We start from the raw sequence: 288,358 nt of genomic DNA on the forward strand, positions 1-288,358 counted from the left end.
TACTGACTTCATTTCACAGGCCCTTGTTCTCAAAGAGAAATTAGTTGAAAAGGGCTATAAGGATTCCCATCTGGAAAAAATTATTAAAGACCTGTCTCTGATACCAAGAGCAAACTGCCTTCTGACAACCAGGTCCATGACACCAAAAACTAAAAACATACATGAGTGGAGTTTTATTTCTGGATACCACAGTCAGTACAAAGAAGTAGAGAGAATTTTTAAAACTCATTGGCATATCCTGTTTTTAGATAGAATTTTAAGTACAGTTCTCCCGACCAATCCTGGATTTATATATAGAAAGGCTGTGAGCATTGGCGACAAGATCGTAAAAAGAACTGGATGCCCCCAAAAAAACCCTTCCTTTTGGGATAAGGACTGTTTTTTTCCATGCAGAAAATGTCTCCCCTGCAGAGAGGCCGACAGGTCTAGAGGCCCCGTGGAAACCTTTACCTCCACATCGAATGGAATGGTATTTACTGTAAAAGACTTTATTACTTGTAATACCACCCACGTGGTCTACGTGTTGGAGTGCCCATGTAAGTTATTGTATATAGGGAGAACCAAACGTGCCCTGAAGGTCAGAATAGCTGAACACGTGGCAAATATCAAGTTGGGATATAAAGACCACAGTGTGTCACTTCATTTTAAACAGCATCACAACCAGGACCCGGCTGGCCTCAAATTTTGGGGGGTCGACCACATCAAGACATCATGGAGAGGTTCTAATATAGTTAGAGAACTCTCAAAACGTGAAACCGAGTGGATCTATGTCGTTGATACGTTGTTGCCAAAAGGCCTCAACGTTGAACTTGATATAAATTGTTTCATCAGCGACTCTTAAAATACCTATATGGTGGTCCACAACAAGACATGATTTCAGTGACCCTTGCTTCTGTTCTTACCTGAAGGGGATATATATATATATACATATGTATGTGTGTTTTATCTCTCTTCTTTCGGAAGATTTTATGGGCCTCATTTGATTTTTACTTATTTTATATATATATATTTTTAGCACATTTTAATGTGTTTTATATATATATATGTTTTTTATATATTTATTCCGTTTATTACCAATCCCCTCTTCCATCATGATGATAGATTGTCCTCTTTTTTATTCTGATATTTATTGATAATTTTTTATATATAGTATTTTTTTAATATTATATTTATTCTTCTCTTCCATACATTGTTGCAGTATGTACCTACTGCTGCACCTCCGTATTTGTGCTACTGGGTTCTTCAATGGAAAATATCTAATGAGTGTATTCTCCAGCTCATATATTCCTGTGACCCCCACCGCTCAACTTTTTATAACCAGCAGTAGTGCTACACATTACCCATTTACCTTATTAGATGGGAGTAGGATTTACATGAGATACAGACCCTACAGATGTCACGTGTAGTACGTATGTCCTAAATGAAACTTTTTCAATAATAGACATACACACGTATTGTTATCCTTGCCATGCAACCATCGATTTTGGGCCATTATTTATTTATTTTGTTCAGTCCCCCATAAAGTAATATAGACACAAATAGCACTTCCCTATACCTATGGTGCTCTGTCCGGGACGACTGAACTAACAATATACATGTTACTGAACCTGCTGTGTGGAAATAACCCGCCCTAGCCAATGATGATTGGCTGCGTGAAGCACGGCTTCCAGATATCTGTTACATGACCCGCATACTAATTTGCATAACTCCCGCCCAGGCCTGCTATGATTGGCTGGGCGGACTCTCCCTAGTTTTGTTAAACTTTTCTTTACATACGTTTTTAATAACCAATTCTGGATTGCTGAAATTGTTTACAAATAATTTCCCCCGCGATATAAGTGTTACATGCATCCAGTTTGCTGGTCTATCTGTGAGACATAGTGCTCGATTAAAAGTGCAGCCGTATACTAGTCCATAGTTCCCTATTTGCCCTAATCGGTACAGCTGATGTCTGTCCCTCCTCCCGGTCCGGCGTGCACCTATCGTGTCCGGGGGGCGGATCGTGTGCATCCAATAGCTGCCGCCGACGGGATACAAAGGGATAGTGACAGCGCTGTGTAGCCACGCCCTCTGTCGAAGTCGGAAGTGACGAAACGCGTCAGGGCGTGGCTACAACAGCGCAACATGGAAGCCTCCCTGCAGTCTACAACCATCCACCTGCATACCAGCGTCAGAAGCACTCGTGCGGCCCCTGGTGTCCATAGGACGGCGATTACAACAGACTACAGCAGAGAACACAGGCTTGCTTTTTGTTCATTCCTTTATACTTTCCTGTACGGGCAATTTACATAGGGGGATTGATCTCCTTAAAAGTGTATGGAGCAATGTTTTAGCAATACTTCACTATTTTAGTGTTTTTTTTGTTTACATGTAACATCACTAAGCTTGACCGTCACAGAGATTTTGAAGAACAGTTGAAGGTGTGCTTGTGAGTTTAAACGTCCCTCTTGCAGGCTGCGGTAAGCCTGCATTTCAGAAGTGGGCACTCTCACAGTATTTGGGTGAATCTTAAATAGGGTATAGGGTGCACTTCCACCTGATTTTTGATCACCTAGCACACCACTTCTGTATTCTCACTAGAAACCTCTCTTTTGGGGTTATTCACTATAATTTTTACAGTGCTGTTTTTATCATTTTTGAACCATAGTTCTATTTATTTGATACTTTGTTTTATACTGTCAATGGGTTTTACCCATTTTAAATAGCTGCTCTTCGGTTTTTTATCAATTTTAATTACTATTGATAGAATTCACTTTACCTGTGCTACATCTTTTTTCTTCACTTGGGATCAGTTGATATTTGATCCCCGGCGCCGGAAGTGCATTTAGGTTCCCCGTTGTCTGGTGCATGCACCTTACCATTTATTAGCAATACATATTTAGATTTAAGAAATATATATTTTTTTTGCCATAATGAAGCCTTTGGGCCTAGCTTGGTTATACATAAAGTTATCTATCACCCATTTTGGTTGAATAAAGAGAACAATATTGCTGCAATAATACCAGAGCAAATAAGCATATTAAGTTCATTTGGTACTATTTAGACCAAAATATCATGCTCTCTAATAGAAGTCAAAAAGCAATACAATGAGTGCAGATTTAATAACTTTAATATGGAATCAAACACAATATATTACCTCTTGACCAAAGGAGAAAACAAATAATAACCATGCATATCATCTTCCTACCCAAGAAAATATCTAAAAAGATTAAAATTCACTCCAAAAAATTTGCCTTACAGCAGCCACATGTCAACAACCAAAACGGATAAAATTAACCATCTCAAAATTAAACTGAAAAATTTCCCATGGAATTCAAAAGAAGGGTTTGTCGCTTTATAATGACATTATAGCTGGAAAGTCAGCTCCACAAAAATCATGAGAAGCTATTTTTACGTAGCTGTGCTAAGTTTTGAACAAAGATTGTATAAAAAGTTAACATTTATGGAGAACTCTGAAAAAGGACATGCAAAATACTCTTATGGAGTATAAGAAAGCACAATAATTTAGGCTACTGGTAATAGTAGTTCCTTGGAGATTTCAGTAAGATGATTTCATAGAGCATATTAAGTACTTAGCACTTTAAAAATGGTGCCTGCAAGTTTTCAGCCTTTGTATTGATGGCTACAAAGAAACTAATACAAATGAATGCTGTGTATGTTTTGGGATAAAATTATTAAACTGTCAACTAAAAGTCTGGACAAAACAATTTGTACTTCTACTTTCATAGATCATTTAAGAGACAAAATAGAAAGCACTCTATCTGCCAACTTGTCAAGTTAATACAATTCACTTGTATAACAGAAAACCAGAGGTTAAGAGAGAATACATTATGAAATATATGTTATTGAACATTTTAGAGGAATCTGGTAACCTTGGAAAATATTATGGCTTGATCCGTTCACCCATTCATTTTAAATACTACTGAATACATTTACTGTAAATGTGCCTAATGCTACCCCTGGCACTGTAGGGGATATATTATGACATGGCCCATTCATCATTTCTTGTGACTGTATGATAGACCTATTTTCTACCCTCTACACTATCTGTTAATAGTGACAATATATTTCCATCAAAACACTATTGTTTAACTCTATTTACAGATCTCGCTGTTCTATTTCCTTTTAGGTCATTAAGCATTAATTATCTATATTGACCCCCAGCACTTGCCAGCTTCTATATAGATGAAGGCGCCCCCATTGATATTTTGTGTGAGAACTTAATCACCATATGAAGTGTAACATCAAAAAGATGTTATCTCTAACCCCCCACATGGAAAACTGTACTGAAAACATTAACAAAAAGAAAGTAGGGAAACAACCAGTACAAAAAAATCTATCCAGCCTATTTCCTCATTAATGATTATTTAGACTATAACCATAACTATCGGATATTTATTTTCTTAGGCTACATTTTATATATTTTGTTTGGTCAGTGTGACTATCCTTTGTTAACATTTTAAAGGTTTAGTTGTTCGTTTGCAAATGTATGCATTTATTTCTTCAGTAGCTAAAAAGAGAAAAGTGCATATAGCACATACTGTATAGACCAATAAATTAGCTACAGTATGTGTATTAAACAATAAAAAGGACAGTTCTTCCTCAAACTACCGGTTGTAAAAATCTGCAAATTAGCCAAGTAAGAAAGAGAGTAAAAATACTGTTATCAATGAAATTATGAAATGTATATAATATAGGATTTACTGATGTACAAAATCTCTTATCTCCTGAGGCCCCGTACACACGACCGAGTTTCTCGGCAGAATTCAGCCAGAAACTCGATCGGAGCTGGATTCTGCCGAGAAACTCGGTCGTGTGTACATTTTTCAGCAAGGAAGCCGACGAGGAACTCGTCGGGCCAAATAGAGAACATGTTCTCTATTTCCTCGTTGTTCAATGAGGAAAGTTGGCCCGCCGAGATCCTCGGCGGCTTCAACACAGAACTCGACGAGGAACTCGATGTGTTTGGCACGTCGAGTTCCTCGGACGTGTGTACGGGGCCTCATAGTTCTGATGCTCAGTTTTTGAAATTTTCAGGCTCATCCACACTATCTCCATTGAGCTGCATTTATCTGCACAAGGGCACATATATAACAATTGTTTTCTATGTGCCCCATTCACACAACAACACTGTGTTGACATGGGTTGCAGTGTGTTGCTGCAGACATGCTGCATTTTTACACAGTGCAACTCACTGCTTTGCATGTCATCACATTTCAGTGCTTTATAACATGCTGCGCTGCAATAAAGTTGGATAATTTTATTTAAAAAAAAAGTAGCACTGTCTCTACCCCAAAGGAGACAATAGTATTCATAAAGTGTGCAGTTTTGTTAGAACATAATAAAATTAAAAAAACTTTCATACATTTCTGATACAGTTTCTTTCATGTTGACTACTGAATGAATGTACTTATCTCTCCGTTCTATAACATTACTATATTGTAAGGAATTTTGATTACACGTAACATTGCAACTGACCATAACTACTAGCAGATCAGATTAAAAATAGCTGTGGGAAACCAACAACTGAAGACTTATGGTAAAACCTAAAAAGTGCCTGTAGCTGAAATGATAGTCGTGGTTTTACAAAGGTTATATTATCTTATGTTGCAATGCAAGGTTACATTTAAGTTAAATATGTAAAATGAAAGTCTTGCTCTCCAGGTTGGTTTACTATTTGTCTTAAAGGAACACTAAAGGCAGATTTTTTTTGAGGGGTAAAATAACAAAAATGTTATACTTACCTCCACTGTGCAGTTCGTTTTGCACAGGGTGTCCCTGAACCCGGGGTCCCTCTGCGACTGTCTCGGCTCCTCCTCACGAAAGCTTTCCACCTTCATGCAAGCTCCCTTGCATGGTGGAAAGCTCTTGCGAGCGTGCTCCCGTGATACAGCGGCGGCCCCGCCCCCCAGCGCGCCACGTCATTGGATGTGATTGACAGCAGCACCAGCCAATGGCTGCGCTGCTATCAATCCGTCCAACCTAGCCAATCAACGGCAAGGCTGGGAACCGAACAGGATGACGGGGACGCGTGCGGGACTTTGGAGGGGTAAGGTAAGTAAAACGGGGGCTCGGGGGGGGGGGGGGTGCTGTCGGATGTTTTTTCACCTTAATACATAAGATGTATTAAGGTGAAAAAACATTTACCTTTAACAACCCCTTTAAGCATGAATCATATTATATTAAGTTAGAGTCACCATCAGACTTTTAGTTGTGCAGGAAATAAACGTTCAGAGAATGAAAGTTTAAAATTGATTGGTCACATTGGGGTAATATAAAAAAGTTATTACTTTACAGATATGAGGCAAGATTATTATTATTATTATACAGGATTTATTTAGCGCCAACAGTTTGCGCAGCGCTTTACATCAGGGAAGTCAGTACAGTCACAATACAATTCAATACAGGAGGGATAAGAGGGCCCTGCTCGTTAGAGCTTACAATCTAGAAGGGAGGGTCAAGTGGAACAAAGGGTGGGGGATGATCAGATGGACTCAAATGAAAATACAGTTGTTAGGTGTGGGAAGGATAGGCTTCTCTGAACATATATATATTAATTTAGAGGACTATTTATATTTTTTGCATTTTTCTAATGTTTTAAAATAAAATATTCTGAGCAGCTCAGTCTGTATACAAAGTAAAGGATCACAGTATTTAAAAAAAAAGCAAAAGAAAAAATGTATAATGCACATATGCCTTTTTCTTTTAGATGCACCATTTGGATCCGGTATCAATATTCCTTTAAGATTGAGGCCAGGAAATGAAGACTGTCATGATGAAGTAATAATCTTGTGTCATCACCCCCTCTAGTCATTAACATTGATCTATGGCTTACAAATGCCCCTTTTGACTTTGGGAATCATGGATGAGCAGGATGAAGCTGAAATGATAAAACCTTTCCCTTTTCTAGACTGTGGCAACGATTCTCTGAGGCCGCGTACACACGATCAGTCATAACCGATGAAAACGGACTGAAGGACCGTTTCATCGGTTAACCGATGAAGCTGACTGATGGTCTGATGTGCCTACACACCATCGGTTAAAAAAATGATTGTGTCAGAACGCGGTGACGTAAAACACACGACGTGCTGAAAAAAACGAAGTTCGATGCTTCCAAGCATGCGTCGACTTGATTCTGAGCATGCGCAGCCTTTTGACCGATGCTTTTGCATACTAACGATCGGTTTTGACCTATCGGTTAGGCGTCCATTGGTTCAATTTTAAAGCAAGTTCTCTTTTTTTTGACCGAAGGATAACTGACCGATAGGGCCCCCACACGATCGGTTTGGACCGATGAAACGGTCCTTTAGTCCGTTTTCATCGGTTTTGACCGATCGTGTGTACACGGCCTGAGAGGAGTTGTGCCAGAGTAGTGTTTTTTTTTGTCAGGTAGGTTGTTCAAAACATCTTGGAGAACTAACCACACACCATCTGTGGACATAGGCTGCCTCAAATCCTTCTGTCTCTTTTTGTAACCCCAGACAGACTTGATGAGTTGTGCGTGTCTATGGAATACACACGCTGTTCTATTATTGTCAGCCGTAGCCGTCCACGCTACATCACTATGGGTACCATTAATCCTTAAGCCTGCAAACCATGCCACCCTGGATGCCTGCCTTAATGAAGCTAATGCAGGTTGCCATTGCTGAGACACCCTAAACAGATCTTCCTTCAGGACACCCTGCACTACACAAACCCAAGGCTGCTACTAACCTACTGCAGACACTCATCCCTACAAAACGGATAAGTACTATTACTGCTCTAGAATTACTCAATTACTATATCCTTTACAAAGTGCTGTATTTGGATCTGGTGTAATTTATAGTATGCTGCCGTTTAAGTTTACATAGTATGCTTTCAGCTGATAACTCTGCAATATCTTAAAGGGATATACACTCTCAAACCAACTGAGCTATACTTGCCTCTCCAACGCAAATAATACTTGTATACAGTATTCTCATATGCTACGTGCTTGACTTGTGTTGGTAAAATTATACGGGCTTCCGCCCTAAAATATTGAACATGTTCGCTTTAACTTTTTTATGCTAAGGTTTGAAGGTATTTTATACCTGCTCCCTTAGTGGCCTAATGCATTCCTTTATGTAAAGTGATATGATGAAGAGAACCCCCAAACTCCTGTTCTCTGATTGGAGTGACGCCTGGGGTCCCGTACTGATAACCACTTGCATAGAGAAGTGCATTGGAATCTTTAATGCAGTTGTGCTCGTTGATCTTCATTGTAATTTTTCTAACGGTTGGAGGCATGTTGTAATACCTCCGCCCTTAGTAGCTCAACGCATTCCTATATGTGAGAGAGATGATGTAGTGAACCCCCAAACTCCTGTTCTCTGATTGGAATGATGCCTGGGGTCCAATACTGATATCTCACATAACATAGGGAGGTGCATTGACTTCTTTCCTTCCTCCCGTTCACCATAGTTTGTGACAGTGGGAAATTTTACTTTTATTTAGCATGTCTTGGCACATAATGAATGCCTAATGAACCAGGAGAAATGTACTAAGGGTCCAGTTTTAATATAGTTTGCCAATCTGGAGCTCTTTATAAATAATGAACTGGACAGAATATGACAAGACCCCAGTAGGCCAGCCATCAAATTCAGAAGGTGTACACTAACATATTATTCGTAAATTATTTGCACATTTATTCACATGGAATAGGACCCACGTAGTTCTATCCTCAGATGTCATTTCAATCTTTAGTGAAACAATCTGCAAGTGTTCGGAGAAAATTACTTAACCTGCAAACTCATGGAACGTTAAAACAAAATTCTAGCCAAAAAAGTTAATGGATTGCCTAATTCCTCTTCAAAAGTTGAATTGATGGGTGCCACAATTGTACTAAAATTACAGAATAATTGCTAATTCCATTTATTTTTTGTGCCTATGACATGAATTTTGCCCAACAAATGTTTTATATTCTATTAGACTGGAGGGGTGTCCTTCAGGTAACCCAATGTTGTATGTGTTAATTTTAATAGTGTGATTCCCTTTAGAAATATTAGCATTAACCAACGCAATTTTCTTTTCTTTTGCTGCATAACACCCAATTCTACAATACCTTTCTATAACGTTTGTTTGTCTTTTGATATATGACTGATAATTGCTGTTCCTGTATTGATTCCGATTGGTCAAGCCATGTGTTAGATAGCTACTACAGACTGTATTTTAGGTGATTAAAGTTTGTGCTATAGACAAAATATGAACAATTGTGCACAAATGCATGGAATATTATCTGATCATGGCATAAATATTACACCTAGCATTAAAACTGAAAATCTGAAAAAAATTAAATTGTGACTAGGCTAAAGCAATTTCAAAGATTTAGTGTTGTTTTAGGACTAACAAGGTAATTTCAAGATCAAAAAAGATCAGTGAGGTAAGTACAGGCAATGACGCACAATGAAAAAAAAGGAAGAAACACGAAACTTCCTGACAGAATAGGTTTGGAGAAGGAATTCTCAGTTGTTACTTTAGAAGTGATTGGCATTCTTTGGTAGTTTGTGGTGTCAGGGGCATGGGGCTGAAAGCTGTACATTCAGGCTATTGCAGATGTATGTTGTGTATCATCTATTTCAATCAAGTCTCACCCCTTTGAACTACACCATTTTGCAGTGCCCCCCACTCCCCTTTGTTTGTAAAATATTTTATTAATAGTTTTATTAATGATTCAATTTTAGTCTCATCTGACCATAACACCTTTTTCCATGTGGCCTCAACACCAAACAATGTCTGGTGGAAAACCAGTACAGCTCACCATCCAAATAAAATCATTCCTACAGTGAAGCCTCGTACACACGATCAGTCCATCCAATGAGAACGCTCTGAAGGACCGTTGTCATTGGTTAACCGATGAAGCTGACTGATGGTCCTTCGCGCCCAAACACCATCGGTTAAATAACCGATCGTGTCAGAACACGGTGACGTAAAACACAACGACATGCTGAAAAAAAATAAGTTCAATGCTTCCAAGCATGCGTCGACTTGATTCTGAGCATGCATGGATTTTTAACCGATGGTCGTGCTTACTAACGATCGTTTTTGACCTATCGGTTAGGAATCCATCAGTTAAATTTGAAGCTAGTTGGCTTTTTTTTAACCGATGGTTAAATAACCTATGGGGCCCACACACGATCGGTTTTGACCGATGAAAACGGTCCATCAGACCGTTGTCCTCTGGTAAACCGATCGTGTGTACGAGGCCTAAAGCATGGAGGTGGTAATATCCTGTAATGGGGGTGTTTCTCTGCAGCAGGGACTAGAGCACTTGTCAGGATAGAAAAAAAATGTATGGGGCAAAATACTATCAAATTATTGAGGAAAGTCTGCTGCCCTTTGGCAGAAAGTTGTCAATGGGAAGAAGATTTACCTTCCAACATGACAATGAGCCAAATCACACAACAACAATTCCCACACATTGGTTGAAGGAGAAAAAGGTGAATAACTATGCATGGTTTAGTCAGAGCCCAGACTTAAACCACATTGAAAATCTGTGGAATGACTTGAATACTGCAGTCCACAAACGGTCACCATCAAATTTAACTGAACTTGAGCAGTTCTGCAAAGAAGAGTGGGCAAATATTGCAAAGTCTAGATGTACAAAGTTAGTAGAGACATATCCCAACAGACTAATGACTGTGATTAAAGCAAAAGGTGGTCCAACAAAATACTGACATAAAGAATAGATCCTTTTTCCAACACTTTTAAAAAAAAATCTGATATGTTGGAGTTACAGTATCTCAGTATTCAGTATTTTATTATATATTTTCATGTGACAACACTGAAGAAAGGACACTTTGCTGCAATGTAAAGCAGTGAGTGTACAGCTTGTATAAAAGTGTAAATTTGCTGTTCCCTCAAAATAACTCAACACAGCCATTAATGTCCAAACCACTGGCAACAAAAATGAACACACCCCTAACTGAAAATGTCCAAATTGGGCCCAATTAGTCATTTTCTCTCCCCAGCATCATGTGACCCGTTAGTGTTACAAGATCTAAGGTGTGAATGGGGAGCAGGTGTGTTAAATTTGGTGTTATCGTAAAGAACTCTCTGAGGATCTGAAAAAAGGAATTGTTGCTATACATAAAGATGGCCTAGGGTATAAGAAGATTGCCAAGACCCTGAAACTCAGCTGCAGCACAGTGGCCAAGACCATACAGCGGTTTAACAGGAAAGGTTCCACTCAGAACAGGGCTTGCCATGGTCGACCAAAGAAGTTGAGTGTACATGCTCAGTGTCATATCCATAAGCTGCCTTTGGGAAATAGACGTATGAGTGCTGAAAGCATTGCTGCAGAGGTTGAAGGGGTGGGGACCATACACCGCACACTGCATCAAATTGGTCTGTAAGGCTGTCATCCCAGAAGGAAACCTCTTCTAAAGATGATGCACAAGAAAGCCTGCAAACTGTTTGCTGAAGACAAGCAAACTAAGGACATGGATTACTGGAACCATGTCCTGTGGTCTGATGAGACCAAGATAATTTATTTGGTTCAGATGGTGTCAAGCGTGTGTGGCAGAAAACAGGTGAGGAGTACAAAGATAAGTGTGTCTTGCCTACATTCTAGCATGTTGGTGGGAGTGTCATGGTCTGGGGCTGCATGAGTGCTGCCGGCACTGGAGAGCTACAGTTCATTGAGGTAACTATGAATGCCAACATGTACTGTGACATACTGAAGCAGAGCATGATCCCCTCCCTTCGGAGACTGGGCCGCAGGGCAGTATTCCAACATGATAACGACCCCAAACACACCTCCAAGACGACCACTGCCTTGATAAAGAAGCTGAGGGTAAAGGTGATGGACTGCCCAACCATGTCTCCAGACCTAAAACGTATTGAGCATTTGTGGTGCATCCTCAAATGGAAGGTGGAGGAGGGCAAAAGTCCCATTCAAAGGTCACAATCCTCAGCTCCTAGCCAGGCTCCTCCCCAAATGGAAGAGCACACAGCTCATTTGTTATATTCTTAACTCCCTGCAGGCTTTTTCTCTCTTCTAAGCCCCTACACCATCCCTTAAGTATGGGGAAATGCTCACTGTCTATTTATGGGGAATGTACAATTAAAAGGGAAGTAATCCTTACCTACACATTGTTTTATATTATACAAGTAATCCATCAGATAAGAGAAGAAAAGTCCATTCTAGCATTATATATATATATATATATATATATATATAATTATATACTTGCTGTTCTCAGCTTCAAAAGGGGCTTAGAGAGGTTGGGGTGGAGACTCCTTGTAATGAAATGTTGCAGAAAAGGGAGTACGGTCTTGTGTAAAATGCAGAGACAGAAGTACATTTGGATGAGCAGGACAGAGGTGTGTCAGCAGGAGGCAAAGAGACAGCAGTACACTTATCTTCCCAATAAAGAGCTGTGTGGAGAGGCTGACCATGCTAAGATGGATGTGCTTTAATACCTGGAGTGGTCAGTCTGAAATAGGAAAGCAGTAGGAGTGGCGGGATCACCAAGTATGTCACAAAAAGGAAGAAATGTACAGGGAACAGGATACTTCTTTAGTACATGGTAACACGGACACATATTAGAAATATGAAATGTTGGGGTAACATACGCTTTAAGTTTCTTATAGATTAAATACCTACATTTATTAAATATCAAATGGTGACACAGTCGGTCAGTAACTTAACAAGTCATATATAAAGGAAATAATATTGTATATACAAGTACCAAAAATTCACCTTAATTCGGATTTTCGGACGAATACATTTTTTTTAACTAAACTAAATAAATAAAAACGAATTTCGGAAGTAAGTAAATAATTAAATTCTTCGGACGAAAACGAAATTCCGACACAAAATATTTCAGTGTGCACATGTCTAATAAAAGGTACTATGATAACAAAAAAATTAGCACGTCAATTGTGTATGCAGATGGCAAATGTATTAAAGCCTCATATCAGCAAAACAATGATGCTGCGTACACAGGACTGTTTTTCATGACAATAAAAATGCCATTTTTTTAATTGGTCATGAAAACCGGTCGTGTGTATGTTCCAGAGCATTTTCTCAACGAGAAAAATGCCCGTTAAAAACTTAGAACCTGCTCTATTTTTTCTCTTAGTTTTTCACGTCGTTCTTTTTCACGCCGTGATAAAACGGTCGTGTGTACGCTTTAACGAGGGGGGAAAATGCACATACTCAGAAGCAAGTTATGAGACGGGGAAATTAGCAAAAGCAGCCCAAAGGGTGGTGCCATTAGGTTCACACTGCTGCGAATTCTAGTGCAAATTTGAGCCGTTGCGGTTTCTCAAATTCGCAAGTCATTCAAATTACATAATTTAACATTAGTGCCGTTCACATCAATGCGTTGCGAATATGAGCTGCAGAAAAAGGGTCCTGTGTGAGTTTGATCCGTGTGCGATGCAAATTCAGCTCTATAGACTGGCATTCCCTGAAATCACAGCCGCAAAATCGTGGTAAATTTGCACGATTTTGAATTTGCAGCAGTGTGAACCTAGCCTAATAGTGCCGTTGTACGTGTTGTACGTCACCGCGCTTTGCTCAAGCATTTTTTTCACAAACGTGTGTATGCAAGGCAGGCTTGAGAGGAATCACGACAAATCACGTTGAGAAAAACTTTTTTTTTTTTTTCATGACATGAATAACGGTCGTGTGTACGCGGCATGACACCAAGGATTTTGCTGATATGGGACATCAGTAAATGGTTCATCTGGATTTACAGTTGGCATGCTGGCTTTTTCTTATCATTAGATTTATAGAGGTATCAGACATGCCTTGAAAGTTTACAGTGCCTTGAAAGGGTATTTTGCAAAGAAGAATATGCAAATATATCACTCTCTAGATGTGCAAAGCTGGTAGAGACACCCCCAAAAAGATTGGCAGCTGTAATTGCAGTACAAGGTGGTTCTACAAAGTATTGACTCAGGGGGGCTGAATAAAACCACACTTTTCACATATTTATTTGCAAAAAAAAATTGAAAACCATTTATCATTTTTCTTCCACTTCACAATTATGTGCCACTTTGTGTTGGTCTATCACATAAATCTCAATAGAAGACATTCATGTTTTTAGTTGTAACATGACAACATGTGGAAAAATTCAAGGGGTACGAATACTTTTTCAAGTCACTGCAGAGAGTCAGATTTGTGTGTATTGAGGGTCTCATGCACACGGGCAGATTAAAGCTTCCAATGTAAATTGCAGGCAGATTTCTACGTCAGGGTGATAGCTACAGAGTATAGCCTTCCATTGTGATTAAAGCGGTAGTAAACCGCAGTTAAAGAAAAAACAAAATCCCCTGCAAGGCATTGTCATAATGTGCTAGCATCGCATATTAGCACATTATGAGAGACTTACCTTAAAATGAAGGACTCCAGCGTCGCACTGTCACCACTGAGAGGGCTTCCATCTTCACACGGTCTTCCTTCCGGGTTTGCGGCCTCCGGCTACATGAGTGGCAAGTGGCGCAATGACATCACTACACTGCTGTCAATCACAACCAGTGAGGAGGGAGCAGGGGGTGGGGCTGAGCCCCATTCTGTATGTCTTATGGATGTACAGGTCGGGTCTAGGAAGTAAGCATGCACGAGCATTGCTATGGGGGCACTCAGAGAAGAGGAGGAACCAGAGTGCCGGCGGAGGACCTGACAGAAGGATAGGGGCTGCTCTGTGCAAAATCCCTACACAGAGCAGGTAAATATAACATGTTTTTTTTTTTTTTTTTGTACCTTTATTTTCATATAAAGGGCATACAGTAAAACCTTGGTTTGAGAGCATTTTGCAAGATGAGGAAAATGTTTTAATAAATTTTGCCTTGATATACAAGCGATGTCTTAATATAAGAGTAGCGTCATGTCACAACTGAGTATAAAAAAGAAGAGAGAAGCCTCTGAGGCCTCGTACACACGGGCAAGAATCTCATCAGGAAAAAAACATTGATTTTCCCGACGAGATTATTGGCAAGAATCTCTTGCCGCCCGAGTGTACACACAGACCTTTCAAAAGAACCGCGGTTCTCTTGAAAGGCAAGAACGCGGTGATGTCATCGCTTGCGATGAGCTTGCGCTCGTCACATTCGATGCCGTCGCCGCCATCTTGCTTCACCCTACCTATGCCGTGGAAGCTATCGAGCATGCGTCAAAGTCATTTCGAGCATGCGCTGGTTTCCACGGCGACAGGTATATATACACACTCTCGGGTTTCTCGTCGGTAAACAGGCCGACAAGAATCTCAACGAGAAAATAGAGAGCAGGATCTCTATTTTTCTCGTCGAGATTCTGGCCAGATTTTCAGACGAGAAACCTGAAAGCCTCGTACACTCGCTAGGTTTACTCGAGCGTGTGTACGAGGCTTAAGTGTAGCAATATGGTTACATTTAATGACGGTACAACATTTGGCAACTTATTGCTACACTTAGAGGTGCCTCTCTTCTCTTTTATACCCTGTAAAAAAATGCTTTGATATACAAGTGCTTTGGATTACAAGCATGTTTCTGGAACGAATAATGCTCGCAATCCAAGGTTTTACTTTATATAGTACTAGCTGTATGCAGGTATATATTGTGCGTGCAAAAATGTGTACACACACGCAATTCTGTACAATACAGCTGTTTCCCCCAGATTTGTAACACTGAAATGTATTTCTAGGTGTACAGACATATGCCATGATATCTGTCTGTATGGAACTTGTCTTATAAAACAAGGCAAGTAGGAAAACTGCACTTTGCTCTTAATCAAAGTAAATATTTAATGGCTTCAAGGGAAGAAGCCAAGCTCAGCTTATGCATGAGTTGCCAATATATTAAATAACTAATATTGATTTACAAGGTTTGGTAGCCTGGAAGTGATATTTCTTGTCTCCCTGACTGAAATTTACTTAACAAGATTATTTTAAGGTTTGACATCAAACACTTAAAGCGGTATGAAACCAAATACCAAAAATGTCATACATTGCAGCTTACCAATCATTAGATGTGGTGGCTGCATTAGATTTCTATTTTAGGCTTTTCCCCCTCTGTTTTCACCAGGTGATCTGATGCTGCTCTGCTATGTTCCAATACTAAAATCCATAAAAATAAATTATATTTAGTGTACCATGAATATTGAGGATCTTCAGGCTGTATGAAAAAAAAAAAAGTTAGTACCTACAAATACTGTAGCTGCTGACTTTGGTAAAAGCACACTTACCTGTCCAAAGATCCAGGACCATCCTCACCTGGGTCGGTTCTTTACCGATCTTTGGGTCCCCAGCACCGGCATATTTACTAATCTTTGCAGATTCACAGCTGGCTTCCCACTGTGCATAAGCAAGCCGCGCTGTGCGTTGTGAGTGGTCCCACAGCCTTCTTGGACCTGAGACATGTCCCAGAAGGCTGTGGGCAAAGGGGGGGGGCAAACTTCCGCTCACTATGCATGTTTCCGCCCTTCCAAGTGTTCTCTTTCTAAAGTTTTAATGTTGCGGGGCATGCTCAAAGGTTCCAGAAATATTCCAGCACTGGAGAACTCACACAGAAGTTCTCATATGCTAGTACTTTACTCTGGTGAGAATCGCCAAATGTCTGCCAACGTATCCCTAACATCCCAACCAACAAAGGGAAACATTGCCCACATCTGGTGGTCTTACCCTAATGCCGCATACACACCATCACTTTATGTGATGAAAAAAAAAGACATTTTATGTGAAGTAAAAAACGACGTTTTTGAAACTTCCATTTTCAAAGACGAAGTTGCCTACACACCATCGTTTTTTCACAATGTTCTAGCAAAGCGAGGTTACGTTCCACCACGTTTTTCCATTGAAGCTCGCTTCATAAGTAACTTCTGGGCATGCGCGGGTGTAAAAACGTCTTTTTAAACGACGTTTTTTGCTACACACGGTCAATTTCTGTGAAGTAAAAAATGACGTTTTGAAAAACGACACATAAAATTGAAGCATGCTTCAATTTTTTTGGGTTGTTTTTTACAAGACATAAAACAACGTTTTCCTCCACACACGGTCAATTAAAGTGACGTTTTTAAAAACGTTGTTTTTTTTCATCACATAAAGTGATGGTGTGTATGGGGCATAAGGCTAGAAGACTATGGGGGTTATTTACTAAAGTGAAATTGCACTGAAATCCGAGAGGGACATGCAAGGAAGATAAAAAACAGCATTTTAGCTTGCACATGATTGGATAATAAAATCAGCAGAGCGTCCCCTCATTTCAGATCTACCCCTCAGATTTACAGCGACTGCACTACCAAGTACACTTTCAGTGCTAATTCAAGTGCACTTTGCACTTGTAGTTTGCACTTGTAGTGCAAAGTGGATTTTCCTTTTGTAAATAACCCCTTATGGGTAAAGGTTTATAACATAATCCATACAGTATTGTGAATCAACTAAGCTCAAAATCTATGGGAAGCACTCTTCTATAAACCTATAGACAATTTCAGCCATACAGAACAAACAGATTTCCTACATCTGTATGGCCACTAGACAGACTATAAGTCCCTAGATTTTAGAAATCATCTACCCCCTTGAGGCTTTAGCTTATCGTTAGAAATGGTATAATCTATCTGTAGAGTGCTCTTAACCGCCTGCCCCCCTTACCCCCCCCCAACACACACACACTACAGACATCCCTAGTCTCCCATGAGGTGCGGGAGCCTCCCGCAATTCGGGGGCAGCTCCCTGACACCCACAAGCGCTGCCCAATATCCCAGCTGCGGGCAGATCCTGGATGGTCCCTGGTTCACAGCTGGTGATGATCGGTGCAGCAGGAGGGACAGCTGTGAACACCGATCTCCCTGTATAGCCGACAGCCGCTTCTCCTTCTCTCCCTCCCACGGCTGTCAGCTAAAAAGCTGTACAGGGAGATCGGTGATCACAGCTGTCCCTCCTGCTGTTTCGAACATCCCCACCTGTTCCTGTGTCCTCCTCCCTCATTCTTCTACAGCCCCCCTCTGTGTCCTCCTCCCCCGTTGCTCTACAGTACCCCCTCCGTTCTTCTCCGGGTCCCTGTCCCCCCCCCCCCATTGTCCCCCACAGCCGGCTTCTCTTCTCTCCTGCCAGCTGTGGAGATTTGTCAGGATAGAGAGCGGAGGAAGGGACCGGTCATTTACCGGCCCCTGCCTTTTCTGAATTGGACACAGTGAGCGAGATCGCTCCTATATAAAAAATATGAAATTGTAAACAAAAATTATAAAAAAAAATTATAAAAAAATTAAAATGCCCTACCAACACTGTCCACTGCAGCAGACCCCCAACCCCCCCCCCCCACCCCGCCCCCGAAAGCATTGTGAACAAAAAAAATGTAATTCTAAAAAAACAATATGTAAAAATAAAAACTACTGACACCATCCACTGCCCTACTGACACCATCACCGCCACATACTCTTCAGCCATTCCCCAGAAGCACTGTGAAAAAAAAATATTTAAAAAAATTATTTAAAGAAAATAATAAACAACAAAATTGTAAAAAATAGAGAAAATAATAAAAACAAAAAACTACTGACACTGTCCAATACCCCACCCCCAATCATTGTGAAAAAAAAAGTTGATTGTAAAATAATTAAAAAAAGAAAGAACTACTGACACCGTCCACTTCCCTACTGACACCATCCTGCACATACTACTCACCGCTGTACACTCCACACTCCTCACATGCACATACTACCCACTGCCATACACTCCGGACTCCTCACATGCACATACTACCCACTGCCATACACTCCGCACTCCTCACATGCACATACTACTCACCACTGTACACTCCACACTCCTCACATGCACATACTACCCACTGCCATACACTCCGCACTCCTCACATGCACATACTACCCACTGCCATACACTCCGCACTCCTCACATGCACATACTACCCACTGCCATACACTCCGGACTCCTCACATGCACATACTACCCACTGCCATACACTCCGCACTCCTCACATGCACATACTACCCACTGCCATACACTCCGCACTCCTCACATGCACATACTACCCACTGCCATACACTCCGGACTCCTCACATGCACATACTACCCACTGCCATACACTCCACACTCCTCACATGCACATACTACCCACTGCCATACACTCCGCACTCCTCACATGCACATACTACTCACCACTGTACACTCCGCACTCCTCACATGCACATACTACCCACTGCCATACACTCCGCACTCCTCACATGCACATACTACTCACCACTGTACACTCCACACTCCTCACATGCACATACTACCCACTGCCATACACTCCGCACTCCTCACATGCACATACTACCCACTGCCATACTCTCCGCACTCCTCACATGCACATACTACCCACTGCCATACACTCCGCACTCCTCACATGCACATACTACTCACCACTGTACACTCCGCACTCCTCACATGCACATACTACCCACTGCCATACACTCCGCACTCCTCACATGCACATACTACCCACTGCCATACACTCCGCACTCCTCACATGCACATACTACCCACTGCCATACACTCCGCACTCCTCACATGCACATACTACCCACTGTCATACACTCCGCACTCCTCACATGCACATACTACTCACCACTGTACACTCCGCACTCCTCACATGCACATACTACCCACTGCCATACACTCCGCACTCCTCACATGCACATACTACTCACCACTGTACACTCCACACTCCTCACATGCACATACTACTCACCACTGTACACTCCACACTCCTCACATGCACATACTACCCACTGCCATACACTCCGCACTCCTCACATGCACATACTACCCACTGCCATACACTCCGCACTCCTCACATGCACATACTACTCACCACTGTACACTCCACACTCCTCACATGCACATACTACCCACTGCCATACACTCCGCACTCCTCACATGCACATACTACCCACTGCCATACACTCCGCACTCCTCACATGCACATACTACTCACCACTGTACACTCCGCACTCCTCACATGCACATACTACCCACTGCCATACACTCCGCACTCCTCACATGCACATACTACCCACTGCCATACACTCCGCACTCCTCACATGCACATACTACCCACTGCCATACACTCCGCACTCCTCACATGCACATACTACTCACCACTGTACACTCCACACTCCTCACATGCACATACTACCCACTGCCATACACTCCGCACTCCTCACATGCACATACTACCCACTGCCATACACTCCGCACTCCTCACATGCACATACTACTCACCACTGTACACTCCACACTCCTCACATGCACATACTACCCACTGCCATACACTCCGCACTCCTCACATGCACATACTACCCACTGCCATACACTCCGCACTCCTCACATGCACATACTACCCACTGCCATACACTCCACACTGTAAATTCCCTACTTAAAGGGGTTGTAAAGGTAAAAAAAAAATCCCCTAAATAGCTTCCTTTACCATAGTGCAGTCCACTTTCACTTACCTCATCCTTCGATTTTGTTTTTAAATGTCCTTTTTTCTTCTGAGAAATCCTCACTTCCTGTTCTTCTGTCTGTAACTACACACAGTAATGCGAGGCTTTCTCCCTGGTGTGGAGAAAGCCTCTTGAGGGGGGAGGGGGCGAGGAGGAGTGTCAGGACACTCACTAACACACAGTTCCTTTCTCTATCTGCAAAGTAGAGAGTGTCCTGACTTGTCTGCTCGCCCCCTCCCCCCTCAAGAGGCTTTCTTCACACCAGGGAGAAAGCCTTGCATTACTGTGTGTAGTTACAGACAGAGGAACAGGAAGTGAGGATTTCTCAGAAGAAATAAGGACATTTAAAAACAAAATGGAAGGATGAGGTAAGTGAAGGAGGACTGTACTAAGGTAGAGGAAGCTATTTAGGGGGGAAAAATTACCTCTACAACCCCTTTAACATTACTAAATTCTGCAAGTAAGATGTAAGTCATCTCAGACTCTATTAAACTACACCCCATTTAAGCCACACCCAATATGTAGCATGGTTTAAGCCATGCCCACCTCCCTGAAATGAGTTTGCCAACTCCCTGAAATGAGTTTTTGCAGGTTGGGATGTCTGCACACTATATTCTGCTTACTGCATTCCCACCCTACTTATGCCATCTTCCAATGATTCAGATCAATGTAACATTATGATTATAACACCTGTATGCTGAATACTTGTTTCTTCATTTGATTTCACTCCTTTTTATACATGGAACTGTGATCTGCTCTGGCTTGTTTTATATTTTATGTGAAACTATTTAATTCTGTGTGACAGTCCCTATGTAATACTACATTGCCCTACTGGTTTATTTGTATTCTCAATTAAAAACCTTGTAAAAGAAAAATAATTAACCTGCCATTTAAACCAAACATGCTGAGGCTGATTTACTAAATGGATAGAAAATATTTTCTTCACCGATAATTCAAAGTGTATATTGTAAAGCTGTGATTATTTTAAATGCCCAATGGGAATTGAAAAGATAGTATTTTTGGGTTTACTTACATTTTAAAACAGTATTGGAAGATACAAGTTTTACAATATTCATTAAGTTATATGAACGTTCACTTTACAAATTAAAAATGTTCTACTTTTTTTTTAGTAAATTTACACCAATATGTTTAAAAGTGCTTTATTATTGTTCACTAGTTGAGTAAACAGTATATTTGTAGCCTGGCAGAAGGTATGCTTTCTATTTCACTAGCTGTAAATGACAAAAAAATAAAAGTTGTTCCTCAACACACAAATGTGTTATGAACTTTAGAAATCCTGGACAAACACTTATCCACCTAACAACGTCAGATAAGTCTTAAGTCGGCATAAAAAACCTTCTGTTCAGTAATGAAGGCAAACAGATTTTTCGTGACATGAGCCTTGCTATTACTTACAGACATGCCATGCTAGTTTTACTGCAAACATACTGGGCGTTTTCAGCTTAAATACCTAATCTTTGTGCATGGAAACACACAGATGAAACGCTCTGTACAGTCATAGAGAACTAAATGCTAGACTAGTAACTGTAAATTATGAATTAACAACATTTGGGGAAACATTATATATATATATATATATATATATATATATATATATATATATATATATATATTTACACTGTGTATATATATATATATATATATATATATATATATAAAATCTGCAGCGCCCCTTATCCATTTATTCAATATCCAATATTCACCTGCACAACAGTTTTGGATCCCAGTGGACCATTCATCAGATACTATGTACCTAACAAAGGGTCCTCTTTGATCCAAAACTGTTGAATATAGGATATTGAATAAATGGACGTGGTGCTGCTTTTTCTATATATTTAGAGTTTGAGTTTACTCCAATTTCTGCTGTGCACTGATCAATGTTGATAGTCTATTGAGTGAGTGCTGCCCTAAAACTACTGCCCTAACCTTTGTTGAGGAGCTCGTTGTATGGACAGAGGAGAACTGGTCCAAAGTTCATTTTAGTGATGAAAGTATGTCTGATGGGAAACATTATGTTCATTGTCAAACTGGCGAAAGACTGAACCCAAAGTGTGTAGAGAAGTCAGTGGAGGGGGAAGCATCATAGAAGAGGCTAGAAGAAGAGTGTAACAAAGTCACACCAGAGCAGTGTGAGAGACTACTGATGTCCTGTGGTCAGGGATGGACTGGGACAAAAATTTGGCCCTGGACTTCATCCAGAACGGCCCACTTAATTTTTCAAAACAAACACAAAAACAGTTTATAAACTATACACTATTACGCAAAAAAAAACAATACTCTGAGCACTGCCACTGGTCACTGATGAATGAATGTACTGCCACTGATGTATTAATGGCTGACCAGTGGTCAGCCATTAATGCATCAGTGACCAGTGGCAGTACATTGATTCATCATCAGTGACCATGACCAGTAGTGGTGGCCACGATCACCCATAGTCCAGCCCTGCCCCGCCTCCACATGTGACCAGTCACCCGCTCCACCGGCCCAATCACAGACCTTTATGTCCACCGCCTGCACATGACCCATGCAGCCAATCTCGCACAGGCTGTATGTGACATTGAGTGTAACACTGATGGCGGCGGACACGGGAATCGGGATGCGCCGCTCTAGATGTTATGGCCGCGACCACTGATCACAGGACGGCTAAACAGATATATGCCTGGACACTGGTGGCAACCCTAAGAACACAGCCAATTTGCGCCCCCCTGGACCAGTGCCGGTCTCGCCTACCCCTTGGTACGCCTGACTGACAAAGCAACAGCCGGCCCAGCCCACTGACCAATCGGGAATCTCCCGGTAGCCCCGATGGCCAGTCTATCCTTGCCTGTGGTCGCAGATGTGCTGAAGTCATTCAAAGCAAGGGCCTGTACACTTCCTACTAATTGTTGATTGTTGTAACCTTCAGAAATTTTAGTTGTAACTTTCAGAAATTTTAGTTTACTGTTCTTTAATTTTGATCGTTGTGTTTTGGTGCCTTGGTTATTTTGAAAAACACTGTTCTATTAGCATGGTAAAGCCACAACAAAGAATCTCATTAAATGTTAAACAATGAAGATTATATTATTTCTAAAAAATGTAATGTTCATAAATTGATCTCTAATTTTGATTATATATATATATATATATATATATATATATATATATATATATTCTCAGAGAACACTCCCCTCTTCTGAGTCACTTCATGTCTCCATATCTTACCCAACTACAAGCACCAACCCTTGGTTCCACCCCCTACCCACCACCCAGTACAGCCCTGTGATGGACCCTTGGCACCCCACTTGGGTGCGTCCGCCAAAAAGTGCCTGAGGCCAGTCACCAGGTATGTAAAATACTGGGTATGATTGAAACCAACACTTCTGCTAGTGTCAAGGTAATGGTGGTTCCCCTCCAGGGCTCATTGGATTTCTTCCTCTGACCTCCATTTAACTACAAGACAGAGCAGTGATGTGGAGAGCAGCATGCAAAAACAGTGTATTATGTGGGGGACCAGGAGATTGACACTCCCAGAAGTGTCGGTTTCAGAAGAAGATTATGAGAACAATATCTCCTGAAGGTGAGTATTTTTCTTTCTTTTACAAGTAACATGGCTTTTACTATTTCATTTTAATGTGCAGTCAGGTTAATCAGACAGTCACATCCCTCTGTGTATTGTTAGTATATAAACAATGAGTTAACAGCGAAGAGGCTATTACATTCATTAGCGTGTCAGTAGGCTTATGGGAAAGCAGAAAACCTACATCACCAAGAGATGCGTCTGACACTAGTACTTAGCCATCGATGAACTCAGAGCTTACGTATGTAGCTGACCTGTAATAACCTCTACAAAGCAAACACATCCAGCAAATGTCAAGATACCATGCTTGGCCTACTGCTCTGATCCTCAGGACAAGTTTAAAGCAGTATTAAACCCAGAAGCAAATATTTATTATATTTCTTAGATATGATGGCTGTACTAGTTTCCTTTTTAGGCTTTCTTTCTTTCATTTTCACCTGGTGATCATGCCAGTAAGTCTGTTAACTTTCAACAGAACAAACTGTCCTGCAGATGTAGCAGTTAGAAGGTTGCGACAAACTATTTAACACTGATAGGGGTGCTTTCAATGGTCAGCTTTTATTTTATATAAAACCTTTATCCCAGATGGAAAAAACTGTAACTGCTCAAAAAGTGTTAGCTGGTAGTTTATCTAACACTACCCTCCCCCCAGACTGACAATGCTGCTGTCCAAAGGTGTTTCTGTTGCTCCCTTACCCAGAGTGGGGGCACCCTAATACAGGAAGTGTGTTACTGGCAGGATCACCAGGTAAAAATAAAATTTAAAAAAAAAAAAAAAAAACGAATATGGCTATCACATCTAGGGATTAATAAACTGCAATATAGTATGTTTTTTTATATATATTATATATATATATATATATATATATATATATATATATATATATATATATATATATACAGTGGCGGAACTACCGCCATAGCGACCCACGCGGGCGCTATGGGGCCCGCAGCTGAGTGAGAATCAGGGGGGCCCGGTGAGCCCCGAGTGCTGACGAGCAGGGACCGATCTGTAGCGCGCGCTGAATCCCACCAGCAGCACTACCCCCCGCTCCTGTGACTACAGTGGTGAGTGCCTCATCCTGTTCCCCGCTGCAATGCCCTCTCTCCCGCCAGCAGCAACCCCCCTCGCCCCCTCCTTCAGCGGTAAGCAGCACTCCCGAGTGAGTCCCCCCCTCTCTCCCTGTAATGTCCCGATCAGGACGCTCTCTCTCACCCAGCAGCACGCGGCTCTCCCCATCTTCCCCCACTCCAGGAGAGCTGATGACTAGTTTGACAGGTAAGCTACTGACAATTCCGTTCGGTCTCCCTCGCCCCTGTCAGTTCAGTGCTACTTGCAGGAGCCCAGCAGAAAGAGCATCTCACTGTCATCCCCATCCATCCCATGGTCCTCGCGTACACACCATGGTCCCCATGTCCATCCCACTGTCCCCCATCCATCCCACGGTCCCCCATCCATCCCACAGCCCCCCGTCCATCTCACGGTCCCCCGTCCATCTCGCGGTCCCCCCGTCCATCCCACGGTCCCCCCGTCCATCTCACTGTCACCCCGTCCATCTCACGGTCCCCCCGTCCATCTCACGGTCCCCCCGTCCGTCCATCTCACGGTCCCCCCGTCCATCTCACGGTCCCCCCGTCCATCTCACGGTCCCCCCCGTCCATCTCACGGTCCCCCCATCCATCTCACTGTCCCCCCCCGTCCATCTCACTGCCCCCCCCCCGTCCATCCCACCGTCCTTCTGTCCATCTTACTGTCTCCCATCCATCCCACGGCCACCCTGTCCATCCCACGGTCCCCCCGTCCATCTCACGGTCCCCCCGTCCATTTTACGGTCCCCCCCATCCATCTCACGGTCCCCCCCATCCATCTCACGGTCCCCCCCGTCCATCTCACGGTCCCCCCTGTCCATCCCACCGTCCTTCTGTCCATCTTACTGTCTCCCATCCATCCCACGGTCACCCTGTCCATCCCACGGTCACCCTGTCCATCTCACGGTCCCCCCGTCCATCTCACGGTCCCCCCCATCCATCTCACGGTCCCCCCCCATCCATCTCACGGTCCCCCCCGTCCATCTCACGGTCCCCCCGTCCATCCCACGGTCCCCCCATCCATCTCACTGTCCCCCCCCGTCCATCTCACTGTCCCCCCCGTCCATCTCACTGTCCCCCCTGTCCATCCCACCGTCCTTCTGTCCATCTTACTGTCTCCCATCCATCCCACGGTCACCCTGTCCGTCCCACGGTCACCCTGTCCATCCCACGGTCCCCCCGTCCATCCCACGGTCCCCCCGTCCATCTCACTGTCCCCCCGTCCATCTCACTGTCCCCCCGTCCATCTCACGGTCCCCCCCATCCATCTCACGGTCCCCCCCGTCCATCTCACGGTCCCCCCCGTCCATCCCACGGTCCCCCCATCCATCTCACTGTCCCCCCCCGTCCATCTCACTGTCCCCCCCGTCCATCTCACTGTCCCCCCTGTCCATCCCACCGTCCTTCTGTCCATCTTACTGTCTCCCATCCATCCCACGGTCACCCTGTCCATCCCACGGTCACCCTGTCCATCCCACGGTCCCCCCGTCCATCTCACTGTCCCCCCGTCCATCTCACGGTCCCCCCCGTCCATCTCACGGTCCCCCCCGTCCATCCCACGGTCCCCCCATCCATCTCACTGTCCCCCCCCCCGTCCATCTCACTGTCCCCCCTGTCCATCCCACCGTCCTTCTGTCCATCTTACTGTCTCCCGTCCATCCCACGGTCACCCTGTCCATCCCACGGTCACCCTGTCCATCCCACGGGCCTTAGATATGATCGACTGATTTGGAGTGTTGAGATAGAATGGGCCACCTTGGTGTGGTGTTGATAGTGTGGGTTGCTATAGGTAGGATGGCCTACTTTGAACTGGCAGTGGAAGGTTTGGGTGCAGTGGATAGTAAGGGATTTTGTAGATAGGGTGGGTTTCATTTAGGCCCCTTCCACGGTTAACGCAATGTGGCCACTAATTGGAGTTGGAACTCGGTTTGAGACCATCTTATGGGAACCACTCCAGGAGGTATACAGCCGGAATATCACATCTATAAGGAGGTAAGTGCTCTGTGAGCCCACTGTTTGAAGACTTTTTTAGAAGATTACCAGAAGAACACCAGTTTTATACATGGAGATCACAGTTTCTCACCTATTAAGACATTTTGTGGTATATTTTTTGTTCATTGCACATTGCTGCAGTTATTTTTCTGTTATATATAGCACTTTTTGCACTTATAATTCTTTATTATATTACTATTGCGCTCATCATTTTACATTTCATCCATTTTTGCATACCACGGCTGCCCACTGCGCCACGCCACATCCCTGCTCCCTGCTCGGTGGCTCTCCTCTCCTCCTCGGCTGCTAAGCCTCCTGACATGTCAGTGTACGTAGGACATGTCAGTGTACGTAGGACATGTCAGTGTACGTAGGACATGTCAGTGTTAGTGTATGTAGGTCAGGTCATGTGTCAGAAACATTCTTGAAAGACATGCTAGTGTCCCTAAGAGCTTCCTTACATGCTGATCTCATGGAATGTGTAACTGACACGTCAGTGTGTGTGTGTGTGTACTGACATACACATAGACACACACACTGACATGCATACACACACACACACTGACATACATACACGTCAGTGTGTGTGTACTGACGCACACACACGTAGGTCAGGGTATGTGTTTCAGGTAGGTCACACCGCGCCACTCCACCGCGCCCGCACCCCCCCCCCCCCCCTGCCGGCTTCGGGCTAAAGCCTCTAGTCTTTTTGCCACCTAGCAACGCCCCTGATCGCCGGCATGGTCTCCCAGCCAGGGGAAGAGAGAGGAGAGGAAGAGGCGAGCTGTCCGTATCAGCAGAGAGCGGAATTGCCCGCTGTAATAGCTTTCATTAGAACTTCCAGTGTTCCCGGGGCTCATGTCACATAGTTCCACCTCTTGGTCCGGCACCTTTGATTGACAGAACGCCGGTCCAGTGTCGGACATGTGACATCATCAAAGGCGTTGGGCTAAGAGGTGGGGCTATGTGACGATGAGCCCCGGGAAGACGGGAAATTCAAATGAAAGCTATTACAGCGGGCAATCCCGCTCTCTGCTGATCCGGCCGGCTTGCCTCTTCCTCTGCACAGGTGAGGCTGTATTGGGCACAGGCAGGCCAGGCTGTATTGGGCACAGGCAATGCTGTATTGGGCACAGGTCACGCTGTATGGGGCACAGGCAGTTCAGACTGTATTAGACACAGGCAGGCCAGGCTGTATGGGCACAGGCAACGCTGTATTGGGCACAGGTCATGCCGCATTGGGCACAGGCAATGCTGTATTGGGCACAGGTCATGCTGTATTGAGCACAGGCAGGCCAGGCTGTATTGGGCACAGGCAGGCCAGGCTGTATGGGGCACAGGTGACGCTGTATGGGGCACAGGTGACGCTGTATGGGGCACAGGTGACGCTGTATGGGGCACAGGTGACACTGTATGGGGCACAGGTCACGCTGTATGGGGCACAGGTCACGCTGCATTGACACTAGGGCGGCTCTGGGGGCCCCATACAACATTTTGCTATGGGGCCCTGTGATTTCTAGTTACGCCCCTGTATATATATATATATATATATATAGTGCAAAAAGGTTCTCAGATTTTCCAAACTTCAATAGTGCCCCTTTATTTGCCATGAAGGAATGATGACAATGTGCGCCACTGAAGAAAGAGTGCTCCCAAAAGGAATCACCACAAGCGTTTACCAGCTGCGTTAATCCCACAAGGAGACCATCAGATGCCTTGCTATATAACAGCCATATACACCATGATCTTGCATACAAAGGTTCCATGATCTCCTAAGCCTCTATGGCGGAAGTTAACCACTTTAGCCCCAGAAGAATTTTCCCCCTTCCTGACCAGGCCATTTCTGAGATACGGCACTGCATCAATTTAACTGACAATTGCGAGGTCGTGTGACGCTGTACCCAAACAGATTTTTTCCCACAAATAGAGCTTTCTTTTGGTGGCATTTGATCACCTCTGCGGTTTTTATTTTTTGAGCTATAAACAAAAAAAGATCGACAATTTTGAAAAAAACACAATATATTTAACTTTTTGCTATAATAAATATCCCACATTTAACAAAACACATTTCTACATCAGTTTAGGCCAATATGTATTCTTCTACAAATTTTGGGTAAAAATAAGCGTATATTGAGTGGTTTTGCGCAAAAGTTATAGCGTCTACAAAATAGGGGATAGAGTTATAGCATTTTTATTATTATTATTTTTTTTTTACTAGTAATGGCGCACTCACCGATGTTTATGGGGACTGCAACATTGCGGCGGACAGATCTGACACTTTTTTGGACCATTGACATTTTTACAGCAATCAGAGCTAAAAATAGCCACTGATTACTGTATAAATGTCACTGGCAGGTAAGGGGTTAACACTAGAGGGCGATCAAGGGGTTAAATGTGTGTTCTCTAGCTGTGTTCTAACTGTGAGGGGATTGGACTGACTGGGGGAGGAGACATATTGTTGAACCTACGTAGTAGGAACACAATCTGTTTCTCCTCCCCTGACAGGACAGGGATTTGTGTGTTTACACACAGAAATCCATGTTCCTGCTCTTGTGCACGTGATCGAGGGTGGCCGGCTGGAATCGCTCCTGCCGGGCACTCGCATCGGGTCCCCCACGCCGTGCAGCGGGCGCGCACCTCCCTCGGCATGCGCACGCCTGCTATGGCTCTTAAAGGAGCCACAGTATATATACAGCAATTCGCGCAGCAGAGCCATTCTGCCGCCATGTATATACAGGAGCCAGTCGGTTAAAGTATATAGGAAATCCACAGTGAAGTATTTCACCAAAATAAAAATAAAAAAGATAAAATAACACTTATAATTTTGAAGGAATTACACAGCATGTGTTACAAACAACCAGCAGGTCCAAATAGTCAAGCCAACTTGTGGCATAACGCCATGTGTAAGGCCCCTCCCATCGCGTGCATTTCTCTGTAACCAGCTTTGCTTGGTTTTTTTTTTTTTTCAAATAACAGTTTTTTATTTTCGAAAAAAAAGGACAGTACAAAATATGGCAACACATCTGGTGTAAGAGAAAAGAAAAGGTATACAATTCCAGCTTAATGTGCTTACACAGTGGTTTCATAGTTATTCGTACTATCAGTAGCTTGTATAATAACAGGATTCAAACAAAAGAGAGAAAGGAAAGAGGAGGTGGGGGATGGGTGAGTGGGAGAGGCAAGTGAGGAGGGAGAGAAAAAGGACAAGAGAAAAAAGAAAAAGGAAAGGATAGAAAAAGAGAGAGAGGAGGGTGAAAGGCAGGCAAGAGGGGTGGGTGTGGTAGCATACCTCGGTGGTCTGTCGTCGGCTCACGGCGGGTCCTCCCTCACATGCCACCTCTCCCAGACAAGGTCATGTTCCTCCAGTTTGTCCCGGATCCTAGCCGTCATTTTCTCCATGAGTTCTACATCCTTGACCCTAACGTAGAGGGCCTCTTGGGATGGGGGCATCGGTTTTTTCCAGTTTAGTGCTATCAAGCACTTTGCCGCCGTGATAATGTGTCTTAACAGCTTCTTATAAGGTTTGGCTATGCGAGGTTGGGACAGGCCCAAAAGTAATAGTTTAGGGGAGAGGGGTATGGGCACCTCCAGGAGGCGGGTCAGGAGCTCTCGTGTCTGAGTCCAGAACGGGACAATCAAGGGGCAGGCCCAATATATGTGAAACAGTGTGCCCCTAGCTTGGTTGCATCGCCAGCACCGGTCAGAGGTGGAAGGGTAGATCTTATGGAGCACGTCCGGGGTCAGGTACCAGAAAAACAGCACTTTGTATGCATTCTCCTTATAAAGGGTACAGATAGAGCTTTTGGCCGCCTGTCTCCAAACCGCTCCCCACTCCTCCTCTGAGAGCACCTCCCCAAGCTCCCTCTCCCATCGAAGCATATAGGCGTGTTTACCGTCTTGTTGGAAGGAGTGTTCATTTAAAATTTGGTATATGTCTGATATAAGGCCCCTTCGAGCTGTGCCCTCTAGTATAATGCGCTCAAATGGGGTTGGCTTCGAGAAGAGGAGCCGAGGGGCTACTGTGTGGGCGTAGTGGCGAATCTGTAGGTAGCTGAAGAAAGCTTGTCGTGGAATGTCATGTTTGGCTTGAAGATCAGCGAAGGAGTGTAGGGTGCGGGACCTGGGATCTACTAAATGGCCAAAATGAAATAAATTTCGCGAGGCCCAGGGCCATGACATCGGGTGGGTGAGGCTTGTCGGTACTTTAGGGTTATAGAGAAAGGAAGTCAGCAGGGAACTATCAGATTTCAGTCGGCAGTCTTGGGCCAGCCTCCTCCATATGCGCTGAAGCTGCTGCATGGAGCCTAGCAACCGTCCTGGCTCCACTGACGCGTTCGCGTTCCAGAGGAGGTTATTGGGGTGAATTGGTGCCAGCCAAATCTTTTCCACCTCCGTCCACCTATTGTAGGACTTCTGGGGGAACCATGATGCCACTGCTCGTAGCTGTGAGGCCTGGTAGTATTTCACCAGGTCTGGGAAGGCCAGGCCTCCCTCGGTTCGCGCCGCCGTCATGACCGAGCGTGGGATCCTGTGGCGCTTGTAGTTCCACACATATCGGAGGAGGTCCGCTTGTAGGGCTCGCAAATGGGCGCATGGGACTGGGATGGGAAGGGTCTGGAACAGATATAGCAGCTTTGGGAGGATCACCATTTTTATGGCCGCTATCCGGCCCAAAAGGGATATCTGATGGGGCTTCCATTTATGGATCAGCGCCCTAATCGAGCTATAAAGGGGGGGGAAGTTGGCCTGGTACAGGGATGCAAAGTCCGGGGTCAGATGGACCCCCAGGTATTTCAGGGAGGTTCGCTCCCAGTGATATGGGAATACCGACTGCATGTGTAGGGTCTCTGGTTCGGGCATGTTTATCGGCATGGCCATCGACTTGGAGGTGTTGGTTTTGTATCCCGAGAGGGCCCCGTATCGTTCAAGTTCGACGTGAAGATTGGGCAGGGAGATGCGGGGGCGCGTCAATGTTAGAATAATATCGTCAGCAAAGAGGGAGATCTTAAATTCCCTCCCCCTTACTGGAATACCCCGAATGTCCGGGTTACCGCGGATCGTCGCTGCTAGGGGCTCGACGCACAGAGCGAAGAGTAGGGGGGAGAGCGGGCACCCTTGGCGGGTTCCATTGGTGACAGGGAAGGTGGACGAAGTGGCAAAGGGAGTTTTTACCTGTGATATCGGGTTGGTATAGAGGTGTCGGACCGCCTGGAGAAAAGGTCCTCTAAACCCCATGTGTTTCAACGTGGCGAGCATGAAGGGCCAGCCAAGGCGGTCGAACGCCTTTTCTGCGTCCAGGCTTAGGAGCAAAGATTCCGAGCCCTCCCTGCCCGCCACGTCAATTAGGTCAATCACCTTTCTCGTATTGTCCCCCGCTTGGCGGAGGGGGACAAAGCCCACCTGGTCTTTATGGACCAGGGAGGGCAAGACTACGTTTAAACGGAGGGAGAGGACCTTCGTAAAGATTTTGAGGTCTGAGTTTAATAGGGCTATTGGCCTGTAGCTTGCGCATAGTGAGGGGTCCTTGTCAGGTTTAGGAATGAGGGTGATGAATGATCGCTGCATATCCTGCGGGATGGGGGTCTGTTGTAGAAAGGCGTTGAAGAGTTTAGTCATGTGGGGGAGAAGTGTGGGGAGAAAGGTCTTATAATATTCGTATGGAAACCCGTCCGGACCTGGGGACTTGTGGGCGGGGAGGGCCTTAATGGCCCGGGTTAGCTCCTCGTCCGTGATGGGGGCATTAAGGGAGATCAGGTCCTCTGGTTGTAGCCGAGGGATGCCCGCCTGTGTCAGGTATTGTGTCATCCTATCAAGTAGGTCGGGGGTGGGTGGGTTATGAGGAATTTCAGGCCTGTTGTACAGATCCGCGTAAAATGCAGCGAATGCGTCCGCAATACTTTGCGGGTGGGATATGGTGTTGCCCGATCTGTCCTGGACCTGGTGCGGGGTGGAAGCGAGGGAGCGGTCGGTTAGCTTCCTTGCTAATAGAGCTTGCGCCTTATTGCCCTTGTCATAGTATACCTGACGAAGGCGGACAAGGGCCTTCTCGACTCGACCCAGCGCGAGGTCCCGGAGTGACGACCGCACTAGGGTAATGCGTTTAAGAAGCGTCAGGGAGGGTGAGGTCTGGAGACGGGATTCTAGGGCTCGAAGCTGCGCTTCCGCCTGTTTCCTAGCTGACTCAGCGTTCCTCTTAAGGGCCGATGAGATGGCCATGCAGCGTCCCCTGATTACCGCTTTATGAGCGGCCCATAGTGTGGTGGTGGATATGTCCTGCGTGTCGTTTTCGCTAAAGTACAATTGTAGAGCAGTTTCTATCTCCGTTTTGGAGGGGATGTGCTTCAGGAGGAAATCATTCAGTCGCCAGTTACAGGGCCTGCGGTTGGGAGCGGTCAGGTCAAGGGACAACGTGATGGGAGCGTGGTCGGACCAGGAGATGGGTAGTATCTGTGCGGAACTGGTAGCACGTAGCGTGGTATTATTAACTAGAAAGTAATCTATGCGTGAGTGTGTGTGATGGGGGGATGAATAAAAGGTGAACTGGCGATCTCCTGGGTGAAGCGCCCGCCATGCGTCAAATAGAGCATGTTTCCTCGTGAGCTGGCGGAAGAGCTTAGAGTCCCGCAGGGCCCTAGTCTGAGAGGCTCGGGGGTTCACTACCAGGCGATCCCAGGTTGCTGAGTGGGGTAGGTTGAAGTCCCCTCCTACCACCAATAAACCGTGGGGGGAACGGGCCAGGCGGGCGAGAACCCGGCCCAGAAATCTGTGCTGATGGGCATTGGGGGCGTATAAGGTACACAGGGTTATGTCTCTCGAATGCCACGTTCCCCTCAGGATGATAAAGTGGCCCAGGGGATCAATGTAGGTGTCGGTACAGGTAAAGGGGGTACCCCGTTTGACCAGAATTGCAACCCCTGCCCGTTTGCGCGAGCTAAAGGCCTGGTATATTAAGGGGAAATATCTAGCCGCGAACGTAAAGGAGTCACCCTTGGAGAAGTGCGACTCCTGTACCATTATGATCTCTGCCCCCGACTGCCTGAACTCCCTTAGTGCTAAATGTCGTTTCTTATTAGAGTTGAGCCCGTGGACGTTCAGGGATAGCAACTTAGCCATGTTGTGGGTGGTGTGGTCGTGAGTCATACTTAGCTGGAGTCAGGTGCGGTACGTCCGGTTCTGGGAGGGTGGATGGAGGGGCCGCCGGGCCGGCAGCCACCGAGGCATGCCTTCGGGTCCTGCCTGCTCGAAAGAGAAGAGAGAGATATCTGGAAAGAAAGGGAGAGAGGTAAGCAAATAAACAGAGGAAGAACACAACATTATTTAACAATAGGGGTCCAGGTGGCCCGAGGGCCCCCGGGACCCAACAGTTCCTTGAGGGCCTCCCGACCAGAGAGTCCAAAAATGTGGGTCGGGGGGGCAAGGGGGTGGTGTGGATAAATTCCACCGTGGGGGTTGGGGAAGAAGGAACTTTCAGGCTATCAGCCATGGGGGGGTCCGTAATCAGAAGGGTAGCCTCTTCGGGGTCTCGTCCGAGACTGGCCCGATGTGTAGCTCAGGGGTAAGGCTAGGGCAACCGGGGGTAAAACCAAAAATGTAAACAATGGGCAAAAACAAAACTTGAAAGCTTCTTGTAGCGCTCAGGGCGGCTCTCGTGGCCAGGGTGGCCATCTCATGTAGGCCTGTGCCTGGGGGAGTTGCGGCCAGGGTCGCGGCCTCTGGGGCGCCTAAGCGGCGGGACTTTCTGCCAGACCACCGGTGGTGGGGGTGGTGTAGCCACAAGGTCCCAATCTGGCAGCTGGGGGACAGGGATGTCCAGTGTGTTGCAGAAGGTGTCCAGGTCCTCTGGGTAGCGTAAGGTAGCGGAAGTTCCTTGGTGGCTGGCGGAGAGGCTAAAGGGGAAACCCCATCGGTACACAATGTCTTTGTCCTGTAAGGTGCGGAGCAGGGGTTGAAGCAGACGCCGTTTCTGGAGGGTAATCCAGGAAAGGTCCGGGTAGAGCTGTAGTGGGTTATTGTTGAAGACTAGGTTACGAATGGGGCGGGCTTTGCGCATTATGGCTTCCTTCAGTGGGTAGGAGTTTACACGGCATATGACGTCCCGTGGTTTGGAGGCAGGGCCCTTTGGCTTGAGGGCTCGATGAGCCCTATCCATCTCGATGGTCTTGTCTGCTGGTTCGCCCAGAATGCCATTGAATAGTTTCTGGAGGGTGAGCTGCAGGTCCTCGGCCCCCTCCGTTTCGGGGAGACCGCGTATGCGGACATTGTTGCGGCGCCCCCTGTTATCCAGGTCTTCGATGTGCCGCTGCATGTCTCTGAGCATAAGATGATGATCTGATGCCTGGATTTGTGTGCGGTGCACTGCCATTTTAGTCTCTTGGATCTCCTCCTCTGCCATCTCCACTCTGTCAGCTAAGTGTTTGAGTCCCGTATGGAGAACTTGAATTTCAGCGCGGCAGGTCGCCTTGACGTCTTCAATTAACTGTTTAAAGTCATCTTTCGTGGGGAAGGCCTGCATATAGGACTGCCATGGCGGAGGGGGATAATGGGAGGGTCCCCCGGTGTCATGCGTGGGATGGAGTGGGTTGATGGGGGGTGGCTGGTGGCTGGGACCCGAGTCTCCATGCTTTCTGGCCTCGGGGGGGGGTTGCTGAGATACGTCCCATGATGCGGACCAGGCCCGAGCCTGTACCTCCATAGAGGTGGGGGCCCCTCCGTGCCACGGGGCACTAGTGCTTGCCATTGAGGCATATGAGGGGGGAGAGGTCCCTCTCCTATCCCCGGCCCCGAGATGGATGGCCGGGTGAATAGGCCCCTGTGCTGTGGGAGAGGTGGATTGCGGCCTAACACTGGCCGGGGAGCTGCCTAGCCGTGGAGAGCCTATGGAGGCCTGGGAGGTGGCGGTGGCTTGCAGGGCCGGGAAATCCTCCCGATTAAATGTGGGTGAGGAGAGCTGTTCCCCGCTTTGCGACTCAGGGTCTGGGGCAGTGCGGAGCAGGCGGGGGAAGGCCCCCGTACATTGAGTGTCCTGGGGGCCATAGAAAGCCGCGGCCTGTGCCGCGTGGTCTGCGGCGGGGAGATGCGGATGCTGGGATCCACTCACCGGCTGCTGGGAGCCATCCGGGCTCGACGGCGAATCGGATGTCCTCGATCGGGTCGGGGATGAGTCTGGATGGTGAGGTGAGCGAGGGGGAGACGTCCCTGTTCTGAAGGCAGCTGCGTCCGGCGCCATCTTGTCTCCTCCGCCCGGCGGCATGTCGGATGGCCGAAAGTAGTGCTTCAGGGTCGAGGATGAGCCTGGCGGGGGTTGGGATGTTCCCCGAGCCTTAGTGGACCTGGTGGTCCGCGATCCGCCCATGGATGGCCGGAATTACCCCCGTTTTTTGCCTTTTCGCTGCGGGCTGGAGAGGAGCTCTCAGGGGATGCTTCCTTCCAGGCTGGCTTCCGGTCACGCCCCAGCTTTGCTTGGTTTGATGTTAACGAGAGCTGTCAAACTTTCCTGGCATTCCATTTCTCTGGGATCTAAGGGGGGTTTACAGAGGCCATCTGACCAATTAAGCGTCTTAGGAGTGGTTTTTGGGATGTCACTATGGTTATGACTATATCCCAAATACAGTTTTATAGGTACATATATCTCTGAGTACCTACCTGCTAACATGAAAATTGTTGTCCAACTTGAGTGTAGCTTTGAAATAAATATAAACTTGATAGGTTTCAGATGTCCAGTTTGCCTAGGAGATGAATTGGGCTGGTTCTTCCCCCCAGTACTCCTAGGGTAGCCATGTTTGGGTTTAAAACACTATAAATGAACTGAGGGGGGTACATATGTCTATATTCTGGCTATGCTATTATTATTTCATGAGTTATGAAACATGCTAACGTTTCAGAGCTATAACTGCTAACCTGTCTGCAGAGATGTGTATTGGCCATCCCCTCCAACTGAGCTATTTACGATGGTTATCTGTTAGTTCTCTGGATTGCTCAGCTTGTGAGGGTGACAGTTTTATTAGGGTTTCTAGACTTAAATTGTGGATTGGGTAATGGAAAGGTCTGTGTGTCTGATCAATGAATCAGTTGACATTTTTTGTATTGTATAAAGTGAAGGAAGGAGGGGAAAAAGGTCACTGTGGCTATGCATTTTAATGACAAAATGGCAGGGGAGACTTGTGACGTGAACAAAATGGCTGCTGCACACACAGCTATTCGGGTGCCTGATATGAATGACATTACAGTTCTCACTAACTTTACTGCCATATGAATAGTAGCAGGAGGGGAGGGGCAGGAAGGAGATTGTCTCTCACACTAGGAACTGACAGGCAGTGAGGGAGGGGGAGAGACTCTAAACACAGTGGGGTGACGGAGGCACGTAAACTGACAATAGTATCATGGGTCAGCAACCATGATTACTTTTCAGTACACATAGAGGAGACACAGGAACAGGCAGGATCAACCAGATATTTTACAGCATAGAATGGGACAAATGACACTGCACAAGCACTATGCTGTTTAACATGCTTTAAAGGAACAGGATCTTTTTTTTTTTTTACGGTTACAACTGCTTTAAAGTGTATCTTTTTTTTCTAGTTACTCACAGAATATTGTCTTTTTTCCCCTTTAATCATTGTTGCTGTGTCTTTCTGCAGGGAATTATGTTTAAATCCTGTCCTGGTGATAATTTTCACTGTAGCAGGAAGATAAGAAATATCCATTGGGGGGAAGGAATTAAATAAAAAAAAATAACATGGATTCTAGGTTTCTTCAATTTCACTAGAGTTTTAATTGCCACTTTATTGCAGGACAGAATCTGAATGAGGCTAAAAACCTGGCAGTGGTTCCAAACATGGGCGTCCGCTGAACTTTTTCCAGGGGGGGGCATAATTTTGTGGTCACCTATGCTCCGCTTCTTTGACAATGTCATGAAGGGGTGGGGCGTAGCCATTAGCCCATAAAGCGCAGGCATGTGCCCATGATATGCAGCCTCACTGTGCTGATCAAATGTACAATACAGAGGGTGTACAGTATGTGTATATAGAAGGGGTGGATGGTATTGGTATATAGAGGAAGGAAGGTGGGTATATACAGCTCTATATACAGGACAGATGATGTATATCTGCAGTCAGTGATGATGGAGGAATACAGGAAGGAAGATGGGCGTATATAGCTGTATACAGGACAGGACAGATGATATGATCTTTCCTATATCTGGCACCCCCCTTCACTGATCATACCTGTATGCACTCAGCAGCCCCCCTCATCTGTATATATGTCAGCGCCCCCCCCCCCCTGTACAGAAACAGCCTCCTCCCTTCACTTGTACTCACAGCCCTCACTTGTAATGTCACGGTGGTCTTCCTCTCCTAAGTCCTGTTTCCACATGTCCATTTGAAAATACATTACAGGCATCAAAGCAAACACGAGGGCGCACATACAGGAAGCGGCCAGAGGTGGCAGTAAAGAGCTCTGTAAGCTCCGTGACACTGATCTTGCAATAGCCGACTCACACAAACACAGAGAGAGTCAGCACTCAGCACAGCTACAGATGTGAGCATGGCAGACCCTTGTGGATTCCAGGGGGGGTCACTCGCCCCCCCTTAACCCTATGAGCGGACGCCCATGGTTCCAAACCTTTAGGGCTAGTTTACCCTTGCTTCAAAATAAGGCTTCGGACAGGCTTTGTTAAAGCTCTCAATGCCAGTCAAAGCCCCTTTCCCTAAATAAAATGGTTAGCTTACAGTCCTGTTTACACCTTCTTTTAAAAATTGTACCTCGTGTCGCTTTAGTGGTGCTTTAAAGCCTTCATAGAAATCTATGCCAAAGCTCGCTTGAAGCACCAACGAATCGCCTTCCGCTTCAACATGCTTTTTTTTTTGATGCTTCGATGATGCTTCGGGGGTTGTTCAGTGGGGCTTCAATGAGGCCTTGATGATGCTTTGGTGGTGCTTCAAGCAAGCTTTGTCATAGACTTCTATGGAGGCTTTAAAGACGCTTTGAAGTACCACTAAAGCAACATGGGATATCATTTTTGAAGCAAAGCAAAAGCAAGGTGTAAACAGGACTGTAAGTTAACTATTTTATTTAGTGACAGAAGCTTTGACTGGCGTTCAGATAGCTTTAACAAAGTGTAAACTAGCCCTTAATGTGTGTTGAAGGCGAAGCAAGTGTAAATGAGCCCTAAAAGTGGTAGTAAACTTATAATAAAGCTTACCTGCAGGCAGGGCTTTTTTTCAGGGGGAACTTGGGGGAACTCGGTTCCACCACCTCTGCCTCAGACCCTTTGGTGTCTGCTCACCACAATCACTTGTAAACACAGAAGTCTGGTTTCTGTGTTTACAAGTGACACCTCTGCACTCTGTGTGTAACCCCCTGAACTCTGCACTCTGTATGTAATGCAATCCTGGTATTTATTGCCCCTTTAAGACCCTTCTACTGTTTTTGAAATCTGAACGGGGTCGTGGTTGAGTTCCTGCAACTATTTTCTGAGAAAAAAAGCTCTGCCTGCAGGTACAATAAATATCTTCTAAACGTGCACTGTTTAGGAGATATTCTAGTGAGCTGCAGCCGGTGATGTCACCGGCGCTTGCACTCCGTAGTAACAACATACCCGGGCCATTCCTTCAGAACTCCTCATCGCGCCTTGGTCAGTCAATCGGCCACAACTTGCGAAGAAGAAAGACAGGGTGAAAATGGAAGGCTCTGTTGCAGTGACAGAGGACTTTGGTAAGTCTTTCATAATGTGCTAGTATGCGATGCATACTAGTAGATTTTGGCTTTACCTTGCAGGGGGAACTGTTTTTTTTTGTTTAGGTTTACTACGGCTTAAACAAATATTCAATAAACTTGACAATATACAATATTTTTTTTTTTTTACTGGCTTTATTATGTTTCCTTTTTTGTGTTTCCATGTTTTTACTATTTTATTAAATGTGAAGATATGTAGGATACGTCACTAAAGCATTGAATTTGCAGTCACTTTGCTTTCCTTCTTAACTGATGAAATAGTTAAAAAGGTGCATTGTTTGCAACATGATGGCTGACAAATAGGCTTGTTTCGTGACAACAAGCAGTAATGTTCAATCATCGCGTAACACTAAAAAGCAGGAAGCAGAGCCTGCATATGTAGTGAGCAGGTATGGCCACACGATACTATACTGTATATTAGAAAGAAGGATTTTAAGATGTACTGTAGCACTGCAATGCATCCAAAGTCAGAACAGAGTCAGAGTTCCATATTAACTGCGGTGAGAGAAAAGCAAATAAGAAATGTGGCTGGTTGTTTTGGCCAGCAGTCAGTGTTTATTTTGAGGTCCTAAATGTACTCTATGGGCCAGATTCACGTAGCTCAGCGGATCTATAGATCCGCTCGATCTACGTGAATTAAGATCTGCTCCCGCAAGTTTAGGAGGCAAGTGGCTAATTCACAAACAACTTACCTCCAAACTTGCGACGGCGGATCCTAAATCCCCCAGCGGAATTCAAATTCCGCGGCTAGGGGAGTGTCATATTTAAATCAGGCGCGTTCCCGCGCCGATTTAAATGCGCAGGCGCCGTCCGCGAAATTTCCCGGCGTGCATTGCTCCCACTGACGTCGCTAGGACGTCAGTGGTTGCGACGCTTACGTTAACGACGTCCGTCCGTATTCGAGAACGACTTACGCAAACAACGTTAAAAAATTCAAATTCGACGCGGGAACGCCGGCTATACTTAACATTGGCTGCGCCTGATAAAAGAAAGGGTAAGTATACGACGGGTACGCCGCTACGAAAACGTCGTAAGAAGACTGCGTCGGGTCCGCGTACGTTCGTGAATTTGCGTATCTCGCTGATTTACATATTATTTCTTGTAAATCAGCGGGAACGCCCCCGGCGCCATTTTTAAATTTAAAAATAGATCCGACAGTGTAACACTGTCGGATCTAGCCCTATCTATGTGTATCTGATTCTATGAATTAGGCGCATAGATAGGACCAGTTTACGTCAGAGATACGATGGTGTATCTGTAGATACACCGTCGTATCTCTTTGTGAATCTGGCCCCCTAAGTGTTAAAGCATCTTTTTTAGTCAATGTAATTCTTCAAGGAAACACATTTGCTCCCCTATGCTTGTCCCAAAAGGGAAAGCTCCGCTTATTTGCCTCCTCCTCCCCTGCCAGATTCGCGCATGCACAGTAGGGAACCAGCTGTGACGTTGCAAGGCCGAAATGGTGGCAGCAGCACCCAAGAGCCAATTGAAAAATTGCCTTGGGCGAAGACACTGCTGGATTTATAGACAGGTAAGTGTCTAATATTATGGCCTCATGCACTGTTTTTGGCTTCAGACCTTTTTTTCTACAGTCAATAAACTCCCCAGCATGTTATCCTATGTGTCCATTCACACATAGACTGGTATCAACTGTTTTTGGTTGGGGTGTTTTTTGGCTGTTCGGAGAGGAGTTTTTCAGCTGTAAAAACACTCTAACGTCAAAAAACGCTTATAAACACAGATAAACGCTCAAAAACGTGTCTCACCAGCGGTTTTTACCTTTTTTGATCCATTGATAAAAAACGCTAACATGGAAAAACGCTATTGCAAAAATGTTGCAAAACTCGCTGAAAAGCTACTGGCATTTTTATAATGTTATTTTAACTTCCAGTGTGCATGAGGCCTAAAAGTCAGCAACTACAGTGTATAAAAAGGGGGGGGGGGGGGGGGGACTAATGCGCAAAACCACTCTAACCAAGGGCACTAAAACTAGAAAATACTGTAAAAGCAAGTAAAATAAAATATAATAAAATATAATATACAGCAGCCACTGCTAAAGGTGCTCACACACCAAAGATCATAAGTAAACGAGGGGGTGCAATGGCGCTTGCCGTTAAGAAAATAACCAAAAACTAATAATAAATATTATAGGCTCAATAGATATAAATGCTTAACCAATGTATCCAAATACGGAATTAGGAGTGGAACACATTTATTTGGATACATTGGTTAAGCATTTATATCTATTGAGCCTATAATATTTATTATTAGTTTTTGGTTATTTTCTTAACGGCAAGCGCCATTGCACCCCCTCTTTTAACTACAGTGTATGTAGCTGCTGACTTTACATTTTTTTCTGACAGAGCCTGGAGCTCCCTCTTAAAACGACAACTCCCCCTCCCCATTACCACCACCATAATTTAAAGTTATATTAAAGGCAGATTTAAAAACAAACATGTTATACTTACCTGTTCTGTGTAATGATTTTGCAGAGAAGCCCTGATCCTCCTCTTTTTGGGTCCCCTCCCAAACAGCTTGCTACAGGTGCTCCTGAGCCGCTGCTGTGTGGGATGGGACCCAAGAAGAGGAGGATCAGGGCTTCACTATGCAAAATCATTACACAGAACAGGCTCGACCACACCCCCATTCTCTCCTCATTGGTTTACTGTCTGTGATTGACAGTAGCGGGAGCCAATGGCTCTTGCTACGGTCCCAGCCAGTGAGGAGAAAGAGACCCGGGGAGAGCCGCTGCCACCGTGCACACCGCTGGAGATGAGGCTCAGTTAAATATTGGGCAGCCTGCTGCACACCAAAGATTTTTTATATTCATGTATAGAATTTATGAAGGTAAAAAATACAACCACTTCAATGTAGGCGTATATGTTACAGTATTATTCTGTACCTACAAAGAATTATCTCTATTGCAAAAAGGCTTTGGGGTTCTATTAGGGACAAATCTGATGGGGATCATTAGCTTTTCTACCAAACAATGCTTCTATATAGCAAGCAACAATTACTGTAAGTATTATAGAATTTTGTATCTACTCGTACTTGGCCTTTAATATTGTCATGATTCACTACCCCGAGTTACAATATAAAAATCCTCAGAAAGGAGGAAGTTTGAGTTAGATGTGAAGTTCAACATTGTTCTAAGTACATTCTTTTCCAGCACTCAAAACTGTAATAAATTTTAAAATTTGGAGAGTTTGCCTTAGGATATTATATCCTCATTCTCTTATAATTAAAATACAATGTATCCTAAGGCTTATTTTTCCAATAGGAAGAACATAAATACTGTCATCACCTTATAAGAGCAGTATTTTGACACCTGTCTAGTATCAGCAAAGCGTGCTGAAATAGAAGAATTTATAGCTTAAATCATTAGAAATGCATAACTTTTTGTGTAAAACTTAATGCACACCAAGGCTCTATAAATGCGTTTCTCCTGGCTGTAAAAACACTCCTAATGCGCAAATTGCATAGAGGTGGAGTGTAGCTGCCGACGTCACTTCCAGGTCTATGGAACGCACGCATGCCGGTTCTGTGGCTTGCTGGTGGTGCCGCGGTTCCTATTCCCTATGAAAATTTGGGTTTTTATGTTGATGCCTTTCCAGGCACTTTATCATGTGAGTTTTACTGTATATATTTTAACCACTTCAGATCCGTAGGACGTCCTGGGACGTCCTGGACTTTGAGCGGTGATATCTGAATGATGCCTGCAGCTGCAGGCATCATTCAGATATCGCTGTCTTCAGCTGGCGATTCTGTGCACCAGAAGAACGATCAAAGAACGATCAAATCGGCGGCGTTCTTCTAGGCAGCGGGAGGGGATGTCCCCCCCCCCTCCCGCCGCCATCCGCTGCTTCTCCGGGCTCTCCCATGCCATCGGGGGCCCGGAGAGCGAATCGGCCGGCGCTCGTTGGTGAACCATAGAGATGACTGGTGACCAGACGGTCACAGTCATCTCTATGACCGTCGGAGGGCCGGGCGCGACATTATGACGTCACGCCTGGTACTCGGAAGTAAACAAAGCCGCTATCGCCAATTTCATGCTTGTAAGCCTGGAGGAGAGATGTGAGGTCTTATTGACCCCACATCTCTCCATAAAGAGGACCTGTCACACTGATTCCTATTACAAGGGATGTTTACATTCCTTGTAATAGGAATAAAAGTGATCAAAAAAAAAAATGTCAAAAAAAGTGTAAAAATAAAAAAATGAAGTATAAAAAAAAGTATAAAAAAAAATAAAATAAAAAATAAAAAAATTTAAAACGCCCCTGTCTCGGTCGCTCGCGTGCAGAAGCGAACGCACATGCAAGTCCCGCCCACATATGTAAACACCGTTTAAACCCCACATGTGAGGTATCATCGCGTGCGTTAAAGCGTGTGCAACAATTCTAGCACTAGACCTACTCTGTAACTCAAAAATAGTAACCTGTAAAAAAATTTAAAGCGTTGCCTATGGAGATTTTTAAGTACCGAAGTTTGGCACCATTCCATGAGTGTGCGCAATTTTAAAGCGTGGCATGTTAGGTATCTATTTACTCGGCGTAACATCGTCTTTCACATTATACAAAAAAATTGGGCTAACTTTACTGTTTTGTTATTTTTTAATTCATGAAACTGTTTTTTTCCCTAAAAAAAGGCGTTTGAAAAATTATTGTGCAAATACCATGCGAGAAAAAAAGTTGCAATGACCGCCATTTTATTCCCTAGGGTGTCTGCTAAAACAAAAATATATGTTTGGGGGTTCTGATTAATTTTCTAGCAAACAAATTGTGATTTTTACATGAAGGAGAGAAGTGCCAAAATAGGCCCGGTAACGAAGTGGTTAAACTATTGAGGTTGAATAAAACATACTACACTATATACTTTCTATCTTTTGGTTTCTTCTGAATATCTGGTGTATGTGAATCATTGGGGATTCTCATAATAAGATTGGCTGGAAACGTCTGTGTGTTTGGATCCAAATCGGAGCATCTGTGGGCGGCAAAATTTACCGTATTGGTCTGGGGAGTGCACAACTTATCTGCATGTGGTGGAGCACAGGGATTTAAAGAGGAAATTGTCAATTTTTTTATGGACACAGTGATTGGCCATTCATATTGACTTTTGGACTTTGCTTCTTTTTTTTTTGCATATTTTTATATATGATCACATATGTATGATATTATATGCTTGTGATTTCACCTTCTATTTGACAAGGCTAGCGCCTACTTTTGTTTTTGTTTATATTAAAAATGCTTCTAAGCTGTATTTTGTTTCAAGCTTGTTTAGACACATCAAGCGCTTGGGCATTTATTAATTTCATTGGCCAGAACAATAATTTATTCTGGCCATTGAAATGAAAAGACTAGGTGCTAAAAGCACCTAGGGTTAATGCGCTTTAACCCACTTTTTTTATGCTCAAAAGCTCCTCTCCTGAACACACAAGTGATTTTTTTTCTGCCCCTAAACTCCTGTAAATTTACTAAACCCAAGATAATATTTGTGCGCTTGCAAAAACAAACTCCATATCCCCAGACGACACTGGTTACAGAGAAATGCACGCATTGGGAGGGGTCTTACACGTTACGTTATTCTGCAAGTTGGTCTGACCTCTTGGACCTGTTCGTTTTTTGTAACACATGCTGTGTAATTCCTTCAAAATCGTAAGTATGATTTTATCATTTTATAAAAATTTTGGTGAAATACTACATTATGGGGTTCATTTAGCTGAAGAGTGCAAAATCAGGCTCCCTTCTGATCAGCTTCCAGGTTTTATTGCCAAAGCTTAACCGCTTGCCGACCATGTCACGCACTTTTACGTCGGCAGAATGGCACGGCTGCGCAAAGCAACGTATATATACGTTGCTTTAAATTTTGCGCCAGGGGGACCCGCGGACTCGATGTCCGCCTGTGTCCCACGATCGTGTCACTGAGCTGCAGAACGGGGGGATGCCTGTGTAAACAAGGCATCTCCCTGTTCTGCCTTGTGACAGGACACCGATCTTCTGCTCCCTGTCATCAGGAGCAGTGATCCATGTTGTGTCACAGGTAGCCTAGTCCCCACACAGTTAGAATCACTCCCTAGGACACACTTAACCCCTTTCTCGCCCCTAAAGGTTAACCCCTTCCCTGCCAGTGTCATTTACTCAGTAATCAGTACCTTTTTTTTTAGCACTGATCGCTGTATAAATGACAATGGTCCCAAATTAGCGTCAAAGGTGTCCGAGGTGTCCGATGTGTCCGCCATAATGTCGCAGTCACGATAAAAATCGATAATCGCCGCCATTACTAGTAAAAAAAAATACTTAATAAAATGCCATAAACTATCCCCTATTTTGTAGATGCTATAACTTTTGTGCAAACCAATCAACAAACGCTTACTGCAATTTTTTTAACAAAAATATGTCGAAGAATACATATCGGCCTAAACTGAGAAAAATAATTGTTTTTTCATATATGTTTGGGGGATTTTTATTATAGCAAAAAATATTGCATTTTTTTTCAAAATTGTTGTTTATAGCGCAATTGTCAGTTAAAGCAACTCAGTGCCAAATCGCAAAAAGTGCTCTGCCCATTTGGCGGCCAAATCCTCTGGGGCTGAAGTGGTTACCTGAACATGCTGAAGTTAGACGCTGATTGGTTTATCTGCAAAAGTGAGCCTGATTTTGTACTCTCCAGCTTTGGTAAATCAACCTCTATGTGTATTTCCTCTGTGCTTTAACTTCCGCCATAGAGTCTATCTTGGCTTAGGAGATCATGGAACCGTTGCATGCAAGGTCGTGGTGTATATGCACTATATATATATATATATATATATATATATATATATATATATATATATAAAACATATATTTTTTTGCATAGTGTTCGCACTTTTTATATGGAGTTTATTTGCATAGCTATGTCAATTTGGGATGAGTTCATCATATGTTTAATGCACTTTTATTGCGTCTCTTATGTATGTGATTTATCAACTTATACCTAGCACAAGGACAGCACACTTTTTATTGTTTGGTTAAAACTCCTGTAAATGTAAACATAGATTAGTTTAGAGGCAGAGGAAAAAAAAAGAAAAAAACGTAAATGCCTGTAAAAGCAGGGTTTTTGAGCTTAAATGTGTACGAGGCCTAAAAGTTTTAGGAGATTATCGGAATGGAGGATATATGAGATAAAGGTCTTATGTTGAGCTGAGTTATCTTTCTAAACACAGTTAGCTTCCTGTTAGTAATCCTACTAAAGGACACTACAAGCAGACTGTTTTCATAGTTTCTTGGCCTCAAATAGACTAAAGCAGGGAACAATGTGTGCTACTCAGAAATCGTATTTAAATGTAATTACAAATTACACACATGTCTTTAAATAACATAATTCATATTACAAAGTAAATGGACATAATTAGGAATAGAACCTGCTAAATAAACAATAAGAACCAAGCAAACAAACTGCATTCAGTTTCCTCTGTTTGTATTTTAGAAATTGAGGGACATAGAAATGGCTGATGTGTTTCAGGCTTGATTTATAGTAGTAATTACACTAAATGGCAACTCAAGACGTATATAATTTAATATACACCGATCAGCCATAACGTTATAACCATCAATCTAATATTGAGTAGGTACCCTTTCTGCCACCAAAACAGTCCTGCCCCATTGAGGTAATGGATGCCACTAGACCTCCAAAGGTATGCTGTGGTATCTGGAACAAGCCATTAGTAGCAGATCTTTTAAGTCTTTTTAAGTTACGAGGTGGTGCCACCATGTATTTCCAGCACATCTCATAGATGTTTGATTGGATAGAGATCTGGAGAAATAACTTGTGTTCCTCAAACCATTCCTGAACTATTTGCAGTGTGGCAGGGCACATTCTGGCTATCTGGCTGTAAGGTCACTGGCATCAGGGAATACAGGGCCAGATCCTCAAAAGGGATACGCCGGCGTAACTGCTGTTACGCCGTCGTATCCCTGTTTCTAACTATGGAACTGATCCACAGAATCAGTTTTCCATAGTTAGGCAGAAGATCCGACATGTGTAAGGGACTTACACTGCCGGATCTTAGGATGCAGTACCGCATCCGCCGCTGGGGGCATTTCGTGTCGAAATGCCGCCTCGGGTATGCAAATTAGCACTTACGGAGATCCACGAAGCTTTTACGCTTTGTTTTTTTCTCCGTAAGTTTTAGTTTGCAAACGCAAAATTAGGGCTGCTTTTACGAAGTGTAAACTGTTTACACCTTGTAAAAACAGACCCTTCTGTCCAGCGACGCGATTTTTTTTTTTTTTTGATTTTTTTTCCCACCGTATCTTTTTTTTTTCCCCGACGCAACTTTATTGACCCGTCGCAATCCACAAAGCTCGGCGTAACGTAATTTCGCGCTATGCACGTCGGGAAAATGACGTCACGAGCATGCGCAGTACGGCCGGCGCGGGAGCGCGCCTAATTTAAATGGGAATCGCCCCCATGAAAAGAGGAACGCCTTGCGCCGGCGGAATTTAAGTTACACAGCCAAAAATTTCTAGGTAAGTGCTTTGTGGATCGGGCACTTAGGTAGAAATTTTAAGGCAGTGTAACTTAAATGGTAAAATTTACGTTACGCCGGATCTTTGTGGATTACCCCCACAGTTTCTATGAAGGGGTGTACTTGGTCAGCAACAATGCTTAGGTAGGTGGTACATGTCAGGTAATATTCACATAAATGGGAGGACTTAAGGTTTCCCAGCAGAACATTGTCTAAAGCATCAACTTCCCATACTGTATTCTGGTGCCATCTCTTTCTTAGTTAACCACTTAAGACCCGAACCATTACGCAGGTAAAGGACCTGGCCAGTTTTTGCGATTCGGCACTGCATCGCTTTAACTGACAATTGCGCGGTCATGCGATGTGGCTCCCAAACAAAATTGGCGTCCTTTTTTCCAACAAATAGAGCTTTCTTTTGGTGGTATTTGATCACCTCTGCGGTATTTATTTTTTGCGCTATAAACAAAAATAGAGCGACAATTTTGAAAAAAAAAATCTATATTTTTTACTTTTTGCTATAATAAATACCCCCAAAAAAGATATAAAAAAAAACATTTTTTTTTCTCAGTTTAGGCCAATACGTATTCTTGTACATATTTTTGGTAAAAAAAAAAATCGCAATAAGCGTTTATCGATTGGTTTGCCCAAAATGTATAGCGTTTACAAAATAGGCGATAGTTTTATTGCATTTTTATTAATATTTTTTTTTTACTACTAATGGCGGCGATCAGCGATTTTTTTCGTGACTGCGGCATTATGGCGGATACATCGGACAATTTTGACACATTTTTGGGACAATTGTCAATTTCCCAGCAAAAAATGCTATAAAAATGCATTGTTTACTGGAAAATGACAATTGCAGTTTGGGAAGTAACCACTAGGGGGCGCTGAATGGGTTAAGTGTGACCTCATATGTGTCTCTAACTGTAGAGGGGCGGGGCTGGACGTGTGATGTCATTGATCGCCTTTCCCTATATCAGGGAACAGACGATTAATGACAGTGCCACAGTGAAGAACGAGGAAGCCGTTTTAACACAGCTCCCCCCGTTCTTCAGCTCCGGGGACCGATCGCGGGAATCCGGCGGTGAACGGGTCCGCGGGTCCCGCGACCACGGAGCCTCGGACCGGGTTGCGGGCACGCGCCAGCGACAAACGGCTGGGCACTTAAAGAGGACGTACAGGTACATGCTTGTGCCCAGCCGTGCCATTCTGCCGACGTATATGTGCAGGACAGTCACAAAATATTCCAACTGCACACCTTCCAGGAAAATGGCCAATAAGTAAAAGGGTGCTGAAACGATCACCAGCTTATGTGCAGGAGGCGGTCCTTAAGTGGTTAAGCGACACCCACCCCCTCCCCCCCCACGTTGTAAAATAAAATGTGATTCATCAGACCAGGCCACCTTCTTTCATTGCTTTAAAAGGGGGAGAAAGAACTGGGAAAGGGAAAATAGCCTAAGAGAAGGCTATTCAGAAAGAGGTTACCGAGATGAAGCCACACTTTTAACCACGGCGAAACGCTGGTCAACTCTTCGGTATTGGCCGCAACTCGGGACATTTCCCGGTTATCTCTTCCCATAGCTGGACGGCCAAACTTGCTTCCATCCTACTTCCGAGGGCTAACTACTTAAGCAATTGACAGGCAAATGTGAAATCGACAGCATGATGGTAAAGTACCAACATCTCAATACTTGTACTAGCTATCAGGTGTCATTACCATTTATGATACACTGAACCTACCTATCATCACTGTTTTCCGTGCAATGCTTACTGACATCATACTTGGTTTAAAAGTACTGTCTCCTCTGCAAACTATGATAGGGGAGTCTATAAACAAGATCAAATCAATGTTGATGAATGAGAGTCATAACCATAATCTGTGATTACTGGACAATAACTGATATCAACTGGATATTCCCAGGCAGGGCTGTTTAAATTCAATACTAATGAAATTCTTATTGAACAATCCGATTAATTTCAGCATATCTTCCTACTCACAGGTTCATTAACTAACTAACATGATTTAATTCTTGCATGCTTATGGCTCTCACTTCCATACAGTCCAAAAGGGCCATTAGAGACAATTTTAGACCAATATTTGGTTGCTCTATTTCCCTCTTTCTCCTCCCTCTCTCTCACACTGGGTCCAGCAATTAGTGAAAGCACCCATGGGCTCAGTTAAAGAAGGGATTATCAAGTCATCATTACTTGATTTATATTCCTTTTTTTTTTTCCCCTTCACTCACTAAGATTATCAAAAACTCATGAACCATATGTACGGTGTAAAAGAGAAATCACCGCTCTAGGATACTAATCAGAAAGTCTCCTCACCTGATCCAAAGCCACGGGGGCTGGCAATGCATGGAATGATGCAAAATTAAGGAAAATTGTTCTGGACAGCCGCACTCCAAAAATAAATTGCTTTTATTTTAAAATCAAAAAACACACAAAAGGCATGCCACAGCAGACGGTGTAAAAACTGACGCGTTTCACACCAAACTTTAGTGCTAATTCATAACTATACGGTGTGCATATAACTTATGGCTGAACCAATGACGTCCGGACAGTGTTGTGTTTATGTTTTGTAATTTGTTAGTCCCGTCTGTTAATTTTGTCCATTCATGTGTTTTTTTTTATTCTATATTGTTCTATCCAGTTTTGAGATAACTGCACTTTTTATATACACGATTTTGATACGGAAATAAAAAATAAAATTGTATCATATATTTATGTGCAGATCATTACTTGTTGCTATATGTAACCTCTTTCTGAATAGCCTTGTCTTAGGCTATTTTCCCTTCCCCAGTCCTTTCCCTCCCTTTTAAAGTCATGTCTATTGGTTACAGCAACAAAACCCAGGGTACATGATCAACTATAGGTATCTACATTGAGAATTTATATATTAGTGATTACCTGCGTTTCCCTCTCTCCCCCCCCCCCCTTTCTCACTCAGTTTCTACACCTTCTTTCATTGCTCTGTGGTCCAGTTATGAGGCTCACATGTCCATTGTAGGTACCAGTACTTTTGGCTGTGGACATGGATCAGCATGGGCACCCCTAATTGGTCTGTAGCTATTTCAGCCCTATACACAACAAACTGCAAAGCCAATTTATCTGCTTTCAACACACCAACTTTAGAGACACATTTACTTGCTGCCAAATATATCCCACTGACTTTCAGATGTCTTTGTAATGAGATAATCAATGCTATTCACTTAACCTGTCAGTGGTCATATAGTTATGGCTGATCGGTGTATATTACTGTACATGTTTTCAAGTTTCAAAACAACTTTTTACATTTAACAGTAACCCTACTGAATTGCGGTAACATATAAATAGCTTGCCTCATACTAATTACTTATTCATTATGACTACATTGTACCAGGTTACATATGATTATGTAGGTAGACTTGATATATTTTATGTTTCATATGACTTCTATAGATAGATATGCTATATTTGTAATAAACTCCTATGATACATATATTTATTATATGTCATGTGATTCAGAAACAGGTAAACACAGCTAGGAATTACCATTTATCACTGCCTACTATAATATGCCAGATCTGGCTGCAATGCATGTGGCTATGTGATTGCTTTCGCACTGGATTTTTAAGATATATAAAATAAAGACTGGATGCAGTTTCTGTGTATAGTCAATGATACAGCTGAAATACATAATAATGGATAGCCCCAAGCTCTATGTGCTAATCAGTATGTATTTATTATAGTATTTGGAAGGATATGGTATCTCTTACTCTTGACAAGTGAAGGGAGGTGAAATAGAGGAGAGACTTAATTCCTTTTGCATTTAGGAATCAAGGTTTGCATTTCTATATTGTGTTGCACTCATTTTTTGGGTAACTAAATTAATTTACATAGCCCAGCATCCTATAGTATCCTTTAAACCTTTATCAGCTGATTTCTAATCATGCTTAGCCAAAAGTCTTAAGTGCTCATTCCTAAATGTAGTAATCTATAGCAAATAATCAGACTTAATCCTGCATCGATCTAACTTCAGGACAGGAAATTCTAATCAGTATTGTATGCGAGTATTTAAGTTACAATGTTTGCCCAAAAATAGGTGTTATATCTCCCTCTCCAGCAGCCAATATCTCCGACCTTTGCGCTGTTGAAGTGCTACAGCTTTCCATCTAAAATCATCAGCATTCAACACGTCAGGAATGTCAGATGACTTTGTCACCCTCCTACTCCTACGTCACCTAAAGATACCTTTTCTTTTGCAGTGATTTAGTTGTGGATTATTTTTTTAGATGAGCAGTGTCATTTTAATAAGAATTTGAATACATATTAAAGTGGCTGTAAAACTCTGACATGAAAAATTAACAAAGCATATCTTCATATAGTGTTTATTTGCCCCAATCCAAAGCACAGTGTGTGATTTATGTTTGTTGCCTGCTCTGCTATCTGCATAAGTCCATTCTGATAGCTAATGCCAAGGGACGGAGGACAGAGGAGGGGAGCTCCAGCACAAAACATGTGTTTGACAGCCTCAGCTGTGTATGTCTCCCTATGAGGTTGTGTGGAGAGAAGTGTGTCCCTTCCCTCCACTCAGGTCTCAGATTACAGTCAGCTCCCTGCCTGCCTAGGTGCTCTGCAGTGTCTGCCCCCTACCTGCTACAGCTCCGAGATGCTGGGTAAAACTGTGTGCTTTTAGAGGCTGTAGAGAAGAGAGGGCTTTGGATACATAGATACAATTTATGTAGAAGGATTTGTTTCATCTCTATGTCTTACCTGAGGCTTCCCCTTTCAATGGGTATATGTAAAAGGTTTACAACCACTGTAAATAAAGCAAAATGAGCAATAATTTATTCTACTCTCACTGAATCCAGGCAATTATTGGCCATTATGCGTTCTTAGACTTTACACATCATCACTATGCTCAGAACTGAGAACAGACTGTCTCCACTGACAGCAGAGGAGCAAACACAGAAAAGCATGTAAACTTAGCCTAGCCTAAGGCAGGTTGCGGCAGTCGGCTAACATTATATTTGTATCAGTGGTCAATACAAATGAGTATGAGGCGTGGGGGTAAGCTACAGTGGGGTTAGTGAAAGCGCCCTTATAGTCTAAGGTACAGTGCATCCGGAAAGTATTGACAGCACACAGTTTTTCCACATTTTGTTATGTTAAAGCCTTATTCCAAAATGGATTTAATTCATTATTCTCCTCAACATTCTACAAACAATACCACATAATTGCAACCTGAAAGAATTTTGTTTGAAATCTTTGCAAATTTATTAAAAAAAAATAAAAAATCACATGCACATAATAAGTATTTACAGCCTTGAGATATTTCTACAACTTGATTGGAGTCCACCTGTGATAAATTCAGTTGATTGGACATGTTTTTGGAAATGTCTATATAAGGTCCCACAGTTAACAGTGCATGTCAGAGCACAAAGCAAGCCATGAAATCCAAGGAATTGTCTGTAGACTTCCGAGACAGGATTATATTGAGACACATATCTGGGGAAGGGTACAGAAACATTTCTGCAGCATTGAAGGTCCCAATAAGAACAGTGGCCTGCATCATCTTTATATGGAACTTTTTCTAGAGCGGGGCGCCCAGCCAAACTGAGCGATCGGGCAGAAGGGCCTTAGTCAGGGAGGTGACCAAGAACCAGATGGTCACTCTGACAGAGAAGAGAACCTTCCAGAACAACCACCATCTCTGCAGTACTCCACCAATCAGGCCTGTATGGTAGAGTGGCCAGACGGAAGCCACTCCTCAGTAAAATGCACATGACAGCCCACCTGGAGTTTGCCAAAAGGCAACTAAAGGAATCTCAAACCATGAGAAACAAAATTCTCTGGTCTGATAGAACAAAGATTGAACTCTTTGGCCTGAATGGCAAGTGTCATGTCTGAAGGAATACAGGCAATGCTCATAACCCGGCCATAACCATCCCTACAGCTGTTGCCTTATGGGTTTATGTGAAATCTCCATTAAAAGCTGTAAAATATTGTAATTATAAATATAGTTAAACTAACTTTGTACCTAGGTAACAGAGCCACTAAGAGGGTTAGACTAAGCAGACAAGACGGTGCAAAGGCTTGTGTAGACAAACAATGGAGATCCCAAACCTCATTGTTTTATACCTACTCACTTCAAAGGTTTCCATGCTGGGATATGCAATGAAGGGAGGCCAACCCGTAATCAATGCCTAACTTCCTGGGAAATTCAATTAAATCTCCTGCCCAGAATAGTCATCAGGATTTGCATTAAAGGGGGCTGACTTATGTAGTAAGCCCTACAATCACGATCCAAGCTATGTCAGCCAATGGGGCATCAGCATGCAAGGATATACACAGACTCTGGGAGAGGATAACGCTCTTTTTATGGAACGCCAGCCATCAGGATAGGACTAAAGGATATTTATGGAAAAAGGTCTGTTTTACTTGTAACTTAATATGTTTGTACATTAATGTTTTAAAGGAATATACTCTGTATTCCTCCATGTAATTATTTTACGTTATCCTAATATTTTCCATGTATTAGATAGCCATTACCAACTATACTCCAATAAATGTTATTATGTTAACTAGGGTTGTCCCGATACCACTTTTTTAGGACTGAGTACGAGTACCGATACTTTTTTTTAAGTAGTCGCCGATACCGAATACCGATACTTTTTTTTAAATGTGTCTCCATATGCAGCCATGTCCCCCCATTGTCTCCCCCCATATGCAACCATTGTCTCCCCCCATATGCAGCCATGTCCCCCATATCCAGCCATTGTCTCCCCCCATGCAGCAATGTCTCCCACCATATCCAGCCATTGTCTCCCCCCATATACAGCCATTGTCTCCCCCCATATACAGCCATTGTCTCCCCCCATATCCAGCCTTTGTCTCCCCCCATATCCAGCCATTGTCTTCCCCCATATCCAGCCATTGTCTTCCCCCATATCCAGCCATTGTCTTCCCCCATATCCAGCCATTGTCTCCCATATGCAGACATTGTCCCCCCCCATATCCAGCCTTTGTCTCCCCCCATATCCAGCCATTGTCTTCCCCCATATCCAGCCTTTGTCTTCCCCCATATCCAGCCATTGTCCCCCCCCATATCCAGCCTTTGTCTCCCCCCATATCCAGCCATTGTCTCCCCCCATATCCAGCCATTGTCTTCCCCCATATCCAGCCATTGTCTTCCCCCATATCCAGCCATTGTCTTCCCCCATATCCAGCCATTGTCTTCCCCCATATCCAGCCATTGTCTTCCCCCATATCCAGCCATTGTCTCCCATATGCAGACATTGTCTCGCCCCATATCTGCATCCGCGCTGCCGCCGACTGTTTAACACGCGCGGGGAGTGTAATGATTGGCGCCGCGCTGCGTACAGACACTCCCCCTTGCTCGGGATTGGACAGTTCACCCGAGCAAGGGGGAGTGTCTATACGCGGCGCGTTGCCAATCATTACAGCTGTAATGATTCGTGCCGCGCTGCGTACAGACACTCCCCCTTGCTCGGGATTGGACAGTTCACCCGAGCAAGGGGGAGTGTCTATACACGGCGCGGCGCCAATCATTACACTTCCCGCGCGTGTTAAACAGTCGGCTGCGGCGGGATGCGACGTAACGGCGGCGGGATGCGGCGTAACGGCGGCGGGGGGGGGGAGTATTCTATTTCGGTATCGGGGGTATTTGCGGGAGTACGAGTACTCCCGCAAATACTCGGAATCGGTCCCGATACCGATACTAGTATCGGTATCGGGACAACCCTAATGTTAACGCTTTCACTCTTGGTCAAAAGAACTCTCATTTACATTGAGAAGGCCATGCTCGCGACTTCCCCCCCCCCCAAACCCCCCCCCCCTTTTTGTTTTTTCTTCTCTTTCTCTCCCCCCCCCCCTTTCTAGTACAGCTTTCTTGCTGTACACCCTGGACTCTACGCTCTCTAGATGCTTTCTGTGCGACTCTCGCACTCTACTTTCTCGCTCTCTTTAACTTACTCATACTTAGAAAACGGAAAATGGGGAGAGCTGTGTTTGCTGGACCCCACGGGTTTCTTATGCCCCATCGGCTCTGGACTCTAGCTAGGAGTTGAGCGGAGGCGGAACGGATGGGGATATGGGGATGGGAGACCGGAGGGACATGACCGGGTAAGACGACCCAGATGGTTACGCCAGGTACTAGCCCGGCAATGGTGTCCCTTCCTGTGCCCCAGATATCTGCCCTTTACTATGTTATTCAACATCTTTAAATGTAATGTTACAATGATTGTAATGACACTGTTGGGGTCCATGTGGACCAGTTTTCTTGCTGTGCATAAATAAAAAATTAAAAAAAAAAAAAAAAAAAAAGAACTCTCATTTAACCCACATCATATCTTTGAGATATTACGTCTTAAATATTATTTACGGATAACACAGTGAAGAATGGTGGTGGCAGCATCATAATGTGGACCTCAGCACTCTGGACCTCAGACTGGGGTGAAGGTTCATCTTCCAACAGAACGACCCTAAGCACCCAGCCAGGATAACAAAGGAGTGGGACAACTCTGTGAATATCCTGGCCCAGCCAGAGCCCAGACATAAACCTGATTAAACATCTCTAGAGAGATCTGAAAATGGCTGTGTGCCGATGCTCCCCATCCAACCCGATGGAGCTTGAGAGGTCTTGCAAAGAGGAATGTGAGAAACTGCCCAAAAATAGGTGTGTCAAGCTTGTAGCATCATAATAAAATAGACTTGAGGCTGTAATTGGTGCCAAAGGTGCTTAAACAAAGTATTGAGCAAGGGCTGTAAATACTTATGTATGACTTCTTTCATTTTTTATTTTTAATACATTTGCAAAAGATTTCAACAAACTTCTTTCATCATTATGGGGTATGGTTTGTAGAAATTTCAGGAAATTATTACATTTAATCCATTTTGGAATAAGGCTGTAACATAACAAAATGTGGAAAAAGTGAAGCGCTGTCAATACTTTCCAGATGCACTATACATGCAAATTTATTTATAAAATAACTACACCAAAAAAAAAAAAAAATGCTTCCAAACCAGTTTATTTTAAATTCATAATGTTTAAAACAGAAATGTATCAGTTTTCTACACCAAATACTCTGTTCTGTAATAAACCGAAAATGATATTTAATTAACACATAGGACCTTTAAACGTCATGTCCGAAAAGCATGTATTCCAGCATATGGTTAACATTATATAGTTGTAACCCTGTGGGTTTTCACCAATGATTTTTAAGAATTAAAACAGATAATGTGCTTTTGCTGTTGAGGGGACTTTAGTACATAACTAAGGTTCCTGGGATATCTTTAAAGCACCAAGATGTTCACGTGTGCACATTATATTTAATGCTTGTTCCACATTGGAGCTGCTATTGGCCCTTGTGCACGTTCAATAGTTATATACTCCTCTGGGTTATCCATAGCCTGGTAATGTATCAAAAGTTCCTGAATTGCACATTCTTCAATCTAAAGGAAAGAAAACGCATGAGTTAAAATCTTAAAACATGTAACATTACATGCAATTCATCAAATAAATACAAAATTTCCAGCACTGTACAGCAACAGTATATACTGTAGGTCAAGGTATATCTAAAGCATTTTTTTGGTTTGTTTTGGATATAGAAAAAAAGGTACAAATCGGCATCATGTTTTTATTGCTCAATAGACGCAATTACTATATATCACCAGAACAGATATTGATGGGGTTTACCAAACCTTAAAGTGGTTGTAAAGGTAAAAAAAAATCCCTAAATAGCTTCCTTTACCTTAGTGCAGTCCTCCTTCACTTACCTCATCCTTCCATTTTGCTTTTAAATGTCCTTATTGCTTCTGAGAAATCCTCACTTCCTGTTCTTCTGTCTGTAACTACACACCGTAATGCAAGGCCTCCTCCCTGGTGTGGAGAAAGTCTCTTGAGGGGGGAGGGGGTGAGCAGGAGTGTCAGGACGCCCACTAACACACAGCTCCTTTCTCTATCTGCAAAGTAGAGAGTGTCCCTGACACTCCTGCTCGCCCCCTCTCCCCTCAAGAGGCTTTCTCTAAGCCTTGCATTACGGTGTATATTTACAGTGCTGTGCGATTGATAAGCTACATTATGATACACTTTTGGTTTTGTGTCTAGTACCGCTTTAAGCAGCTGCTCTGTGCAACACCATTGCACAGAGCAGGCAAGTAAAATATGTTTATAAAAAAGTATGCTTTTACAACCTTTTTAATCTTTACCTAACAAAAAAAGGTTTTGGGCATTTTAATATAGGAACCATTTTGTTTAACTCCCCCCTTTCCCCCAGCCCATAAAATAACAAAAACAGAGAAGTAACAGCTTGTAGTGCCTTTCAGGAATTCAAGAGACGAGGCACCTTGAGTTGCTAAGTCTGCACTTGATGAAGTTATTATAAGACTCAGCTGTACTGTTCTAAATCTGGATGGGCAATAACATAGCAAAGACCTTACGAAAGCGATATCTTACCACTGGGGTTCCCAACAAACACAAGTCTAGTGGGGGCTTCCACTCAACAAACCTTACTTTTACCTGAAATTCCAAATTTGGATGGACCGATAGTTTAAAGTTTATGTATGGGCAGAAATAGTATGTTGTACTTACCTGTAAAATCTTTTGCTTGTAGCACATTGAGGGACACAGGAATTCAGATACTGTCAGGTTACACCGCTGCCTACAGGATCATTGTGCACTGGGTTCCAAAAAAACAGTCCAGGATAACCCAATCTCTACCCAACATTCTTCAGTTTGTAACAAGCACTATCAAGAGCTTGAATCATAAACAGAGGGGAAGGGCTTGGGTCCCTCAAAGGACTACAATTGTTGACAGAAATACTATTTTCTTCCTTGTTCATTGAGGGACACAGGAATTTGGATACTGTTGGGATGCCCAAAAACAACATAACTGAAGCATAGGCAAAACAGCAACAACCACTAACCGGCCAAACAAGACAGAACTGGGGACTGTCTGCAGCTCAAGAGCTCCCTGAAAGACACACTCCCAAATCTGATACCAAAGAGGACCAAGCCCTTTACTGGATAGAGTACTTGTCAAAGTACTATTTAATATTACTTTAACAAGAGTGCCCTGTGCAACAATACGGACAACAAGCACAAAGGGCACAAACACCACACAGGTTTTGATGCTTCTAACAAGCCATTACAATTGAGGCATAGGACTCCAGGCATCTACTTCACACCCTGTAGCACGAGGGGGTCTAGCACCAGGAAGTGGCTGCTAGTAAATACTAAGGCCCGGATTCACAAAGCACTTGCGCCGACGTATCTCCAGATACGCCGCGTAAGTGCAAATATGCGCCGTCGTATCTGTGCGCCAGACCCACAAACTAAGATACGCCTAAAAATAGGCTTCAGCCCACCGACGTAACTTTCCTACGCCGGCGTAGAGTGGGCGCATATTTACGCTGGACGCATGGTGGCGCTCACATTGATCAGCTATTCAAATATGCAAATGAGGTAAATACGGCGATTCACGAACGTACGTGCGGCCGACGCAGGCTACGAGTGGTGCGCGTAAGTTGTACGTCCAGCATAAAGTTAAGCCCCATAAAGGAGGTGTAACTCAGCAGCAGACATGTAAAGGGCTGCACCAAGGAATACAAGCCGGCGTATTTTTTTTTTACGTAGTTTACGTTGGACGTGAATATGACTAGGCGTAGGTTACGTTCACGCCATAGGCAGTGATCCGGCGTATCTTAGGCAGTTGTTCCGACGTGTTTGTGAGCATGCGCACTGGGATGCGTCCACGGGACGTCGCATGCGCCGTTCGTTATACGTATCTGTCTGGCGGGCAGCCCATCATATGCATGGGGTCACGCCTCATTTGCATGGCTCACGCCCACTTCCACCTACGCCGGCTTACGCCTAGGAAACCCAGCACAGTTTTGGGAGCAAGTGCCCTGTGAATTCCATGCTTGCCTCTCTGCGCTGGGTTTGCGTAGCGTACAGGAGATACGCTACGGCGGCATAAATGTGTGCCGCTGTCTGTGAATTCAGGCCTAAGTGTTAAGGAATACTGCTGTTCAGTAGGATTTTTAAAGGTAAGCACTCCACCTACTGACCTAGTCTTCCTGTTAAGCTGAATCACTGGCTGATTCACAGTGGGTCAAGACCACTGTTTAACAAACCCCCTTTTAAAAGGGGAACGGTTCCACACACACTTAGGTGAGGTCCAGGACCCTTTGGTTGCTTCAGATGCAGAGTAGCAAGTGCTGCATAAATAAGAGCAGAAACATTCTCTTGTAAGTCTAAGACAAAGATGACTTATTCTTCCAGAAATATCTCAGCAGAGACAGATTCTGGGATGGTTACAGTAACTGCTAGCCCAGTCTCTTCTAGGACCTTGGGGAGATCAGAGAACTCTATAAGAGAAGGCGTGGGAGCATGCGCTTAAAGCGGGAGTTCACCCGAAAAAAATGTTTTAACCTTAGATTGATGCTCATTTTGTCAAGGGGAATCGGCTAGTTTTTTTAAAATCGAAGCTGTACTTACCGTTTTAGAGAGCGATCTTCTCCGCCGCTTCCGGGTATGGTCTTCGGGACTGGGCGTTCCTATTTGATTGACAGTCTTCCGAGGCTTCCGACGGTCGCATCCATCGCGTCACGAGTAGCCGAAAGAAGCCGAACGTCGGTGCGGCTCTATACGGCGCCTGCGCACCGACGTTCGGCTACTTTCGGAAAATCGTGACGCGATGGATGCGACCGTCGGAAGCCTGTCAGAAGACTGTCAATCAAATGGGAACGCCCAGTCCCGCAGCCCATACCCGGAAGCGGCGGAGAAGATCGCTCTCTAAAACGGTAAGTACAGCTTCAATTTTAAAAAAAACTAGCCGATTCCCCTTGACAAAATGAGCATGAATCTAATGTTAAAAATGTACATTTCCGGGTGAACCTCCACTTTAATGTCTCTGCAGTTAGCATGCATGATGAATTGGATGAATATCACCAAAAAGACGTTTGTGACTGCAGTAAAGGCCCCGGATGACATGGCCGTAAATGCAGTTACACATGATGGACCACCAATGGGGTAGGCCTTTTAACAACAGGGTCACTGGATTCTAAATTACAGACATCAGTGCCCTCAGAGGGTACAGAATACATGTCCCCAGAACTGTTAGATGACTACGAGATGGGGTCACCTATTGCAGCTGGATAGTCCCCCTTGTGTCTAGATGCAGGCAAGTTGCGACTGGGTGACAGTAATGCAACTAAGTTCAGGGTACAGGGCAAGGCCTCAGGTACCCTCAAACTGAGGCAGGTATGTCTCTCTTTTGCAAACCAGGGGCAGCAGTGGGACAATGCTTCTTCTGTGCTTAATAGCAGGAAAGAGTGTGCATGCAACTATCCACTCAGTGGATGACATCAGCACTTAATTTCTTAACCTCAATGCCTATTGTGGTAAACATAGCAGCAGGGGGAAACTGAAAGAGCACCCACTAGTGCAATTACAAAGCCCCATCAGTCTACTCACAAAGCGAGTCTTCAAAGACAGGGCAAGCACTGTGGCAATGCCAACATCTGGACCTGAAATACACTCGATGGCTAACTTGTTACCCGAACAAAGTCTAGAAAGCACCTTATGTGGAACCAAGTGTTTAAAGTTCACTTACATGCTGACTCTGTCCAGTCGGAGGGGGATATGGTTGGACAGGCTAAGGAAAGAGAGATTCTAATAGCTGCCATATAGAGACACACTCAGACAGTGGTGTATGAGGAATTCTGATTGAAAAATGTTGGAAGAAAAAGCTCCAATAAAAATGTCCCTCCTCCTGGGACACTAGCAAAACTGAGGTATGATGGGTAGAAGATTTGTTATGCTGGGTTGGGCCTACAGTTTTTTTTTGCCAGCATCTGATCCTCCTGTAGGCCGCAGTATAACATGACAATAAATTTAACAAGAAAAGCTGCTCTAGGTGAGCGAGTCTCTGGTTAATTCCCACACACACCAGTCAGGTGCTAGCCCAGCTCGCATGCTGTGTAACGTGAAGAAATAATTCCGGACGGCTGCACTTCCAAAAATCCTTTTATTGAAGCTTCATATGGTTGACAGATGGAGCAGGGGACAAAGAGGTGACAATAAATGACTTCCTGTGTCCATCCATGGACAAAAAAAACTTTTGCGTTTACATAAACTTTACACCCATGATTAGATTTGTTTAGAGTTATTTTTCTGGCTGTACTTGTTATGAGATGAGCACATTCATGGATTCAGATCAGGCAAAGCATGGACATACCTAGGCACATAATAACCAGCATAAATATATAATGACCAGCATAAATACAAGTGTGAAAATATGTTTATGAGGAGCCATAAAACTGCGGTTAATTAATATTGGCATCTTTAATACCTGAATAAGTGCCAAAGGCTTCTCCCGAATCCTTATAAGAGCGGCTTCCTGTTGCTTTTCCTCCTCGACAATGTCAGTAAAAGTGACAGGGACCACTGATGATTTGTTTTTGCTTAGCGATGAAAGCCACGGGCTGCAAGGTGTTAAGAGAGAGGGTCATAACCCTGGCATTCATGTTTAAAGGTCCACAGTTTTCATGGTACATAGTTAACGCATATATGCCTCCAAGACAATCACATGTCCATAATCATGAAGGCATTATAGGCGTCTCTCTTGAAGCCCCCACCCACTTAGACAGCCTTGGTACAGCATTAAACACAGCCAGGGTTTTTTTCTTATTGTACTTTATTTGCTCTTTTCTCAATAAATCAAATTTTTTTGACCGTGAAAAAACACAGCCAGGGGAGGAAGCAACTACGAGGCAAAGCACACATCTTTTCCTACACAGATCTCAAATGATGTTTGTATCCAAACAGAATTCAGAATTGCTCTTATTTATTAACATATCTAGTAAAAAATATAGCAGAACTTTACTCTCTAAATCAACATTAACCATTTTAATTCCTTCTCCTGCTAACCTTAGTAATAGGAAAGTATGTTAAATTTACTTGCTTTAAACTTTTTTATTTTTTATTTCGTTAGTTGCCTTCTGGTTTCTGGCCTAGGCCAAAATGATGTCATACATCCCAGGAGTCTTCATTGTGCATTTTTTTCCCTTTCATCTGGAGGTAGGGGTTTTCTCAGCTAAGCACGTCCTCCTGCCTGCATCATTGAGCTAAGGGCAGAGGGATTGCAAGAAGTAAATGCTACATAAATCATCTGCCATTACTCAAGATGGCAGCAGCTAGAAATGCCAGGAAGGGAGGGTTCAGAGTTATTTCTCAATAAAATAATGCATGGAGACATGGATGAATGGGGGCGTTTGCTTTGAATATTTAAAAATGAATTAAATAGCGTTTTCGGATTGTGGTGCTCAAATACAGTTACCGTGTTTATTGGCGTATAACACGCACAGGCATATAACACGCACCCTAACTTTAAGAGGGAAGTTTCAGGGAAAAAACTTACCACAGCCCCCTACGTATAACACGCAGGCACAGTTTACCCTCTATTTTCAGGGTAAAAAAGTGAGTGTTATACGCCAATAAATACAGTAATTTCAGCTTTAACTGTGTTTTTCAAATTTCACTCTCCAATAATATTCAGTGGTAGGTTCAAAGTAGATATAAACACAATACTAAACACATAAGAATTACATTGTTGATGTCATTTAAAATCTGCAGGTTTGCAATTAAGACACCCTGGTAATCCTGCCATGTAGGACTTTGTTCAGGCTCTTTCCTTTTTGGCATGACCACATTCTGCTCCCGATATAAAACTGTGCTTTTGAGCTATTACCCTGTCATCAGGACATCCAATGAAAGCTACAAGTTGTTGCTTCAACACCCATTTAGCAGGCATGGTCCTTTGTTGTCACCTTCAGGAAAACCCACCCTGAGTAATGTCATGTAGCCATTGCTGGACTGCATGCATGTAGACAAGAAGTGACTGCAATGAGGCTGCAGGTGATCAGCAGCACTGAGATGCAAGAAAGAATGAAACAAAAGAGAAAGCAATTTATGATGCATAGTAATTTAACAGTCATTCCGTTAGGGGTAACATCTAATTGAACCTTGACTATAATCTGTCGGCTAGCAGAGATCGTTCTCATTTTAAACATATTAATTAACAAGGCCAACAAAAAAAAAGGCATGCAATTTTCGTGTTACATTATTTTAGGGCTTATGAGTTATTTTACCTAATGAGGTCTTATACTGAGTCTAGTATATAGATTGGTACAATTGTGTCTGTATATGCATCAGTTATGTTTTACAGTAGAAATAAATAGTAAAATTAAATTACTTTGAACTGTCTTGCTGTGGCACGTCACATTTCAGCTTGGCTTCCTGGGTCACGGGTTCAGGGAGTCTCCTGATGATAGAAAATAATAAAATGCTGGTTTCAATACTGATATTTTACCGGTTTTCAGCATTCTAGCTTGTAGTCACAAACATCTTGTGTACGGGAATTCTTAGAAGCTTGCTTAACCCCCAGAACTCACCAATGTTAAAGGGTAGCATTTACCTCTTTTTTAATGGATACCTGTCATGCGAATAAGGAGGCTGACATTTTTTTAGTCTCTTTCTAAAATGCCATTTGTCTGGTTGTCATGCTGATGAGGTCTTCCAGCGTTTTTCTGAATCTTGATCTGCACACTTGCTCTGGGTCAATGACTCAAAGCTTCGAAGCCAGTGGGTCACAACATCTGCACAAGCTAGATTCATTCAGGAGGATGTCTGCAATCACGGCCCTCAATATTTCTCTAATAAAATATTTATCCCAACTCAAGCCAAAAAAGGGTTTGACAAATTTGCTTGGAATCTAGGAGCCAGCTAAAAAAGTTAGGAGCCAGAAAATGCGCCTCATCCCGATGAGCTTGTGCACAGAAGCGAACACATACGTGAGTAGCGCCCGCATATGTAAACGGTATTCAAACCACATGTGAGGTATCGCCGCAATCGTTGGCGCAAGAGCAATAATTTTAGCCCTAGACCTCCTCTGTAACTCAAAACATGCAACCTGTAGATTTTTTTAAACGACGCCTATGGAGATTTGAAAGGGTAAAAGTTTGTCGGCATTCCACGAGCGGACGCAATTTTGAAGCGTGACATGTTGGGTATCAATTTACTCGATGTAACATTATCTTTCACAATATAAAAAAAATTGGGATAACTTTACTGTTGTCCTATTTTTTAATTAAAAAAAGTGTATTTTTCCCGAAAAAGTGCGCTTGCAAGACCGCTGCGCAAATACGGCGTGACAGAAAGTATTGCAACGATCGCCATTTTATTCTCTAGGGTGTTAGAATAAAAAATAAATATATATAATGTTTGGGGGTTCTAATTAGAGGGAAGGAGATGGCAGTGAAAATAGTGAAAAATTACACACATTATAATTGCTGCAATGCCAATGCCAATGTAATGTAATGCCAACGGCCACCACCAGATGGCGCCAGCTCACAGAAGCTTCCGAAGAGCTTAGGACTTCACAAGGCCGCGGCCTCAATTACCGGCCTTCGCGGACCTGCTGCGATCGCAAGGTGGGGGTGCACGGAGACACAGGATCCTGTAGGTCTTGTAGGTCGCAAAGCCGCGGCCTCAATTACTGGCGGGCGCAGGTCACAATTTCTTGTCGCCAATGCGACCTGGCGCCCGGATATTGTCGACCCCTGGGTTTTCTTCATTTTGAATCGAGTAGAAGGGTTTAGACCTCAGCTTTAACATCCTGACCCCACTGAAGAGATTTCACTGAACTTCGAGTTCTGACACCAGTCACCTCAACGGAAGTGAGGGGAAATCATCTTAATGAAGACACAGACAGCAATAAGAATCTTACATTGTAGTAAAGGTGAAGAGCACGAGTAGACACAGATGCAATACACATCTGACAGATCTAGACCTTCCCCGCTATACCAGAAATACTGTCTTTTTCTTTTTGCTATGTTCCCACAGGGGAAACATTCTCTTATTTTTTGTTTACCCATGCACCACCAAGAAAACACAAATGAAGCAATAAAGAAAAGGTAAACAAAAAGTAAACAGATTTAAATACTGACCAACCTAAGCTTAACCACTTCAAACCTAGTTTTACTTGCATGTAAAAAAGAGATTTTTAATACAGCTTACCTGTAAAATCTTTTTCTTGGAGTACATCACGGGACACAGAGCAGCATATTCATTACTATATGGGTTATATGGAGTACCTTCAGGTGATGGACACTGGCAATCTCAAACAGGAAGTGCCCCTCCCTATATAACCCCCTCCCATAGGAGGAGTACCTCAGTTTTGTAGCAAGCAGTATGCCTCCCAAAATGGTCCCCAAAAGAGGGGTTTTGAGTATATCTCTAAATTAAATCCTTTTGTCTTAGGAAGATGTTCTCCCTCCCCTCATTGTAAGCATTGCTTTGGGACATCCCATATAGTAATGAATATGCCGCTCTGTGTCCCGTGATGTACTCCAAGAAAAAGATTTTACAGGTAAGCTGTATTAAAAATCTCTTTTTCTTTATCGTACATCACGGGACACAGAGCGGCATATTCATTACTATATGGGATGTCCCAAAGCAATGCTTACAATGAGGGGAGGGAGAACATCTTCCTAAGACAAAAGGATTTAATTTAGAGATATACTCAAATCATAATAAATCCAACTTAGTTGAGAAAAATAATTTTAAATTTTAAATTTAACTCAAAAGGGAGCCCCCGGAATCCGAGGGTCTCAAACTGCAGCCTGCAGCACTGCCTGCCCAAAGGCTGTATCCGTATTCCTTCTTACGTCCAACTGGTAGAATTTTGTAAACGTGTGGACAGAAGACCAGGTTGCCGCCTTGCAAACTTGAGCCATAGAGATCTGGTGGTGTGCTGCCCAGGAGGCGCCCATGGCCCTAGTAGAATGAGCCTTTAATGATAACGGAGGAGGCAACCCCTTCAAGCCGTAGGCCTGAGTGATTAACTGTTTAATCCACCTCGAGATGGTGGATTTTGCAGCTGCCTGCCCCTTCTTGGGCCCATCCGGTAAAATGAACAGCACATCTGTTTTCCGGATCTTCTCTGTAGCTTTAAGATAGGCCTTCATGGCCCTGACAATATCCAAGGTATGCAGCAACCCTTCCTTTCTGGAAGTAGGTTTAGGAAAGAAGGATGGTAATACCAAATCCTGGTTTAGATGAAAACTGGATATAACCTTTGGTAGGAAGGAAGGATGAGGGCGGAGAACGACCTTGTCCTTATGAAAAATAAGATATGGTTCCTTACAGGATAAGGCTGCCAGTTCCGATACTCTTCTGGCGGAAACTATGGCAACCAAAAATACTAACTTCCTTGTCAGTAAAACCAAAGGAATTTCAGCCAACGGCTCAAAAGGTTGTTTCTGTAAACTTGACAGAACAAGATTTAAATCCCACGGACAAAGCGGGGATTTAACTGGAGGATTAATACGTAAGACCCCTTGAATGAAGGTCTTAACTAGAGAGTGGGTGGCCAGCGGCCGCTGAAACCACACTGACAAAGCTGAAATCTGTCCCTTGATTGTGCTTAATGCCAGTCCTTTATCCACTCCTAGCTTGAGAAAACTTAATACTCTATCGATGGTAAATTTGCGAGAAAGCCATCGCTTGGACTCACACCAGCCTACATAGGCCTTCCAGACCCTGTAATAAATCACCCTAGAGACCGGTTTCCTGGCTCTGATTAGGGTAGAGATTACTTTCTGAGACAGACCTCTACCCCTGAGAATCAGGGATTCAGCCTCCAGGCCGTCAAATTTAGATGCCGTAAGGCAGGGTGGAGGATCGGACCTTGCGATAGCAGGTCTGGCCGTAGAGGAAGAGTCCAAGGGTCTCCCACTACCATCTTCAGGATTAGTGAATACCATGCCCTTCTGGGCCATGCTGGAGCTACCAGGATAACTGGTATGTGCTCCACCCTGATCCTGCGCAGCAGGCGGGGTAGTAACTGGAGCGGGGGAAATGCATAAAGAAGTTTGAACTGATACCAAGGGCAAACCAGCGCATCGGTTCCGCAGGCCATCGGATCCCTTGAGCGGGATATGAACCTGTCTAGCTTCTTGTTGAGTCTCGATGCCATGACATCCACGTCCGGCACTCCCCATCTTTGGCAGAGTGTCTGAAAGACCTGTGGATGTAGAGACCATTCCCCCGGCAACAGAGTCTGGCGACTTAAGAAGTCCGCCTGAAAGTTGTCCACTCCTGGAATGAATATTGCCGATATGCAGGGCACATGAGCCTCTGCCCACAGGAGAATCAAGCTCACCTCTCTCTGAGCCGCTTGACTCTTGGTTCCCCCTTGGTGATTTATGTATGCCACGGCCGTGGCATTGTCAGATTGAATTCTCACCGGGAACCCCTGCAATTTGGACGTCCAAGCCCTGAGGGCTAGTCGAGCAGCTCTGAGCTCCAAGATGTTGATGGGCAACTGCTTCTCTGGCTTTGCCCAAGTACCCTGGCGAGTGCAACCGTCCAAAATTGCTCCCCAGCCTGTCAGGCTGGCGTCTGTGGTTACTATCTTCCAAGCCACTGGGCTGAACGACTTCCCCTTCAGTAGATTCTGAGGGTCTAACCACCAACACAGACTTTGTCGGACTCTTGATGAGAGCGGCAAAGGGATATCCAAGGCCTGTGGCCTCCTGCTCCATGCTGACAGGATGGCTGCCTGCAGGATGCGAGTGTGGCTCTGGGCGTACGGTACCGCCTCGAATGTGGCCACCATCTTGCCTAGTAACCGCATACATAGGCAAATAGTTGGTTCTCTCTTGCTTAGAACCAATAGGATTAACTCCTTGATGGCTTTGACCTTTATCAGAGGTAGAAACACCCTTTGTTGTTCTGTGTCTAACCTCATGCCGAGATATTCCAACTGCCTTGTGGGCTGGAATACTGACTTTTCTCGATTTAGGACCCAGCCGAACCTCTCGAGGTATTGAACCATGAGGGCCACTGCTCGTTCCAGGCCAGGAGACGAGTGATCTATGACTAGGAGGTCGTCCAGGTACGCTAGGATCGTGACCCCTTGGATCCTTAGCTTGGCTAGGATTGGGGCTAGGACCTTCGTGAACACCCGGGGGGCCGTAGCCAACCCAAAAGGAAGCGCCACGAATTGGTAATGACGCAAAGCCACCATAAAGCGTAGAAATCTTTGATGTGGCTGATATATTGGAACATGAAGATAGGCATCCTTTATGTCTATGGATGCCATGATGTCGTCCTTCTGGAGTGTGGCAGCTGCTGACCGCACGGATTCCATCCGAAATGAGCGGACCTTTAGGTATGCATTTACCATTTTTAAGTCCAAGATTGGCCTGACATCGCCGCTGGGCTTTGGGATGATAAATAGGTTGGAGTAGAAACCCAGCCCTTGTTCTTGGACTGGTACCTCTACTATTACCTCCTGGGAGAGTAGAAGATTCAATGCCGCCATTAATGCGGCTCCCTTCCCCGGATCGTTTGGTACCCTTGACTCCTGGAAATGAGGAGGAGGAAACTTTAGGAAGTCTAGTTTGTAGCCTGTAGCCACGGAAGACCGTACCCATCTGTCGGGAATGCTGGCCTCCCAAACCTCTGAAAAGAGACGCAGCCTTCCCCCCACCCTCGGGGGTGGGGGCGCCCCTTCATAAGGCCGGCTTGGGGGCTGGTTTTGCTGGTTTGCGAAACCACTGCTTCTTGCCTCCAGCGGCCTGTCCCTGCGATTTGTTGTTAAAGTTAAAGTTTGATCTTGCAGGAGGCCGTCGATACTGTTTGGTATTAGAGGGCCCCTGCCCAGGGGAGTACTGTCGTTTAAACGCAGGTCCTCGAAACCTTTTCTTGGTTGGCAAAAGAGTACTTTTGCCGCTTGAAATGGTCTGAATGTATTTATCCAGGTCTTCTCCGAAGAGTCGTTCTCCATGGAAGGGGAACCCTACCAGGAGCTTCTTGCATGGGGGCTCTGCCTCCCAGCTCTTTAACCATAAGAGTCTTCTCATATGGATAAGGGATAACGATAAACGTGACGCTTGCTGGATAGAATCCTTAATTGCGTCTACCGTAAAGCGTATGGCCCTAGGGACATCCGAAAATTCTTCTGCCTGCTGGGCAGGAATAAGCTTAAGCATCTGCTTAGTTTGATCCGATAATGCTTGTGCAACCCCAATCGCAGCCACTGGTGAAGGAGTTTTTTAGTAGCGTTTCCAAGCGTTTATCAACCGGATCCTTGAGCACCTGTATGTTTTCTACAGGGCATGTTAAAGATTTGTTAACACATGAGATGGCTGCGTCCACCGCCGGGGTTGCCCATCTCTTGGAAAATTTCTTTTCCATAGGATATAAGGCAGAGAATCTTTTAGGTGGTAAAAAGATTCTATCTGGCTTGGTCCAATCTTGGAACATAACTTCCTCTAGTAGAGGATGGATCGGAAAAACGGCGTTGTTTTGAGGCGTTCTTAGTGAGCCCAAAGCTGAAACCGTCGATACTTGGAGATCTGGTACTGGCAAGTTAAATGCTCTATGGACCAAGTCCGTTAAGGCTTGAACCCACCAGCTCTCCCCTTGGGAGGCTGCCCCAGACTCCTCCGTATCCGGGTCCTCGATCCCCGAACCTGCTTGGTCCTTGTCCAAGAGGTCGTCCAATTCCCCTGCGGAAAGGACCTCCTCCTCTGAGGGTCCACGCTCGGGCGACGGAGATCTATTCCGTTTTCTGCCCCGCATAGCCTTGGCTATCATTTTTTCCATTCTCTTTTCCATCTCCCTTAAGGAGGTGGACAGTACCACGTCCGTGACCACCCTAGGGTTGGACTGACCCGTGCCAGCACCAGCCCCAGATCCCGATGGTCCCACCAAGGCTCCCTCTCGGGAAAGCAGCGGCATAACTTTGTCCGAGACCTCAGACTCTCTGGGGGAATCCCCACCTCTTGTACCCTCAGAACCAGATGCCATGGTACAATACCGAGGTACGCCCGCTAACTTAACGGTGTTTGGAATTTATAAATAAATTATTACCCAAAAATCCTTTGGGGGATAAAAAATGCCTTCTCTGCTTTTAAGTTTTTTCTTTTTTTTTTAAACCAAAGAGAGAAAAAACATTTTGTCCCCCTTAGTAGTATTGCCAAAGAAAAAACTGCTGAGAAAAAAAGAACAGCCTATCTCTAGGCTTCAGGACAGTCTTTAAGGCTGTAGTATTCCTTTTTGGCCACTGTGTGTCCTCGGCGCCCCGTGCTGCCGCTCTGGTCTCTTCCTCTCTCAGTTCCAGCATACACTGAGCTGGGAACGAATGGAAGGGCCGCCCCTTCCTTAAACTTACTGGCCCGCCCTTCCCCCCTCAGCTAACGGCGCGAAATTGCGCCCATAACACGGGGACGCGCGGGGGGTGGGGGGAAGGGGAGCCACACGAGGAGGCCAGCGTTTGCCTGTCATCCAGGCTAGGAGGAAGAACCTATGCAGCAATCGCCTGGAGGCTTGCAGGTAAGCACAGCTCTCTTAAACACACACAGCCTCTCAATGCTTTTCAATACTACCAGGGAGGTCACCTTTTATGGGGAAATAACACAGAGCCATCCTATCTTAAGACATGTGACTCACTTTGCCCGATGCAGCGCATAACTTTAGGCATGTCCCCCTGTGACCCCCCCAGAAAAACCTGCTGCGAACCAAGTTCCGCAAGTTTCCCCTCACTTACCTGCTCCATGCCGCAGGACTTTGCTCAGCAAGAGGCCCAATCTTCCCCCATCTCCGTGGGGCATTGACCTTCAGGCCCTGGGTTCCTATGAAGGATCCACTGTCCTGGGCCCATATAGCACTCTGGCAACAGAAACATTAGGGCCCCCAAAGGTTTCTAAGTTCTGGGCCCAGGGTCCAGCTCTCTAAAAAGAAAGCATTATGGGCTATACCCCATTGGTTTGGGGTCCGGTTACTGACCACTTTAGCGCTGAGGCCTTTGGACAGAACCGGTTAGCCCACCTTAATCCCAAGGATGTGGAGGCAAGCTAAACCATGACCAACACCTAAGACACTGGCGTAAAAACTGAGGTACTCTTCCTATGGGAGGGGGTTATATAGGGAGGGGCACTTCCTGTTTGAGATTGCCAGTGTCCATCACCTGAAGGTACTCCATATAACCCATATAGTAATGAATATGCCGTTCTGTGTCCCATGATGTACGATAAAGAAATATGTGACACAACACTTCAAGTAGGGGGCGTGCATTCGCGCCACTAGTGCCTCGCTTCTGCTGCGATTACACATAGCAAAAGCCGATCGGCAGGTGCAGGGTACTCAATGTTCTCTGGCACTCACTGATCAGCAGAGACACAGAACTGCAATCTGTCTACGTAAACAAGGCAGATTGTCGTCCGGACAGGAGGGAAGGGATGGAGTTTGTGTCCCTGCAAAGCAGGTAATACATTTAACCTCTTTCCCTATAAAAACACCTCACACAGTATAGTAAAACACTGTCATTATTACAGTGACAGTGTATATTTTTAGCACTGATCACTGTATTAGTGTCCCCAAAAAGTGTCAGAATGTCCACCGCAATATCGCAGCCACGTTATAAGTCACTGATCGCAGCCATTACTAGTAAAACAAATATATAAATAAATAAAAATATCACATAGTTTGTAAACGCTATAACTTTTGCACAAACCAATCACTATAACCTTTTTGTGATTTTTTTTAACCAAAAATATGTAGCAAAATCGATATTGGCATAAATTTATTAAGATTTTTTTTTTTTTATATATTATTGGATAGGCTTTATAGCATAAAGTAAACATTTATTTTTATTTTTTGTTTATAGAGCAAAACAATTTAAACCCCAGAGGTAAACAATTACCCACAAAAGTAAGCTCTATTTGTGGGGAAAAAAGGACACAAATTTTATTTGGGTACCGTATTGCATGACTGCGCAATTGTCAGTTAAAGTAACGCGGTGCCGTATCGCAAAAATGGCCTGGTCATGAAGGGGGGGGGGGTTAAATCTTACAGAAGTCAAGTGGTTAAAGCAGATGTTCACCCCCCAAAATAAAGTTTCCTCCTTGCCAACCCTCCCCCATTCTGTTACATAAATATCTCCCTTTTCTCATTTACATTTTTATTTTTTTCCAGTTAACAGATTTCGGTCTACCCCCCATGCTCGATTCCCACCTAGGCGAATGATCAGTGCTCTCAATGCCTAGTATGTCACATAGTCTTCCATTCATAAAAATTGGAGGGAGCAGCCCCAAGTGGCGCATCATCAGGAGGCAGCGGCCTAAATGCAGAAGAGACAGCAGCCTAACAATGTCACAGAAAAAAAATGGCAGCACGGGAGCCGAGTGGTGGCTGCAGAGAAGTGGATCTCAACAGTACAACGCTAAATCTGATCTGGGTATCTCAATTGTGCACAACCCAGGATCAGGTAAGCAGAGAATAAATAAAAATATATTACACAAAAAAATAGTGTGTGAGGGTGTCAAGTTTCTCTTTAACCCCTTCATGACGGAGGGTAAAAGAAGTCTCAACACTTGAACACAGTTTTGCAACTTTGACATGTGTTAGTAAAACTGTACATATCATCACAACTGCTTTGGGCATCCAGGGGAATTATGTTTTGTACACACATCTTTGTTTCCTTTTTACTCTTTTACTGCAATATTATCTATTACAATATATATTTTTCTTTATTCAAGAATACAAAAAAATACATGGGTGACTATACAGTGATAGATCACTTGATAGCCAATCAGAGGCTATATTTAACCACTTGCCGCCCGCCAATGACATATTGACGGCGGCAAAGTGGTTGTCTGATCCTGACCGGACGTCATATGACGTCCTCAGGATTCTGAGCCGCTGCGCGCCCCCGGGGGCGCGCATCGCGGCGATCGTTGTTGCGGGGTGTCAGTCTGACACCCCGCAACACCGATCTCGGTAAAGAGTCTCTCACGGAGACTCTTTACCACGTGATCAGCCGTGTCGAATCACGGCTGTTCACGATGTAAACAGGAAAAGCCGTTGTCGGCTCTTCCTCACTCGCGTCGAGTAGAGGAGAGCCGATCTGCGGCTCTCCTGACAGGGGGGGCTCGCGCTGATTGTTTATCAGCGCAGCCCCCCCTCGGATCGCCACATGGACCACCAGGGAAGCCCACCCTGGACCACCAGGGTGGGCAAAAAAATAAAAAAAAGTCTGTAAAAAAAAAAAAAAAAGTCTGTAAAAAAAATAAAAAAGAAAAGCATTAAAAAAAAAAAAAGATGCCAATCAGTGCCCACAAATGGGCACTGACTGGCAACATAGCTAAATCAGTGCCGCCCCAGTGTCCATCAGTGCCACCCCACATTGTCCATCAGTGCCACCCTACAGTGTCCATCAGTGCCACCCCACAGTGCCCATCCATGCCCAGTGCCCACCTATCAGTGCCCATATGTGCCACCCATAAGTAGCCATCAGTGCCACCCATAAGTGCTGCCCATGAGTGCCCATCTGTGCCGCCTATGAGTGCCCAGTGCCGCCCATCAGTGCCCATCAGTGCCGCCCATGAGTGCCCATCAGTGCCGCCTATGTGTGCCCATCAGTGCCGCCTATGTGTGCCCATCAGTGCCGCCTATGTGTGCCCATCAGTGCCGCCTATGTCTGCCCATCAGTGCCGCATACAAGCGCCGCCAATCAGTGCCACCTCATCTGTGCCCGTCAGTACTACCTCATCGATGCCCATCAGTGCCATCTCATCGGTGCCCATCAGTGCCGCCATATCAGTGCCCGTAATTGAAAGAAAACGTACTTATTTACAAAAAAATTAACAGAAAAAAATAAAAACATATTTTTTTTCAAAATTTTCAGTCTTTTTTTAGTTGTTGCGCACAAAAAAAAAAATTGCAGAGGTGATCAAATACCACCAAAAGAAAGCTCTATTTGTGGGGAAAAAAGGACGCCAGTTTTGTTTGGGTACAGTGTAGCATGACCGTGCAATTGCCATTCAAAGTGCGACAGTGCTGAAAGCTGAAAATTGGCTTGGGCGGGAAGGTGTATACGTGCCCTGTATGGAAGTGGTTAATACAATGATTAGCGGATGCAGCCAACTGGAACAATCTTCAACAGAAGTTGATCATTTCATCACCTTCTGTTGAGCAGCAAAGGCCACATACCCATTAAAATTGTGTTGGTTCAGCAGGTTCGACATATATGCCACAGGTACCACATATGTGTAGAGGCGATGGCGGGAAGGGGTTAGGCTGGCCATACACTGTTCATTTTTTTCGTTCAGCCAGCAGGCAAAAAAATTGCAAATAAAAACCAGATTCAATAAGTGTATGGCCAGCTTTAGTTGGAGTAAATCAAAATTAAAGAAAAAAAATGTTGCTTCGTTGTAGTTGGACTTCAAGCTCAATAGTGCGAACTGGCGCCACAATAAATCTTCAAACATATATTTACACCCAGCAATGCCATTATGACAAGCTCAAACATAAGGAACACTATCAGACCACAGGCTTTGCTCATGCTAACAATAACTGGTCTAGGACTATTTAAGCTTTCTCTGAGTGCATGTTTCTTTTGGGTCAGTGATTGAGGCCGGGTTCACACCTATGCGAATTGGTTACGGCTTAAACCGCATCCAATTCGCATAACATTATAAAACACATTGGGCCAGATCCACAGAAGAATTACGCCGGCGTATCTATTGATACGCCGCGTAATTTCAAAGTTCCCGCGTCGTATCTGTGTTTTGTATCTACAAAACAAGATACGACTGCATCTGGGCTCGATCCGACTGGCGTTCGTCTTAGTACGCCGTCGGATCGTAGGTGCATTTTTCCGCCGGCCGCTAGGTGGCGTTTCCGTCGAATTCCGCGTCGAGTATGCAAATTAGCTAGATATGGCGATCCATGAACGTACGTCCGGCGCATCTTTTTACGTTGTTTACGTAAGGCTTTTTCCGGCGTAAAGTTACCCCTGCTATATGAGGCGTACGCAATGTTAAGTATGGACGTAGGGCCACCGTCGAATTTTTTACGTCGTTTGCGTAAGTCGTTCGCAAATAGGGCTGTGCGTAAGTTACGTTCACGTCTAAAGCATTGACGATTTGCGGCGTAATTTGGAGCATGCGCACTAGGATTCTTTCACGGATGGCGCATGCGCCGTTCGTAAAAAACGTCAAATGCGTGGGGTCACGATTAGTTAGCATAGAACACGCCCCCAACCAGCCTCTTCTGAATTAGGCGGGCTTACGCCGCCCGATATACGCTACGCCGCCGTAACTAAAGGCGTAACTTCTTTGCGAATACAGTACTCGCCTTTCTAAGTTACGGCGGCGTAGCGTTTCTGAGATAAGCTATGCCCGCCTAAAGATAGGCACATGTACGTGGATATGGCCCATTGATTTTAATGAGGCTGGTTCACATATGTGCGATGCATTCGCACTGAACATTGCCCAAAAAACGCGTGGGTTTTCTAGGCATTGCGGTGCAGCTCAGGTGCGAATTCAGGCCCATTATCTTCTATGGGCACGCATCTGATTCGCACATGTGTTCATTTCTCTTCAGGATTTCTCTCCTTCTCCTCAATACACTTCCCCCCTCCCCCTCCCCTCTCCTAGGTCTCCAAATTTGCAGATAAAACAGCGATGATCTGCTGAACAGCTCTCTTATCTCTTTGCAGAGATAAGAGAGATGGAATTCGCACCGCACAAGTGTGAATCCAGCCTCAATGTACTGAAGTCAGCATGGGGCTAAACGCTTACACTTGAGGGAGGGCTGTATTTGCTTGCTCCATGCATTCACACGCGAGCAGTACCATTTATGTCAACTGGGATGCAGCAGCTGCCTGGAAACAGCTGCTGCTCTCAATTTGAAATCTGTGTGGGTACATGTCCCTGAATGACAGTGTGAGGTTTGAGACACGCACCCAAACAGGTGTGGAATTGGAAGCAGTGCTGTGTCCATGAACCCGCTTTGTCCCAAATGACATGAAACGGATGCACAGAACACCAGTGCATCCCAAGAAGACAAACACAGCCCTCACACGGGCGTATGCTTAAGTACGCCCATATGAATGAGGCCTAATACCCAGACAAATAGCCTTTTCAGAAGGGCAGCGATAGCTTGGTATTATTTAATTTAATTAAATTTTTTTTCATTTTGCAGCTCCAGGTACTGCCTTGCTGAAACATCTTCCCAGCATTGCCATGGGGTGGATATAAAAAAAGATAGGGGGCCCAGCATGCTCCAATCTGCTGTCTCCAGCCCTTCCACCCACACAGTCGAGATGGGGGGAAGGCATGGCAACAATCTGATCTGATTATATGTAATCATGCCCAGATTACAGTGCCCACAAGAACTCATCAGTTGCTAAATGAGTTTATTTACATTATATTCTGATTTTGCACGCTAAATGAGGGAAATATTACAATTGCCGAAATTCAGGAACAAAAATTATTTTATATTTGTTCCAACTGTACTTTTATACACGTCCCTGCTGGAGTTTCATTTTGTTTAATTTAGAAACGGTTACACAGTCCTTCGTTTTACTGTGGAAAAGGCTATATTTGAGGCCAGACAGGCTGTGGTTTGGAAGAATTTGAGCTCAGTTAAAGCTTAGAAACTTTTAAGTTAGCCGCATCTTATAATTCACTAGTGTCAGAGCTTCCTATGAATGGGTTTATGAGAGGAATATTTGTGTTATTTATTGAGGAAAGTTCTGCAGATAACTTTTTTTTATCCTTTTTTGTGTACAAAACTCACTGTCAATTCTTTCGGTTTAGAAACCTTATGGGGTCCAGTTTTAAAACAGTGAGTGTGATTTTCACCATTCTCTGGTAGAGAATGTTTGCTGACTGTCAGACTCACTGCTTTATAAATATGCCCCTATACCTTTTAATGCTGTATAATATAAGCTGCAATCGACTTTTGACACGGACACATTTTCAGTGAGGTATTAAAATTGAATGTAGTGCTACTAAAAAGTACCAATTAGAAACCTTATGCAAGATACGATACCTTTAAAGTCCAAATATAAAAAACTTAATGTATATCTTAAAGCCCAACTCTGGGTTTTGTGATAATTGAAATAGTTTTGGCCAAGCTGGCCCAAACAAACCATTTCCTTTTGTGGCCACTCGCAGTGCTGTATAAGCTGTAAGTAGCAGTAGCTTCATACAGTATACAGTGCAGCAGTACGGGGGACTTTTCTTCCCATTCACGGAACAAAATCGAGTCGGCCTGGGCACTGCTTAGTCATAGAAAGCCTTGTATTTTATCAATGAATAGAAGGCTTCCTCTTGTTGGCTTATCATCTCCTCGCCTTTCCAAGGTAGCCCTACCCCATAAGAAGATTTAATCTCCTATGGCTCCTACCTTTCCCTCGTAAACAGGACCTTGTTGCAAGCCCTGGACACTTAAGTCAATTGAGCAGGACCACAATCCCTCTGTACAACAAAAGTTGCCCCCCCCTTACTCCTTAGCGTGAGGGAACATCTGTTGGCCTTTGTGGTAACATCTATCAGTTCAAAGGGGTACAAAATAGAGTTTCTATCTCTACTCCTTCCTATATTTTTGCCTTCCAATTTGTCAGCTCCAGACCAGGTGGTGGCAGATTTAATTACTGCCTTGCACCAACTTCAGGCACAAGGAGTGGTTGCCCCACTTCATTTAGAATACATTTAAGATTTCTATACAAACCTATTTACAGTCCCAAAACCAAATAGAGGCATTAACCCAATGCTGGACCTAAAACCTCTAAACAGATGTCCTTGTGTACTAAAATTCCAGATGAAATTACCAAGATCTGTCATAGTTTCTCTGGATGAAGGGGAATTTCTGGCATTAGCAGACATACAAGATGCCCATTTACACATTCTTATCTTCCCCTTACATCAATGCTTTGTATGTTTTGCTGTGGGAGACCATTACCATCGGGGCTGGTCTCTACACCCAGACTTCACAAAGGTGCTTGCCCTGCTCTTCTGCGAGCCCAGAACATTGATATCACAGGTTATCTGGATGACCTCCTACTAAAGGATTCCTTAGCACCAACATGGTTTGCCAACATCAAAAGGATGATTTAGTTTCTTCAAACCTTTGTAAGTAACTTTCTATAGATTGCTCTCCAGCTCTAACACGTAATAAACAATCTTTGTGCGCCACCAAAAAACCTAAATAAAATACAAATTTTAGCGCTGCAGCATACACCAATATTGTGTTCCCACACCAAACCATCAATAAACAGCCGTGTTGCAGTACTCCCAAAAATATATAGTGACTTCCAATTATGGATATCAATCAAAACCATGAACACCACCATTACCTGTATTCACCTCAAGTAAATGTGTAAAGCTTACTATTCATAGAAACACCACAGAAACTTGTTTTAATAGAGAGTCCAATCCAAAAGTTCAATCGATAATTCTCATATTCAGTGCTTCTGAATACATGCGCCATCAAAAAGTGTTCCTCCGCCAGTAAGAATACTTGCACACCTGACCTGTGGACCTATATAAATATACAGGTCATATTGCGCTTTGTCCAATTGTCTACTAATTCCACCTCATATACTCCACTATGTCCAATAGATGATGACTTTTACCCCAAGGAAGTCACGTAACTATATATATATCTACAGTATATTTGGGTGTAGCGCAACACTGTTCCTAGTTTATTGGAAAAGTTGCTTTCCTAAGGTGCCACACGGGCAGGGCTGGACTTACCATTGGGCTTCACTGGGCTCCAGCCCATGGGCCCCGCCCAATAAGTTTAATTTTTTTCAATAATATGCCAGTCATTTAAAGTGGTTGTAATGTAAATCCTCGGACACAACATTGTCTTAAAAAATAGCCCATAACACAGGCAGTTGATTATTTGCTTGACGTCACCACGCTTGCGCACATTAGCCCCTCTAAACCGGCATTTAAAGCTTGCCGGAATGCAGTCTGTGAGAACTTCCCCTCTGTCCGGCACAGAGGAGAAGTCTTGCGGTGTTTAGCTCCTTCCACTCTTCCTGATACTCACCCGTGTGACTAAAGGGGAGTGAAAGAAAACAGCAGCCGCAGACACAGCAACGAATGGTTACGGCGCATGCGCGAGATTACTGACAGGGAAACAGTAAGGGCGGAAGCCACGTCATAATTTAAATCACATAACTGCAGTACGAATGGCGCTTGAGATACCCGGAAATACAGACAACGAAACCATCTTAAAAAAAGTATTTGCAGGCCTCATTTTTGGGTGATTATATATATATATATATATATATATATATATATATATAATGTATTGCATTGCGATGAGCTGTTATAACGTAATAATTGAAAAACTGCAAAAATCGGCCGGGGTTTACTTCAGTATCGTGATCTCTATTTTTACTCTTAGTTTATCCAGAATTGTGTAGCTCTAATACATAGCTTGTGTATGTATCATTTTGTTCTATTTAAAGTAATGTATAGAAGGTAGGGCCCAAAAGCGACTCAAGCCCAGGGGCCCCCACCACCCTAAGTCCTGCCCTGCACACGAGGATCCTTAGGTAAAAAAGGCACACCTCAATTTGATTATGCATGAGGGCTCTGGGCTTGATGATATCCTCGTTGTAGGCAGTTCACCTTGCCCAGTTTCACTACAGACATCTTACAAGCTGGGGCGGATTTTACAATTTCCTGACTGTCTAGGGGACCTAGTTCCCACAGGACTCAAAACTTCCCATGAATATTCTGAAACTGAAAAACATCAGATTTTCTCTGCAACACTGGACGCTTTTCTGCCAAGTGATCCAGCCATGACACGGTCAGAAAATACCACAGCAGTGGCCATCATAAACACAAAGGGGGGTATCGGGAGTCAAACTGCCCTTGAAAAAAAAAGACGTGAGACTCACATTTCAGTTCTCTTGACCATCCACATCTCCGGAGTAAACAACTGGCAGGCAGACTTGCTAAACCAACAATGCCTAGACCTGGGAGTGTGGTTTTTGCATCCAGAGAGCTTTTAAAGTCTCTGTCAAAAAGGGGAAGGGGGGAGATGTGGATATCCAGGTCTCCACGTTCAACGACAAGCTGAACAAATTCGAGGCCAACACCAGGGATATTCTAACATTCGATGTAGATGCTCTATGCATTCCTTCAAATGGAGAATCCATTCAACAATCCCTTGACTGCTACGCAAGATAAGAGTAGGAAACAGTGCTGGTTATAGTTATCACACCAAGTTGGCCCTAAAGTTTCTGGCTTGAACAGCATGAAAAATCTAACTCCTGACAGATTTACCATCTTATTTGGCAATCTTACTTTGTCTAGTGCAATGCCAAGATGCTAAGTCCCAGTAAATAGTTACTGTGATACATTTGCCTATATGTCTCAGTTTACTGCTCCCTGCTAGCCATATGGGTAGAGGTAGAAAGGAATTTCATGTGTGATTCATTCCTCTGACCGGTTATTGACGTGCTAATGTCCCCTCACTATTCTAAAGGTTAATTGATCTATTGTGTTGTGTAAAGAAGATCTGTGTTTACCCTTAAAAGATGTGTATTGTATCATCAGGCTAAATGATTAGAGAAGTAGTATGTTAATTATTCTGATTGCTTCAGTGTATTAATTAACTCCACTGATGTCTTTATCTAAAGAAACGTGTCTGCATGGTCGGCTCCGACTTGTCTCCTATAATCTGTATGGGAAACCCCACTGTGTGAGGGGGGCGTTCCTAACAGGCTGTAACCACATATAAGCTGAGTTTTTGTGTCAATAAAGTGTCTTGGTTCCAGCATCCAGTCTTGACTCATGTGTGGGGGATCCTGTGATGTTCTTGTATGGAGAGGAGGGAATGCTTGACGGGGATATTATACCGATACCGTCACAGTTACTCTTGTATTTTAGCTTTTCTTTAGTCTGGTATTGACCAGCATTTGGCCCTGAGTAGGGACACGTTCCAGTCTTATCCATTTTATTCCAGAAATCTTTTTCTTTGCAATCCCTATTCAAGTTTTTTTTCCCCCAGGGAAATATAAATCTCTCAATTGAAGCTCCTGTGTCACGTTTGCATCTTATCCTGGTACTATGTTCTTTAGTGACCCACCTTTCAAACCAATTAGAGACACATCTATTGGAAGACCTCTTTTGTAAGGTTGCCTTCATGGAGGCCAGTACATCTGTTAGGTGTCTTTCTGAGTTGGCAGATCTTTCAAGCCCTTTCTTGTTTTGCACAAGTAAAGAAGTGGTTTTGAGACCACAACCTTTCTTCCTATCTAAAGTGATTTTTTCTTTCCACCTGATAAGGACACTAACCTTCCTTCCCTTTGTCCTGCTCCAAAACACAACAGGGAAATTGAGCCTCTCTTTGTTCTGACTGTGACCCCTTATAAAGGGCATTATGCTTCCTGCTCCACCATTGCCAGGTGGATCAGATAGGCTCATCTCCAAGGACTACACCCTTAAAGGGGTTGTAAAGGTAAAAAATGTTTTCCCTAAATAGCTTCCTTTACCTTAGTGCAGTCCTCCTTCACTTACCTAATCCTTTTATTTTGCTTTTAAATGTCCTTATTTCTTCTGAGAAATCCTCACTTCCTGTTCTTGTGTCTGTAACTACACACAGTAATGCAAGGCTTTCTCCCTGGTGTGGAGAAAGCCTCTTGATGGGGGAGGGGGCGAGCAGGCAAGTCAGGACATTCTCTACTTTGCAGATAGAGAAAGGAGCTGTGTGTTAGTGGGCGTCCTGACACTCCTGCTCGCCCCCTCTAGAGGCTTTCTCCACACCAGGGAGAAAGCCTTGCATTACTGTGTGTAGTTACAGACAGAAGAACAGGAAGTGAGGATTTCTCAGAAGAAATAAGGACATTTGAAAGCAAAATCGAAGGATGAGGTAAGTGAAGGAGGACTGCACTAAGGTAAAGGAAGCCATTTAGGGAAAAAATGTTTTACCTTTGCAACCCCTTTAAGCCCTGTACACATGGCCGGGAATCTCATCAGGAAAAAAATGTTGGTTTTCCTGATGAGATTCCTGGCAAGCTTTCTTGCTTGCCGAGTGTACACACACACACCCCATTCAAAAGAACCGCTGTCCTTTTGAATGGCAAGAATGGGGTGACGTCATCGTCTATGACGAGCATGCGCTCGTCACATTCAATGCCGTCGCCGCCATCTTGCTACACCCTACACTATGCCTAGGAAGCTACCACGCATGCGCCAAAGTCTCATCAAGCATGCACAGGTTTCCATGGAGGCAGGTAAGTATACACACGCTCGAATCCCAACGAGAAAATAGAGAGCAGGTTCTCTATTTTTCTCGTCGAGTTTCCTGACAGTTTTTTCAAAGAAAAACCATACACATGCAGAGTTTTCGCTGCAAAAAGCTCTGCCAGCAGTTTTCTTGGTGAGAAAACCGTGTGTGTACGAGGCTTTAGGGACAGAATTCCTTTGTTCCCAATTCAAGTCAGTTTCTCCAAGGCTGTTGGAGCCTCTTGGACTTTTTTAAACATCAAGCATTTGGTCCTCAGATTTGCAAGGCTGACACCTTGTGTTCTGTTCACACGTTCTCAAATTTCTACAAGGTGGATATACAGGCCTCTCATAATGCAAGCTCCAGCTACTATGTGCTTCATGCTGTTATCCGAGTATTAATAAATAAACCAGTATGCCATGTGGGATACCTATAAAACCTTCTTTAGAGCTGGTGATTACAAAATCTATATATATAAAACTCAACGTGTGTGTGTATGTATGTTCCAGCATCACGTCCAAACGGCTAAAGATATTTATATGAAACTTGGCACACATGTTACTTATATGTCAGCAACAAACATAGGATAGGTGGTTTACCCACCCCCATTTGCCATGGTCGGGGTTTTCCTTTAAAGTCCCATTCAACTCTATGGGAAATACATGTTCATAACTTCCAAACGGCTGTAGATATTTCGATAACACTTGGTCACATGTTACTTATATGTCCACTTAAACTATAGGATAGTTAATTTATCCCTTAACTACCCCCATTTGTGAGGGTCGGGGTTTTTGTGTAAAGTCCCATGCAAATCAATGGGAAATGTATGTTCCCACATAACTTCTGTACGCCTGGAGATATTTCAATAATACCTGGTACACATATTACTTATATGCCAAATAAAAATATATGACAGTTAAATTAACCCTTACCTACACCCTTATATAAAAGATGGGTATATTTATATTACTATGATTTTCCTCCCCAAAAGGTTAAGATAGGAAGACCGGGCAACGCCGGGTATTCAGCTAGTTGTATATAAAGAAAGCATTATCATTTATAAAAAAAAAAAAAAAAAATGGTACTTTAACAATATATGCAGCACTTGCACTGGTACAATCACATAAAATGTTAATAGTCATGCTTGAAATAAAGTAAGCTCTACCAGTATTATTCAATAGTAATATACTGTTACTCTTTCCAGAAAAACTGGTTTTGTCTGCTATCAATTTCTCAATAAAACCTCTAAGAAAACATGCTACAGATCCCTGGCATCCTCTTCTCCACAGAGTCTCTGCGTTGATTGGATAGATAGATAGCAGCACAACCATTGGCTCCCGCTGCCATCAATCAAATCCAATGACGCAGCTGTCAGGGGGCGGGGGCCAAGTCATACACACAAAGTTATTTTTTTTAAAGAACATATTATGTCACAAATACGGGGATCAAAAACTTTTTATCACAATGCTAATTTATTATAGCAGGACACTAGCAAAATCAACCTCAGGATCTCCATACATCTTGTTTTACTCTTATAGCTACAAAAAGTCACCTCCACATAAATAGTAGCTGCTACTTATCCATCTGATAATAGACAATAGGAGAGAAGATTGCTGCTGACATTCTGCTTATTTAGTCACCTCTCCTTCTCCAGCCTGCCGATAAGACAATTACCGGTAAGTCACAGCAGCACTCTGATGAAGTTATCCCTGTGCTCTGCTCTGTAAGTATGTTTACACCGTTTGACAAAACTGCAAAGTAATTGAACCCTGACTGGCTAAGAGTTAGTCATTCCTTTCCCAGTCTGTGTCCTTCTCAGACCCAAGGAATTGTACCAGGACCAAAATCCTGATATCCCGCTGCTGGGTGCTGGAACTCTTGGTCCAGCACCTGGCTGCGAATGCTCGCTGGCAAAGTTAGCAAGATGGGCGGGGACAAAGACAGCAATTGCAAAGTTGGCTTCTTCACTCTCTGCGTGTGCACTCCCTTTCCTTGTGCATGTGCTCCTGTATAACTAGCCATGTTTTGAAAATCAAAAGGTGGAGTCAGAAGATCAAAAGGAGGAATGATGGAACACTGAAGCATTTTTCCCTACCAATGGTGGCAGGTAATTTTTCCCTACCAATGGTGCCAGGTAATTTTTCCCTTCCACTGACCACTGTGAAACTTTTTTCTCCTACATTTGCTCCCCCAATTAATTATCGACACTGGGACATTTTTTTCTCCTACTGACCAGTGACACCGGGTTAGTTTGTTTTACTTCTACTGACTAACACTGAGGCATTTTTTTACTTCCACTGACACTAGGCATTCTCTTTTCCCACTGTACATCTATATAAGGGGCACTATGACACATACTCTTGACTGCTGCACATACACGTCCTAACCACTGACCTCTATATGAAATTGTACATGGTGCTAACCACTGTACTCTGTAAGCTCTGCTGTACGTTACATACTGCTGAGAAAGTTGGTTATTCTTTCAACATTCACTGATTGTTGTGTAGTTTTCCATCTGTTTTAATGAAGAAAAAGGGTCAGTGTATAATTTTTTTTTCTTTAGGTTTATCTGTGTTTGTGAGACTCTCACTAATAACACAGTAGTTATTAAGTATTCTGTAGATGCAAGGACTGTAACAAATGTGTGAATTGTACACTTTGGGCAGTCTCAGATTCTATTTTACCATGCCTCATAAAGCCACACCTAATATTTAGCATGCTGTTTCCCCTCACCTAGGTGTAACTCTGTCTTAAAGGGGTTGTAAAGACAAAAATATTTTCCTCTTAAATTAAAGTCTGACAGTAGCTGATAAAGTAAAAAGTAATGTTTTGCATTATAACTAGTTTGATACCTGTTGAAATCGAGCTGTTTTATTCACCTCCAGCACTCCTGAATCGTTATTCTCACTGACTTCCTGGTTTGCGGTGCGCATTCATTCTTGCTACATCACGGCCTAATGGGAACTACAGTTCCCATTAGGCTTAGCCTCCATGCCTGTGAGGGATAAGAGAGCATCTTCATGCAGGGCTGTAGTCATAGGGAGGGGGTGAGCACATTCTGCTTTCCACCATGCAAAACGTCTCAGATGCTGGTGGAAAGCTAGAAGAGGAGTGACAGGAAATGGTATTTTCAAACCTGGATTACTGTATTTTGGAGGTCAAAAGGAAAAACGAGGTAAGTGATATTTAAATGCTCTAGCTTACAGCAATCAATTGATCTAATAAAAAACGAACCTTTAGTGTTCCTTTAAGTTCTAAGTTGGATGGTATACTTTTGTACAGTGAATTGTAGAATTTTTTTTAATTTTTTTTAACCCCATTCAATCATTAATGGCAACTATATTTAAAATGCATTTAATGACTTTTTATAAATACATCGTTGGCTTATATTTTTCTTTTGATTTGTCTGGAGCTCCACTTTAAGGAGGGGATATTATACTTCAGATTATTTCCATTGCCAATAATTTTCTTTAATTTAACCCAAAACAAGCTATAGCTTTAGCGCTAGAAATACTCTCTGCTAAGTACCTGAAAACTGCCTCCCATTCATTCCAGTGTATCGTTTCACACTAGGGCGGTGCGCTTGCGGGAAGTTCCGAAAAGTACTGCAAGCAGCATCTTTGGAGCAGGTTGGGAGTGCTGTGTTTAGCGCTCCCAAAACACCCTGCCTATTGGAATGAATGGGCAGCACTTTCACAACGCCTGAAAATTTATTTGGAAAAAAAACCTGCAAAACTGAGTTTTTAACCTTTTTTGGGGTTAAAAGGGCCCCCCTGCTTAAACAGCGCTAATACAAGCTGCGCTTTAGCGCTAATGGCTGGCACTTTTAGTGTGAAAGCAGCCTTACTGCATCAGTTTTCTCCAAGGCCCCTTTCACACTGGAGCGGGAGGTGCGGCGCTTTCCGGTATTTGGCCGCTAGCGGTGCAGTTTAACCCCCCGCTAGCGCCTGAAAAAGGGTTAATACCGCCCGCAATGGTCTCTGCAGGGGCGCATTGCCGGCGGTATAGCCGCGGTTTCCCATTACTTTTAATGGGAATGATCGGTGGAGGAGCGGTAAACACACTGCTCCAAAAATGCGGCTAGCAGGACTTTTGGAGCGGTCCTGCTAGCGCACCGCCGCAGTTTCAGGTCGGTTTCAGGTGCTATTTTTAGCGCAATATCGCCTGCAAACTGCCCCAGAAAGGGGTCTAAGGATCAATGCTATTAGCATATCTAAAAGCCTGTACTAGGATATGATACAGTAAATAGGAAAAAAAATCTATTTTGTAGGTTAGCGTGTGTGTGTGTGTGTGTATACACTATAACAAACAGCCCTAGACTCCAGAATAAGATCACCTGCAGTACGATGTCTTATGCTTATGCAACAGCACTCTCTGGTGATCATATATATTATTTTCCTCAGTAAAATAATGGCACAAAATAATTCCGTAGATGTATTCTCCCATCTACGGAAACAATTTGAAGGAAAATATATGCGCCATAAGTAATTACCCTCCTGATAATGTTATTCAAAGAAAAAAGGAAAGACATAAAAAAACAACAGGCCATAATTAAACACATACACCTTCTGAGCTTATTCAATTAAAGGTCATAGCTGTAATATAATACTCAAAGAAATGAAAGTGTAGGAAGGAACATGTTAAATAATTAACCACACTAGGGTACTTTCATGACTCAAGAAAGCATTTCAGCAGAAACAAGCTCATTAGGGCGCCTGTGTTGCCGTGCCTTCAGAAGTGCTGCCCATTCATTTCAATGGGCAGGGGTGGTGAAGGAGCACTGTATACAGCGCTCCTACACACCCCCCAAAGATGCTGCTTGCAGGACTGTTTTTCTAGTGGTGGTGTGGGGGATATTTTCTTGGCACACTTCGGACCCCTTAGTACCAATTCAGCATCATTTAAACACCACTACCTGAGTATTGTTGCTGACCATGTCCATCCCTTTATGACTACAATGTACCCATCTTCTGATGGCTACTTCCAGCAGGATAATGCACCATGTCACAAAGCCCAAATCATCTCACCACTGGTTTCTTGAACATGACAATGAGCTCACTGTACTCTAATGGTCTCCACAGTCACAATTAAGGCAGTTCTGAATACAAAAGGGGGTCCAACCCGGTACTAACAAGGTGTACCTAATAAAGTGGCCGCTCAGTGTATATAACACAACTGTTTTAAAATAATTTTATATTTTCCTTCCCAATGTCCATGACCATATCCCTCGCCTCTATATCTACCATTCCACAAAACAGCATGCATTTCCTGGCATATTTTTGCAAGGCATGACATTAAAATGACAAAACGTTTATTCATGAAATGCATAAGAATAAAAGAAAAGAAAACCTCAAGAATGCAAAAGGTATTTGTAGCTGTTGTTGTTGGAATCTTAGACTAGCTTATTTTCCCTTTCTATTTTTATTTTTGGTCTCTTTAGAATGTTTTCTTTTCTTTGTCCTCTTTGAAAGGAAAGTAGTGCGTAAAACACTTATGAGCATGGGCACAGTACATTTAAGTGAAAACGCAAACATGGATATACGTCTTTGAAAGCAAACAGTAATGAAATTCTCTATACCGGTAAATGATGCTTTTGTACCTATACTAAGAGGGGCTGTGTCATTTTTGGCAATGATGGTTGTGGCCATTGCGTCTAAATTTGACCGGATGCATTTCTTTTAACCACTTCAGCCCCAGAAGGTTTTACCCCTTTAACCACTTGAGATCCGCGCTATAGACGAAAGACGTCCACAGCGCGGCTCTCAAGTGCCGGGTGGACGTCCTCTTATTTACATTCCCCCTGTTTGCCGATGGGGGCATGCAGCGGGGAAACACTGTGCCTGGCGCATCGATGGGTAGCCGATGCGCGTGCCTGGCGGCCGCGATGTCCGCCAGCTACCCGCGATCGGCGGTGACAGTAAACACAGAGCTCCACGTCCTGACAGGGAGAGAGGAGACCGATCTGTGTCCCTTGTACATAGGGACACAGCATCGGTCACCTCCCCCAGTCAGTCATCTCCCCCCACACAGTTAGAACACACCCAGGATACACATTTAACCCCTTCCTCACCCCCTAGTGTTAACCCCTTTACTGCCAGTCACATGTATACAGTAATTAGTGCATTTTTATAGCACTGATCGCTGTATAAATGTGAACGGTCCCAAAATTGTGTCAAAAGTGTCCGATACGTCCGCCGCAATATCGCAGGCCTGACAAAAAAAAATCGCAGATAGCCGCCATTACTAGTAAAAAAAAAAAATCATAAATCTATCCCCTATTTTGTAGCCGCTATAACTTTTGCGTAAACCAATCAATATACGCTTATTGCGATTTTTTTTAACAAAAATCTGTAGAAGAATACGTATCGGCCTAAACCGAGGAAATTTTTTTTTTTTTTTAAATTGGGATATTATTTTAACAAAAAGTAAAAAATATTGTGTTTTTTTTCAAAATTTTCTGTCTTTTTTTGTTTATAGCGCAAAAAATAAAAATTGCAGAGATTATCAAATACCACCAAAAGAAAGCTCTATTTGTGGGAAAAAAAATGATAAAAATATAATTTGGGTACAGTGTTGTATGACCGCGCAATTGTCATTCAAAATGTGTCAGTGCTGAAAGCTGAAAATTGGTCTGGGCACGAAGGGGGTTTAAGTGCCCAGTAATGAAGTGGTTAATGACCAGGCCATTTTTTGCGATAGGGCACTGGGTTACTTCAACTGACATATGCGTGCTCATGTGACACTGTACCCAAAGTATCTATTGCACCAAATGATGTACAGGTACGTGATTTCGCACAATAGAGCCGCCTTGCTGCAGTATATATGCAGTAGGTGGTCTTTAAGTGGTTAAAGAACACAGCTCTAATTTTTCTTCAAGGAAGTAATTTCTCTCTATCCTAAATACATATGTCAGCCTTGAAGATAAAGGTGGAGAACTGGTCATAATACAAATGATGCGTTCAATTGCCTGCAATATGTAATTAAGCACTGACACATGCATGTAAAAATGATCACAGTCTTTGGTCTATCCAAAAATCACAAGGCAATACAAGTCTCCCTATTATACAGATACAATCATCCATCTGTCAGAATATAAAACAGGCAACCAGAAAAACAAGAACACTAATGTTTCCTTAGACAGTATACTAAAAACACTCCCAACGTTTAAGGTAAGTTCTGTTTAAGCACTATACTCACACCCAGACAGGTTTCTCTAGATGGCTCAAGAGCAAAAATTCTGCTATAAAAGTTTGTCAGCCAAACCAAATTGCTTCAGTCAAATTTTACCCGTCAAAAATAAATCATAAGGCCCATTTCACACTGGGGCGGGAGGTGCGTCGGCGGTAAAGCGCCGCTATTTTTCACAGCGATTTACCGACAATTTTGCGGTGCTATTTGCCCGCTAGTGGGTCGGTTTTACCCCCCGCTAGCGGCCAAGAAAGGGCTAAAAGCCGCCACAAAGCGTCTTTGCCAGCGGTATAGCCAAAGTGTCCCTTTGGTTTCAATGGGCGGGAGCGGGGGAGGAGAGGTATACACACCGCTCCAAAGATGCATCTAGCAGGACTTTTTTTTACCGTCCTGCTAGCGCACCGCTCCAGTGTGAAAGCCCTTGGGGCTTTCACACTGGAGACACAGCAGCGGCTGTTTAGGGTCGGTTAGCAGGCGCCATATTTAGCGCAATAGCGCCTGCAGTGTGAAAGGGGTATAAGTTACACTGGGGGTCAGTATGGAACCAGATCCTAAAAAAACTCAAAGAAACTACAAACAATGCATATTTTTCATACTAAGCCATTTAAAGGAATTGCACAAATTAAATGAAAGCAAACAATAAAATACTTGCTGAAAAATTGCTTAGCCTTAATCGCCCTACACATAGCTTGAATGTCAGGAGAAATCGGACGGTTAACAAAAAAAGAAAAACAATAACACGGTTGCTATTGGCCCGTGTGTATGCGACCCTGTCCGTCAGAAGCCGGCTCATTGGCTGACTCCTGTCGCATAAGCGTGCTGGAAAACCAACAGCTGACAGACTCTCGATCAGTGCTCTCTGCCATTGGCAGAGCAGGGGACATCGCTATACTAACTCCGCATAGGTAGTACATCGGCTCCGACTGGAGCTGACAGGTTTTTTTTTTCGTTCAACCTGCTGGGTTGAACAGGAAAAAACCTCAGTGTGTACCAGGATTAAGCCTCTTAGTCACAACTTGTTACATTTTTTTTGCAAAACAATGCTAGTAGTTTTCTTTAACAAAATGCTTGGTAACACCAAACTAGGGCAAGCTTGTGCAATATGACGGAGGACAAAATAAATTAACAGTATAAATTAACATAGCCTTGAAAAAAAAAATTCTGTAGAAAAAAAACAATTCTGTAGAAAAAAAAAAAAAGCACATATTGCACAAACTAGGGCAAGCTTGTGCAATATGTGCTTTTTTTTTCTACAGATTTTTTTTTTTTTTTTTAAAGGCTATGTTATTTTATACTGTTAATTAGCCACTATTTACAAGTGTATATATAAAACCTGAAAAATTGCTTGTTTGTAAATAAATTTGTAATTACCAGAACTACTGAATATTTTAAACAGTAGCACATGTTTTCTTCTTTTCCGTGCATAAAAAGCAATAATTGGTTATACAGTTTATTATTAAAAAAACAAAAACAAAAAAACAAAAAAAAAAACACAACATTCTTACTTTGCTAATCTGCGAGGGTCCATTTCCTCCTGCTGGAAGTTTTTTTTGCCAGCATTGCCCAGGGAATTTGGAGAGATGACAGATTTTTGCTCTTGGAAAAGGAGGTCACGGAATGATTTGTGTTCTGCTGCAGACGGTACAGATGAGGCCCTGTAAAGATTTATAAAGTCTCCTTGGTTACTCTGCCTTATTTTATCTTTATCTCACCGATTTTTTAAATCTGATCTCTAGGGAAATTTCAAAACCACCCTTCCTGTGGTGCTTACTCTGCACTGGAAGAGTTAAATGCACATTTTTTTTTTTTTTTTCCCTCACTCCACCTATAGCTTTCATCTTCTCCACAACGCGGCGGTCCTCACTTACATTGCAGAACTGCTGGTCCTACATTATATGAGATGACACCAGAATGAGACTGACGCATTGAAGCGACTTTGGGGGACAGTCATAGTTTAAGAATTGCCTGCCGAAGCGAGGGATAAGGCAAGTAGAACATCTTTTTAGTGTTCCCCACAGGAAAAAATAAGCAAATAAAATGTATCTGAAAGTCACTCTGACATGGTTTTGATGTTTCTATATCCTAGGTGTGTCAGATTTTAATAATCAAGAGGAACACAGACAATTAGCTGGATTCAGGTAGGGCGGTGTAATTTTGACCCGGCGTAGCGTATCGTATTTACGCTACGCCGCCGTAAGTCAGAGAGGCAAGTGCTGTATTCACAAAGCACTTGCCTCCTAAGTTTCGGCGGCGTAGCGTAAATGGGCCGGCCTAAGCGCGCCCAATTCAAATGAGGAACAGGGGGGCGTGTTTTATGTAAATGATTCGTGACCTGATGTGATTGACGTTTTTAACGAACGGCGCATGCGCCGTCCGTGGACATATCCCAGTGTGCATTGCTCCAAAGTACGCCGCAAGGACGTATTGGTTTCGACGTGAACGTAAATTACGTCCAGCCCCATTCACGGACGACTTACGCAAATGACGTAAAAATTTAAAAAATCGACGCGGGAACGACATCCATACTTAACATTGGCTAGGCCAGCTATTTGTTCGACTAACTTTACGCCTGAAAACGCCTTACGTAAACGGCGTATCTTTACTGCGACGGGCAAGCGTACGTTCGTGAATCGGTGTATCTCGCTGATTTACGCATTCTAGGCGTAAATCAGCGTTCACGCCCCTAGCGGCCGGCGGAACTGGACAGCTAAGATACGACGGCGCAGGCAGTCGTATCTTAGCTACATTTAAGTGTAACTCAATTTGAGAATACACTTAAATTTACGACGGCTTAGATTCCAAGTTACGACGGCGTATCTACTGATACGCCGGCTTAACTCTTTGTGAATCTAGCTAAATATATATTTCCACAAATTGGGCTTAGCCCAATTCTAGCCAAAACATCTTCAATAATAGATTGGCAAATGGTATAGAACCTCTGGTTCTTGCTGCTCTCTGCATCTCCTCTTAACTGACATCCCTATGACAACCTGCATGTCCGCACATGACGCTGGAGGCAGAATGTAAAGTATAACCTCCCAAATCAACACAGACAACAGTAAAAACTGACAGAGGTTTTAAATCTCCTATCAATGGAAAAAATGGCTAGAGTTGAACTTTAAAGGTGGTCGTGCAAGGACTGCTAGCAGGGTACCATATACTGTATGTAGACTTGAACAGCCAGAAGCTCCTTGTACTGCTCATCAAAAGGTGGGGGTGACAGAAGAGGATAGCAACCAAAAAAGGATTTAAAATTGGTCAAAGGAATCATGTCTTCCCAAAGAGCCGTTGTCTGGCAGATGTCTGCTAATATATAAATAATAAGAATCGCACTAACTGTATTATTGATATATAGTGTTGGTGTTTGTGTTGGTTTGATCATATGGTTTAGGGAGCTTATAGTATTCTATACTAGCGCAGTTTTTCTTTTACTTAGATGTCTGTTAATGCCGCAGACAAAGCAAAATCCCTTTAAATATTATTTTGTGTTAATTGACTACCTAGATCTTAAATAATTTGTATGTGCTTTCTTAAAATAAAGAATTTAACTGCTTGTCCACCGCCCGCCGTCAAATGACGGCGAGAGGTAGACCCTCTTGTTCTTAAGCCACTAGGGGGCGCGTGCCTGCTGCGTCACTGGGGACCCGATGCGTGTGCCCAGGGGCCGCCGGGCACCCGCGATTGCCCAGTAACTGAGCAGGACCGTGGATGTGTGTGTGGAAAAACACACAGATCCACGTCCTGTCAAGGCGAGGAGACCGATGGTGTGTCCCTTGTACATAGGGACAACCATCGGTCACCTCCCCCAGTCAGTCCTCTCCCCCACAGTAAGGATCACTTCCTAGGGAACACACTAACCCCTTGATCGCCCCCTAGTGTTAACCCCTTCCCTGCCAGTCACATTTATACAGTAATCGGTGCATTTTTATAGCAGGGATCGCTGTATAAATGTGAATGGTCCCAAAAATTGGTCAAAAGTGCCCGATGTGTCCGCCTCAATATCGCAGTCACGATAAAAATCGCTGATCGCCGCCATTACTAGTAAAAAAAAAAATGCTAAAAATCTATCCCTTATTTTGTAGCTGCTATAACTTTTGTGCAAAGCAATCAATATACGCTTATTGCAATTTGTTTTACCAAAAATATGTAGAGGAATACGTATCGGCCTAAACTGAGGAAAAAAATTGTTTTAAAAAAAAAATTGATATTTATTATAGCAAAAAGTAAAAAATATTGTGTTTTTTTCAAACTTGTCCCTCTTCTTTTGTTTATAGTGCAAGAAATAAAAACTGCAGAGGTGATCAAATACCACCAAAAGAAAGCTCTGTTTGTGGGGAAAAAATTATAACATTTTCATTTGGTTACAGCGTTGCATGACTGCGCAATTGTCATTCAAAGTGTGACAGCGCTGAAAGCTGAAAAATGGCTTGGGCAGGAAGGGGGTGAAAGTGCCCTGTAGGCCAGTGGTTAAACAAAAGAGCATGATATATGTAGCACTTGTTCATAGACAATAATTCAGCCTTAACCGATAATCCCACAGGTTCATTTCGAGTGTTCCCATCCAACGTTGTGGGGGGCCATTGTATTCCATCAGTGTTGTGTAATGTTATTATAGCCAGAGGACCCATAGTATTCCATACGTTTTTGTGTTATGTTGTTATAGCCAGAGGGCCCATTGTATTCCATCAGTGTTTGTGTAATGTTGTTATAGCCAGAGGACCCATTGTATTCCATACGTTTTTGTGTTATGTTGTTATAGCCAGAGGACCCATAGTATTCCATTTTAGTTAACAGCTTTCCTAGTGAATATGATGTGTAAAGTTTTGAGAACCAGCACAATTGCACATTATCAGTCTTTCTTAGAGAAACTAAAAAAGGTCCCCTGGAATTCACACAGAGATGGAAACTTCAGAATTTCACCTAAAATGACTTATCTCTGCCTAACCAGCCATGGAGGAATTTATTTCTGAACTTCAAGGATGGAAGAAAAACAGTGGTTTCTCCTGGAATGGGAAGTCTGAGGTATTCGTTGTTCTTACTCATCTTAAATAAAAAGCCAGTAAAGTTCCCACCCTTCTGGCACTTAACAGCGCCAGAAATGCTGCTGGATTTCCATAGCAAGTATTTCATTTCAATGGATTTCACAAGTTGCACAGCACTTAAGTTATGAATGGAAATGAGAGCTCCCTGCCAGAATAACCCACTGATTGTTAATGCACACACTAATTCAACCGATTAAACAGGGTCTGCACAGCTAAATCTCTATTCCGACTAACCTGTACCAAAAAGGAATAAAAATAGATTTTTGTTTTGCAGTCCATTTAAGGACACATTAAGTCTTTCACCTTTGGGTTTTGCTTCTGCCTACAGGGGGATTGGGCACTGGCAGACAAAAAAAAAAAAAACGTAGGTCAGTCCACAATAACCCTTCCTACCATCAGCATGCCCCAGTTTAGTAGCACAGCAGTCCTAAAAGCATGATCATGTGGTAACCTGTGTCCCTCAATGGCCCCTAAAAAACATTTTACAGTACAAAAATCCTATTTTCTTCCTCAAGCATTAAAAGAGAAGTAGGGTAATGCTTTTTTTGGCCATACTTCTCTTATGGGTAACAGGAGTGCATGACAGCCTACTGTCAAAGCAGCTCCAGGCTCTGAAAGAATCCCAACAATAATGTTGAGATCTACTCAGATGCCTGACCAGCAGCTGGCTCAGCTTCTTAGCACGCCAGCCAGCAGCTCCCACCCTCTCCACAGAACGATGTTCCAGCGAGTACTGAAGGGCCTGTGAGTCACAGTGACTCACAGTCACTGCTCTACACTCAGCAGACCGAGGACTGAGTGATCAGCAGTTACATGATTGCTTAGCTCTCGGTCTTAGAGCCTGTAGGGGACAGCTACAGCATCAGACCAATGCTGTAGCCATAGATGTGAGTATGTATGTTTGTTTTTGTGATTTCCCACACTCCTCCTTTAAGGGCCAAAGGAAGACTTTCACTTTTGGGACTTCGAAGGGTGAGCGACATGGATCTTCCAGAGGTATTCCACCAATAAGACCAGGTGGCAGCTTGGAAAACTGGGAAACAGTTGATAGATGCTGAAATACCCAACAAGAAATCACAGATCTACTAGAGTGCACCTTGACAGGAGAGTATGTAACCCGAACCTTGAGACCATAAGCTTACAGGTACCACCTGGGGTGACAAAAAGCTAATCGGTCTCTCAAAGTCCAAACTCCATTCAGGAAAAAGAGGGACAGTTTCTTTTGGTGAATAGAAGCCAAAAAAGGGATCTCCTGGTTGAGATGAAAGACAAAAAAATTCTTTATGCAAGAAGGAAGTCCTGGCCCGCAACGCCCCCTTGTCAATAGGTAAAGCCAGAAAAGATTTCTTGCAGGAAAGGGCCACCAGTTTAGACATTGAACTTGAAGATGGCGTCAAGGAATACCACTTTGTGAGTGACAGAAGAAAGAAGAGTCTCTTATGGGTTTAAATGGCAGTTTCTGAAGTGCAGAGAGAACCAGATTTGAATCCTACAGAATCACATGGGAACAAACAGGAAGGGGGGGTTCCATAAAACCCCACCTTTAAAAGTGTTAAGAGCCAAATGCTGTGTAAACCCAGCTGCATGAAGGATTCATCCCATGAAGAAACTCCTAGATTGGAAGCCCGAGATTCACACCAAGTGAAGTATGCCTTCCATGTCCGAAGAGAGACCGTGTAGGAAGAAAACTTCTAGCATTACAGGAACCATAGCTTCATCGATGCTTTATACTTGGGCTTTAACAGCCATGCCATTGAAGCCAGCAACTGTGAAGCAGGATGACAAATCAGTCTTTCAGACAAAAAATCCTGAAGATCTAGCAGAGCCCATCGGAAGCAATGAGGATCACTGGAAGGCCCTTCTGTAGTAAGGCAGACAAGGGAGAAGTTTCAGAGGAGGAAAGCCATAGATTAGGGTGGATAATTTCAAAAAACATCCACTGCATCGTCTAAAGGATCCCTATACCTGGAAATAAACCTGTCCAGTTTGTTGTTGAACTTGAAGGCCAGGAGGTCCACATGCATCATTCCCCACCTTCAACACAGGTCCTGAACAAATCCAGGTGTAGGAACCACTCCCCCAGGTCCAGGTTCTGTCAGCAAACAGTGCAGGAATGTTCTGCCCAGGACAGGATCTGATTTACCTCTCTTACCTCAGCAAGAATTCTGGCACCTCCCTGATGACTGAGGGATGCCACAGCAGTGATGTTGTCTAACTGAATCCAGATCAAATGACCTTCCAGCAGTATCCAGCACAGCAAACAGCCAATTTTCCTGAAGTTCTAAAATGCTGTTCGACAGATGAGACAACCAAGTCTCCTGAATTGACATGGTACCCAGGACTCCTCCCCAGCCTGACAGGCTGGTGTATCTCATAAGGATCTTCTAGAGGATGGCAAGGAAGATTTTCCCCCAATTCTAAAGCTGGATTCCTGAAGCCAGCCATAGAAGGTTTAAATCTCACCCAGTTCAGTAGGAACCTGGCTGAGACTTGAACCATGTACAAGTAGGCTGAATGCACCCAAATTGATTGATCAACTTGGGTAAATCCAACCTGTTGGATTTTACATGGGATTATTACCAGTGGATGTTATATCCGCTAGCCATAATCACTGTGTTCCCCCGGCAGCGACAGCTTACCCTGCTGGGAGTACACAATGGTTCCATGGGAGGGATTCCCCTATCGACACTGACTCTGTTGATGGGGGAATCAAGTGATTTTCTTTCCTGCATCTCGAGGTTGCAGGAAAGAAAATCGCTGCGTCTATGGCAGGCCTTAGCCAACAGACCAGGGACAACCTGGTCCTCCGTGTCAAATAGCTTGATCTGTCTATGACAACAGCATGTAAATGAAAGTCTGCAATGTAACCGGACAAATTGGATTGTCTCAAAGGAAGCTACCACCATGCCGGAAACTCTCCTTCAAAAGTGGAGAGTCAGACAACTCCTAGACTGGAGAGCCTAAATCTGAGATCAAAGAGTTTAAAGTTTCTGCACTACTCACTTCCTCTACAGAAGAAACCCTCTAGCCTGACCTGTGTTCAGTACTACAGACCGTGGCTAACTACAGCCATTACACTAGGTTTTGAGGTGAGCATGCAAGCAGAACCCAGTACTCAAAGCAACAAAAACAGAACGCCCTCACACATAACCTCCAGGTACAGTTTCCAAGGAATTATCAAGGTTGAACTGATCCAGATGCACGTTGTCTATTGTTATAGTAGAAGGCAGCGTAGAGTTGACTGAAGAATTTAAATTACATAGGAACTAGTTAAGTAGAGTAATTTCTTCATAAGGTTGAAGAGGTCTATTACCTACAGGACACTAGTAAAAGAACTGAGGTCTCACAGAGTGGAGCGAGTTTATAGGGGTACACTCAAGGGGGGCATGCCCAAAAGCTTTGCCCTTAAAGCGGAGTTCTACCCGAAATTGGAACTTCCGCTCATTGTACTCCTCCTCCCCTCCGGTGTCACATTTAGAAGCTTTCGGAGGGGAAGGAGGACAGCATACCTGCCTTTTACAGATATGCTTTCCCCACTTCCAGGAGCCTCAGCCGCGGGTATTAACATCATGGCTGGGACTCCCTCCTCCTCCTTCCCCTGTCGCCGAGCCAGTAGGAGAGAGGAGCGGAGCCTTGCGCATGCGCAGTAGGGTTCCCGGCGTGAAGCCGAAAGGCTACACTGCTGGGTTCCCTTACTCGCAATGGAGGCGGCATGCACCCGACAGCTGATGGAAACATCAGCAGTGGTGCCGACATCGCTGGACTCCAGGACAGGTAAGTGTCCGATTATTAAAAGTCAGCAGCAGCAGTATGGCTTTTAATTTTTGCAGCGGTAGATGGACCTCCGCTTTAATATATATATATATATATATATATATATATATATATATATATATATATATATATATATATATATATTTTATTAAGACAAATTCTGGATTAAATATAAGCAAAGAAAAACATTTTATTTGAAGGTATACTAACCATGATTTTGGTGCACTCTTGCTATTTGTAAGCGCTGCACTGTTAACTGTACTTTCTGTGCTGCAAATCTCTTTAGAAGACATTGCCATCATTTTCCGCTGCTTCTGAGACAGCTTTGTACCATGAATGGTAGGCTTTTGTACCCTGTAAAATAATCATAATGTTTTAAAAATGAAAACCTTGTTAGTTGAGAGATTTAGAAAAAAAAAATTGTATGATGAATACATTCACACATACAAGTTATTTTTGTGTTAGAGCTAAACTCCAGGCAAACAACTAAATGCACGATTAAAATAATACACATTTTACTTGTTAAAAAAAAAAAAATTATAATAATACATAGCAACTGTTTTTGCTGCCTAAGGATTTAAAATTTTCTTTATTTAATCTTGTGATCCAGACACCCCGCACATTGCTCTCCCCAAATACTCTGTGATAACAGGCCTAATTTAGCCTTCCCCAACCATTGACTGGACAAGAGTTCAACTGTCTGCTCTTTCCTCCTGTCGATGTTTTGTCTGGAGTCCCACTTTAAATTCCAAAACTGTAGAGTCTATCTGATTGGCACTCAGCCATTCATAGAAAGCAATGGGGTAGATTCAAAGAGCAATTGCGTCTGCGTAACCATAGTTACGCAGCACAATTGCTTACCTGCGCCGGCGTTACGAATGCTCCTGATTCAGGAACCTCGTTACGCCGACTGCAGCCTAAGAAATGACTGGCATAAGGCTCCTTATGCCTATTATATCGTAGGCTGCATTCTTACGTTGGCCGCTAGGGGGCGTTCCCGTTGTGGTCAGCGTATAGTATGCAAATTGCATACTAACGCCGATTCACAACCCTACGCGAGCCCTGCGTACGCAGTTTACGTCGTTTGCGAACGTCGGGTTTCGCGTAAGGCTGCTCCTGCTAAAAGCAGGGGCAGCCAATGCTACGTATACCCGTCGTTCCCGCGTCGCAAAGTTTAAATTTTACGTTGTTTGCGTAAGTGAATCGTGAATGGCGCTGGACGCCATTCACGTTCACTTTGAAGCAAATGACGTCCTTGCGACGTCATTTGCCGCAATGCACGCCGGGAAAGTTTCCCGACGAAGCATGCGCACTACTTTCGGCACGGGAACGCGCCTAATTTAAATGATCCACGCCCCCTACGGGATCATTTAAATTACGCGCCCTTACGCCGGGCATTTTTGAGGAGCGCCCACGCAAATTACGTGGCTACTGCTTCGTGAATGAAGCATAGCGCAAATAATTTGCGGGGGCGCAGGGCAAAAACGGGACGCTGCGCCTCCGTAAGGAGTGCGCAGCGGTACCTGAATCTACCCCAATGTATTCTAGCAACAAATACAAAGCTTCCTCTAATTGGCAGAGTCAGAAAGGCAGGCTGATGTCCCAACCTCTGACACTGAGGTTGTTACTCAGCCAATCAGAGGAAGCTTAGTATTCATTGCTAGTATACATTGCTTTCTATGAATGGCTAAGCACTGATCAGATAGACTCTATTGTGTTCCAGGAACGAGACAGGAAGTTCTTGGCTCGATCCTAGAACGCGATATGCAGCTACATCCAGCGGCCTCACGTGTTAGTCAGCTTGGCCCAAAAAGACTAAAGTGTAACAAAAGCTAGAGTTCAATTTTAATTATTTTACATGTGTATGACTGTTGGAGGCAGTACTTCCCAATAAACAAAAGTTATTCCCACGGTTTTCTTAAATTGAAGGTTGGATTTGTTGTATTGCCAGGTTTCAAGCAAATAGTGTTTGGCAAACTTATTCAAATCTTCAAGTGTCAAACATTACAATCTATGGAATGCAGGTGTAACATAAAGCAAGAAATAGAAAGATCTGAACCAACCCTGTATTCAATTTTGGTGTAGCTCCACATTTTTGATTATTTTCTTCCAACTCCATGATTCTTCTAAGATCTACAGCAGGAGGACTGATGGGACTGAAATACAACAGAAAAAATATAAATGTGTGTCCTGGATATGTTAAGATATATTTGTTTTAATGCTAAAAAAAATAAAATAAAATTCACAGATGTTTCCATTTCAGTGACCAAAAAATGTTGTTGAACATTCTCAAAGGACATCTTTGGCTGGGATAATATTACAACCTAAAATGCATTTATGATCAGAAAAGCAATAAACACTCAGTATGAACTTTTCCTGAGTGGCCTTCTATGACTGTATCAAGTTCTCCAGCATGAGTGCTAAAAGAAGAACAGATGTAAAGTTGAGACATGGAGAGGGTGCAGGTAAGTAACAGGAAAAAAAAAAAGACAGGGTGAAGACAAAAGACTTGGGGGAATAGAGGGATCAGGAGTTCCCACCCCCTGTCACCAAGATGCATCTGCATTTGCAGGAATTGAGAAGACTATCAGGCCATCTTTGTCTGACATGGGTTTGAAGGCGTCCAGAGTGACTGGATTAAGATGACACACAGAGATTAAACAAATCCACCTACATAAATTTCAGTTTTTTATTTGCAGCCATCAATTCTCTACGTCCCTTCAAAAGTGCACAATTGTGATAAAATCCTTTTGCATCTGTCAGGAGCAGAGAGGAGGGGGGCAGAGAACTGCAGTTACAGTGTGTGAGAGCTGATTGGAGGAAAGGGACACCCCCACCCTCAGACACAGCACAGGACTGAAGGAAGGATAGAGCCGTGTTGTGAATAGACAAGCTGTGTGCGGAGCTCCCTCATCACAAATGTATCTTATGTGTCGTGAAAACTTCTCAGAAGTGACTGATAACAGAGGAACGAAGCACCAGAGAGAAACGGCACTCAGAGCTTTGGAGATAGACAAGTAAACACTACGGATGATTGTGCTTTGTTCAGATTTCACAACTGAGGTTTACAACCACTTTAACAAAGGTGATAATTGGGTGCTCTACTTGCTCCGAAATAAAAAGCTTATAATCGAATGGCAAAGGGGCAAGGGCAGTGGGGGAAATTCCAGTATCAATACCCCAATATAACCCATGACTACAAGAACAAGGATTTATTAGATGGTGGCCTGCCGCAAAGAGAGCTACAGCATAACAGTGACGTCTCCATCAGTATGTGCCATGCTTAGCAGGACTGCACGCACGCGTGTTTGTGTGTGGTAGAGGGAGGAATGCTAAATGTACCGTATTTATCGGCGTATACCGCACACTTTTTTGCCCTGAAAATCAGGGCAAAATCGTGGGTGCGCGATATACGCCGATACCCGCTTTCCCGCGCCGAGTTTTAATACTGCGCCGACATATACCGAGCGCAGTACACTCGTGTATTGTAGGGCAGTCTCGGGTCCTTTCGCGCTGACGTCCTGGACGTACAGGACGTCAGCGCGAGAGTTGCCGAGCCTGCCCAACAATACACGAGTGCACTGCGCTCTGTATATGGCGGCGCAGTATTTAAACTCAGCGTGGGAAACGAGCGGGGAGGACGCCGCAGAAGGACGCCGGACCCGACGAAGAGGACACCCGAAGCCGCAGACGGACGCCACAGGAATTCGGGGCAACTTTAGGGGTGCGCGCTATACCCCGATAAATACGGTATTTACCATTCTTCAATCCTGTAATATGCGGATTGCAATATTTCACAATTTTGTTTCAGTAAAACAGATATAACTTGTTCATACATGTACCTGAAAGATACGGTGACCCAATTTGGAGAAGTGGTAGGAGCAGGCTTGCTGTTTGGAATCATCTTAGGAGAGGAAGGTTTGGGTTTTGGCACACTTTTTGCAGCTGGCTCACTGACTGAAGGTGGTGAGATGCTGGTGATAATATTCCCAACTTTATTTTTTGACTACAGTAGAAAAAAATATCTAGGTTAAAAGTGCATTACCTTAACATACTACACATTCAATGTCTTTATTTTACATTAATAGATATAACATTACACTGGGTTGCTTTTTCAGTTTGCATTCTTCACAAAAAAAAAAAAAGTGTTTTTTTGGGCATCAAATGTAAGTACCATGTAAAACACATGTAGCTTGTTATTGTAATGCCATTAAATGACTATGGTCATATACCAACTTCCATTCAGTGCAATACAGGATTATGTGAATTATGTGATCAGTAGGCTAATCAAATTACTCACAGTGAAAGCAAATTTGCTGGAGCAATTGGAGCATGGCAACAGAGAAGAAAATCCATAATGCTTTTTTTCATATTTTGAATACCTTTTTTTTTATTGATCCTATAAAATGTAAAAGCTATATACCTCTTTAGTTAACCACTTAAGGACCGAGCCTCTTTCTGAGATTTGGTGTTTACAAGTTAAAAACCTTTATTTTGCTAGAAAATTACTTAGAACCCCAGCCCCAGAAGGATTTACTCACTTCCTGAGCTACCCTTATTTTGCTTCAAAGTTCAGTATTTACATTTTTTCCCCCTGAAACTTCCCTCTTAAAATTAGGGTGCGTGTTATATGCCGAAAAATACGGTATTTATTGTATATTTTTTTTTTTTTTAGCTAGAAAATTACTTAGAACCCCAAACATTATATATATTTCTAACACCCTAAAGCACAGGTGTCAAACACAAGACCTGCAAGCCGAACCTGTGATGCAAGGGAGAGTGGGGGACTCAACTTCTGATGGTGGGGTGGCTCTTGACATCTAATATATGGGGAGGGGATACGCTGGACATTCAATCTTATATATATCTCCCTTTAAGGGCATTGGGTAGAAGGGACGTTTTTCTGTCGCTTCTGGCCTGCAGTGATATGGAGACAGGTGGGGGCCATCTTCCCCTCATTTGTCTCCAGGCCACTGACACAGAAGGATCCGATCGCCTCCGCCGCTGATAAAAGTGATCTTGCGGCGTATCCACCGCAGAGATCATTTTTATCTGAAAGAGGACCGCTCGCTGAAGAGGATACCGGAGTTATGGTAGCTAGCTGCTACCATAACAACGGTATTCCTCTTCAAAGTACCAACATATAACGACGGCAGGTGGTCTGTAAGTGGTTAAAGCAACAATAAAGCTTTTTATTAAAGTAACAAACATGGTATACTTACCTGCTCTGTGCAATGGTTTTGCAACTACAGGGAGTGCAGAATTATTAGGCAAATGAGTATTTTGACCACATCATCCTCTTTATGCATGTTGTCTTACTCCAAGCTGTATAGGCTCGAAAGCCTACTACCAATTAAGCATATTAGGTGATGTGCATCTCTGTAATGAGAAGTGGTGTGGTCTAATGACATCAACACCCTATATCAGGTGTGCATAATTATTAGTCAACTTCCTTTCCTTTGGCAAAATGGGTCAAAAGAAGGACTTGACAGGCTCAGAAAAGTCAAAAATAGTGAGATATCTTGCAGAGGGATGCAGCACTCTTAAAATTGCAAAGCTTCTGAAGCGTGATCATCGAACAATCAAGCGTTTCATTCAAAATAGTCAACAGGGTCGCAAGAACCTTTTAGAAAAACCAAGGCGCAAAATAACTGCCCATGAACTGAGAAAAGTCAAGCGTGCAGCTGCCAAGATGCCACTTGCCACCAGTTTGGCCATATTTCAGAGCTGCAACATCACTGGAGTGCCCAAAAGCACAAGGTGTGCAATACTCAGAGACATGGCCAAGGTAAGAAAGGCTGAAAGACGACCACCACTGAACAAGACACACAAGCTGAAACGTCAAGACTGGGCCAAGAAATATCTCAAGAATTATTTTTCTAAGGTTTTATGGACTGCTGAAATGAGAGTGAGTCTTGATGGGCCAGATGGATGGGCCCGTGGCTGGATTGGTAAAGGGCAGAGAGCTCCAGTCCGACTCAGACGCCAGCAAGGTGGAGGTGGAGTACTGGTTTGGGCTGGTATCATCAAAGATGAGCTTGAGGGGCCTATTTGGGTTGAGGATGGAGTCAAGCTCAACTCCCAGTCCTACTGCCAGTTTCTGGAAGACACCTTCTTCAAGCAGTGGTACAGGAAGAAGTCTGCATCCTTCAAGAAAAACATGATTTTCATGCAGGACAATGCTCCATCACACGCGTCCAAGTACTCCACAGCGTGGCTGGCAAGAAAGGGTATAAAAGAAGAAAAACTAATGACATGGCCTCCTTGTTCACCTAATCTGAACCCCAATTGAGAACCTGTGGTCCATCATCAAATGTGAGATTTACAAGGAGGGAAAACAGTACACCTCTCTGAACAGTGTCTGGGAGGCTGTGGTTGCTGCTGCACGAAATGTTGATGGTGAACAGATCAAAACACTGACAGAATCCATGGATGGCAGGCTTTTGAGTGTCCTTGCAAAGAAAGGTGGCTATATTGGTCACTGATTTGTTTTTGTTTTGTTTTTGAATGTCAGAAATGTATATTTGTGAATGTTGAGATGTTATATTGGTTTCACTGGTAAAAATAAATAATTGAAATGGGTATATATTTTTTTTTTGTTAAGTTGCCTAATAATTATGCACAGTAATAGTAGTCACCTGCACACACAGATATCCCCCTTAAATAGCTAACACTAAAAACAAACTAAAAACTACTTCCAAAAATATTCAGCTTTGATATTAATGAGTTTTTTGGGTTCATTGAGAACATGGTTGTTGTTCAATAATAAAATTAATCCTCAAAAATACAACTTGCCTAATAATTCTGCACTACCTGTAGAAACTTTGATCCTCTACTTCTGGGGTCCCCCGTCAATGCTCTAGGGTCCTCCTCTTCGGCAAGTGACCCATGGAAAGCTATTTTAAATGGGGGCACCCGTGCGTGCTTGCTTCTGAGCCACCCAGTCTGTGTCTATTTACACAGAGAGGGAAGTTTGGCCCCGTCCTCTGAGCCAATAGCTCCTGCTGCTACCAATTTGCCCAGAGAGGAGGGACACCGTGGTGAGAGCCGCTGCTCTCATGCACATCGCTGGATTGGATCGGGCTCAGGTAAGTATAAAGGGGAGATGGGGGAATTTTGCAGCACAGAAGTTTTTTTTTTTACCAGAATGCATTAATGTGAAAAACCTTAAGACTTTAAAACCACTTTATTGGAGAATGGGGACTATTTAATATCTGAATGAGGAGAACCAGATTGAATGATTAGTCTTTCATATGCAAGTATCCCCCTCAATTAAAGCACAACTTTCTTCAACATCAATGGGCAAGCAGCACTGGAGATTGCCATTAGTACAGCTATCCAAATAAATCAAAGAAGATAAGGTTTGCTTGCACAGTATGAAGAGGAGCCAGCCAGGACCACATTGAAGGAAATACTGCAGGAATTGAAGAAGGTAAGTGTTCTACCATGCTGAATGGTGTGTGGATGCATTTATTTATTGCATATAACTGAAAGGGGTTGTAAAGGTACCATTTGTTTCTCCTAAATAGCTTACTTTACCTTAGTGCAGTCCTCCTTCACTTACCTCTTCCTTCAATTTTGCTTTTAAATGTCCTGATTTCTTCTGAGAAATCCTCACTTCCTGTTCTTCTGTCTGTAACTCCACACAGTAATGCAAGTCTTTCTCCCTGGTGTGGAGTGTCATGCTCGCCCCCTCCCTTGGACTACAGGAGAATCAGGACTCCCACTAACACACAGCTCCATTCTCTATCTGCAACGTAGAGAGCATCCTGACTCACCTGTAGTCCAAGGGAGGGGGCGAGTACGACACCCCACACCAAGGAGAAAGCCTTGCATTACTGTGTGGAGTTTACAGACAGAAGAACAGGAAGTGAGGATTTCTCAGAAGAAATAAGGACATTTACAAGTAAAATTGAAGGATGAAGTAAGTGAAGGAGGACTGCACTAAGGTAAAGGAAGCTATTTAGGGAAAAAAATGTACCTTTACAACCTCTTTAAAGTGATCAACAGCGGCTTTGCCTATCTCACGCTATGTGCGCGGCGTTCAGAGAGCTGCAGGTAAAGTTTAGTACAGAGCAGGAGCATGCATGTAAAGGGGACTCCATAGGGCACAAAGGGAACATATAGTACAGCCAATGTGTCAGTGCAGCTGGGGAACACTTTCAAAAGTAAACACAGACAAGCAATTTATAGGGTAAAACACAAAAAGATATGTTATATTAATTATATCTGTTTTATGAAAAAGAATCAACTGCTAAGGGAGCGTCTCTTCTTTTATTTATCATAGTTCCCTAAACCACTAATGTTTCTAAAAGTATATTAAAACTAGCATTAACGTAATACAAAAAATGCCTATGGAGTAAAGGAAAATTAGTCATATAATTTCAGCAGAAAACCTTCACATACCTCCTTTTTCACAGGACTAAATGCGGCAGTCAAGTCAGGTGACTGCAATTCTCTTGGGCTACTTGCACCTGCAAAGCTTCCTTCAGAATCTGAAGTCAGCAAGTCCTGTAGTGACTCAACAGAATTGTTTTTTTCTGACTTGAGTAGTCCTGTAAAAGAGTAGACAATGAATGTAAAACTCTGTAGAATGCTGTATATCACTGATACCCAATACAGGGACAATATAACTGATTTAACGGCAACTTAACATTCTTCAAAAAAACATAATATATAAATTGTGCAGACTGCATATTCTCATATAGACCCATTATGGGTAAGGATTAGGACATTTTCAATGTAATACATTGCTAACCACACTCTTGTAAAGGACCAAACTGGTAAAAAAGGACATGTTAAAAGCAATAAAAGCGTTGAATCTCATTTAAGGTATATATTGCTTTAGGAGCCCAAATACAATAACCACAGGAAAACACAGCTGATAACACAGTGTTATTTAGTGAACAGTGCCATTGCAGAAATATTAGCCAGATTGCAAAGAAAACGTGCCAAAACGTAATGTGTATTCTATCACTAAAACATGAACTCATCAAAGGAAAATACACATTTACAGCCAATGAAAAAAATACAGTACAAGACCATGAAGAGACAGAAACCTGACACAGTAATGATATGAGAAAAATAATGTAATAACTAGGAGTATATTCACATCCTATAATTAGGAAAAAAGTGTACTTTTATCAATGTAAAACACAAATATACACATTCCACTGTATCAGCATTAAAGTGATTCTAAAGGAAAGAATACAAAAATTTAATAAAACAATAAACAAACATGTTATACCTACCTGCTCTGTGCAGTGGTTTTGCACAGAGCAGCCCTGATCCTCCTCTTCTTGGGTCCCTCACAGGTGCTCTGGGCTCCTCCCCCCTGAGTGCCCCATAGTAAGCCGGTCGCAGGGAGGGCACTTGTGCATGCTTGCTCCCGAGCCATCTCTATGTGCCTATAAGACACATAGGGCCAGATTCTCGTAGGAGCACGTATCTTTGCGGCGGCGTAACGTATCCGATTTACGGTACGCCTCCGCAACTTAGACGGGCAGGTGCTGTATTCTCAAAGCACTTGCTCTGTAAGTTGCGGCGGCGTAGCGTAAATCGGCCGGCGTAAGCCCGCCTAATTCAAATTTGGATCAGGGAGGCGTGTTTTATGTAAATGTACGGTGACCCGACGTGATTGACGTTTTTCCCGAACGGCACATGCGACGTCCGTGGAATTTCCCAGTGTGCATTGCTCCAAAGCACGCCACAAGGACGTCATTGGTTTAGACGTTAACGTAAATGACGTCCAGCCCCATTCACGGACGACTTACGCAAACAACGTAACTTTTTCAAATTTCGATGCGGGAACGACGGCCATACTTAACATTGGTACGCCGCACTTACGCCACCATATAGCAGGGGTAACTATACGCCGGGAAAAGCCTAACGTAAACGGCGTAACTTTACTGCGTCGGCTGGGCGTACGTTCGGGAATTCGCGTATCTAGCTAATTTGCATACTCGACGCGGAATTCGACGGAAGCGCCACCTAGTGGCCAGCGTAAATATGCATTTACGATGCAACGGTGTAACACAGTTACGCCAGTCGGATCTACGGGAAATCTATGCGTAACTGATTCTAAGAATTAGGCGCATAGATACGACCGTGCAACTTAGAGATACGCCGTCGTATCTCATTTAAGAATCTGGCCCATAGAGCGCAGCTCCGCCTCGCTCTCTCCTCACTGGCTGTGATTGAAAGCAGCAGAAGACAATGGCTCCCACTGCTGCGTCTCAGCCAATGAGGAGAGAGGACTGAGATCAGGCTCAGGTAAGTATAAGGAGGGGTCTGGGGGAGGGAAGCTGCTGGCAAAAAGTTTTACCTTCATGCATTGAATGCATGAAGGTAAAAAAAAAAAACTTTCTGCCTTTAGAACCACCTTAAACCAACACTTTAAAACAGAACATAATTAATGTATTATAATGCTTCGAAATGCTGCAAATACATGAACTAAACCAGTTGCAATCCTGGTCAATTCAAACTGAGCATATGAGGAAAATATGCATAAGCAGGGGTTACACGCATGAAAAACCACATTAAAGCAATCAGTAGTACTAAGTGTAAAGAGCTATAGGCAGCTGAAGATATATGTAAATTTTTCAGTTAAAAGTTGAAATTACAAGAAATTTGCTCTATGTATCAAGGATCTCTGTTGAACAGCAAGGCTATTAAAATAAAAAGATGCTTAGAGGACAAGAGGGACAGACTCTTAAAAAAAAAAAAAAAAAAGACTTGCATATCGTTTTGAGATGTGTTTTTTATTGGAGTGACCCTCTTATGCAATTTTCCATCATATACTCATTTTGAATTACCAGATAAAGTGCTACTAAACCCAGGACCCTGCGTTCACTATATCTGGTCTCCCACAGTACACAGAACATGGAAATGCAATTATTTTTATTAAATATAAACTGCTAAATACCTTTTCTCATCAGCAGTATATATCAGTCTTGTAACTTCTATGAGTGTCTGGTTAAAGCTTGTAGTAGGAGTCCTATGAGGCTGCAAGACTCCTGAGCCTCTGCCTGAACACAGCCGATTGGCATTCACCCTCCCAAAGTGAAAAAATGTCAATCTGCATCTCTCCCCTCTGTCCCTCCTCGTGCGTCAACCCTTACAATGGAATTTCTCTTTTTGCTTTTTTAAATCTGCAATTGAAAGTGTTTTATATCTGTTTGATATGTGCACAAAAAACCTTGATCTTGTCAGAAATTCAGAACAGAACTGGGTCTTGTTTACTGTTCCTGCGTCATCTCAAGAAACCTATTTAGCCCACCTAGTTATTATCTTGGACTAAAGAAAAGAGAAGGTGAGGAATTTAGTAATGTAATAGGACAGCTAGGCAGGGCTGACACAATTCCGAATTTTTGGCAGATCAGCAAGTATTATTCTGTACCTACAGTGTCTAGAAAGGAATAAAAATGGAGATGTACTGGATATGTTTGATTCTTTACGTAGTCCTATCATACACTTTACTTTGTTCAATGCTATTAACATACCACTAACTTCATGGTTATGAAAGGTATTCACACTCATGCTTAATACTGAGCATTTAACCGTTACAGTGCTTCTTTATTGAGGATATATCTTATGCATTGAAGACATATCTTTTGGTAAACATCTCCAGGAATTAATAGAACATACAAAAATGAACCCCTATCCAGGGGCGGACTGACCATTGAGTCACTCGGGCACTGCCAGAGGGCCCCATGCCACTAGGGGGCCCCATCAGGGTTGCCAGGCTCAGTAAAACCAGGGACAGTATGTAAAAATCTGTGTTTTTTTTTAGATCTGTCCCTGATATGTCCGAAACTGACATGCTTTTAATGTGAATATCCCAAGATTTTAGCTGCCCTGCCTCTGCACTGCCTCCTGGCGTGGTGGCCATCTGTAAGCCAGAGGGGCCCCATAATCTTATATTGCCCAGGGGCCCCATGAGTTGTCAGTCCGCCCCTGCCCCTATCCCAATTTGAAGGTCTCTCTAAATGTTATCATTTACTGGTAATCTATACTCCGAACCTCCAATATGTGTTTCAAGGAGAATGGGGCATGCAAATATAAAGAGATCCAGATAAGTAAAAAGTGTTTTTTAGTTAAAACTACATATTAAAGCATGAAAAGGAAAAGGAATAGTAGAGATGAATGACGAAACCCAGGAAATGGCAAACAGACCTGTTGAAGGTGGGCTTTGAATAACGTCAGAAAGGTTGTATCCTCCGGAACTGTCCAAACGCTTCCTTGGCTTCTTTTTGGCTTTAGTTTTAGCTTTTTTGGAAATTGTTTCTCTGAAAACACACAAAATATTGGTAAAACAGGTTTATAGTCCACCATAATCAGTACTTCTGCCTTCATAAAGGAAGATTATGTTTACAAGACCTCTCGATAAACTGCATTAGGCCACAAATTAAATTGTAACATTTTAAATATAGCGGTCTAAAACTGGGCACTGTAACAAGTAAAAATTACACAACTGTAGAAATGAAAGAGCAATTAGAAACAATGGACATTTGCATGGTAGAAAAATATCCATGACCAGGGATGCAAGAAAAAAAAAAAAAAGGTTTTGGCTGAACATAAACATTGACATTGGTTTCGGTTATAGTGGGGAAGAGTTAGAACCCATGTCAGCTAGCAGTAGATGTGTGCCAACTTAAAATGAACCAGTGGCCACTGGGCATTCAAGTATTCACATATTCTTCTTAACAAGGAGTAAAATAGGATAGAATAAGAACAGGAGAACCTGTGTTTCCTAATATACTCTAAGGCCCCTTTCACACTGGGCGCCGGAGGTGCAGTGGCGGTATAGCGGCGCGATTTTTAGCACCGCTATACCGTCGCATTTACCGCGTTAATACCGCCCGGTGTCCCATTGATTTCAATGGGAAGGAGCGGTATATACACCCCGCTCTGCTTGCAGGAGATTTTTTTTCCTTCCGCCAGCGCATCGCCTCAGTGTGAAAACCCTCGGGCTTTCACATTGAGAATGCTGGGGCAGGGTTATTTCAGGCATTATGTATGCACTATTTGTAGCGCTAAAACACCTGAAATACGCGTTCTGAAATACAGTGTGAAAGGGGCCTAAGAAAAGAATGTTACGGTAGGTGAAAAATCCTATTTTTTAATTGCACATTAAGGGACACAGAATGATGTATTTCATGTACATTGGAATATCCAAAAGCAGTCCAAGTGAAGGGTGTGCAAAACAGGGGGGGGGGAGCTAACAGGTCCATGAAAACCCACAGAGAATATAGAACCACTACAAGAACCTTACAACTGAAAATCCATTTGGTAAACTGCAATGCCCGTGTGAAACAAAAACCAGCTGACAGCCTCGTAAAATAAACTACATGATCAATACACATCCTATGCAGGTGAAAAACATAAGGTGCTAGAATGGACGTTTACTACGCCTCTAAGTCACCAACTCAGACACTCATCTTGTAAAGTTGATGGCATGAGGAAGGCAACCTTGTGTGAGGGCACACAAAGAATTATCCTTGCAAGGTTCAAAGGTCAGTTTGTGAAGAACGCACATAACCACGTTGAGATCCAAGTGGGCCCCATCCAGTATCCCCCCATTTGCGACAGAGGATAGGGTAGAATCCTCGTGATCTTCATCTGCCTGTGCAAAAGCAGCTGCAGCCCCAGGGAAAGCCCCAAGACTCTAGAGGAGAGGGCATGAAAGTACCCTTGTGGCCCCTGCACTCCGAGCGTGCTAATTCTTCCTAACTTATACACAGTATAGAGATTTTCTCTGGAGAACGAGTTACCCATGAAAAGGGAAGACTCTAAAGATTTTTGGAACTCAGGCAAGGGACAGTGGTCTGGGTTATCAATTTCAGGTCTCTAAGGGAGTACATTGCAAAACCCCATGGCACTCTTAGAAGACTGTGAGCTGGCAAGGCCCCCTGGGACTGTTGCCCTTGTGCTTATGATTTTCCATTTTAGGTATACAGCTAAGGATTGCCCACAAGAGCAGGAAGGGTCACTGTAGGACAGCAGGGAGCCCAGGTGAACAGTCAAAGGATTGTGGATCGCCAGTAGCAGTAGGGCTCGAAATGTGGTGCATTCATTACCAATGAGAGCCCTGAGAGGAAATCTGTGCAGGAGCAGAAGGGCCAAAAAGTCTGCATAGGTCACAGTAGAGGGCAGCTAAAGTATCAAATTCAAACATGGCATAGCGCCCTTTTCTACCGCAAGCGGTGTGAACAACAGTGGTCTCAGTCAGAGCCCTACAAGGTAAACCCTTAAGGGAAGAACCAGAGCAATACAAGCACTACATGTACGCACGCACATACGAACATGCTGTTTCCACTGGTCTTGACCTGTACTGTGGGCACACCCCTTGAGGCATATTTAGGGATGGGAAGTTGGATGCACAACAGCCCTGGACCTGTAAAGTCTTGTATGGATGAGTCACATTTTACATACAGGTGTCTAGCTGAGGAGACCCCAGTGCTCAAGGACACATTAAAGGTGGGCTCTGCTTCTTACTTTCATGGGGTTTAGGCATGACTTCTGTTGCAATGCCAAGGATTAGTTGCTCCGGAAAGGTGGAAAAACAGCCCTGGCTCTACAGCAGCTAAAGTAACTTGCGAGACGAAAAAGTTATGAAAAGACGTTGCGTTTCTTAGGGGAGAGAAGATGCCTGTTCTTGTAGCACACTAGCAAAAAACTGAAGCACGATGGGAGTGGCAGCCTAATTTCATATTTGTCCTTACAGCCATGAGCCACTGTCCAATCTCTTGAAGGCAGCAGCATAACCCAATGCACCTGAATTGCTTCATCCTGTGTCCCTTAATTTACCATTAAGAAATAATGATGTTAATCACAAACTGTCATGCATGAATCAGATATGTATGTGTAAAAAGTTTACACATCTGTAAGATGAAAAAAAAAAAAACACTTAGATTAAAGGGGTTGTAAAGGAATTTTTTTTCCCCTAAATAGCTTTACCTTAGTGCAGTCCTCCTTCACTTACCTCATCCTTGCATTTTGCTTTTAAATGTCCTTATTTCTTCTGAGAAATCCTCACTTCCTGTTCTTCTGTCTGTAACTCCACACAGTAATGCAAGGCTTTCTCCCTGGTGTGGAGAAAGCCTCTTGAAGGGGGAAGGGGGCACTCTCTACTTTGCAGATAAAGAAAGGAGCTATGTGTTAGTGGGCGTCCTGACACTCCTGCTCACCCCTCCCCCCTCAAGAGGCTTTCTCCACACCAGGGAGAAAGCCTTGCATTACTGTGTGTAGTTACAGACAGAAGAACAGGAAGTGAGGATTTCTCAGAAGAAATAAGGACATTTAAAAGCAAAATGGAAGGATGAGGTAAGTGAAGGAGGACTGCAATAAGGTAAAGAAAGCTATTTAGGGAAAAAAAATGTCCTTTACAACCCCTTTAAAGTAGAACTAAAGGTAAAACTGTGTTTTCCTTCTGTATATAGCGGCGGGGGGGGGGGGGGGTTATAATTTTATAAGTAAGGTTTACATTTGCTATCTGTGTCCCATTGGAGAGATTTCACTTCACTTCCTGTCCAATATAAATCTGACATAAATCTGCGGCTTCACTTTCTGGTTCCCTACTGTGCATGTGCGAGTTGCGCGGTGCGATCCCACTGGTCCCTGCTGTGTCTCCCAGAAGACAGCGGGGGGAATAGAGGAAGCGCCATGCTCGGAAGTAGGAGCAAGTACCTGGATTGCACAGGTATCTGCTCCCTCCTTCCCCCTGAAAGGTGCCAAATGTGACACCAGAGGGGGGGGGGGGAGAAGGATTCTGAAAAGCGGAAGTTCCATTTTTGGGTGGAACTCCACTTTAAGCAATAAAGGAAATCTACATGCACATACAGTCTAGCCAGCAGGTGATCCACACTTTATAGGATATTGACAGCTGGTCTTTATCAAACTTTCTGCAGGTAACATTGTCTCTGACTGTTACTACTGATTCATGACAAACAATAATATTAAAGCCTTAACTGGAATAAGAATGGTGGGAAGTAAAACTTAAGATAGCCATACACTGCTTTAATTTCAGTAAATTCCTGCTGAATTAGTGAAAATTAGAGCCATAGGTGATCCTGTTGGCACCACCCAAATCCACAAAGTCAATTAAAAAAATCGAATTACTCAAAAATGATCAGCCAAACAGTGAGTGCTTCCTATGGGATGTGGTCACTGTTAGGGTATTCAGGCAGCTGTGTGTAGCTGGCATGGCAGATTGCTTCATCCATGCTTTATCTAGCTTTAGAATTTGATCATTTGGTGTAGTATACAGCAACACCAGTTCACCCTTAGACGCATATAAGAACTGGATCAAATGCCATAATAAAACAAAAAGACCAGCTTACAGGGTGGCTTGTTCAGAAAAGTCTTCTCTGACGGACATGATACTTTCACTATCTTCTGCCTCAAAAGTGCTAATGTCAGGACCGTCCAAATATGGTGTAATAAATCTCTTGTCCATGGCAGGAATCTGAAGAATAGAGGGAAAAGATAAAATTAAAATGCAGCGATCATACTTAAATAAGGAAAAGGCGATCAACAATTTAGGACAAAAACAAAAAGCAGAGATGGTGCACATATTTCAGTTAAATCTGTGTCTACAACCCCCCCCCCCCCCCCAAAGTTTATAAAAAAGCTGATAAGACAAACATTAATATCACACAGCCATTCATAATACTTTAAAATCAACAAAAAATAGATATACAGTACAGACCAAAAGTTTGGACACACCTTCTCATTCAAAGAGTTTTCTTTATTTTCATGACTATGAAAGTTGTAGATTCACACTGAAGGCATCAAAACTATGAATTAACACATGTGGAATTATACATAACAAAAAAGTGTGAAACAACTGAAAATATATTTCATATTCTAGGTTCCTCAAAGTAGCCACCTTTTGCTTTGATTACTGCTTAGCACACTCTTGGCATTCTCTTGATGAGCTTCAAGAGGTAGTCACCTGGCGCAGCACCCCATCACTCTCCTTCTTGGTCAAATAGCCCTTACACAGCCTGGAGGTGTGTTTGGGGTCATTGTCCTGTTGAAAAATAAATGATGGTCCAACTAAACGCAAACCGGATAGAATAGCATGCCGCTGCAAGATGTTGTGGTAGCCATGCTGGTTCAGTATGCCTTCAATTTTGAATAAATCCCCAACAGTGTCACCAGCAAAGCACCCCCACACCATCACACCTCCTCCTCCATGCTTCACGGTGGGAACCAGGCATGTAGAGCCCATCCGTTCACCTTTTCTGCGTCGCACAAAGACACAGGGGTTGGAGCCAAAGATCTCAAGTTTGGACTCATCAGACCAAAGCACAGATTTCCGCTGGTCTAATGTCCATTCCTTGTGTTCTTTAGCCCAAACAAGTCTCTTCTGCTTGTTGCCTTTCTTTAGCAGTGGTTTCCTAGCAGATATTCTACCATGAAGGTCTGATTCACACAGTCTCCTCCTAACAGTTCTAGAGATGTGTCTGCTGCAAAAGGTGGCTACTTTGAAGAACCTAGAATATGAAATATATTTTCAGTTGTTTCACACTTTTTTGTTATGTATAATTCCACATGTGTTCATTCATAGTTTTGATGCCTTCAGTGTGAATCTACAATTTTCATAGTCATGAAAATAAAGAAAATAAAGGTGTGTCCAAACTTTTGGTCTGTACTGTATATATTACATCCATCCTACATGCAATGCACACAGAATATTTCACAATAACACATAACTACACCTTTACTTTTCTCCTCACCATCTTTCTATAAGAGTCTGCCAGGTCTTTTAGGACATCATCACTCAAAACATCCAATGACCTAAGAAAACAAAAACTCATTACCATAACAGAAAAAGCATGTTTCTAACTGAAGAACATATTGTTTATATCTTATAGCTGAATGAATTAATGAATGTGATCTGCAGCCATCTGTAATTCATAAACACGCACTTGACTGCACTTTAAAGAGGCAGAGTGGCTTTTCCATTAGCACGCATTCAGAAGTGAACTGTTTTGTACGGACATACCCTTTTAGAGATCCAGGCTTTCAGGATGCAGAAAAAGCTTTTCCATGAAAAGTGCAGGACTCCAATAGAAAGCAATTGGAAATAATAGCATTTAGAAAAACAATGAATAAATGATAGCATATGTACCTTGCTTCCAATAAAGCTGCTACATTCAGTCCTATGAACTGCAAACAGGAAAGCTTCAGCTGATCAGCATTATACAAAGCAGCAAACTCCAACAACTCCGCTGCATTCTTTAGGGTAACTATAAAAAAAAAGTTGTTACTGTACATCAGACATGTGGGTAAAACTCTAGTGTTCATAAAGTATCCATCAAAACAATCAACCATTTGAAAAATTAAAAACACCCTTTAATCAATTAAAGTATGGGGAAATAGTATTTGACCCCCTGCTGATTTTGTACATTTGCACACGGACAAAGAAATGATCAGTCTATAATTTGAATTGTAAGGTTATTTTAACAGCGAGAGACAGAACAACAAAAATATCCAGAAAAACACATTTCAAAATGTGAAAATCATTATTTGACCCCTTCGCAAAACATGACTTAGTAAGTACTTGGTGGCAAAACCCTTGTCAGACGTTTCTTGTAGTTGGCCACCAGGTTTGCGCACATCTCAGGAGGAATTTTGTCCCACTCCTCTTTGCATATTCTCTCCAAGTCATTAAGGTTTTGAGGCTGACTATCACCTCCCTCCACATATTTTCTATGGGATTAAGGTCTGGAGACTAGTTAGGCCACTCCAGGACCTTGATGTGCTTTTTCTTCAGCCACTCTTTTGTTGCCTTGGCTGTGAGTTTTGGTCATTGCCACGCTGGAAGAACTGTCCACGACCCATTTTCAATGCCCTGGCTGAGGAAAGGAGGTTCTCACCCAAGATTTGACACCACATGGCCTCGTCCATCGTCCCTTTGATGTGAAGTAGTTGTCCTGTCCCCTTAGCAGAAAAACACCCCCAAAGCACAATGTTTCAACCTCCATGTTTAACAGTGGGGATGGTGTTCTTGGGGTCATAGGCAGCATTCCGCCTCCTCCAAGCACAGCAAGTTGAGTTGATGCCAAAGAGCTTGATTTTGGTCTCATCTGGCCACAAAACTTTCACCCAGTTTTCCTCTGAATCATTCAGATGTTCATTAGCAAACTTCAGACAAGCCTATACACATGCTTTCTTAAGCAGGGGGACCTTGTGGGCCCTGCAAAAATTTCAGTCCTTCACGGCGTAGTGTTTTACCAATTGTTTTCTTAGCGAATACGGTCCCAGCTGCCTTGAAATCATTGACAAGATTCTCTTGTGTAGTTCTTGGCTGATTCCTCACCGTTCTCATGATCATTGACACTCCACGAGGCAATATCTCTCATGGAGCCCCAGACCGAGGGAGATTGACAGTTATTTTGTGTTTCTTCCATTTGCGAATAATCGCACCAACTGTTGTCACCCTCTAACCAAGCTACTTAGCGATGGTCTTGTAGCCCATTCCAGCCTTGTGTAGGTCTACAATCTTGTTCCTGACATCCTTGGACAGCTTTTTGGTCTTGGTCATGGTGGAGAGATTGGAATCTGATCGATTGCTTCTGGGGACAGGTGTCTTTTATACAGGAAACAAGTTGAGATTAAGAGCACTCCCTTTAAGAGTGTGCTCCTAATCTCAGCTCGTTACCTGTATAGAAGACACATGGGAGCCAGAAATGTTGCTGATTGATAGAGGATCAAATACTTATTTCCTGCATTAAAATGCAAATAAATGTATAACTTTTTTGTAATGCGTTTTTCTCAATATATTTTTGTTATTCTGTCTCTGCTAAAATAAACCTACCATTAAAATTCTAGACTGATCATTTCTTTGTCAGTGGGCAAACATACACAATCAGCAGGGGATCAAATACTTTTTCCCCCCTCACTGTAGTTAGGATAGAATTGTCCATTAGCTCTCTGTAATTTCCTGTACAGCAACAGGAGAGGGAGGGTCAGTCCCAACCTAATCAGGATTCTACCGCATTGAGCAGTGCTGTCAGTCTCACACTGTAAATATCATTAGGTTTATGCTACTTCATTGTCTAATCAGCAAGCCAAATGGAGCAGGAGAGGTGTGGATGGGTTATAATGTAATGTATGTAACTACCATGTAATGAAGGCATTATGTGTGGGACATTTATTTAGGATCCTGAGATTATCTTTTTTTTTACCTGTAGTCCTACTTTATAGGATAAGTTTGCCTTTATAAAAAAAAAAATAATAATAATAATATATGCACATCTTTTTTAAGTAAAAAAATGTGCATTTATTATTTTTTTACACTGGCACCTGTAAAGCATTGTACCCGTGACCAGCTGATCGTGAGTGCAATGCCCAGACTCTCAGTACACTGTCTGCCTGTACCTCCAATACGGTCAGGCAATTACTACCAGACTGCTTACCAGCGCCCCCTTGCAGTTCATTGAGAACTACTAAGCCGTAGTTGTAGTTAATTTATTCACAGAACTCTGTGAATAAGTGACATGGCCTTGCGAACGGAGCCCCACATGACTGCACTGTTTTAAATTGTGACATTGGGTGCGTTGAAAGGGTCCCCCACAGGCTGTCCCAGGGAGAGGGGGATCAGAAGGTGAGAATGCAGGAGCTGGAACATGTTACATGTTCCACCCTAAATACGAGTGGAACATGTAAGATGTCCCAAAGGCGAACTTAGCCTTTAAATAACCCATCACCAATGGCCATTTGTAATAATCTTAATCTCCACTCTTAGAAAAAGATTACAGTGCAGCATTACCGTCAGGGTTTTATGGGAATTAAGCGACTTTAGATTATATTCCTTCATGTGCAGCATGTCAGAAGAAAGGTGTCAGGCTGCAAAGCCATCCTGTCACCTGCCTGAGCTCAGTGCTGATAAGGACACTCAATACAGCTCTCATAACAATGGTGCTTCCAGGATTACATGACAAGGAAATACTAAAGACTTTGTTAATAAAGACTTTTTTAATGGGCAGCTTTCCCCTCCTCCTGCAGCTCCTGACTAGTTAGCTTTAATATTTGATTGTGCCAAAAGTTTAAAGATAGGATGTAGGTACCCACTTTTACTATCAAATTGAAGACATTTTGTGTTTGACGCTCGTGGACTTTAATGGTACAGTAACAATTTAAGATACCGTAACTTATACTGTTTTATACTTTTGTGGCTAGCTTTAATGTTAAAAATTAATGGACAAATATTTCCAACAAGGTGCACTATATACAGTACTCTTGCTGAGGCTGATTTTCTATAGTTAAGGAACTGAACTACTGGTGTATAGGCTACAGTTTACCAATTACCGCATTTAATCGGCGTATAACGCACACTTTTTCCCCCTTAAAATTAGGGGAAAATTGTGGGTGCGCGTTATATGCCGATCCCCGCTGTCTCTGAGCGCCGCCGTGAAAGACCGACAAAGACCGAGCCGAGCCGAGTGTACTGCACACTCGGCTAGGCTTGACTAGGCTCGGCCACACTCGGCTCCGCCCGCAGAGGAGCCGAGAGAAGCCGAGAGGAGCCGAACACACCGGAAATCCGGCTCTGCACAGCTCGACCAAGGCGCCCCCCGGCAGACAAACGAGACGGACACCGACAAGGCTGGACGGACCGGCAGACGTACACCGTCAAGGCTGGACGGACCCCGCGCAAGGCCACAGACGGACGCCGGACAAGGCCGCCGATGGACGATGACAGCAGACGGACACCGACAAGGCTGAGCATCCAAAATGTAATTTTTTTCCTACACTTCCCTTCCAAGCTTGGGGTGTGCGTTATACGTCGGCGCGCGGTATACGCCCATAAATACGGTATATGTCCAAGTCTAGCCACAGTCTGCAATACAGGCACACTGAGATGCTATGTCTGAAATCAGGTCATAACACAAATGTCAGAGACAGTTATCTGCCAGTTACATCAGCATGCAATTAGTCTTTTCTCATTCAGTGCTGTAGCAGAATGGCATAAAAAAAAAGAAAAAGACCCTTACACCTAGAAATATGCTTGTAATTCTCTACTATTATACATCAGAATTAAAGGCATAGAGAGCATTGACTCTAAAATGACCCCTGTTAAAATAGTGATGTATCTTAAAATATGTACAGTCTTTTTTTTTGTTTTTTTAATGGATGTTAGGATGAATGGATATGGAAGATAGTAGGATAAATGATGAAATGTATTTTGTTTTAATGATAAAGTAACTAATAGATATTCATCAAGATTCTTTTTTTTTCGAATAAATAATGGAAATAATGTATATTGCAAAAGAATCTTGGATAAATGTAAATTTTTGGGGATTTGAGAAAAAGATTATTAAAAGATAAAAGATTAATAAAAATAAATTGAAACAAAAATATGTACAGTTTCAATCAGTTGGCCCTGCAAAGAAATATCTTTCTTCTCCCCTACTGTAAATGTGACATAGATCACAAAGAGAACAATGTTTACATATGAAACATTTCAGTGACTAAGTGCAATTTGGTACAGCAAAAGGACAATGCAAAAGTCATCTTTTATCATGTTTCCACCCAGCTGGCCAGCACACTGTTCTCCGTTAATGAGGTATGCGTACAGTCATTCAGAGGCGTTGCTCTCCATCAACATACACACTGTATAAGCATTATGAATATTGGAACTCACCAGCTGCTGAAAAGAGGAATATATACGGCACCTAACCTTTTTGGAACACTACTGTTCTTTTACTTACGTCTCTCAGTAAGTGTCACCTCACACATCTCCTTCAGTCTAATGATAAGTAGCTGATCTGCCATTACTAGGACATTACAAATAAATTCCACATTTGCAGATTCTGTAAAGAAAGTGTATACTATAAATACACAGAGCAAGATGCAGCTTCTCAAGAGATATTATAATGAGAATGAATACAACTACAAAAAAAATGAAAACATCTGGCCTGGGACCTGAGATATATTTCTGTTACAATAGATCTCTGACAAAAAGAAAGCACAGCCAATGCCTATGTGTAGGATGTTGTCAGATATCAGTTACTTCATAATAATAATAATGTTTACACTTATATAGCGCCAATTGCAGCATTGCCGCTGCGTCTAAGCGCTGATAATGGTTGTCATTATTACCCAACGCAATGGTACTCATTGAGTAGAATCACTGACTACATTTTGCAACTTTAAATCCACAAAGTTCTGCATTATAAATGTAAATCAGGTAAGATTTCACATATTACATTTGTGCAACATGAAACAAATACATCTTCTGGTCAATAGAGCGAAGGGTACAAGCAGTGCACTAATAGTTAATGACAACTATAATCATAAACTGCTTGACTGTATTCAATACTACTATATTCATGGGTAACTTTTCTTTTTTTTTTTATTCAGAAGTAATTTTAACCAAAATAAATACTGCAAATCTGGGTTGAGTATGCCAGGGCTCTGTGCTCATCTTGTATCTTAGGAGACCTGTAGGAAGATCTTCTAAATAACCTGGTGCAATGGTAAGCACAGTCAGTAGCCCAATTGCTTATACTGCATATATTCTTACAAAATGTGGAGCAGCGTCATCCAGTGTATTCTCTCAGGGACATATGAAGATGGGTAAAACCAGTGTCCTCTAGTGCATGTTCTATACTTATAAAATTCCAAGAAAACTTTTTGATTTCTGAATAATATACTCTGATAATGTGTTCAGATCTTCATCTCAACTATAATAATATTTTAAATATAACACACATTTTGCATTTTCATATCTTTACTGAATACCTTAAACAACTAAAGGCTGAGTTCATCTCTATTTATTACACTTCCTACAGCTTTCAAACAAAAAACCCGTACAGAGGTACAGGCAGAAAGCTGTATGTAGTGTCTGCAGGAGCCGGACATTGCACTCACGATCTGCTGATCCCGGGTGCAATGCTCTGCAGGCTCCTGAGAAAAATAAATGCACAATTCCTTACCTGCAAAAACATGTGTATTTATTATTTTTTAAAAGGTGGACTTATCCTTTATGATCCATAATGAAATAAGAATGTCAACTTTGTCAATGTTAAGAGGTAGTCTTCAACCACCAAAAGCCTAAATAAAACCATTTTTTTGCTTTAATACCCACCTACACAGAATCACAAGCGTTGTATTGCTCCCCTGCCACTCAGTTCAGCCATTGAGAGTTAGGTAATAATAATGTTTTAAATTGCTCTATTCAATGCTTAAACATGACCGAGGAGTGCCTACCAATCCTCTAGGTAGGTAACTGATGCCCACAGTAGAATTAGACACTGGCATACAAAAAAAAAATAATAAAAAAACTGTAGCCAAGTCCAGGATAACCCCATCCTACTTTTGTGGTAAAGCAGTGCCAAGCGTATGAACAAAAAACTGAGGGGAGGGACCTGTGTCCTTCAGGTGACTTCAAATAAACAATCTTATGGTGTGTGCAAAAATCAATTTTTCTTTGTACACTAAGACGCACATGTCATTCACCTTTGGGATGTCCAAAAGCACTCCAACTAAAGGATGGGCAACAGAACTAATGAAAAGAGACCCAAGAAAAACAACAGCAACTGGGCACTGCCTGCAGCTCAAATAGCCACCTAAAGGACCTTTTGCCTGAAACTGGAATGAGATAAGGCCTAAAATCCACCTGGTAGAACTTGTAAACAGGGAACTCAGTGACAACCTTGCAAATCTGGGAAACGGTAGCCTCAGGCCAAAGCCCAAGAAGCACTCACTGGATCTAGTTTCAGTCCTATAAGAAGCAGTTGCTGACAGATCGATACTTATAGCCTCAATCACACCCAGGCATGGAGGGAGATTTCCCTTTGGTGAACGGGAACCAGACAGATGTCTAGAAGAATGACATTCTTGTTGAGGTAAAAGTCAGAAACTACTTTAGGGAAGGAGTCTAAATCCTCACAAATGTCTTAAATCATGGAATGTTGCTCAAAAAATAGACTTTAACAGTCATGCCATTAAGGCAAGTGACCCTGAATGCAAGATGATAAATCAGTCCTTGAGACAGGAGAGCCACATAATCTAAAAAACTAAAAAGTACTAAATCTGCCTGGGCCAGTCTGGAGCGAATTAAATGCCCTCCATCTTGGAGCAGTCTTAGACCTCAAGCACACAGGGCATATTTACAGCTGCTCTTAGGGGGCCTGGTGTTTTTTTTTGCTGCTTCTAAACTCCCCTGCATGCTAGCCTATGTAAAATGCTTGACGCTGTTAAATACGTCTTAGCACATACGTGTTTAGCACTTCAGCGTTTATTAATTTCAATAGCCAGAAAAAATGAAAACCCATGCCAATGAAATAAATAAATGCCCAAACACCAGACGCTGATAAACTGGTTTAAAAAAAAAAACGCTTAGGTGCGTTTTTAACCCAAATGTTCCCTGTGAGGAAAAAAATGCATTTTACAATAAACCAGTGTGCATGGGGCCTAAGGAGAGGAAAGGCAAAAACAAATTAAATACTCATCCCATGGAGTCACAAGAGAATCCACTGCTTCCTCAAGAGGATCCTTGTATCTGGAGTCAAATATACAGTGTCCCACACCTGTGACACAGATCGTGGAACACCTTCTGGTGTAGAGACCACTCCCCCAGGGTCCAGTCCAATGCTGCAAAGACAAATCGCCCCCAAGCTCTAAGATCTTGATTAGAAGATGAGACAACCAAGTCCTCTACATTTTCAAAGGGCCCTGGATTCCTTACCAGCCCAACAGGCTGGCTTCCGTTGCGAGACTCTGCCAGAAGACTGGAAAGGACTTCCCAATTCCAGAGAGGGATTCCTTAGCAATCAAACCAGAGACAACCTGGTTCTTGGTTGCAGACCAATTTCTCTGTCCAGGGACTGGAACGACTTAACCCACAAGGACAAAATAGCTTGTAGGCCGCAGGCAGATCAGACCGAGAATCTGTGGAGGAGGCATGGAAACATGATTGTGGCCTCTGCGGTAAGAGTCAGCAAATATCTGTGCTACTTGGCTGGATGGAGCTAGAGAATACTTTGAAGATGACGAAGACTCTAGCAAAGGACAAATTGCTGGAAAGCAAATGTCAGCCTCATCAGTAGGCAGCACTGGAGCTGCCAGTGGAGTATAAGCTAGAGGCACCCAGTACAGCCGGACTGGCCCCTCTGTGTCTAGAGCCAGATCTGTTTCACCGTGAGGTAGAATGCAACATAGATCAAGTTACAAGAAAAGGCCTCAGATACTCATGAACCCAAGTGCTGGAAACAGATGTATGCTCCGATGACTGTAGGTGACAAAGTCACTGTAGGCAGGCAGTGGGAGCGGACTGAGGATTGGCATTCAACATGGCCCTTGCAAGCAGAAGAAGCAGAGGGAAGGTACTGCCACCATGCTGAATTGCAGGGTAAAAAAGTGGACAATCCACTCAGTTAAAGATCATCAGCACTCAATCCTTCAACATTAACCCTCTCTGGGAGGCTGAGGTGGGAGTTTAGGGGGGCTCAGAAAACCAAATTACAAGTCAGCGTCTGGTGCTAAGCCCCAAAAGACTACTCTCAGACAGAAAAAGCAAGCACTTAGGCAATGCCACAGCAATGGACTTGGAAAGTGTTACACAGCTAACTTTTATCAGTACTTGATGTCTTCAAAGCATCACAAGCCTGAAGGTCACTTTCAGGCTAGCCACGCAATGACCGGTCTAGTGGAGCCTGGGTACAGCACTCCATAGCTAGGTTAAGGAAAGCCCAGCCTTAGCTGCGAGGTAGCAGGAATCTTGACTGATGTAAAAAAAAATAAAAAATCAAATGAAAAAAGCTAGCAAAACTGTTTATTTTGTCAGCAGAGATGAAGAAAAGATATTCATCCATCTAGGACACTACCAAAGAGCTGAGGCATTAGAATAGGAGGGGTTATCCTCGGCTGGCCTACAGTTTTCTGTTTGCCAATGTTCAATTCTCCTGTAGGTTATCAACATAAAACTGATGGAAAAGTAAAAATATATATATATATATATATATATATATATATATATATATATATATTATATATTCAAAATTGACCCACTATAGTTCCTATTTAAAAACAGACTATTTGTTGATGTTGTTGAAAGGTTACCGAAATGGACACAACCGGATAACCTTTACTTCATAAAGAAGAGTAAGAGTGCTGCTGTATAGAACTGAAATACACTTTGTTGTAGCCATACACTGAGCAATTTTAAAAAGTGAAACGATGGCTACATGAACCAATGCCAATGACTGGCTTGTAGTGTATAAAGCCACTATATGAAAATGACAAAATGAGTAGCAGTGTTTGCAAAAATCCTTCAGAACACTTTATAACATACATACATATACATACGTGTGTATGTATATGTATGTATGTATGTTATAAAGTGTTCTGAAGTGCCTTGCGAAAGTATTTGGCCCCCATGAACTTAGCGAACTTTTGCCACATTTCAGGCTTCAAACATAAAGATATAAAACTTTAATTTTGGATACAATCATGAAGTGGAACGAAATGTATTGGATATTTCAAACTTTTTTAACAAATAAAAAACTGAAAAATTGGGCGTGCAAAATTATTCAGCCCCTTTTTACTTTCAGTGCAGCAAACTCTCTCCAGAAGTTCAGTGAGGATCTCTGAATGATCTAATGTTGACCTAAATGACTAATGATGATAAATAGAATCCACCTGTGTGTAATCAAGTTTCCGTATAAATGCACCAGCACTGTGATAGTCTCAGAGGTCCGTTTAAAGCGCAGAGAGCATCATGAAGAACAAGGAACATACCAGGCAGGTCTGAGATATTGTTGTGGAGAAGTTTAAAGCCGGATTTGGATACAAAAATATTTCCCAAGCTTTAAACATCCCAAAGAGCACTGTGCAAGCGATAATATTGAAATGGAAGGAGTATCAGACCACTGCAAATCTACGAAGACCAGGCCGTCCCTCTAAACTTTCAGCTCATACAAGGAGAAGACTGATCAGAGATGCAGCCAAGAGGCCCATGATCACTCTGGATGAACTGCAGAGATCTACAGCTGAGGTGGAAGACTCTGTCCATAGGACAACAATCAGTCGTATACTGCACAAATCTGGCCTTTATGGAAGAGTGGCAAGAAGAAAGCCATTTCTTAAAGATATCCATAAAAAGTGTCGTTTAAAGTTTGCCACAAGCCACCTGGGAGACACACCAAACATGTGGAAGAAGGTGCTCTGGTCAGATGAAACCAAAATCGAACTTTTGGCAACAATGTGTAACGTTATGTTTGGCGTAAAAGCAACACAGCTCATCACCCTGAACACACCATCCCCACTGTCAAACATGGTGGTGGCAGCATCATGGTTTGGGCCTGCTTTTCTTCAGCAGGGACAGGGAAGATGGTTAAAATTGATGGGAAGATGGATGGAGCCAAATACAGGACCATTCTGGAAGAAAACCTGATGGAGTCTGCAAAAGACCTGAGACTGGGACGGAAATTTGTCTTCCAACAAGACAATGATCCAAAACATAAAGCAAAATCTACAATGGAATGGTTCACAAATAAACATATCCAGGTGTTAGAATGGCCAAGTCAAAGTCCAGACCTGAATCCAATCGAGAATCTGTGGAAAGAACTGAAAACTGCTGTTCACAAACGCTCTCCATCCAACCTCACTGAGCTCGAGCTGTTTTGCAAGGAGGAATGGGCAAAAATCTCAGTCTCTCGATGTGCAAAACTGATAGAGACATACCCCAAGCGACTTACAGCTGTAATCGCAGCAAAAGGTGGCGCTACAAAGTATTAACTTAAGGGGGCTGAATAATTTTGCACTCCCAATTTTTCCGTTTTTTATTTGTTAAAAAAGTTAGAAATATCCAATAAATTTTGTTCCACTTCATGATTGTGTCCCACTTGTTGTTGATTCTTCAAAAAAAATTACAGTTTTATATCTTTATGTTTGAAGCCTGAAATGTGGCAAAAGGTCGCAAAGTTCAAGGGGGCCGAATACTTTCGCAAGGAACTGTATATATGTATAATATATATATATATATATATATATATATATATATATATATATATATATATATATATATATATATATATATATAATGAATCTGGAAAAACTGGATGGGAATCATCAACTAAGGGTCGAAATAAGGCTTTCGAAATTGCTGTCTGATGTTTCACCTTATATGATGAGGAATCTGTTCCTTATGCGTAGCCTCAGAGACATAGGGAATAAGAACACACTTGCCTTTTACTGTAGGTGCTTCATCAGTGTAGATATAATCAATAATAACCTGTAACACATCTGAGTGGACAGGCATTTCTAGAGCTGAACAGCAGGATGCCTGTTAAAAAGACAAAAAAAATCATAATTAAAGATCAACTGCAAACTATTATTATTATACAGAATTTTTATATTGCTAACAGTTTGCTTAGCACTTTACAAAATGAAGGCAGTTACAATACAATTTGGTACAAGAAGAATCAGAGGGCCCTGCTCATTAGAGCCTACAATGTAAGTACAAAGGCTTTTTATTTCTTAAAGTGTAAGTTCACCTTTACAGAAAAATCTGTACGGTGAACTTACACAGGGACCCCTCCCCCAGTCCCACTGACCTGGAGTGCGGCGATATCCCGATATGAACCCTGGTATAGCCACGTCACTGGTCCGGGGGTTACAAAATCCCCAGCAGCTTAATCTCCAAAATGTACCCCGTCAGGAGGTACTTTTAGAAGCAATATAATTGGTCAACACTGCCACAGGGGCGGTCGCCGACCAATCAGAACCCGCCCCCCCATCCTGTCAGCAGGGGGGGCAAAGGAGAGAAAGCCAAGGGGATTTCTATGCCCTGGACCGGTGACACAGCTATACCAGGGCTCATAGCGGGATATCGCCGCACTCCAGGTCAGTGGGACTGGGGATTGGGGTCCTGTGTAAGTTCATCTTACAGATTTTACTGTAAAGGTGAACTTAGACTTAAACTGTAGTTCTGCCTATCCTAGCCCACAGAAATAAATATGTAATTCTATAAACACTGCCTGCTTGCTTGCTGTACAACACTTATTAACTTCAGATGCTTTTTCTATTTGACTAGGTGACCTTTCAACAATACCGTAAGCAGACTCAGTTTCTCCCAAAAAATAATTGCAAACTTCATCATACCTCAATCCAAGAGTTGCCAAGCATGGAGTGAAAGTATTCTATGAGAATGAAAGCAAAGGATTAGAATCAAATTTATTGGATAATGTAAATAAAAGTAATATAGTTCTGCAAACAAGTATAAACACATACCAAGCCTTGCACATAGAACACATTTATGGCAGTTAAATTCTTTCCCATCTTCTGATCTCATTGTTACATCACACAATGAGGTGCTGCAAAAAAAAAAAAAAATTGATTGTTTACTTTTCACGTTTTTAGGATTTTCATCTATTCCTAATTCTCTTCCGCTAGCTGCAGCACATTTATTTGAGTGAGCACAGTATGCCAACATATACCTAAAGGGAAAAACTTTTTTTTTTAACATTTGGATAGAGCAGAGAAGGATTAGAACATCTGTCAGGTTTTTACTGCTGTCTGTGTCCCTATTAGTCCTGTTTACCATTATTACCAAAAGTGACAGTAAAAGAAAATTCAGAATTTTAGGTTGTCCCACAACAGGAATAGTGGAAATATCTTCCAATGGGGACACTAGTTCTGGTAACCCTGGTGTCAAAGGATTTCCTCGTTTTAGAGGGGTTTTCTTCCAGTTTTGGCTATGGGAAAGGAAGTAAAGGGAAATCTCTCCAACGAGACACAGATGCCAAAAATGTATGGATGGTCGTAGGTAGAGCATTCCAGAGCCGAGGTCCTTGGACTGCAAATCTTCGTTCTCCTTAGATTTGTAGCGGGATTTGGGAATTTGGAGGAGGTATTGTTTGTATGTAACCGTGGACTGGTCCTAGACCAATAAAACATTTTACTTTGGACCTAGAACCATCTGCGGGAGGTCACTTAGTCTTGTTATTGACTTGGAATGTACATATTGAAAAGCAGTTATCAGAAACATCAGGTCCATTTTCTAATTTAGAGCTTTCTGTGCCCCATATGTGCTTTTTATATATATAGGCTGTCAACAACACTAGGTTTTGTTTCCATGTCACATTCACTTTAAACATGAATTATGCATACTCTCACATTTGTAACTGTGCCGAGAGGCAGACCTCCTATGTTCAGAATGCAGCAGAGCACCCACTCAGCACAGGACCTGGAAGCAAGTTGAGATCGCTGGAGTAGTGTTGTCTACTTCAGGGGGAAACGCAAGGAATGGTATATATGGATAGTGACATTGGTCCAAGCTGGACAAATGTCACTATGTATAAAATATCTATACACAGAATTCTTCTTTAAGGCCTCATGCACAAAGGCACCTGGAGCTATATGGCAACAAATTCAGGTGTATTGCCATCAATTTTAAAATTTTAAAAATGTTCTCAGTTTAAACATTTGATAGGTTTTCTATTTTCTCTCGTGAAAAAAAACATGGGTTTATGAGATTTGCAACTTGCTGCATTCTGTTTGTATGTAGATTTTACACAGTGTACCAACTTTTTTGTAATTGGGGTAAAAAAAAAAAAAAAAATGTATATATATATATATATATATATATATATATATATATATATATATATATATATATAGAGAGAGAGAGAGAGAGAGAGAGAGAGAGAGATTTATATATATATAGATCGATATTATTTATAGATATAAAATATAAATATATAAATATATAAATATATATATATATATATATATATATATATATATACACAGTACAGACCAAACGTTTGGACACACCTTCTCATTCAAAGAGTTTTCTTTATTTTCATGACTATGAAAATTGTAGATTCACACAGAAGGCATCAAAACTATGAATTAACACATGTGGAATTATACATAACAAAAAAGTGTGAAACAACTGAAAATATATTTCATATTCTAGGTTCTTCAAAGTAGCCACCTTTTGCAGCAGACACATCTCTAGAACTGTTAAGAGGAGACTGTGTGAATCAGGCCTTCATGGTAGAATATCTGCTAGGAAACCATTGCTAAAGAAAGACAACAAGCAGAAGAGACTTGTTTGGGCTAAAGAACACAAGGAATGGACATTAGACCAGTGGAAATCTGTGCTTTGGTCTGATGAGTCCAATCTTGAGATCTTTGGTTCCAACCCCCGTGTCTTTGTGCGACGCAGAAAAGGTGAACGGATGGACTCTACATGCCTGGTTCCCACCGTGAAGCATGGAGGAGGAGGAGGTGTGATGGTGCTTTGCGGGTGACACTGTTGGGGATTTAATCAAAATTGAAGGCATACTGAACCAGCATGGCTACCACAGCATCTTGCAGCGGCATGCTATTCCATCTGGTTTGCGTTTAGTTGGACCATCATTTATTTTTCAACAGGACAATGACCCCAAACACACCTCCAGGCTGTGTAAGGGCTATTTGACCAAGAAGGAGAGTGATGGGGTGCTGCGCCAGGTGACTACCTCTTGAAGCTCATCAAGAGAATGCCAAGAGTGTGCCAAGCAGTAATCAAAGCAAAAAGGTGGCTACTTTGAACCTAGAATATGAAATGTATTTTCAGTTGTTTTACACTTTTTTGTTATGTATAACTCCTGAGGAAGTCACATGATAGTGACGAATGCGCATGAGTCCACTGAGAGGTATCGGAGGTGACGTTGGCGACAGATTGCCCCTCTTTTTACATGCTCAATTGTATTTTGAATTATGTGAGTACCCCTGTCTATTTGCTTTGAGAATTAAAATTTTTAAAACGGTATCACACCATCGATGCTTTATTTCTTTGGGGCGAGAAACTGACCAATCTGGGACGAGAACTCCAAGGAGGACCTGCCGTTGTTGGATCAGGGCCCATCGAGAGAACTATCTAATGTGGTTGGATCTATATGCTGTTACCTTACAGCAGTAAGGTAAGGGGACATCCTTATTCACCCTAAAAGGATCACTGGATACCCATTCCCCTCTCACTCCATATTGCGGACCCACACTTGCACTTTTGCTTTCTTGGACTGTTGAAATTTTACTTATATTTATTTTTTGCTGATATTTTTCAAGCCCTGTTGATGGACTGTTTATCACCAGTATAGGAGTGTCACCTAGCACAGTTACTTGGGAATTTTTTGCACCATTATTTATGGAGGAACCTGTGGAGTCATATGATTTACACCAGTACTGTTATTGTTCACTGATCATTTTATATTTATTTTTATGCTGATGCCATTTGGGCTATATCGCTCCTCATTTCAATTACACCTTATCTGCATTCCCTTCCCCCACCTGCTTATTCACCTATCCATTCACCACTGATTAGCGCAGCACTACCCTTCCCATTATCAATTGCTTATGGTTTGATACACCTTTCAGTGCTGCAGCTGTACCTCCACTTCTCCTCACTTTCATTCCCCCCCCCCTTTTTTTTTTTTTTTTTTTTTCCCCTCCTTTGATAAGCGCGGTAATATCCATTTTTCCAATATGTATAATTCCACATGTGTTAATTCATAGTTTTGATGCCTTCAGTGTGAATCTACAATTTTCATAGTCATGAGTCATGAAAATAAAGAAAACTCTTTGAATGAGAAGGTGTGTCCAAACTTTTTGTCTGGACTGTGTGTGTATGTATATATATATATATATATATATATATATATATATATATATATATATATATATATATATATATATATATATATATATATATATATATATAGATATATATATATATATATAGATATATATATATATATAGATATATATATATATATATATATATATATAGATACTGAATATTTTCACCTGGGACAAATCTGCACAGGTAAGAGGGTGCTGAAATGTGTAAGGCAGGGGGGGTTCTTACTAAGCTATAAAACTAGGAGTTAGGAAATGTTCACACTGGAGTGCAAGAATGTACGCCCATGCGATGGGATGCTTTTGCTTGCACAGAGATGTACAGGTGAACTGAGTAGAATGTCCAATTCCTGTGAATTAGGATGCAGCAGCTGCCCAGACATATCCGCTGCTCCCAATCTGACAGTGGCATGGATGCACAACCCCAAGGGCACATTGCCACTGAATGAATACACTTTATTACGTCCATGTGCACAAAGCAGTTCATGTACAATGGAGATGTCAGAAGTTGTTAATTGGGCTAAGAAGTAGCTGAAGATGGATTCCGACTGATTTCTCCAAGCACCTTACTCTGGACTTTACCACCTGCACCGTTTTATTGAAAAGACCTGCATTATTATATTGTAATGATCTAGACCAGTCAAATCTACACAATAATAAATAAGTATCATAGAATTATTAGGTTATCATTAACTACATACATTTTCTTTTGGTTGAATCTTTGCTTGTTCCCACTTTTCTTGTTTACAACATTAATTGCTCCATTTTCATATCGAACGCCATCCAACCTAGAAAACAAAATATAAAACATTCGAAAACTAGCCATTCAGTGATTATCAGCTGACAGCAGAATTGCTCATAAAAAATGAGGTCACTAGTTTGAAATATTTGTTATGATATACACAAGAATTCTAGTCAAATATTTTTTCGTTACAATGTGTTGTGTAAGAAAAGTTTACTCTCAAGATGTCAGTTTAACCACTTCAGTTCTGGAAGGTTTTACCTCCTACCTGAAAAGGCAATTTTTTTGCGGTACGGCACTGCGTTACTTGGTTGTGTGACACAGTACCTAAATAAAATGTATGTCTTTTTTTCCCTCACAAATAGAACTTTCTTTTGGTGGTATTTGATCACATCTGCAGTTTTAATTTTTTACACTATAACCAAAAAAATTGACAATTTTGAAAAAAAAATAAAAACTTTCTGCTATAAAACACACTCAATAAAATAAAATGTAAAAAAAATCGAATTTCTTCATCAATTAAAGCGGTCCTCCACCCTAAAGTGGAGTCCCGCTGATCGGAACCCTCCCCCCCTCCGGTGTCACATTTGACACCTTTCAGGGGGGAGGGGGGTGCAGACACCTGTCTAAAGACAGGTATTTGCACCCACTTCCGGCCACACGATACGGGCGAAAGACGGGCATTCCGTCACATCCCGTCTGTCGCCCGTTGTGTGCTGGGAACACTCGGCTCCCAGCACACAGCGTGTGAGCCAATCGGCGGGCGCAGCGCGACTCGCGCATGCGCCGTAGGGAACCGGGCAGTGAAGCCGCAGCGCTTCACTTCCTGGTTCCCTCAGCGTGGATGGCGGGGGGAGCAGCAGAGTGACGAGCGATCGCTCGTGCTCTGCTGCGATCGGCGCTGGACTCCAGGACAGGTAAGTGTCCTAATATTAAAAGTCAGCAGCTGCAGTATTTGTAGCTGCTGACTTTTAATATTTTGTTCCCATGGCACATCCGCTTTAAGGCCAATATGTATTCTGCTACATATTTTTGGTAAAAAAAAAATCCCAATAAGCATATATTGATTGGTTTGCTCAAAAGTTATACCATCTAAAAACTATGGAATGTTTTTATGGACTTTTTATTTTTTTTACTAGTAATGGCGGCAATAAGCGATTTCTAGCAGGACTGCGACATTGCAGCAGACAAATCTGACACTAAGTGACACTTTTTGAGGACCAGTGACACCAATACAGTTACTGTATAAATGACAGTGGCAGGTAAGGGGTTAACATCAGGGGCAATCAAAGGGTTAAGTGGGCTCCTAGGGAGTGCTTTCTAACTGTGGGGGGAATGCTGACACTGTAGAAAAACAGAGATCCGTGTTTCTGCCTTGTTTACATTGGCAAACCGCCGTTCTGTCATTCCTCTGAACGATTGCGGCTGGTGGACCCGCTGATTGGCTCTCGCTGCATCTCATCACAGAGCCAATCAGAGCCGACAACAGATCTGATGTACAGGTACATGATTTTGCGCTTAAGGACCGCCCTGCAGCAGTAAATGTATGTGGGGCAGTGCTTAAGTGGTTAAGGATTACTGTCATTTTTAAAATATTTACACTTGGGGATCAGAAAAATTGTAACTGGTGAGGCGGTGATTAGGGACAAAGTGACTGGTTTGACAGTGATCAGTGATACTGGAACTGGTGTGGCAGTGATCAGAGACATTGTGAGTGGTAAGGCTGTGATTGGGGACAATGACCGGTGCGCCAGTGATTAGGGGCACTGACTGGCAGCACTGCACTACTCTATGGAAGTGATTGGGATTTTTTTATTTTTGCATAATGATGACTGGATAAGCAATAATTTCTGACAGTTCTCAGGTGTCTGAGATTACTGCAGCCATTGAGAATTACTTACTGATAAGCTGCGATTGGCTACAGTTATCACACGTACAGGGGGAGATGCTTGGCCCTGTTCCATGTGATCACTGTGACCAATCACATTAGTTTTGAATGGCTGTATGAATGGCAGTCATCTTTACTACTGGACTACTGATTGGCCATAGTGATCACATGGTACCAGGATGGAGCACCGCCGCTTGGTACACGGATCAGTGATCCACTGTTTCCAGTGGACAAACGATCACACAGATGCAAGTACCTGGGGTTGCTCACAAGGTGCAGATCTGGGAGGATGTACAGGTACGTCCCCTTAGATCGCCCTTTGTCTTGCCCGGCCATTTATGTGCAGTAGTCGGCGGAAGGCGGTTACTCTGGAACCTTACTAAGCACATGTCTGACACTTCTTAGGTAAGCAGGAAAAGTGCTCACAAAAGGGGACATGGCAGCTCATTGAGAAAGCTGCTCTCCAGCACAGGAAGTGCTGGAAGCAGCGGAGCTTCCTGGTAATTATCTATAGCACATAAGTCTGCACTGTCATCAATACTTGGCGATATGATCCACAAGCGCAAAGACAGAGCTCAGTGCAAAAACTCACAGATTTTCTCTCCAGCTGGACGTGGGCCACAACAAAATGGTGCTGGCAGTGGCCATTGTTTATTACAGACTGCAGCCAGCACTCCGGCCAAACCTTGAAGCCCAGGCTCTAACATCAGGGCACCCAACATTGCAGGACTGGACTGGAGTGCTCTGAGACGAGGAAAGTATAAGGATAGGATTTAGAAAGGTGTGGGAGCAGATTTAAGGTGATTGTAAAGGAAAAAAATGTATAAAAATGAGTGCTGTCAAACGATTAAAATTTTTAATCGCGATTAATCGCATTAATGTCATAGTTAACTCACGATTAATCTATCTAATTTATGACGAATTTCCCCACAAATATCGCACAATTCTGCAAGTGATTATAATTTATGATCGCTGTTTTCTAGCTGATCTAAAACCATTTTTGACATAAAGGGACACTTTTGGACAATCTACAGTTTTTCAGGCAGAAAGAATAGTTTTTATTATATAAAAGTACATGTAGGACACTGGGCAGACCACTAGGGACAAGGGGGGTGTGTATTTTTTACATACAGTACTGTAATCTATAAGATTACAGTATACTGTGTGTATTGTGTGTGTTTACTTTTTTGAATTTGGCGCCGTTCTCCGCTCCCGTGCGTCGTAACGCCGCAGGGAACGGAGATCGGCGGCACACAGGCACTGTGAATCGAGCGAGGACCCGCCGAGCGAGGAGGACCCGCCAAGCGAGGAGGACCCGCTCGATCACACAGCGGGGTGGCATCGCTGGATCCAGGGACAAGGTGAGTAACTTGCCTGTGAATCCAGCGAGAAGGTAAGCCGCGCCGCTGCACACTCTGCACGTCCACCCCGAGGGCTCCAGCGTTAATCGCGCGATAAAAATATTGACGGCGTTAACATGGGTTTGCGTTAACGCCGTTAATATCGTGTTTAACGCACAGCCCTAATAAAAATAAACATGTTATACTTACCTGCTCTGTGCATTGGATTTGCACAGAGCAGCCCAGATCCTTCTCTTCTTGGGTCCCCCGTCGGCGCTCGAGGGCCCTCTTCCTTGCCGGGTGCCACCATATCAAGCCGCTTGCCGTAGGGGCACTCATGCTTGCTCACGAGAGAGCTGGCTCACTGTGTCCATAAGACACAGAGAGCGTGGCTCAGCCCCGCCCCCACCTCACTGGCTGTGAATGACTGCAGCGGGAGCCAATGGCTCCTGCTGTTGCATCTCAGTCAATCAGGAGGGGGAGACCCGGGAGAGCCTCGGGTCTCCTGCACATCACTGGATTAAGATCGGGCTTAGGTACCGTATTTATCGCGGTATAACGCGCTCCCGCGTATACCGCGCACCCCTAAAGTTGCCCCCAATCCTGTGGGAAAATTTATTTTTTTGTACTTATAGTTTTGGTGTCTTACGCGGCGTCCATCGGCGGCCTCGTCGGGTCCGGCGTTCGTCTGCGGCTTCGGGTGTCCTCTTCGTCGGGTCCGGCGTCCTTCTGCGGCTTCGGGTGTCCTCTTCGTCGGGTCCGGCGTCCTTCTGCGGCGTCCTTCCCGCTCGTTTCCCGCGCCGACATATACAAAGCGCAGTACACGCGTGTATTGTCGGCAATGCTCGGCAACTCTCGCGCTGATGCCCTGTATGTCCAGGACGTGAGCGCAGAAGGAGCCGAGACTGCCCGACTATACCCGAGTGTACTGCGCTCGGTATATGTCGGTGCAGCACAGAATGCATGAAGGTAAAAAACCTTCAGCCTTTACAACTGCTTTAAGCTTAGTAACAGCTTGGACTTCAATTTTAATCATCTTACTACCACTGCCAAATGGGCTCTACAGCTCTTCATAAGTGACCTTTCCCCTTACTCCAATTTATTTTTCACATGGAAGAGGTACACCATCCATGTCTGGAGATGCCAACATACTATAGTATATATCTGACCCTTTAATTCCCTGGAATGCACACAATGTATAAGTGGTATAATTCTAAAAATGCGTACACAGTTTAAAGTGGGGGTTCCCCCTAAAAAAAAATTCTAACATTACATCCAGCATACTAACGACATTTACAGTATGCAGGTCTTTTTATTTATTTTTCGCCGTACATACCGTTATATTGTGATTTTCTCCCCGGCTTCCGGGTTCTGATTCCCATGGGACTGGGCGTTCCTATTCCTGGGTTAGATGATTGACGGGTTGTGAAAAAGTTCCCATGTCGCACAGGGCGCATCACCAGTTTTCCGTAAATAGCCGAGCTGCGAGTCGGCATTATACGGTGCCTGCGCCCGCCGTGTAGAGTTGACTGCGCAGGCGCCGTATAGCGCCGACTCGCACCTCGGCTATTTACGGAAAACTGGTGACGTGCCTTGTGCGACATGGGAACTTTTTCACAACACGTCAATCATCTAACCCAGGAATAGGAACGCCCAGTCCCGCGGGAATCAGAACCCGGAAGCCGGGGAGAAAATCACAATATAACCGTATGTACGGCGAAAAAAAAAAAAGACCTGCATACTGTAAATGTCGTTAGTATGCTGGATGTAATGTTAGAATTTTATTTTTAGGGTGAACCCCCGCTTTAATAGGCAAAAAAATCAGAGCGCTGACAATCTCTTTTCTGAATTTAATGCTTTAGAAGATAAACAATACAAGCAATCGCCTGATCAGGCAATATCACCTACCTTGACTAAACTTAGGCATGAATTACAAAGCTTGTGTGAGCAGCAAGATAAGTACTCCAGAAACCTGAGACCTAAAGCAGTTCTTTTGCCTAGAAGATTTTATAGCATCTACAAACTGTGGGATATTTTTTTTTCTCACTAGTAATAGCGGCCATCAGCAGCTTATATCAGGACTGCGATATTGCGGCGGACAAGTCAGACATCTATCTGACACTTTTTTGGTGACAAGTGACATTATTACAGTGATCTGTGCTAAAAATATGCACGGTCACTGTACTAATGTCACTAGCAGGGAAGGTGTTAACATCAGGGGCAATCAAAGGGTTAACTGTGTGCCTAGCTAACGTTTCAGTGTAGTGGGGGAGGTATCAGTTGGGGAAACTGGTGGCGAGTAACCCTTAAAGTGGAGGTTCACCCAAAAAATACATTTTTAACATTAGATTGAGGCTATTTTTTTTTTTAAGTGTATTTTGTGCGTGTACTCGAGAGAGGAGCCGGACTGCAGGAGTTGGGAGTAGGCAGGCCTCCCCCAGAGACAATCTGCCACCTTTCTCCATGCCCCGGGTGGCAATGGTGGGTGTGTGAGGGGGTCCTCCCACACAGCCCGCCCTACCTGCTCCGCTTTGAAGCCCAACGGGGCAGAGGGACTCCCCATAAGGGAGTGAGAGGATCTAGTCCGCTCAACCAGCCCCGTTAGTCCTTCGCCTCTCTTTTTAGAGACCGCGAGCGCGTCATGATTTTCCGAAAGTAGCCGAACGTTGGTGCGCAGGCGCCGTATAGAGCCGCACCAACGTTCGGCTTCTTTCGGCAACTGGTGACGTGCTGTATGCGACCGTCGGAAGGCTGTCAATCAAATAGGAATGCCCAGTCCCGAAGATCATACCCGGAAGCGGCAGGAGAACATCGATCTCGAAAACGGTAAGTACGGCATTGATTTTAAAAAAAATACCCATTTCTGCTCCCCTTAATTAGCCTCAATGTTAAATAAAAAAAAATTCGGGTGAACTCCCGCTTTAAGCCATAATAATAATTACATTTTTGATCTGTTTACTTTTATAATATTTATGATTTAAATATTCAACAAAAAGGATAATGACAAACCTTGAACTCAAATTACTGAGGCCAAACTTCTTGGCTAGATTTTGCAGCATTTTAACAGGGCTATTTTCCTCGTTAACATATTTGCTCTTTTTGGACGGCTTCGTTTTGCTTTTTTTCTTGTCGCTGTCTGCGCAGATCTGGCTGTTCCTGTACACTTCAATAGCCGACTTGCCTTTAACATCATCATGAAAACAAATCTTCTGGAAATCTGAAATGATGGTATCCTGATGTTGCTGTATATTTTCTTTGGGGATAAATCTGGATTTGTGACCATGGACCAACATATCACATGTGTCAGTGTAGACAAACTGCAGGATGTAGGTGAAGAGCACTGGGGGGACTTTCTCCAGGACAAACTGATCACACCCTGCTGAATCCTCTCCATTATGGTAGAGCTCTGGAAAGTCAGCTAGGTTGCTGTCCCCAGAACAAAACAGCTTACGGAAGTAGTCACATTTCATGGCCAATATGTACTTGTGTGCAGGAAAAGCCTGGGAACCCAGCAAGAAAGTCACATCGTGAATGTTGTCCATCTCATCTACCTCTGTAAGGAGTTTATCGAAATCTTCAGCAAAAATGGAGGAAGACACCATAGGAACTTCAAATAGGCTAAAATGCAAAAGAAAACATCAGCTTTAACGTTTGTGTATTTAATGGAAGGTTGATACAAAAATTCCCTAGCACACCTTTCAAAGTTTTTCTTGTATACATTTGCAAATACATGTATAGCTGTTTTAAGGCAGCAAATTATATAGAATATAATAACATTGTGTTGTTTTGCAGCCTGAAATGAAGACAGACACAGTTTTTGTTTTATCCAGCTGATCCTTTTTACAACTCTGTGATTCTGTATTTGAATATTATTATTTTTTTACATGTTGGTGTTATATCTTTCATTTTGATGTTAAATGAGTAAATACAGCGGGAAAAAAACAAAAATGATGTTGTCTTCATTTCAGGCTGCAAAGCAACAAAATTTGATTATTTTCTATACCCACTGTATGTCCCAACTAAATATATATTAATTCAGACTATAAAAGATTATTATACAAAAAAAAAAATACACAAAGCAGCCCTGATCCACCTCTTTTTGGTCCCCCTCCAGCACTACCGGCTCCTCCTCTCAAGCCACTTGCTTTGGGGGCACAAGTGCGTCTGAGCCAAGCCTTGTGGCTTGGCCCGGCTCCCACACGCTCCTCTTTGGCTCACTGGATATGATTGACAGTATCAGGAGCCAATGGCTCCTGTTGCTGTCTCAGCCAATGAGTAATGAGAGGCCCAGGAGAAGCTCAGCTATTGTGCACATCGCTGGATCGAGAGGGAGCTCAGGTGAGTATTAGGGGGGGGGCTGCTGGACACAGAATTTATGAAGGTAAAAAAAAAAACTTGAGCCTTTAAATCCACTTTAAATAGTATGGCAAGCATGTTCTAGGACAATATGAAGAGATATACAAAAGGTAGGCACGTAGAACAATAGTAAATCTGTAATGCATGAACAATCAGTAACATGTTTTATCATACACTGTGTTTTCAGAAACAAGATTAAATACCAACTCCATTTTTCTGTGCCTGCCCTCTCATCATAACTTATAAATGCAGCATACATATCCTTAACTGACAAACGGATCATTCCTCCTCTTCTACAGTGTCAGCCTTCAATGATGCATAGAACAGCATTCACTTTGGTGTGTACACCATTCTATGCTACAAATAGGTGATGGTCCATGTCCGCACATATACTTCTCATCTGGAGAATTTGGGGTGTGCGGCTAGTGGTACATAATTGAGGAGAGGGCCAGTATTACAGAAGTCACGTAGGTCTAAAGGGTATCTATGCCAAGCTATACCTTGACAAAGAAGTAGGGCCGAAACAACTAATCGATTAATCGACAACTAATCGATTATGAAATTAATTGATTACCATTTTCATAATCGATTAATCGGCCAGTAACATAATGGGGTTAAAAAAAACTAAAATTAGCCCTTTATAGTACAAAAAAGCAAATCGCTACTGTAAATATTACTTTCACTGTCCCACGGTAAAAAAATGAACCCCTTACAGTAGCGATTATTTGCTATTTTTGTACTTATTTTTGTTTTTTAACCCCATTATGTTACTAAACATCTCAGGCCTGGGTTCACACCTCTGTGTTTTGGTGCTTTTTGCAGAAACACACTACAGTTCATTTACATGTTTTCCTATGGGACACGTTCACATCCATGATTTTTTTTCAGCTGCTGCGTATTTGGAAAGGGCAAGGACTTTTTAATGCAAAACGTTGCTATTTTGATTTTTTTTTTTTGTTCAATATACTTCAATGGTGAAGCTGCAGAAAAGTATGTAATGTGTTTTTGCGGCAATTTGTGTTTTGCAGTCTGCCCAAAAAAAAAAAAAAAATGACAATTTTTTTTTTAAGGCTATCATCCGATTAATCTAAACAATAATCGGCCAACTAATCGATTATGAAAATAATCGTTAGTTGCAGCCCTACAAAGAAGTCCTTGAGAGCTTAAAATGGTTGTGAAGTCATAAGGTTTTTTATCTTAATGCATTAAGATAAAAAGCCATATGTGTGAGGCAGCCCCCCCCCCCCCCTCGACCACCCTAATACTTACCTGCGGTCCCTCTCTGTCCAGTGATGTCCACGAGTGTCTCGGCCATCCAATACAGTAGTTGGGCCATTAGCCCCCATTGCTATCAATCAAAGTCCGTTAGCCAATCAGGAGAGGGGGGAGGCCAAACCACAGCTCTGTGTCTGAATGGACACATGGAGCTGCAGCTCGATTTGGGTGCCCCCATAGCAAGCTGCTTGCTGTGGGGGCATTCAACTGCAGGGGGCCAGGAGAGCCGAAAAGGGACCCAAGATGAGGAGAATCTGGGCTGCTCTGTGCAAAATCACTGCACAGAGCAGGTAAGTATAACATGTTTGCTATTTTTTATATATATATATGACTTTACAATCACTTTTGCTACATTAGTGATTTCTATAGTATAGTAAAAGAGCAAAAGTACAGAGTACTGCCCTTTCCTTTTATCATATTCTATACAGCATTCTCTTATGAGACTTGCAGTAAATGAGTTAATCTAATCATCTATACTGAGTCCTCAAAGCTTTAAAAATAAGGACACCCTTTAATATCCACAAATCATTTAGGTACTTTTACAAAAAAACAATATGAGTAACGTTATAACTTACTATCAAAACACAAAAGCACTAAAATGAACTTGCTTTATCCGAGTATACGATCACATAGTGTTCCTGCAAGATTTCCAGATGAGCAAGCAATTCCCAGAGGAATCATTTGTTCTGTTTATTTTTCTAACAGAAGAAAAGCGGAAACCTCAGATGGGTAGCAATTTTTTTTCCTTCTCAGTTTAATGTCAGCCGCTATGTGTGGTCTTTCCTACCCATCTTTTTCAAGCTTCCATATTAGCCAGCCTCAGGTTTAACCGCTTATCAAACTCTATACATTTGATACATTCCCTACCATTTACGAGTAATTAAAGAGGTTCTAAAGCCAAAAACATTTTTTATCTTAATGCATTCCCTGCATTAAGATAAAAACAAACATTTTGCCACTTGCTGTGCCCACAACCCCTGCCCTTCAAAACTTACCCGAGTCCTGTATCAATCCAGTGCTGTGCCCATCTACAGTTCTTCTTCCCAGTCTTTCTCTTCTCACAGAAAGATCAGACAGCAGTGGGAGCATCTTGCTGCTGTCAGTCAATTCCTGTGATCAGAGTGGGGGACGGGGCCATATATCTGTCCCCATAGCAAATGTTGTTAGACACGGAAGAGGAGGAGCTAAGATCACCAGTGGGGGACCCCAGAAGAGGAGGTTCAAGACCTCTCTGTGCAATACCATTACATAGAGCAGGTGAATATATTATGTTTTATTATTTTAATTTAAAAAAATTGCCTTTAGAAACACTTTAATCTATCACTAACTGTCCCATGTTTATGAAAATACATACTGTAGCTTGTCTCAACAAAACAACTTTAGTTGACTTATGCCACAATTGGATCTTACAGGTCTTGGCCAAGCTATTTACACGTTCGAACTGCCAGGTCAAATGTCAAAACTTACTTCAAAACTCTTTATAATAATCTATATATATAAAACTCAACGTGTGTGTGTATGTATGTTCCAGCATCACGTCCAAACGGCTAAAGATATTAACATGAAACTTGGCACACATGTTACTTATATGTCAGCAACAAACATAGTATAGGTGGTTTAACCCTTACCCACCCCCATTTGCCATGGTCGGGGTTTTTCTTTAAAGTCCCATCCAACTCTATGGGAAATACATGTTACTTCATAACTTCCAAACGGCTGTACATATTTCGATAACACTTGGTCACATGTTACTTATATGTCCACTTAAACTATAGGATAGTTAATTTATCCCTTAACTACCCCCATTTGTGAGGGTCGGGGTTTTTGTTTAAAGTCCCATGCAAATCAATGGAAAATGTATGTTCCCACATAACTTCTGTACGCCTGGAGATATTTCAATAATACCTGGTACACATATTACTTATATGCCAAATAAAAATATATTAACCCTTACCTACACCCTTATATAAAAGATGGGTATATTTATATTACTACGATTTTCCTCCCCAAAAGGTTAAGATAGGAAGACCGGGCAACGCCGGGTATTCAGCTAGTTTCTTCTAAAAATGAGCAATTAAATGAACACGCATGGGATATTACCTTGTTTTTGGATCAGACTGTAACACGGCAAAGTTACTTCCATTAGGATCTGATGTGACACTAACAGCTCTGTGAACAAAGGGAAGCTTCTGAAGAGAAATACGCTCATAAACACTGTTGGAATCACTGTGAATGGGGTCTGTTATAGAGGGATCTGAAAGAAAAACGGGTAATATGGATAAGGTAATATGGACAACAAACACAGGCTAAAGCAGACAGGACAATAATAATGTTATTTTTTACAGAAAATACAAAAATAAGTAGTGCATTAAACAAGAGACTACATAATATACTGGAGGACATTTATTCATTTAGTCACACAGCCTGGCAATTCTCGGCAGTAGAAATGAGACAGACTTATGACAGCTCTGTGCAAATCTGTTGCAGCATCCTGCCCAGTATTACAGGTGCTGGGGTCGCAAATCCGCATAAAAACTGTCACATTAGGGTTGATTTACTAAAACAGGAGAGGAAAAAATCTGGTGCAGCTGTAAATACAAACCAATCAGCTTCCAGTATTTATTTATTTTTTTGTCACAGCTCAATGGAACAAGCTTAAATTAGAATCTGATTGGCTACCATGCACAGCTGCACCAGATTTTAGTAAATCATCCCAATAGACTCTGCTAACCGACAGGCAGTCTGATTTGCATCTACATTTATTGCTAAGGAAAAGAGAGCGAGACCCATCCCATTTATTTATTATTCCTTGATGTATTTATTACCATGTTTGTATGTCATTAATTATGTTCCCTAACTAATCATGTTTTATTAAATTAAAGATGATTATGAATTGCTCTTTTGTGATTACATTTCTGTATAATTAATGTACCGTGGTTACTGGTTTATTTATACCGTATCATGCCAATTTATAGGGAACCCTGACATCAAAGTTATTTCATTTATTCTATTTATTACACCCTTAAACCTCATCTAAAGTCAGGACTTCACTACCTCTCTGTTTTTGCATACATTTATTGCTAATTTGCTTGATAAGTCTCTCATTGTGCTATAGACACTCATAATAATCTGAATTTCCACCCTTGAATCGTTTTTTTTTTCCTCTCTCTCCTTTTCAGAACAGAAACATAAGGCTGCGTATCTTGCTGATGGGTTGTTGCATTACTCTTCCCCGTGCTCAAGGTGTTGATAACAGACACTTTAAAAACACTATATAATAAAGGTGCTGTCATTATTGAATGAACAAAGCCAAAAGCATTGTTAAATGATAGTTCTTCCTCCAGCAGTCCACAGAGTATCAATTATCAGCCCTGACAGGTCAATCACTATTGGGGATTTACACCCCCGACACGGAGTTGACATTTCTGTTCCAACAAGGAGGAAAATAACGACCGTGAATGATGGCATACATACCTAATGCTGAGAGACACGTTTGTACTGTTAGACCTAAAAGACAAGATTTAGATTCCTGCAAAAATGTATCTTCCTGACTGGTTCTAGTTATGTAGTTTGGCTGCAACTTATGCACGACCTTCACGTCGTTAAAGCCCACACACGACCATTTTTTACGACATTAAAAACGTAGTGAAAAATTAGCATGTTCTAAATTTTTATTGCCCATTTTTTTACATCGTGAAAAATGCTCTGGAGCCCACACACGATCGTTTTTAATGACATTAAAAAAAAGTCATTTTTTACAACCAGAAAAACGGTCGTGTGTACGTGGCATAAGAATTAAAACACACTTGCATTCAGATTTATCAACATGAACTTGGAATTAACAATGCATTTGTGTTCAAAGGATTTATAATATTTTAGGCATAGGTGGAGTCTGGTAGGGCTAGTCACCTACTGGTTTCTTTGATCTTTTAAAAGGACACCAACCATTAGACCTCCCAACAGGGAGCAGGTGACCTGGGAACTCAAGCAAATACATTTCCAAGAAACAGTGAAGGGGTTTAACACTTCAGAGTCTAATAAAACACCGATATCTGTTCTGGGTGGACTGACCCTTTAATTGCCATTCTGTTTTATTACTTGCCACAATCATTTTTTGAAGCAGTTTACTTGACAGAATTTTCACATTTCCAAAAATTTACCTTTTTTATCCATGTAGTTTTTCTTCTCACACATCCACTTTCCAGTAAAGCCTTCACCTTCCTGAGTGACAAACAGCATTTCATTCTTATTAAGGGCAAAATCAGACATAAACACCTGGCGGCCATAAACCCAACGGCACTGCTTCAGCGAACTGCTGGAAGACTTCCAGCAAAAAACCTACAAACAAATTGAGAAACTTATAGCACAGCAGAACAAATCACGACAAAAATGTAGTAAAATCTAATCGCCTAATGTTGATTCATTTATTTTTGCATAATGAATATAAAAACTTAGCATGTGGTACAGAACACTTTCACTGTCAGTAAGATAAGTGTTAAAGTGGTTGTAAACCCTTACATATACATAGTGACTATCCTCAGGTGACACACACAGTTGAAAGGAATCCTCCTACATAAGTTGTACCTATCTACAGTCTTCTCTTCTCTACATCTGTTCAAAGTGATACATTTTAAAAGAGAAGTATGGGTTTATTTTTTATTTTGGATTCATACTTACCTATGTGGATGGAGCATCGGACCGATGCTGCAGCTGTCCCCCGCCGTCTCTGCACTGAGAACTGAGCCACCAAACATCGCCGATAGCTCGGTTCTCTCCCCTCCCCGAGAGGAAAGCTGCTGACTGTCAGTGTCTTTCCTCTCTGCTTCACCACGCTCATTGGAGTGCTGAGCCGTGGTTGGGCGAGGAGAGGCTGTCTCAGCAGTTCGCTGAGACTGCCATCAATCAGGGCAGCTGGCGGATCCAGACTTGGAAGTCGTGATGACGCAATGCCCCGTCTGATGGCAGGGACGTCACCGGAGAGTGGACTTCAGACCGCTCTCCGGTGGAGAGTTGAAGTTACACTCAGTAAGGAGAGCTCTGAGAGCTGATTGGAGGAAAGGGACACGCACCCCTTTACACAGCACACAGGAACAGAGCAGAGGCTGTCAATCAGCTGGTGATCCCTCCCCGTCACTTTTTTCTCTTGGTGTCAGGCAAACCAGAATATGAAGTGACTCATGCTGATAGCAGAGGAACAGGCTAGCAGACAGAAGTGATACTTGGTGCTCTCAATTGAGACAAGTACACACTATAGAAGGATACGCTTTGTTCTGATTTTATGTTTGAGGTTTACAACCACTTTAAGGCTGCGTCGGCGGTAAAACGCTGCTATATATTTTTTTTCTGCACTTTTCGGGTTCCAAAGGGATGCTTTTAACCCCACTAGCGGCTGAAAAAGGCTTAAAAGTGCCTGCGGGCTTTCACACTGGAGTGAATAGAGCCACTGTTTCAGGACACTTTCCAGGTGCTATTTTTAACGCAATAGCGCCTGCAAAGTGCCTCAATGTGAAAGGGGTCTTAGTGACACTGAAGTTACTCATCCAGAGCAGGAATTCCTAAACTTTGTAATCCAACGACCCAAATAAAACAATAGCTATTGTACTAGGACCCAAGAAGGGAATTGGTACCAAAATATTAGCAAAGCCAAACAGAAAAAAAACAATGCCTGTATAATCCACTGCGAGAGCTCTTCAACATTTCTGTAAGCAGAGAGCAATAAATGATACATTTTTAACATCACCAACTATTGCCAGGGTCTCTTTACATCCCAACATTGTCTAATTTACTCTGCTCTTTGCCTTGTATGCGCTGTAGTCTCAGGTGAGAATATTTTTAGGTTTCATCCCATAGAAATGAATGCGCTCTATGATACATCAACCACGTTGTTGAGCTGGTTCTCGAACCTATACTCAGGACTGAGTGCGAGAGTTAAAATAGATAAAATATCCGAGCCATTTCCTATTCGAAATGGAACAAGACAAGGCTGCCCACCGTCGCCTATTATTTTCATTTTGACATTAGAACCCTTTTTAAGGATGATACCTGCAAATTCGAACATTAGGGGGATAACAACAAAAGGAGAAGAACAGAAATTGGCGGCATATGCGGATGATCTAATTTTTTTATAACATCTCCAGTTATATAAACAAAGAATCAATCAAATAAAACCAGTAGATAAAGGTTATAAAATGATAAAACAGCGCTATGCATAAATAAACATATAGATATAAGATGTTGGAAAAGAGTCCATAGATCAGTGAGTCAGGTAAACTTCAAGATAATAACGGAAATGTTTTCAAGGAATGGTAGTACACCCTCCACCGATTTCCAATCTTCACCAGAACGTGAGACACACTTCCCCTCTGGGGTTTACACTCACCAGAAGATCAATACAAAAAAGCCTTGAAATAAATCATCCTGATCGGACCTCCAACCTCATTCCAGAAGCAGCAAGGGATTTTTTAAAAACTCCAACCAGGGGTTCATAGAAAAAACAAATGGCACCAAATAGTGTAATATCGCTTTAATAAAAGAAATCCCGTATAATAACACACCCCGCTTCCTATCTACGTACAATGTATAAACTTGTAAATGAGCATAAGAATAAAGAGTCAACTTCACCGCTCTCCTCCACACACAGGGGGTCGCGCTTGTGCTGGATGCACACTGCCGAGGACACCTGGTCTGATAGGGATGGTACAGCGGTGGAACGCACTCTTCACAACTTCCTGGATACGCCGTCTTCACTCTTGTGAAGAGTGCGTTCCACCGCTGTACCATCCCTATCAGACCAGGTGTCCTCGGCAGTGTGCATCCAGCACAAGCGCGACCCCCTGTGTGTGGAGGAGAGCGGTGAAGTTGACTCTTTATTCTTATGCTCATTTACAAGTTTATACATTGTACGTAGATAGGAAGCGGGGTGTGTTATTATACGGGATTTCTTTTATTAAAGCGATATTACACTATTTGGTGCCATTTGTTTTTTCTATGAACCCCTGGTTGGAGTTTTTAAAAAATCCCTTGCTGCTTCTGGAATGAGGTTGGAGGTCCGATCAGGATGATTTATTTCAAGGCTTTTTTGTATTGATCTTCTGGTGAGTGTAAACCCCAGAGGGGAAGTGTGTCTCACGTTCTGGTGAAGATTGAAAATCGGTGGAAGGTGTACTACCATTCCTTGAAAACATTTCCGTTATTATCTTGAACTTTACCTGACTCACTGATCTATGGACTCTTTTCCAACATCTTATATCTATATGTTTATTTATGCATAGCGCTGTTTTATCATTTTATAACCTTTATCTACTGGTTTTATTTGATTGATTCTTTGTTTATACTTTTAATAGATGTGCTGTATCTATTTTAAATAGCTGCTGCAATATATATATATCACCTTCCGGTTTTTAACAGAGATTTGTTCTATTTCTGCTAAATTTTATATCTATATTATTTTAGACTTAATCCATTTCCTGTCCATCTCATATTAAAGCCCTTTCCTTGGCGCCGGGAAGTGCACTGCGTAGGTTCCCTTTGAGCATTTTTCTTTGGTGCACTCTTTTTTAAATCTCCAGTTATATCCCTACCGTCCTTATTGGCAGAAATAAGAGAATATGGAAAACTGTCTAACTTTAAAGTTAACTATGGGAAATCAGAGGCAATTGGAATAGAAACCAATGCTGTATTATTGGACCAGATAACAACGCAATTCGACTTTAAATGGACAGTCTCTAACATAAGCTACCTAGGGACTAAGATAACGAGGAATTTAAATAAACTATTTGAAATTAACTATGTAGCACTGGCTAGACGAATACAACTAGATCTAGTGAGATGGGATAAGGAAATCTTTCAAGGTTTGGATGGACAAACACTTCCAAGACTTTTATACTTAATATAGGCCCTACCAATTAAGATCCCCCAAAGTTTTATAAGGGACCTGAGATCAAGATTTTTGAAATTTATATGGGCGGGGAAACTGGCGAGAGTACGAAGGACTATTTTGTCACTAACCAAAGGGGAAGGAGGGATCGGGTTTCCGGACCTAGTAAAATATCAAGAAGCATCTCACCTAGTCAGAATAATGGAGTGGTGTGGGGGTGAAATAAGAAACCTTGGATAAAAATGGAGCAAGCAATGGTAGACATACCCCTGGAGGGCCTGGCATGGATCCCAAAAGCTGAAAGAACAGCAGAGGTAAAGAGACATCCAACAATAGGAGCCACCATGCGAACAATTAAAAAGATCTTTGAAAAAACAAATATATCTAGCTATCAGAGTCCGATGACCCTGATCCTGGGCACTAAGGCATTCCAACCAGGTCTGACAGATCAAAGATTTAATGCTCTGTGACAAAGGGGCATAAGCAGGATCATTCATTTTTCAAAGGACAACCGACTAATGACAAGAAGAGAGATTGAAAGAGAAATTTCGCCAGAATTAGACTTTTTTCGGTTGTTGGAATTGGAAGCGTTCCTACGGACAAAGGCAAAGATATATACAGAAGTTAGAACATTATCTAAATTCGAGCAGCTATGCTTAGAGGGGAACCCCTTGAGACATTCATTGTCGTATTTTTATGCAATATTAATTAACCTAGACAGACCACAAGAATTTACGTTTATACAAGCATGGGAGAGAGATCTGGGACTAACATTGTCCCAAGAACAGAAAGATAGGATCTTGCGGCTTACTCATAAGGCCTCAGTAGCAAGCAGATATTAGGAGGGAGGATATAAAATTCTAACCAGATGGTATAGAACACCAACAGTACTGCATCGAATATATGTGGACATGTGGATATGTATGAGTGGCCAAACATTTTTTTTTTTTTTTTTTTTTTAGCTGGAGGGGGAGGCTAACACTGAGAAGAAAGTTAGAGAGTTAAAGAGGAAAATAAAAGTTACACGGAACCAGGGAAGGACCAAGGAGAGGGGGGGAAAAGATGGGAATGTAACAGTGTCTTTCGATCTTCCCTCTCCCTTCTTGGTTATAGTTGATATAAATTGAAGTTATGAAATGCGATAATCTGTAATGTGAAACTTTTTGGAAAGAAATAAAAAAAAAAACACGTAGTTTACAGGCTATATCTTAGATACTGGTATTATACAACTAGGACAAATTTAATACATAGTCATGCGGTGGTCTCATCACAAACACAGCCTTGACCTATAGTTTATGAAACACTTATTTAGAAGATAAGGGTTGAGGCAGTTGTCAAAAGTGTACAGTATGACCCAACAGTGACATTGCCAAGAACTGGACGTCCCTTCAAAATTGATAAAAAGATGAGAAGAAAACTGGTCAGGAAGGCTGCCAAGAGGCCCACAGCAACATTAAAGGAGCTGCAGGAATATCTGGCAAGTACTGGTATTATACAACTAGGACAAATTTAATACATAGTCATGCGGTGGACTCATCAGAAATTCAGCCTTGACCTATAGTTTATGAAAGATTGATTTAGAAGATGAGGGTTGAGGCAGTTGCCAAAGTGTACAGTATGGCCCGGATTCACAAAGCACTTACGCCAATGTATCTCGAGATACGCCGCGTAAGTGTAAGTATGCTCCGTCGTATCTATGCGCCGTGCCCATAAACGCCTGAAAATAGGCTTCATCCGACCGACGTAACTTTCCTACGCCGGCGTATCTTGGGGGCATAATTACGCTGGCCGCAAGTGGCGCTCCCATTGATTTCCTATTCAAATATGGAAATGAGGGAGATGCGTCGATTCACGAACGTACTTGCGCCCGGCGCATAATATACGCGGTTTGCGCGTCCGGTGTAAAGTTATTCCCGATATATGAGGCGCAACTCATGCTAAGGTATGGACCAGGGAACACAGCCGTCGTACTTTATGTCGTTTACGTAGTATGTGAATAAGGCTGGGCGTAGGTTACGTTCACGTCGTAGGCAGTGATCCATCGTATCTTAAAGAGTAGTTCCGACGTGATTCTGAGCATGCGCACTGGGATACGTCCACGGGACGGCGCATGTGCCGTTCGTTTTAAGTACTTGTATGGCACTACTTGGCCCATCATTTGCATGGGGTCACGCCTCATTAGCATGGCTCACGCCCACTTCCACCTACGATGGCTTACGCCGAGGGAATCCAGCCCAGTTTGGGAGGCAAGTGCTTTGTGAATTCGGTGCTTGCCTCTCTGCGCGATGTCGGCTTAGCATATATTAGATATGCTACGCCGGCATAAATATGAGCCAATGTATGTGAATTCGGGCATATGTGTTTCTAAAACTGTTTTAATTTATTTTGTAACAGTAGAGAAGGGTTGAAACCCAACAGTTTATTTTTTGTAATCTGGAAGAGAAATTCAAGTAAAGGGAACAAAGTAAAGAGCTTTTCCCTCAGACTGTGGTCATTGGAAAATGTATCCCCATTAGATGACTTCTCTTGTGTTCCTGTTCCAGTGACAAATCAAAATGTTGGATGTTTATAACTTTCAGTCTTGACTACAGTTGTCACCAACACAAATGAAGACTGTGAAATCTGCACAGTGGGGACAAAGGCAACAATAAAAACTCATCACCACGTTACCCAAAATGTGGCCGAGTAAGGTAGTAGTTTAGGGCCTATTGCTGGGGAAGTTTAAGAGGTAAAATGACAGCTTAGGGCTAAATGTGTTGGCTTTGCTCACATGAGTTCATGGAGGTACTACACTCCCATCAATGTAGTTATTGTCAAAAAGGCTGTAATTATATTCTAAATGTACTAGATCTTTTTGAAAGTATCCAGCATTAGTGGTTTGAAAAAATAAATAAAAAATAAACTCCACTATGGCATATATTTCTTGTGTCAAGGTCTAAGGGGAAACATACCCTTCCAGCTTGATCCAAGGCAAGAAAACTGACAGACTGGCCGCCATTTTCTTTGAGATACTGTGTATCTGCTTTCTGATCCAAATACCCTCCGGAAACAAGGACCTTTTTTAAGTTTAGTTGCCTGAAAGAAAAGAAAAAATGTTCATATAGCAGTAGTGACAAAATATACCCCAGATGTGTAAGAGGTATACAAAAATATCTCACTTTGAAGCTAGTTTCTTGCACTGGTACTCTGTAAGAAGGTATATATCTCCTCTTTCGGTAACACAGACTGTAGCTCCATCACTAGCAGCCACAAGAGATATGTTAATGTCTTTATGATGAAGAGCAGAGACTTGTCGAGGACAGCTGACAAGCTTTTCTCCATTGGGGTCCACCAGGTATCCTAAAAGAACCAAACCATTAGTTTTTCATGACAGAGTTCAAAGGAAAAGCGGTTGTGATACAAAAATATGAGGACTGAAGCTGCTTCCCTTAGGCCCCTTTCACACTGGGGCAGGATGCGCGGTGGCGGTATATTTTTAGTGGCACTGTACCGTGGGAATTGCGGCGGTATTCGGCTGCTAGCAGTGCGGTATTAACCCCCGCTAGCAGCCGGAAAAGGGTTAATACTGCTGGCAATGTGCCTCTGCAGAGGCGCATTGGCGGCAGTATTACCGCGGTGTCCCATTGTTTTCAATGGGAAGGAGCAGTGAAAAAACGGTATACACACCACTCCTCTAACTGCTCCAAAGATGCCGCTTGCAGTAGATTATTTTTTCTCCCGCCAGTGCATGGCCTCAGTGTGAAAGCCCTCGGGCTTTCACATTGAGAATGCTGGGGCAGGAGTATTTCAGGCATTATTTATGCGCTAAAAAGCCTGAAATAAGCCTCAGTGTGAAAGGGGCCTTATTCTGAAAACACAAGCAGCCTGGCTTATATGCCAACATCTGGCTTCAATAAACCTAGTCACTGACCTGGAACAAGTCAGAGAAGTAAGAAATCCTTAAATTGCATACATTTTCCTAATATGTCAGGAACACACAAAGTAGTAAAGGCAAGAGGGTAAAATAGACAGCCAAACAACCAACATTTTCAGGACAAGTCAGCAAGTGTGGCTTCCATGCTTCTCTCATAACAGGATTCATTTAAAAGGGAAATGCAGTAAAAAGCATTTTCGCTGTGACCGACAGGGAAAAAAACTCTGTTTTGATTACATACCTAATTGACCTCCATTTAGTCCCATTGTATACACTGCATCTTTAGTCCACAGGACAGTGTGAAACCTTCCAGCTGTCACCCCTAGGACTGATTTGCCTTTCAAGGTTTTGGCTTGAACCTGTAGAAACAAAGTATACTGCTAAAATAATACTTAAAGCTGAACTTCAGGCATACAGCCAAGTACATTATCGAAATACATACATTAGAAGTTTTTCTGCAAACCCAGTCCTGCCATACAGCACAGCCAGCCGATCGCTGCTGGAGTCCCGCGATCGGTCCCCGGAGCTGAAGAACGGAAAGAGCTGTGTGTAAACACGGCTTCCCCGATCTTCACTGTGGCGGCGTCATCGATCGTGTGATCCCTTTTATAGGGGGGAAACAATCGATGACATCACACCTACAGCCACACCCCCTACAGTTGTAAACACACTTCAGGTCACACATAACCCCATCAGCGCCCCCTGTGGTTAACTCCCAAACTGCAACTGTCATTTTCACAGAAAACAATGCATTTTAAATGCATTTTTTGCTGGGAAAATGACAATGGTCCCAAAAATGTGTCAAAATTGTCCGAAGTGTCCGCCATAATGTCGCAGTCACGAAAAAAATTGCTGATCGCCGCCATTAGTAGTAAAAAAAAGAATTTTTGTAAACGCTATACATTTTGCGCAAACCAACCGATAAACGATTCTTGCGAATTTTTTTACTAAAAATAGGTAGAAGTATACGTATCGGCCTAAACTGAGGAAAAAAAATGTTTTTTTTATATATTTTTGGGGGATATTTATTATAGCAAAAAGTAAAATATATTGAATTTTTTTCAAAATTGTCGCTCTATTTTTGTTTATAGCGCAAAAAATAAAAACCGCAGAGGTGATCAAATACCACCAAAAGAAATCTCTATTTGCGGGAAAAAGAGGACGCCAATTTTGTTTGGGAGCCACGTCGCACGACCGCGCAATTGTCTGTTAAAGCGACGCAGTTCCGAATTGCAAAACCTGGCCGGGTCCTTTAGCTGCATTTTGGTCCGGGTCTTAAGTGGTTAAAGGGGTTGTAAAGGCAGAAGTTTTTTTTACCTAAATGCATTCTATGCATTAGGATGGTCAACCTTCTGTGTGTAGCAGCCCCCCCCCCCCCCCCAATTACCTACCTGAGCTCCTTCTCTCTCCAGCGATGTCCACGATCCCTTCAGCCATCCAGTACACTTCTCCTGATTGGTGGAGACAGAGCAGCAGCGCCATTGGCTCCTGCAGCTGTCAATCAAATTTACTCAGCCAATCAGGGGAGAGAGGGGCGGGGCCAGGTCAGGGCTCCATGTCTGAATGGATACAAGAGCTCTGACTCAGCTTGGGTGCCCCCTGTAGAAAGCTGCTTACTGAGGGGCACTAAAAGGAGGAAGGGGTTAGGAGCAGCAAAAGAGGGACCCAAGAAGAAGAGGATCCAGGCTTCTCTGTACAAAACCAACTGCACAGAGGAGGCAAGTATAACAGGTTTGTGATTTTTTTTTAAACAAGACTTTACAATTACTTTAAAGTATTTAACGCATACGCAGCTGCACTCTTTGTGCTCAGCTTTAAAGTCTATTTAAACAATAACAATGTCCTCCTCTTAGTCTCTGTTCACAATATGAACCGCATGTGAACTGCATAGGAACTGTACAGCATTCCTGTTCAATTCACATGCGATTCAGTGCAGTGCGATTTTTGAATTCATTTTGAATGGGCTTAAATTGCATAACATCACAGCAAAGTCGTGCATGCACCCATTTTGGAACTGCACTGCAACCGGATCGCATGGTAATTTTGTACCATGTGATCTGGTACTATCCGATGTGGGCAAACATATGCATTTGCGACCTAGATTTGGGGTGTTGTTAAGACTGCACTGACACCCACTGCAGATCATAAGGGCAGTGTGATTTGCATGCGGTCCAGGGAAATATGCACAGATCATGGGGATTCCTGCACAGCATTTGTGTGACCCTAGGATTAGTCTGTTAACAGCTTGCCGACCAGCCGCCGTCATTTTACGTTGGCCATTATTGGCACCTTTAGTGGAAGAAAGGTCAAGAATCTCTTGTATCATGTCCACAGTCTCTAACCATTTTTTGTCTCTAACAATCTCTTGTGTCATGTCCTCAGTCTCTAAACATCTCGTGTCATGTCTTCAATCTCTTACTTAAACTTAAACACACTGCTAATAGTATTAGCAAAATTGCCATTTGGTGCAATTTGGTGCAGACATGATACAGGAGACTGTCAGAGACTGCAGACATGATACAAGAGATTAATGCCGCCTCACCAGTGTCCATTAAATGCAGATTCACCAGTGCCTGTCAGATGCAGCAGCCTGCCTGTGCCTGTCATGCAGCCTCACCAGTTCCCATCAGATGCAGAAGCCTGCCTGTGCCCATCAGATGCAGCAGCCCGCCAGTGCCCATGCAATGCAGCCTGCCAGTGCCCATCATGTACGGCCTGCCAGTGCCCATCATGTACAGCGGCCTGCCAGTGCCCATCATGTACAGCGGCCTGCCAGTGCCCATCATGTACAGCGCCTGCCAGTTCCCATCATGTACAGCGGCCTGCCAGTGCCCATCATGTACAGCGGCCTGCCAGTGCCCATCATGTACAGCGGCCTGCCAGTGCCCATCATGTACAGCGGCCTGCCAGTGCCCATCATGTACAGCGGCCTGCCAGTGCCCATCATGTACAGCGGCCTGCCAGTGCCCATCATGTACAGCGGCCTGCCAGTGCCTATCATGTACAGCGGCCTGCCAGTGCCCATCATGTACAGCGGCTTGCCAATGCCCATCATGTACAGCGGCCTGCCAGTGCCCATCATGTGCGGCCTGCCAGTGCCCATTATGTGCGGCCTGCCAGTGCCCATTATGTGCAGCCTGCCAGTGCCCATAATGTACGGCCTTCCAGTGCCCATCATGTACAGCCTGCCTGTGACCTGGTAGTGTGATCTCATGCTGTGTGTCAGAGATCTGAATCACCGTGCAGCTGATGTAACAATGTCACTGGAAGGCTGTACATGATAGGCACTGGCAGGCTGCACATGATGGGCACTGGATGCCGCCTGCCTAAAACTCAATTTTCGGCCAAAATTTCGGTGCACCACTAATTGAGGATCTAAAAATAAATTGAGGATGTAAAAATAGATTGCGTTGCTTACATTCAGGATTTAAAAATAGATTTAGGATCCAAAAATAGATTGCATTGCTTACATTGAGAATCTAAAAATAGATTGAGGATCTAAAAATAGATTGCATTGTTTGCATTGAGGATCTAAAAATAGATTGCATTGAGAATCTAAAAATAGATTGAGGATGTAAAAATAGATTGCATTGTTTACATTTGAGGATCTAAAAATAGATTGCATTGTTTACATTGAGGATCTAAAAATAGATTGCATTGTTTGCATTGAGGATCTAAAAATAGATTGCATTGTTTGCATTGAGGATCTAAAAATAGATTGCATTGTTTGCATTGAGGATCTAAAAATAGATTGCATTGAGGATCTAAAAACAGATTGCATTGTTTACATTGAGGATCTAAAAATAGATTGCATTGTTTGCATTGAGGATCTAAAAATAGATTGCATTGTTTGCATTGAGGATCTAAAAATAGATTGAGGATCTAAAAATAGATTGCAGATCTAATAATAGATTGCATTGCTTACATTCAGGAATTAAAAATAGATTGCATCGTTTACATTGATGATCTAAAAATAGATTGCATTGTTTGCATTGAGGATCTAAAAATAGATTGCATTGTTTGCATTGAGGATCTAAAAATAGATTGCATTGAGGATCTAAAAACAGATTGCATTGTTTACATTGAGGATCTAAAAATAGATTGTGGAGCTAAAAATAGATTGCATTGTTTACATTTGAGGATCGAAAAATAGATTGCATTGTTTACATTTGAGGATCTAAAAATAGATTGTGGAGCTAAAAATAGATTGCATTGTTTACATTTGAGGATCTAAAAATAGATTGCATTGTTTACATTGAGGATCTAAAAATAGATTGAGAATCTAAAAATAGATTGAGAATCTAAAAATAGATTGAGAATCTAAAAATAGATTGCATTGTTTACATTGAGGATCTAAAAATAGATTGTGGAGTTAAAAATAGATTGCATTGTTTACATTGAGGATCTAAAAATAGATTGAGGATCTAAAAATAGATTGCATTGTTTGCATTGAGGATCTAAAAATAGATTGCATTGTTTACATTTGAGAATCTAAAAATAGATTGCATTGAGGAGCGAAAAATAGATTGCATTGTTTACATTGAGGATCTAAAAATAGATTGAGAATCTAAAAATAGATTGCATTGTTTACATTGAGGATCTAAAAATAGATTGTGGAGCTAAAAATAGATTGAATTGTTTACATTTGAGGATCTAAAAATAGATTGCATTGTTTACATTTGAGGATCTAAAAATAGATTGTGCAGCTAAAAATAGATTGCATTGTTTACAGTGAGGATCTAAAAATAGATTGAGAATCTAAAAATAGATTGCATTGAGGATCTAAAAATGTATTGCATTGTTTACATTGAGGATCTAAAAAGAGATTGCAGTTCTAAAAATAGATTGCATTGTTTACATTGAGGAGCTAAAAATAGATTGGGGTTCTAAAAATAGATTGCATTGCTTACATTCAGGATCTAAAATAGATTTAGGATCTAAAAATAGATTGCATTGTTTACATTGAGGATCTAAAAATAGATTGCATTATTTACATTGAGGATCTAAAAATAGATTGCATTATTTACATTGAGGATCTAAAAATAGTTTGCATTTACATTTGAGGAGCGAAAAATAGATTGCATTGTTTACATTGAGGATCTAAAAATAGATTGAGGATCTAAAAATAGATTGCAGATCTAATAATAGATTGCATTGCTTACATTCAGGAATTAAAAATAGATTGCATCGTTTACATTGATGATCTAAAAATAGATTGCATTGTTTACATTGAGGATCTAAAAATAGATTGCATTGTTTACATTGAGGATCTAAAAATAGATTGCATTGTTTACATTGAGAATCTAAAAATAGATTGCATTGTTTACATTGAGGATCTAAAAATAGATTGCATTGTTTACATTGAGAATCTAACAATAGATGGGAGGATCTAAAACTAGATGGGAGGATCTAAAAATAGATGAGAGGATCTAAAAATAGATTGAGGATCTAAAAATAGATTGCATTGTTTACCTTGAGGATCTAAAAATAGATTGGGGATCTAAAAATAGATAGGGTTTCCCTGCATCCAATTCGCATGGCAGGAGACTGTGACCGGCTCACAATGGAGATGGTTCACACATCTACGGGACAGCCACAGAGCGGATTGCACAAGGGTCCTGTGCATCGTTGGCTCCGTTTTTAGTTCCGAATTCGAGTCTGATTCATCCTTGAAGCGAAGAACAGGGACACACCAGACCCCTGCTGTGAACCCAGCCTTTTTTCTGCGACTTGTCCCGAGACTTGGGACTGCAAAGTCGCATGATAAGTTGTTACCCATGATTTCCATGCCCTGAGGGGCATACTTTGTAGAACCACCTTTTGCTGAAATTACAGATCCAATTCTTTTTTGGTATGTCTCTACCAGCTTTGCACATCTAGAGAGTGAATTTTTTGCCCATTCTTTGCAAAATAGCTCAAGGTCTATCAGATTGGATGGAGAGCGTCTGTGAACAGCAATTTCCAAGTCTTGCCACAGATTCTCAATTGGATTTGGGTCTGGACTTTGCCTTGGCCATTCCAACACATGAATATGCTTTGATCTAAACCATTCCATCTCTGACTGTATGTTTAGTGGTGTTGTCCTGTTGGAAGGTGAACCTCAGCCCCAGTCTCAAGTCTTTTTCAGACTCTAATGCCGCGTACACACGATCAGAATTTCCGACAACAAATGTTTGAGAGCTGGTTCTCAATTTTTCCGACAACAAAAGTGCTTGATGGAAATGCCGATCGTCTGTATGCAACTCCGACGCACAAAAATCCTACGCATGCTCGAAAATCAATACGACGCATGCTCGGAATCATTGAACTTAATTTTTCTCTGCTAGTCGTAGTGTTGCACATGATCGCGTTCTAGACGTTCGGAATTTCATACATTTGTGTGACCGTGTGTATGCAAGGCAAGTTTGAGCCAACATTCCGTTGGAAAATTTTGGTCTCATCTGACCAGAGCACCTTCTTCCACATGTTTGCTGTGGCTTTTTGTAAACTGCAAATGGCTTTCTTTCAACAATGGCTTTCTTCTTACCACTCTTAAATAAAAGCCACATTTGTGGAGTGCACAACGAATAGTTGTCCTGTGGACAGATTCTCCCACCTGAGCTGTGGATCTTTGCATCTCCTCCAGAGTTACCATGGGCCTCTTGGCTGCTTCTCTGATTAATGTCCGGCCTGTCAGTTTAGGTAGAAAACCATGTCTAGGTAGGTTTGCAGTTGTGCCACACTCTTTCCCATTTTTCTGTTTTTTTATCACCTAACCCTGCTTTAAACTTCTCCACAACTTTATTTCTGACCTGTCTGGTGTGTTTCTTGGCTTTCATGATGCTATTTGTTCACTAAGGTTCTCTAACAAACCTACGAGGGCTTCACAGAACAGCTGTATTTATACTGAGATTAAATTGCACACGGGTGGACTCTAGTTACTAGTTAGGTGACTTCTGAAGGCAATTTAATTGGTTCCACTAGATCTTAGTTAGGGCTATCAGAGTAAAGGGGGCTGAATACAAATGCATATGACACTTTTCAGATATTCAGTTGTAAAAAAAATTGAAAAACCATTTATCATTTTCCTTCCACTTCACAATTATGTGCCACTTTGTGTTGATCTTTTTTACTTTCTGCTATAAAAACACATATGCAATATCTAAAAAAAAAATCTAATTTCTTTATCAATTTAGGCTAATATGTATTCTACATATTTATTTTTCATACATCTTGGGACACAGAGTCAGGCTAATATCCATTACCTGCTGGGTTATACTTTAATAGGTGAATGGACACTGGCAGACCAAGGTCTTTAGACAGGAAGTGATCCCCTATATAACCCCTCCCACACAGGAAGTTACTTCAGTTTTTTACCAGCGTCTACCAGGTGGATGGCACGTACGTTTGAGCTCTCTGAGCTCCAGGTCTCTATTCCCACAAACATTTCCAAAAATTAATCAAAGGATTGACCGATCGGATCCATATGACACAGGGTTTATAGCTTAGATAAATGGTACCATAGCCTCGCAAAGAAGACTCAAGATCCTGCAAGGTTTTGCCTGTAATGTGGCCTCCGGGTGCTGGACCCTGCAAAGTGGAATCCTGGGCACTACAGCTCTAAGGCATTCCTGCAGGGTGCTGTACAGGTTTCAATGGAGTGGATTGTAAACATGAAAAGGGTACCCAGTCCTTGAAGGTCCTCAAGTGACGGGAACCCGCCGGGATGGGTGAAGATTGGGCTCTGGGGTTTGTCAAACCCCCATAAAATATATATATATATATATATATATATATATATATATATATATATATATATATATTCATTTTTTGTAGGGGTGCACCGAATGGAAATTTTGGTGCTGAAATCGAATATGAAGGATGAACTCGGTCCAAAACTGAAACCGATACCGAAAATGACAGTTTTTAAAAAATATTTATATTTTTATATACAGTTGTATTATATTTGACTTTTAATTAATATCATCAATTTAAATTAATATGAATTTATTGTTAGCCATTATTGGCACGTTTAGTGCAAGATAAGCTCAAGGAAAATGCAGTCTGCAGTTTCTAACCATTTCTTGGATCATGTCCCCAGTCTCTAATCATCTGATACAGGAGGTGATCAGAGACTGCAGACATGATACAGGAGGTGGTCAGAGACTGCAGACATGATACAGGAGGTGGTCAGAGACTGCAGACATGATACAGGAGGTGGTCAGAGACTGCAGACATGATACAGGAGGTGGTCAGAGACTGCAGACATGATACAAGAGATCAATGCTGCCTCACCAGTCCATATCAGATGCAGCCTACCTGAGCCCATCATGCAGCCTGCGTGTCCCCCTCAGATGCAGCCTGCCTGTCCCTGTCATACAGCCTGCCAAAGCTAGAATCAGCGGCGATCTCCGTGTGTCACGGAGCTGTAGTTAAATTGCCCCGGTCGCAGTAGCAATGTCCCGCCTCCTGTGATCACGTCACACTGATTCAATGTCCAACCATTGGATCAGTGTGCCATCAGCTCCGTGATACACGGAGATCGCGGCGAGGAAGGAGAGGGGAGAAGGAGAGGACTGGGGCACTCCAGAACGACACCCTGTAATGGGCAGCACCATTATCTGTGATTTTGTTTCTTTCGGCAATGTGCCAAAAACACAATTTTCGGCCAATATGTTTCAGCAGCCGAAATTTCGGTGCATCCTTAAAGCGGTAGTTCACCCTCTCGTACTTGATGTTACCATCGAGACAGGCATTGTAGCGCGAGCTACAGTATGCCTGTCCCGATTTTTTTAACCCCGTACTCACCTCGTAGTCGTCCATCGTAGATTCCGGCTCCCGCGGGGAATGGGCGTGCCTATGGAGAGGGAGGATGATTGACGGCCGGCCCTGGCACGTCACTCTCCCCGAAGACAGCCGGAGTAGGTCTCGGCTCTTCACGGCGCGTGCGCACAGGCTATGCGCACGCGTCGTGAAGACCAAGCCTATTTCGGCTATTTCCGGAGAAGCGTGACGCGCCAGAGCCGGCCGTCAATCATCCTCCGTCTCCAGAGGCACGCCCATTCCCCGGTATCTTCGATGGACGACTACAAGGTGAGTATGGGGGGAAAAAATTCGGGACAGGCATACTGTAGCTCGCGCTACAATGCCTGATTTAAAGGTAAAAGAAAAAAAATAATTTTTTTTTCCCGTCGATAGGGTGAACCCCCGCTTTAACTCAGTGTTTCTTAATTCCAGTCCTCAAGGAACACCAACAGTTCATGTTTTCAGGATTTCCCTCGGATGAAACAGCTGTGGTAATTACTAAAGCAGTGAAACTGATCAAATCACCTGTGCAAAATAATGGCAAGCCTGAAAACATAACCTGTTTGTGCGCCTTGAGGACTGGAATTGAGAAACACTGCCTTAACTATTACTCTATAGCACACCACACTGTAAGCAATATAATTAAACCACAGGCTCAGAAAGACATTTTATACGAAATGTGCATATCGATGAATACAAATGACTCTTTTTAAAAGAAATACTCATACCTGTCTGGGTATATTACAACTGGAAGGGGGAGGTAATATGCCGAGTTGATGAAAAGTGTTTAGGCCAAATGTGTACACATATCCATCCTCTGTCAATATTACTGTATGGTCTTTGGCAGCAGCCACCTGATTGCAAGGGTGACCAGTAAGACCTTCCACCAATCTTGGTACCTTGTAAGAAAGAAAGAAAAACATAAAATATGTACAAAGGGATATACTAAATATGAATACAACAGAAATAAAAACTGTGAAACTTCACTTTGAACTGAAACTGGACTCTGGCTAAATAAATTATCACTGCCTTTATAAGTTTACAGTGAAAAGCTTTAGTAGGCCAAGATTACAGAAGGAAAAGTAAATAGTTGTAAGGAGCCACTGAAAGAAAGCGTGATCTTGCACAATAAAACTTAAAGGATTTGTAAAAGAAATTTATTTTTTTGCTGAAATGACTGTTTACAGGGTATAGAGACATTGGCCCAGATCCACAAAGAACTGCCTATCTTTAGGCAGGCGTAGCGTATCTCAGATACACTACGCCGCCGTAACTTAGAGCGTATTTTCCGCATCCAGAAAGAATTTGCGCCGTAAGTTACGGCGGCGTAGTGTAAATGTGTCGGCGTAAGGGCGCGGAATTCAAATGGCTAAAATGTGGCTGTGTTTTATGTTACCTGCAGTTTCTAGTTTTGTTTTTGCATGTTGCTTCCTGCTTCTGTGATGTACAGAGCCACAGAGCCAATACAGGGCAGTGATTGTTTGTAAAACAAAACTGATTGGTGTTTTGGCGTCAATGCCACAAACTCTGAATACGATCCTTGAACCATCGGTCAGGAGGTGGTACTGCTATTGAGCACCCCACATTGCTATCCTTGTACGTGATCACTTTTATCTATGTCATATTTAATTTATGACTTTTATAAATAAACCTTTTTGGTTTTAATTGACCTGCACTATTGGAGTTCCTTTTTCCTTTTTATATCATCTACCCCATGGCTTCTTTGGAGCTTTAGCTACGTCCTCTGCCCGCACCTCCTGATCGATAGTTCAAGGATCGTATTCAGAGTTTGTGGCATTGACGCAATACACCATTCAAGCACTGCTGGTTCCTGTTGTCCATTCCAATGGAGTTCCAGTCCCGCTCATGGTCTGAGTCCGGTTTCAGTGGTCCCGGTTTCCAAAGACCACAATGTCTGGCTGACTCTTTGCTGTACAGTACTAGAGTCCAACCCATCTGGTAAGCGTGTTTTACCCACTCCATACCTTGATGTGATTGTGATCTTCATAGAGTTCTACAGACAACTTGTATACCTGTTGTATCTCAATTACTGGATAGCAGCTCACCTGTTTTCCTGCACCAATCACCCAATTGATGTTCACTCATCTTCAAAATATAGACTGTATTATTGTTTCCTCTATATTGAGCACCATTTGAGCTACTTTCATTTATGTCAGTGGTCTATATATATACTCTCACACTATGAGGGTTGTTACCTTATTTGGTACTATACATTTTTGAGTTTGTTAGCGCTACATTTTCTGTTTATCATTTTGCTGGCTTTGTTTGTTTGTATGTAGCAGCTTGGCACCTTTTTCTTTATTTTATGACAGTATACACTGTACAACACTGGGAACTGGTGCAGAAAATTGCCCGCCGTTGGCATCTCACCCTTGTCCAGCCCAGATGTCCCCTATGTTGGCGAGGTTGTGGCCAAATAGGAAATCTTTTATACATCTTTGGGTCCTGCAGATGTATAACTAGCCTTTGAACAAAAATATTTCAATTGATCTCTAAAGTGCCAGTGATCTCACCCAATCCAGCTCTGGACATCCTAAACGTGGACATAGACAAGGTCCCCACCCAGTTTCACGCTATAACCACACATGTTTTTACTTGCAGTCAGGCTTATGATCGCCAGACATTGGAAATCCCAATCCACTCCCAACTCTACATTATTCCAATGAGCGTACACTCGCCTTATGGAATGATCGGGCAAAGACTTTTGACTCGATTTGGAAGCCTTGGTCCAGTTAAATTAATAAGCACAAGAAACTGTACCACGTCTGTCACTATACATTGTTTATTTCACCTTTTGAGCCTATCAAATACTGCGCCTGCTGCCTGCTAAAATGAATGAAAAAATATATATTGGGAAAATATTTCTATTGCTATTCTGCAATTTATACGCAGCAATTTCCTCTCTAGTGACTTTTCCTGTTAGTTGTACCTTTGAAAAGGAAGTAGGGCATTATATGACGGACAAGAATAGAAGCTATAATATGGTCTATCAGGTTTAAACAAAACCACCTGGAACAAGCTTTCAGTAAAATAATAGGTAGTTGTGTTTTGGCTACACGCCAGAACATATAGAATAAAAAGAATATGAGACGGGTTGAAATAGCATACAAATTATGTCTTGTATGATCCTAGCTTGTGTTTTAAATTGTAATTCATATTTTTTTTCCACAGCTCTACACTTTAAATTTCATGCCTACGTGGCGATTTGCCACGACTTTACGAACGGGAACACAATGTTCTCTTTTTCTGTCTCTTTTTTCAAAGACTGAAAAGCTCTGTATAATCCCCATGGAAAACATCTCTTTCATCCTTATATATGATCAATCATCTTTACAGCTTTTCATATTACAACTGTTACCAGGTCCTGATGGAGTTACATAGACACACATACCAGACATGTGAGTTCATCGCCGTGACCAAGACGACCTCCCTGACCATGGCCACAAGTGTAAACCTGTCCTTTCTGAGACAGGAATACTGAGTGAAACTTGCAAAGTACCATCTAGAAAGAAAAGAAAACAATTTTAGTTTGGAGTCATCCTCACCTGTATTACAATACAATGCTGGCTATATCCATTATATATATATATATATATGTTATTTTTGTTGGCATTTTTCTGAATGGATGAACTATTATTAATTAGAAAGATGATCACCGTGATCCAAACCACCTAAACAAAACTATTATTAAAGTGTTACGAAACCCAGAACACGCAGTCACTATATCCGGTTTCCCGCAGTACACAGAATATGGAAATGCAATCATTTTGGTAAATATAAATTGCCAAATACCTTTCCTCGTCAGCAGTATATAGCAGTCTTGTGACTTCTATCAGTTCCTGGTAAAGCTTGTAGGAGCAGTTTTCATTCTCCCCTGGTCATCTGTCTGGACATTGCTAATTGGCCCAGTGCGGATTACATGCACTCTCCCCAAAAAAAAAAACCTCCTAGCAATACACACCAAACTGAGCATGTGCAACCTGTCCCCTGGTTCTGCTCAGGAAATATATTGGGGAAGGTGAAGAGGATCAGAGGAGACAGGATCACACAGCCTTCATACACAATGCAGAGGATTAACCCCTTAGGTTCCACAGTGAGTATAACAAGCATGCTTTACTGCATATACAGACTGGTTTTACTGTTGTGGGTTTAGTAACACTTTAAGCCATCTTATAATGTTTACCGTATTTATCGGCGTATACCGCGCACTTTTTTGCCCTGAAAATCAAGGCAAAATCGTGGGTGCGCGGTATACGCCGATACCCGCGCCGAGTTTGAATACTGCGCCGACATATACCGAGCGCAGTACACTCGTGTATTGTCGGGCAGTCTCGGCTCCTCCCGCGCTGACGTCCTGGACGTACAGGACGTCAGCGCGAGAGTAGCCGAGCTTTGCCGACAATACACGAGTGTACTGCGCTCTGTATATGTCGCCTCATTATTCAAACTCGGCGCGGGAAACGAGCGGGGAGGACGCGAGGACGCCGCAGGATGCCGGACCCGACGAAGAGGACACCTGAGGCCGGAGACGGACGCCGGACCCGACGAGGCCGCCGATGGACGCCGCGCAAGACACCAAAACTGTAAATACAAAAAATACTTTTTTCCACAGGATTCGAGGCAACTTTAGGGGTGCGCGGTATACGCGGGAGCGCGCTATACTGCGATAATTACGGTATATTAGGTCTCGAATGAAAGGCCAGCTCTATCCAGAACTGAAACGTTTTATTTTCCAGGTTGAATCCCAAGCCTATTTTACTACTTGGGGACTCCAGCAGCAAGGTATCACCACCAGAATATTCACATCCACCCAAGTTTAATTTTAGGTGTAACAATGCCATGATGGATTCTCCATAATGTAAAATTAAACTGGGAAAGCCAGTAGCAAGAGAGGCACATTTTTACTATGGTTTATAGGAAAGAGGCAGACACAAAAATAAGGAAATAAGGAATAATACATTTTTTGGTGAACCAATACCACTTTTTTTTTAGCAACAATACCAATGTCTATTGCCCGCAATTAGGGAGATCAAGATGAAGAGGAGTTATCTAGTCTCACCTGTAAATCCCACACTAGGAGGGAGAACATCACAGTGTACAATGTGTGTGTGCCTGCTCCTTCTCCCCCTGAGCATCGCTACCATCAATGGGACTGCTCACACCCCAGGTGGCCAGAGGAAGGTGGTTGCAATGGTCACCAAGGTTTTCCTTTGGCTGTCAGCAGGGAGGAGGAGAGCTGATCTGTCACATCCTCCCACTCACTGAGCTGTCAGTGCAGGTTAGGGAGAGCCCTGGGATCGGCACAGACCAAGAGAGGGAAGAAATCTGTCATACCACACCTCAGCCGCTGCATCCATGGGCACTGATATTATCTCATTCTCTATCATGGGGACCCCTACTGGCCTCCGGGCAATGCCTGAGTGCTGGAGTGGTCAGTTGGCCTCTGGTATTGTTTACACTTCAACTGTCAACAGGGGAACCCCGCTGACAGCTGAATAAGTCATCGGTTAAGGACGCTACTTAATAACTGATAATTGCCAGCAGTCTTTTTTTTTACATTTCAGCTGTCAGCGGGGGAATCCCACTGACATCTAAAAGAACATAGCCTGAAGGTATTGGTTATTAGTATCAGTGCATCTGCATGAGTACCGATACTCGCGCAAATGCATAGTATCAGCACCGATACCAGTGCCACCCTATTGTGAACCCCTACACAGGGAAGGAATAGCATAAAATGGGACTTTAATTATGCCAAAATAGGGTCCAAAATAACAATACTAATAAAATCCAAGCTTTTTATCAAAAAGATTAAAAAATAATAACAAAATCTATGCAGTACATCACATTGCAAGCCATATTAACATCTGTTACAAACTGTGTAATGGAGGTGTCCTGGATCATTGCAAGCCGTATCAACATTTATGACAAACTGTGCAACAAAGGTGTTCTGGCTCAATACATTCTGCTCATTATGCTTCTTGATGGTTGCTCGCCCATTTAAATAAAATGATATGGCTGTATGAATTTAATCATAAACATTGTAAGAAATTCATATATTATAAAAACCTGACTACATAATATCATCATTGCAATGTTTATGATCACATTCATACAGCCCTATCGTGTTCCTTAATAGACGTGGATCCTGAAGAAGCATAATGAGCAGAACCCATAGATCCATCAAGCCCTCATTTGAAAGTGGCACATTTGCTATGTTTTTAACCACCACTACTGACAGAGAGACAAAAAGCTCATACAACAGTATCTAATACTGGTTGGTAATACTATCCTGTGAAGTTTGAACAGGATACACTAGGGATGTGGTTATGTGGCAGGTTTTAAAGCGTTACTCCACCCAGGACCCTGCATTCACTATATCTGGTCTCCCACAGAACACAGAAATGCAATTATTTTGGTAAATATACAATCAACTGCTAAATACCTTTTCTTATCAGCAGTATATAGCAGTCTTGTAACTTCTATCAGTGTCTGGCCAAACACTGTTAAAGCTTGTAGTAAGAGTTTTCATTCTGCTATGACTGTCCTATGAGGCTGCATGACCTCTGACTCTCTGACTGGACAGTGCTGATTGGCCCTGTGCTGATCACATGTACTGCCCAAAAAAAAGCTTTTCAGCAATATACACCAAACTGAGCATGTGCAGAGTGCCTCCAAGGCTCTGTACTATCAGCAGATGGATTGGGGACAGTAAAAGAATGGGAGAATCAGATAAGACAGGATCAAACAGTCTTTTTATACAATGCCGAGAATTAACCCCGTAGGTTGCATAGTGAGTATAACAAGCATGCTTTACTGCATATACAGACTGATGTTACTGTTATGGGTTTAGGAACACCTTAAGGTTAACTATATTCATAATTGATACTACTGGTAAAAGTGAGCATTGGTGCACGGAATCGCCTCCTAAATACCTAAGTCTATCAAATTCTTTAATTCCAAGGTTTCAATTTGGTATTTTTGTGTCTGCAATTCTATTGTGTGGATGAAGTTAGAAAATATACCTAGAAAGGCTCCATTCCTATGGAAATCAAGAAAATTATTTTAATTGTGAACCCCTAAATGGGCAAAGAATTGCATACAATGGAACTTTAATTGTGCCAAAATAGGGGCCAAAATCACACTACTAATAAAATTCAAGCCCTTTATTGCAAAAAAAACAATAATAAAATCTATGCAGTACATCACGTTGCAAGCCATATCAACATCTGTCACATAAACTGTGTAATTGATGCACGCTGGATCATTGCAAGCCATATCAACATTTCAACTGTGTGTTCATGTGATAAATGTTGATATGGCTTGCAATGATCCAGCGTGCATCAATTACACAGTTTATGTGACAGATGTTGATATGGCTTGCAACGTGATGTACTGCATAGATTTTATTATTGTTTTTTTTGCAATAAAGGGCTTGAATTTTATTGGTAGTGTGATTTTGGCCCCTATTTTGGCACAATTAAAGTTCCATTGTATGCAATTCTTTCCCCATGTAGGGGTTCAGAATTAGAATAATTTTCTTGATTTCCATAGGAATGGAGCCTTTCTAGGTATATTTTCCAACTTCATCCACACAATAGAATTGCAGACACAAAAATACCAAATTGAAACCTTGGAATTAAAGAATTTGATAGACTTAGGTATTTAGGAGGCGATTCCGTGCACCAATGCTCACTTTTACCAGTAGTATCAATTATGAATGTAGTTAACCTTAAGGTGTTCCTAAACCCATAACAGTAACATCAGTCTGTATATGCAGTAAAGCATGCTTGTTATACTCACTATGCAACCTACGGGGTTAATTCTCTGCATTGTATAAAAAGACTGTTTGATCCTGTCTTATCTGATTCTCCCATTCTTTTACTGTCCCCAATCCATCTGCTGATAGTACAGAGCCTTGGAGGCACTCTGCACATGCTCAGTTTGGTGTATATTGCTGAAACGCTTTTTTTTGGGCAGTACATGTGATCAGCACAGGGCCAATCAGCACTGTCCAGTCAGAGAGTCAGAGGTCATGCAGCCTCATAGGACAGTCATAGCAGAATGAAAACTCTTACTACAGGCTTTAACAGTGTTTGGCCAGACACTGATAGAAGTTACAAGACTGCTATATACTGCTGATAAGAAAAGGTATTTAGCAGTTGATTGTATATTTACCAAAAAAAATGCATTTCTGTGTACTGTAGGAGACCAGATATAGTGAATGCAGGGTCCTGGGTGGAGTAACACTTTAAAAAATGCCACACAACCACATCCCTAGTGTATCCTGTTCAAACTTCACAGAATAGTATTACCAACTAGTATTAGATACTGTTGTATGAGCTTTTGTCTCTCTGTCAGTAGTGGTGGTTAAAAACATAGCAAAGGTGCCACTTTCAAATCAAAAAATACAGATCGATAAAGAAAATGGAGTTTGAAAAAGAACGTATTTCTTATATTTAAGGTTGATAATCAATGATACCTGTTTGATAAATATGCCTGAGCGAGGAAACATGTCCACCTGTTCAGGATGATGTTTACTTTGTTGGCTTCCATGCCCCAAAGTGAAATTAATATTATTTCCCCAAGTGTAAACTTCAGTCGGATCTAGGAAAGACATGTATTTGTATTAGGTATAGCAAAATGAACATTAACTATCTTCTCTTTGGACGTCACTGAACAGGTATGTGTCTGTATAATTAAAATTATATATACGGCAGGCCCCTACTTACAATCATCCGAATTACAAATGACTCCTACTTACAAACGGAGGGAGACAACAAGTGAGATGAAATCTACCCCAGGAAGGGAAATTCTCTCCTGTAAGAGTTATTATGGGGAAAATGTGTCTCCACTGATGCTTTATCACCAATCCTTGTTTCCCTAACAACCCAAAATGTTCAAAATACAATTGTCATTGGGACAGAAAATGAGGTGAAATCTTCTAAACAGGGGGCACAGACAGCAAAACAAACGTTACAGAGGTGATAACCCTTCCCTATGCTATCCAAAAAGGTTTAAAATTGATTTTTTGGCTGGAGCTACACTTAAAAAATGTACCTGTTCCGACTTACAAATGGATTCAACTTAACAACAAACCTACAGTCCCTACAGTCTTGTTTGTAACCTGGGGACCGCCTGTATATATTATACACACATATATAGCCAAATAAACCTTTTGTTTTTCCTTTACTAACAGATTCACTTGCTATCAGAGCTGTATAAACTGAATGTATCATCAGCTACTTACAGTATACAGCACTGTAATGACAGCGGGATGGAGACTGCCTGAAAAAATAAAACAATTGAGTCAGGCTGAGCATTTCTCAGCCATTCAGAGGAAGTTTTGTATTTTTTAAATCTGAGGTGGAGGAGCAGCCAATGAGTGAAAGCCTTGTATTCATTAAAAAAAAAATCCCAAATTCTCTCTAAACTGCGGAGCAGTCCTCAGCCTAACTCAGTTTTGGATGGGATGTCTACATCCCACTGTAGTTGAAAAGCACTGTATACTGTTCAATTTATACAACGCTGACAGCAAGTGCACCTGTTCCTGAGCAAGAAATAGCTTAAACTATTTAAAGTGCAATCAAACCCAGAGTTTAATGCATTTATACATCCATTCAAATTATATTAGTTTTCAAAAATAAAACTTTCATTAGAGAAATATGGCAGCTGCCATTGTTGGCCTCCTGAAAATACTGCTTGCCTGTCTGTTATGCTAATGATCTTGCTTCAATCATTCACACTAGTGTGATTTTAAATGCGACTTGAGTCACACAGAATCTTATGACAATGGAAATCACATTGTTTTCAATGGTGCCTGTTCACATCAATGCAGTGCAATTTTTCGAAAAGGGTCCTGTGGTACTTTGGTGCTATTCCTACTAGACATGTGCACACTGAAATATTTTGTTTCGGAATTTCTTTTTCATCCGAAAAATTAAATTTAGTTACTCCCAAAATTTGTTTTTATGTATTTTGTTTCGTTAAAAAATGCATTCGTCCAAAATCCGAATTAATTAAGGTTGAATCTGTCATTGAAGGCTTATGGTGTCTGTCGTATGATCTAAGAAGATTCGACGAAACAACTAAACTGTACGATGCAGCGATCGTACATTCCGTCTACAAGCTATAGTAGAATTCTAATGTTGTATGACTAATAATAATTATATTTATAAATTATTATTACTAGTCAACCAACATTAGAATTCTACTATAGCCTATGGGCGGAGCATTTGACCGGAAATGTACAATCGCTGCTTGTCGAATATTCTTAGAACTTTCGGCAGACACCATGGGCCAGATTCACATACAATTGCGGCCGTGTAACGTAACCAGTTTACGTTACACCGCCGCAAGTTTACAGTGTTAGTGCCCGATCCACAAAGCACTTACCTGTAAACTTGCAGCGGTGTATCGTAAACACGTCCGGCGCAAGCCCGCCCAATTCAAATGGGGTGGGTACCATTTAAATTAGGCGCGCTCCCGCGCCACACGTACTGCGCATTCTCCGTTCGCAATTTTCCCGACGTGCTTTGCGCGAAATACGGCGGCGCGACGTGTTTGTGAATCGCAATGCGTGTAACGTACTTACGCCGGAAAATTTTTTTTCAAAAGCGACGCGGGAACGACGGGCATACTTTAACATAGTGGAGTAATTTTACACCATGTTAATAGCAGCCCTAACTTTGCGACGTGAAACTAAGACTTGCGCCGACGTAACGACGGGAAAAACCTTCGTGGATCGCCGTAACTGCTAATTTGCATACCCGACGCTGGAATACGACACGAACTCCACCCAGCGGCGGCCGAGGTACTGCATCCTAAGATCCGACAGTGTAAAACAATTTCACCTGTCGGATCTAAGGGCTATCTATGCGTAACTGGTTCTATGAATCAGTCGCATAGATACTCTGAGAGATACGACGGCGTTTCAGAGAAACGCCGTCGTATCTCTTCTGTGAATCTGGCCCCATAAGCCTTCAATGACAGATTCAAAGTTTGTATGTTTTTCCGTGCTTTGTCAAATCTCCGTCGTTCATGTCGAATGGTCTACCCCAACACTGTCTCTATAATGTCAAATCTTTTCTCTCTATGTAGAATAATCTTGGACTAATAGAGTTAAGATTAGGCACATTCGACTGCAGATTCGATAGACACAAATTGCTATTGTCAGCGTCATGTCGAATCTCCTATTTATATCAAACTGTTGTAGCAACGAAAAATCTTTCAAATTCTGCGCGTTCGTTTTCAAAAACAATAACGAAAATACCTGAAATTCGGAGGAAAATGCATTTGGAGGAAAACGAATGCACATGTCTAATTCCTACATGATTCTGCCCCCATAGAATATACAAACCATATCCAAGCAACAACACATAATCCTACTGAAGGTTGGATCTAAATCTGATTGCAGCGGTGTGAATCTAGCCATCCTCAGAAGCTTGAAGCAAGAAAGTCAATAGGAAAGTGAGACGACAAGCAATTGCCAAATACAATCCCCATGACTTTCTTAATAACGTTTTTCCTTTACATGCAACCCTAGTACCCAGTCTCCCTCCTGTCATTTCCAATGCAAAAAGCACTCAGTCTGTAGGAAAAGATGTGAGTACAGGGAGTGCAGAATTATTAGGCAAAGGAGTATTTTGACCACATCATCCTCTTTATGCATGTTGTCTTACTCCAAGCTGTATAGGCTCGAAAGCCTACTACCAATTAAGCATATTAGGTGATGTGCATCTCTGTAATGAGAAGGGGTGTGGTCTAATGACATCAACACCCTATATCAGGTGTGCATAATTATTAGGCAACTTCCTTTCCTTTGGCAAAATGGGTCAAAAGAAGGACTTGACAGGCTCAGAAAAGTCAAAAATAGTGAGATATCTTGCAGAGGGATGCAGCACTCTTAAAATTGCAAAGCTTCTGAAGCGTGGTCATCGAACAATCAAGCGTTTCATTCAAAATAGTCAACAGGGTCGCAAGAAGCGTGTGGAAAAACCAAGGCGCAAAATAACTGCCCATGAACTGAGAAAAGTCAAGCGTGCAGCTGCCAAGATGCCACTTGCCACCAGTTTGGCCATATTTCAGAGCTGCAACATCACTGGAGTGCCCAAAAGCACAAGGTGTGCAATACTCAGAGACATGGCCAAGGTAAGAAAGGCTGAAAGACGACCACCACTGAACAAGACACACAAGCTGAAACGTCAAGACTGGGCCAAGAAATATCTCAAGACTGATTTTTCTAAGGTTTTATGGACTGCTGAAATGAGAGTGAGTCTTGATGGGCCAGATGGATGGGCCCGTGGCTGGATTGGTAAAAGGCAGAGAGCTCCAGTCCGACTCAGACGCCAGCAAGGTGGAGGTGGAGTACTGGTTTGGGCTGGTATCATCAAAGATGAGCTTGTGGGGCCTTTTCGGGTTGAGGATGGAGTCAAGCTCAACTCCCAGTCCTACTGCCAGTTTCTGGAAGACACCTTCTTCAAGCAGTGGTACAGGAAGAAGTCTGCATCCTTCAAGAAAAACATAATTTTCATGCAGGACAATGCTCCATCACACGCGTCCAAGTACTCCACAGCGTGGCTGGCAAGAAAGGGTATAAAAGAAGAAAAACTAATGACATGGCCTCCTTGTTCACCTGATCTGAACCCCATTGAGAACCTGTGGTCCATCATCAAATGTGAGATTTACAAGGAGAGAAAACAGTACACCTCTCTGAACAGTGTCTGGGAGGCTGCGGTTGCTGCTGCACGCAATCTTGATGGTGAACAGATCAAAACACTGACAGAATCCATGGATGGCAGGCTTTTGAGTGTCCATGCAAAGAAAGGTGGCTATATTGGTCACTGATTTGTTTTTGTTTTGTTTTTGAATGTCAGAAATGTATATTTGTGAATGTTGAGATGTTATATTGGTTTCACTGGTAAAAATAAATAATTGAAATGGGTATATATTTTTTTTTTGTTAAGTTGCCTAATAATTATGCACAGTAATAGTCACCTGCACACACAGTTATCCCCCTAAAATAGCTAAAACTAAAAACAAACTAAAAACTACTTCCAAAAATATTCAGCTTTGATATTAATGAGTTTTTTGGGTTCATTGAGAACATGGTTGTTGTTCAATAATAAAATTAATCCTCAAAAATACAACTTGCCTAATAATTCTGCACTCCCTGTATTGGAAGCCAGTCAGGTTTTTCTGTACCAATAGAGAATCGGCTAAAGGGAAAGAAAAGCAGAATGACCAGAAGGATGACTTTAATGGTGTAATGTCGGTCTTTCACTCTCCAATCAGCAGGCAGTGGAGGTGTATTTTAACTGCTATGCTGCAAACATCTGAAGGTGGTTATTATGTTGACAATGGGTGGGCGGAGAGTGGAGCTGCATCTTTTTTTAATTGGGGCAGCAGACAGAGAGAGAAGTGATGCACCACGCAAAGGAGGAAGGGCTCCTAGAGTTTGCCGGCCGGCATTTTTGTTTTACATGCTGTTTTTATACTGATGTTTGCAAGTACGCTTACGTTTTTAATAAATGCCAAATTTTATATGGAATTATGCTATGGTGCACCTTCTTTTTTCATTCATAACATTGGATGAGCCTGAGATCATGCCTGGCGTTTCCCTGGGACCTGTCTCCCCCTGTAATCCTGTGAGTCCATAATAGCCGACTGCATAGAAAGCTTGCCCTCTGGTAAGCGGCCTTGCATCTTTGGTGAAGGGATCACTTTATTATCATAATACCTGTCACTTTGGTGGTGTGAACTTCCTGGACCTCATATTTGCATGAACTGTATTATCATTGGAGATTTATGCTGGAATATCATTATCTATGGACTTGACCTATATTGTATCCTGATAATTTTATTTGTTTAAGGTTTTTGGCGCGGCTCTGTTTCTTCTGTACAGAGAGAAGATCCCTGGTGCATTCATAACATGTTACACCCCGAATATGGGTGTAATATGTAACATGTTATGAAAGGTAAACTTATCCTTTTAGCCCTGTACCAAATAGAGGGGAAAAAAAAAGGCGGTACATCATACGATCGGCTTCTGTCAAAACTAGCATGTTGGAAAACCATCAGCTGATCAGCATCCGATCAACTCTTGCAGCTAATGGCTATTAGCGCTGACCAGTGTTTTCTGGCGGGGGTTGGGGAGCGGTCGGTCCCCCAGTCAGAACACAAAAGCAAGAAGCAAAATTCAGCCCTGTTTCAGCCCCCAGTTTTGGGTTAAAAAAAAAAAAAAACCCTTGTTTTTTTTTTTTTTAAATAACAAACATATAATACTTACCTCCACTGTGCAGAGGCCCTGATCCTCGTCTTTTGGGGTGCCCCAACGGTGCTCGTGGATCCTCCCCGCATCGGAAAACCCCCTAGGACAGGGATATGCAATTAGCGGACCTCCAGCTGTTGCAGAACTACAAGTCCCATGAGGCATAGCAAGACTCTGACAGCCACAAGCATGACACCCAAAGGCAGAGGCATGATGGGAATTGTAGTTTTGCAACATCTGGAGGTCCGCTAATTGCATATCCCTGCCCTAGGAGAAGCACTCTCCCTGGGGGTTACAGTGCGAGCACTTTCTTGAGTTAAGCATTTGTGTCCATAGACACAGAATGCCGGATTGGGCCCCGTCCCCGTGTCATTGGATTTGATTGACAGCAGCAGGAGTCAATGACTGCACTGCTATCAATCTATCCAATCAAGAGTCGAGACCCCGGCCAGAGGGTGAGGGAACGAACAGGCTCAGGTGAGGAAACCCAGAAACAGGGCTGAATTTTGCTTTTGTGTTCTGACTGGGGGACCAACCGTCCCTCAACCCCAGGCAGAAAACACCGGTCAGCGCTAATAGCCATTAGCTGCAAGCGCTGATCGGATTCCAAATGTCAACTGGTTTCTGATGTACCGGACGATTTTGCCCAACATTCGGTACAGGGCTTAAAGGATACATTTACCTTTCATAACATGTTACATATTGTATCCATATTCGGGCTGTAACATGTTATGAATGCATTAAGGTTAAAAAACACAAGGGTTTACAACCCCTTTAACAGGCTTTAAGCAGCGCATATGTACTGTGGGTTGGGAAGTATAGAAACAAAGAAAATAAATACAGAAAACACAATATTTATATGTAATGATAGTTTCGATATTTTTTCACTATCATGCACATTATTCAGTACCATAACAGTAACTGACAAGAGAAATAAATGGGAGTGCTGACAAGTCTCGGAGGAAGAAAAAAATTATACACTTACCGCTGTTCTGAAAAATTACAAAGGAAGGACGGTCTTTCATTACAAGATCCAAGGGAGAAAATCCATCTTTATCCTGAATGTGCGGATTACTGCCATGCTGGAAGTACACAAAACAGCAGATGACGTGACAATTCACAGCATGTTATTCACCAAAGTATACTAAAACCTGTCAGCCCCATATGTTACTTCGCATGAAATAAGGCTCCAATACAGAGCAGTTGGAAGTCACTGCCCGAATCTCATGGGAAATATGCTTACCGGTACTCTAAAAGCAGCCCCTCTCCCTAGATTAGATGACGGCAGCCTCCAATGCTGTACCAACTGTTTCAAGTTTTGGAAAGTTTGGAGTTAAACCTCATTCACATAGGGCTATTTGATCCATCCCTAATGCAGGGCCATGTTTTACCAGCATGGGGATGCACAGGTGTTGTATGCATCCCCATGCTGGCAGTCCAATAGCTGTCTATTGGGCCATAATTCCTGCCACTGACACCAACATTGGGCCATAATTCCTACCGACACTAACATTGGGCCATTATTCCTGCCACTGACACCAACAATGGGGCGCTATTCCTGCCACTGACACCAACATTGGGCCATAATTCCTGCCACTGACACCAACAATGGGGCACTATTCCTTCCACTGACACCAATGATGAGGCATAATTCCTTCCACTGACACCAATGATGAGGCATAATTCCTTCCACTGACACCAATGATGGGGCATAATTCCTTCCACTGACAAAAAAAAAATGGGACTATTCCTCCCGCTGACACCAAATATTTCTACCCTAATACCAAAGATCGGGCATTGTTTACTCCCACTGTGCATAGTCTGGGCCCCCTAAAGACTAAAGGACAGCAAACTGGCCCTTTCTTTAGAACGTTTGGAGACCTCTGCTTTGTAGTATTAATAATTACATACTGTATGTAATACTAAATTTACAAATTAAAATGTCCTTCAAATAAAAAGCAAGAGACAATTTCCAATAATCTTTATATCACTTATTTAAAAGTAAAAAAAAAAAGAAAAATACATTACCTTTAGGAGGGACAATGCACAATCGATATGCCCATAAAAGATACTTCTGTGCAATGCTGTCCACCCAGATTCTTTGTCTTTGACCGACAAGTCTACCCCTTTTGACACCAACCAATCCAGCGCTTCTTTCTTTCCACATGATGCGGTAATGTGAAGAGCGTTGCGCCCATATTCATCCCTTAACGTAGTGGCATTGCAGCAGTAAAAGCAAAGGAAAGCCTTAATTTGTTTCCCGCTTCCTCGGGTCACTACCGAAATCACATCCAAAGCATGCTGTAGGGAGCGGCACCGTGTCGTACATTCTGGCCATGCCAAATCCATTTTTGGGGGAAAAAATCTTCAAAATAAAAACTACTGAAAATAATTGCAAATTTGCAAATTCCAAAAGTACACATCAGCCACACGACAAAAAAACAAAACTCCTTCATTTGCGGGTGTCAAAATAAAACACCGTCTCCTTCATTAAAGAGCATCAAAACTCATTTGGCACTATATTATATATATAATAAATATTTATACAAATGTAAACCAGCCAATGCTGTTTAACAACTATACAAAAATATATTTGTGCTCTATATTTCTCAGTTTTTAAGTTCCTGCCATGAGTCCAATACAAAAGAGAGGCAGTTGGGCCAGAGGGAGGGGAGTTCCCCCCCCGCTCTGAAGACGTCACTTCTTCTTAAAATTCCATGATTGCAAAGGGGCCCTAAAGAGACAAAATAATATATATTAATAATAAACAAAAATGATAAAAAACATTAAGCAGCTTTCATAATGTACAGGACCGTGCACTGTCTTTATACGTTGGTACTTTAATGTTGAATACTGTTGTTATGGCAGCAGATAGCTGTCATAACCCCGGTATTTTTCAAAACTGCAGGCGTTCGGCTTTCAGGTAAAAGTGGTCACAGCAGCGTATTCGCCATGAGATCACTTTTATTTCCCTATGAACGAAGTATGAGGGATCCTGTGGCTGTCCAGTGACAGCAGTCAACATATTATTATTTCAGGTACTTATATAGCAACGTCAATTTACATTGTACATTCGCATCAGTCCCTACCTTCAAGGAGCTTACAATCATACACCCCCTATGGGGAAGTATGAGGGATCCTGTGGCTGTGCAGTGACAGCAGTCATCATATTATTATTTCAGGAACTTATATAGTGCTGTCAATTTATGCAGCACTTTACATATACATTGTACATTCACATCAGTCCCTACCCTCAAGGAGCTTACAATCATACAATTCCTATGGGGAAATATGAGGGATCCTGCGGCTGTGCAGTGACAGCAGTCATCATACATTGCCTATGCGCTGTGCAGTGACAGCAGTCATCATACACCTCCTATGGGGGAAGTATGAGGGATCCTGCGGCTGTGCAGTGACAGCAGTCATTCTACACCTCCTATGGGCTGTGCAGTGACAGCAGTCATCATACACCTCCTATGGGGGAAGTATGAGGGATCCTGTGGCTGTGCAGTGAAAGCAGTCATCATACACCTCCTATGGGCTGTGCAGTGACAGCAGTCATCATACATCGCCTATGGGAGGAGTATGAGGCATCCTGTGGCTGTGCAGTGACAGCAGTCATCATACACCTCCTATGGGTGAAGTATAAGGGATCATGTGGCTGTGCAGTGACAGCAGTCATCATACACCTCCTATGGGGGAAGTATGAGGGATCCTGTGGCTGTGCAGTAACAACAGTCATCATACACCTCCTATGGGCCGTGCAGTGACAGCAGTCATCATAAATCTCCTATGGGCTGTGCAGTGACAGCAGTCATCATACATCGCCTATGCGCTGTGCAGGGACAGCAGTCATCATACACCTCCTATGGGGGAAGTATGAGGGATCCTGTGGCTGTGCAGTGACAGCAGTCATCATAAATCTCCTATGGGCTGTGCAGTGACAGCAGTCATCATACATCGCCTATGCGCTGTGCAGTGACAGCAGTCATCATACACCTCCTATGGGGGGGGAAGTATGAGTGATCCTGTGGCTGTGCAGTGACAGCAGTCATCATACACCTCCTATGGGGGGGGGAAGTATGAGTGATCCTGTGGCTGTGCAGTGACAGCAGTCATCATTAAGGATGAGCTCTGGCTTGTTCGCATAGAACACGTGCAGAGCCCGCCAGGAAGTGTGCACGGCGCTGCACTAATAAGAGCCAGGGAGACATTTCACGATCCCTGCAGCCGAGCATCGGGACAATGTCCCCCTGGCTGTGATTAGCACAGCGCCGTGCTCACTTCCTGGCAGGCTATGCAGGTGTTCTATGCGAACACGCCAGAGCTCATCCTTAGTCATCATACACCTCCTATGGGCTGTGCAGTGACAGCAGTCATCATACATCTCCTATGGGCTGTACAGTGACAGCAGTCATCATACATCTCCTATGGGCTGTGCAGTGACAGCAGTCATCATACACCTCCTATGGGAGGAGTATGAGGCATCCTGTGGCTGTGCAGTGACAGCAGTCATCATACACCTCCTATGGGGAAGTATGAGGGATCCTATGGGCTGTGCAGTGACAGCAGTCATCATACACCTCCTATGGGTGAAGTATAAGGGATCATGTGGCTGTGCAGTGACAGCAGTCATCATACACCTCCTATGGGGGAAGTATGAGGGATCCTGTGGCTGTGCAGTGACAGCAGTCATCATACATCGCCTATGCGCTGTGCAGGGACAGCAGTCATCATACACCTCCTATGGGGGAAGTATGAGGGATCCTGTGGCTGTGCAGTGACAGCAGTCATCATAAATCTCCTATGGGCTGTGCAGTGACAGCAGTCATCATACATCGCCTATGCGCTGTGCAGGGACAGCAGTCATCATACACCTCCTATGGGGGAAGTATGAGGGATCCTGTGGCTGTGCAGTGACAGCAGTCATCATAAATCTCCTATGGGCTGTGCAGTGACAGCAGTCATCATACATCGCCTATGCGCTGTGCAGTGACAGCAGTCATCATACACCTCCTATGGGGGGGGAAGTATGAGTGATCCTGTGGCTGTGCAGTGACAGCAGTCATCATACACCTCCTATGGGGGGGGAAGTATGAGTGATCCTGTGGCTGTGCAGTGACAGCAGTCATCATTAAGGATGAGCTCTGGCTTGTTCGCATAGAACACGTGCAGAGCCCGCCAGGAAGTGTGCACGGCGCTGCACTAATAAGAGCCAGGGAGACATTTCACGATCCCTGCAGCCGAGCATCGGGACAATGTCCCCCTGGCTGTGATTAGCACAGCGCCGTGCTCACTTCCTGGCAGGCTATGCAGGTGTTCTATGCGAACACGCCAGAGCTCATCCTTAGTCATCATACACCTCCTATGGGCTGTGCAGTGACAGCAGTCATCATACACCTCCTATGGGCTGTGCAGTGACAGCAGTCATCATACATCTCCTATGGGGGAAGTATGAGGGATCCAGTGGCTGTGCAGTGACAGCAGTCAGCATACACCTCCTGTGGGCTGTGCAGTGACAGCAGTCAGCATACACCTCCTGTGGGCTGTGCAGTGACAGCAGTCAGCATACACCTCCTATGGGGGAAGTATGAGGGATCCAGTGGCTGTGCAGTGACAGCAGTCAGCATACACCTCCTATGGGGGAAGTATGAGGGATCCAGTGGCTGTGCAGTGACAGCAGTCATCATACACCTCCTATGGGGGAAGTATGAGGGATCCAGTGGCTGTGCAGTGACAGCAGTCATCATACACCTCCTATGGGCTGTGCAGTGACAGCAGTCATCATACACCTCCTATGGGCTGTGCAGTGACAGCAATCATCATACACCTCCTATGGGCTGTGCAGTGACAGCAGTCATCATACACCTCCTATGAGCTGTGCAGTGACAGCAGTCATCATAAATCTCCTATGAGCTGTGCAGTGACAGCAGTCATCATACACCTCCTATGGGCTGTGCAGTGACAGCAGTCATCATACACCTCCTATGGGGGAAGTATGAGGGATCCAGTGGCTGTGCAGTGACAGCAGTCAGCATACACCTCCTGTGGGCTGTGCAGTGACAGCAGTCAGCATACACCTCCTATGGGGGAAGTATGAGGGATCCAGTGGCTGTGCAGTGACAGCAGTCAGCATACACCTCCTATGGGGGAAGTATGAGGGATCCAGTGGCTGTGCAGTGACAGCAGTCATCATACACCTCCTATGGGCTGTGCAGTGACAGCAGTCATCATACACCTCCTATGGGCTGTGCAGTGACAGCTATCATCATACACCTCCTATGGGCTGTGCAGTGACAGCAGTCATCATACACCTCCTATGAGCTGTGCAGTGACAGCAGTCATCATAAATCTCCTATGAGCTGTGCAGTGACAGCAGTCATCATACACCTCCTATGGGCTGTGCAGTGACAGCAGTCATCATAAATCTCCTATGAGCTGTGCAGTGACAGCAGTCATCATACACCTCCTATGGGCTGTGCAGTGACAGCAGTCATCATACACCTCCTATGGGCTGTGCAGTGACAGCAGTCATCATACACCTCCTATGGGCTGTGCAGTGACAGCAGTCATCATAAATCTCCTATGAGCTGTGCAGTGACAGCAGTCATCATACACCTCCTATGGGCTGTGCAGTGACAGCAGTCATCATACACCTCCTATGGGCTGTGCAGTGACAGCAGTCATCATAAATCTCCTATGAGCTGTGCAGTGACAGCAGTCATCATACACCTCCTATGGGCTGTGCAGTGACAGCAGTCATCATAAATCTCCTATGAGCTGTGCAGTGACAGCAGTCATCATACACCTCCTATGGGCTGTGTATTGACAGCAGTCATCATACATCGCCTATGCGCTGTGTAGTGACAGCAGTCCTCATACACCTCCTATGGGGGGAAGTATGAGGGATCCTGTGGCTGTGCAGTGACAGCAGTCATCATACACCTCCTATGGGCTGTGCAGTGACAGCAGTCATCGTACACCTCCTATGGGGGGAAGTATGAGGGATCCTGTGGCTGTGCAGTGACAGCAGTCCTCATACACCTCCTATGGGGGGAAGTATGAGGGATCCTGTGGCTGTGCAGTGACAGCAGTCATCATACATCGCCTATGCGCTGTGTAGTGACAGCAGTCCTCATACACCTCCTATGGGGGGAAGTATGAGGGATCCTGTGGCTGTGCAGTGACAGCAGTCCTCATACACCTCCTATGGGGGGAAGTATGAGGGATCCTGTGGCTGTGCAGTGACAGCAGTCATCATACACCTCCTATGGGCTGTGTATTGACAGCAGTCATCATACATCGCCTATGCGCTGTGTAGTGACAGCAGTCATCATACATCGCCTATGCGCTGTGTAGTGACAGCAGTCCTCATACACCTCCTATGGGGGGAAGTATGAGGGATCCTGTGGCTGTGCAGTGACAGCAGTCATCATACACCTCCTATGGGGGGAAGTATGAGGGATCCTGTGGCTGTGCAGTGACAGCAGTCCTCATACACCTCCTATGGGGGGAAGTATGAGGGATCCTGTGGCTGTGCAGTGACAGCAGTCATCATACATCGCCTATGCGCTGTGTAGTGACAGCAGTCCTCATACACCTCCTATGGGGGGAAGTATGAGGGATCCTGTGGCTGTGCAGTGACAGCAGTCATCATACACCTCCTATGGGGGGAAGTATGAGGGATCCTGTGGCTGTGCAGTGACAGCAGTCCTCATACACCTCCTATGGGGGGAAGTATGAGGGATCCTGTGGCTGTGCAGTGACAGCAGTCATCATACATCGCCTATGCGCTGTGTAGTGACAGCAGTCCTCATACACCTCCTATGGGGGGAAGTATGAGGGATCCTGTGGCTGTGCAGTGACAGCAGTCCTCATACACCTCCTATGGGGGGAAGTATGAGGGATCCTGTGGCTGTGCAGTGACAGCAGTCATCATACACCTCCTATGGGCTGTGTATTGACAGCAGTCATCATACATCGCCTATGCGCTGTGTAGTGACAGCAGTCATAATACACCTCCTATGGGCTGTGCAGTGGGTAAGTATGAGGGATCCAGCACAGCCCCATCCGCCCTGTGATGTAACAGCTGTCAGTAGACTTGTAGTAATAATGGCCGGGCTGTGTATTGGAGAAGGTAGACGGGCTCTCACCGGTCGCTAGTTGAAGACAGAAGAGCTGGGGACACACAGGGACACTACACACATTACAATCTTCATGACAACGACCCTCCACCAGCCGGCTGCCTCGGCATGAACAACTCACTGGGAGTAACACACACCCCTATTGGAGGGAGCCATACAAAAAGTCCCACACCAATAGTAGAGCCCGAGGAATGATAAACCCCTTCCTATTGGCTAAATAACTTCACAACCTCTTTTGTGATTGGTAAGAAGCGACGTCAAACTTCAGCGTATTGCTTCCTGCAATAGCAGGCTACATTCCAAGCGTAAGAACGCACAGCACGCTTTCCTGGTGGATGACGTGGCGGAGAGGCGGGGCTTTACTGGTTCGTACTGTGTTATGGACGAACGTCCCTGTCAAAGGCTCCACGCGTGTTTCCATGTCCTATAGGTGGCGCTCGTATACCAAAATCCTTGAATTAAAACGAAATTGGAATGTTAATGATGTCAGTAATATCGAGACGCCCTCTAGCGGCGAACTCTGATTACAGCAGCCTAGGTAGTCAGTAAGTTTACATTATACTGTTAGAGACTTCTTTCACCTACAACTAGAGCCTGTTCATTTCTGCTGATCCTTTATAAACATAAAAACACAATTCAAGTAAAGTGGTTATAAACTCTAACGTTTTTTTAACTTAAAGTTTAACTAAAGGCAAAACCCTTTCTTTAATTTTGGATAGAGAGGAGAGGGATTAGAGCACTTGACAGTTATTATTGCTATCTGTGCTCCTGTTAAGGAGATTGAGCCTATTTGTCCTGATTACTATTATCATTGAAAGTGAAATAAAATCCCAAATATTGGATAGTCCCCAGAAAAGTAATAGAAGGAAAAATCTTGTAATGGAAACTCTAGTTCTGGTGACCCGGGGGCAAGATAGTCCCTGAATTTGCAGGGATTTCCTCTAACTTCCTGTTTTGGCTATGAAACAGGAAGTGAAGGGAAATATGAAAGGGATTATAACCCTTCCTTGTTCCATCCAATATAAAAAAGAAAAAAAGTTTTGGCTAAAGTTTTACTTTAACTAGTTGCCCACCAGCCGCCATCATTATACGGCGTCAGGTTGGCTCTCCTGCACGAATCGGCATAGGTGTATGTTGGCCGCTTTTAGGGCTATAGGGGGCACGCCCGCAGCGCAAAAAGCCGATGCAGATGGCCGGCGGCTGTGAATAAGTAGTTAAACCACATTGCTAATTGCATGTTGTACTTGTTTGTAGCTGCATACCTCCCAACTTTTTGAGATGGGAGTGAGGGACACCTATCAGCAAAAGTATGTAGGCATAAGACACACCCCCTGCCACGCCCCCTTAAAGGAGAATTTGTACAAAAAAACACGATTGGTTAAGCCCACAAGTGCTTTTTTTTTTACCATTACTATTCCTTTATGTTGGCGATTGGAATTTACAAATGCAGCAATTTATAAATCAGATGAAAGGTTTAGTGCTGGAAAACACTTGTTGATAGATAAAAAGTGCATTTTATATACATCATTATAGATCAGACAAAAATGAGGAGGAAAGAGGGACAGAGGGACATTGCTCCAAATCAGGGACAATCCCTTGAAATCAGGGACAGTTGGGAGCTATGGATTAAAGTACTGAAATTTGCACTTAAAACTGTAATTTTGTAACTTTTGGGAAATGCCAGTAAAAACTTGGTTGTGCCAGAGAATTTTGAGTGTCGTGTCAGTGAATTTCAGTCTGGTAGGTTGGCAACCGGGTGAAGATGTAAACCTCTGCAGCGGTGACAGCGTGCTGCTTGAGGGTTTCATTTTAAGGTACGTTTTCATAATCATTATCAAATTTAACAAAGGGGACCCCCAGATCCTGGCTCCTCCAATGTGAATTGGTAATGGGTACACTGTAGCCCTACCATTTCATAAAGAAAAAGTGTGAAAATGATAAAAATCACAGGAGACGGTTTAAGGGGAAAAGGAGAAAGGAGAAAAGTCCTTTATTAAAAATAAAAAAATAAAAAATAAATCCAGCAATGTAATCCAGTCTCTCGTGTCTGTCCAGTGATGTAATACTGCCTCTCCATGTCCAGCGATGTTATCCCGTCTCTCGATGTCCAACGATGATCCATTCTCCAGTGATGCTCCAGTCTCCAGCAAGGAATGAATCCCCCATGGAGCGTAAAAGGGGTCAGGGTCACCCGTCATTGGGTAACCCCCGTCTTTTTAATTACGCAAGAGATGGGATTACATCGCTGGACATGAAGAGACTGGATTACATTGCTGGAATTTATTTTTCATTTTTTATACAATGTACCCCTTACTAATTTACATGGGCGGGCAGGATCTGGGGGTCCCCTTTGTTAAAGGGGGCTTCCAGATTCCCATAAGCCCCCGCCCTCAGACCCCCACAACCACCGGGCAAGGGTTGTGGGGATGAGGCCCTTGTCCCCTTCAACATGGGGACATCCTCCCCATGTTGAGGGCATGTGGCCTGGTACGGTTCAGGGGGGGCAGTCTCTCATCCCCCCCTCTTTTCCTGCAGCCTGCCAGGTTGCGTGCTCGGATAAGGGTCTGGTAGGGATTTTTGGGGGGACCCCACACCATTTTTTTTTTATTTTGGTGTGGGGCTCCCCTTAAAATCCATACCAGACCTTCAGGTTTGGTATGGATTTTTAGGGGGAACTCCGTGCCATTTTTTTTTGGTTCGGGGTTCAATGACTTTGATTTGTATTGCCGGGTCCCGACAATTTATGAATAGCCGCGAGTAGTTTTAAATGACTTTTTTTCCTTTAGAAATGACATTTTGTGCAGGGACAGTTCTAAACACGGGAAACATGCGCTAATTTACAGGCATACTATAGACAGCACCCAGGTACAAAATTTAAAGGAATATTTCACTTTTTTGTTTCACTTTAAGCATTATTAAAATCACTGCTCCCGAAAAAACAGTAGTTTTTAAAACTTTTTTTTGCATTGATACATGTCCCCTGGAGCAAAACCCAGGTCCCCAAACACTTTTTATGACAATAACTTGCATATTAACCTTTAAAATTAGCACTTTTGATTTTTCATGTTTGTGTCCCATAGACTTTAACGGTGTTCGCGTATTCAAACAACATTTTTGCCTATTCGCATGTTTTGGTGCGAACCAAACCGGGGGGTGTTCGACTCATTCCTAGCTCCTACTATACTATATGTGAATGGGGCCTGAAAGTGAAATTGGTGCGTTAACACAAGAACAATGAAGCTTCTTTCACATTTGTGTGTTTCTTGCATTTCAGAAATGTGCTGTGACAATAATCCCAGTAAAAAATGCACCACGCTCCGCTCAAAAAGAAACTTTTTTTTGGGGCCATTGTTGTGTTTAGGGGAGCCCATTCAGGTGGATGGGCTGCCCTATGTGTGATGATGAGAAAATGTTCCAAACCCCCTCTCGCTGAAAAACACACGTGGGAATGTACATTTCCGCTATGCAAAGAACTGAACATGCTTCTGTCCACTCCCTCCTATGTACTTGTATCAAGATGGCCATACACTATGCAATCTAATTGTATATTGTGTATTTAGTGAGAAGGGTGATCACAGATTGATTGCATTTCATTTAAAAAACGTGCAGCTGGGAATGGGTTGGTAGGTAGGAGGGTGGATGATGCAGGGTGTGTGCTAATGAGGTCAGCTGGTCAACTCCTTCCTGTGTTATGACCTAAAGCCTGACCAGGAAGTAAGGCAAAAGCAATGGATATGTTTGGAAACATGGATGAGGACAAGTGAAGTACGTGACTTTAGATTTAATGAAAAGCTTTGATATTTTTGCAAAAAAAAAGTATGTTAATGCTATATTGGTACATAAGGAAGCTGAATTTAGAAAAAAAAAAAGGTGAACTTCTCCTTTAACATAAGTCTGGGAGTACTTTGATAGTCCTAAACCTGCTGTAGCAGTACAATGGGGCTCATAGAGATGCCTGTCAATCAATTGCATTACTAGTAAACATCTAGCCATGTTCTATTAAAGGGGTTGTAAAGGTAAAAAATGTTTTCCCTAAATAGCTTCCTTTACCTTAGTGCAGTCCTCCTTCACTTACATCATCCTTCGATTTTGCTTTTAAATGTCCTTATTTCTTCTGAGAAATCCTCACTTCCTGTTCTTCTGTCTGTAACTACACACTCCCTGGTGTGGAGAAAGCCTCTTGAGGGGGGAGGGGGCGAGCAGGCAAGTCAGGACACTCTCTACTTTGCAGATAGAGAAAGGAGCTGTGTGTTAGTGGGCATCCTGACTCTCCTGCTCGCCCCCTCCCCCCTCAAGAGGCTTTCTCCACACCAGGGAGAAAGCCTCGCATTACTGTGTGTAGTTACAGACAGAAGAACAGGAAGTGAGGATTTCTCAGAAGAAATAAGGAAATTTAAAAGCAAAATCGAAAGGATGAGGTAAGTGAAGGAGGACTGCACTAAGGTAATGGAAGCTATTTAGGGATTTTTTTTTACCTTTACAACCCCTTTAAAGTGTTACTAAGCCCAGGACCCTGCATTCTACTACTACTGTATATCTGGTCTCCCACAGTACAAAGAGCATGAGAATGCAATTATTTTTGTAAATATCAACTGCTAAATACCCTTTCTCATCAGCAGTATATGACTTGTGACTTATATCAGTGCATTGGTTAAAGCTTGCAGGAGTTTTAATTCTCCTCTGACTGTCCTCTAAGGCTGTATGACCCCTGACCCTCTGTCTGGATAATGCTCGTTGCACTGTGCCAATCACATGCATCCTCCCATTAAAAAAAAAAATTCTCTAGGTGTGCCGCCCAATGGGCATAGATTTGTTATATATACATATTTTTTCTCAACCATTTCTATGTACGTTATGTTTAGTTTACATGCTGCCATCTAGTGACCTTTTTGTGGTAATGCACAGTTCTGTATTTCTTTTGTCTGATCTATTACACACTTCCTTTCTGTGTAATGCTCCACCCCTTCTTCCTGACTTTATTATTCCTGTCTATGGAGACTGCTTACAGATCACATGTAACAAGGGCACATGTATTCTGCATAAGTGAGCTACAGACAGTATCATCTTTTGACCGCACAATACTACAACCTATGAGTAAAGGGAGGAAGGGTACCTAGGGACCCCAGGGACTATTAAATGGTGCTAGTAGAAAATTAATTAATTAATAGACAACAAAGGAATGTAGAAAAATAGAAAATAATTTTATTTTTGAATAAATATATATAAAAAAACATCATAGAAATGAGGAAATGGATGATCTCCTAGAAGGAAGACCAGTTTTTAGCATTGACTTTTGTACTTGCTCGACATGTTTTGCTCTACAGAGAGCTTCCTCAGGAGCTTTTAGACAGGCAATACTAAACCTCAAAGAAAACAAAATAATTAGATTTGGTAAATACATACAATAAACAATAGTATATAAGCAGGGGATAACTGCATGGTGTTATATTAGTTTAAATGGGAAATACATGATTTGGATTAGTACAAATGATGTTGTTCAGTACCTATATGCACAAAGGTTGGCGCCGGCTACACTTACCCAAAATATATATAAATGAACTTCCTTTATACGAAGAGGAAATAAAGTAGAAAAACAACACACAGATAGTTGCTGAGTGATGGAAACCAGAATTCTCGGGGGCACCGAAAGGCTGAAAGAACGGGGCCGTAGTGTATCAAAGAGCCTAAATAGAAAAATAGTACAATATAATTGTTTGGCAAAAGCGCCAAATTGAAACAAACAGGCAAAAAAACAAAAAACAATTACAAAATTATTATTCATTATGTACCTTGTTGGTATCAAATAGTTCAAATAGAACCAATGAAATTAGCCACAAAGAGAAACCTCTGGTTAGAGGGAGCTGCGGAAAGTTGCCCAGAGCAATTAGTTCAAAAGCATCCAAAACACACAGCTAGTGAAGGTCTAAAGGAGATATATCGGGCTGGTATCTATAAACAGAAAAATAAAATAAAATAAATATTTTCCATACAGAGATGAACAAAGGTATTAAATAGTTTAACTGGGTAACCAGTGTCCCCTGGGGGGAAGTGAATTTACCTGTACGTTTGCCCAATCCTAGATATATGTCCCCTAGATTGCAGGCAAGGAAGCCAACTAGTGGCTTAGGTGCGTCCAGTGTTGTTTAGACACAAGTTTGCGGCTATTTATACACCATCGCGGCCACGTCAGACATATGTTGCCGGCTTGCCGCGATGCGGACATGTGACCCGTTGCGTCACAAGAACTCCTCCCCTAGTGATACATCATCACACCAATGAGGACGGATCATTCACGCCGGCGTACAGACCAATGGGATGGGTCTGTGAATAACGCTGCGGTGCGTCGCGGCCATCTTAACTGATGGAAAAAGACCAACTAGTTCTGGATGCAGAGCAAAGGCACCCAAAGCGTGGAAAAAGGGGTGCTGAAAAAGAGAAACCAAACAATAAATCTCAGAAAGGGAGGGGAGGGAGGACGTCAGATGGTCAAGAAAAAAGGGGACCAATATGAGCGAAAAGCCTGGAATTGGTTAACCAATTCGCTACACATGGTCCCCACATGTCCGTACAGTCCCATCCTAACAGCCAAGAACCACCGGGAGTGGGATCCAAAAATCAATAAATCTGTGTATAAAGAGAAGAAATAGATAAATACAGATGGGACTTATTATGATTTATAGATCTACTGGTCACTGAAAGTGACCTATTGGGATAATTTAGTTTAATGGCAACCTATGAATGAAGGTGCCCTAAATAGTTTGAGATCCAACCTAAATATAAGAACGGAAGCCGCGCCAGGTTTGTGCAAGGATGAACAACAGTTTTTTGTTACATAGATCAATGGGTTAACATTAACACAAAAGGCACATGATAATAGAATTTCAGTGGATTGAATCTATAGAGTAACAGCATCAATACATTGAATACACGTTTTAGAAAAGGAGTTTAGAGAGGAAAAAGGAAAAAAAGAAGGAACAAAAACAATTAAACTTAACAAAAAATGAATAAATAAGGAATGCAATAAAAATGGTGATGTCGGAAATTATAAAAACGGTTTGAAACTGAAAGCTTCATCTAAGCCAGGGGGAACTAATGCAGATAAACAATGTATCCATTTTGCCTCTTTTTGGAGTAGGATCTTATCATAATCCCCCCCTCTTTCACCTGGTGGGATATGTTCGAGAGCTGTAAACTTCATCTTGCGACCATTAAATTGGTGATAGATACCAAAAATGGCGGCTGATGGGGGGTCTCCATTCTTTTTTTCGAAATGAGAGCAACATGATCACGTATCCGATGATAAAAGGGGCGCTTGGTTTTCCCCACATAAAAAGCACCGCAGTCACATTGCATGAGGTATACAATGCCTAGGGATTGGCAGGTAACCGAGAAGGCCGGTTTGTGGGTACGTCCCTTTGGAAGCGCTATTGTGGTAGCAGAATGGATGTAACCACAAAAAGGACAACTATGGCAGGGTCTAGTCCCCCTTGATCCTTTTGAGGATGAAGTTTTGGGGCAGTAATGGCTATGAACCAGACGATCTCTCAGAGAACGTGATTTTTTTAAAGTGATTTGTGGGTAACTTTGAATGTATTTGGATACTGTGTTGTCGTTCATTAGCAAACACCAATATTTCTGCAAGATGGAGCGAACTTTATGGTGATGACCCGAGTAGCGAGTGATTAGACGTATACCTGGATCTTCTTTGGATGATTTAGAATCGTGAAGGAGGGATCTGCGATTTTGTAGTCTAGCTCGCTGATGGGCTTTTTTTTAGACTTTTATTGCTATAGCCTCGTTCTTGAAACCGTTTTTGAAGTTTTTTGGCTTCATGTTCGAAATCGATCTCATCACAATACTACAACCTGTTCATCTGCTGTAACTTGTCATCTGATATATTCTGATGTTTTGGATTAAAGCACTTCTGTGAATGGAGTCGGTATTGGTGAGTTCAAGCTATCTGATAAGGATTGTCCTCAGTGATTATATCTGCTTATACAGGTAAGGCATAGAGGTCTCACAAGGGATAAATCGCTTCACAACTATCGGAGTCAGAATACTAGGAATACACAGCATTATGAGCATGTGCAGAGTGCCTCCTATGGCTCTGTACTATCAGCAGATGGATTGGGGACTGTGGAAGAAGGGGAAGATCACAGAAGACAGGATCAAACATCCTTTTTACACAATGCACAGGAATAACCCTTTAGATTTCACAGTGACTATAACAAGCATTATTTACTGCATACACAGACTGATTTTACTGTTGTGGGTTTAATAACACTTTAACCTAAATATGTCGCCTGGTGTGAAATGGTGTGTTGGTGCTTTTAAATCACAGTGAATAACTTTACCTGCAGCAAAAGTGTGAGTGAAATCCATAATTAAAGTTCATAATCTTGATGAAAACAAAGATGGGTGAAGACTATTTAGAAATGTTTTCAACAAGATTTTCATACCTTTTAGCAAAATCACACAATTTTCAAATAGGATTCAGTTTGGAAAATGTAAGAATCGGACAAAAAAGTTGTGTGAATTTTAGGTGAAAATGTTTAGATCTAGACCCCTTTGTATTATTATACTTACAGGTCAGAAGTCTAATTATTTTTTTATTTTTTTAGTACTAGAAAACTCCATTTGCATTCAAAGCTTTTACAGTTACAAACAGAGCATATATCATCCTGTCAGCTTTATGGAGTTACTCTTTGTACAGGCATTTGTGAAACATAACAATAAGCAGATGCCATATTAAATATTCTCATAAAGTCCCTCTGTTAAATTCCAGAACAGCTAACCATGTATCAAATAAAATGTTCAGCTTTATGATTCGTTTTCTTTTCCTGTGATATAGGATTGCTTTTTGGCTGAAATAAATAGATTGTCATAAACTATTAAGCACTTAGCCAGTGCATTTCATGAAAGCAATTTAAAGCAAGTAACCTGTTTGTGACATGCACAAATGAATATTACATTTTACCAGCCTTACCAGTCAGATATATCACTGAAGGGTGCTCTAATTTAGAAGCTTACACAGGTCATTTTAGCATTACCCCAAAGTAGCCTAAACCTAACTGCAAGGGTGTCCATACTCACTGCGGACATTTTACACCCATATTGAACAAGCAAAAATAGAGAAATCACTTTTGACCTTTGTTTGCAAATGTATTGCATTTTTTTGGCTGAATTTCTTGCCATCTGCACCTAATCAATAGGTAGATATAAGGAAAGTTTTCTTTATAAATCAAGTAAGCCTGTGATAGGAGAATGTGTTGCCTAGTTTTACCCAGGATAGGATGACCCAGTCCAAAGCTTGGGTTAGAGCCCCCCCAAAGCACCTATCCCCCCCATGTTGAGGGCAAGCCTGGTATGGTTCAGGAGGGGGGTGCTCTCTTATCCCCTCCATTTTCTTACCTGCCGGGCTGCATGCTCGGATAAGGGTCTGGTATGGATTTTGGGGGGGACCCGACGCCATTTAAAACAAAAAGAAATTGGCGCGGGGAGGGTGTCCCCTCCGAATCCATACTAGACCCAAAGGGCCTGGTATGGACCTGGGGGGGGGGATCCCATGCCGTTGATGACATCTGATGACTCATCGGTTGTTAAAGCGGAGTTCCACCCAAAAATGGAACTTCCGCTTAATCCACTCCATCCCATTTTTTGGGGGGGGGAGTGGGGGCTTCAAGGGGAAGTGGTACTTCCTGTCCCACTTCCTCTTTCCGCCGAGGGGCTGGTAAGGCGAATATCTTAATCGCCTTACTGCAGCCCCTCCCTGTAGGCGATCGCCTGTCCAATCGGACGGCGCAGCGCCGCTCGCGCATGCGCAGTGATGCTCACGCATGCGCAGTGGGTGCCCGGCCGTGAAGCCGAAAGCTGTCACGGCCGGGTGCCCACACTTGGAATGAAGACGCTGGCCGGAGAGGGGGGAGAGGAGCTGAGCCCCGGCCGGTGCGTCGCTGGAACCGTGGAGCAGGTAACTGTCTATTTTTGTAGCTGTTGTCTTTTAATAAACATTAAAAAAGGCTGGAACTCCCCTTTAAGGAAGCAGTGGCCAGCTTCCCAGACCCCTCCTTAGCAACCAGCTATATACAGTGTTTTAAACAGAAAAATTAAAAATGCAAAACATCAAAAATCACATCACAAACATAACACTTGAGTTTATAGTGCGATTCCATTGTAGTCTATTACATGCAAAACATGGAAAAAGTCCCCGACCCTTTCCAAAAATGCACCGGCCACAAAACATACATAGATTTAACCGTGTACTATAGGAAACTATGTTAAATGCATAGGTGTGAACCTAGGGTAAGGGTATAATAAGCCGGCCTAGGGTCCCCCTTTAGCAGTAGTAATATTTATAGCATCTAATAGCCTTCTTGAGAAATCCATTCATTTATTACCTGTTACTGTGTACATTGATATCATTTGGCTGTTATTTCTGATTGTCATTTAACTGTTTTGAGAACTATTTCAACCGAGCCTTAACTGTTTATCCAGGACTTGGCTGACTAGTACCTTTTCAAGTTTCTTCTTTTGATTAAAGGGGTTGTAAAGGTTACATTTTTTTAACCTATAAGTGATCTCTGTGCTATACAGATATTGAATATATTTGTTATTTTTGTTTAAAATATGTAGTTATCTATTAAATTAGTATGCTATTTCTTGTCCTCATCATTTCCTCTATTGATTCTCTCCTCTACTTCCGGGTTTTGGAGTGTGTTCACTCTGGCAACGTCATGGCATCAAAGGAATTACATTTCCCTTGATGCTTAGTGGCCACAAGCATGCACATTGCCGCTTTTTCGCCATGTCACCGAACGAGAAAGAGCATAGTTCTCGTTTCTATTTCAGGCTTGCACGTTTACACGCCGCCCATTTAACACGCCCATTCCTGCCTTCATTTTACACGCTGCCCATTCAACAGGCCCATTCCCACCTTCATTCAGCACAATAACAAGGCACGGGAGGCGAAGCTACAGCGTCGTAGACACGCCCATGTATCCCCTGCCTCTGTGCCTGTGAACTAACACAGTGTCTCCACGCATGGATATAGTCCCAAGAGAGGGGACGAGCACGCTGACTAACCCCCAGCCAGAACGGTTCGGATGATGGGGGCAAGCTTGATGAGGAGGAACAGGAAGTGAGTTATTACTACAAAGAAAATTTTTTTTAGAAGGGAAATCGAAGGAACGGGTAAGTGAATTAACAAAGCACTAGCTTAAAGGAAGCTATTTAGAAAATAAAAAACAAACCTTTACAACCTCTGTAAGTAAATCTGAGAGCGCTAAAGCACTCTACATTGTGTGAGTGTGTTATTTAAGGGTATACACAAGATGTCTGAACCTAGAGTGTCAGTAGGGCTGGAAAGCTCACAGGGTCAAGGCTGCACAGAAGAGCATGTAATTATAAGCTACCCCAAGGGAGCAGTGCTACATAAACATGCACACTGTATAATATCAAGTTCCAAGGCTTCAAAACTCCAAGATTATATCCCCAAATATCATTGTCAGGTATTTAGACAATAATCAAACAACCATTCACATTTGTATACAACTTAGCCTCCAATTAGTGTTCTGTACTGGTATTCTAATTATTAATTGCAGAATTCTATTCAGAATTATTTCAGATATCTAAAATACTCAACTGGGTTTGGAATAGCACTAAAATGTGACTCTGATAAACTCAGCCCTGTGGTCTTAAAATACAGCTTTGTGGAATATACACTTCAATGGAAGGTTACATGAGTTTCAAAGAACTTGTACTCTGTCTGCTATCCTACACTGCCTAAAAGTAAAAACTACATTGCCATACCATTCCACACTGTTATATACATGCAATACCCTGGATGTTCACATACTATTTAAGATAGAACAAATTTCATTGTTGTTCCCAGCAGAACCAATTTCCACAACCGTTTTTATTGTCCCTTTGAGAAGCTCAATCTGACACATAATTATTGAACATATATAATGAATAATTCATAATTCCCATCCTAAAGCCACTTGGAATTTTAGACCCATATGGCGTGCAGAGGAGGACATTCCCACAGAAATGTATGAGTAATCTGTGTGAGAAATAAAACCCCAACTTTCTCCAGATCATGGTATAGAACACAGAGGGATACAATTTGTTCTATATAAAATAGTATCAGCCCACTTCAAAGAGTCATGAAAAAAATTAAAAGAATTGAAGTATCTACTCCATCAAAACTACTCACTATAATGCAAGAATAACAATGAAAAAGACAGCTGTCATAGCTCATATCACTAAATGCTGTGAACTGACATGCATCACTGAACCATGGCTAGATGAAAATGCGGAACCCATCCTAGAAGCAGCAGTACTACTTAGTATTTTACTAACCAAGACAAGATTGCAAGGATGTTACTCATCTACCAACCACCAGATGATGAAAAAGCATTTTTTCAAGAAATAACTAGCATTAGGATTGTGCTGGTCATAGACCACACCAGATTGTTCATCCTTGGAGAATTCAATGCCTGGGTGGATGAGAAGCAAATTGCACAAGAACTTCTTCTTACTATGACAGCACTGGGATTACCTCAAGTAAATTCATCTATCACTAGCACCAAAGGTTATGAATTTGACCTATCGACCCAGTTGTATGATCAGATCGCTCTCTTGTGCATTTCTGTACTGCTCTTTCAACACAAACCAGAAAAATATTGTCTGTTAGGACAGCTGCCCTTACAAAGGCTAACCTCTGAACTGTGTCCTAGAGAGATTCTGTACTCCCCGAAGCAGAACCCAGACCTCCTAGTCTAATTATACAACAAAATGTCACAGCTGTCAAGGACAAGCCTCTTTCTTCACACAGCCTTGGACTTGGTATGATAAGACTGTGAGGCAAATTAAATACAAAGGAAGTAAGCTAGAAAGGGAGTGGAGAAAAACACAAACTCAACAGGCCAAAAATTACCTATCCCCAAAAATTGCAAGATCAAGTAGCAGACCTGTCCAGATCTTCCACACTGTGGAAAAATTTTGCAACCCAGATTGCCTGAAGCCGAGAATGAGTTTCTGAGGCCCCGTACACACGGTCGGACAAAATGAGAATGGCCTGATGGACCGTTTTCATCGGTTCACCTCTGAAGTGGCCGTACGGCCTGATATGTGTACACACCATCAGTTCAAAATCCGATCGGGTCAGAACGCGGTGACGTAAAACACACGATGTGCTGAAAAAAACGAAGTTCAATGCTTCCAAGCATGCGTCGACTTGATTCTGAGAATGCGCGGGTTTTGAACCGATGCTTTTCTGTACTAACCATCGCTTTGGTCCGATGGGGCAGCGGTCCATCGGTTCGGTTTTGAAGCATGTTTTAAAATTTTGGACCGAAGGAAAACAGACCGATAGCCTATACACACGGTCGGTTTGGTCCGATGAAAAAGAACTTCGGTTCATTCTCATCGGACCAAACCGACCGTGTGTACGGGGCCTTAGAGAGAAGATATGAGGAGTTTTCAATATTTTGCCAACAAAGTCTTCTCAGAGATACAATTGTCAGACCTTCCAGAGCCCAGTAGTACTGACACCACATCAATACAGTATGCCTTTAAACAATATTTGATAGTATTGAAGTTGAGTCTGAATCTTCTAGAGGGAAGATATGAGTTTTTCATTACTTTGCCAAGAAAGTCTTCTCAGAGATGTACTTAAGTCAGGAACAGCAGACCTTCCAGTGCCCAGAAGGACAGACACCACATCAATATGCCTTTGAACAACATTTGATAGTTTTGAAGAAAGTGTCAAAGAACTGTGTTAGTCATCAAAGAGCTCCATCCAATTACATGTGACCTTGGTCCAGGTCTAACAGGCCCACTATTAGCATGTGTTAGCCTCATAATCCTAGCAGTCCAACAAATTGCTGTGCTCTCTCGATCCAGGGATCTTTCCACACCAACTTATGGAAGCCATAATCAGGCTATTGATAAATAAAGGCCTCCTTGGTTCCAGAAAGCCAACTATAGATCAGCATCAAACCTCCCCTTTTTACGAAAGGTGATTATAAAGGCAGCCACTGACAGGTTGGAAGCCTTATGCCGCGTACACACGATCAGGCTTTTGCTCGGCCAAATCTCACCGGAATGCATCGGATAAAAATAGAACATATTCTATATCTAAACTCCGATGGAATTCATCGGAATTTCCGAAAAACTCAGATGGGGCTACACATGATCGGAATATCCAATGGAAAAAGTCGGAAATTACGATCGTGTGTACAAGGCATTACTGTCAAATAACACGGTCTTTGACAAATGTTATTCTGGTTTCAGACAAACAAAATTTCAATACAAAAATAGCGCTGGTCCACCTACTGGACGGCTAAGAGACAATAGGGAATGCTCCATCCTTATCCCCCTTGATTCTTTTGCCCCATTTGACACTGTGGACCACAACATCTTCTTGAATCATTTAAAGCTGCTCTGTCATCTAGAGGGTACAGTGGTTATCTGATTAAAATGTTTCTTGTTAGGGAAGTCACAAAGGTTGACAACAAACATACACTCTCCCTCTTTTTTCCCATTACAATATGGGGTGGCACAGGGCTTCATATAGTCACCAATGTTATCTGCCATATACATGATCCCAGTGGGAAATATCATCCAACAGAATGGTTTTAGCTTTCATGGCTTTGCAAATGACACGCAACTCTGCCTGTCTTTCAAACCAGACACTGGTGAGCTTGTGATCAAGGTCAACAGTTGTTTTACCAATATACAAGAGTGGATGAACTGTAACTGATTGAAACTGAACCCAGACAAGACAGAAGTGTTTGTAATTGGAGGGCAGAAGCTAACATCAAAGTGGCAGCAAACACATCCATCTGGTTTAAACATCGGGAATAAAAACCTTATGTTTTTAAACCCTGCGCACAGCCAGTGGCTGATCCTGCACACTGACCTATCGGTTACCAACAGGTATCAGGTGCCATAAGGGCTTCCTTCCACCATCTCGGAAATATTACAGGAATTAATTATCTAACTGAAGGAAAAATTGCCCAAATGGCTCAGCAATATTGTAAATAATCACTGATATAGCTAAATATAAATAACCTGTAGCACCCTCCTAGATAGGTCCTAGGATTAGTTAGATTTGGTGCCGGTTCACTATGTTCAGTGAAGCTGTATTTTTGTTTGCTAGGTAAATTTATCTTGTCTCACTGTAACCAGAGTGTCGTTGTAATTGTTGTGCTAGGTACAGTACATTTAGTTGTGCTCACTGTAATCAGTGCAGTTGCATAGCTCCCAACTCTCCCTGATTTCGAGGGACTGTCCCTGATTTGGAGCAATGTCCCTCTGTCCCTCATTCTCCTCATTTGTCCCTCATTTTTTCTGATCTATATAGTTGCATATAAAATGCACTTTTTATCTATCAAAAAGTGTTTTCCAGCGCTAAACCTTTCATCGGAATATTAGTGGTAAAAAAGCACTTGTGGGTTTTACCAATCTAGTTTTTTTTGTACAATTCTCCTTTAAGGGGGAGTGGCAAGGGGTGTGTCCTATGCCTGCATACTTTTGCTGATAGATGTCCCTCATTCCCATTTCAAAAAGTTGGGAGGTATGCAGTTGGATGTGACTAGTTAGATCTGTTCAGTGTTTTAGCTGCCTGTTCCCTCTGCTTTCCAGGAAACAGTAAAATTCTCTGGTACAGGTGCAGAGGGACTCTGCTCTTATTGCTCTGAAGGAAGAAGCTTGTGTTCTTTAACTGTTTCCACTACAGAAGAAATCAGTCTACCTAGTTCTTTGTGAAGGGACTCTGCTTTTGTTGCACTGAAGAAAGACGCCCGCTTTTAACTGCTTCCAATACAAGCCAAGACCACTGTTTGCTATTCTACTTCTGATTTTCAGACAGGAGTTTACTGTCCTCAACCTGTATATACAGTAGTTCTGATTTTTGGAGTATCCCACTCAATTCACTCAACCCTTTCCCAGTTACTCCAAAAATAAAATCAACAATAAAAGAACTCTCCCTAGATTGGTTATCTAGGAAAAGAGTGACTATGAATGTGTGCTTGGCTGTGGAGCAATCGAATAGAAAATAAAACCGGGCAATTTCCAGCGGCTCCTTCAGGGGTAGCACTACAAACCATTAATGTATGTGCATATATATTAGTTAGTCTCTGAGGTATAGTTCATTATCAAATGAATTAATGACTTGCTCTAAATCAGGTTCAGATGCTGACAACTTGAGAAGAAAACAGGGGGTGCACATGGTAAAAAAAATTGAGAAAATAGTGAAAATCTGCAGCCATACTATGTAACTCCGCAGTGTCATTACATAGAGTTCCAAGATGCCCTGTACCACCCCTGCCTGCTCTGTACCACCCCAGCCTTTCCTGTGCCACCCCAAACAGCCCTGTGCCACCCCAAACAGCCCTGTGCCACGCCAAACAGCCCTGTGCCAAACCAGCCTGCCTTGTACTACCCCAGCCTGCCCTGTGCCACCCCTGCCTGCCCTGTACCACCCCAAACCGCCCTGTGCCACTCCAGCCTGCCCATTAACAACCCAAACAGCCCTATGCCACCCAGCCTGCCCTGTACCACCCTAAACAGCCCTGTGCCACCCCAGACTGCACCGTACCACCCAAAACAGCTCTGTGCCACCCCACTCTGCCCTGTACCACCCCAAACAGCCCTATGCCACCCCAGCCTGCCCTGCCCCAAACACCCCCATACCACCCCAGCCTTCCCTGTGCCACCCAGCCTGCCCTGTACCACCCCAGCCTGCCCTGTACCACCCTAACTTGCCCCATAGCACCCCAACCTGCCCTATGCCACCCTAACGTGCCCTATACCACCGCACTCAGCCTAGAAGGGCGCTACATTGGCCTATAGCAACACTTGATAAATCCTGCTCCTCAAAGATCCCAACAACAATTTGATAAGCACTTGGAGTCCCCAGAGAGAAAAGTGCTATAGAAATATGGCAATGATGATGATTATAGTTATAACAAATGTTTGGTACAAATCAGCCTCTGCTACTGTCTTCCACCTTGTGACTCCGCTTTACTATAGCTTAAAGTAGAGCTGTATGTAAAACTTTTTTTTATTTTGGAGTAAAGGAGAGTTATAACCCTTGGTTCATTTTTTGCCATCTGTGCTGCATTGGGGAGATTTACATTCAGATTCTGTCCCATAGCTTAAACAGGAAGTGAGAGGAAATCCCAGAACTAGTGTGCCCATTGGAATATTTCCCCTCTATTAATTTTCTGGAAAAAATATATTTTGTTTGTTTTACTTTCACTTTTAATGCTAATGGTAAACAGGACAAATCGAGATTGTGAATCTCCCTAAAGGGGGCATGGAGAGCAATAGAAAGTGACAGGGGCTCTAATCACTCTCCACTCTGTCCAAAGTGAAAGAAACGTTTTTCCTTTAGTTGTACATGAATGACTGCTGATTTCTAAAGATAAAAGGGGAAACCTTTATACCAAATTATACTATTGCTGTATATTGTGACAGTCTTTGTCCAAAGTTACTGTAAGCTTTTATTTAAGAAGCCCATATACATTAGATTGACAGACTTCTAATGTGGCTCTTTTTGAGTTTAGGACCCCAGTGTCTAGCATGTCTTTAATGTTTATGCTGGCCATAACTCTAAGTGACAAAACTCACTAAAATAAACTATAGTTCTCTTTAAATAAGTAACAGTCCTTTCATTTGTTCTTTAGGAATGTATATTAGTGTAGTTGCTTAACTACTTGCCGACTGTGCTATAGTCAAATGATTGCTACAGTGTGGCCGTCTGTGAGAGTGTCATATGATGTCCTCCCAGAACCTTGCCCCCGCCCCCCGCGTGTGCATGCTGCGGCACACACCCAATTCGCTCTGTGATCGCTGTGTCCTTTGGAGAGCAGGCTAAAGTGGCAATCACAGCGGCTCTTTACCATGTGATAAGCTGTGTCCAATCACAGCTGATCATGATGTAAACACACTGCTGGTTATCAACAATTCTTTTCCTCACGCTGTCACATTGTGAGGAGAGGAGAGAACCAGTAACTGGCTAGTGTGAAAGGGGATATCTGCACTGATAATTAGGGCACTGATCATCAGTCTCCTGATAATCAGTGCTGCCCCAACAGTGCCCATCAGTGCTGCCTATCAGTGCCTATCAGTCATGCCTATCAGTGCCCATCAGTGCTGCCTATCAGTATCCATCAGTGCTGCACTATCCATATCAGCACTAGCCTATCAGTATCCATCAGTGGTCACTCAGTGACGCCTCATGAGTGACCATCAGTGCGGCCCATCAGTGCAGCCTCATTAGCGCACATCAGTGAAGGAGAAAACATACCTGTTTGCTAAATTTTATAACAGAAACATTTGTTTAGCAAAAAATTAAAAGACCCAGTCGTGAATAAATATTGCCAAAATAAAACAATTTCTGTGAAAAAATGTATAAGAATTTCATACAGGTACAGTGTTGCATGACTGCGCAATTGTCTTTCAAAGTGCGACAGCACTCAAAGCTGAAAATTGGCCTGGGCAGGAAGGGGGTGAAAGTTGCCCAGTAGGCAAGTGGATAATGTAATCATGTACTGATGCCCCAAGACCTAGCATAAATGTCTCTTATGTCTATAACAGCCATAATAAAAAAAATTGTCAAAACTCACTGAAATAAGCTATAGTTCCATTTAAAATAATTGAGTGTTCCGTTATTTTGTTCTGTAGGAATTTATATTTGTGTAGTTGTTCATTTGAATCATGTATTGATGCCATGTCAGCAAACACTACGTTTTCTGTGTAAAAAACCTTGAAACTTACATTGACGGATTATTAATTAAAGCAGTGATACACAATTCTTTGTGAACTCCAAAGTGAATGTGCAATATTAGATTGCCGTCACAGTACCTGAGTTGTGTTATATGATCTGCTGGAGTGCTTTGTTATTCAAGGTTTGTGCTTACAAAAGACCTTTTAACATTGTTTGTTTTGCAGGGGGGTTACTTGATATTTTCTGCTGGCTACTGACTGATCATTTATAGAAATGATTTGTTTCAATAGCAGGTTTTGTATAAAGAAGCGTGATCCATGATTATTGTTGAGGAGGTTAATTAACTGACAAATACCTTACTGTCCTACCTTGACCTTGGATATATAGGTACATTAAAGGAGATGTCTATTGCAGGCCACTACTTTTTAAAATATTAATTTAAAGTGTCAAAAGTGGTAGGTACAGTCATGGTGATGTGCATGCCTTGGAACTTTTGTAAGGTGCATTTTTTGGGGATAGTGTAGGAGGGGTTTAAACAATAGCGTCCGGAGCCCAGAGTAAAATACAAATAAATGTTAAAAAAACATAGTACTGTTTTATATACTAGAAAAGACTTCCCCTACTTAAAGGGGAATGTTAGGCCAAGATTTAAATTGGGCAAAAAGGCAGGAATTTTAATGCAGAAGAGACATGCTTTGTTACTTACTTGCCTGTCCACCCTTGTATAGTGAGTTGCCAAATTCCAAATCTGACTGAAACTCCATGTAGAGTTGGGCCAGACACCTCCCGGTTTGGTTCGGGCCAGAACTCTCGAACATCGTAAGAGTTTGAAGACAAACTCAGAACCTCATTGAAGTCTATGGAACTCAAACTTGAAAAATCAAAAGTGCCCATTTTGAAGGCCTACAGTATATGTTATTAGCTATAAAAATGATATGGGGGGCAGGGTACTGCCCTGGGGGACATGTATCAATGCAAAAAAAAGAGAAAAAAAATCCAGGTGATAATTAGTGCAACTATTATGCTTTAGGAGAAGACTCTCCCTGTAGCCATATCTGAAAGTTACAACCCGAGAGCATGCATAACACATTTAATAGCCTTGTCTCTCCAGGCAAAATCCAGTGCCTTCGGCCCTGTACACACGACCAAACATGTATGCTGAAACTGGTCCGCGGGCCAGTTTCAGCATACATGTTCGGTCATGTGTAGGCGCGAGCGGGCCGAATTCCAGCAAACATTTGCCCGCCGGGCCTTTTCCCAGCGGGCAAATATTCCTGGACGTGTTTTAAAACAGTCCGCTGGAATCCTGCCCGCTCGGACATGTACGGTCGTCAGTACAGACCTACCGTACATGTCCGAGCGCCCGCCGTCCCTCGTATGCGTCGAATGACTTCGACGCATGCGTGGAAGCCTTTAAATGGCAGGCCCGCCCACGTCTCCGCGTCATCGCCGCGTCATCGTCGCGGCGACGACGCGGACACGCCCCACGTATTGTTTACGCGTGGACTTCTGTACGATGGTTAGTACAACCATCGTACAGAAGCCCTCTGGCAGGCATGTACGGTGAAAACGGTCCGACGGACCGGTTTCATCGTACATGTTTGCTCGTGTGTACCGGGCCTTCCAAGTAAGGTTGGCAGATTGTTGCAGCAGCTAGTAGGGTAAGATGTCCCCCAGTGTACAAATGATAATTGGGGCCATGCTTTTACTGTTCTAATTTTTGCCATAATATTGAGGATTTCAATGGCAGCACTGGAAGACCCTAAACCTATAGGGCCAGATTCACAGAGCAAGTACGCCGGCGTATCTACTGATACACCGGCGTACTTTCAAATTTGCCGCGTCGTATCTTTAGTTTGAATCCTCAAACCAAAATACGACGGCTTCTGGCTTCGATCCGACAGGCGTAAGGCTTCGTACGCCTTCGGATCGTAGGTGCAATACTTCGGCGCCCGCTGGGTGGAGTTTGCGTCGTTTTCCGCGTCGGGTATGCTAATTAGCTTTTTCTGTCGATCCACGAAGGTACGCGAAGCCGTCGCATTCTCTTACGTCGTCGCTAGTTGGCTTTTCCCGGCGTATAGTTAAAGCTGCTATTTTTTTAGCGTATAGATAGACTTGCCATGTTAAAGTATGGCCGTCGTTCCCGCGTCAAATTTAATTTATTTTTTTCATAAGTCGTCCATGAATAGGAAAGGACGTAACTCACATCTAAGTTCAAAAAATTACGTTGGTGCGATGTCATTTCACGCAAAGCAAGGCGGGAAATTTTCATAACGGAACATGCACAGTTCAATCGACGCGCTTCATTTAAATGAATCACGCCCCCTACCCGCCCAAATTGAAATATGCGCAGAGAGATACACTACGCCGCTGTAACTTACGGTGCAAAATCTTCCTGGATTCGACTTAGAGCCAGGTAAGATACGGCAGCGTAGCGTATCTCTGATATGCTGCGCCAGGGCAATTCTATGTGAATCTGGCCCATAACTTTTATTTAGAATATGGTCAAAATAAGTAACTTTACTAAATTATTCTAATATATATATAAGAGATGCAACTGTCTCTGAAAATTAAAAAATTGTAAACAGTCTTTAAGAGGGATGCAGCACTCTTGAAATTAGTAGGATATTGGGGCGTGATCACAGAACCATCAAACATTTTATTGCAAATAGTCAATAGGGGCACATTAAGCATGTTAAGAAAAAAAGATGCAAATTAACTGACAAAGAATGGAGAAGAATCGAATGTGAAGCTACCAGAAACCCATTATTCTCCAGTGCTCTAACCTATGGAGTCAAATTATATAAAAAATATTCTGCGCTTACCCAAATAGTGTAATAGGCAATATGACAAATGTGAAAAATTGTTATGAACAAATGTGAAACAACTGATATATTCTAAAAGGTGCTGCTACTTATACAAGCCTGAATACACGACCAATCTGTAAATAAATAAAATGTATACGGTGCACAATCTTATTATTCATAAGTGACACATATATCAAATCATATCCGTGGTAAATCTTTGAATAAATTCAATCATAAAATATATATATATATTAAAATGAATCCAGTCCACAGTAAAATCGTTCAATTATCTGTGCTAATTCTGTGAAAGCTGATGCATAAAAAAAAGTGCTTCAGCAGGTGCTCTGCCCAATTCAATACACGCTTCTTACCAGAAGGGTTGGATCTCAGGTTAGAGAAATCAGATTCACTCTCACTCATATCAGCCGACAAAGGTGTTCTCCTTCCTTATAGAGTTGGGATTCCACCTCTTGTTTGCATTCCGTGTAGTTGCTGGATCCATGCAGCACACCCGCCGTAGGCACTCTCGTGTAAGGACAACGGAAGAAAAATAATTTATGGTGTAGTATATAAAACCATCATTTATTTAAAAAATCCACTGCACTTACATAAAAAAGACGATTAGGAAACAAAGCAAATGTTCCACCTACCTCGAGTGCCCAGAAGTACAAGGTGTTCAGTGCTCAGAGACATGGCCAAGGTCAGGAAGGCTGGAACCTGACTACCACTGAACAAGAAATATAAGTTGAAACGTCAAGGCTGGGCCAAGAATTATGTGAAGACAGATTTTTAAAAGGTTTTATTGATATGAGAGTGACTCTTGACTAACCAGATGGATGAGACTGTGGTTGAGTTAGTATTGAGCACAGAGCTCCACTTCGACTCAAGATGCCAGCAAGATGAAGGTGGGGTACTAATATGGACTGGTATTATTAAAGATGAGCTAGTTGGACCTTTTTGAGTTGAAGATGGACTCAAAATTTACTCCCAAACCTACTGACAGTTTTTAGAAGACACTTTCTTCAAGCAGTGGTGCAGGAAAAATCTTCATATTTCAAAAACACCATGGTATTTATGCAGGACAATGCTCCTTTGCATGCATCGTAGTTCTCACTGCGTGGCTAGCCAGTAAAGAACAAACAGATATGAGAAAAATGACATGTCCCTCTTCCTCACCTGACCTAATCCCTATTGTGAACTTGTGTACCCTTCTTAGGCTCCATTCACACCTCCGCGACAACGGCATACGGCGTACGCGGCGTATATTGCCGCGAGTGTGAAACTTTTTTTTTTTTCAAATTCTTCCCATTGCTGTCAATGGGAGAACGCCAATGTCGCCTGAAAAAAAGGGTCCGGGACTTTTTTTCAGGCGACAGGCGTACGGCGTCTATGAGATGTGAACCATCTCCATAGACAGCAATAGGAATTCCCCCCTCTAGCGGCACAAGCGTCCGGCGTCGGGCGTTTTGTCGCATAGATGTGAATGGAGCCTTACACAGGAGATTTAGAAAACAGTACAACTCTGAAAAACAGTGTCTGGGAGGCTATGGTTGCTACTGCACAAAAAGTTGATCGTCAATAGATCAAGAAACTGACAGACTCCATGAATGGAAGGCATATGACTGTTATTGAAAAGAAGGGTGGCTATATTGGTCACTGTTTTTTTTTTCTTTTTATGTCAGAAATGTTTATTTGTAATTTTTGAGTTGTTTGTCTATTATTCTCACTTTAACAGATAAAAATAAACAAGTAAGATGGGAAAAACGTTGTTTTTCATTTTGTTGCATAAGGCCCCTTTCACAGTTGTGCGACTTCAAAGTTGCACGATTTTACCGTGCATTTGCAGCGATTCGCGGCCGTGATTTTAACAAGACAGTTATACGACTGTGGATCCGACTTTGCCCCACAACTTGAAGTACGACTTCAATGAGCAGGGACGCGACTTTGATCAATAATTAGGGGGTACTCTATGCCCATTTTTTTGAAAAAAAAAATGGCATGGGTTCCCCCTTCATGAGCATACCGGGCCCTTCAGTCTGGTATGGATTTTAAGGGGAACCCCAAAAATCCATACCAGACCCTTATCCGAGCACTAGCCCGGCCGGTCAGGAAAGGGGGTGGGGACGAGCGAGTGCCCCTCTCCTGAACCGTACCGGGCAGCATGCCCTCAACATGGGGGGTGGGTGCTTTGGGGCAGGGGGCCCTGCACCCCCCACCCCAAAGCACCTTGCCCCCATGTTGATGAGGACAAGGGCCCCTTCCCGACAACCCTGGCTGTTGGTTGTCGGGGTCTGCGAGCGCGGGGCTTATTGGAATCTGGGAGCTCCCTTTAAAAAGGGGGCCCCCAGATCCCGGCCCCCCACCCTATGTGAATGAGTATGCCCTACCCATTCACCTGGAGGAAAGTTTCAAAAAAAATAAACACACTACACAGGTTTTTAAAATCATTTATTAGTCAGCTCCGGGGGTCTTCTTCCTACTTCTCTGCTCGCCGGGGGTCTTCTTCTGACTTCGGGGGTCTTCTCCGCTCTCTTCTTCTGCTCTCCGCACTCCCCGATTCTTCTCCCACTCTCCGGTGCCTTCTTTGGGGCTGGCCGCCGCTAGTAAAAGAGCTTCAAAGAAGATAGCGGCAGCCAGCCCCGAAGAAGGCACCGGAGAGTGGGAGAAGAACCGGGGAGCGTGGAGAGCAGAAGAAGAGAGCGGAGAAGACCCCCGAAGTCAGAAGAAGACCCCCGGACAGCAGAGAAGTCGGAAGAAGACCCCCGGAGCTGACTAATAAATGATTTTAAAAACCTGTGTAGTGTGTTTTATTTTTTTACACTTTTCCTCCAGGTGAATGAGTAGGGGTATGATGTGCCCCCATACTCATTCACATATGGTGGGGGGCCGGGATCTGGGGGCCCCCTTATTAAAGGGGGCTCTCAGATTCCGATAAGCCCCCCACCCGCAGACCCCGACAACCAACGGCCAGGGTTGTCGGGAAGGCGCCCTTGTCCTCATCAACATGGGGGCAAGGTGCTTTGGGGTGGGGGGTGCAAAGCACCCACCCCCCATGTTGAGGGCATGTGGCCCAGTACGGCTCAGGAGGGGGGCGCTCGCTCGTTCCCCACCCCCTTTCCTGACCGGCCGGGTTGGTGCTCGGATAAGGGTCTGGTATGGATTTTGGGTGGGACCCCACACCGTTTTTTCGGTGTGGGGGTTCCCCTTAAAATACATACCAGACTGAAGGGCCCGGTATGCTCATGAAGGGGGAACCCATGCCGTTTTTTTTTTATTTGCCCGGAGTTTCCCTTCATGCACAAGTCGTGTACAAGTCGCATGCCAAAGTCAGATCTGTTAATATGGAATCCGACTTTGATCCGACTTCAGAAAAAAAGTAATACAGGAACTACTTTGAAGTCGGCATGACTTAAAGTCATGCCAGTCTGAATGGTAGTCATTGAAAATCATGAAGAATGACTTGTCATACGATCGTGCCATCCAAACACGTGCTACAAGTCGTATAAGTGTGAAAGGGGACTAAGACCCCTTTAACACTGACACGTTTTACAGGCAGGATAGCGCTAAAAATAGCGCCTAAATACCTCTGTGGTAGTGTAATTATTTCAGGTCTACCCCAACCCCTACACACGGGCAGAAGCTTGACTTGCAGGAGGAGACCTCTCTTACAGCCCTGGCTCGGGAGTCACTGGAGTGGGGACAGTGACCTCGAGAGCGCAGTGAGGTAGGAGTGCCTGAAGCAGTGGAGTGGCTGGCACAGTAGCAGGGTGATGATCCTCCAGGGATGGCTGGAACTGCAGGCGGCAGCAGAGGAGGTTTTAGGTCAGCGACCTAAGAGCTGGCGGATACAGGATTAGCAGGGAGCTGGAGCAGGGTGAGACAAGCCGGGTTAGATGCTGTACAGAGCAAGGAGCAGACAGTAGCAGGGTCAGACAAGCCAGGTCAGTGCAGGTAATCAGACAGTTAAACACAGGAGGCTGAAGCAAGGTCAGGAGAACAGGCAAGGTCTGGCAGCAGGTAAACAATAAAGACTGAGCAGGGTCAAGGCAGGCCAAAGGTCAGGGTTGGAGATAGCGGATGGTCAAACAGAGCCTGTGCAGGTAATAGGCAAACGGGTATACAGATTACTGGGTACAGAGCTGCAGATCAAACAGCAATGTACCTTTGCAGCTGCTGTCCTTTTAAAGGCACATTGGCGGCAAGTAGCGCTAACGTGCACCCATTGCGCACACGCACGCAGGCACGCATATGTGCCGCTGTCTATTCTGCACAGGAATGTGTGTGCCTGCGCCTACGTTTACTACCAGTGGATCCCTGACAATTTCCCACTCCTGGCCAATATTTCAAACTGAATTGGAACTCCGATAGAGCGGCTAGTCACCGATGCCAAGTGGCTTCCAGCTTGGCAGAGGATAACAAATAGGTTGGGGAATTGTTATTTGTTTTCAACACAAAGATGGCTTCATATATGTAGTCCCCACGTTTTTCCACTACAGCCCACTTGAGGGCCAGGAACTCCAATTTGTACACCGGATAATTCTTCACAGGGGGAGTAAGGCTGCGACTCACATATGCTACTGGGCGGAGCTTCCCTTCTGATTCTTGATACAACACTCCCCCAATACCGTCTCTACTGGCATCCATGTGTAGATCATAGGGCTTCAAGGGGGTCAGCATAGGCCAGCACCAGAGCTTCAAACAAAGTCCCCTTCAGCCTCTCAAAGGACCTCTCACACTTCACAGTCCACTGGATAGAGTCCTTCGGCTTTCTGCCTCCTCCTTTTGGGGTTTTCTGTTGTTCTTTGCTTCTGTAATATCTCATTCAATGACTGAGCAATCTGAGAGATATATAGATACAGTAGGTTTTCACCATCTCAAAAATTAGTGTGTTGCCACGTCCCTGGTATATAGGAAAAAAAGGAATCCACCCTTGTTTGGGACTTTAATGGCAACAACCACATAAATGTAGAGTAAAAAATAGTTTATTATTACACATAAAATTCAATCATCCAAACATGTAATGATCGATATAAAGACATGTCATATCAGAAGAAAAAAGAAACAAACAAAAAAAAATGACATAGCAAGCGTGAGATAGTATTGTAAATACTCTACAGTTATAGAAAATATCTCTCGGGTACCAATTGTACCGATCTCTTGGGTACCCATCGTAAGGGCACTTCTGAGTTCCAATTCCCCAATTTTCCAGCTCATCGAGTTTACACAAGGGGATGTGTTTCAAGTACTTATGGTAAAAGTCTTGATACATCAGCGTTACTTGAGCTCCAGTATCCAATAGTGCTTGCGTATAGATGCTCTCCACTTGGACTGATACCATAGGGGAAGGCACCACTAAGTTCTAGGGCAGGTTCCCTCCAGGTGCCTCTAATGCCACGTACACACGATCATTTTTCATCATGAAAAAAACATAGTTTTTCAAAAACGTCATTTAAAATGATCGTGTGTGGGCTACACATACTTTTTCAGGTTCTGAAAAATTACCAAAAATAAATTCGAACATGCTGCATTTTTTAACATCGTTTTAAACGATGTCGTTTTTCAGGTTGTAAAAAATGATTGTGTGTGGGCTAAAACTATGTAAAAAAAATGCGCATGCTCAGAAGCAAGTTATGAGACGGGAGCACTCGTTCTGGTAAAACTACCATACACATTGGAGTAAGCACATTCATCACGCTGTAACAGACAGAAAAGCGTGAATCATCTTTTACTAACACGGAATCAGCTAAAGCAGCCCCAAGGCGAATGGAACTTCCCCTTTATAGTGCCGTCGTACGTGTTGTACGTCACCGCGCTTTGCTAGATAATTTTTTAAAAACGTTTGTGTGTAGACAACGTCGTTTTAATGATGAAGTTGGAAAAACTTTGTTTTTTGTACATGCTGAAAAACAACGTTTTTTTCATGATGAAAAATGATCGCGTGTACGCGGCATTAGGCATGTGCTCCAACAGGGCTCCTTGGAGCCGGTGTTTGAGATTTAACTGCTTGTTTAATGAGGTGAACATTGATGTCCTGTCCCCTTCTCCCATTTTCTGGGGATTGTAATTTTTTTTTAACAGAAATGGGGATTGTAATTTTGGGTCAAGGATTGGTAGCTTGCGTTCTCCCCTATTGTTTTTCTTTCAATTTTTTTTTTGTCCATGGAGCACAGCCTTCCCAACTAGCTCCCTCATTGTTGCCCCTTTGAAGTTTCCCGCCAGCTTGGTTGAAAATAAATTTTCTGTAATGCTTTGCCCGAACCTTCGCCCAACCTGTTTGCCCAATACTACTCCCATGCATGCACGGGAATGAAGTCACCCCCCCAACAAATTAAAGTGCCCGGTAATCAAGACCCGGAAGCTGACCACCCAAAGATGTCATTGGCTTGGAAGGGGACTTGGGAACGCTGCATCACTGCGGTGAGTATAGTTCCACTTTAAGATAATATGTATATTTTAACCAAAAATAAGCAGTATAAAAAAAAAGCAATAAAGTAGGTTTGTGTATTGCTAATGATGAGTATCGGCGATGAGCAACAGTGCAGCAGTTTTCTTATTTTCAAATTACTCGCTCCTTATTTGTAGCCTGGCCCCCGGCCCCTTTTAGCTGCCCTGTAGAATGTTCTTCCTTTTTAAAGCTTGTTACTTTCTACCTGTTATTGGTGGACAGTGCTGAAGGAAGAATGTGTCCTCAGTACAGGAGGAGCCTTGGCCATGTTAGGAGAGACTAAAGTCAGGCATAGAGGGTTTTTTTTTTTTATTCAGCCAGAAGACTGAACATAAAAATGAACAGATTCCTTCATCCGTACAAGCAAGGTGGATGGAGAAATACCCCAACTGGGAGATTGTTTTCTGACAGAAACTCCCACTGATGCCAGCATACACTTATCAGTGTCTGCAGCCAGGGAGAGTCACACACAGGTCAAAATTGGCAGGTTCCTGTTGAATTCTGATCCATCTATGTCCAACTTAAGGCTGAAGGAGAACTGCAGTTAGATGCATCACCCATTGGACTGTGAATGCATCTTTGGTAGCAAAGAGGACTGGATTTATACTGGCTATAGCCACTCCCTATGACTTGGTCCAGCCTCTAGATGGAAAAAAATGTGTGAATAACCACAAAGAAAGCAGTCATCAGAGGGCAGGGGCGGCGCAAGGTGGGTCCATAGCACCCCCAAATTCCACATGGTAGTATTTGCAGATGTTAGTGTTTTCTTTTCCTTGCCTGCATGTTCTCTATTGCGGCCTGGAAGCTGGGACTCTTTTTTCTTGTGGAAGGATACAGCAGCTATGGCTGCAGAAGCCGATGATCTTTAGCTAGACCCGGCACAGGCTAATTTCAGAGGCGGATGGATATCTACCTCTCTGCTGCCTCCTCAGCCAATGGTTAAGACTCTACCGGCCCCCTTCCCTCAGTCTGCCTTCTTTGATTTCTGAGAAGAGGAGATGTTGGCAGCTGGAGAGAAAGGGGAGAGAGGAGAGAACACAGCCTGCTATGGTGGGACACATTCCTCAGCCCCAGCACTGAGAAACAGTGAGTTGTGTTTGCCTGCACTGCTGCCAGCATGGAGAGAAGAAGCTAGTTTCTACAGTGTGGGAAGGATAGCAGAGGAGAACAAGATCGTTTATCCACCCTTCCTATATTCTGACACCTGCATTCCTCTCTGCCAGCACAAGTCGTATGATTCTTACAGAGACTCTGACTGGGAGAAAATGCAGGATTTCTAAGTTGTCCTATCCATCCATTCATTCATCCATCCATCTATCTACTCATCCATCCATCTATCTGCTGCTCATCTATCTATCTATCTATCTATCTATCTATCTATCTATCTACAGTATCTATCTATCTATCTATCTATGTATCTATCTATCTATCTATCTATCTATCTATCTATCTATCTATCTATCTATCTATCTATCTATCCATCCATCTATCTATCTATCTATCTATCTATTCTCTTCTGCAATAACGTGCCTGCCTGTTTGGATTTTTTTACGTATCTTTTCTTTAGCCTTTAGTTTCTGTTTGAACTATTATTTGAAATGCAGTAAAAATGGAAAAAAGAACACATCATTTTCAGTTAATGCTTTTCTAATTGCTTTCCACCCCAATTTCTATAATTTGGCCACTTGAAACCAAAAATTATTAAAACTACTGTATAGGTGGCAAATTACTGTTGATCTTTGATTCTATGCTATTAGTTTTTCAATGCAAAACTGATGGTAATCTTACAAGTTCTCACGTATATGACCAGCATAAAATCAGCTGACAAGGAGCAGGCATGATATTTCCAGGTACTGTTATTACCTAATTTTATCATAATGTAGCACATTGTATTGTGCAACATTATGACATTGTTGTATATTTTTAAATTTCCTTTGCATGTCCACAGACATGCACATTAGTTCAGTGCACTGTTTGCACAATATTCGTGGAATTTTTTCCGACGGATGTTAGCTCAAGCTTGTCTTGCATACACACTGTCGCACAAATGTTGGCGGAAATTTCTGACAGCAAATGTCCGATGGAGCCTACACACGGTCGGAATTTCCGACAACAAGCTACCATCGAACATTTGTTGTCGGAAATTCCAAAAGTCAGATCGTTGCCATAATTTCTAACTTTACCTCCATCCACCTGGGCATGATGAGTGTTCCCTCTCACCTTTGTTTGATCCAGTACCTGCTACTGCGTTCACTACAATATGAAATAAATAAATAAATAAATACATACAGCAGAGAGAGTGGGAGTCTCATAATAGCCATAACAGGTGTGCAAACCTAGAAACACAGGAGAAGAGATGTGACAAATATATCTATAGTATACACACAGCAAGGTAACTGAGTAGGTATGATGACATTACTTGTAAATTCAGTCCATCAAAGGCACTGAGTTGTTGGCCCAAAACAGTAAATTAGGAGTTATGAGCATTTCTGCCAGATGGAAAATTCTGCCAAATAAACAATAAATTAAAAGGCTAATGTGTTTCTCATCCGTTAAAAATTGTAACTGCACTGCGCATATGTGACAAAATGGACCAAAAACTGATTAATTTATGTCTATTGAGTGATTTATCGAAAAAAATTCAGTCATTACATGATGGCACCATCGCTTGCTCTCATTGACGAGTGTTCATTATTCAAAAACGAGTTTGAAGGATTCTTCGCATAGTGTATGGTCAGCATTAAAATGATATTAAACTCTGGTTTAAAAAAATTCTACAGAACTGTGTATTCTTTAAAGCGGAGGTTCTGTGGGAAAACGTTTTTTTTTTTTTTTTAAGACAAATCTGCTGCTGTTCCTATACTAATTCTTTTACTCACTAGTGCTGTTCTTGCAGCCGCCAGGATCCTCGTTTCCAAGAAAATAATATTTTATAAAATATTATAATGGACATTGCCATCTTAATTGTGGGCACTCTGAAGCCCTCCTGTACCCCCTTCCGGGATGCGGCGAATGGTGATCTCCCAGCATTCACCGCGTAATCCAGCGCATGCGCAGTGTTGACGGCGAGCCGCGCCATTAACACTGCACAGTTACCATCACAACGGCGGGCGGCGTCCTGAAAAGGACATGCCCCGCTGTGTCCATTACACTAGTGCTTCTTTATCAGCGCTTTGCGAGTCATGTGACCCGCCTCCCGCGTCATGTGACAGCCCAGCTAGCGCGAGACCAGACGCCTAGCTATTTCTGAGGATGTGCTGTGATTGGTCTGCACGTCACTCCCTGGACACCATACAATCTGCTCCCACAATGCACAGAGCGGTCGGGGAATAGAGCGACATGCCCACTCCCCGCAGGGATGAATACCCGGAAGTGGAGCAGATTAGAGGTAAGGGAGCATCGTGGACAAAAAATGTAAACGCTATCAATCTTTAATGGCCTGAAGTGTATAAATGCAGTAAACTTCGTTTTGAGGGTGAACCTCCGCTTTAAAGAGAAGCATGGCTTTCTGTAAAAAAACAAAAACAAAACAAAAACATTTATACTCACAAAGGTGGATGCAGCATTGATTCGAAGCTGCATCCGTTCCCTGCTGGCTCTGCAGTCAGAACAGAGCGACCAAATGCTGCTGATCGCTCAGTTTTTCCCCTCCGCTATGAGCAGAGAGCTGGGCATTTCTGCTCTCCCCCAAGCGCTCACTGGAGTGCTGGGCTGTGGAGGGGGCAGGAAGGGCTGCCTCAGGCTCTTGGCGGATAACTGAAAGGCTAAGTCAGCTGCACGTCCAGGCTTTTGGATGGTCGGAACCTTTTAAGCGCCAGGGCTAGCTCTGTGACATCAGCGTTCGGCAGGCTTCAGCGCTCTGTTGGCTGAAAACGGGTAATAGCAGTGCAGCACTAACTGCACTCCTGTGATCCATAGACGTATAGCCAAAAAAGCTTTGTCTATACCAATCCTTTATAAAGTCAAGAAAGTACCTCCTGTTGTGCCCAGCTTCCTCCATCTTGTTTGCTGCTGAGATGGATTACAAACTGGGGACTATAAACTATGGGATTTGTAGCATGCATAAATTCACTTTACCGCAACTAACTTGCACAGCTCATACCAAACTGAGAAATTCAGGAGTTCACAGAGGATGTTACGAGGATGCAGAAAAAACTTAATAAGAAACAATTTCATGAACAATAGATTACAGGGCCATTAAGCAATTAATGTGTATGCATGGGAGAATAAGATATTGGGGGTTATTTACGAAAGGCAAATCCACTTTGCACTACAAGTGCACTTTCAAGTGCAGTCGCTGTAGGCCTGAGGGTACATGCAGGGGGAAAAAAACAGCATTTTTGCTTGCACACGATTGGATGGTAAAATCAGCAGAGCTTCCACCAATTTCAGAGCTTTTCCTCTGATCTACAGCGATCTACAGCGATTGCTGTCGTTCAAGTGCACTTGTAGTGCAGAGTGGATTTCCCTTTAGTAAATCAACCCCGTTGTTTTGTGCAATTTAGAGACATGAGAAATGCACATGCATTGCAGAGATGTGCTGCACATACTGTATACAGTATATGTTTGTATTTTTTACTAACATACACTTCAAAATGTATACAGAGTTTAGTAGGCTGCCAACACAGGAGCAAGATCCAAGCACTAAAAATGACTTTGTAAATTACTATTTTCACACTTGAGCATTAATATTAAAGCAGTGGTTCACCCTGCAGAACAACATTGTAGCATACAATTCGGCATTGTAGCGCGAGCTACAGTATGCCGGTCTTAATTTTTTTATCGCCGTACTCACAGTGTAATCGTACATAGTAGATTCTGACTGCCCGCGGGGAATGGGCGTTCCTTTCAAGAGGGAGGGTGATTGACGGCCGGCTCTGGCGCGTCACGCTCCCCGAAGACAGCCGGAGTAGGTCTCGGCTCTTCACGGCGCCTGCGCACAGACTATGCGCAGGCGCCGTGAAGAGCCAAGCCTATTTCGGCTATTTCCGGAGAAGCGTGACGCGCCAGAGCCGGCCGTCAATCACCTTCCGTCTGGATTGGAACGCCCATTCCCCGTGGGCAGTCGGAATCTACGATGTACGATTACACTGTGAGTACGGCGATAAAAAAATTAAGACCGGCATACTGTAGCTCGCGCTACAATGCCGAATTTTAGGCTAGAAGAAAAAAAAAAAAAATTATTTTATTTTATAGGGTGAACCCCCGCTTTAATGCACTGGAGCACAGGAAGCAGAAAGTCCAAGACAAAACCTATCACTCAAACAATCCACCCATTATAATTGATTATTATTCCAAGAATGATTTGGTATTTTCAGATGTTATGATTATTGCCCAATCCAGCCAGTTGGTTGAGGATCATCTCACCTCTACGTCACACATAACCAAAATATCTTCCTGGGGAATCCTTCTTTCTATCTTTGCAGACAAATGACAAATTATTCAGTTAGCTGCAGTAACAAGGAAGACATTTCAAAGTGTCAGCAGCGTGTTAAGACCCCACGTTATTGTAACGTGGTAGGCAGGTGCAGTCTACTTTCTCCACTGTAGGTGGCACTTGTCTGCAGCAGCATTGCAGTTGGAAAGGAAGTCAAGAGCAACATGGTTACTCTATGGTTTCCTGGGTCACTGGGGAAGCTCTCCCACTGGATGCTGCTGCCCCCATGTGACTCTAGCTGCCATGTTGGCTCAGGCAGAGCTTATTTAAAGAGGAAGTAAACACACTTTTACCAAAATAACAAAAACACCACCTGCAAGACAAAGGCATAATCAGCTAGTATGCTTAGCATACTAGCTAATTATGTAATACTCATCTCAGATCGAAGCCCCGGCAGCTGTCCTCGTACACACCTTGGGCGGCCGACATCTCTCCCGGTGGTTACATCCGGGGATCGCGGCTCCGGCGCTGTGATTGGCACAGCCTCCTTTAGGAACGGCACGTTCGCCGTTGCTAAAGTCCTGACCTCAACCCGATAGAACACATTTGGGATCAATTAGAGCAGAGGCTGTGACCCAGACCTTCTCTCCAACATCAGTGCCTGACCTCACAAATGTGCTTCTGGAAAAATGGTCAAACATTCCCCATAGACACACTCCTGAACCTTGTGGACAGGCTTCCCAGAAGAATTGAAGCTGTTATAGCTGCAAAGGATGGCCCAACTCAATATTGAACCCTACAGACTAAGACTGGGATGCCATTAACCCCCCTGGCGGTATTCCCGAGTCTGACTCGGGGTTCGATTTTTGTGCTAGGATCGGTAACCCCGAGTCAGACTCGGGCTTGCCTCGCTGGATCCACAGGAAGTGTTTACTTACCTTGTCCCTGGATCCAGCAATGCCACCGCGCTGTGTGAGCGAGCGGGACCTCGCTCGATTCACACAGCATCCTCCTGTGCCGCCGATCTCCGTTCCCTGCGACATTACGACGCACGGGGGCGGAGAACGGCGCCAAATTCAAAAACGTAAACTAACACAATACACACAGTATACTGTAATCTTATAGATTACAGTACTGTATGTAAAAAATACACACCCCCCTTGTCCCTAGTGGTCTACCCAGTGCCCTACATGTACTTTTATATAATAAAAACTGTTCTTTCTCCCTGCAAACTGTATATTGTCCATAGCAACCAAAAGTGTCCCTTTATGTCAAAAATGGTTTTAGAGCAGCTAGAAAACAGCGACAAAAAATTATAATCACTTGCAGAATTGTGCGATAGCGATTTGTGGGGAAATTCGTCATAAAAAAATAAAAGTAATAACAACGACAATTCTGCAACTGAGCAAATTTCAGTGATTTTGAGTTGATTACATTATTGAATAATTTTTATTATAATTAAATTATTATTTGTTATAATTATTTATTATATTATAATTTATAATTTTGTTTTTAAAAAAAATGTCATTCCCGGGATGCCTACAAGACTCTTGTTTGGTCAGATTTAAGTGAGTTATTCCTAAGAATTACAGGCCTACAGTATAAAACGCCAAATTTCCTTGCAAATAATGGTACCGCTTTCAGCACCTTTTTTCTGAAAGAATCATACCGCCAGGGAGGTTAAAGCTCATGTGCGTTTAAAGGCAGGTGTCCCAATTCTTTTGGTAATATAGTGTAAGTTTTAAGGAAAAAATTAGCTAAAATTCAGTTTCGTATGGAATTTTTTTTGCCACTTTACTGCAATTAGTTTCAATAAATAAAAACCTCCCTACATATAAACCACCATTTTCACTGTATTCATTTAGGGTAACCTTAGATAAACACTCAAAATAAACAAATTCACAAGCTGAAATAGCCGCAAGCCCTGGTCAAGGTTTCTTGAAGGGGCTCTGTTATGGAAAGCAAAGTCATATAATACTTGACATGAAACCGAAGCTAGCAAGTACTTTAGACACTGTTTCAGGTTAGAACGATGTCTTGGGACCATATGATACTTCCTATCAGTTTTTCTTGCTGTATGTAAAACCGAATCAGTAATTTAATCCAATAAACCAAGGTCAAATACAATAGCACAGCACTGGCTTTTTACAACTGTAGCTATTGCATGTGGAACCTGGATTCCAGATCTCAAGATATGGTACATTGTTCTCATTCTAAATCATATTTTATTATCCAATGTTGCCTCTGCTATAAACTTTTGGAGTTGCTATTCTGTATCTGTCACATATTTGTTCCACTAGAGGGAGTTGAAACACAGGAAACAAACTGGATGGCTTGCAAGGATAATAAAGGACATTGGCGCCTGTAAAATAAATTGTACAGTAGATATGCGTGTTTGTTTTATATAAAGTTCACAGCATTTTACTTCTGATGCCTATTTCAGGATTCATGCACTCTTTGGAAGGGTGGAATAATCTACAGGCTGATTTAGAACAAAGGAAAGGAAGAGGAAATTGAAGTATTTTTTTCCATACATGTAGGACAGCGAAAGGAAATAAAATGATAACCTATCATTAAAACACATTTCTAGAGAAGTTAAAAAAACACTCTGTCTGTCTACAATTTTTTTTTTTTTGTGCATGTCTTCACAAAGGTTACCTAGAGCTGAGCATATGGGGAAAGACGCACCTTCAATAATGAATGGGAAACCAATAATGTGCTGTTGAAGCCATCTCCAAGCATCTATCAGTTGCACTGTTTTTACCTTCTGATGCCAGGACTCCAATATTTTCCAGACTCATTGTATATCTGAATGACATTTTACAGCATTTTGAAAGATTTATGTGCACCAGTCCATTGCTGCTTTTGTAAACTGTGGTCTTCGAACATTGCATAGTGTAGGGCTAGCAATAAGATTTCATTTTAACTAGATAGGGGGTTGGGCAGTGAACGTTCTCTATTTGCAGTGTCATGAGAATTATGCTGTAAACAACATTAAAATGATGCGTGGCCTTAAAGGGGTTGTAAAACCTCAAGTTTTTTCCTATGCATGTGAACAAACTTCTGTCAGTGACCGGCCTCCCATCCCCCTCGTTTAACTCACCTGAGTCCTGTATTCTCCCCGCCAGAGACGCACTCTTCCCCTCTGCCCGTTGTCTTGGCTCTTGACTGGATAGATTGATAGCAGTGCAGCCATTGACTCCCGCTGCTGTCAATCAAATCCAATGACGTGGTCGCTGGGGGGACGCAAATGCTGGACTCGGGACGCAACCGCAAGGTAACCCCCAGGGAGAGTGCTTCTCCTAGGGGGTTATACGATGCAGGGAGGAGCTACCAACGCCACCAGCGGACCCCAGAAGTCGAGGATTGGGGCCACTGTCCAAAACCAACTGCACAGTAAAGGTAAAGCCTCATACACACGATCGGACTTCCATCTGACTTTTCCGTGGATTTTGCTCCGAATGGGCGTTGGCTGTGAACTTGGCATGCATACACACGGCAGGACTTTTTCAGCCAACTTTCACCAAATCACGTGTTTTTTTCAGCTCTTTACCGCCACCCTTTGGGCAACTTCTGCTATTGTTGGCTGATCTTTAGCATTGGTTCTGAGTATGCATGCTTGTACTTTGGACTTAAGTCCCATGTGTACACATGATCGGATTGTCCTCCATCGGACATTTGTTGCCGGAAAGTTTGTCTGTTTTCAAAGCGCACATTTGTCCGATGAAAAACACAAAATATTTGTCCGATGGAGCATACATACGGTCAGATTGTCCGATCAAAGAGGTCCGTCAGACATTTGTTGTCAGAAAGTCAGATCGTGTGTATGAGTCTTAAGTATGACATGTTTGTTATTTAAAAAAAAATAAAAAAACTGGAGCCTATAGCCTCATACACACGATTGGATTTCAATCGGACTTTTCCATGCATTTTTGTTCGAAGGGCGTTGGCTGTGAACTTGTTCTGCATACACACGGCAGGACTTTTTCAGCACACTTTCATCAAATCACTTGGTTTTTCAGCTCTTTACCGCCACACTGTGGGCAACTTCTGCTATTGTTGTCTGATCTTTAGCATTGGTTCTGAGCATGCGTGTTTGTACTTTGGACTTTAGTCCGATGGACTTGTGTACACACGATCGTATTATGCTCCATCGGATATTTGTTGCCAGAAAGTTTGTCTGTTTGCACAGCAAACATTTGTCCGATGAAAAGCACAAAAAGTTTGTCCGATGGCGCGTACACACGGTCGGATTGACAGGTCCGTCGGACATTTGTTGTCAAAAAGTCTGATCGTGTGTTTGGGCCTTTGCAGTCACTTTAATGCTTAGGGCTTGTGCACACATATGGATGGTGTAAAAGTGTAAAAGTACGGTTGCGGCAACAGTTTCTAACACAAAGCGTAACAGTTCTTTCACCTTCACTACAAATTCTCCTTGTAGTCCTTTAGCCCACTGAGCTCCTGGTCTCTCACTAGACCCACTGATTCACTGCCACTGAATCCCTTGAGCTCCTCCAATTCTTATGGTGGTATCTTCCTCAAGCGTCACCCCACGCCTCTCTGCTGGGTCCCTAGCTTGGCACTCCCAATACTTCTCATGCTTCACCCCACTGGCCTGCTCGGTTCCTAGCTTGACACACAAGGCTGCTCTGCAAGCGTTACCTCCACTGGCTAGGTCCCTGACTTGATCACTGCCTGAAGTTTCCTGATTTTTCAACCGTGCCCGTTCAGTGAGAATACTGCTTTGATACTTGCTTCAGTTACTCACTATGGTCCCGGATAATAAGTTGGTTGGTCCCTTAGTGGCGAAAAGCTTCCCTTCTACCTCCGACCACTGACAGGTTCTCCGGCCGGCAGAACCGTTGCTTCTGGTTGGACTGCAATCCGCAGTCCCAACCCTGTCCCAACCCTGCACTGCTCTCTTGCTTCTGGATAAGCCCTCAGTCTAGCAGCCAGATGCCCCCCGGGATAGGCCCAATCTCTGGCCTAGTAGCCTGGCACACACGACACTGTCAGCCGTCAGCCGTCCAGGTGGCACAGAACATAGATCACCTGACTCCACCCGAATATATAGGCTCTCCCAGCAGGCCAAGGGATTCAAGAAAAACCCTGCCCATTGGCTAATATACCCCATATACCATAACCTGACTTTGAGTTGCCCTTTTCATATCTAGTACCACCAAGTACCCGACCACCTAGTGGTAGAAGAGAAAAGTGCAACAAGGCCAAACTTAGGGAGAAATCAATGGATCTCTAACAATCAACCAGGATAACTACTCCTGGTAAATTACATTTGTGAGGAGCATCCCTGCTTAAACTCCAGGATGCTACATCCAAAAAAAGATGTTGCTTTTATTTCTACTATATTTATTGAATATTTACCATTTACTATTTGCAAACAACAGTCATGATGTTACTTTATTTTTACATTTTGACTGTTTCAATTGATTATTTGAAAAAGGTAGAAAGACCGCCGCTCCAGGTGAGCACAGGCAGGTGATCAAAGTCCACTCAGGAACCACACGGGTGCTGGCAATGCATAGGATTATGCAGATAAGGAAGTGGATGGACAGCCGCACTCCAAGTAGGTCTTTTAAAAGAAGACGTGCTCTTTATTTAAAAGGAAAAATGCACAGCATACAAACAGCACACAGTGGGGAGAACAGCTGACGCGTTTCGCATTAAGAACTAATGCTTAGTCATAGCTGACTAAGCTATGACTAAGCATTAGTTCTTAATGCGAAACGCGTCAGCTGTTCTCCCCACTGTGTGCTGTTTGTATGCTGTGCATTTTTCCTTTTAAATAAAGAGCACGTCTTCTTTTAAAAGACCTACTTGGAGTGCGGCTGTCCATCCACTTCCTTATCTGCATTATGATTATTTGAAAAAGCCTGTTTTGAAAGAGCAGAGCAGCTGAAGCTGTGTATGTAAACTCTTATGCCCCGTACACACCATCACTTTATGTGATGAAAAAAAATGACGTTTTTAAAAACGTCACTTTAATTGACTGTGTGTGGGGGAAAACGTCGTTTTATGTCTTGTAAAAAACGACCAAAAAAAATTGAAGCATGCTTCAATTTTATGTGTCGTTTTTCAAAAGTGCACTTTTTACTTCACAGAAATTGACCGTGTGTAGCAAAAAACGTCGTTTTGTAAGACGTTTTTTCATCCACGCATGCCCAGAAGCTACTTCAATGGTAAAACGTGGTGGAACGTAACCTCACTTTGCAAGAACATTGTGAGAAAAACGATGGTGTGTAGGCAACTTCGTCTTTGAAAATTGAAGTTTCAAAAACGTCATTTTTTACTTCACAGAAAGTGTCGTTTTTTTTCATCACATAAAGTGATGGTGTGTATGCGGCATAACAATAAATGTCTCTTGTTTGTTCTCTTTTGGCCAGTAAATATACAATTGAAAGAATCTTGTTATATGTGCAAAAATTGCCTGATGAGAAGTATGTTACTGGCAAAATCACCAAGTAAAAATACATGAAATAATAATTTAGCCAACACATCTAAGGACTGGTAAGCTGCAATATAAATATTTTTGGGGTTTAGGTACTCTTTAATGAATGAATCATGGGAATTGTTCATCACTCTCCCTCCCAGCTCTGTAGAACTTTGCCTAGAGTTTTTGTTAGTAAAAGACAATCTTAAAGAGAGACACTACTGCTATGCGCTCTCTTTATTTAGAAAACCCCAAAACGCTCTGCAAAACATTGTGATCATTTCTAAATCACAAAAGAAAAAATTGAACAGATGGATGGACCTTTCATGGCTGTAGTTTTAATTACCATATGCAGGCCTAATGATTTTATCAGGAGATATGGTTAGTTCCTACGCGGGTTAGTACTGTCCAGTTTCTTCTGATAACCTAAACCCCATTAGGTAGAAAGCTTTCAGGTCACCTGAGGCCAGGTGACAGATGCACACCGTTGGGGTCAAGAGTGCTCCGCTATAAAAGTGGACCCTACGGCTGACTGCTGTCGTGGCCCCCAGGGTCTTCCAGCTCACGCTCATGGTAGGAGGATAAGCTAAAGGTCGGGGCGACTAGCAGACAAGGATAAACGGAGAACAAGCCAAAGATCAAAGATCACAAGCAGGCAGGCATAGTCGAGAACGCGTCAAAGGTCAGGGTCTCAAGCAGGCGGTGATGGTCGGTAACAGAGACAAACGTAGAGCACACGGCAAGCAGGAAACAGGAAACCAAACACACAATATTGCACCGCAAGGCAGGCTTGGAGAAAACAGTGTTAAATAGTGGTTCCTGTTGAGGCTATGGTGGAGCCACACTGAGGGAAGATTACTTAACCATGCAGGTGTGAGAGAGCAAGCCCTAAGGCTGATACACAGATATCATGAAAGTATTACTGCAAGCCCATGACAAAAGCTTTTTAAAGGCAATGGAGAACCTTAAGCGGCACCCATCTTGCAAAACATCATTGAAGAGATTACAAAAGGTACTGTCATGAAGATCCTGCCAGAAACAGGTGCCTCAGAATCTCCGGTTCCCGCTCACGTCTGCAACTGCGTGTCATGAACGTTCTGCTCGCTTCCGTGGGCATATGCCTGCGCGCATGCGTGGAACACGGCCGTTGCCCGCATCTGTGCGCATGCGCGCACGTTAGGCGCACGTTTGGCGCACGTCATACGCAGCGTCCTGCTGCCTATAAAAGACACTGCCTGAATGGGGCATATTGCGGCTTGATCTGCATGTGTTCCTGTGTTCTTGTTTTGCATCCTGCATTCTGCATCCTGACCCAGTGTATGACCCGGCTTGCTGACTCCGTTACCTTCTCCAACCCTGACCCCGGCTTGCTGACTCTGCCTGTCTCCTGCCTGATTACCCGTTACCTGAACCTGGCTTGGACTCCGACTATTCTTCTGCCTACTGTTCATGCTGATCCCTTCCAAGTGTACGACCCGGCTTGTCTGACTCTGCTAACTACACCTGCCACTCTGCTGACCTGCACCTGCTGTCTGCATCCTCTACTCTGCGACCTGCATCACCTGCTCCCTATCCAGCAGTTCCAGCTTCCTCTGCAGCTACACCAGATCTGGCACCCTTACTTCACCGTGCTCAGAGACCTCTGTCCCCATTCCAGCGGTCTCTAAGCCGGGGCTGTACGGGAGGTCTTCCTCCACGATTCAGGCTCACACTCAGGTACGTAACACTGCGCATGCGCCTGCGCGCGCACCTCTGTTGGCGCCAGGTGGCTAATTAAGCCTGCCTGTCACATACAGTCTCCGCTGTCTGCTCTACAGCGTTTGTGTACCTGAAACCTGATCTGTGACTTAACCCGTGAAAGACCCCGGCTTACCTGTGACTATTCCAGCCATTCGCCTGCACCTGATCCTTGGCCTGTTCTGACTATTCCTCTGCCTGCACCTCTGTACCTTGCTGACCGCCTGATAACTGACCCGGCCTGTCTGACCATCCTGTCTGTTCCTGGTACCAGTCCTGTCTGCTCCAGTCTGCTGAACGGTTCCTGTCTGTTCCTGGTTCCGCTTCAGTCTGCTCCAGTCTGCTGAACGGTTCCTGTCTGTTCCTGGTTCCAGTCCAGTCTGCTCCAGTCTGCTAAATGGTTCCTGTCTGTTCCTGGTTCCAGTCCAGTCTGCTGAACGATTCCTGTCTGTTCCTGGTTCCAGTCCAGTCTGCTCCAGTCTGCTAAACGGTTCCTGACTGTTTCTGGTTCCAGTCCAGTCTGCTCCAGTCTGCTGAACGATTCCTGTCTGTCCTGGTTCCAGTCCAAGCTGTTCCAGTCTGCTGAACTGAGCCTATTTGTTCCTGGTTACGGTCCAGTGATCCAGTTCCTGTCTGCCTAACCTGTCAGATGCTTCAGCTCCTGTTTCCCTGTTCCTGAGGAGTTCCTGAACATCTGGATTACCTCTACCTCTGTTGATCCTGCCAGGCACTCTTACCACTTCTCACTCCTGCGCCTTCTGTTACTTTACCAGGGGTCGTGAGTAGGAGCCGTAAGGGAGGCCTTCCTCAACTATATCAGGCTCATCACCACCATCAGGTACGTGACAGGTACTCCAAGATACCCGATGGATCAGCCAATAATTAATACTGCAATCTACCAGGAGACCCCCGGACATGAGGCCCTTCAAATGAACAGAAGATACACAGAAGAAGTTAAAAGAAAATGCCTACTTTATTGGGCGTGCATACAGCTTATATCTAGTTCAGCTTTACCAATGACAATATGGGAAGGGGGAGGGGTTATTAAAGGGATACAGTAATATCATTATTATCATCACTATAATTAAACAAATCAGCGATATATGGTTTATACAAGTCAGTGACCCTCTAAGATACGTCATTATGAGTCAACAGGCCACCTGGTTATGAATCATCAGTCATGCATCCAGTCCCAGACACCCCAACCCACAATGATATATATAGTACAGTGCTTATGCCAGCTTTCCAAACATCATTTGATAGTTGCAGATCTAAGCTATTTTGTATACTGAAGTGGCTGAGCATGTTTTGGGCATATTACAACAATCATATTCAAATACTTGGAGGAATATCAAGATATTGTTTGAATTATATAAAGGAATTTACCAATTATTTTTTCTGATAAACAACTGTTACAGGGTTTTGCAAGATGGGTGTGACTTTCGAGTCGGTGGACTTCCACTTTAGGTCCTCTGTTGTCTCCTAGTATTTTTTACAACAGACAACAGAATATGGCAAATCTGGTTATCTATAATTGGCTCATATTCCTGTGGGATAACAACCTGCAGGTACTGTAAAATGCATAAGGGGAGCAAAGAGGTCGCATCTTGCAAAATAGGTGAGAGGTTACCGATCAAACAATTTAATAATGGCAACACTACTACTGAGTGCATAGCATGTTCTATTCAGTATTATATTGTGTGTACTTTTAGGTCCCTTCACATTTGCATTGGGGAACATTATTGTGATGGAGCTAATCCCAAGGCAAAATAGTTATCAAATTCTTCAAAGCATTTCAGAGATACACATGGAGGAAATATTGCACATGGCATCACAGCCTATTCACATCTATGCGTTTTTAGTGCATTTTGCAGATTTGCACTATAGTCTATGTAACATGGTTTCCTATAGAACACATTCTGTAATGCAAATATGCAAAATGCAAAAAGCACTAAAATAGCAAAGGTGTGAGTAGGCCTAAAGAGACTTAAAGTGTTACTAAACCCACAACAGTAAAATATGTCTGCATATGCAGAATAGCGTGCTTGTCATACTCACTGTGGAACTGTAGGGGTTAATCCTCTGTAAAAAGGCTGTTTTATCCTGTATGCATAGATCCTCCCCTCCCTGCAATATCTACCTTGGAAAGTACAGGCAAGGAAGCCAACCTCAACCTGCACATGCTCAGTTGTGTCTTTTATGCTGGAGAGAACAGTTTCTTGTTCTCAGAGATAGCCAGGTCACATGGTATTGGCATAACACATGTGGGAGTGTAAACAAGCTGAAAATCTCAACCTTCCTGAACTCTCAGCCCTGAAGGAACTGCAATTTATGATGTAATTGTGGTATTCAGATCATCCAAAAATGTATATGGTGGCAATATTTTAATGTATATTAATAGGCTGTGGGCACTGTGGGGGGGGGGGGGGGGATGAACTATTTTCATATCACTGGGTTTAGTAACACTTTAAAGCACATCAAAGGGGAGGAAATCTACACTGCCGCCTGTTAGAAGGTGAAGTGTGGGGCGTGGCCGGATGTGAACGAGGCAGCAAGTGTTTCTCTGGAGCTCCGTGCTGATCCTGACTATTAATCCGTTTTTTGGACGATTTACCGACTTTATTCCCTGCTTACAAGACCGGGCAGTGTTTGTGACATCCTGGACATGAGAAAGGGTGGGCACCGGCAGGGGAGGACAAGGCAGAACACGCAGCGCCAGACCCGCTCTACACGTGGCACTGATCCGGGAGCAGCCGCGGCCATCTTGCCTTCCTGTCTGCCTAACGAGAACAAGGGGAAGAAGAGCAGGAGCATGGAGGAGCCTGAGGTTATTGGGGGTAGCGGCCCGGAAGACCATCAGCCTGACCCTCGGGAACTCGGGGCATCGTCGGACGCCATCACCAGACCCATCCTGGAGGCCATAGATGCCAGCAAGGCGGCGGTGGTGATGGTAAGAATTGATCATGTCGCCACAGAGTGCACGCTCATTCGGCACGACATAGACAAATTCCGGGGCCGGCTCACGGAGGCTGAGGGACGGATATCCGAAGTGGAGGATGTGACCCACTCGCATGGAGCTCAACTGCTGGAGCTGCGGGAACAGGTGAACTCCCTGCAACGCAGAGCGGACGACGCGGAAGACCGCCAAAGAAGAAACAATATCCGGGTGGTGGGGCTACCTGAGGGGGCTGAAGGGACCGCGGCGGTCACCTTCGCCGAACGCTTCTTTAAGGACATCCTGAAATTGGGGGATCTTCCCCCTACATATGTGGCGGAGAGGGCGCACAGAGTGCCCACAGGGGTGCGCCCCCCAGGTGCGTTCCCGCGCCCTTTCCTCGTCCGGTTCCTCAACTACCGAGATCGAGACATGATCCTGCGGGAGTCCCGGAAACATCAGGAACTGCGCTTTGACAACACCAGGGTGATGCTCTTCCCGGATTTCTCGGCGGAAACTCAGCGCAAGAGACGTTCCTTCAATGATATCCGCAAAAGGCTGAGGGATAAAGGCATCCAATACAGCATGCTGTACCCCAACAGACTCCGGGTTCAACATAAAGGATCGGTCAAATTTTTCGAATCCCCGGCGGAGGCCTGCGAGTGGCTGGACAGTAACCCGTGACGTCGATGGCGATTGAAGTGAGCTGTTACTGAGTGCGTTCTGAGGATGTCATCATTTTTTCCCTTGTATGTTTCTTTGATTTTTTCCCTGATTTTTGGGACGTTGTCCGCTGGTTCGGGGTGCCGGAGGCACCGTGATTTTGCCTGAAGGTACTGCAGGCGTCCTGCAAGACATGGTTCTCTGAGATGCACTTTCCTTGCCGCACAGGTATGTCGGGGGCAGCACCCAGTTTTGATCGCTTTGTCCCCCCATTGCGCTTCTATATTTTTTTGTCTCCCTGGGCCAAGGTGTCTCACCCCCCCCCCCCTTATTTTATTTTCAATTTTCTCTCCTTTTTTTGCTCTGAGCCCACTGACACTGCCTGTGAGTAGCCACTAGATGGCGTTCCTGAACTGCAGGTTTACCCTGTGCAGCTCGGATAGTATGCAGGAGGTCCTCATGTTTTCTCACTGTGTCCTAACTTTATTACATGGAGCTCTTTGGAGATACACTGGAACTATTTTTCGTTTTTCTTTTTGCTTGCTGAACTATTCGTTGAGAGGTTAGAGACTCCCTACGTATTTTTGTTTTCTCCCCTTTTTTGGGAGTTTGGGACTAAGCTGCATACCAAGTTTAGGTTGTTTAGGGGAGGTATGATAGCAGGGGAGGGAAGTTGTAACTCAGTTCACCACCTACTAATACAACTCGGGGCTACACGCCTGAGTCAGGGGCCAGAAGTGTTTAACAACGCAGGTTGTATGTGTCATATAATACGCTCAGGCGGGATGCAATCATTTACTCTTCAGCTAAGGTTTCTACTATACTTTTGTCTCATTAATTTGCAGTGGATGGATGGCGGATAGAGTCAATGTCATGTCTTGGAATGTAAGGGGACTAAACAATAAGTTTAAAAGAGCCTCAGTATTCCAAATGCTTAAACAATGTAAACCACATATCGCCTTTTTGCAGGAGACACACTTGGATGGCAGCAGGGTCCTGGCTCTACGCAGGGCCTGGGTCCAGAAATCCTTTCATGCCACCTACTCCACTTTTGCGAGAGGGGTGTCCATCCTCATTAGTAAAGCGTTGCCGTGCACTATACACCAGGTGTTCTCCGACCCAGGGGGGCGATATGTGGCGGTCCTCCTAGACGTATATAATTATAAGATGTTAATGGTAAATGTTTATCTGCCTCCGCCTGTGAATATTCAAGTGCTTTATGACTTGTTTGCTCGGCTGGCCCCGTTTTCTCACCTCCCTATGGTGGTGATGGGTGACTTCAACGCTATTCTTGATGCGTTGGACTCGTCTAACCCGGGCAGGCTGGGGTCAGCGGAATTACTCGCATGGGCATCAGTGACTGGCCTAACGGAGGTGTGGCGGGCGAGGAACCCGAATCGGAGGGCTTACTCCAACATCTCTGCGGTTCATCACTTCTCAGCCAGGATAGACTTGGTGTTTGGGAACTCAGAGCTACTGCCTGTGGTGCAGGACGTTACTTACCTGGCAGGGGGGGTTTCTGATCATTGCCCCCTGTCTCTCACCCTGGGTCTGTCCGCTGGGAGGGGGAGAGGGAGTTGGCGGTTGTCACCAGGATGGCTGCAGAATGACCAAGTGGTGGACCGTTTGAGAGAGGCGGCTGCCTCGTACTGGCCATTAAATGAGGATTCTGCGGATCCGCCGGTGGTGTGGGACTCCTTTAAAGCAGTAATGAGGGGTGAATGTGTGTCGGCCATCAAAACAGAGAGGGTGGCTCATAATGCCGAAATAAATAAATTGCAGGAGGCTGAGGGGGAATGGGCGGAGAGACATGCCAGCTGCCCCTCCGAAGCATCATATTTATCCCTGATGGAGGCTAGGCGGACTCTCTCAGTGCACTTCTCGGATCTGGCCCACACAGAGATTCGACATAGAGCCGAGTCGGTCTTCTCGGAGGGGGATAAGAATGGGAAACTGCTGGCGAGACTGGTGGCGGTAGACAATCACATCACCAATATCCCGGTAATTAAAAACAGGGAAGGGACCCTAGTTAATGACCCCTCTGAAGTGTTAGAGGCTTTTCAAAAATATTTCTCAGATCTTTATGCCCCGATCTCAAACTATGACCCCGCTGAGTTGGATTCCCTCTTGGGGGGCTTGGCCCTCCCGGGGTTGTCTGACGAAGAACGAGAACTGCTGGATGCCCCAATTACTAACAAAGAGATAGTGGCGGCCATTTTTTCTTTCCCCCCTCATAAAGCCCCGGGACCCGATGGTTTCCCGGCGGATTTCTACAAATGTTTTGCCGAGGAAATTGCCCCTAGATTAAATACCCTCTTCACTAGGTGCCTAGAACTGAATAGGCTCCCTGCCTCTATGCTGGACGCCTACATGGTGCTGCTGCCCAAACCTGGCAAAGACCCGCTAGAATGCTCTGCATACAGACCTATTGCCCTACTAAACGTAGATCTGAAAATCCTAACAAAAATTCTGGCCACACGGTTGGTGGGGGTGATCTCCTCCCTGGTCGATATTGACCAGACGGGGTTCATGCCCGGGAAATCTACAGACACGAATCTGAGGCGCCTGTTTACGCATCTTCAGCTCCCTGGGCCGGAGGGGGGTACTAGGATCATCGTGTCGATTGACATTGAAAAGGCATTTGACTCAATAGACTGGGGGTATATGCACCGAATTCTAGAGAGTATGGGGTTTGGCCCGGTTTTCAGACAATGGATTAAGCTACTATATAGTGCCCCTAGGGCAGCGATCAGAATGGGCCGCTCAACATCCCCTTTTTTTGCAGTAAGCAGAGGAACCAGGCAGGGGTGCCCGCTGTCCCCTTTTCTCTTTGCCCTTACCATAGAGCCCTTGGCGGTGGCGCTTAGGAAATCTACTGAGGTGGGAGCTATTCGAGTGGGCACAATTCGGGAATGTCTGGCGTTATACGCAGATGACATGTTATTGTTTCTTGAGGACCCTGGAGCCTCGCTTAGTGCGGCCCTGAGGATTCTGAATGAGTTCACGGGGTTCTCGGGGCTGAAGGTGAACTGGGGCAAGTCCTCGGTCTTGCCATTAGATGAGAGAGCCAGGGCCGGGGCTGACCCAGCGTTACCACTACAATGGGTTTGGTCCATTACCTATCTTGGGGTCAAGGTCACGGCCAATAGTGCAGATTACATGGCCCTTAACTTGGTCCCCCTCCTGTCCTTTTTTAGACAGAGGGCTCAGGCGTGGCAGAAGCTTCCGCTCTCACTGATCGGTCGAATAAGCCTACTAAAGATGAAAATTCTACCAGTAATTTTATATTTCCTAAGGCACGCTCCAGTGCGAATCCCTAAGTCCTTCTTCAAACAACTAGACAGCATTACTAGTTCTTTTCTTTGGGCTCCCAAAATGCCGCGTATAGGGCTCAAGGTGCTTCAGGAACCCTGGGGACAGGGGGGGCTGGCTTTGCCCGATTGGAGGAAGTACTACCTTGCGGGCCAGATGGTATTTGTGCATAGGTGGCTGACCTCTGATGATGGGGATTCAGCCACGGTGCTAGAGGCAGCCCATTTGGGGTCGTATGAGACTCTCAGACTGGCTGTGCATAGGGGGGGGGGGGTCGGACCTGCCTCTGACGTCGGCCATGCGGGCGACAGTTAGAGCGTGGGACGAGGCGGTGGCGCTGGCTTGCCCCAGCTATTTGGGATTCTCGCCGCAGACTCCGCTGTGGGGGAATCCCAGGTTGCCTCACTTCTACTCACACCCAGATCCAATGACATGGGCAATTAGAGGCATTAAACTTCTCAAGGACATAACCAGCTATGGGGACCTACTCACTTTTGATCAGCTCAAGGCCAGATTTGATCTCCCGAATTCATATTTTTTTAGATACCTTCAGATTCGCCATGCCTTCCAGGCCCAGTTCCGGGAGAAGGCGGTGGAGTCCATTAAATCGTCCCTAGAGGACATGTTAATGGAAGAAGATCTTCATAAAACCTTGTCGGTCACTTACAAAGAAATGTTCAAGAAACGCCCGGCGGCGCTGAATAAATGCAGGGAGAGATGGGAGAGGGAGGCCCCTGGTATAGATAGTGAGGACTGGGACGACATGTGGGACACCCCCTTTCAACATCTGGTTTCAGCAAGGGACAGATTGATCCATTTTAAATTTCTACACAAAATCTATTACACTCCAGCGAGACTTTCAGCTCTGTTTCCCTCGGCTGCCTCTGAGTGCTGGCGGTGCTCCTATGCACCGGCGGATGCCAAGCACATCTTTTGGGAATGCCCGCTAATAAAGGTGTTTTGGGAGGGAGTGGTTTCATGCCTGAAGGACATCCTACTGGTGCCTGTTCCGCTGTCGGTACAGGTATGCCTTCTGGGATTAGTGGAAGACGTGGTCCCATCCAGGGCCCAGAGAACCCTGCTAAATATACTACTATTCTATGGGAGGAAGGCCATATTACTTAGGTGGAAATCACCAGCCCCACCGGGTTTAGCGTTTTGGAAAGGCCTGGTGAACTCGATGATGCCCTTCTACAAGGCGACATATCTCTCAAGGGGGTGCAAAAAGAAATTTGACAAAGTCTGGCGGGCCTGGTTTGATGCTGATACCACCGCTGGTTAGGAGGGTGGGATAGACGGGGAGGCTCACGGTTGGCTTTAAATATTATACCAGAGAAACAAAGAGGCACACATCCGAGAGGAGGGGGGGGGGGGGGCAGTCCGGCACCCCTCCGGACCACTCTGATGAGGGGTGTGGGTCGGGGAGTATGGTCAATAACTACTGAAGGAAGAGTTGGGTGATATATATCTGCCATTACCTGTATTTATTGCCAGGAAATATGTGCCGGTTCTTCAATTCTCCAGATACGGATGCCCGAGGAGGTGGTGGACTGAGTTACGGGGCTAAGGGAGGGAGGGAGGGGGGGCTAGGGGTTTGGGAGTTTTGTATTCTTGGAAGGTAGCTACCTATGTTAGGTAGGATGCCAATGATACGACCATGTTGGTCGTGAGAGACATGGTGTTGTGCCATGACACTCTCTTGTATGTGTATGTCTGTCATGTTGAAAACTTTAATAAAAAGAATTTTACAAAAAAAAAAAGAAGGTGAAGTGTGGTGGATCTTCCAGCTTAAAACTAAAATACCCAGCGGACTTAAAGCGGGGGTTCACCCTTAGAGGGCACTTTTTCCCCTTAGATTCCTGCTCGTTTTCTCTAGGGGAATCGGCTATTTGTTTTAAAATATGTGCAGTACTTACCCGTTTACGAGATGCATCCTCTCCGTCGCTTCCGGGTATGGGCTGCGGGAATGGGCGTTCCTTCTTGATTGACAGTCTTCCGAGAGGCTTCCGACGGTCGCATCCATCGCGTCACGATTTTCCGAAAGAAGCCGAACGTCGGTGCGCAGGCGCAGTATAGAGCCGCACCGACGTTCGGCTTCTTTCGGCTACGAGTGACGCGATGGATGCGACCGTCGGAAGCCTCTCGGAAGACTGTCAATCAAGAAGGAACGCCCGCTCCCGAAGACCCATACCCGGAAGAGACGGAAGAAGATGCATCTCGAAAACGGGTAAGTACTGCTCATATTTTAATACAAATAGCCGATTCCCCTAGACCGAACGAGCAGGAATCTAAGGGGAGAAAATTTTTTTTTTTATAAATGGGTGAACTCCCGCTTTAATTACTCTTGGGATGTGGATCTTTATCCTAAATGATTTTTGATTTTGCTTTCTTTTCTCTCTGAGCCAATGGTTAGTGTAACAGCTGTATGATATGCTTTTAAATAGTAATTGTTATTTGCTTACTGGTTTTTCTGCTCTTTTATGAGGTGATTATGTCTAATTATTTATGTCATCTGTAATTCTATTTTTGGTATATATTTAACTGAATCTGGGAGAATCCAGCAGGTAGCTTTGACTAAGTTTTGGGCTGAAACATGTCAGCTTTTCTTGCAGGGCTTTGTTTTTAGCCTTACATTTCACTAAAGCGTATGACTTTTTTTGCACTGTAACTTTCTGTGATGCGATCTGTTACTATATCTTCCCACCAGAGTGCTAAGTTTTAGTAAATCTATCAGTTGGCTAAACCCACAGATGTCCACACAAAACTGACATCACTTTTGGGCAGACTTGCGATTTAAGCATGTGTTATTTATTTCTCAGTTGATATCTGTACCAAAGTTTACTTAAAACACATCCAATTTTTAAGTAGAGCTGAAGTCAAAGCTTTGTTAATTTAAGGGAGGGTTATTTTATTTATTTTTTTACATATGTGTCTCACTGGGGATATTTCCCATCACTTCCTGTGACACAGTTATAATGGGAAGTGAAGGGAAATCCTTGGTTGTCACCAGAGCCATCAAACTAGTATCCCCATTAAAAGGTTTCCCGCTCAAAATTTGGGGTTTTCTTTCACTTTCACTTTCAGTGACAATGGTAAATAGGACAAATATCCCCATTGGTTACAAAAAGAGCAAAATAAAGGTGTTCTAATACCCCTCTACTCTATCTAAAATGACAAGTTTTGCTTTTTTTGATACTTTGAATAAGAAAAAGGTTGCTTTAATACAGCATATTTTAAAAAATGCAGCTTAGAAAACTATATGGGGCATATGCTTGCAAAGGTATATGCATCCTTTCTGAAACAATTTACCAAGCACTACTTGCTACGATGCTGACTTTTTGTTTTTAACAACACTTGTATTTAATCCTCAAAGCCTCATTCCTATAAAACAAGACTATATGCATGCATTCTTATATTCTCCTGATACTATAAAACAAGCATCCAAGGGATTAAAGAGGAAAAACAAGAAATCCACAGTTTGCACAGGTAATCTTATAATACAGCAATATACTCATAAATGCAATGTCTATTTAATTAATACATTGCAGGGAAACCTTCCATACATATTTATTCCTTAACTTCAGCGAACATGTTCTCCCTAGTGCACATTAGCTGCTTGTCCGTTTAATTTCCTTATTAAAATATATGGTGTTCGTATTGTTAGAAGTAATATGTAAATATTCAAAAAGAGTCTAGAGACTGTAGCTTAGAAGTCTAGACAAACAAAGCTATTAATATAAAACACCTACATATGTTTAAAGCGTAACACCACTTTTGTTGAGAAAAAAAAAGTGTCGGAAAATTCGCTAGGCTGTATGCAATTCCGACGCGCAAAAAAACACGCATGTTCTGAATCAAGCCGAAGAGCCGAACTGCCTATTGAACTTCATTGATCTAGGCTCGTCGTACGTCTTGTATGTCACGTGTTCTTGACGTCGGAATTTCTGAAATTTTTGAGATTTGTGTGACCGTGTGTATGCAACACAAGTTTGAGCCAACATTCCGTCAGAGAAAAAAAAAAACGTTTTTCTTGTCGGAATTTCCGATCATGTGTAAGGGGCATAAGCCTTTGACCTCGAATGCAGATCCTGAATGTCAGCAAAATGTTCTTATCTGCATTTTATATTCAAGTCAGTTACACAAAGTATTGAAGAAAGAGGGTTAATATGAGAGCTGAACAAACAGTACTTTCAAAATAAAACATTTTAAAAAATTGGCAGCCATATTCTGTCATGGCAATTTTACTGAAAAAAAAAAAAAATTTGTTTTAAGCCCTGTACACATGATCGGTCCATCGGATGAAAACTGATGGACCGTTTTCATTGGTTTGACCGATCGTGTGTAAGCAGCATTAGAGATTAATTATTAATTTTCCATATATATGAAAGTTGCAATATTTTTAGTCCTAAAAAAGGGAGCGAGAGAAAAAGAAATAAAGAAAACAAAGAAAGAAACCATTATACATTTGGTATTTAAAGATAAACAAAGTATTTATTAATACTTTGATTGATATACCAGTTAGCTTCTGATCAAAAATGTATTTTCTTCTATATATTTGTGAATGTCATTTGTCATGGGACATTTTATGTTAATGTACTCCTTTTTTTTTTTCTTCTTCTTTTTTTTACTACTTAATGTTTACATAATGAAAAGTTGTCCAAAGAAAAAGTTGGTCAAATTGCTACCCCATGCACCCCTGTAACATGTGTTACTATGCTCAAGTGATATGGGATAAGGTGTTTACATTTGATTTATTTTGTTTTATTAATTATGGTTCCATTGCTGACTTGCATTTTAAAAAAGCAATGATCTACAGCCATGTAATCAATGCCACTTTGCCTTGCACAAATTTGTCTATGTTTATTTACTGAGCTCTGCTGTCCAGATTAACTTCTTTAAAGCGGGGGTTCACCCTTAGAGGGCATTTTTTAGCCTTAGATTCCTGCTCGTTTTTACTAGGGGAATCGGCTATTTGTTTTAAAATATGAGCATTACTTACCTGTTTACGAGATGCATCCTCTCCGTCGCTTCCGGGTATGGGCTGCGGGAATGGGCGTTCCTTCTTTATTGACAGTCTTCCGAGAGGCTTCCGACGGTCGCATCCATCGCGTCACGATTTTCCGAAAGAAGCCGAACGTCGGTGCGCAGGCGCAGTATAGAGCCGCACCGACGTTCGGCTTCTTTCGGCTACGAGTGACGCGATGGATGCGACCGTCGGAAGCCTCTCGGAAGACTGTCAATCAAGAAGGAACGCCCGCTCCCGAAGACCCATACCCGGAAGCGACGGAAGAAGATGCAGCTCGAAAACGGGTAAGTACTGCTCATATTTTAATACAAATAGCCGATTCCCCTAGACCGAACGAGCAGGAAGCTAAGGGGAAAAAAAAAAAAAAAAAGAAATGGTTGAACTCCCGCTTTAAGGCCGATTTCACACTGAAAGCTGGTCTAAAACATTTTTTTTATATTTAACAAACTCAAAGCCAAATATGTTACCTTCATAGAAAATTGGCTTAATGCAACCAAAATTACAGACTCTTTCACAGGCTGTTTGTGTTGGAGCAAGCTCATTGGTTTCCTGAGAGTGCAAATTTAAAAGCTTTTTAGTCTTCTGAACTAGTGAACACCTACCTAAAAAAAAAAAAAGCTCCATTATCCCTATTATCAGCTCCGTTACTTACCCATGGTACTACAATACCTTTTATATTTAAAACTAGTATCTATCCATGCGGCGTAACGTATCTCAGATACGTTACGCCGCCGTAATTTAGGGCGCAGTTCCGTATTCAGAAAAAACGTTACGGCGGCGTAACGTATGTGGTCTGGCGTAAGCCCGTGTAATTCAAATGTGGATGGTGTGGGCGTGTTTTATTCAAATTTACTGTGACCCCACGTATTTGACGTATTTTACGAACGGCGCATGCACCGTTCGTGAAAAAATCCCAGTGCGCAAGCTCGAAATTCCGCCGCAAATCGTCATTGCTTTCGACGTGAACATAAATTACGTCCAGCCCTATTTGCGAATGACTTAAGCAAACAACGTAAAATTTTCAAAACTCGACGCGGGAACGACGTCCATACTTAACATAGGATACGCCTCATATAGCAGGGTTAACTGTACGCCGGAAAAAGCCTAACGTAAACGACGTAAAAAAATGCGCCGGGCAAACGTACGTTTCTGAATCGGCGTATCTACCTAATTTGCATATTTGACGCGTAAATATACGGAAGCGCCACCTAACGGCCAGCCTAAAATTGCAACTAAGATACGACGGCGTAAGAGCCGGTCGGATCTTAGTCAAATCTATGCGTAACTGATTCTATGAATCAGGCGCATAGATACGACGCCGCACACTCAGAGATAAGACGGCGTATCTGGAGATACGCCGTCGTATCTCTTACCTGAATCTACCCCATAGTATTTAAAGCATTTGTAGCTCTGACCATCTTAAGTAAGGGAAGATGATTCACGTAGCATTTACGTCCTGGAATCTATCTGCCCTTAGCTCAAGCGAGCAAGCAGGAGGGTGTGCTTAACTGATAAAGCCCCTCCTCCCTCCTCCAGATGAAAGATAAAAACTCCCATGAAGACTCCTGGGATGCATGGAATAATTTTGGCTGAGGGCAGGAACCAGAAAACAACTAAAGAAATGTGAAAACATTTAAAACAAGTACATTTAATATAACGTCTTATCTATTCATTAATACTAGCAACATAAGGATTGAAAATAGTTAATATTGATTAAGAGAGTTTAGTTTCGCTTTAAGACATTATCATCCATCTACCAGCTATCCAGCTCAAGATAGTTGTATAAAAAAAGAGAGTTATTGGGTAAACATGCATTTTTGTGCCTATGTTGAGGGTAGGCTGATCAATCTGCAGACAGCAAAAATGTGCCCAGCCAACCAGCAACCTCCTTAGGAATGCTATAACAATATTTCCCACAAGCCTGGTATAAATGGCCTACATTTGCTTAAAGAGGGGGTTCACCCTATAAAAAAAAAAAATTCTAGCATTAAATTAAGCATAGTAACGCGAGCTACAGTATGCCTTTATTTTATTTTTGTTGCCCCGTACTCACTGTTTAATCCTATAGTGAAGATTCCGACTCCCCGCGGGGAATGGGCGTTCCTATCCAGAGGGAAGTTGATTGACGGCCGGCTCTGGCGCGTCACGCTTCTCCGGAAATAGCCGCAATAGGACTTGGCTCTTCACGGCGCCTGCGCATAGTCTGTGCGCAGGCGCCGTATAGCGCCGTGAAGAGCCGAGACCTACTCCGGCTATCTTCGGGGAGCGTGACGTGCCAGAGCCGGCCGTCAATCATTTTCCCTCTGGATAGGAACGCCCATTCCCTGCGGGGAGTCGGAATTTTCACTATAGGATTAAACAGTGAGTACGGGGCAAAAAAATATAAATAAAGGCATACTGTAGCTCGCGCTACTATGCTTAATTTAATGCTATAATGTTGTTACTGAGGGTGAACCACCGCTTTAAGATAAGTATAGCATAGATAAAGTAGCCCCTTGTTTATTTCTATACCAGGCAGCTTTACAACAACGACCAAAGTCACATTCAAAGTGGGAGGTAGTTGCAATTTTACCCAAACCTAGGAGATATAGAATTCTGGGAGGTTTTTCATCCAATCTCTTTACATAATAGCAAAAAATGAATGCTTAATGTAGGTTTAAAACTTGACTAAACAGGCTTCATATCAACACTTTTAGCAATAAAATAAGACAAAATTTTAGCATTTCCCAGGCAATATGTTACAAGGAGCTGGATTGTGTGATGTCTTTCAACATTCAAACGTCCTTCAGATGAACAATTTTAAGGTGGGGAATTGATATTTGCTTCAGCCCTGATCTTTTTAATTGGACAAGTTTATTCTAGATCAATTCTTTAAAAAAAAAAAAATCACACAAAGTCAACTATGCACCATTCACTGTAGTTCACAAATATATATTGGGGTAGATTCAGGTAGCAATTGCGTCTGCGTAACCACAGTTACGCAGCGCAATTGCTTAGTTGCGCCGGCGTATCGAGTGCTCCTGATTCAGAGAGCTCGATACGCCGACTGCAGCCTAAGATATGACTGGCATAAGGCTCTTATGCCATCGTATCATAGGCTGCATTCTTACGCTGGCCGCTAGGTGGCGTTCCCGTAGTGGTCAGCGTATAGTATGCAAATAGCATACTAACGCCAATTCACAACCCTACGCGAGCCCTGCGTACGCAGTTTACGTTGTTTCCGTTCGTTGGGTTCTGCGTAAGGCTGCTCCTGCTATTAGCAGGGGCAGCCAATGCTACGTATACCCGTCGTTCCCGTGTCGCAAATTTAAAATTTAACGTCGTTTGCGTAAGTGAATCGTGAATGGCGCTGGACGCCATTTACGTTCACTTTGAAGCAAATGACGTCCTTGCGACGTCATTTGCCGCAATGCACGTCGGGAAAGTTTCCCGACGGAGCTTGCGCACTACATTTGGCGCGGGAACGCGCCTAATTTAAATGATCCATGCCTCCTACGGGATCATTTAAATTACGCGCCCTTACGCCGGGCAGTTTTAAGGAGCGCCCGCGCAAATTACGTAGCTACTGCTTCATGAATGAAGCGTAGCGCAGATAATTTGCGTAGGCGCAGGGTAAAAAAGGGACGCTGCGCCTCCGTAAGAAGTGCACAGCGGTACCTGAATCTACCCCATTGTTTTCAGTTATCAACATCTGAAAGCCTTATCTTAAAAACCTACAATGCAATTTTTAGGTAGTAAAAATTAAGTCCAATTAAATTATTTGGGAAATAATACCAGCCAAAACTATTATATTTAAATCATTAAAATTATTTAGCTGACAAAGTAATTATATTTATTTAAATCTTCTCCAAAACATTTTACATTCAAGATCTTAATAATGGTTGCTTTTATTAACAAAAATGCCTCAAGCTCCTAAAGTGGTGGGAGGTTTGTCTTTGCCTAAGTTTCTTTAGCAACACATTTAGCCTTTTTTGAGAGGCTGGTTAAACCCTTCGGGGGGAAATATGGATACAGCTTTCACAGCTCTAATGGGTTCATGAATATCTAGCTAATATAATGTTTAGTCTTCCAGCAAGCAAAATGGAATATATGCATTCCCTGGGATGCTGTGATTATGTCTTGGCATAAAGCCTTTCCAAAGAGCACTTGTGCTATGGATGTTATTTCACTCAAATCAATTATTTGATTTCACCTACAATTTAAAGAGTTCTACCAATTTCAGTAGGCAGATAAGGGTTTTAAACACATATATCTTGTATTTATTTGATAAAACATATATTTCCTTTCATCTGACTTGAATATACAGTATATTTAATCTAAGTAAGCATTCTATAAACTCCTACATCTGGCCATACACTGTACAAATTACATCTAGTTCCTGAGGAACCAGCATAAACTCACATTTTCCATGTTGGCCCCTTCCTCCCTGATATCCTTGGATTGAAAAATCAAGGGCCCAGGTGGAAAATTGTCAGCCCAAACAGTGGCAACATCCAATCAGATGTGGCAACTGCTCGGATATTCTGAAAGCCACCACTGGTGGCTGTCAGAACACAGTAGTCCAGCAGGGGCATTTGTCCATCTGCACTGTGTAGTGTGGGTAAAGGAATGTCAGATTTTTCTTGTTCAGCATGCATTTCATAACCAGCCTTACTTATTACCTTACCTTATTTGAATCTTAGATACAATTTTGGTTGCATCTGTTTTGTTTGCTGATAAATCCACAGTTTGTGCTAATAAATCCACCATTCTTCTACACCAAATACCTAGTCAAATTCTCTACACTGTCAAAGCAGGTGGCATAATTTTTCAGTTCTTGAAAACTTGGTTCTACATTTCAAACAGCTCTTTGTTAAATGAATGATTTATCTTGATCATTTGTTTAATTATACTTTGTTTGAGGATGACTCTTATAGCTGAGGAGCTGAAAAGCCTCATGAAATTTAAGGCCCCTCTCACTTCTTATCGTCATTAAAGAATGAGCATTGCGCTAGTGTAAACACTGAACATAGCACTTGTGTAAACACTGTGGATGATCATATGAAGCTGTAATAATTATAAAAGGAGCTTCCTGCCTAGATAAAGATTAAGGAGAAGAAGAGGTGCTGTAGATCTCACAGAAAACAGATAATGTATTAGGTGCCTTTGTTCTGAAGCTGACTGTGACAAATCACTGGATCATTAGAGTTGCAGCATGTCTGGATAGCTACATTCTCTATTACAACCACTGAAAGGATCTATTTATTTTGCTGAGAGAAAAATAAATATATCATATAAAAGTGGAAATGTCCATAGCCAGCCCATTGTCAGCAGTTGAAAATGTGCTTACCATCAAGCCAGATTTCATTGTATACATTTACTTTAAACGGTCAATTTTTGCAAAAGTTGGGGCACTATTCCTTCCACTGACACCAACGATGGGGCATTATTCTTTCTACTGACAACAAAAATGAGACACTATATTTGCCACTGATGCTAACAATTTTTTCCCCTAATACCAAAGATTGGGTATTGTTTACTCCTACTGGGCACGGTCCGGCCCACTAAAGTCTGAAGGCCAGCAAACTGGCCCTTTGTTTATAAAGTTTGGAGACCCCTGTTCTATGCTATTGATATGCATACTCAGGAAACAGTGTACAGTATGTGTACTCAGAAGACAGAAAAGGTTAAGCCTCGTACACACGGAACTCGACGGGCGAAACACATCGTTTTCCTCGTCGAGTTCCTTGTTAGTCTGTCGAGGAACTCGACAAGGCAAATTTCTCCATTCCCATCGAGGAAATAGAGAACTTGCTCTCTTTTTGGCTCGTCAAGTTTCTCAACAGTTTCCTCGACGAAAATGTACAAACGACCGGTTTCCTCGGCAAAAAAATATCTCCCAGCAAGTTTCTTGCTGGTTTTTGCCGAGAAACTCGGTCGTGTGTAGGAGGCTTAAGGCTGACAAGGGGACAAATAGTCAATCTTTGTAAGTAAACTAGCAAATTCATGATCATTTAAGACAACACACAGTATAAAGATTTTTGCACAAGCCCAAAACTGATGGGTGGTTACATGATATCTGCTGAAAACAAAGTTCAAATTTGCTGATTCTTCCCTTTAGCAAAGATCACATGCCAAAACCTAGGATTTTTGTCTTGTGACCAGCATTAAAGGAAGCAAGGAGCTGCATTGTCTCCCCAAAATGTAAGTAAAAAACACTGATACTGCTGTTGATTTATGCACCTGAAAAATGCTATTAACACAGATTTAAAAAACAACTGAAACTATATTTAAAATATCCCCATATGTCAGTTGAGGTATGATCAGACTCTTATCTTAATTATAATTTTAGTTTTACTTTAACATTTGAGTATACGTCCACTTTAGCGTAAATTGTAGTTAACCTCACATACTATGAGGAAAAAAAGAAAGAAAATACCAGGCGACAATTAGTCCAACCATTATGTTTTGGGAGAAGACTCTCCCTGTAGCCATATGTGAAAGTTACAACCTCCCAGAGCATACATAACACATTTAACAGCCTTGTCTCTCCAGGCAAAATCCAGGGTCTTCCCAGTCAAGTTGGCAGATTGTTGCAGCAGCTAGTAGATTAAGATGTTCCCCAGAGTACAAATGATAATTGGGGCCATGGTTTTACTGTTCTTCAAATATACATTCAGTGGAATTTTTGCCATAATGTTGAGGATGAGAATGCATTAAGATAAATAAAAATTTGCCGTTATAACTGCTGGCCAAAAACCGCTGGTTCAGCAGAATTTTAATTCATGTATGGGCAGGGTGCTTTTGCAGACGTCGATCTATCAGTCGACTTCTGCACAGCCACCCAGTAATTTTTTTGCCACTTCATCAGCTCCGCTGGCTATAGCTGGAAGTGCTAACCAGTGTATTCTGATGGAGGAGAAGTCTCCCCACTGTCAGAATACAATAGGTCAGCAGGGACGATTCCCCGATCCACATCATATGTGTGGATGAAGGAATCAACGCATTCTATGTGCATTTTATACATTTCATGCATGTTATTCACTTGTAAAACATTTCCTTTTGTAGACCCAAAGACCCAGGACTACTGCTGGATGCCACCATTTAGGATGTTATGTCAGCTCCCCCAGCAGACTCAGAGCTGTAACTCAAGTGAGAGCTGCTACTTTTCATTCTTTTCCTGACAGATACAGCAAAGCAATGGGCCAGCACAGAGAGTAATTAAACAATCTCAGAAGAGAAGGACTATGACTGGACAGTAGGAAGGAGGACCTGTGGCTGAGCTAGGGATAGACTTTTCCTGGAGTGGTCAAATTCCCCAGCAAGTTCAAAGGCATAGTGCAAGCAAATAAAAAATATTTACGGAACGGGAAAACGGCAGCAAGCAGTTAAAATATTTTTTTTTTTTTTTTGTGCATTTACCTGAAATATTTTAAGTTGGTGACAAGGACTCTTGAAGAAGACAATCGTAAAGCGGTATTAAACCCAAAATCAAACATTTGTTTTATTGCAGCTTACCATCTCTGAAGCCGGCCATAGATGGTGAAATTGTCTTTCCTGTAACTATGGGTTGCAGGAAAGAACATTGTTTGACTGACTGTGTTGATGGGGGAATCTAGGGGGGGGGGTCGTGCCAGCCAGGAGCACATACAGTGATTATAGTCAGCAGCTATAGCCGCTGGCAATAATCGCATTCAAAAGTTGACATGCTGGTTGTAGCCAAGTTTATTGATCAATCAACGTTTGTATAATCAGCCTACCCATACATTGTGGCCAGATCACCAGGTGCAAACTGAGGGTAAAAAGCATTAAAAAATAAACTAATGCAGCCACCCCATCTAATGACTGGTAAGCTGCAATATATTACATTTTTGGTTTGGGGTTTAATGTCTCTTTCAAAGTTTGATCGTAATAATTGCTTAGATCACTTAAACTGTGCCAAGCACAATTGGACCTAAGCAAAAATCTGAACAATTAGTCTTAAATTATAGTAATTCTGCAGGATTGCGTATGAAATATTTATATTACCTGCAAATGTATATTTTACTTAGTTTATCTGAGAATGAGCCTTGGAGAAAACAGTCAGAGGTGAGAGGCCCCCTGAGGTCTCACAGTTAATATCCCAACAACTGTTTGAAATAATGCTCACTCTGTCGTCCAGATTCTAAGTATCCAACATAATCACTGTTGAAAGTTAAGCTAAATAAGAGTGCAGATATGCATTTTTCATAAGTATCTCTGCCCAGTTATGAAAACACAAGATTGAATATTCCCATTCTAGCATAAACCCAAATCCTATTTGGATTTAATTTGCACTTTGTTCACTTAATGGATTATTATAATAATTTCTAAAGGCACTGATTGCTTTATTGGGTTCTATTGACACTGTCCACATCACGTTGGCGTTCATTTCATTATATTTTCATGTTTTTTTTATGTTACAGGGATTATATGTTAGCTACCGTATTTATCTTCATATAGCGCGCCTCGGCGTATATCGCGTACCCCCAACCTGGAAGGGAAATTTCAGGAAAAAAAGAAAATACTCACAGTTTGAATGCCCCTCGTCGGTGTCTTGCCCGGCGTCCATCGGTGGCCTTGTCCGGTCCGGAGTCCGTCTGCGGCCCTGGTGGTGTCCTCACCGCTTCTCCCGTGCTGTTTCTGAGTCGATCCCTGCTTCCCGCGCTGTGTTTGAATGCCGCCGCCGAAATATACCGAGCGCAAGTACACTCGGGCATGCTTGGCCACGCTTGGCCACGCTCGGCTCCTCTCGTATAAAGGCTAGGAGGCGGCACAGGGCGTGACCGCGAGGGAAGCCGAGCCTGGCCGAGTGTACCCCAGTGCACTGCGCTCGGTATATGTCAGCGGCGGCGTTCAAACACAGCGCGGGAAGCGGGGATCGGCATATATCGCACACCCACGATTTTCCCCTGATTTTAAGGGGGAAAAAAGGGCGCGGTATACGCCGATTAATACGGTATTTGATTTTTCACATTGTAATTAGAAGCACAGTTTCAAATAACCTTTTTTTAACTATCTGCAGGTTGCTGTTGCACCCTAAAAACAAACAGCTCCTTTAATACTTTAACACGGTTTTTAAATATTACATTTTACAAAAAAGTTGCTCTTTTTGGTTATAAATTACAATTTGTGTGGTTGTAGGAACCTTATAGGTTCTGTATTTGTTGCATAAACCTAAATGTGACTGTTTTTCTTTAAAGCTGAACTTCAGGTTAATAGCTAAAAATAGAGCTGAAAAACATGTTTGTGAACTGTTAACTGCCCAAAAAAATGTGTAACTCTGTAAAGCCAGTCTCACAATAAAAAAAACAAAAATAACAACATTGTAGTGTCAGGCATATAGGTGAGACCACTATTAACTTGTTCAAGATTGTAGTTTCCTAAATCACCTTTACCTCCAGCCTGCTCAGGGGACACTGAATCAGACAATGAATCAGAACCATCACCACTCTCAAGTACTGTACACAGTAAAATGATCCAAGAAGTAAACCCGAATGAGAGAGCAAAATCAGATTCATCTTGTTGGGTTAGCTCATAAGAGTGGCTAAGCAGAACTGCAAATGCAGTTCATATACAGTAGATATTTTTCAGCATTGTATCTATGTTTCACTTCAAGCATATTTTCCATTTGAATCTTGTGTGCTTAATTCTATATACTTGGTCATTATGAGTTTAATAATGTTTTTACACTAACCAGCTCCTTAATATTTAAATCTGTGTGTCCAGAGGTGCCCCATATATGTTAGAACCATAGAAATACCCCTGCCCCAGACCCAAATGAGTCAGATTTATCTGTAAATACTACAAAAAAAAAAAACTACAAATGGATAATGATCCTAAACACACCTCAAAATCCACAGGGGATTACATCAAGAGGCGTAAACTGAAGGTTTTGCCATGGTCTTCACAATCTCCTGACCTCAACATAATTGAAAATCTATGGATAGACCTTAAAAGAGCAGTGCATGACAGACAGCCCAGAGGTCTCAAAGAACTGGAAGACTTTTGTAAGGAAGAATGGGCAAAGATACCTCAAACAAGAATTGAAAGACTCTTGGCTGGCTACAAAAAGCGTTTACAAGCTGTGATACTTGCCAAAGGGGGCAGTACAAGATATTAACTCTGCAGGGTTCCCAAACTTTTGCAGGCGCCATTTTTTTGCTTTCTGTAATTTTGAAAGTGTAAATGACGGAAATAAAATCTAACTTTTTTTGACATATTATAAGAATGTCTAATCTGTAATTTGATGTCTTTTGGAGGTTTTGCCATCTTTCCTTGGCTTCGATATGAACATTAATACACATTTTTACCTGGGGTGCCCAAACTTTCGATCCCCACTGTATCTATACTGATCCCTCACTGTGATTGGACACAATATGGACATACCGGAATGGAAGCTCCAATAGGGCATGTACTAACATGAATGGAGCAGGATCCTCAATAAAGTATTGTGTTACTCAATGATACTATGTAATAATAAATAATACCTTTACATAGACAATAGATAATGGACAATATCTTTTACATCATTCCTCCCTCCCACACTCACAATACCACAAATTCCTGGCCTTACATCTAATAAACGCAGCTAAAAGATGCATCCCGCTGAAATTAAAAATGAAGATGTTCTGGGACCTTCACAGGAAATAGAGTAAAAGGGGGGGGGGGAGAAAAAACCTGCCCAGACTCCTCAAGGGGCAGCAAAAGGGAAGAAAAGGAAAAGAGAGTCAACTGGCTTTTAAATATTCAGGCTATGCTTTTGTTCATTTTTTAAGAAAACAATACCAAATGCCAGATCACTCCTCTCCGCTAATACTCTAATCCAAACTGTTCATTTATTACCCTTCATTTCTAAATGTTGTTGTATTTTACTCCTAGTAACCACTTCTAAAGGGGCACATGACAAGCCAACCAGTCACAAATATCACAATGTATGTGTCTTGTACACACAGATGATTTGCAACAGTAGTACTCAAGTCTCACAAGAGAAGTACATTTTCCCATATGGTAAAGATTTCTGATGACATAGACTGGCCTAAAAAGTGAAAAAGTATATGTTCAGTATTTAAAATTATGATTGGAAATGTTTGTGTTGGGATAGACATTAGCTATAAAGTAAGTGAACTTCTATATCATTTCATGACAGGTAGAAACTGAAAAACATTTTCCAACCAGCCATTAGTCATCCAAGTCACAAGGGCCATTAGTCACAAGTCATCAGGGGTCCCAACAAAACACTCCATAGAAGACATGTACTGCAATTTTATTTGTGAAAACTCTTATGCCGCGTACACACGACCATTCTTCACGATGTGAAAAATTACATTTTTTTATGTAATTAAAAACGGTCGTGTGTGGGCTCCAGAGCATTTTGGTCGTGTGTAGGCTTTAACAAGCTCAGAAGTAAGGCCCCATACACACCATAGAATCTATCCGCAGATAAATCCCATCAAATGGGTTTCTGCGGATAGATTCTATGGTGTGTACACTCCGTCGGATATTTATCCGCGGATAAATCTCCCCTGGGATGGATTTCCAGCAGATGGATATTTGCTGACATGCTCAACAAATCCATCTGCTGGAATCCATTCCAACGGATGGATCCGCTCGTCTGTACAGACTTACCGGATCCATCCGTCTAAAGGGATTCCCCGCACGCGTCGTAATGATTTGACGCATGCGTGGAATTCCTTATATGACAGCGTCGCGCCCGTCGCCGCGTCATAATAGCGGCGACGGCGCGACACGTCATCGGCAGAGGATTTCAGCGTGGATTTCAATGCGATGGTGTGTACACGCCATCGCATAGAAATCCTCTGAAATCCTCGAGAGGATTTATCCGCGGATACGGTCCGCTGGACCGTATCTGCGGATAAATCCTCTCATGTGTATGGGGCCTCAGTTATGAGACGGAAGCGCTCGTTCTGGTAAAACTAGCGTTCGTAATGGAGATAGCACATTCATCACGCTGTAACAAACTGAAAAGCACAAATTGTCTCTCACCAAACTTTTACTAACACGACATCAGCAAAAGCAGCCCCAAGGATGGTGCCATTAGAATGGTACTTCCCCTTTATAGTGCCGTCGTACTTGTTGTACGTCACCGCGCTTTGCTCAAGCATTTTTTTTCACGATCCTTTCCCAGTATAAGAATTTGTCTGAGAACGGAGGCTGCCTCCGTTCCCAGATGAATTATAATACGGGGAAACGGGTAGGGTGGAGCCACAAGTCCTTGACGTCATTACGTTCCAGCCAGCCGGTGTTACAAAGTTTGTGCAATAAATGCATTTTTAAGAAGACATACTGCACCATTAGGATTCTTTCTTTTTCCTTTTACTGATTATCGACCTTGGGATACCTTTTCTGTGCTGACATCGGGTGAAATACGATTTAACACCACTGCCAATTCAAATCACTGTTGGTGAAGGATTAACAGAGTTGTCCGCAGCATTTGAGATCTGGTGTGTACCGAGATTGCCTCCTGGAGTCTAGGATCGATCCATGTGTGGGGATCACCGCGGACAGATTGGCCATAGGCAGGTCAGCTTGATTCAGAGCACAATATCACCTCGATCTGGTAAGCAGCCATTATCTTATTAATAGTTCGCTGGATATAAACATACGCGTTGCCGCAACTTCACATTCATTTTGTGATTGTGTGGTGAATTCATCAAGTTTTGGACGTTTCATTTACAGATTCACACCATATGGACTTTATTTAGAGCCAGCATTGGTTTCAGGTGGTCTCACTAGTATGCGATTAGTGTTTTTTCACATTTGTTTTATTTTTAATTTTCATTTGTGTGATTAGTGTTATTTCACATTTGTTTTATTTTTAATTTTCAGGAATGGAGTGTTAGAGGAAGCAGCAGTAAGATAAGCCTATCAGTTCTTGTGCTGATGAGAAGCCTGCTGATAGGAGAAGAAAGCAGACTAATGCCCCGTACACACGATCGGAATTTCCATTGGGATAAACTCCGACTGATTTTTATGACGGAATTCCATTCAAGCTGTCTTGCATACACACTGTCACACCAAATTCCGACCGTCCAAAACGCGGTGACGTACAACACTACACTGAGCCGAGAAAAATTATGTTCAATGCTTCCAAGCATGTGTCGACTTGATTCTGAACATGCGTGTTTTTTTCTCCGTCGGAGTTCCATACAGACGAACGGAATGTTCTCTTTCTAAGTCCGTTTGAATTTCCGATGAAAAAACTCTGATGGGGCACATACATGGTCTGACTTTTTCCATCGGAAATTCCGAGCATGTGTACAAGGCATAACAGATGAACTCATCACTTTTTCTCCTTTTTCCAGTCCAGGATGACATGGGCTCCAAGAAAGGGGGGTTGAATGATGCTGGCCATTAAACTGAGAACATCAGAGAGCAGAAAAAAAGTACTACAGGGGGAAATTCCTGGACTGAAGCTGAATACTTCAGCAAAAGCTTGTTTTTGTTATCTTTAGCATTCATTCAAACGGGCATACTTAAGCGTACACCAATGTGAGGGTCATGTTTTGCCTACACAGGATGCACAGGTTTTCCATGCACCTGCATGCAGGTAGTCTTTTTCATGTCAACTGGGACACCTCAGATGCTCAGACACAGTGCTGCTACCTATTTGACATCCGAACAGGTGTGGGTGAGTGTCCAAAAATGCACACTTGGCCAGATCCACATACATCTGCTCCGGGCGCAGCGTATCTAAGATACGCTACGCCGCTGTAACTTAATTTTGTTTTGTTTGAATCCACAACGAATCCGCGCCATAAGTTACGGCGGCGTAGCGTATCTGTTGCGGCGTAAGGTCGCGGAATTCAAATGGAAGTGATGGGGGCGTGTTTTATGTTAATACGTCGTGACCCGACGTAAACAACGTTTTTTTTTAACTGCGCATGCGCCGTCCCTGGGGGTATCCCAGTGCGCATGCTCGAAATTAAACTGGAACCAGCCAATGCTTACGACGGTGACGTCATTCTACGCAAATTCCTATTCGCGAACGACTTACGCAAACGACGCAAAAAAATCTAAATTGTACGCGGGAAGGACGGCCATACTTAACATTGAGTACGCCTCAGAACAGCAGCTTTAACTATACGCCGGAAAAAGCCGAACGCAAACGACGGAAAAAAATGCGCCGGGCCGACGTACGTTCGTGGATCGCCGTAAATAGCTAATTTGCATACTCGACGCGGATTTCGACGGAAACGCCACCTAGCGGCTGCTGATAAAATTGCATCTAAGATCCGAAGGCGTACGCCTGTCGGATCAAGCCGCGATGCCGTCGTATCTTGTTTTGAGGATTCAAAACAAAGATACGACGCGGGAATTTTGAAATTACGCCGGCGTACCAATAGATACGCCGGCGTAATTTCTTTGTGGATCTGCCCCACTGTCTACATTTGGGGACACCCACACAGATGTCAAATTGGGAACAGCGACTGTGTCCGTGCAGCTGTTCCGATCCAATTGACATGAGTGGGACTGCCTACACGGAAAACCTGTGCATCCAATGCAGGCAAAACATGGCCCTCACACGGTTGTATGTTTAAATATGCCCATGTGAATGAGACAGACTATTAATTTTATCTTGTTATTTATGTTTGGAGTTCAGCTTTAATGTATGCACTTTAAAAACATAAGAACAAAGCAGAGCATTTCTAATTTTTCAGTGACCTATGACCACCATATTAAAACCTATGCAAGTTATGGAAAAACAATATTATTTACAAGCAAGGCTTTCACCTACTTAGTATAGGTTGTAATTGTCATTTTGTAGCTGTGTAAGTGTATGTCAGCCCTGAATATCAATACTGTACATCTGTGGTTTCGATGCAACTAGCTCTCTAGAGGACCAGTAATTGAGCCTCAGGAGTTGCAAAGTCACTTTTGACCCTTCGGTCTCTAGCTCTTCAATAGTCTGTCTCATGTTTTTACTTTCTTTTCTTTTTAAGGTCATATTATTGCTCTTATTATATTATGTTTTGTGCTTTTCACCCATTTTTTAAAAAGCTTATAATGGAAACTTTAACAAAAGACAAGAATACTGTGGCTTATTCATAATAAATAAAATAAGAATATACCATCTGGATTTCTTTTAGCACAGGAAACCCCTTACCATGGTTATTAAATCAACTTCCTACTATCTGCAGAGTTAATATGCTATTGCAAATATCACCACATGTTCAAATTTCATACAGAGAAGTGAAAAAGAAAGGTAAATCTCTTTTATTTCTTTTCTCCAGTGGAGTAAGTTACAAATGGTGCATTATTCCATGTAGATACCCATACTACCTGCTCTTTAGGGATAAGTCAACCATACCTGGGTTTGGTTTGAGACGGGGTTGGCAAACTTTACTGAAGTTCGGGTGCTGAATCTGAACCCCATGGAAGTCAATGGGAGACAGTGCCGGGGCAAGGTCACCCAGTGCCCAGGGCGAAGATGAAAAACTGTGCCCCCCCCCGGGAAAAGCTACAGCGATGGGATCTATACTCATGTATCAGTGACAGTGCATTAACCCCCTTCCTGCTGCATATTACCAATACCATTGCTAATTAAGAAAACTCCCCTCAGAGACTGCAGACATGATATAAGACAAGAGATGGTTAGAGACTGCAGACATTATACAAGAGATCAATGCAGTCTCACAAGTGCCCATCAAATGCAGCCTACCACTGTGCCCATCATTGCCACCTCATTGTGCCCATAATCGCAGCCTCTTGTGCCCATCAATGCTGCCTCACTGTGCCCATCAATGCCGCCTCACTGTCATCATAATCACAGCCTCACTGTGACCATAATCGCAGCCTCACTGTGACCATAATCGCACCCTCACTGTCACCATCAATGCCGCCTCACTGTGACCATCAATGCCGCCTCACTGTGACCATAAATGCTGCCTCACTATGACCATGATCGCAGCCTCCCTGTGACCAATAATAGCAGCCTTACTGTGCCAATCGCAGCCTCTCTGTGTCCATAATTTCAGCCTCACTTTGCCTATGAATACAGTCAGACTTACCATAGCCTGCCCTGGCTGGATCACACATCTCCTGTAGCACTGTCACATAGCTGGGTCTGTGTCTGTGTTCAGCGGCACTGTAACAAGGTCCCGCCCCCCTAGACCGGCTCATGTGATAGGCGGAGCACTAATTCAATCTGCTACCACATGAGCTGGTCTAGCGGGGCAGGACCGGCACCGCAGAACACACACACAGACTCAGCTCCCTGACACACAGCGTTCCCGGTCAGGAGACCGGCGCTGTGTGACAAACAAGAGGAGGAAGTGGGAGCGCTGCAGCCACAGATCCTGTAGCATGGCCTCTACTGTGCCCCCCTTTCCTCCAGTAAATGGTCATGCTCAGGGCATCCATCCCTTCTGCCCACCCCTTGTACCGGCCCTGATGGGAGAGAATGTAAAAAAACATTGCCCATTTTCTAGGCTAATAGGCAAGGGAATATCATAGGACAGGGCACTGCTCTGGGGAACATGTACCAAAGGAAAACAAATGTAAAACTGTTTGGTGGGGAGCTGCAATTTTAATAATACTTAAATTCTTTTAAGTATTCACCTGGGGAATGACCTTAAAGTGGTTCTAAAGGCTGAAGTTTTTTTTAAAAACCTTCTATTTGCAGTGGCATCCTACCATTGAAATCCATGCGTCCGGTGCCCTGCATGTAGATTAGAGGCCAGGCAAATGGATTATGGGGGCTGTCACTGAGGTTGAGCATGTGCCACTTCCTCCTAAACACACCAGGTCACATGCCCTCAACAACAAGGGATACCCACCTGGCAAAACCCCTCTTTCCCAAACCTTGGGCAGTCTAAAGGAAAGGGTTAGCTGTTGGACCGCCAGATCTGTTCCTGTCGCTACACTTTGAGCGAATGACAGATCCGGTCCCACCACTAAATGTAAAAAAAGGGGAGGGGTATACATGGTGATGTCATTGACCAAATATGGCAATTTGACTTATTAACTATTTGACAGCAGGAGAACAAAGCTGGCATGCATAGTATTGGTAGGAAAACCACTACCACATATGACATTTGGCTCACACTGAACAAGCTAAAATACAGTCTGCCAAAAGCAGTGTCTTTGTGAAACTCCAAAAAAGATGTGATCCTATGGGTCATAGCAGTCGTTGCTTTCATATATGGACATGCCCTCAACAAATATGTGAGGGGTTTACTGGATGTACGATTTACCAGGGAAATAAAGTATGGCAGCTATACAAGCCAGTACCTGACAATTTGTAATTTTAGTGAAACCAAACGCACACTGTTTAATTTACATTTTTCCTTCTCTTTCTGTATGTGAATGATGTCACTGTAATTTTAATAAAAAAAAAAAAATCTAAGTACCTTTTTCCTAATCGATATACAGCAGTCACATGACCCAGCTCCTTCCCAGCATGTCTGCAGGGAAACAGTGGCAGGAGGAGCTTCTAGTCCTCTGCTACATATGCCACATATTCAAAATAAAATAACAGCCTTTGGAATAAAGATTAAAAATAATTAATATCAATAAACTGTTTTAACCACTTCCCGCCCGGTCAATAGACAATTGACGTCCGGGAAGTGTTTGTGAAATCCTGACTTGACGTCTATTGACATCCAGCAGGATAACATGCCGGCGCTCGCCCGTGGGGGCACGTAGCGCTGCGATCGGTGATGCTGGGTGTCAGTCTGACACCCTGCATCTCCAATCTCGGTAAAGAGCCTCTGGAGAAGGCTCTTTACCACGTGATCAGCCGTGTCCAATCACGGCTGATCACGATGTAAACAGGAAGAGCCGTTGACCGGCTCTTCCTCACTCGCATCTGATAGACGCGAGTAGAGGAGAGCTGATCGGCGGCTCTCCTGACAGGGGGGGTTTGCGCTGAGTGTTTATCAGCCCAGCCCCCCTCTGATGCCCACACTATACCACATGGAAGCCGCCAGGACCACCAGGGAAGGGGGCAACATGTGGATGGCCAGGTACATCCCCCATCGCTATCCACATGTAAAAAAATAGGCACAATAGATGCCAATCAGTGCCCACAAATGGGCACTGACTGGCAACGGGCACTGATTGGCAATATAGTAAATAAACAAGTGCTACCCCTCAGTGTCCATCAGTGCCACCTCTCAGGGCCCATCTGTGCCACCCATATGTACCAATCAGTGCCACCCATATGTACCCATCAGTGCCACTCATAAGTACCCATCAGTGCCGCCTATGAGTGCCCATCAGTGCCGCCTATGAGTGCCCATCAGTGCTGCCTATGAGTGCCCATCAGTGCCACATACCAGTGCCGCCTATCAGTGTCCATCAGTGCTGCCTATCAGTGTCCATCAGTGCTGCCTATCAGTGCCCATCAGTGCCACCTCATCGGTGCCCATCAGTGCCACCTCATTGGTGCCCATAATTAAAAAAGAAAACATTATTATTTACAAAAAAATTAACAGAATAAAAATAAAAACTTTATTTTTTTCAAAATTTTCGGTCTTTTTTTAGTTGTTGCGCAGAGGTGATCAAATACCACCAAAAGAAATCTCTATTTGTGGGAACAAAATGATAAAAAAACATTTGGGTACAGTGTAGCATGACCGCGCAATTGTCATTTAAAGTGCGACAGCGCTGAAAGCTGAAAATTGGCTTGGGCAGGAAGGTGCGTAAGTGCCTGGTATGGAAGTGGTTAAATTGTCATGCAAATATATATTTGAAATTACATTTTTTGGCAATAACATGGTGTGGGCGGATTTCTGGCAGTCACAGGCTGTGTCACACCCCTCCAGTCTGTGCTTTAGAATAACAGGGAGGTGAAGCCTCTATCAATCAAGATGCAATATCCTATCCTCATTGTATTTAGCTGGTTAGTGGACATGGAGAAGGAGAGAGGACATGGACTGTCATTTACCACTGTGTATACGCCCACTTGTGTGACTCTACAGTCACATGGGCTGCTCAGGTGTGATCAGGGAGGTAATGCTCAGGGTAGAAATACATTGAAAACTGAGCATGTGCCACCACTGCTCTGCAAAATCCCCAAATGGAAGTGGGGTCTTGGACAGAAGCAGAAGATAGAGAATAGCAGGATTAACCAGGTTCTTTGCAGAATACAGAAAACGAATCTCATAGTGACTAAATGAGTATGAACAGCAAATAACACAGCTTGTGGGTTTAATGACACTTTAATCCCATAAATCATTAGACATGTGCAATTCTTTTCAGTCTGAATAGATATTCAGATACATTTTTGGTTATCCGGAGATTCGGATCCGAATCTCCGAATGAAATAGTAACGAATTTTCGTTGAAATGCATTTAAATGTGTTTTGTTTATTTATTTATTTTGCGAATTCCACATTTTCAGAACAATTCGAATTTGGATCGGTCAAAAAGTTATCGGCTAATTTGAATTCTGTGTGAAGAATAGCTGGTTGTTATGGAGTGGGCCCAGAAGCCAACTTCTGCTCCCTTAACAACCGAAGACTCATCAGCTGTCCGCGGGCTTTCCCGATGAGAGCTGAAATGTAAACAAATGAATGCAGGTAAAGGAAAAAACAGTGTGGGGTTATCCCCCAATCCATACCAGGCCCTTCGGATCTGGTAAGGATCTGGTATGGATTCTAAGGCCGGGTACTCACGAACAAACATGTACGGTGAAAGCGGTCCGTCGGACCGTTTTCACCGTACATGTCTGCCAGAGGGCTTCTGTACGATGGTTGTACACACCATCGTACAGAAGTCCGCGTGTAAACATTACGCGGGGTGTGTCCGCGTCGTCCCCGCGACGATGACGCGGCGATGACGCGGAGACGTGGGCGGGCCTGCCATTTACAGGCTTCCACGCATGCGTCAAAGTCATTCGACGCATGCGAGGGACGGCGGGCGCCTGGACATGTACGGTAGGTCTGTACTGACGACCGTACATGTCCGAGCGGGCAGGATTCCAGCGGACGGTTTTAAAACACGTCCACGAATATTTGCCTGCTGGGAAAAGGCCCGGCGGGCAAATGTTTGCTGGAATTCGGCCCGCTCGCGCCTACACACGACCAAACATGTATGCTGAAACTGCCCCGCGGACCAGTTTCAGCATACATGTTTGGTCGTGTGTACGGGGCCTAAGAGGAATCAAAATTTTCAAAAAAAAGTCCTGAGGTCCCTCAACAAAATCCATACCAGACCCTTATCCAAACATTCAGCCTGGAATGTCAGTAAAGGGGGGGACGAGCAAGCACCTCCCTCCTGAACTGCACCACATGCCCTCAACATGGGGTGCTTTGGGCCCCAATGAACCTTGTTCCCAGATGATGTACCCAGGAATCCTATTGTCAGTTTATACTGTAATTCCTTTCTTTTTATGATTAAATATAACTTTAGTATGCAAAAAATTGTATTGACTAAATCTGATAAAGATCTATCTTACAACAGTTGGATACAAAAGGCCCTTTCTGTAGGTAATTGTCCTGGTCGAAGTTTAAGCGCATCTGAAATTTAATTTCCAGACTCAAGTTCAGAGATATGAACAATGGAATTTCCAGAAATAAAATAAACAAATAGGTCATTAATGTTAAAACCTCAAATAGACCTATAGTAACATTTTCTATGAAAATGGCAGGATGTTATACACCTAGAAGTGCTCAAATATGCTTTGAGATGATGTTCAGAGCACCATGGGAGCATTCTAAATCTATGATGTGCAGCCTCTTTGTTGAACAAAGAGCATGTGGCAGCAAGTGGCAACTTCAGGAACTAATATTGGAGCTTAGATAATAGAATGTCTTAGATTTTGGCGTATCCAAACCATTCTGAAGATAAAATAAAGTTACCTGTATTTAACGTATTCCGCCAGTTCCCTCAACTTAACCTTGGAATAGTTTTCTTTTCTTTTTGGTTAGATGCATGCATCTTAAATAAACCCTTTATCACTGTAAGCTCTAGTCTCAAGATCTTGACACCCAGGTCTGTAAGCTGCTACAGCCACCATGGGAAAGAGTGGGAAAGCCGAGAACACCAGTTGTAATTAGAAGTGGATGATGTAGCCCATCAGCATCCTTTCTCAGCTGAAATAGTTTTGAGCAGATCAGGCCACTCATTTAGGCTGGGTTCACACTACTACACTACTTTCATCCTACTTTGCTCTGTGTTCAATGTTTCCCTATGAGAGCGTCTTGTAGCGTCCTACACAAGTCGGTCCGACTTTGAAAATGCTCCCTGTACTACTTTTGGTCCTACATTGATCCTACTTCAGGCCCATTGAATATCATTGAAGTCGGACCAAAGTAGTATCCTGTTCATGAAAGTAGGATGGATGTAGGACCAATGTAGGATAAATGTAAGACCAATGTAGCAGAGCAAAGTAGGATGAAAGTAGTGTAGTAGTGTGAACCCAGCCTTAGCCATATTTCTAACAAAAAATTGTTGTTGTAATATTATTATTATATTGGTATGATTATTTTGGCATATATCACTGTATACACTAAGAAACCTTTTACTCTATATAAGACATAAGCTAAGACATCCGATACTTAACACAGCACAGAATAGATATAAAATACATACATTTATATTTTCTCAATGAATGGAATGATATTATCTTCCACTTCATCTCATGTTTTAAATAAAAACGATAGTTGCTACAGTACAGTGATAAAAATAGCATGTGATTAGTATGAAAAATTAAACATGGGATCTAATCTGCTTAGAAAGCAATTGCTAGATGATATATTGCACCATCCCTTGCAAACCATAGGGCAAAAAGATATTTCTCACCAATGGAAATCCATGTAAAAATAAGATACAGAAATGTTGTGAAAGATCAGCTAGAGAAATATTAAATTACTGTGACGAATAATATTATATCAAGATTCCTCTTCTATAAATGCGCCATGTTCAGCAATAGGGATGAGCTTCGAGTTTGAGTCGAACCCATGTTCAACTCGAACATCAGCTGTTCGACCGTTCTCCGAATTTCAAACATTATGGGCCGTTTGAGCCAAATTCGAGTGGCGCGTCACGGCCCATAATTCACTGCGGCATCGCAGTGCAATGCTGGCTGATGATATGACCCGCATGCTTTGGCCAATCACAGCGCGGAAAAAACGGAGAGCCATAATTGGCCAAAGCCAGGGTGGCTTTGGCCAATTATGTCTATGGGGGTTTAGTACACGCTCCACACTATATAAGGCCGCCTGCGTGGCGGCCTTGTGTAGTGTGTTGCGGCGGTGGTTAAAGACAGACAGAGAGAGAGAGACAGTGTCATTTATTTTGAATTAGAGGATATATATGCATCCCAGGTGTTGTATATATATTTATACACTGTATTCAGTTTAGCTAGATCCGTTCCTGTTATTCTCTTCATAATATACTGACAGGCAGGCAGGTGATTGTGCTAGCTTCAGTATTTTCACTTAGTGTATTGTATAGTGTATCCTTTGCACAGTGTGCACCTAAAGCTACATGAATACAATTGCTGGTGTTCTCATACAAATACAGGCAGGGACCTGCAGTATTTTGATTTAGTGTCCTTTGCACAGTGTGCACCTAAATCTTACCTAAATACAATTGCTGGTGTTCTCATACAAATACAGGCAGGGACCTGCAGTATTTTGATTTAGTGTCCTTTGCACAGGACCAGACATTACATTAAAGCCGCAAGCAGTTTGAAATGACTTTTTTTCCTATAGAAATGTCATTTTGTGCAGGGACAGTTCAAAACATTGGGGAAATGTGCCACTTCACAGGCATACTATAGACACCCAGCAGGTATGATATTTAAAGGAATACTTCACTTTCTTTTCACTTTAAGCATCATTAAAATCACTGCTCCCGAAAAAAATTTGCATTGATACATGTCCCCTGGGGCAGGACCCGACTCCCCAAACCCTTTTTAGGACAATAACTTGCATATTAGCCTTTAAAATTAGCACTTTTTATTTTGAACGTTCGAGTCCCATAGACTTTAATGGGGTTCTAAAGTTTGCGCGAACTTTCGGTCCGTTTGCAGGACAGAAGATTTCTGATTATAAAAGGATACAGGTCAATATGGCTGCTCTTTGCACATTGCTAATTGTTTGTCATGAGAGAAACGTAGAGGTTGCCTTTGCATATAATGGTTACCAGTGGCGTCACTAGGGTGTCACCTGGTGCAGTCAAACATTGGAGCTGATTTACTAAAGGTAAATAGTCTGTGTACTACAAGTGCAGTTGCTGTAGATCTGAGGGGAACATGCAAGGGAAAAAAAAACGGAATTTTTGCCTGCACGTGATTGGATGATAGAAATCAGTAGAGCTTCCCCTCAGATCAGCAACTGCAGTGCGCTTCTAGTGCACAGTATATTTGGCTTTAGTAAATCAACATGGTGTTATTCCCTTACCTTCCCACGCTAGCCTGCCATAGTGCTCTGTTCTGCCGCTGTGGATTGACAGCATGATTTACTCAGCATAACATCATACACCTATATACAGTCACCTTTACTTTCCAGGCAGGAACTCATAGACCCTCTTTATGTAGCACAGATGTAGTGAAACAGCATTTCTAATTTCTCCTCTGTGGCCACTGATCCCAACATCACTTCCTCAAGCACTTCCAACCCACCTGGCTGCAGCTGCCCCTTTTGATATCCCTCCTGGCTGTCTCTATAACAGTCCACCCGACTGATTCTCCACCAGCCCATCTAAATGACTCACAGGAGATCTCTAGGGAAAGGCTGAAGACTTAGGCACACCGTTGTATTCAAGGGAGACTGGCTACATGTGGCAGTCTCCCCCCAATGTTAGTGCCCACAGTGTTGATCTATTAACCCTGTCCTCTCTTGCTCCTGTGCCTCCAGGAAGACCTCCTCCCATGTGATTTGGCAAGATCCTTCAGCACCCGAGCCCTGGTCCAAGGCAGGACTACCACCCCAGACCAGGGGTCACCGCTAAGGGCCACCATGAGCCTCCTCAAAGCTGCATCTTCATCTTCCCCCTGACTGCCCTTGCTGGCATGGCTTATGTCAGTTTATGGAGTGGTCTCAGCCGCTGCCAGCCCAGTTTTGAGGATTGGTTAAGACTCCATAAATATTCTAGGCAGCTCCTCCTAAACTCCACTCTCTAATTCTAGAAGATTCTCCAACCTTCTAGACCAGAGGGAGGCACCAGAAGGCTGCCAGGATGAGTCACACAGTCCTGACCTTTAATAAACCCTGACATAATTAAGACTCTTCAGCTTAAAGCAGAATTCCAGCTGTTTTTTGTGTTTATTAAAAGTCAGCAGCTACAAAAAGTGTAGCTGTTGACTTTTAATAAACACACACTCACCTGTCCCACGGTCCAGTGATGTGGTCGCCTGAACCCCTGGCTCTCTCTCTCATCTCTGCTCAGCGCCAGCATTGCAAGTGTGGGCACCTGCCTGTGACAGCTTGTGGCGGGTGCTCACTGTGCATGAGCGAGTCGCGCAGCGCCTCCCTATTGGTCGGGTAATCTTCTTGTACCAGATTGCAAGGAAGGAGGGGAGAGGAAAACTTCTGCTCCAGCCACGTAGGCGGCCCGAGTGGAAGTGGGAGCAGGTACCTGTCAAAACTTGAACAGGGGTCCTGTGCGTCTCTGGCTCCATTTCAGGGCGGAATTCAAGCCAAAATTCATCCCTGATTCATTCCTGAAACAGAGAACAGGGACGCACCGGACCCCATGCATGCGGCTTAGATGTGAACCCAGCCTAAATATTTCTTATTTTTTTTAATATCAGGCAATGAACATTTTTTTCACTAGCTTGAGACAGCAGTATTTGCAACAAGGGACCGTTTTGACTACATTTAACTACATGAGGTGCTTTTCTTAAAATACAGAGCTACAGTCATTAGGTATTTTTATAGCAGCACCAACCAAAATAAATGTAGAGATGCAAGATAGAGGGAAGTGTCTTTCTTCAATTATAGAGCTGCAACCCTTAGGTCAACAAACCTAAATGCCGAGACACTAACCACAAAAAGGTATCTGTACTCTATATAGTAAGAACTACAACCCTCAAGTATGGGTGAGTAAAATATTGAGCAGTAATTTTGCCTTTTTTGCAGAATCACACTGCATTTATATAATATCAAAAAATTTAAAAACAGTATTCACCGACACACACGTCACAACATTACACTGCATTCCCTTCTTCTGCTGGATCTGGTGAGAGGGAGACAACGTTTTCTAGGGTGTCCATTACTCTGTTCTTTTCTACCTACAATAGCAAAGCGACTAATAGAGCTAGATCAAAGACCGTGAAGCATATGCTGGAACCTTAGTCCTCACCAGCTGATTGTCTTTGGCATCACCCCACCAGACTTCTATCTTCAGCTAATGTAGTGGAAGAAAAAGCTCCAACCTAAACATCAACAAACAAAAACTCTTAAAATTGTAAAGGGTCTGCAACTTTTTTTTTTTTTTTATGAAAATGGCTACCTTCGGCTTGTGTCCCTCTTTAAGTACCTGTTGGTGGTGCTCAAAATATGATTCAAATGGACACAGGGGCAGAATGTCAAGAGACATTTTTTGGTTAAAAAACAATGGCCGACATTCTGCCCATGTGTACGTGGGGCGCGCATGCTGGAAAACCAGCAGCCGACCGACTCCTGATCAGCACTCTCAGCCAATGGCAGAGAGGGCTGATCAGAGTGTTCTGGCGAGGGGTGGGGGCCTCACCCTGTCAGAACAGTATAGCTCAGCGAGGGAGATCACTGGACTAACCTTGCATGGTTAGTACAGTGTCTCTGACTGGAGTCCCCACGAAAAAAAAAAACCTGTACTGTATACTCGGTTTAAAGCCAAGGCTCCATAAATATTCACACGGGCAGAATGTACCCCATTACCAATTCACATAGGGGGGGCCAGGATCTGGGGGTCCCCTCTGTTAAAGGGGTCTTCCAGATTCTGATAAGCCCCCCGCCCGCAGACCCCCACAACCACCGGCCAGGGTTGTGGGGATGAGGCCCTTGTCCCCATCACCATGGGGACATCCTCCCCATGTTGAGGGCATGTGGCCTGGTACGGTTCAGGAGAGGGCGGGGCGCTCTCTGTCCCCCCCCCTCTTTTCTGTGGCCGGCCAGGTTACGTGCTCGGATAAGGGGGTCTGGTGTTGATTTTTGGGGGAACTCCATGCCATTTTTTTTTATTTGGGATGGAGTTCCCCTTAAAATCCACACCAGACCTGAAGGGTCTGGAATGGATATTTGGGGGGAACCTCACGTCATTTTTTTTCTTTTTAATTGATGGCGAGGTTCCCCTTAACCTCTTGACCACTGGGCACTTAAACCCCCTTCCTGACCAGACCAATTTTCAGCTTTCGGTGCTCTCACAATTTGAATGACAATTACTCCGTCATACAACATTGTACCCATTTGAAATTTTTGTCCTTTTTTTCACACAAATAGAGCTTTCTTTTGGTGGTATTAGATCACCTCTGGGGTTTTTATTTTTTGCGCTATAAAAGAAAAACGACCGAAAATTCTGTAAAAAAAAAAAAAAATAACTTGTTTCTGTCATATTCGCAGGTTATTTCTCACACACAGCATATGCATACCACGAATGACACCCCAAAACACATTCTGCTATTCCTCCCGAGTATGGCGATACCCCATGTGTGCAACTTTTACACAGCGTGGCCACATACAGAGGCCCAACATGCAGGGAGCGCCATCAGGCGTTCTGGAGCACCCAGGCCAATTCTGACATTTCTCTCCTACATGGAAAAATCACAATTTATTTGCTAGAAAATTACATAGAACCCCAAAACATTATATATGCGGAGTATTGGGGTATTGCAGAGTATTGGGGTATTGGGGTATTGCGGAGTATTGGGGTATTGCGGAGTATTGGGGTATTGCGGAGTATTGGGGTATTGCGGAGTATTGGGGTATTGCAGAGTATTGGGGTATTGCGGAGTATTGGGGTATTGCGGAGTATTGGGGTATTGCGGAGTATTGGGGTATTGCGGAGTATTGGGGTATTGCAGAGTATTTGGGTATTGCAGAGTATTGGGGGTATTGCGGGTATTGCAGAGTATTGGGGGTATTGCGGGTATTGCAGAGTATTGGGGTATTGCAGAGTATTGCGCAGGGTATTGGGGTATTGCAGAGTATTGCGCAGGGTATTGGGGTATTGCAGAGTATCGGGGTATTGCAGAGTATCGGGGTATTGCAGAGTATGGGGTATTGCAGAGTATCGGGGTATTGCAGAGTATCGGGGTATTGCAGAGTATCGGGGTATTGCAGAGTAACGGGGTATTGCAGAGTAACGGGGTATGGCAGAGTAACGGGGTATGGCAGAGTAACGGGGTATGGCAGAGTAACGGGGTATGGCAGAGTAACGGGGTATGGCAGAGTATTGCGCAGGGAGGGATGGCAGAGTATTGCGCAGGGAGGGATGGCAGAGTATGGGGTATGGCAGAGTATTGCGCAGGGAGGGATGGCAGAGTATGGGGTATGGCAGAGTATTGCGCAGGGAGGGATGGCAGAGTATTGCGCAGGGAGGGATGGCAGAGTATGGGGTATGGCAGAGTATTGCGCAGGGAGGGATGGCAGAGTATGGGGTATGGCAGAGTATTGCGCAGGGAGGGATGGCAGAGTATGGGGTATGGCAGAGTATTGCGCAGGGAGGGATGGCAGAGTATGGTGTATGGCAGAGTATTGCGCAGGGAGGGATGGCAGAGTATTGATGGTACTGCAGAGTATTGCGCAGGGAGGGATGGCAGAGTATGGGGTATTGCAGAGTATTGATGGTACTGCAGAGTATTGCACAGGGAGGGATGGCAGAGTATGGGGTATTGCAGAGTATGGCTGGTACTGCAGAGTATTGCACAGGGAGGGATGGCAGAGTATGGGGTATTGCAGAGTATGGCTGGTACTGCAGAGTATTGCACAGGGAGGGATGGCTGGATCTGTGACTGCAGTTGTCACAGATCCAGCCCACAGCAGCTGCTGACACCCCGCGCTCCCCCCCCCCCCCTCCTCTCCTCTCCTCTCGCACTGTACCGAACGGTACAGAGAGGAGAGGGAGGAACCGGCGTCATCAAATGACGCCGGTTTGTTTACAAGTGATCGCTCCGTCATTTGACGGAGCGATCACGTGGTAAACAGCCGCGATTCGCGGCAATTTACCGTGATCCGTGATGCGCCGGGTCTTCTAGACCCGGCGAGCACGGACACTTCTGCGAGCGCGCCCCAGGGGACGCGCAAACGCGGAAGTGCACGAGGACGTCCCAGGGACGTCCTGTCACAGTAACTCGACCGCGCTGTAGCAGTATTTTTGCTATAGCGCGGTCGGCAAGAGGTTAATATCCATGCCAGACCTGAAGGGCATGGTAATTGAATTTGGGGGGACCCCACGCTTTTTTTTTTTTTTATGAATTAATTCTCTCTGAATTGCCGGGAGCCGACAATTCATTATAGCCGCGTTTTTTTAAATGACTTTTTTTCCTTCAGAAATTACACTTTGTGCAGAGACAGTTCTAAGTACGGGAAACATGCGCTATTTCACATGCATACTTTACACCCCCCCAAGGTAAGAAATTTAAAGGAATATTTCACTTTTATTGTTTCACTTAAAGCATTATTAAATTCACTGCTCCCGAAAAAAATGGCAGTTTTTAAAACTTTTTTTTGAATTGATACATGTCCCCTGCTGCAGGACCCAGGTCCCCAAACACTTTTTAGGACAATAACTTGCATATTAGCCTTTAAAATTAGCACTTTAGATTTCTCCCATAGACTTTAACAGGGTGTTCCACGGCTTTTCGAATTTGCGGCGAACACCCCAAATTGTTTGTTGTTCGCCGACTCGAACTCGAAGCTCATCCCTATTGGACAGACTAATGAGTACCAACAAACTGACTGATATTTAGAGATAGAGGGCCATATTCTTGTACATTTTAGGCGGGCGGCGCGTAAGCCATTTACACTACGCCGCCCCAACCTACAGGAGCAAGTGCTGTATTCCCCAAACACTTGCTCCGTAGTTTGGGGCGGCGTAGTGTAATTGGCCCGGCGTATCCCCGCATAAATCCAAGGGGGCGGCTTGTATTTAAATTAAGCGCGCCCCCGATTCGAACGAACTGCGCATGCGCCGGGCTTAAAATAGCCCAGTGCGCAAGCTCCAGTTCTCGGCGTAAAACGTCAATGACGCCGACGTGTGTGTCATTGACGTAAAGTCGTATTCAAGAACGGCTTAGGGAAACGATGTACCCGATGGGAAAAGACGACGCGGACCCGACGCCATACTTAACATGGCGTACGTGGGACTGGCGTAAGGTTACCCCTCATATAGCAGGGGTAACCTTACGCTTACGCAAATGACGTTAGCGACGGTTACGCGACGCGAATTCGTTCGGGAATCGTCGTATCAGGCTCATTTGCATAAACAAATGAGTCCTGAACGTAAACGCCACCTAGCGGCCGGCTGTGTAATTACATTTAAGATCCGACAGTGTAAGTGACTTACACATGTCGGATCTTAAGCGTATCTATGCGAAAATGATTCTAAGAATCACTCGCATAGATACGCGGGCCAAAAAAGAGAGATACGACAGAGTATCCTGAGATACTCCGTCATAGCTACAGTATACTCAGAATATGGCCCAGACTATTTAGTACTGATGCAGATTGATTTTGATAAAAAAATGGAACTGGAATTTTTGCAGACCTAGAGCCCACTTAATTTTGATTGACAGATGGATTTGTAATAAATTGGCTGGCACTGACAGATGGCCTGGCACCAATTGGTATAATGCATGCTATTGGCACAGCAAGACATACAAACTAAACATTTGATAAACAGATTGGATAGCACTTACATCGATTGATTACATATGTGGTAAGTACTGCTTGGCACTGAGAGGTTAGCAGACATTGATGATTGTCCTGACACCTATGGACAGTCATACTGGCAGATATGAACAGGCACTGAGGCACTGGCATTGTTATTGATCCTGGCACTGACACAAATGCAGTGATAATACAGACAATATGAATAATGTTGTCACCAAACATGTACTATTAGTAATTAGGGGAAGCTAAACAGGTGTTCAGGGGGTTTCAACCTGTTCATTGTTCCATAATATCAGTCTAAAATTACCTGGGAGTACATTATCATCTCAATAATTTTGCCATTACAGATCTAAAATGTTTCAAGGCTGTTTCACACCACAAAAATTGCCCTTCAGATCCGTTTCAGATGCAATTATGCATGCGCATTTTTGACACGTCCCGGTGCATTTTTGGTGTATTTTTGATGCCTTTCTGGATGCACTCCAAGTGCTTTTTTTCTTATTTTTTTCCCACTGGACTGGGGTCCAATGCGTTTTTCATGCGTTCCAGTGCATTTTTTATGTGTTTTACCACGTTCCAATACTGTCAAGTGCAGGAAAAATGCAGCATGTTCTACTTTTTTTTTCTGAAACTGGAACACCCTGGAACTGACCACACTGGTGTAAATTATAACATTAGAAACCATATAACCTACTTTCCATGCATGTTTGATGCAGAAAAAAACACACTGGACTGCATGTGGTGTGAACTGGCCCTCAGGCAAAGTTAGCCCTTCGTTGGATGCACCTGATATTTTGGAAAAATTTTGTAAAAACTGACAGACACAAATATACCAAGAAGACACATACTTCTAAACAAACTAACCTGCAATCTCACAGAAAATATTCAGAATAGACAGCCATAAACAGAGAGGAGAAATTGGTGTATATTGCGCTGACATGGAAAACATACAGCAAATAGCAGCCAGCACACTAGGACAAGTATGAATCAAAGAATATGTGAAAAAATAACATTTTGTGCAGCGCTCAGAAATTCATGCAAATTCATATCTATACAGTCTATAATATAATGTGAAATATCCACAAAATATAACAAAGAAGTGATGTGAAATTCACATTCAGTCCATAGATAACCAATGAGAAAAACTATATAGCCAGAAAAGGGATTCCACGTGCCATCATTGTTGAAATGAAGACACAGACAATGAAACTATCACCGGTTAGTAGGAGGATTACAGGAGAAAGTAGACTCAAATGGGCATATGTTTAATGAGTCAACGAGGCATATATGGGGGACCTCCACCTATGGGCTCCAGATCAGGATGGAAGATGGTCCAATTGGTCAGAAGATATCACAGAGAAGCAGTCCTCAGAAGCGGACAACTTGTCAGACCAAATCCTCTCAAGTGTTAATAGCATGACTTTAATGTGAAGAGCCAAGGATTCATTGACCGAAATTGTGCCAACGCAATTCTCTGGTCTGTTTATCAGCCTTAAGCTCTGTACACACGGCTGGGATTCTTGTCAGGAAAAAAACGTTGTTTTTCCTGACGACATTCCTGGCAAGATATTCTTCCCGGCTGAGCGTACAGATGTACGATTTAAAAGAACCGCCGTTCTTTTGAATGGCACGAACACAGTGACGTCATCGACTACAACGAGCATGCGCTCGTCACATTCGATGCCATCGCCGCCATCTTGCTTCACCCTACCTATGCCTTGGAAGCTACTGCGCATGCGTCTAAGTCATTTCGAGCATGCGCGGGTTTCCATGGCGGCAGATAAGTATACAGACGCTCGGGTTTCTCGGCACGACGAGAAAATAGAGAGCAGGTTCTCTATTTTTCTCGTCTAGATTCTAGGCAGTTTTCTCGACGAGAAACCTCAAAGCCTAGTACACACGCGCTGTTTACTCGACAAGAAAGCTCTGCCAGCTGTTTTCTTGCCGAGAAAACCGTGAGTGTGTACAAGGCTTAAGGGTGTGAATTTCACATCACTTCTTTATTGTTTTATTTTGTGGATATTTCACGTTATATATAAGGACCCTTTCACACGTGCGGACCGTATGTCCTCATTTTCATCCGTCCGTTGCGGATGAAAACGGGACATACATTGGTCCATATGTGATCTTTGCGGAGGCGGACTAAAAAAAAAACATTAGGTAGATTTCCCATTTAAAGTGAACCTATATTCTTTTCTAACATCTTAAAATTAAAAATCCTACTATTACATGTTGCTTCTTTGTTTATATCATTTTGTGCAGCGCTCAAAAATTCATGCAAATTCATATATATACAGTCTGAAAATTCATGCAAATTCATATATATACAGTCTAAGGGCCCTTTCACATGGGCGGATCAGTAAAGCTGTCAGCTGCTGAGCTGGCAGCTGACAGGGCGGTCCCCACACACTTTCCTCCGCTCTCCCCTATGGGGGATCGGATGAACACGAACCGTCTGTCCGTGTTCATCCGATTCGATCTGGCAGACGGAGGATTTTTAATTTTAAGATGTTAGAAAAGAAGATAGGTTCACTTTAAATGGGAAATCTACCTAATGTTTTTTTTTTTAGGTAGAACTAGAGGTAACAGGAAGTGAGAGGAAATACCTCCAAAGTGTGGGGAAATACATGGTTTTCACTGGGGTCACTACAGTACGTGACACGACTGGAAGGATTTCTTAATATTAAAGTTTTGGGGGCAACACAAAGTTTTGCTTTTTTTTTTCCCACTATTGATGATAACAGTAAACATAATAGATGATATCACTCTCTTTAACAGGAGCACAAACAGCAACAAAAGCCAGAAGAGAAACAAAACAGAAGTTCTAATAACTCTTCCCTCTGTCTAAAATAAAAATGCTTTTAGCTAAACAGTTTTTTTTCCAACTTTCCTTGCACTGTATTCTTTGAAAAGTGAAATTTCACTTTGCGTAGGTGTTGAGTGGTCAGTGTTTAGCTGTAATTTCAGCAAAAGATGGTTCTACAAAGTATTGACTCCTGCCAGGAAGCTGTTACTGAGTACCGCCAAACATAAGCAGCCCATGCATTTCCTCCCCAAAGTCACGTGTGTGCAAGGGATGTGTATACTTATGGCTGCTGAGCAGGGAATGCCTTGTCTGCTTCTGACTGGTGGTGTGCAATAACAGCTTCTTAGAGGGATAGCTCAGGTGGGCTCAGACTAAAGCAGGCCATACTGTACATGGGTCAAATTCCGAATTAAGTCTCTGCGAAAATCGCAACTAAAAATTCTCTTTAGAATATCGCTCAATTAGTGGACTGCGGCAATGGCTGATTTTCATGCGGCTATTGAATTTGAGTGATAAGGCATGTTGGAAATTTTCGAAAAAAACAAACAAATTTCTAATTAATGATGGAAGAATTGTGCGAGAAATATAGTCAAAAAAGTGTGCATGAGCTGTTACCTAGAATGAAAAGAAGACTGCCAGCCACAAAAAATATTTTCCATAGCAACATGAGGTAAATTTGAAGGGTTGGTTGGTCAAATTTTGAAATCAATGGTGGCATCATCGGATCACAAAACGCACAAAATTTCTGATTTTCAAAATTTGTTCAGAATTCGACCCATGTATGATTATCCCTTGCTACAACTACAGTTCTGCAATCAACAATGCTGAATTCCCTAAACAAGGAGAATGAGCTTTGTATTTTTGCAGAGCTGTGGCTACGACTAAGTGGGGGGCTTATTATAGCACTGCATCAACACGGCTGTCTTATTTTGCAGCTAGCTAACTGCTGGGGTAAAATGTTTTTCTAATGCAGGGACAGATAACAAAATTAAAGCCAACGATAGATGGCTCAGATGTCAGCTGTTTCCTGCTGTATCAGCTGAAATTAGAGCCATGTGTGGCCCTGCAAGTACCACACAGCTTGACTAAATTAAGTGAGTTGGCAGTGCCTCTGTATTCAGGTGGCCCAGGGTGCAACAGCTGCTGAATATAATAGGCAGCAGTGGAGATTCTCCTTCCATGTTGTTTAGCATGGATGGTGGGCTATATATGGCTACCTTGGGACTTTGATATTCTTTTTTTTGCAGCACATTTAATTTATCGAATTATTTTGGAAAGAAATTTCAGTTGGGCAACAAGTATTTTTAGAAGAACAGTAGCAATGATAGCCATATATCTTTCTCCGTGCAGGTTTTCTTTACTTTCTTACTAACATAACAATTTTTTACATCACTAAAAATGTGTTTTTGCTACAAATACAAATGCATATTTCTTGGTTTCTGCAAAGCATGCTCATGGGTGCATTTGTGTAGATGGCGAGAAGCAATTCCGAGATAGAGGTAAAAGCATTGTAGCACGTTTTGGAGTCATTTCATTTCCTCCTTAAAATGTGATTAACTTGAGCTGCTTCCCTAAGGAAAATAAACAGGAATTTTGTACTTTAAATGATGGATTCATTTTTTCAGTTTTTATCATGAATGATTCCTGAAGTCTGAAGAAAGAAAAATGTGAGCAAAAGTGGAGTTATTGCTAATAGTAACCGGGTTTCAATTTCATCTAGATTTTGGATGGATATTTGGATAAACAATGCTGAGCTGTAGATTCTTACCAAACAACCACAAATTGAACAATTGAGTGTGGTGAAATATAAAGGGATGGGATCAATAATAAGGAGACAGTGCAGTAAGGAAAGCCTATGATCCCCATGGTTTTTGTCACAATGGTTGGTAGAGAGACATTAAATTATATCTGAGCATACTCTACCTGGTCCTGTAACAAATGTGATTTCTGTATGGAGTGTAGACAAGAACTGAATTAAAATGAAAAATGGATAGAACTATGGAAGTTTATTTACTGCCTTCCTAAAAGGGTTGCACAAATTGAAAGACCGATAAGAACTTAAAGTGATTATATTTTTCTGAATTCAATAGCTCTGCAAGCTCCCTAACTGGTGCTGACATGTTCTCCTGAGCTTCTTGTGGGTTCAGGATTTCCTGCAAACCTAATTGGCAGTGCAAGTTCATCCCAGCACTACAGTGTGCTGAGAATATATACACTGAGCTGTATTTGTTTCCTCTGACACTGTTAGCCCCATTTTTCACTCTATTAGTGTTTTTAGTTTACACTAAGCTTGTATGTAGGAAGGTGCAGTTAACCCTCAAACCTATAGGTGGCCTAGTGCAATGATTGCAAGAGAAGCGTGGACTCTAAGGCCACATACACACGGTTGGTCAAAACCGATGGAAACGGACTGAAGGACCGTTTCATCGGTCCAAACCGATGGTGTGTGGGCCCCATCGGTCAGTTATCCTTCGGTCAAAAATTTTAGAACTTGCTTTAAAATTGAACCGATGGATGCCTAACCGATAGGTCAAAACTGACGGTTAGTATGCAAAACCATTGGTTAAAAACCCACGCATGCTCAGAATCAAGTCGATGCATGCTTAGAAGCATTGAACTTCATTTTTCTCAGCACGTCGTTGTGTTTTACGTCACCGCGTTGGACTCGATCGTTTTTTTAACTGATGGTGTGTAGGCACATCAGACCATCAGTCCGCTTCATCGGTTAACCATTGAGAACGGTCCTTCGGACCGTTTTCATCGGATGGACCGACCGTGTGTACGCGGCCTAAAGGTTTTTGTCCCTTAGAGATTCTGTACACTGCCTTGAGAGAAGAACGTAGTCTGATTGGACACCGAACTCTCAAGAATCTTTGGCAGCCATCTTGGGTATGGGAACCTTTTAAATAGGGCCCTGAATAATTTTGGTGTGCTTCTGGCTGGTGAACAGACAGGGAAAGGATCCTGCTTGTGAGGGACAGTATTAATCATAGGAAGAGGTTCCAAGTGAGAAGGGATAGCTCGGAAACAAGTTCCTTATTCTTTACTTACACCCCGGTGATCAGTAGAGAGGTGTGGTGTGGAGCCAGTAAATTTTTCATAAAGGACACTACCCCCTCTGACTGAAGCCTTCTTTTGGAGATACAACTGGTTAATACTGAGACTGTATTATTCTACATCATTGTACATTAAGGCTATGTTCACACTGATCCGACACATAAGTTGTACGACTTCTGATTCGACTTTGCCCCTCGACTTCACGTCACACTTCCATGCAACTTCAATGAATGGGATTCAACTTTTATTCGGCCATACCGACCGGGTCTGGTATGGAATTTAAGGGGGACTCCAACGCCAAAATATAAAAAATAACGGTGTGAGGTTCCCCCCAAAATCTATACCAACCCTTATCTAAGCATGCAGCCCAGCAGGTAAAGAAAGGGGGAATGGGCGAGCCCCCCCTCCTGGACCATACCAGGCCACATGCCCTCAACATGGGAGGTGGGTGCTTTGAGGCAGGGGGGCTCTGTGCCCCCCACCCCAAAGCAACCATGGGCGGTGGTTGTGGGGCTCTGCAGGCTTATTGGAACCTGGAAGACCCCTTTAACAAGGGAGCCCCCAGATCCCGCCCCCCCACCATGTGAATGAGTATGGGGTACATTGTACTCCTACCCATTCACCCCAAAAAAAGTGTAGTGTTACAAAAAACAAGAGACGGTTTTTGAAAAGTCTTAAAAATGAAGAATGTCCCCCGTCATAACTCGGTGTCTTCTTCCTTGGCTTCTTCTCCTGGTTCTTCTCCCTCCACTTCTTCTCCTGGTTCTTCTCCCTCCACTTCTTCTCCTGGTTCTTCTCCCTCCTCTTCTTCTCCCGGTTCTTCTCCCTCCTCCGATTACTTCTTTCTCTGCCGAGCTGGTCCTCCTCCGATGCTGGCTCCTGTTGTGTCAGGTCTGGTGTATGCCAGTTCTTATATAGCGATGAGGCGTGGCGATCTGTGGACATCACCTGGAGACCCTGTCCCAAAGCACCCACCCCCCCATGTTGAGGGCATGTGGCCTGGTATGGTCCGGGAGGGGGAAGGGTGCTCGATCATCCCCCTCTTTCCTGATCTGTCAGGCTGCATGCTCGGATAAGGGTCTTGTATGGTCTTGGAGGGGGCACACCATTTTTTATTAATTTTGGGGGGACCCCAAGCAGTTTTCCTTTTTAGTTTTGGCGTGGGATTCCCTCTCAAGATCCTCAGAGCATAAGTCGAATGCCACAAGTCAGATCTGTTAGGATGATGATCCGACTTGGATGTGACTTACATTCAAATCATTTGGCTGATATCATGCCCAAGTCGGACCAAAGTAGTGCATACAATTTGTTGGCAGTATTAAGCATTTCTTAGTGCCACATCCAATATTTGAGGAGAAAATAAAAAATCCTCTTGTGGTGGACTTTAACGGCACAATGTATTTGAGAATATATTTTTAAAGTTTAAAATTATTTATTGAGTATAATATGTAAAAAATGTATATAAAAAACACATGACATGCTTGAATATATCTACAATATTGTCACCATCATTACATTGTAGTACAAACTATAATTATTGCACCCAACGCATTTCAGAGTATAGGTGTCTCCTTCTTCAGGGAAATATTTTAGCAAGAAGAATTTATGTTCTAAAATACAGTATTAAGAAAGATAAATATACGAGTATACAACATTCCAACAGTGTCCATAAATGTACATAGAATCAGATGAAATTCATAAGAAATTCACTTACATACACTATGATGGTATGGCAAACTTTTCAATATGTTCTACTTAAAAACATGCAAGAGCAAAATGTGCTCTCAATTTCTCAAATCAGAGATCTAGCAGTGGTAGCGTGCTCCTGGGAAGATGTCGGTGTCGGGCTTCAAGGAGGAGGAGCCCAAACGCTGACCCAGCTCCCTCACACACACTGGGAGTGTCAGGCCTGGAGACCCGCTGGGGCCAAGAAAGGAAAAGGACCCTGTAGATATGAAATAAAGTCTATGAATATGTAATTTTGAAAAAGATTAATTTAATAAATAAATAAATGTAATTAAGATTTTGTATGTCTATTTTAATTTTTCTTCTTATTGTTGTTATTATATTATACATAAGTTGCTGAATACCTGCAAAATGTGCGTAATCTCACATAGATGTATGGAGGGTTATGTTGTAAAAAATACGCTCGCAACAACTAGAGAAAATTAAAAATGTAGTTGTAACTAAGCACTTATATATGTTTTTTGTTTACATTTTTTTATATTAAAATACAAATATAATCCCAAATACAATTAAATGTGTATAAGATATATATGTGAACCAATGATGTCCATTGTCCAGCATGAGTAAGTAGCATAAAGGGATAATTAATTAGAATGCAGGCTATCAGTAAAAAAAAAAAAAAAAAAACACAAAGTCCACAGTTTTTACCTGTGAATTGAGTTATGACCGCTCACTCCAGCATCCAGCAGTACATGAAGTGGATATCAGGATGAGCGGCCGTGAAGGTGTATATATACCTCTCTCATCCCAATCAGCCAGCATCAGCACAGCTGATCCGGCTAGAGAAGGAGGGGAAGGGAGAAACAAGGCTGATCCCTAAAGGCCCCCCCAGCCGTACATGTGCAGCTCCGTCCACAGGGCACACACGTTGCCGCCGTGCGCAGGAATGAGGCCACGCCCACACCACCTGCCGACACACAGAGCTTCACCGGCGGACTGCGCATGTCCACGGGAGGAGCAAAATGGAGGCCGGATGCAGATGGTATAGCGTCTTAGGCCTTACACAGTGCCACCACAGGTTAGCTAAGCTGGGCAGCTCTGTGTGTCAGGCGATCTCCAGGCACGCCCACACCTCCCTCTCCGGTGTATATATGTGTAGCACAGGTCTACTACCAGAGTTATCATTTAAGAAATGTATTGTTTCCTTAAGTAAGGGTTTGGCTCCCTCTAGTGACCACTGACACTTTATCAGGGTTTTGTTTTCTTTTGTTCATTTAAGAGGTAAACAGATATGCATTGTGGGATATATAGGACAATGAGGAAGTGACTCATGTGGTTAGATCAGTCTGGGAACTACTACACCCACAATGCCAAGTCACAGAACAGCCTGCTGGTAAGCAGATAAAAGGACAGGTGTGGCCTGTTTTTCTTTCTCTCTCTGGATGCCATTCAACAACCAGCAAGAGGCCTGTGTGTGCCCAGGGCTGGGAGAGCCTGCGGCCTACAGCAGAGAGCGGATCCCCTGTCAGAAGGATCCTTGTGAGTAGCCCTGCGGATTGAGCATGAGGACTAGCCAGTGCTTCAGAGCTTTTGAAGCCATCTGCCTTCCAGCACACCGGGAGGGGCAGCACTGCGTGGAGGTGCCATCTACACAGAAGGAGTCCACAGCCAGCTGGTAAAAAGGCATCTGCCTATCCAGGTAGTGACTGTAATATACTGTACTGTTCACTCACAAAAGGATTTACAAGTGGGGATAGTTTGCAGCTAAGTAATCAATCTCACTATATTCTACAGTTACTGTTTCCTTTGCTATTTTGGATTACAAATACGTGCACTACCTCACACTGCAGTATAATTAAGCTAGCTGAAGAACAAACTGGGACTGGAGGAACTTCCACTACTTTATTCTTCCACAAGGCTTTACTGCTATACAATTGTGTATCACTCGAAACTGTACTCTAGAGGGAGCCATTTAGCAACATACAGTTGGAACGTGCATTTTTATTACTGTGTTCACTGTTGTGTATTCTGCGTGTATTGGTCTGTGTGCTGAGGCCTCAGTGGTTAGGTGTTTCAATACAGTTATTAAAGTATTGAGGACCTGTTCCACTGTGCACCTGTTCACATATACCCTTATCAGATTGCTATTTGATACAGTGGTATGACATTTTTGCTTTGAACAAATATCTCTGCCAATTATAACTTGTGTTATTCATCTATTATTCACATCATTGCTTTATGTTATTCTTCACCATTCTTCATCATAGTAAACTTTTACAAGTTGTTCATTGGTATCTTGTGTAAGTCTCTATTCACTACCACAGCTGATGACGTGACTGAACCCAGAGTCTTGGTAAATATTCTACATGCTCTTGCATTATTGTGTTTTCTCTCTGTTGCTGGGTTCTACACGAATATTACTAAGCAGGCCTGCCAGAGGGGCTGAGGCAGTTCTTGGGGTTGAGAGGGAGAGTGCAGAAACATACATACATTAGCGGCTCCTACGGGGGTAGCGCTACATATCTTATACATATTTAATTGTAATTTAAATTTATAATTTTCTCTAGCTGTGGCGAGCGTATTTTTTACAACATAACCCTCCATACATCTATGTGAGATTAAGTAATAAGAAGAAGAAGAATTAAAATAGACATACACAATCTTATTAAATGTATTTATTTATTTATTAATTTAATCTTTTTCAAAATTACATATTCATAGACTTTATTTCATATCTACAGAGTCCTTTTCCTTTCTTGGCCCCAGCGGGTCTGCAGGCCTGACCCTCCCGGTGTGTGTGTGGGGGGGGGGGGAGCTGGGTCAGCGTTTAGGCTCCTCCTCCTTGAAGCCCGACACCGACATCTTCCCAAGAGCACGCTACCACTGCCGGATCTCTGGTTTGAGAAATTGAGAGCACATTTTGCCCTTCGCATGTTTTTAAGTAGAACATATTGGAAAGTTTGCCATACCATCATAGTGTATGTAAGTGAATTTCTTATGAATTTCGTCTGATGTACATTTATGGACATTGTTGGAATGTTGTATACTCGTATATTTGTTTTTCTTAATACTGTATTTTAGAACATAAATTCTTCCTGCTAAAATATACCCCTGAAGAATGAGACACCTATACTCTGAAACGCGTTGGTTGCAATAATTATAGTTTGTACTACAATGTAATGATGGTGACAATATTGTATATATGTTCAAGCATGTCATGTGTTTTTTATATATATTTTTTACATATTATACTCAATAAATAATTTTAAACTTTAAAAATATATTCTCAAATACATCATGCCTTTAAAGTCCACCACAAGGCAACCAAAGTAGTGCAGGAAGAATTTTCAAAGTCGGACTGACACAAGTCGGACCGGATAAGACGGTTCTCATAGGGAACCATTGATTTTGACATGTCATGCGACTTGTGCTCTCGAAGTCGGAGCGCATGTCGGACCAGTGTGAACCGGCTCTTAGTGCCAAAGAATGGTTTGTCTGCTTTCTTCAATGAAGTTGCTCAAGACTTATATAAAGGATATTGGTGCATTATACACTGTGTGTGAATAATTACTGCCAAATAAGATCCTAAGATAGGCCCAGCCTACATGTAGCAGCCATCTAATAATTTGTGCCCAGTTTATATGTGGCCAGAAACACTGACCATGGACATAAATTGTCTGTGTCCAGGGTTGCTTAAAGGCCCTAATCACATGTAACCACTCGCATGAGTGTACAGGGTGGCCATGGTTCTTCACAGACACCTTGTGCATGAAGTTGCCAATGGAAAGGCTAATCACCCATCTGCATGGGCCCTCAATGTTTCTAGGTATGATAATCAGTGTAACAATAGAAATAGAAAAAAGCAGACCAGACATCACTGCATCTGTGCTCAATAATGAGTTCAAACCATTAAGTCATGCTCAATTTTTGGAACACTAGGAGCCGGTTCACACTGGGGCAGCACGACTTGCCGAGCGACTCGGCAAGGCGATCTGCACACGACTTTAGAGGCAACTTGCAAAATGACTTCTGTATTGAAGTCAATGCAAGTCGCCCTGAAGTCATTCCAAAATGGTACAGGAACCTTTTTCTAAGTCGGCGCAACTTGAGTCGCTCCTATTAGAATGGTTCCATAGTACAGAACGGAGCACGATTTGTCAGGCGGCTAAGTCGCCTGACGAGTCGCCCCTCTGTGAACTGGCTCTTACTGTTTGACTTTTTAAATATATAGCAAGGAGTTTACTTGTTGTTTGTATCATATATAAAAACATTTTAAATATTAATTGTTTTGGTTTGCAATAGCAGTTATTGCCATATTTTGAGGTTGATAGTAAAAAATCTGAGGCGTTGGCAACCCTCGTATTGACAAATTTTGTTTTTAATTGTCCCCTTTTATGGGGATTTCTAGTGCTTTGGAATAAGCTATACTAAAAAAATTGAACTTTTACAAAAGACATATCAGAGGTGTATGTGAAACTCTTGTTCTTTCTTTTGTTTTTGATGTATTTGGTTTTGGAGCAAGTGCATAGGGCCATGTTATATGGGTGATCCGATCAGGTCCGCCTGTCAGTTTTTCATGGACTGGTGGGTGTAAACGGTCTTGTGTTCATTTACAGTACACATCGCCTACCTCCGGGTTCTGCTAAAAAAAAGATTGTGTTCTCTTCTGTTTGGGTGTGTCCTCTTCTGATCTGTTTGTGTCCACTCTGCATAAACTGAGTGGACATGGACCTGTCCGATCAGCAGGAGAAAAGCTCACAGGGCACTTTCCAACATTTGTGGTACGTCTGTATCTGATATACAGTGAAATAACTCCACTACTTATTTACTGCGACCTGGTATAAACAACTTGGAGTGCTGATTGGACTGCTCCGCTGGTTAAAAGGGTACTTCCGTATAAGCGCTGCACACCGATAGCTCAATGTGTGCATAACACGAAGAGTGGCTTCAGCCTCAGCTCCTTCCATTACACAACAGGTAAGTATGACAAGTTTGTTATTTAAAAAAAATATGGTGTATAACTGCTTTAATTCAAGGTGGATATATTCTGGGGATTGGAGGTATGAATACCCTGAATACCAGGGACATAGCTACAGGGGTCTCCAATGCAACCCAGCCCCATGCTCCAGGGGGCCCATTCAGAAGCCCCTATACACCTGGACAAGAGGGGAGTGGCAGCCTATAGAGGAACCGATCTCCTCATCTTCCTCCTACAGCTGCCAAATGCCTGATTCTCCTCCCTCACGCAGGCATTTAGCGGCTGCAGGAGGAAGAAGGAGGAGATTGGTTCCTCTATAGGCTGCCGACCCTCCTAACCAGTTTCCCTCTTCTACCTCTGCACTCTCTCCCGACCCCCGTGGTGGGATCTAGGCAGGTGCCGTGCTGTGCTCTCCCCACTCCTGTCTGAACAGTAATCCTCCAAACAGCAGATAGCATTGGATCGCATTCACTTAGCTCAGACTGTGCATGGACTGTACCCACCCATTACTGACATTTCCTGCTGCGGGGAGTTGAGCACATAGAGAAGATGGGGGGGGGGTTGTAATCAAGCCGTGTATAGTCCGATCTCAGAGCGATCTGTGTCATCTGCTGTGCGTTGGGTAGTTGTTTGTACTTGGAAAGGTATAATTAAGGGGAAGGGGGATTGGGGGGGGGGGGATTTGAGCTAGGAGGGGAGATGGGGGGGGGGTTGTGCCTGGGAGGGAGGATTTATGCTGCTAGGATGGGGGGTAGTTTATAGTAAGGGGTTAGCTAACTATATACGTACAAAAATAGGACGTACATACATTCCCAATTTGCCATGCCCTAGAAAGGGGCTAGTGCAATCATTCGAAGATATTGCTTCAACGTTTCATGAGTATTATAAGACTCTTTATAACTTTCCTAACCTCTTCACAAACCCCACCAATATGGGGGGACGCGAAAAGCTCTATACATGTCAAGTACCACTGTGTCTAGATTAGATCAGTCTGCTGTTTCCTCATTAAGTACTCCATTTGCTATTGAGGAACTATTGCAAACGATTAATGCTTTTGCCTTAGGCAAGAGCCTGGGCCCAGACGGCTTTTCAAGCGCCTTTTTATAAACAGTTTTAAGATATTTTAGCTCCCATTATGGAGGTTACATTCAATTCAAACTGACTTGTGTGCTTTTTCTCTGCAATCACAAGTGGCTCATATCACTCTTATTCTTAAAGATCAAAAAGACCCAGCCGAATGCTCAAGCTACCGTCCAATAACTAATGTGGACCTTAAAATATATGCTAAATTATTGGCGAATAGACTTCAAATGGTCATTCCATTTATTATTAGTCTTGACCAGGTTGGTTTTGCTCCCACTCACGAAGCACGAGATAATACTATTAAAATAATTTCCCTTATCTCCTATTGTCCAACACAAAAGATCCCTCTTTGTCTCCTGTCAATTGATGCAGTAAAAGCGTTTGATCGCTTAGACTGGGCATTCTTGAAAGCAACATTGGAGCAAATTGGCTTATCCCCAGGTTTTATGCATAAAATAATGGCCCTTTATTCCTGCCCTACAGCTCGGACTAGGGTAAATGGTTTACTCTCTGACCCAGTTCACATATCTAATGGGACCTGCCAAGGATGTTCTCTTTCACCGCTTCTGTATATATTGGCAATGGGACACTTGGCGGTAGCATTGCGCTACAATAATACAATACAAGGCGTGAACATTGCTGGCAAACAATATAAGATTTGTTTATTTGTATATGATCTCCTGCTCCATATTACCAATCCAATGATAGCTTTCCCTTCTCTATTAAAGCAAATTTAACTATTTGGCACTTTAAGTAATTAAAAAAAAAATGCTACTAAATTATATTGTTTAGATGTATCACTTTCGGCAGGTACTCCATCGCAAAAACATTTCACATTTCAAGGTACTCACATTCAAACAGTAAACAAAACATGTGTATCCACGAGTGCCAAGCTCGCCTGTGTCACTTCCGGGTTGCCGCTACGTCCCTACATGTATCGTCAGCGATCATGTGACTTCATCATGTGACTTCATCAGGGGATGAAGCCCCCCGCAGCCATCCTCAGACACCGGTGGTTACTTCCGGGTATCGTAGCTCCAGTGCTGTGATTGACCAGAGCCACAATGACGTCACTCTCGCGCATTCTCGCAGGAGCCGCCAGTCACGGCCTTCTTTGCAGAACGGCATGATCGCCGTTGCTAAAGTAAGCCTGCGCCGTTGACATCGGCGCCCGTGATTTTAGTAAATATCTCCTAAACCATGGAGGTTTAGGAGATATTTCAAGGTTAAAGTATATTTGTAGGTTAAAGTAGTTGTAAAGGGTTTACAACCACTTTAAGATGGACATCCTCCCTAGATTCCTCTATATTTTTCAAGCAATTCCGATTAAGATCCCACAATTATTATAAGATTGGCCCGCTCTATATTACTTGAGAAAATAGAAAATTACCCCTAGGGGCTTTATGTTGCAGCAAAGAATGAAAATTGTACCATTTGATAAAAAGTATAAATTTTATTTGATATAAATTTCAAAAAAGAGCCCCGAATAGAGGACTCAGGATATGAGCTTGACATAAAAAATCAATCAAGAACAAATAGAATCACACAATGATAATAAATGCAGATAAGACAGTACTGTGTACATGCAAGTACTATGGGCGAGATACCCCTACGCGTTTTGACCTTAAAAGTAGCGGTCTTCTTCAGGGAGTAGTTTAAACGCGGCCATAGATTCTATAAAGAAAAATGCATACAAATAGATAAGTCATATAACAAAAAGCATAGGGAGGACCCCAACCATATATGTGAAATGGCAGAGTGCAGGTATTCCTCCTGCATAGATGTAGTGATGTAATCACAGGAATGCCACTTACCTAGACGTGTGTCGGAGAGCTAACCGGGACCGAGCACCGATGCTCGGTCCCGTATCATGCGCCGTATCTATGCGATCGTATCTATGCGCCTGACTTTGAAAGCAAGATACGCCTGAAAATAGGCTTCATCCGACCGACGTAAGTTTCCTACGCCGTCGTATCGTGGGCGCATATTTACGCTTGCTGCAAGGGGCGCTCCCATTGATTTACAATTTGAATATGCAAATGTGTGATATACGCCGATTCACGAACGTACTTGCGCCCCCGTGCATTAATATACTTGGTTTATGTAAGTCGTACGTTATTCCCCATCTATGAGGCGCAACTCATGCAAAGGTATGGACCAGGGAACAGTATTTTACATAGTTTACGTAGTACGTGAATAGGGCTGGGCGTAGGTTACGTTCACATCGTAGGCAGTGATTCGACGTATCTTAGGGAGTATTTTCGACTTGATTCTGAGCATGCGCACTGGGATGCGTCCACGAGACGGCACATGCGCCGTTCGTTTGGCCCATCATTTGCATGGGGTCACGCTTCATTTAAATTGGTCACGCCCACTTTCACCTACTTTGAATTAGGCTGGCTTACGCCTAGAAATTTACGTTACGCCGGCGCAACGTTGGGAGCATTTGCTTTGTGAATTCCATGCTTGCCTCTCAGCGTTGCGTCGACGTAGCGTAAAAGAGATACGCTACGGCGGCATATATATGCGCCGATGTATGTGAATCCAGGCCTTTGTATAGATCTAAATAAGTAAAGGTACAGATATAAAAACCTTTGCCCTTTATAATAAACTAGGAAGGGTGGTTTGGCCCCTTCCCTAATTAGACGTCTTTTATCCCACCCCCCCCCCTTTTTTTCTTATTATTTTGTTTTTTTTCTCCCCTTTTTTTTCTAACTTAGACTTTGTGCTAGGAAGGGGATGGGAGGAAAGTTTAGTGCTGCTAGAAGGGGGTGGGGGGAATTAGGCTAAGAGGGGTAATTTGGGGGGCTCGTAGGGGGGATTTGTTCTAGGATAGGAAATTTGAGGGGAAAGGGAGTGTGTGCTGAGGGGTGATTTTTTTGGGTGTCCTTAATCTCTTTTCTCTGTTTCAAAGGTGAACCATCTCTGTGTTGCGTCGGCGTAGCGTAAAAGAGATACGCTACGGCGGCATATATATGCGCCGATGTATGTGAATCCGGGCCTTTGTATAAATCTAAATATGTAAAGGTACAGATATAAAAACATTTGCCCTTTATAATAAACTAGGAAGGGTGGTTTGGCCCCTTCCCTAATTAGACGTCTTTTATCCCACCCCCCCCCCTTTTTTTTCTTCTTATTTTTTTTTTTCTCCCCTTTTTTTCTAACTTAGACTTTGTGCTAGGAAGGGGATGGGAGGAAAGTTTAGTGCTGCTAGGAGGGGGTGGGGGGAATTAGGCTAAGAGGGGGAATTCGGGGGGCTCATAGGTGGGATTTGTTCTAGGATAGGAAATTTGAGGGGAAAGGGAGTGTGTGCTGAGGGGTGATTTTTTTGGGTGTCCTTAATCTCTTTTCTCTGTTTCAAAGGTGAACCATCAGAGGTCTGTTTAGACCCCTGATATTTCACCAAAGCCCTCTACCGGGGCTCCTGAACAAATTGTAAAAAAATAGTATTGTAAATAAATAAATAAATGAAATGGTAAAAAAAACAAAAAAATGTATAAAAATAAAAAAACACTGACACCAGTGGCGGATCTACCAGGGTCGCAAAAGTTGCACCTCTGACTGGACCCTGGCATTCCACCACCGGGCTCAGAGGGAAGGGCCCCGGCTGGGGGTTAGGGGGCCCTTCATGGTTTCTTGCACTGCGGCCCTGAGCCCAGGTTCACACTATAGCGATCTCAGACATTGCACCCGCACCGCAGGTGCAGATTACATGCGATGTCTGTGCAATGCGAGTTCAGCCATACAGCTGTATGGCTGAATTCACATTGGATTCACAAAAAAAAGGAGCAGGGACTTTTTTTTTCCTGCACTGGAATTCTGTCTGAATCCACAGCTCACACTGCGATCTGTGAACATTAACTTTGTATGGACACCTGCAGCAGTTCGCAGAGGGGAGTGTGAACTGCCTGCGGGAGTGATGCGATGTGGGAACTGGTGCTGGAATCGCGCTGGTTCCCGCATTGCTACAGTGTGAACCCAGGCTGAAGGTTCTAGTTAAGCTTCTGCTGAATACTATGTTGGTTTTTAACCAATATTTTTTAACAGATGCTAATTGATGGACAGATCTCTGAGGATAACTTCAGAGATATGAGGGCGAGGTACTAGATATACAGATACCTTCCTTAGGATTCAACACGTTTTTGGCTGTTGTTGTTGCTCTTCTAACCCACATAGAGCATTTAAAGGTAGATGAAATAGATAGTGTGGGGTTTCTTTGTTGGACTGACACTATTGAAGCATATTTTAAGTGTTGTGTACACATCTTATAGGCAACCACCACCTGGGAAGACAGGAACTTGATGTCCCTTGTCTCTGTTCCACCTTGGCGTGTGTCTATTTCCTTCAGCACCAGGTCTTTTCCGGGGGTGGGCATATGGTTCCTGTCTCTGTTTGCGCTCTGATCTGGGAGAAATGTATGAATTTGATTTTGTTATACAAATTAATGACATAACATTATTTTTAATGTTGAGATCTTATATTAGATATGTATATGGATGTATCATTTTTGTACAGTGTTTTTGTGTATACATTGTAGAATCTAAGGCCCCTTTCACACGGACGGCTGTTCTGCCGCAGTTAAAAGCAGTTTATTTTCTGCAGAAATTCAAGACTCCAGGCACAGCGATCATCTGCATTTGTACAGTGCAATTAGCTGCGGTTGCGTTTAGCCGCAGCACGATATTGAACGGGGATCCGACTTGGATCGTTGCCAATACCAAGCACTGTGTATGGTATGAATCTTGAGGGGGAACTCCACGCCAAATTTTAAATAAAAAACTGGCATGGGTTCCCCCTCCAAGAGCATACCAGGTCCTTGGGTCTGCTATGGATTTTAAGGGGAACCCCCGTACGCCAAAAAAAACAGCCCCCCCGCCCCAGCAGAAGAGAACAGAGAAGACGGTGAAGAAGACCGGGGGCCCCCGCTTGTAAAATAGCTTAAAGAAGAAAGCGGGGGCCCCGGCAGAACAGAACAAGACGGTGGTGAAGACCAGGCCCCCCCCCCACAGGATAGAACAGAGAATATGGCAAATAAGACAGGGGCCCCGCTTGTAAAAGAGCTTAAAGAAGAAAGCGGAGGCACCGGCAGAACACCCCCCGAAAGAGCAGAGAAGTCGGAAGAACACCCCCAGAGCGAACTAATAAATTACTTTAAAAACCTGTGTAGTGTGTTTTTTTTTTTTATTATTCCCCCAGGTGAATGGGTAGGGGTACGATGTACCCCATACTCATTCACCTAGAGTGGGGGCCCGGATCTGGGGGCCCCCTTATTAAAGGGGGCTCCTGGATTCCGATAAGCTCCCTGCCCGTAGACCCTGACAACCAAAGCCCAGGGTTGTCGGGAAGAGGCTCTGTCTTCATCAACATGGGGACAGGGTGCATTGGGGTGCACCCCTACCCCAAATCACCTACCCCCCATGTTGAGGGCATGTGGCCTGGTACGGTTAAGGAGGGGGGGTGCTCGCTCGTCCCCACCCCCTTTCCTGACCGGCCGGGCTGCGTACTCGGATAAGGGTCTGGTATGGATTTTGGGGGGGCCCAACGTCGTTTTTTAAGTGTACAGGGGTTCCCCTTAAAATCCATAGCAGACCCAAGGGCCTGGTATGCTCTTGGAGGGGGAATCCATGCTGTTTTTTTATTTGAAATTTGGCGTGGAGTTCCCCCTCAAGATTCATACCAAACGCAGCTGACAGAGTGCACTGCGATTACCTGCGGTTATGTGCCGATAGCTGCGCCAGATCGCACCTGGATGCATTCAATTCTATTTTTTCTATTCGCACAAAACCGCA

General features: G+C 43.2%; 1 protein-coding gene across 1 annotated transcript; it reads right to left on the reverse strand.

Moving 5' to 3' along the window:
* Positions 1-57,349: 57,349 nt before the first annotated feature.
* On the reverse strand, positions 57,350-185,848 carry IBTK (inhibitor of Bruton tyrosine kinase). Its single transcript, XM_040350013.1, has 29 exons — positions 185,704-185,848; positions 179,579-180,284; positions 178,536-178,632; positions 171,764-171,888; positions 166,676-166,786; positions 163,992-164,162; positions 154,721-154,838; positions 153,725-153,905; positions 153,518-153,641; positions 146,851-147,028; positions 144,791-144,944; positions 140,069-140,677; positions 133,791-133,877; positions 129,694-129,776; positions 129,565-129,602; positions 128,650-128,746; positions 122,169-122,270; positions 117,584-117,701; positions 117,189-117,249; positions 115,788-115,912; positions 111,622-111,734; positions 107,854-108,002; positions 103,290-103,453; positions 101,511-101,603; positions 99,658-99,801; positions 92,137-92,286; positions 64,593-64,661; positions 62,691-62,823; positions 57,350-57,789 (listed from the first exon to the last, which is right to left on the reverse strand). The coding sequence occupies exons 2-29, from the start codon at positions 179,897-179,899 to the stop codon at positions 57,667-57,669; spliced, it is 4,038 nt and encodes a 1,345-aa protein (XP_040205947.1). The 5' UTR covers positions 179,900-180,284; positions 185,704-185,848; the 3' UTR covers positions 57,350-57,666.
* Positions 185,849-288,358: the final 102,510 nt, after the last annotated feature.

Source organism: Rana temporaria, chromosome 4 (genome assembly GCF_905171775.1).
Source record: "Rana temporaria chromosome 4, aRanTem1.1, whole genome shotgun sequence".
Lineage (NCBI taxonomy): Eukaryota > Metazoa > Chordata > Amphibia > Anura > Ranidae > Rana > Rana temporaria.

What these genes read in the sequence shown, in the direction of transcription:
- IBTK (XM_040350013.1), bottom strand. Translation starts at nt 179,899, where the DNA reads ATGGATTTGGCATGGCCAGAATGTACGACACGGTGCCGCTCCCTACAG. An exon ending in TGCAAGAAACTAGCTTCAAA is followed by an intron (nt 153,642 to 153,724) that starts GTGAGATATTTT and finishes CTTTTCTTTCAG; the next exon opens with GCAACTAAACTTAAAAAAGG. An exon ending in TTTTCTGAACAAGCCACCCT is followed by an intron (nt 111,735 to 115,787) that starts GTAAGCTGGTCT and finishes GTGTGTTTTCAG; the next exon opens with AGAAACAATTTCCAAAAAAG.